We start from the raw sequence: 288,358 nt of genomic DNA on the forward strand, positions 1-288,358 counted from the left end.
AGCAATAAATAGCACGCACACACACCAAAAACAAAACACAATAAAAGTGGATTTAAATGAACTATTATATTTGGTTTATTCTTTTTTGTGTGGTGGTCTAAAGTTGCCTCGCTCTGCTTGGCGGGTGTGCCGCACGCGCCCCGTATCGGCGCAAGTAGTAGCTTCTTCGTCTAGTGTTCGTGTGTTCCCGGCTCCCGCGACCTTCTTTCGTCCTTTCCGAGGCGAGTCGACGGCGGGCCGCGACGATTGTCGGTCGTACCTTCGTGTTCCCTTGTCAACACCGATTCTACGTAAACTAACAACCCAATTTACTAATAATAACAAACCAAACACACCGTTCTTAATTACAACTCTCTTTATCTGTCGTGGTTGATTGTGCCCGCGAGTGACAGCTGTCTAAACGTTAAATACAAAACTTGAGTGGGATATAGCGGACTGTACCGGCTTGGAAAGTGAGGTTAGTGTTTGTTTTCAATTTCACTTTATATGAAGTACTAACAAACGCACGTGAATCGACTATACTCAAAACTTCAGCAGTGTCATTTTTACGTTTACCTGAAATTAACAACGTCACAGTTTCAGCATATTTCAGTAAACATTTCAAATAATTACAACTGCATGTTATCGGCTAATAAATTCGTACATAATAATAAACATTCACTTTAACATTATTATTTAATGTTATGGTGCATATTCAATCAAATTCAATAATAATTTGTTTTAATTATATGCATTTCACTGATATCAATTAATATTATTCTAAAACAAATTTGCATATATTTTTTGGTATTGTTACATTTTATTAACATGATGTTGCATATTTTAAAAATGTACCGCGAGATATTAAAAATTAAACCCATATTTTCTATAAAACAAAACAAAAAATTGATTCATAGACAAAATGAACTCATATAAAATAATAATAAATAATGATGAATAAAATTTTTGTAACAAATTACTGTCACATCAAATTCTATAAAAATTTGTATTTGTAAACAAAACATTACAGAATATTTAAAATTTGGTAGTTTTTTACAGACCGAACACAGTTAGGTCTAATGTCACCTTTCAATGTCACTGCTTGAGGTCAGGCATCAAAATATTTCTAGTTTTTCAAAAATTATTTGCGATTCTACACGATTTTAAACACGACACATGTTTCTTCTTTGTGAAACATATTGAAAATAAAGATGTTACGCTGATAATAAAATAAGCGAAATTACAATCACAAATCCATGGATAACAATTATCTAGGAATTCTACAAAGTTTGTTTGCATATTTACGTAGATAAAAATTATAATTATATACTTTTTTACGCATGCTTTATGCGATATGCGTTTAATTCCCTGAATAATCTATTGTAAATCTGTCTGTAAGCAAGTTAGAACCTTTTATATCTGTTTGAGACTTAAGATAGAAATAAGCTAGCAAAGATATTTTTTAAATTTAAAACTTGGCAGCGCTTAAAATTTTATTCTTTCTGACAAAATGTTTTCTCAGAAATATAAGTTTTCCGTAAAGGACGATTATTGCTGAAGATTAAAACAATTTTAGCTTACTTAGATTATAAATAAAAATACGTGTTTTCAAATAAATCAATCTATTCAATGCGTTTTCCAATCCGCCGTTCAAGCAATACACTTACTGAAAACGAGTATATCTTACTTTTCGTTAATTATAAATCGTAGATAAGTCTTTGTTGTCTATGAGAACCCGTAAACTTATTTTTTCTTGTGTCAATATTATTTTGATCAATGAAGAATACTCTCACTAGACAGACAGCGGTCATTTCATGGCGTTACGAGCTTCATTGACAGTTGGTTGTGTCAAACCCCGTCACATTTGATGACGATCCTATCGACTATCCACCCTTATGAATTTTTGACATTTGAACGCTGTTTCTCGGTTTGTTTTAGCTTCTGATCAAAATATGATCCGCGCGGAGAAAAATTAGTATTGCTGATTTATTAAGATCATGTTAATAACGGGATTGCAGGCCGTTTCCTAATATTTTTTTAGTACATTCATAATACAGGGTGTCCGGAAACTCGTAGTACAAGCGGGAAACTGGTGAATCTACATCACATTTGGAGTCGATTTTGTAGTATATTTTTTTTTTATTTGAGCTTTCGTTATCGAGTAAATCGAGTTTGAAGTTGATTTTTTTTTTTTTTTATGATATTGTTTACAGTAATCAACTACTATAAATAATTCCCTCTTACTCTCCTTACTGATTTATTTTATCAGATTTTCATGAAATTTTATGGCGCTTATACACTTGCGAGCTAAACCACTGAGCCGAACCTGTGAACCTCTGAACCATTCAATGAAATTATGAACCGTTCGATGTTCGATGCTAAGTATAAAGATGACCAAATTTCCACGTTTTATTCCTTTCCAATAATTAGTGACTTGGCTCGCGAAAATTTTGTCATCTTTATACGTACCTATATGTTTCAACGAACCTCAAACCACGAACCACGATTCATGGGAATGAAACGAACCCACTGCAAATGGCGGTTTGCGTTTATATCTCAAGCCCCCGCATATCCAATTTCTACCGATTTATAACAAGTTCCTCCTTAACTATATTTTATTTATCTCTTTCTCTTTTCTATCTTTGAAGATAATATCTATGCATTTAATATGCCGAAACGATAATTATTTGAAATTCTCTCGATAGAAAAAAATCGCAAAGTAAGCTTCGAAAATTATTTAAAACACGTTTAGTTCTGTTATTTTACATGTTATAGCCATGAAAATGAAGCCAGTGTATCTTTAAATGCAAGTAAAGCATTTGTCGAGAGGTTTTTGATCTATTTCAAACGAGTCATGTTTTATTAAATATTTTCACGGTTTTCACTTAATTTTATCTTTTTTTATATTAGCGCGCTCCTTCTAACATTAATTATTTACATATCTCCTTCTCAAACCATCTTTAAACGCTTACTAAAAACGCTTGTTAAAAATAGGCCCGATTCGCCCTTTTCTAGTTTTAAAGATCCCAATAGCTGATGGATATAATGGGAACAAGTAGAAAGGTTCATAGGTTCGGCTCGGAAGTGGATACACTTCATAGCGATCAAAACATTAGCGTCTTTTTTTCCACCATTCAGAATCAAAACGTTGCTTTAAATGGCTTGTTGTGTTTGGTGACCAAATCTGAGTACCCAAGTACTTCCTCACCTTCCTCTTCCCCATCTACCCCTACCTACCTTCAGAGTCACGACGTACGTCTATTGAAGATGTCTCACTGGCTCAGGAAGGTTAGTAGCAGTTGGAACTCTAAAAAAAATCTCAGTGTGAAAGATCAAAAAATGGCGCTAATCTTCGATAATTAAATGTGACTGGGCTCCAACATACCGAAACTATTAAATAAATGGAGCAAAATATATATTTTATTTTCTGTGTTTTAATATCGTAGGAATCTTGTCTATGGCATTACTTACTGCAGGCTAAAACAATAAAATTACAAATCTTTCTCATATACACAACAAACTAACTGTGTATTTCAAAACTTTCTTTAAACACCATCACTTTTCCCCATTTTCTTATATCTACCGATCTCTTCTAAATTTCATAAAATGATTGCATATTTACATATGGCGTATAAAATAAAAAAAATGTTATCTGCCTTTTCAAATCCGCACAAATTGTTTATCATTTTGATTAAAAATAATTACACTTCTAATGCAAAATAATTCTAATACTATAGACAATAATTATATACCCACACGTTCGTGTTATTTTATAACAAAAATATAGATATTCGAGATCGGTAATATAAATTGAATGACTAAAATTATGTGGTGTAATAATTTATCACACAATTTGGCTTCCTGCGATCTGATGAACTCGTCAGAGGGTGATGATTTGGCCAAACTCAATACTATCAGGTAGGTACCCAGATAAATACATTTTAATACGCACCTACACAATATGTGTTTTTTATTTGAAAATATCCTTTTAAAGTGTATTCCTTGAAAATATATTTTTTAAAGTCTACTCATTGAAAATATGCTTTTAAAGTGTATTCTTTAATATCTTTGTGGTGAAACATGACTGAAAATGATAAATTAGTAGGTATTTTTGTTAAAAAAATTGGCAAATATACAGAAAAGTGAGAGACGGTCAGTAGGCATATTTTTATTTATTTGAAAACACCTTTTATCAGTTAGATAACAACGAGAAACAACTATTTCAGCAACCAAAAGTGGAAAATAATGCATTTGACTAGCAATTTTGATTAAACCCAAACCTATTTTGAGTTCTTAGGATAATAGTTTGGATTAAATAAAATAAAAGCATAAAAACTAACCTCAATTCAATAACAATGGTTGCCAATTGAACAATCATAGTTTGGATTAAATAATAAACTGAAAAACCGGTTTTAATTTTAACATAATAACTATTTAAGGATAAACGTAAAGTTCATGAAAATCTGATAGATGGCATAAATTTAATATATATATTTTTTTATTTATTTGTTTAATATTTGTATTTTTTACAGTAAATATACAATGTTTACAAGTCATACTGTTTTAATTTATACTACACTTCCATTAAAAGCATTTGGAGTATAAGAAGAGTATAGTAGGATAATTTGTGAGATTTTCAAGTGAAACTAGGGGAATCAGTTTTTTTGCTAACGGTTTCCGTAAAATATTTTTTTAAATATTTCATAATTTGTTTTTTTTTTAATCATTAATGCTTCTAAATTCTTCTGGTAATTAATTAAATAAATGTTTTCCTTGATGGGTATAATGGTGCTGGGCAAATGAAGTGTGAAGTTTAGGGCATGCAAATATATATATATATTTAAGTCTGGTTCGATTTTCAGTTATGAATGAATATTTATCTTTTTCTTTAATAATTTGAATAATTTATGAAAATGCACTTTTTGTAATTCGCGCTTTAAAATATTAAGACGAATTATTTTTTAGCACCCGTACATATAGATTGAATCACTTCTAAAAAATGCTATTTGTATTACTTTCTTAAAAGAATTGTATTTTTATACGAACAAAAAACCATTCATTCATGTCGCGTATTCAACTTGCAAAAAGTTTATTTAAAAAAAAAATTAACGCCATCTATGAACGCATAGATTAAAACATACGTTATATTTTCCATTTTCGGTTACTGAAATAGTTGGTATTCATTGTTATCTCACTGATACAAATTGTTTTTAAAATTAAATGTTCCTATTAATTGATTCCCACTTTTCTGTACATTTAACAATATTCTATTTGAGTATAGAGACAAATAGTTTTTGATACACTCAGTCATCCCTTCTTCAGGGCAGTAAAACAATCGCTGTTCCTGCGCTGAATAAGGCACGATTGTGCGTAAATTAGGAATTTAAACTTAGATTTAAAAGAGGGATGATAAACGTCATATTCAATTTATTGTATTTTAGAATTTATTTTAAAAACCTTGACGAATCAGTATTAAAAATCGATAGGTTGCATGAATCAGCTTTAACTGTGCTTAGTAACTAGATATGTATAGATAGGTACTTTCAGAAACATGTGTATATTTGCCCTGATGATGGACACAGCAAGACAGTCCATAAAGTTGGTTTGTGCACAAGGAGGTAGCACTGCATGTTTAAGCACCCTATAAAAATAATTAAAAAGCAAACGTATGAAAAAGTCGATCAAATTAAAACGATTTCCAAAATATGACTTCCAACTCGTGGCTTTACGAATGCGGTTCACATAATAGTAGTAGATCCTAGTGCAGTGAGAGATGTAGGGGAAAGCGCGTCAAAATCTAACGATTTGAATTACAGGTTTTCGAAATTGTTAAACGTACTAATTTCGGTTGTCGGTGCATGCATGTGTGATGTGAAATATTCCTACGAATTCCTGCGTAATGCGTGAAATTAATCAAGCTCAATAAACTTATAATTTTCAAAATTGGAATTAAATCATATCAGAAAAGCGGTAAATTCGGTACCAATTTTATTGTATTTTAATAATTGTATATTCTATATTTGTAATATGTATTTCTTTTGTTTATATTTTCATCTGATAATGAGTTTTCAAGTTAACCCACGGTGTTCATTCGAATAGTATTTTTTTGATGGGCAATTTTTCCTAGGATTTTTATTTTTTTAAATTTATATAGTTTAATTTTATTTAAAGTATTATTATAGAAACAAAACATTGTATAATCATATGTCTCCTTGTTATTTATTATTTCTGTTGGTGCATTAATAATCAGTTATTTAAATTATTAACATTAATAATTTCTCCAAAGAAACGTCACTATCTCACTGACAGTTCTTTTTTAAATTTTTCTCTGGCATGTAGGTACCATAATATTGAAAACAAAAGCGAATAACTTCAACACGACAAACATGACGATTTCACGTTTGAAAAATAATTTCTTCCAAAATAATAAAAATTCCACCATCTTGAAACATAAAACAGAGGTTACAAAAAATTTACAGACAAACGAAATGCAAAACTGTCGAGTTACAACATTTTTTTTGCACCAAAACACGTTTTTCAATTATCAAATTTTAAAGATGTTGTGCTATATTTTTTTCAAATGAGCAAAAAAACTCAATATTTAACGGAACTTCTAAAGAAAACTTTTTAATTTCATTTTCTTCAATTATCATTTTTATAAGAAAATGTTGAAGGTCAAACTGTATCTCCTCGTTATGCCCGGATTACATGTAGGTACATATCTCGACCCCTAGACTCTAGACTAGACGAAACTATTATACAAAATTCATCCCGTTGATGGCGCAGTATTTTTTTAACTCGTTTTGACGACGACCTTCTAAAGAACTTATTTTAATCACCCCAAGATTCTGAAATAATACGAGTAAGTAATCCAGCAATTTCAAGGGATTTATATAAATTTTCAAGTGAACACTTTACCATCGGTGAATAATTTCGATAAGCATAAGGCACTTAAACCACGTCTACAGAATTTTATAAGTGGTTGTTGTATTCGGTTTCACCCGAGTATTAACTGTAAAATTTTTTAAAAAATGCGCTAAGCTCAAACATTAAATAAATCAACCTTTCAATCAAAATCAATCATTTAAAATATTAAAAAAAAACCTTCCTATCCAAGAACTGAAATCGACAACTCCATTGTACACTCACTGTACAGGATTTTCCAATAAGAGGTGTTATTTTGAATTGCCCGCTATTTCGGTAGATGCTACTTTTGAAGTCATTTTTTGATATTTGACAAGTAGAAACTACGCCATTAATAAAAATGGCACGATACACGCTTAAACAACGCATTTAAATTATTAAAATTCACTTGAGTGAATCAAATGCAAATCATATTGAGTGATGAGGCCCATTTCCACATCGGTGGCTTCGTCAACAAGCAAAATTGTAGCATCTGGGGCTCGGAAAACCCAAGAGTTATTGTTGAAAAGCCTCTCTATTCTCAACGTGTGACTGTTTGGTGCGAAAATGATGCTGGAGCAATAGTTACGGTGAATGGATTGCGCTATCGAGAGATGATTAATGCTTTTTTGTGGCCGGAATTGGATGGTATTGATCTGGACAGCGTTTACTTTCAACAGGACGGCGCTACGTGCCACACAAGCAACGAAACTATTGATATTTTATAATTGAATATCTAAATAACACCTCTTATTGGAAAACCCTGTATATTAACTGCTGTAATGTCATCCGATTTCAGAGAAATGCGTATTTGTCCGCGTGTGTGTACGTGTTTGCCACTAAAAGTCAGTAAAATGTAATGTCATCAATAACGACTCTATCTGCCGAGTTTCAGCTCGATCGGATGTCTGGAAGTGTGTTAATTTCAGTTTACAAGATTTGCATTCATTAATTCTCGAAAAAATAGTGAAATTCAAATAGATAACTTAATAATATTATTTAATTCAAATTCTGTGTTTCATCATTTATTATTCACATGTAGATTAGGTATTATAAAGAGAAAAAAAATGTAACAAGCAGTAATTGTTTAATGAAACACTAGTATATATTGAATTATTTCGCGGATAAGAGATAAGCCGCCATAGCTCAGTGGTCAGAGCTGTCGACCGGAAATCGAAGGGACACGGGTTCGTCTCCCGTTGGCGTCATGTATCTTTTATCAGGAGATTTTTCAATGGGGATGAGTGTTTCAGGCGAATAATTATTGCTTGTAAAATAATTATTATAAAGAGAATTTTGACTGTCGTAATGTCAGATTTAAATACAAAAAGCCACTGGCGCACAGACACAGCAAAAGATTTACTGAAAGAAAAGATCTGAAAATTCCACGAGACCTCGCGCAAAAGTGACAAAGCTAATAAATGAACAATTCATGTATTTAAATGTCTGAATGTACCTAGCTTATTATATATCTATGAATACATAAAATTAACTTAAACGTACTTATCATTAAAAAAAATGTATATACCTATGTTTTCATAAACAAGATGTACGAAGAAATTTATTTTATTAAAAATATTAAGATAAATTGATTTTTTGGTGGAATCTGTAGACGAGCTTTGTACAACTATCTTTTTTGTTTTTTTAGTAAACATTGGTTTTCATTATGTTTGTAAAAAAAATGCGTAAATTTATAATACTTAAAATCAAGAGATTTCGCGTTATCCTCTCTGATAATTTGGCAGCAACTTGAGAAAGGCGGTTCCTCCCTTCGGCCTGGCGGCGAAGGAATTTCGGCGTTTGACAGCCATTAATTAAATATATTTAGGAAACTGCGTGTTACGAGTATATATGGCTTGGAAATGCCAATAATTTTTATGAAACCCATTTAAACATACTTCAAGAATTTTGGAAGTAATTATATTTTGCTAGGTTGTCCAACATGGAGAAAAATGAGTTTTGCTAATTTATTAAGAATCTTTTTAAATTATTTGTAATCTGGGTAAAAGCGGGATTGTAGGCCGTTTCCTGATAAACTTTTGGCAAATTCCTAATTTATCGGAACACGTGTTCATGCACCTGCATTTGCCTTGATAAAATATAATAACGAAATACGTATCAGGATTTCTATGAACACATAACATTCGTACTAAAAGTTTACCAGGAAAACTATCAATTCGTTCGTTAGGGATCTTGCAAGCCTGGATTGCGAATAATTTGAAGAGATTCCTTAATAAATTAGCAATACTCATTTTTATCCATGTGGGTTGTCTATTACGTATGTCAAATAATTGGTTAAACTAAAGCAAAAAAAGACAGCAATACTTCCCTACTGTATTTTGAAATAAGTAGTAAAACAGTTATTTAAACATATTTGAAGCCTGTGCGGGTTTACTTCCCAATTTTTTGATTGTATAAAATACTTTGAATTTTTATTTTACTATTGCCTGATTTTAAAGTTCATAGGATTGGTAGTTTGTGATCGTTCTATGTGCATCTCAAAACCCGAAGTGCAGCTAACCACCGATGCACTGTCAGCGCATTTAAAAATAGCCCCCGCAACAGCTGACTTCTGTAAACACTAATAATAATATGCCAACAAGTTGCGCTGCTCTACGGTTCAGTATTCCAACAACTTCTTTAGGGTAATTTCATACCTTAACGACTTTACTAATTACGTACACATCTATTTTTAACGATTTATTTTTTTATTCATAATATGTCTTTTTGAAATAATATCGTACAAACGGATGTGTACACAGGTAATTTGAGTAATTTATGGACTGATAGGTGAAATATTTTGAATAACATGAAGGAACCGATGGATATAAATAAGCACAGCTGATAACGATGATAGTTCCGTTGTCACCTATCCAGCCTTCGTTAGAACGAAGCACACTTAACAGAAATAGATGTTGCAACAGAGGTCTCAGCGGTAGGACCGTTTGGTATAATTTCTTCTTTTTTCATCAACTGACACCCGGTACATGTAGCAGAGTGGACAAATCATCGGGTTACCACCTCGGGACTCTTTTGATGTTAGCTTTATCAGGCGTGTAGCTTTGCATAGGCCTACATCAAATCCTAAAATGTGTTCACTTTTAGCGATTTTTGGCGGTTATTTCCCATCCGAAGCCGATAGATGGCTTGTTTTGTGTCGTCAGCCCATTTCATATAATAAAATGTGGGTGACGTCTGTTTGTCTTCCGACCAAGGTCGCACTTGGATAACTTTGCATTCCACATGCCCGGCATTGTCCCACCCGAGTGTGGAGAATGTGACGGTTATGTCGTCGATACAGGTGCTGCGTGTTTCTAAAAGGGCCATTGTCCGTTTTTACAAATTTCACGAGATGTACGTAGAATTTGCTCTTTTAAGAAAAGTGATTTTCTTGTATAATATTGCCCCCGAAAATAGAAAAATCCTCTCTCAAAATCGAAAGGTTTTCTAAAATTCGGAAGGTACTTTTATTTCTAAAATTCGGAAGGCCAAGTTGCAAAAAATTCATTTGAATTTAAACTTGTAAATGCCACATTGATCTCCTGTATTTTGAAATTGAAAATAGTGTATGCTTTTTCTCTCCCACTCTAATCAATAACTATCCCACTTTTGAATTCTTATCATAAATAACCCTTGTAAAAATTTCATCTCTTCTCGTTTCAACTAAATAATATTTGAATAACATTTTCTGGTGGACAAGGCTCCTCCACTGCCTGTTGAGCCTAAGATACCGACGCACCGGACGCCAGTGACACTTGGTCATTGTCTGTTTCTCCCACCTTCCACTTTTCCATTAACTATTCTGCGCTGCTTGGTGAGCCTAAGATACCGACGTACAGGACGCCAGTGACACATGGTCATTCTCTGTTTCTCCCGCCTTCCACTTTCCAATGACTATTCTGTGCTGCCCGGTGAGCCTGAGATACTGACGCACCGGACGCCAATGACACTTGGTCATTCTCTGTTTCTCCCACATTCCACTTTTTCAATGACTTTTCTGCGCTGCCTGGTGAGCCTAAGATACCGACGCACCGGACGCCAGTGACACTTGGTCATTCTCTGTTTCTCCCACATTCCACTTTTTCAATGACTTTTCTGCGCTGCCTGGTGAGCCTAAGATACCGACGCACCGGACGCCAGTGACACTTGGTCATTCTCTGTTTCTCCCACATTCCACTTTTTCAATGACTTTTCTGCGCTGCCTGGTGAGCCTAAGATACCGACGCACCGGACGCCAGTGACACTTGGTCATTCTCTGTTTCTCCCACATTCCACTTTTTCAATGACTTTTCTGCGCTGCCTGGTGAGCCTAAGATACCGACGCACCGGACGCCAGTGACACTTGGTCATTCTCTGTTTCTCCCACATTCCACTTTTTCAATGACTTTTCTGCGCTGCCTGGTGAGCCTAAGATACCGACGCACCGGACGCCAGTGACACTTGGTCATTCTCTGTTTCTCCCGCCTTCCACTTTCCAATGACTATTCTTCGCTTCCTGGTGAGCCTGAGATACCGACGTACCGGACGCCAGTGACACTTGGTCATTCTCTGCTTCTACCGTCTTCCACTTTTTCAGTGACCACGAGTTTCTCCGTTTGGCGAGCAACGTGTCCAAAGTATCTAAGAATACGTTGTAGGCAGGCAGTTCGATTCCTATTATAGCTCTTCCAGGATAGATACATTTGTTTGCCCAGGCGGTGTCATAGATCAACCAGTGTCCATTGAATTCTGAGCATTTTTCTAAAACATAACTTAAATAACTGGGCCTAAGTGTTCATGTTTCCACACCGTGTAGAAGAATTACGGGGACAATCAGTAGTGCCCGGACGAATCTGATCTTGGTGGTCGTCGGTATGTCTCTGTCACTTCATATCTTTTGCATTTTGCTCTTCTTCTGTCGTGCAAATTCCTTTTTTCACTTCCTTTTCAAAGCTTTCTTCATCTCTTACGTACGAGGAACCAATTGTGGATAGAATTTTTCAACTCAAGATCTCTGTCTTACCGGGAAAATGCCTCTAACCACTCGGCCATTGGGGCATAACTATTTTACGTCATTTTTGTCGATCTCATACTTCAAATTCAACATTACAATATTATCTTCTACTAATTTCTCCCATCGTTTTGGCTGCTATATAATGCTAAATGTATAATGTATTCCCTTTTCCGTATTTTGAATGGGTGATAGAACCTGAAGGGTAAATTCCTAAACAATGATAAAATAAATACCCGGGTAAAATGATCTCCCGTTGGATTTTTAATTTTCTTGTCTGCCTTCGAACTTTAAAGTTTGAACAATCCCTTTACATCCATTCAAACTTATGGCAACTATTATCAAGGAATGTCCGTTTCGAATAAGGAATATAATTATTCGTCGTAATAGTTCTACCTATTCATTGTTCCTTCTTGTAATGTGATGTGTGTGTGTGTGTTTGTACCAGTAAGAGGATTTGTTCGTTGTTCCGACTCTGGGAGCGGAACGGACGGTCACGCTAGGCCCGTTTTACAAACCATCTCACTGCGTCTAGCCTGTCTTCTGTCACGGACTCATATTATACTGTAATATATTTTAAACTGCACTGTTTACAAAAAAATATAATATATTCCATGACAAGAATCAATAGGAAATGCAATCCTTTCAATCTCTCATCACTATTTATTATTTTAAAAACATTACAATATTGTTCATTTTAAGGCCTTTTAAAAATAAATTGCGTAAATATACTAAAAAAATGAAAGTAGTTACCTTACCTACACGGAAAATAAGAATTGCAAAGTTTTTAAGAATCTCTTCAATTTTTTGGTAAACTGGTTAAAAACGGGATTGCAGGCCTTTAACGAATGAATTAACAGGTTTCCTGTTAAAATTTTAGTATATTTCAAATTAGTTATTACATGTTCCAACATCGCGATAATATTTACAAAATTCACACGTTGAAGGCCTGCACCCCGTGTTTAACCGGATTATCAATAATAAGAGATTCTTAATAAATTAGCAATATTTATTTTCTCCGTGAAGCATTCTAGCAGAACTAAAGCTTGCCGTTTAAAAGCAGCTCCATTGATGCTAAATATGTCGATATATGAATTGGTTCTGTTCAAGAAGAAGTTGCCTTCCCAACCGGTATGCCCATTGGCAAGTTAGTCCTGCAGATTAGAAGATAAAACAGTCTATGCTGTCGGTGACGGAGATAACCATCGGGAACATAGAAATGGATGCTCTACAAGATAGCCAAGTTTGTAAACCATCCACGAATCAACCTGAAAAGTTGTGGAATGTGCACATGTAGGTGGTTCATTCCGAGCACACACGAGAAGAAATATGTGGAATAGAACCACGGGTAGTAGCTAGTAGCTATACTCGCTCAGGTTGAGAAATCTCAGAATTATAAATCAATATACCCCCCACCGGAAGAACTATTGGCAGGTTGATTGATACTACGGCAGAAATATATAATAATCTACGATGAACACTGTCTTCGATGGTCGTCAGGAACTTAGAAAATTATGCTCCAATACAGCAGAGCCCTCGAAAAAACCTCGAAGCAGCCTTTGGAAGTCTTGGCGAATAAGTGGTGGCGTCAAACCCCTCTTTTCTGATGTGCAAAGTTTGTCGTGTAGAGCCACGCATAGTGGACGCACTTTAACCTCACATATGCAGGCCATTTTTAGGATGCGCCCGTATTTTATCGTTCCAAAATCATCCATCTCCGTATTAATGAGATTGTCTCCTAATTTTTATGTCGATTGAAATGCATTATTACTAAAGAGAATATCAGTTTTTAGATATTTACAATGATATTTCAAAAACTCGGGTAAGACGTATGCAATGGTGTGTGGTGACGTCACATGAGACACTATTCAGTACAAATCATAATTTGACAATTTTTAAATTTTATGTGAATACCGCACAAGAGTCCTAATTGCTCCCAACTAATTGGAACCAGTGAGTGGTTGTATTGGTTGAAAGTAGTGAGGAAGGGAAGGAGCTGGAGAAGAGAAAGGTGCGAAAGTACCTGGCTATTCAGATCTGGTCATCAAACACGGCCAATGCCATTTGAAGCAATGTTTCAATTCTGAATGGTGGTCTTTTACCAGGGCGGTACTGAGAGTATCTTCTACTCTAGAACATGCTGCAAATATACGATATATTATTTTGAATAAGTAAATTGTACCACATACAAGATTTGAACCCGCGTCCTCCAGATTGCTAAGCGAGAGCAACCTCATTTATAGTTTGGTCTCCTGGTAGGTTCCGTGCCACGTAGAATCGTTATTGTACCTTTTTAAAGTGTCTGCTCAGAAAATTCTCATTTCTGAGCACAAACTGCCTCCTGTTTTATGTTATGTTTTAGTTTTAATATTCGTGTTTTGTTCTGTCCTGCTGTTATTGTTATTCTAAGTTTTGTCATCATTTTTTATAAACAGTGTATTTAGTGTTATAATATTAGATCTGTATTGGGTAAGGCACACTGTAGGAATAATTTTAAGAACCATTAATGTTTGTTATACGAGTAGTTAAGCGCACTTGAAGTGAAATGACACTAAACTGCGCTATATAAATGCCATGTTATTATTATTATTATTAGAATAATAAATAAAACAACATGATACTATTCTTAGATTAGTAGTAACGTTATCCTTACTTCTATTTCGCCAAATTAACGCGGCTTACGTAAACCGGTGCATAACTACATGAAACTATAATAGTAAAGTAATATTGTATTCTCATGTATGGCTGCTACGTGAACACCTGAACCCACGCCCGACTGCCAACTTTAAATATAATAATTTAAATGTATCTCAGTCATCTCTCCACTTTCATCCCACGGGGAAAAGTGACGGCCGTGACATTGAACTTCAGATGTCATCAGCCAACACTTATTCAACTCTAACTAATTAGTGGGCTTTCTTTTCTACATACTCGTACAGTTGATATGTAAATTCTTGCCGGCGATTAGGTTTCCCGTATTCTAAAATAGAAGACAAATGCGAACTGTTCAAAATTCTGGGAATAATGTGATGTGATGACAGATTTCAAATTCTTTGTAGTCAGATAAAGTTTTCTTTTTAGCGTTCGCGTGTAGGTACCTATTTAGAGAGTTTGTTTTCACCATTGAAAATGTATCACAGCTCAGTTAAAATGCATATTTTTTTTCAATAATATTGTGTGACCTGAAAACCTATTTTTAATCTGGTTATTGTTGACCAACACCTCTGCCATAGGACATCCCAAGTGGTTTGCTACGTTTAGTGAATTAGCAGGGGTGCCCGGGTTCATCGGGCAAGGTTTGTTCAGATCTTGCGTGGCGGGCAGAATCGGGAGAGGTTCAGCATCCCCAAAGATGATAAGGGCCCTGAGGATTTTTTTCCTCGGGGCCTCCTGTGTGGAGCTAATGTAAAAACATCATTCCAGGTATGAAAAATACGTTACCCAATGGAGCACGTAGATAATAGTATGCAAATAATTATATACAAACGGACGAGAGATTATTTTGCTCAGGGCCTCCTGGGTAAGGTTAACGTAAAAAAAATCTTTTTTCTCCAGACTCCAAAAATAGCCACAAACCGCCCATAATTGGCAGAAAATAGGTTTTTTTTCTGGTCCCCTTACTTATTGATGGTTGGCTCTTATCCCGAAAATCCTAGTTTGAGTGATATCTTCTTTTTAAAATTATTTTTATTGAAAATTTTTGCTATGTTGAAACTGTTATAAAAATGTACCAAAATAAAATAAAATATAAAAAATATGTGTAAATACAAAAGTCCCACAAAGGCAAAGCCTTTGCGTGAATATTATTAATTTTTTACTTTTTTATTTTTTTATTTATTTTTTATTTTACACACTTTAGTCCCGATAAACTACTTTTTAGCACGTCTAACGGGTTCTTTACATTATAAATCTTTTTATGGCGAGTTTACAGTTACATTTTTACAATTACATAAAAGAAAAAAATTAAATTTTACAGGAATATAGCAAACCAAAATTATGAAAACATAAATAACAATTTTAAAAGTCTTTAGAAAAATATATCATTGTAAGCTAATACAAATTATTAAAGCTTATCTTATATGATTTTAGATTTTATGATAATGCATAAAACATTAAGTATAAAACAAAGTGATAGTTTCTTGGCATCCGATCGAGCCGAATCTAGGCAGATACTCATTATAAATGGCAATGCATTGTATCAACTTTTGGTGTACAATCGTGTACATACACGCGGCCACATGCGCATTTTCCTAAATCGGACGACGTTAATGTATGAAATAAATGTCGGTCCTACCTGATCGGCATTTGGCGAGGTTGATAGAGTTCTCGACTCCAGTTCCTGGGTAAAAAGGTTCGATCCTCAGTTAAACGAAAAAAAGTTTTTTTTAAGCTTTAAAAGGCATTTAAAAATTCTAGTTGATTTTTTTAGGCTTTCATTTCTAAAAAAATCCGTCGTTTTTTAACTCCCAATTTGAAGATGACATAGCTAATCAACTTTGATTTCAATCGGTCAAGGGGCTCAGACAGATATGTATAATTAATGCAGTCAGTTAAGATAAATATAAAATCATTAATGTACAGGGTGACTAATTTATATTTTTTTTAATAATTGTATATTCACTTTGCGGCATCTTTATAAAAATAATTAACTTCGTTTAATCCACTAATTTAATAAAAAATCATCAAATAATAAATAATGCCTTTTTTGCAGGCCTTAATATTTTATTTAGCCTTAAAATAATAATAAAAAATCATTTCACAAGAGCACGTACAGTTGGTAACGTTTTATATAACAATATATTACGTTTTTTATGGACTGGTTTATAAAGGAACCCATTGGTTTAAAAAAAGCTGAAAAATTATTGTTTTTCTTTTACAAAACATATTTCCACTTTGTTTTTAAAAATGTATTACCATTGAAGAAGATATTACTAATAAATCTAAACGGAACTAGACACAGAAAAGTAAAAAGATAACCGTCACAACTAAAATTGACACCAGTATCTCTTGCATTACCGGGACAGGCGTCTTAAACCACTCGACCTTTTATTAAGCATATTTCAAATTCAGAATTAACAGTATCATCTTGCAACTACATTTTCCCATAACATCTACCTTTTAAAATGGAAACAAAGTTTCTGATGGAATTGGTTTGTAACCTAGATAGTGTATCGGATAAACATATCCGATAGTTATTTATATGATATCTTGACTTTTTAATATACGAGTATTACTAATAATACCACTTTTTTTACAAACCATTTAAAAGGTTTGTCGTACAAGATGGCTGCCAGGCAATTTCCATTCACCATAGATTTGGCTTCAGGGTCATTCGTGCCAAATCGTTTTTTCAAAAATTTTCAGTGATAATTTCCCAATACCTCAACCTTATTGCCTGTAATATGTGAATATTTTGTTTATGTATTATTTTAGTAGGCGTATCAATCTGTTCTATTTCGTCTTGCAATACGCAATACGCAATCATCATGTACATACAGTAATTATAATGGGTATCACGTATCATGAGTATGTCGCGTGTTTTCCAGATGATGCGATATATTGGAGGAATTTTAAAAATAATCAACTGTTTGAGTAAAAAATATTTACAGCTGTTTTGCCAGTGATTAGTATACACGGTATAATTTTATCCAACGCTTCATTAATCAATGATATGAAATATCAACGCATTTCAATTTCTTGAAGAATATTAAAGTAGGTGAGAATCTGGACATTTCGTGTTCCCGTTTATTTTGAACTGTGTGAAGCTGAAAAACTCTCAAAAATTATCGGTGAGCTCTGGCTTTATGATTCTATTTTTATCTGGAAATTCTAGAAAAATGCCATATGGAGTTTGCGAAATCTTTTAAAACGTTAACTAAGGACTTTTGTAGTATTACCTGTAGAAAACAAGACATTTGGCGGGCGACTAATAAACCTGTTTTAAATTTTACACAACTGAAAAACAACAATTTACAATGATGGTTGTTTATGAGTGCCTCGTCGATCACAGCCTCCACGGTTCGAGGAATTAGGCTATCGACTAGCGATCCGAAGGTCGCAGGTTCAAATTGCGGTGTGCACAAGTAAATTTTACTAGATGAATTTGTGTTATTTCGCAATTTATTTATTTAAAACTAGCTGTATCCCGCCACGCGTTACAGTTGCACAGTGTGTCTGGGCAGATAGAAAAACAATGGCGCGTGTTGCTTTTACGTCCAACAGATGGCACTATTTAAAAAAATGTGTTTCCAACAAACATCTATATACTATACCTAAATAAAAACACACACGTATTCGAATGCAACGTTGTGTCAAAATTTCAAAGCAAACGGTGAAGAATTTTTGGAATTTTAAAGATTTGAACAAACGAACACATACATTTTTATTTATATAGAAATATACAAGTATATAGTATACTTGCGGCACGTTCCAGAGTGCAATATACTCTCAATATCGCCCTGGTGTAAGACCAGCATTCAGAATTGAAACGTTGCTTGAAATGACTCTAAATAGATCTTAATAGCTTGGTACCCTCCCACCTTCTTCTTGCCCATCTTTTTCCACTTCCCACTACCTCCAGCCTCACAACATACCCCAATTGGGGATGCCATAGTCTCACTGGCTCCAGACGGTTGGGAATAGTTGGGACTCTTGTGCCGTATTTATATAAAAAAAGTTGTGTAAAATTTAAACAATTTTATTAGTAATGGGATAGTAGCAGTGAAAATGAATAAAAGTTCTAATATAAGGTGTCTTCAATTAACAATCAGGTATTTTTTTTTATTAGGCGACGTCAATTTCGACAAATTATATAACGATAAAACTGGATTAAAATTGCAATTGGAGTAAATTTACTCAATTTAATTAGAAGGAATTATTTTTAATAATTTATTTAAAAAATACTTATATAACTTATATTTCTTGCTACATTGCAATCCAATGAGTAATAAAGTAAAATAAAGAGAAATACTTATTTATTTATTTATTCATATCAAGTTTAATTTGAATAACTCTATTTTAATTTTTGGTTTTTCTTTTATATATTCAATAGTATTATTATTAAATTTCCAAAAAAATCAGTTTATTATTAAACAAGTTCTGCTTTGTAATTATTATTACGCGAGACAGCTATTTCGCCCTAAGGCATTATCAAACTGTGATGTAGCCACTTAAAGACGGTATATTTTTATAATTTATTTATAGAGTACGTATCGGAAAATATTAATGGTTGTTTAAATTTGAATAAAAGTCGTTAAGGTAATGTGTTTCCATATTAATAATTTGAAGGACATTGTGATTTTGTAGTTTCATGGATTATTCTACATTAATTTATTATTATTTATTTGTTCTATAATAATTGAACTCGGTTTGAACATATTTAGGAGTGGCGAGCGAATTATATTTGTTTGTTCAACAAACAAACATAAATCGCATTTTCCTATATATTTTTACATTAGTTCCACATTAGGCACTGAGATTAATTATTTTCATGTGTCATCTTTGAGGATGCTGTGTGGAGGGTATTTTGAGAGAAAGGAAGCAGAGGACATTCTGGGAAGGAAAAAGGTATGAGGGGTTGGTAGGAATCTGGAGGTCAATGTGTCCAGGGGTGACGGACGTAGGGATCTATCCCTCCCACTGCGTTGTAAAAGGATGGGTCGAAAGAGTCCGGCTAAAGAAGTCAAAAGGTCTCCCTCAACCAGAATCTCCCGATCCGGCCCGCCCACACAGAAGGTGGGCAAATGCATACGCCGCCAAGACCTAGACAAACCTCAGCTCACGAATCTGAACGTCCCCGCTAACTCACCAAACGTAGTGAAACACTTGGGGTGACCTATGACAGCGGTGTTGGCTATCCAATAAATAGTTCTCAGGGCGGCGGTACTCATACCAGCCCCCCTTAAATTACTCCGCCTGAATTGAGCCTTCTATACTGAATTACTGTTACAAATCGTAAAATCTTCGTTTTATCGTCTCCTGCAGAGAATCTTCCAGTTAAATTACATATTATACGTGGTACACTATTCAGCTCCGTACAAAATGTACGTATTTTATTTACGACTTTTCTGTATGATTTATCTCCGACTGGCTTTGCTAGCAAATTCAATCACGATTGATGAGAACACTGGTTTGTCAATAAAAATTGATTCGTTCAAATTTGATAGCGGTCATCTGTCAATTGGTTTAGATTAGCAATACGCCTGATTGCACTTTGCTCCAAACAAATATTGGAGGAATCGATAGACCATGGAGTTGGTTCAAGTTTATTGGTTTGCAAAGAAAAGTACTTGTGTATTTATTTTATAGAAGTCTCTTCGTTTGTTCGGAAGATGTTAATGTTCATAAATGGCCTTAGAAAGCTTCTGTCAACGTTAAAATCCGACATTGAGTGACACAAGCTCGAAAGCCTGCGATGAATTTACCTCTTAAACTGTTGAACTGCCAAAGTGATGTCAAGTTAGGTTCATGTTAGTTGAGGCAAAAATCTATAACACCGTGAAAAAAAATAGTGAATGATGCATGGCAGTGAGGCTTGGAACTGTCAGAGGAAAGATAAAAGTCGACCGTAAGCAGTAGTAAAATGAGATGCCTGAGGCGTATATGTAGTAAAACCATGTATGATCGTGTGAGAAATGTGGAGATCTGCAATGAATCTGAGACGCTTAGATGTTTTGGGCATGTAGAGCGAACAAGTAGAATATGTGAAGCAAATGTGAATGGTAGCAGAAGTCGGGGATGCCCGAGGAATACATGCCACGATCAAGTGAACCAATTACTTAAGTTCGCTATATCATGAGTCAGACTAGCAAAAGGGTATGTATATAACTATGTATAAATGAGAATGAAGCAAGTAGTTTGTGTCAAGGCTGAGTTTTTTGGCGGTCCATCCGCTCTGTCTACCCTACAGAGAAACGGGGTGATGGTTATGGTAAGTTAAACTTAAACTTAAACTTTTAATTCAAGTAATTCAATATTATTGACGTTGACTGAACTCGGTGTAGGTGCTGAACCGTAATTGGTAAAACGGAATCTCCTTTTTCATTCACTATGGGTAAATTTTTACATGTTAATTTTGGCTGGTTAAAACGGCTGTTAGTTTATTTAAAGAAATCAAGATTTCAAATGATATGAATTGTTTGTATGGTGGTGTCTAATAAAACTCCCATTTTTATATCTAACCTGTTATTCGACTCGTTTTTAAGTTAGTTAAAGCAATTTAAATCTTGAGGATTTTTGGCTTATCAGCACAAGAACATGAATAAATTTGTTATTCACTAGTAAGAATATATAATATGCTTAACAATATGAAAGTCAAGAAAGAGTAGAGTAAATTGATGAAAATATATTCTCATATTACAAACAAAACATATTTTCAAGTGCTGCCATAACACATGACATGACACATAACATAAATCATTTAAATTTGTTGGTCGCAAGGACACACCAATTAAGACATAAAATTTCCTCAGCGTGCCCTCATAATGTGATTTGGAATGGCCAAAGCGAATTACTCTCCACATTCTAAACGGTCCAAATGACTGCATAATGTAATAGTTATATTATATAGGCGGACATTGCTCTGTTGGCTTTAAAAATCCACGTGTGAATCACGTGGCAGTAGAGTGCACATTCCACGTTCATTTAGTATGGTAATTTATGTAAAGGTACAAGAGTACACAATCTTGTCTGGAATCTCTGATTACATAACCTGATGAAATGAATGGGTTGGTTCTGTGAATGTAATTATTAGTCGTGATAACCAGTTGATTTGTTTTTAATAAGGTAAGCGAGTTGTGTATAGGTTGAGCACCATTAAAAAGCATTAAAATCTGCTGCAAAATATCTCAGGTTATATTTTATTAAAGTGTACAAATTGGCAAACCTAATAAAAGTACCTAATTACTTAATTGATTCCCGTTCGTCTTGGAATGCTAGGGTCAGTTTGAGGTCGGGCCCTAAGCTTTGAATTATATTTCCACATTTTCTATGACGGATAGTGAACAGTGTATAGTCACAAGGCGGACCAACTCGTAGTGTACGAACACAAAGGACACGGGTTTCGGCTTTCAGATTATCGGTGCTCAGTGCCTGAATTCGTCGGCGGCAGTTGGTGCCGAGTTGTGGACACGTAGAACGCGGGTAAATTCTGCGCTACCTGCTCGGTAGCCTGACAGCAGCTGTCAGTTTTATCAAAATGTCGAGCTCGTCAGACGATGATTTTTTACTTTTGTTGAATCCTTTCTTGAAATTAAAAAATAAAACATGTGTACAGTGCGTAGAGTGTTTCTTTTACACCAGACTGGCGATTTGTTTGACACTACCTTCATGCTCAACAAAATAAGCGTCACTAACCGGCGTCACCGGCGAGTAGGAATTAAGAATTCATTCCGGTAAAGCTTATCGGCGCCGCTACGCGCGTACCCAAATCTGAACCCGCCTTCACTATGTGCGGTCTCACATGTTTACATACAAACATTCTCGTCGGCGCGCCTGCGCCGGTCGGCCGCTTACGCGCCGACTAATCAGAAAGCCGAAACCCGCGTCCTTTGTGTTCGTACACTTAGCGTGGAGGACATTATACGCTTCTCTATTTTGGAATCGATTTTAAGAATTTAATAATTTTTAAACCTTTCGAGTTTTATTTTCGGAAATTTGTACACATATTTACTATTTCTTTGGAAACATGTAACCATGTTTTAGAAAAAGAAATATTTTCATTTATTAAAAAAATAGAAATTATAATATTTATCAATTAAATGAAATTAAAATTCTTGTTATACCAAATCTGATCTCAATCGGTCTAGAAACTATAACTGGTTAAAAATATTATACAGAGCGTCCGGGGGTAAAGTGCACAAACTTCTGGAGGTGATTCTACATGATTGTAGAAGTAAAAATGATAAATGACTTTTTATAACTTCCATTATTTTTTTCCCATACAAGAATATTTTTCCATAAATGAATATTATTTTTTTCATGCAAACAATTCAATACAAGAAAATTACCTTAAAACGTCGGAATGTCTAAAAAAGTTATTTATTCTTTTTTACTTATTACTACTTGACCCCCGGATACTTTGTATTATAGGTAGGAACTTTATCTAATCATTGATGAGGATAATATAAAGAACTCTCAATCAAAATATGAAAAAAACAGACATACAAAATAAATAAAAATTATTTTGTTTGTCTGTCTTTTTCATAAAAATATGAAAAAGACAGACATACAAAATAAATAGGTATCGGTCGCTACTGGTACTTAATCTTAATCTTCATCAATGATTAAATATTACAATGAGGTCTAACCTTCAATAAGTTATTTGTAAGAATGTAGCTAAATGAATTGCGATACTTGATCGTTTTTATGAATTCTTGACAAAATCAGTTCCAAAATGACGCTTAAATTAAAACAAATCAGAGTTCATTGAACCAGTTAATAACTCACAGACTTAATACTCTTAGCTTATTCTTACCCAAAAACTACAACCAAAGCGGGGGCTTCTCTAGTACAGTGAAATCGATATCTTTACAATATCGGATTGATAGGCATAACTACAGATGATTTTGTACCGATTTCCAGAGCACGGTCGCGTTGTTGATAGCCAAACCGATATTGTTAATGCGAATCGACATACTCTGGCAATACTTGCGCATCTGTAAATGAATTGACATCCCTAAAGGTCAGACGGCTAAGTAAAAGTTAAAAATACTAATGAATTGGCAATTTCGAATTGAAATAATAACTTTCATATACATCATTTCATTTACTTTACTTTTTGATACTAAAAAGGGAGTTAATTAGTTAATGAGGTCTTTAGTCATAAGTCATAACGAACAACTTTTGTTTCTACAAGTCGGAACGGAATCAATTGATTGCGTCTTAGATGAATTAATTAAGTCTATGGATTATGGATCTGTCGGAATCATATTCTGACCGTGTTCAATATCGTTAACTGACTATGGATAACAGATTTCGGTTTTATAATGTTCAGAAAATACGTCAACACAGATGATCATAGCCCGACAAGTTGTTCCAATGAATGAAATTTCGGAACAGATAAATACGAGTAATTAATTATTCCCTGATTCTGACGGAAAAAAATAATTGATGTATTCTCACTGTGAGTACCCCAGCGTAGAACTCGATTAAGCTTTGGTACTGGAATGCGACAGCGTATTTACGCTTTAATTAAGTTTGCCTACGATTAAGTCTCATCTTCATCACCTTTCTCACGATTCTCGGAGTTCACCTCCAGCCGCAATGTTGCCCTCAGATGGAGATATTCTAACCGAGGAAAATGCTTAAAGCCCGACGTGGAAGCAGCTTCATTTGTAAAGTTGAAACCACAGACAGCAGAATCGTATTTGCGCCCTTCAAAGGGCCGCCTCCTATTCATGAAGCCAGCCTTCGGGTCGTAAATTTCCTTATTATAAGTCACGGTAATAAATAATAAGAAAGGGGCACTTTGTAAAGCCTCCACCAATCAAAAGATATCTCCGCTCGACTGCGGGTAAATTGCAGGAAATTATCATGTCAGGCTAGACAGGTACTTGATGCTAAGCTTGTTTTGATGTTGCAGCCTGTGCCTAAGTTCCGGTGGAACCTCAGGGTATTTTAAGTTTTTTTTAAATAATATTAGCTATCTGTGCTGTGCGTGGGTTTATCCTGCGTGAAATATGGCGGCATGATATCTGTTTAAATGAGCTGCTTTGAATTTAAATGTCTTTTAATACATCGATTTGAATATTATATTTTTTTCTTGAATGAAGTGAAATATTGGAAGTGGAAATTAACCCACTTTCCGATAACGATCGAGCTGAAACTCGTTAGATAGATTCGTTGTCCAATGATAATGCATTCTATCAAATTGTGTATGGAGGTAATCACGCATACAAATGCGGAAATAAACGCATTTCACTGAAATTGAATGACATTACAGCAGTTAATACACGAAATAAATATCGGTTCAACCCAATCGGGACTTGGCTCAGCGCGGTTGATTCCAGTCCCTGAGGAGGAAGGTTCCATTTACAGTCAAACCATTTTTTGAAAGACATTTTAAAAGTTCATAGCTGTTGAGAGGCAGTCCCTGGGCAAGAAGTTTCAATCCTCAGTAAAAAAATGTATGTATTATACATGGTCGGTCGGTGGTGCAGTTGACAATTTGGTGTTGAAATCTCGTTTGGGTTCCACCCAGGCTTAGTGTGTTTAATTCCTCGGCTGGCTAAGCCCTCCATTACCACACAAGCAAAATTAAACAACCGCTTTCCGTGGTGGTAGTAGGAGATTTTAAAATCTTGCCAGGTTGTTCATAATCCGGAAATGTTTTTCATTTTGTGTCTCGGCGAAAAAAATATTTTGGATACTGGAAATATTGAGTTATGAAGTTTAATGGATTTATGGAGATACTTTTACAACAGTACCTAATTGTATTTTGTTCGTGGGCTAGCGTCTGGATGTGCATATTTGATATCAAGTACGAGTATAAACATATGATGTCCAGCATCCCTTCTATAAAAAGTCACCGACCGCCACTGCCGGGCACCCCTGCTAAATCACCAACGTAGCAAAACACTTGGGGTGACCTATGGCAAAGGTGTTGGTTATCCCATAAATTGTTCCCGGGGCAGCTGTACCCAAACCCTCTTCCCAAATTGGTATTGTATTTAACAAGACAAAACGCTATATTGTGTGTTCCATATTCTTTCTCACTAAGGTTATCGAGCCGGGAACATTAAAAGTAACTATTTAAAAGTCCTCCTCTGTATAGGAGCCTTTAACAGGTCATTATCGAGTCCACCACCAGTTGAAGCCAAAAAGATATTCCTTATATGCTTGGCCCATTCGTGTATTTTTAACGTTTTCGTTATCTGTAAGACTTTAATCGTAATCAGTGATTGATTTTAAATAATAGGTACTTTTCAGTTAAAAATATGTTTATATAGATATATATTTATCCAGGTACATTGAGAAATTCAAGGATACATGAGTTATTAATTTATTAGCCACAAGCGTTTGGCCTCAATCCTTATTTTCGTGGAATTTTCAGACCTTTTCATTCAGTAAATTTTTTGCTGTGTCTGTGCACCAGTGATTTTTTTAACTTAAAACTGCCATTACTACGATTGCAACTCTCTTTATAATACCTATCTACATGTGAATAATAAATTATTAAACACAAAATATTAATTAAATGCATTTTTTTATAAAGAATGATAAACATTCCCGGGTTACGAATAACCTGTCAATATTTTAAAATCTCCTACTACCACCACAGTAAGCTGGAAATGCTGCTTGTGTTGTGATGTAGGACTTAGCCAGCCGAGGAATTGAACACACTACGCCTGGGTGGGACCAAAACGCGATGTCAGCTCAGCCACCGACCGGTCAAAATCGATTTGAATTTCACTTTTCTCTGAAATTCGACCACGTTGCGGCAGTTAGTAAGGTTGTCGACTCCACAACTCCACTTCCTGGGTAGGAAGGCTCAATCCTCGGCCAAATTTAAAAAAAAAATTTATTACATTTGAAAATAGATGTATTTTAGAAAAAAAAAACATTTTTTTTAAGGGTAGTTTTTTTTAAATAGTGTACTTGTTGTACTATCCAACTTAACTAAGACTACACAAGTAACTAAGTAATCCATAGGTGATTAACTACTTACCACCCAACATAACCCGAGATTTTAAAAATTATCATTAAATTACATAAATAACAAAACAAGTTCTGTAGTAAAATAAGGGTGACGTTTATTTACAAATTTATGCGGCAATTTCAAAAAGACAGCTGCCAATAGTAATTGGTGGTTATCTATGAACCAGCTGCTTTATCGACCGCGTAGGGCTATTTTTCAGATCTTTGATCAGCTAGTCATGGCTCCTAGCTTATAATAATAACAACATTTATGGATTTTCTCATGGAAACTAGATTCAAGAAGCTTTATATCATTTAATCCCGCCCGGCAAAAGACGACAGCCTTATACAACTAGGCGTTTAATGAAGAAGTCGACTACAGCAGCATCTCGATTTATCGGATATGGCTTAACCGGGAAGCTGCTTATACGGTTCGTTTTTAAGATCCTAAATATTTAAATCGTTTCATGATTACGTTCATTGCCATATCGCCAACTGCGCCTGTAACCCAACGCATGCACCTGATGACATTTGGACATATTTACCTTAAAACCATGTCGGATAAACAAGGAATGTCAATTCGAAACAAGCTTACTCACGGATCCTGAGATCTTGATGATTCTTGTATGCCAAAACTAAAACGGCTTTTCGACAAAGACGTGTGCAATATTTCTCTATACATTTATTTAATATCCTCTCTCTTGAAATAAAAAAAAACCTCTAAAAAAAAAACCGACTTTAAAATAAGTATTAAGATATGGATTATGGACACGGAAGGAAGAAAATAGATACAAAGATGAAACCTAACAAACATTAACGCCTTTGTTATGTTTTTCTTTTAGATACTGCTTTATAATTTTCCTCTTGTAATATTTTATAAACTTACAAAAAAGCTTGATGTAATATTTCATGAAGTAATTTTACACAAAAAACCACGTAAAATGTGGCCTTAGAACGGAGTCCCCCTGTAATGTCACATTCTTTTCGACGTTTGTAAAAATATTATAAAAAAAAATAAAACCGACAGCGAAGATTGCTAAAATTATTTTTGCAGTGTTAAATATGCACAGTAATGCCGTTAGATGGCATTGTTACTTTAATTTTGGATTTTAACTGACATTCATCGTTTTCATCTCGTGGTATTTACATATTACGTGGACAGTTTGTTTCGAAGATTTTTGTGGGAAATCTGACATTACAAAGTATTTATACGGAAGGCTTTTGAAAAGTATACCTGTAATATACTATAACCTGTAATTATAAATGGTCAATATGCCGGAGGGGTTAAGTACATATTTTGTACAGTTGTTATTATATACAATTATTGAATTCCTTTGTACAACAGAACTCTATGACAACTTGTATTGTACCTGCTTATATCGTTCAAACTTATTATTGTACTCCTGAACAACTTACCTATGTTAACGTGTAAAAGCCTTAAAGGAGTGAATAAATAAGTAAATAATAAAGCTATTATTAAGGTTAATTAAAAAAAATAATGAATTTCATAGTTTTACGATCATGTAGTATTTTAACTGTTGCATTTTCAAAATAATAGTTGTTGCTCTAGCTTTACACATGTTTTTTTGAATTCAGACGTGGACGTTTCATCTACCTCTTAATAAGAGTGTAAACCGCCCGCCCACCTGCCACAGACTTTTTATAAATAGATAGATAGTAGATTCGGTGCACCGAGAGCCTACTGTACTTCTAGTCGACCGCCTTTAGGTGCTCGGAGCTTGTATGCAAATGTCTGGTCGATGGGCTGACACACGATAAATATAGCTGACGGCCACCGACCTCTCGGTGCAGCGCACTGTAGCGGCAGGGGCAGCCTGCGCGCTGCACTTGCGCGTCAAGCGAACACGTCTCACGTCTTACACGGCGACAATTGCGTTTAATTAATGCTGAATAATAGTGAATAACCGACGTCAGACTACCCACCGCCCCTATGCAACTTTTTCTATTAGGCTCTGGCCTGACGCTTTTTTTCTCTGCTTTTAAATTAAAAGTTCCAGGTTTAGTAAGTCCAGTTTGGGTAGTATTTAATTGCTAATTTGATTTAAGAAAGCAGACTCGCACTCCTATAATTTATTGGCATATAATAGACAAATAAATCTGTTTTCTTATTGAAATGTTGAAAAATGTAAATATTTGTTCCTTTCTCTGCAGTTACATGCATATATTTCTAATTGAAAATGGTTATCTTGACTTACAAATTGACCCGATGGAGAATGCTCCGCAAATTTCACGGCGCCAGGACCCTCAGTTTTTGTCAATAACACAGATTTTGTATTATATTTAAGATTTATTACTTAAACTATAAAAACAGGAATAATGCAATGCTAAGAAAAATAAGCCGACTTCATTTTATGAGATTTTTTATAGCTGTTTTGTTTTTTAATAATATTTTAGAGAAATTTACAACAAAAAATTTGTTCTCCCTATTTCCACCAGAAAATCATACAAATAGTCCTGTAATAATGTTATATTTTTACTCCATGCAGATAGTCCTGTAATAATTTTCTATTTTTCCAAAAATGCAAATAGACCTGTAATAATGTTCTATTTTTCCTCCATACAAATAGTCCTGTATTATGTCCATTTTATTTTTTCTTCTTTCTAAACATATAAAAATGTTTGACTTTTAATTTCATAATCACGATTAAGATGTAACCATAACTACATACAGGATGTCCGGGTTTAAAGTGCGCTAACTTCGGGAGGTGATTCTACATGATGGTAGAGGTAAAAAGAAAAATAACTTTTTTTTGAAATTTCATTGTTTATTTTCCCATAAAAACAATTCAACTTTTTAACCAAAAACTACCTTAAAACGTGGGAATTTCGGAAAACGTTATTTTTTTTTTTACGTACTTTTTATGTACTATCATGTAGAATTTCGATAAATTATGCATGTACCATAATACATATACTGTTAAACTGTTATAGTGTTATTAATTATGTTATTAAAGGTTAACAATACAACAATAAACAGTGTATACCACGATATTTGCTCTACCGATAAAATCATAAAATCTATATTTAAAACCGTCATATTGAAAATTAAATGTATTGGAGGTGATTCCTTGGGTCACATTTAGTGTACAAACTTCAAACTTGGTTATAATTCATTAATTCTACAGCGATTACAAGTGTCTTAATTTTCGATCAAGTGACATTTGACAGTGACAGTTCAATCCAGTGTTTATCTGTGCTAAGAACTGTGACTGCTTATAGCAAAACTTTTACTGCCTATTACAAATAACGTAAAATAACATCATAACATCATCAACATATCATACATCATCAACATGAATAATACCTGTCAAAAATGTTCCGAACCAACACTTTCAGACGAGTCTATTTTTGTGTGCGTAACCTGCAAGGAGACATTCCATCTGCAATGTGGAGGTGTGACGGAAAGTACCTACCGTCGCCTCTCTAAGGAGCGGCGTGCCCTCATAAAATGTAAACAATGCATTTGTGTCACACCGACTGTCAAACCCAGTGGCAGTTCACTTATTGATAGTGAACTACTCGCCAAACTACTCGAACAAAACACGCAAATTCTTGCCACTCTAGCGGGGATGAGCAAGCAATATGAGGACATTCTTCTTCGCGTCCACGAGCTTGAGGACACTAATAACAAGCTTGAGAAAAAGAACACCGGGCTCGAAGCAAGAATTGAAGTATTAGAAAACCAAATGGAGCAAATAGACAGGCTAAATAGGTCTAAAAACGCTGAAATGAGGGGGATCCCGGAAAATAATGGGGAAAACTTAAATAACCTCATATTCAACATCCAAAAAACTACTAATTCAAACGTGGAAATGAACAAGATTGACGCAGCTTACCGCATCTCCCAAAAAATACCTGAAGACCAATGTAGGCCCATAATCATATCATTTAAAACCAGTATTGACCGTGATGTTTTCCTGTCAGACATAAAAAAGTTCAACAAACAAGCTAACAATAGAGAGGAAAAACTCAACACCACCCTCGTCCGAATTGCAGGACCTCGCTCTCACATATACGTCTCGGAACACCTGACGTTTCGTGCGAAACACTTGTGGTTCCTTGCACGTAAGGCTACACGGGAAAACTTATATAAATTCGCCTGGAACCGTGGAGGGCAAGTGTACGTCCGTAGAGATATTGGAACACCAGTCATTATTATCAATGACAAAAACAAACACATCTTATCTCACACACCCAATAACTTGTAAAAGAACTGTAACTATTGTATTTATGTTTATAAAATATTTTTTACTTTACTCAAAATTCATTAACATCACTATATTAACTATTAATCTCAACCTATTATATGAAACAGAAGGGCACAGGTATATGGTTACAGGGGAATTTAAATTATTTAATTTGTATTTCTCTAGTTTTCTTTTATCTCTTTACCCAAACACTACATTTAGTTTTAGCATTAACCGATATAAATCTTGTACTATGTATCTTCAATTCATTGTTACACTATATGCCTGCTATAATTATGTAAAATACTTACAACAACTAAATCCCTATAACACCTATGTACTTTACATGCTTATGCTTATGTTTTATTTTCTCTATATACTTATGTTTTATATGCTTTATATGCTTATGCTTTATATGCTCGTGATATATACTCGCAACAACTATATGCATACTCTGTATACTTATGCCAATGTTATGCATACTTTTCACGCTTATGTTAAATATCCGCAACAACCAAATCCATATATCACTGGTATACTTTATATGCTTATGTTTTATTTTCTTTATATGCTTATGTTTTTTAATCTCTTTAAGCTCATGTTTTATTTTCTCTTTATGCTTATATTTTATATTATTTATATGCTTATGTTATGTATTATTTATATGCTCATGTTATACATTCGCAACAGATATAAGTACACTTTATTCACTAATAGACACGATACCGATATAATTATAATAACGGAGCATAATTCTTTTAATTTAAATCTTCATAGTTTTGGTAAGCTTATGGATGTATGTGCTATCAATTGCTCTAAATGAATTAAAATTAATTTTAAATGGATGATTTTATAGCTAACCAAATAGAAAATTTCTACAAAATCCATGAATACGAATGTGCAAACACAGAGACATGTAATGAATTTTTCCCACACAAATTTAACGGTTTATTCATATTACACCAAAATATTCGTAGTATGTTTCAAAATTTTGATGAATTTATTATTAAAATCAATAATCTAATATTACAACCAGACTGTATAATATTAACAGAGACATTTACAAATGATGAGTCACCAGCCTTTCAACTTCCTAACTATACATACATCCCAACTAAAATAAATATCAATAAAAATAGTGGAATCGCAATATTCGTTCACACCAAATTCAGTATTGTCACGACTTTAGAACACCCAATATTACTAACTAACTGTATTCAAATCGAAATTAAACTCGATAAATATATTTATCACATAATTGCCATTTACAGAACACACGAATCAAATATTTCACATTTTATAACTCAACTGAAAAATATATTACTACCGCTTAAAAATAAAACCTGTTTTATCGCGGGTGATTTTAATATTAACATTAACGAAAAATCAGAAAATATTTTCAAAAATGAGTTCCTAAATTGTATGACTGAATTAGATTTTAAATCATGCATAAACAAAAATACTAGAGAAATGCACGGACAAAAATCGTCTTGCTTAGATCATATTTGGATAAACATAAAATTACAAAACCTATATAAAATCAAAACAATGATTTGGCAAACGAATATTACTGACCACCACACTTGCTTATTATTGTATGATAATGAAATAAAATCACAAATTAAGGCTCCAATTACTATTAAAAAAACCACAAATATTGCCACTTTAGAGAAAAAATTGAAAGCAGAAACTTGGTGTACGATACTACAATCTAACGATGTCGAACAATGCTCAAATATGTTTGAAAAATAAATTATGGATCATATTGAAACCTCCACAACAGAGGTCTCATTATACACGAATTCAAAATTCAGACGTATAAAACCTTGGATCACTTGTGGCCTAATAAAATCTATCAGAGAAAAAGAAAGGCTATATAAAAATACAATTAAAAATCCACACGATGAAAATGCTAAGATAGTTCTCAAAAAATATAGAAATAAATTAACAGCTTTAATTAAAAAAAGTAAAGACGACTACTTTAAAAAAATAATCTCTACTTCAGAAAACAATCTAAAAGTTATTTGGAAAACGGTAAATTATGCAATTGAAAATAAGAAAAAAAATAATTCTATAAAATATTTAAAACATGAAAATAATATCATAGATGTATCCAAAGACCCAAAACTAACAGCAAACATTTTTAATTCTTACTTCTCTAAAGTAGGAAACAATCTCGCTGATAAAATCACTAAATCTGTACACACACCAAAAACTATAACAACTAATACCCAAAAACAAAATACACTATCCACTTTTAAAAAAACTACCGAAACTGAAATACAACTTGTAATATAAAACATGAAAGACGGATCCTCTCCAGGTTTTGACCACATTTCTGTGAAAATTCTTAAAGAAATGAAAATGTATCTACTGAAACCACTAAACCACCTTATCAATCTCAGTCTGACTAAAGGCATATTCCCAACAAATTATAAAAAATCTATAATATCTCCTATCTTTAAAACCGGCGACCCGCAAAATGTTTCAAATTATCGACCGATATCACTAATATCGAATATAGCAACAATATTTGAAAAGATTGTGAAAAAAAGGGTTGTTGATTTTCTAGAAAACAATAAAATATTACATTCCAATCAATTCGGATTCTTAAAAACAAAAAGCACACAAGATGCAATAGCAAATGTAACATCATTTATATACTCTGCACTTGATGAAGGAAATAAATGCGCAGGAATATTCATAGACCTAAGAAAAGCATTCGATAGTATCTCACACGCAAAGCTTATCAAAAAACTGAAATTAAATAACATCAATGATAAAGCCGTCCAATGGATAGAAAGTTATTTGAACAATCGTGCACAATTTGTTAAAATAAATGACCAAACTAGCGACCAAGAAACATCAAATTTTGGTATCCCACAGGGCACCGTGCTTGGACCAATATTGTTCATTTTGTATGTAAACGACATATTTATTCAACCATTGCATGGCCAAATTATCTCTTACGCTGATGATACAGTCCTTATAATAAAAGAAAAAACTTGGGAAAAAATTAATCTAAAAGCCACAGAAAACATAAATAATCTAAAAATATGGTTTGACAATAACCTCTTGTCGTTAAATAGTGATAAAACATATGTCATTCCTTTCGAAATTAACACTAACATTGTACCTCCAAATCTTCAAATATTCTTACATAATCATTCTCTCGCACAACACGATACTAATCACTGCCAACAAAAATGTTCACTTCTGAAAATAGCGGATAAAATTACATATCTTGGAATAATCATAAATAAAAACCTAAAATGGAAAGATCACATCGACCATACAATAAAAAGAGTTAGGAAGTTAATTCATATATTCTTACGGATACGAAACTTTTTATCAACGAAAAACCTATACTCAATATACTACGCATTAGTACAGTCTATTCTTCAGTATGCCATTATCAGTTGGGGAGCAGCTTACAAAACTAATCTGACCCCCATAGAAATTGTTCAAAAACTAATAATAAAAATTATACTAAAAAAACCTCCAGACTTCCCAACTGACAGCATATTCGAAGAATTCAAAGTTCCAACATTTAAAAACTTATTTATAAAAATTCAATTATACAAATTATAAAAGAAAAAGATAAATACGCATTCATAACTGAAAATCGTACTAGACTTAAACATGTATTTGTGTACCCCAAATTAAACACTTCTTTTGCACAACACCATTATACTCACCAAGGAAAATTCTTTTTCAATAACCTACCAATAGAAATCAGAAGCATTAGGAACAAAATTCAATTGTTGAACTCCATCAAAAAGTATTTTAGAGAATGTCACACTAAAAATCTTACTTGTTTTTCTTCTTACTGAATACATATATGTTTACATATTTTAGTTAACGGGTCTGATTGCCATGTGTCTATATTACCTACACATACCTATATATTGAAATACATGATTATAGTAAATAGTAATTGTAATTATATAAAATGTATTAACTGTATCAACTGCATTGTATTAACTGTACACGTGACTTTATTTGTACATAATATGTGAAATGTTAACTCTTCTTCCATCCACAAGCTAAGGCTTTTAATGGAAGACCAGTAAAATTATAATAAAATAAAAAGTTTGTTTGTTATTTTTCCAAATATACACTCCTCTTTCATTCACAAGCATGTGCTTCTAATAGAAGAGTGGTATAAATCATAAGATACAAATAACCCATATGTAAAACCATAATTATTAAGCTATGTACATACGTTTTTTTAAGTATAATTATTAAAAAAAATACATGTATATAAATATATAGATTTACTGTTAAACGTATGTAGGTATATTCTAGACAGTTATTATGATAGAAATTTTAGGATTTTCGCTGAAACCAAGGGAGAAAGGGAGACAGCAGACGATAAAATCCTAGATGTGTTACGTTTTATGATACCATTATGTCATCCGGTCTCATCTTCGCTTGAAATATTCAGGGAATATCTGTCAGGCCGAGAGAAATCGTACTCGAGAGAGGAGATAAAATACATGAATTAAATTAGCAGGTTTCTAAGTTATCTCCTCACATGTGTTAACGAAATTCTTACCTTGGTACTAACAAGCCTAAGTGTCGGCTCTCTGTTGGACTCATTTGGAAATACAGACCTTTGGGTTTAGCGTCTCTTGTCCAGGATATCGTTAAGTTCAGTGGCGGCCAGCTCTGAGGAGCTTTGAAGCTACGAACTATAATTATCAACTAATAATAATACCACCAAAAAGAAAAAATAATAATAATAATAATAAAAATAACAGTAAATAATATTAAAATACTCATAATTGGAAAGCCACGGGTTGCGATTGGATACGTAATTTTTGGTACAAACGTCTGACTACTTTACATCCTCTTTTGGCAAAAAATCTTTCAAAATTTATCAGTCAACCACAAAATTTTCCAAATTTTCTAACTAAGGGCATTACTTATATGTTACCCAAAAGCGAAAATATTAATAATCCCTCTCAGTACAGACCCATTACATGTTTACCGACAATATACAAAATTTTGACCTCTTGTTTAACAGATTTAATATATACTCATTTAGATGAAAAAAATATTTTATCTGAACAACAAAAAGGTTGTCGCAGAAAACATATGGGATGTAAAGAACAATTAGTTATTGATTCTGTAATTCTAAAACAGATTCAAACTCGAAAACGTAATTTACATACTTGCTATATAGACTACCAAAAGGCTTTCGATAGTGTCCCGCACTCGTGGCTGATCAAAGTATTAAATATATATAAAATTAACCCCATTATTATTAGCTTTTTGGAAAATATTATGTCCTTTTGGAATACCAATTTACTTATCAATTTAAAAGGTAAGAAAATAGTAATACCGGACATTTCAATTAAAAGAGGAATTTTTCAAGGAGACTCATTGAGTCCTCTTTGGTTTTGTTTAGCATTGAATCCTCTATCTAAAATGTTAATTAAAAGCAAGTTTGGAATAAAAGTTAAGGGTAATACAAGGGAGAGTAGTACAATTTCGCATTTATTATATATGGATGACATAAAATTATTTTCGAATTCTGAACAAAATTTAGAGAAAATGATCGAGGTAGTTAAAAACTTTTCAGATGATATCAAAATGACTTTTGGTTTAGATAAATGTAGAACGATCCATATAGAGAAAGGCAAAATTGTAGATGGGGACGAGAGTATATTTAGAAATTTCAAAATTACTAGTATGAAAAGGGATGAGGTTTATAAGTATTTAGGATACCCACAATCAAATAGATTAGACCATAGTAGTATTAAAAATGATATTAGGATTAAATTTCACAATAGGATCAGGAAAATTTTAAAATGCAATCTATCTGCTAAAAATTTAGTAAAAGCAATAAATACTTGGGCAATACCTCTATTAACGTACTCATTTGGCATAATTAAATGGTCTGATACAGATTTAGATAACTTAGAAAGATTAATTAGAACTACGCTAACAAAGTTTAATTGCCATCATCCAAATTCAGCTATAGAACGAGTTAATTTACCTAGAAATTTAGGAGGTAGAGGTATAGTCAAAATAACTTCTTTGAAACATAATCAGGTAGAAATGCTAAGAACTTTTTTCCATAGGAAAGCTCATAGCTCAGAAATGCACAAAATAATTTGCAAGGCAGATAGAAATATTACACCTTTAAATTTATACGATGAGAATGCCAACATTTTTATAAATCCCAACCAGGAATTATTAGATTCCTGGTCAAATAAAATTTTACACGCAAAACACTTCAATTATCTCAACCAAACGTATGTTGACAAAATTTCGTCAAACAAATGGTTGAGTATTGGAGAGTTGAGCGCAGAAATAGAAGGATTTATGCTTGCCATTCAGGATAGAGTCATTAATACTAAAAATTATAGAAAGCATATAATCAAAGATACAAATCAAATTGATGATTTGTGTAGAAAATGTTTGGCTTTTCCGGAAACTATAGAACATATTATATCTGGATGTTCTATATTAGCACCGTCCGAGTATACATTTAGGCACAATCAAGTTTTAAAAATAATTCACCAAAATTTTGTAATTAAACATAACTTGATTGACTGCCGTAATATAGTACCATACTATGAATACGAACCAAATTCATTTTTAGAAAACGAATTTTATAAAATATATTATGATAAAACTATACTAACAGACCGAGCGATTAGTCATAATAGACCCGATATAGTTTTACATGACAAAATTAAAAAAATAACTTATATCATTGATGTCGCTATTCCAAATTCCTGTAACATTCAAAAATCTGTTAATGAAAAAATTAGAAAATACACAGATTTAGGAAACGAAATAAAAAGAATTTGGCATTCTCAGACTATAAAAATATTACCATTCGTTATTTCGGCTACTGGCATTATACCTAGCTCTCTCATTAAAAATTTAGGCGTATTAGATCTATCAAAAAATTTATATATAAAGATGCAAAAGTCGGTCATTTTGAATACATGTAGGATAACGAAAGATTTTTTAAATATTTATGTTGAGGGATCAGTAGGATTTATAGGCCCTGTTAGAAGTACTACCGAGCCGAACCCTCTGATATGAAAATATCTGGAGACGGTGAATTTTTTTTTCCCATTTGATCTCTGATGAGTTGACGTGTTGTTGTTCTTGTATTGTTTTGTATTTATTTTGCTTATATAATGCACTTACATAATGTTGATTGACTAGATGATCATTTGTGGAAAAGTGAGTGGAAGGGTTAAGTTTTTCCTTTGGGGAAGATTTAACCCGGACAACTAAATCGGAAGTTTAAAAAAATAAAGTAACATTATAACACTTTTACGTTAAATTCAAACGGCTCGAATTTTCTTTTTTGTCGCGTGTCATAAGTAGGGTTGCCAGATGGTCCCCCCTTTGATTTTTTGTTGGTACAATTTGTTTATTACCCCTTTGATTTTGGCCAGATCAAACAGAGAAAATTTCCGAAAATTACTAATGATGAACGCAATGAAACACTTGTTATTATTAGTAAACATTTAAACATATATTTATTATTACTATTGGTAAACAAAAAATCACTTTTTAACATGTTTGGCACTAGATGCTACTGCTTTTAATAATCGTTTATTGCCTGAAATTGTATCTTTAAATTCAGTGTAACTGACATTAAAATTGAAGAAAACACATAATTCACGTTTTAAGGTATTCACACCTAGTCGATTTCTTTCGTCAATCCATACATTACCCATTACACTAAAAACTATTTCTACGAGGGCATTAGAGGCGGGAACACTGCACACATATTGTACCATTTTCATCAGATTTGGTGCCGATTAATCATTGAAAAACCTACACCACATATTAATGGATTTTCCATCAAGTGACTGAAAAATACTTTGAAGTGCAGCCAGTTCCTCGCAAAGATTTTCACGAGGAGTTTGCTGCTTCCATGGGGACAGTGACCATATTTCAATTAGTTCATCTAGCGTAGGTAATTTTTCGCGTTAAATATCCAAGCAACTGAAAGTTTTGTAGGTAGGTATTGTTTTCAAAAGGGTACCACTTTTCAATATAGGCCAGTGCTCTTTGGTAAAAGTTAAGAGCGTTTTCTCGTGAGTGAGGTATATATATGACTATTTTCATCAAAACCAGACATTCTATTGTCCGGTTTTCCAAAATTTTCTAGACCGGACATCTGGAAACCCTATTCATAAGTCACATCAATTATCTATACGCGCAGAGAGTAAATGTTAACAATTGTAGTGAATTGTTGTAGAAAGCAATCACTTTGCGGTTTGTCACGTTTAATAAAAATAAAACACTTTAGCAAAGCGAAACCGGTCGGTAGACAAATTAATTTAAAACTTGTTGTTTTACACAAAATAAATGTTTTATTATTATTTAATTGCATTGAAATTTCTCCGAAACTAGAGCGGCGCTCGTTCATGCCTTGAAACTCTTCGGTGAGGCGGAAATACCCAAAGTCACAATGCGGTTATTTGCTTCGCCGAGATGGCACCACTTAAGTTCACAGTTTTCATACGAATAATTCTAGCAGGTTGGTGGAGGCTTTAAAATTGCTAAAAAAAATATTATAAAAGTCTTTCACCTTGCCCAAGGCAGCCCGTAAAAAATAGGCAACATTACTGCACTTTGTAATAGCTTTATAATAACTTGCAAAAACCAATACTGGAATTGTTCCCCTGGAGTAGGGGATAGACTGACAATATTAAAAAAAAATTGTAAAAGCCATTATATGGCGTTTGAAAAAATAAATATTTTGAACGCACCACAAATTTTTGTGAGTACAAGCCGCCGCTGGTTAAGAGTACTGTTTCTCTCTCCACATTGAATCTAAACATGCAGGCATTTGATCTTAGACTTTTATCCTTAATTGATTGATAAAATGAAGTATTTAATAAAACATGTAATAATAAAAGCAGCATGAACTGTTTTATCTCTTAGCATGCAGCACTAACTTGCCAATGGTCATACCGATGGGGAGGGCAATCTTGCTGTTAAACCGGATCAATTCGGATACCGATATATTTACCATCAGCGAGGCTGCTTTACGGCAAGTCTCGATTTTGCTATTATGTTAAGTACCTTTAGAAGCGTTTAAATTTTAGTTTATACCTGTACGTCTGCATTAATTAACCCTTAAATGCATACTGTTGCAAAACTGCAACATACCGTTCAAACCACCTTTAACTCTTTGGTGTATACTTAATGCATGCCGTTTTAGAATTATCAAGTTCACGGTAATAACGAGTAGCATCACCTTTTTTTTTCTTTCGCGAATGTCAAATGTCACTTTTTTTTGTGAAGATTCTCGAAAATTGGTTGGAGGTTAGAATTACAGTTTTGTTTTGCTGTTATTATTTTGATTTTCTTAGGTAAGTAGATACAATAATACAATACTGATATGTAATAACTCGTATTTTTCCGGTACACTTATTAGTTTTGAGAAATTTTTTTAGTTTTTTTTTTTTTTCATACGTAAATTATTCATATTAATTTTTAATAAATACATGGTGTTGTAAACCTGCAACAATTTTTTTTAAATCAAATATCATTAAAAAATTACAAAAAAATAAAATTCTTTATATTTCCATGCATATGCATGTAAATATCTATAAAATATTTTTTTTTCCAGAAAAATAAATAAATCATGCATTTAAGGGTTAAATAAATTTAATTTTATAACTGTGCATCTGCGTTATGTAAATTTTATTTTATACCTGTACATAGGCATTATATACATTTTATAACTTGAAACCAGGACTTTTGTCTTGCCGGTATGGTGCTCTACGAACTGAGCTAATCCGTCCCTATTTCCTTCGGTCATATTTAACTGTATCATAATTCGAATAAGAACTAACAAAGGGTAACACACACTTTACACGGCAACACGATAAAATACATTTAAACACCATACATACTAATTATGGCAAGCGATCCATTGGTTACGAGGAGAGCAACATATTAATTGCCTCCCAGACGAAATTAAAAATGAAAAAAGTATAGGTACCTACATTTAAAAAAAAAAGTTCAGTTTTATGCTCAATCAACACAACAATGAAAGAGAATAATATCGGTGTGTAATAAATATGTGTTATTTCTAGTAAAATAAGTGAAAAATTAATTTTCTTTTATCTAGAATAAAAATATATAAAAAACAACTATTTTAAAAGCAATAATTATTAGCCTGAAACACTCATCCACATTGAAAAATCTCCCGATAAAAGATACATGACGCCAACGGTACTTGAACCCGTGTCCTTTCGATTTCCAACTTAGTTAGATTAAACATTAGTTTACCAAAAAAAAAATAATAATAAGAACTAACAATATTATCTTCATTTTATCAAGACGTGTTTTTATTGGCTGCTATCTTTATGTACCATCGCAAGATCAGTTATTATTATTGTCCTGTGCTATAATAGCATTGTTATTGATAATTTTTATTATCTTGTCATTGCTTTGTACATACTGTACATTTTGTTTTGTTATCTTATTTGATAAATATTATGCAAGGAGCACTGTAGAAGTAATTTTAAGAATATGACCACTGAACAATAAACTATTTCTTTTCAATTTACTACACTAACAGTACAGCGCACTTGAAGTAATAATAACTATGTTATTGTACCATCGCAAGATTCAACTCGAACTAAATGCAATCTAGATTAGTGTCTTTGATAAATATATCGTATTTTAATTTTAATATGCGACATTTATTGACTTTTCTGCAATTATATTCAATAATATAATACAAATTGAGGTTTTTTACCCATTAAGTTGGTAAAAAAAAACAAACTAATGTCAATAAAAAAACAATAGTGTATAAAGAATTTGTTTAGATCAGACCTCTAGTGATTTATAGAATGCACTTGAAGAAACTACGCTGTGATTAAAACGAATTTAACCCATTAGTGATAGTTTAATTTTTTGCCTTTAATAATGAGTGGCTCTGGAATTCTTCAATTGTCAAAGCGTTTCCGTGTCCTAGTTATTATTATTGTCCTGTGCTATAATAGCATTGTTATTGATAATTTTTATTATCTTGTCATTGCTTTGTACATACTGTACATTTTGTTTTGTTATCTTATTTGATAAATATTATGCAAGGAGCACTGTAGAAGTAATTTTAAGAATATGACCACTGAACAATAAACTATTTCTTTTCAATTTACTACAGTAACAGTACAGCGCACTTGAAGTAATAATAACTATGTTATTATTATTGGTAGCAGAAGTCACGCGCCCGAGGAAGACATGGCACGACCAAGTGAATCAGATACTTGAGTCGGGCCATGTAGAGTCAGAAAAATAGAAGAGTATGTATGAGACGATGTATGAATGTGAATGAGGCAAGAAGTGTGTGTCAAGACCTAGTTGTTTGGCGGTCCTTCCTCTCTGACTAGCCCTGCGGAGAAACGGCGTGATGTTTAGTTAGTTAGTTAGTTAGTTTATTAAATCACCGGTAACGACTTAAGAGGAAACTACAAGCCAAAAATGTGTATATTCTTGGTATACCTTATGTTGTAGGTAATAGGCATTAAAATCGCTTGACAAACGGAGTCTAGAAACGTTCGATTTCAGCACAAAACTGGTTTGTATTTATTTTGTAAATAATTTTATAAGAAAGCAAAAAAGTTAGTCCAGTGAAACTGTCACAGATAATCTTAGCTATAATACTGTATTTTTTTCCTTTACGCGTTCATACATTTTTATTGAAAAAAAATATTTTTTAGTAGCTTACATTTCTATTTTTTATTGAGTAATTTTTAATTTTATTTGTATTCTACTCAAGGGAAACGATAAGAAAACCTTTAATTTATCTAAAACATATTATTTTGTATTCATAATGTACACCAATTCGTTATAAAGATTAATCAAAATAGTGATTTACAAATAAGCTTCTCCTTAAACATCTTGCACAATATTAAAATGACTGTGGTATTCGTAATATCCAAATAAAGTACCCAAACCCTTACCATTTTTTTATTAAAAAATGCAATTATATCGGTAACTTTAATCGTATGTACTTGAGCCATTAAAGTGAGCAGTTATAATGATGCTTTCACGATAATAATTCATGTATAAAATATAAACCGTTTGATACAATAATACTATTATTACAATACTGTCAGATTAACAGCTTAATAACTGTCATCCTGTAACACTCGTAAGTTAACTGACGTCTTGACAGTTGACAGCTAGAAGGTGAGAATATTATAGTTGTCCGTTGAAATGTTTTCTCATCTAAATGGTGGATAAACATAATCATATTAAAGAGTGTATGGAGTACCGACTTTGTCACTTGTTGGTATTTCTTTTTTGAAAATAATTTATGATGTGTAGACTATAATAATTAAAGTGTTGATGTAATATTTATACTGTTTACTGTCGCACTGAGGTAAAAGTTACTATAAGGAAGGTAAACGGTAAAAAGACAAGATAAAAAAGCAGGCTTACCCTTTTATCTTAAGTCGGAGCACTAGTTCATGAAAATCCGAATATTTTACGAATAATAATTTGTTTTTATTTATACGCCCATTGGGCTTTTACTAATTTATTTTTTACTTTTTTTAATAATGCACGTGCTCCACGTGATGTCGGAACACGAACCTTTTCTTGATAATATATCATATCGAAATGTTTACCAGAAAACCTGTTAAATTTTAAGAGATTCTTAAAAAATTAGCAATACTTATTTTCTCCGAATACGTTGGCATAATCATGCTATCTCCTTCATACTTGTTTCTTCTTTCACATGTTTTGCTAATATTGTTTCCTATTTAGTTTATCAGTTTGCTGTTATATCATGCTTTAATAATTTTTTTATGATTTTCGACAGTTCACTAGGTATACTCTGTTCTGAAAATCCTTGTAAAAGTCCAGCTGGGCGTAAAACCAAATAAAATAAAATATAATACTTAGACATGCGTTCATTAAGTTAACATGCGTAGAATTTATTTATTAAGTGTAGTTATGGTCATTACTGATGGCCAGTAGGGATGATCATTACTCATTACTGAAACATTTTAAATAACAAAATATTCGATTTGGAAACATTTTAATAATCGAATGAACTATCGATCAAACAAGACATATATGTAAGTCAGAAGAGTGTTTGAAAGTCGACCTTTGAAAGACCAATTTAAAAAAAAACTTTCCTTTTTAATGACGTTACGTCAAAATGAATTGATTTGTTCCTTTTTGCCTATGCCGACTCTACTGATAACTTTCACATTTTTCTAGTGCTGACGGAAAAATCACAACGTAAATAGCGCAGTGACCTTCATAGCTAATCCGGATCACTTAGTGTGATTTGGTTTCAGTTAGAGACATGATGCGATAGTCGAATGTACTTGCTAGTTAAACGATTGATAAGCCACTAATTTAGGCCTATTGCCATCGCCTCATTCCGGACCCTCCGTACGCAATTCTAGAACAATTGTACCTAACCCTTGTTGATGTTCCAACTAAAACGTACAAATATCTGTGTCCACTTGTAGAAATTATTGTATTTTTAGGCAACTTCGTCAGAATAATATCCATGTCAAAGTCTTTCTTGAGTGGAAACTTGTGGAATGTAATTGAGAGATGCGTAAATTCGTTGCATGTGCATTAAATTAAATCAAAAAGAAAATGCAAATTAATATAACTAACTAAAAATATATATTTTTTACCAACCAATAACACCGTTGATTTGGAGGTGTTGGTTGTCAAAGCTAATTTTAACAATGGGTATTTTGTTGTTATTATAGAATAATAATAAAAAGTTATTTATTATCTTACTTTTTTTGTAACAAATAAAGGTAATGATATTCTGAATGGGATCTACCGTGTTGAGGATTTCATTTACATACTATTAAAATTTAGTATTAGATTTTTTTTTATTTTTTTTTATAGTGAATAAGTAAGATATAGACAATAAGACGTAATTATAAATATGTGTTTTATAAAGGTGGTTTTTTTTCAGTTGAGTGGTTTTGGTTTCAGTCTAAATTTGGTGTCAGTATATTATCTATTTCTGATCTCTCTAGCTTTTGTATACAGCTTTTTATTTGAGATTTAAATGTTAAAATATTATTGTGAGTTTTGAATGAGAGTGGGATTTTGCTGTAGCGTTTAATACCACAGTATAGGATGCTTTTTTGGCCAAAGTTTTGTTTGTAGTTGCTTGTTGGATATGTTTTTGACCCTATGATCTAGTGTTTCTAATATACGTGTTAGTTGTTATTTCTATAAAGCAGTATTGTTTTAGAATAGAGTTGTTTAAGTAAAATAATGTTACAATTGTTGAAGATTTCGTCAGTGCTAGTTCTTACATGGTATTTTAGAATAATATTATAATAATTTTCATTACGGCTTTTTGGGTTTCAATGAATCTTTTTAGGATATTATCATTTGAATATCCTATATTCCACAATTCTCGGAAATTTTTGGGCAGATAATAGAAAATTTATGAAATATTTGCTTTTAGAAGTTAAAGTGCAGTAAAATGATTAAGATTAAGAAAGGAATGTGCATTTAGAGCGGACGAGCGAAGAAAAGAGTGTAATGAGAAGATATACCGCTAAAGAGAATTGTAGAAGGGAACATCTGAGGAAGAAGACATCACACGATCAAATTAATAACTTGAGTCGGGCCATATCAATAGTCAATATAACAGAAGGGTATCTATGTATGAATGTAAATTGCACAAGGAGTGTGTGCCAACAAGACCCAGTTGTTTAGCAGTCCATCCTATCTGCATATCCCTGTGGAAACAGCCGATGGTTCAGTAGTTAAGTTTATGAGTATAGGCCGGATATTAAATACTCGTATTATCCCAACTCTATTCCTCAATAATCACTTTTCTAATGTTTCATTGCATAGGGGCTCTTTCCATGTATATCACAAATAATAGAACCTACCAATAACTCAGTAATTTTAACTTTGTAATGCTAAACAAATATCCGAAGCGCTGTCCAAAGAAAATCAACCTTGAAATTGAAAACGCTTCGAGTGTATGCCCAACCTTGTATCAAATGTATTACGTAAATTTACATAACAAAATACGTCGGATCCGTTCTCGATCATTAATCGTAACTCATAACCTATCAACAATTAAAATATATTGTCTAGGTCAGCATACCAGTAAACTTTTCTCAGTCGGTTTTATTTATTTTTTTAAGTGATTCCTCAAGTAAAATTATCGACTAAAAACATATTGCTAACAAATCAACCGAAAATATACGACTGTTAATCTATACAGGGTGTTGGGACGTACTTGACTTACCAGTGATTTCGAAAATATTTGGAGTAAAAATTGTAATTGAAATTTTGGTCTCCGGTCACATTTTCATGTATTTGTGGTATTTTTAAAAAAGAAAAGCGCAGAGATAAAATCATTTGATTACACAATAGTATTGTGAACTTATTGTCACTTCACTTTTTTGCGTTTAGTATAAAAATAATTAATGAAATATTCATTAACTTTTATAAATCTTTCACGAAAATGCCAGCACTGGCGGTCGATGACTTATTGAAATATATTACAATTATTTGCAGGTGTCTATGGTAAACTTTTAAATGAAAATGCAAGGCGTGGTGTTGAATCTTTTTAATGTTTGAATCATAATATGCATCTCACCGTACTACGAAAGGAGATAGAATGAATTCTAAGAGTCCGTCTCAACTTGTGCCGCAAAGGGCACAAAAATACTGCTATTGATGTACTTCGAACTGAAGAGCGCAAAATAAACAAGGGGTTAGTAAAAAAAATTAATTATTATTATTTGTATTGTAAAGCTTAAAGTTTTCAAAGGAAGGAGTTCACAAAGGCGTTTAGATACCACAACAATCTGTCATGAAAGTAACGCATCTTTCTTTCTTGTCGCCTGGATAAAATCCTATTCCTACAAGGATTACATGAAGTCGAAGTATGTAATTATATGCCCATATAATATTCTCCTGGACGCGAAGGGAGTGGAGAGTATTGCAGGCATTAATCACTTGAGCCAAGTGTCAAATGCGATGTATAACGGTTTACAAAATGAACTCTTCAACAGTTCTGCAACTGTGGGTTCATTAGTTTCACGATAATTAACAAATAATCTAGAAAATTACTGTAGTCAAGTTACTGAAAAAAACATTATATTACTAATCTTATGGACTAGGCATACGATAGTCACTTATTTGTGGATTGTATTTACAAAACTAACTAAAAATCACACCCTTTCCTCGATGGGGTAAATTGAGAGGATGGACCGCCAAACAACTCAGTCTTTGCTCCTTGCTTCATTCACATTCTCTTGACATGACCTGACCTAAGTATATGCTTCACTTGATCTTGCCATGTCGTCCTCGGGCGTTCCCGACTTTTTCTACTTTTCACATTGGCGTCATATATTCTCCCTATATTAAACCTCTTTTTTCTCTCATTCAATTTACATGCCCAAACAATCTAAAATCCCTTTCTTAATCTTACTCATTACGCTTACATCTGCCTTGAATTCTTTGCAAATCTTCACGTTTCTCACACGATCGTACACTTTTACAGCATCCAGTCTTCAGTCTAATTTCATGATATTTATATATTTCTAGATTTGAATGTTTGTGGGATGATCTGTCAAGAATCCAAGAAATGGATGGAAAATTATTTTGTTCGCCGGGTTTTAGAGGTCGTCTAGGCAATGGTTATTTTAGGAAAAGCAATAACATAATTAAAGCATATCAATAAGAAGATAAACCACGTAGATTGTGTCACAGAATGAGTTCCTGTGTAATGTAAAAAAAATGCACCACACCCGTGACACGCCTAAAAGATTTTATTTTAGAGGTAACCCTCAAAAGGTATATGATTTAAAAAAATAATACTGTGAAATTATAATACGCGACTACGAGTATTCCGATAAAAGTATAGTGTAACACCCATATGGCCAGGAATGGGGCGCGTCAAGGAGAAGAAGAAGATGATGACTTTTCGAGAGGGATGTTTTGCTTATCTATGGTCACTTCCGGCTAGTGGATAAGGGAAGAAGTTTGAATTATAAAAACACTGTGAGTGATACTGCAGAATAAACAGTTTAATCCAAAAGTATACAGACTATTATTGACTTTACCCCGCTGGATAAGTAGTGGTTGTTACAATAGCTACATAAATTTGAAAACAGAACAAAATGACGTTTGCCTTCTAAAACTATTCAGGTCACGTAGTGCTATATCTGTCACCAAATAACGCGTCCTCATAAAACTCGTTCAATCTCCTTTATATTACGGTTAGACATAACATGAAAATACAAAAATTAGAAAGAGAGAACTTCAAGCATTGTCTTTTCGTTTAAAAGTTTACCATAGTCGTTTCCGCGTAATTTGAAAATAAAAAACACGAAACAGAAAACCGCCAAAAAGCTTACTCGTCAAGGTGTGTCAGTTTAAAAAAATATAATTAGGTCGTTAAAATAACCTTTATAATACGTATGTCTAATTAAATAATGTTTTTTTTTTTAATTTCGTATAAAGTGGTAAATGTTAATTAACAAATTGTTAATGGAATTATAGACAGCCCTGATTTGCTGAGTCATTTAGATAATTGCTTGCATCTAGATTGCAAAAATAGTAGATGTGTTCAACTGCACGGAATATAGTTACAAAAAGGCTAATAACATAATCAATATTTTTTTAATTATATATTTATTTTTAAATTATAATTCATTAAAAAATAATAGCAATAATATTCCCGAAGTATTTAAAAAGAAACTCATTTCGGGATCATAATAGTTAATATAGATTAACACAATAATATTCTTCCGAATGGGTTCTATGCAATTTTTATTACAAATAATTTTATAATTTAATAGTTATTCAGTATATAACATGTTTGCAAAAGCCCGTATGAGCGTATAATATAAACAAATAAATACAGTTTACAAAAATAAACTATCTCAATTTGTAAGCGATTTCAAAAACTTTAGATATCTTCGCGAGAAAAAAATTAATATTTTCAATTGCGAACATCCGTTTTAAAAACCAAAATCTCAAAGAGTTTTCTTCTGCTTTCAAAAACTGTATATAATTTTGGTATGGGTAAGTTAAAAAAAAACAGCGAATCTATTTGAAATTGAATTTCAAGGAACGAGAGAGAGAGATGTTTAAAAATAACAGTGATAGCTTTGCAGCAAAGAATTTATAGTAATATTAATACCTGTTACAGATTCAATGGAATACAGATTAAGACGAATCAAACAGTTCGAGAAGCTAATGGTCTGTTGCTTTCCTTTCCCCTTACCTTGCCGCTCTATCACGGGGCGGGCACGGGCAGGTACTTCCCACGCTGTAGTATTTGGTATTGGCCAGGGGTAGACAACTCTATTGCGATCGACTTTTACATTCAAATAACAATAATGGATTTAGAACTCGGGAACATAATCTCGAAACTAACCAAGAGTAACAAAAGTATTAAAATATATTAATTCGAAGACAGGGGAACATCATTTAGTCGCAGGTAATTCGGAATGGTCGAATCTCCGAAATGCTCCGTTGGCGCTAGAGTAGCCGGGAGTCATGTCAGCTGTCATACTTTGTTTATTCCTACCCAGTGATGAATGCTTTTACAAAAGTTTGTTGATACTTGTAACTAAAATTTATTGTGACTTTGAGCTCCCCGGGAACGTCTGAAAGTCTGAACATAGGTTTCCAATTGATAAACGGTTAGCAAAAATGTGGTAGTGGCTATATAAAAAGATAAATATAAACGTTTAAAAATATTCTAGTTTTTTCAATAAACACTTTATTCCATCAGACTGTGAGATGCCTCTGGAACTGTTCCAATTGCAAGTGCAGTCTAATTTGAACAAAACAATACTTTAATAACAAAATAAACAAACTCGAGTACACAAATGTCTTAACCTAACTTTTCAACTGTCTTCATCTGAAAAACTCTTCTGATAATTATTGTTATTTCTGTCATACGCCGCCAATCTGAAATTAAACAGCAACCCTTATTTCTCATCATATTCTGTTAAAAGTATTTATGTAGAAACATAAATACGAAAACAATCGAAAACAATCCGAAATAAATAGAGGTTATAAACAACTTACTAAGTCTTCTCTTTTGCAAATAATTTTTGCATTTATATTTCGCAATTCATTTTTAACTCTAGTTAAAATCGAACCACTTATGTTGATATTATTTGTATTATTTATCAAAAATTAAAAAAAATGTATTAAAATCCTAAAAATATATACTTCAACCTGTCAACTATGGATGGGACACAGGTGTCCTTCACACAAAAATCGATGAAATTTGAAGCAATTTTAACCCTTATGTATTTATTTTATTTATTTATTTCTATACATACATTACAGTGTTTACCAAATATTTACATTTGTATATAATACATAAATTTAGAACTGTTGTTAATATGGTGTTTTATGCTGGGTGTGAGGTAGGTTTGAGTAGGTGACACTGTGGTGGGTAATGTTATATGTTTCGTGAACACCTCACTGGGAGAACCTGTGCTAAGGTGTTTACGTGGTTATGATTAAATGGTACATGTATTTATGTGTATTGGTTAAATTTTCTTATATAAGTGTAAGTTGGGATTTTAAATTATATATTTTTTTAAATGGTTATTATACATTGTTATTTAAAGAAAAAGGAAAAAAAATACATACACCCATGTATAAAATAAAAAAATGTATAAAGTATATGTATAAAGTGTATAAAGTATAAAAAAACTATATGAATAATATGTTCAGAATCACTTGCGCTAAATATTGCTTTGGAATATAATTTTTGAAGGCTTTGGAATAAATTATTCAAATATATAATAATTACGATTTTTCTCAAGGTCACGAGTCACGAACCTCACCACAGTCAACTGAATTTATTATATAACTGTAATGTAATGCAAATGACTCTTAATCACATTAGCGCCATCTGCTTCGATTTTTTCAGATTTTCCTTTGCGCTAATAATAAATAAATTAGTTATATTATTATTAACACCACGATAGACCAGTTGGCTGCCACTGGTAAAGGGTACACAGAATTCCTCGCGTGGGAGATAAACCCTGGCGTGTGGCGAGTGGGATGCAGCCAGGAACTGATGCACTCGGAGATCAATGATTCCCTATTCTATTATTATTGCAGCTGGGTGTATTGGGTATGGTTCAGCGGGGGCGAAACCAAACGTTTATCAATTTGATATTTTCAGAAATAATTTAATCATAACGCAGGACAACGAAGACCCAGTAGAAGTAAGAAAGCGCATCACAGCCGCTAACAACACTTACTTCGCGTTGCTGCTAGTGTTCAAATCCCGAAACGTCCATAGGAAAACCAAAATAACCCTGTATAAAACAATTATTAGAACGGTCTTGGCCTATGGATGTGAGGCGGGAACACTGACAGCAAAGTCTGCGGAACGGCTGGACACCTTCGAAAGAAAGGTACTTCGAAGAATCTTAGGAGCGGTGCGAGAGGGAGAGGCATGGAGAATCCGGCACAATAAGGAGCTATATGACATCTACCAAGCTCCCAGACTCTCTACTCATTTACGGCTCCAAAGACTAAGATGGGCCGGACATGTGCACCGAATACCAAGCACACGTGTACCAAAGAAGGTTCTAACAGGACACCCGGGAGGCAAACGAAAGGCGGGCAGATCTAGGCTGAGATGGGAGGACGATGTCAGGAAAGATGCCAGAGGACTACTCCATGTTGCAGATTGGAAGACGACGGCCGAGGACAGAGGGCGGTGGAGGCTCATGTTAAAGGAGGCCAAGGCTCGAAATGGGCTGTAGCGCCATTGAAGAAGAAGAAGAAGAATTTAATCATTAGTTTTTATTGTTTTCGTGGTCGAGTTGAAACAGGACCTCACTACGCTTTGTCTATAACAAAATTTGATTTTACTAACTAACCATCACACAGTTTATCGGCAGAGAAAGGCAGGGAGAATAGACCACCAATCAAAAAATATTTTAACCCTCATTTTTTTTAGCATTCAATATATATATTTTTAAATATCTCTGCACACACTCCTTGCTTTATTCACGATTTTTGTCTCATGCAAACTCTTCTGTTATTCTTGACATGGCATAGATGTTTATGTGATCAAATTGACAATGTAGTCTCCTTCAACGAAAACAATCTTCTCAAAACGCCTTCCACTAATATGCTTCGTGAACAGGCGCGGGGGCTTCATCAAGCTGGAGATCAGAATCAGAAGCTGGGCCTACTGTACAGGGCCCGCAGATACTTTAGTAGTGCACAACTGTTGACCCTGTACAAATAACAAGTAATAGCAGCCACCTCTGGTCTGGAGCCCCAAGGTGCTGGAAAAAAACATTTGGCTATGTGCAGAAATATAGATTCCCCTATCTTAAACGGATGGCAATCTTTAGAGCCTAGATATCAGTTGGGAATACTGTCCTTGTTCTACCGGTATTTTGATGGAAGATGCTCCAAGGAAACAGCGTCATTGATCCCATCGGAATTGTCGAAAAACACGCTAAACACGTTACACGGTTGACGTTTGTCAAACGAGAACGGGTCGTTTCTTTTGATTGTTTCTGCTCGGCTGTAGAACGATTTGCCGGCTTCTGTGTTTCCTCCATTCTACAACATGGATCTCTACAAGACCCATGTTTGCTCCTTCCTCTCCTTAAAGAGACCTTCCACACAGCATCCGCAAAGATGACTTAGGCCCTGAGGAGAATTATTTTCCTCAAAGCCTCCTGTGTTGGGTTAATTTATAACAATAAAATCAAGCATTCCAAAAATCGACGAAAAAAACAACAAAACTGTTGTTTTTAATGCGATATGTGAAACATTATTATAACTTGCTTATAAGTACTCCTATTTTTGACCGTGGGGATGTAACAATTATTCTCCATTTGTCGATATAAGCAAAACCGCCCAAGCGGAAATTAATATTTTTAATGGAATAAATCGAATTTAATTTAATAACTGTGCATCAATAGCATCAAATATTGGGAATATATTTTGATGAGAAGCTGTCAAACAATTCATGGATGTGATTGAGTTTTTAAAATTCACAATAAATATCTGAAACTATTTAGAAACGTATATAAATTGACAAGGAATCCTATTATATAGTAAATACCTACAATACGTAACAACTAGAACAAATATTCACCACTTACAGCACGAGAATTGAGAACTCACCCAAATACGAACTATGTACTTACATTTTTCAACGAAGAGCTTAAATTAGATCTACTTTTATCCTTCATCCCTAGAAGTTGATTTATCGACGTTATGGAAATTCGAGATATTTTGCCTGTTTGAGGTAAAATTCCACTCTCTCTAAATCAAACCTCAAATACCATATTTCATATCTCGAAACAGCCTAAAGCCAATTTTACCCTAATAAAAAAATGTACCCTTTTACCAAAAAGGTTTGCTATGCATTTTTTAAATCTAATATATTCCGATACTGTGGTAGATCGATCTAACCTTGACCCTGCGATCTGATATCGCGTCTTCAAAACATCTAATATTATCTAAATATTTTAATAATAATAAGGATTATAATTAGTACTGTGCAAAACATGTTTTACGTATTTAATAAATCTGTTTTTTACTAATACGTTTTCCATGTCCAAGATGGGGTAGGTTACACGTCGTATTACTGAGTTTTTAAACATATTTTTATTTAAGGCTTTGTTTCGTGGAGATGATCACGAAGGTTAAACTAATCACCTCTAATAGAATTTATACTTAATAAATGAGTTTTTTTAATGACTAAAGCTAATCACAAACTTGTGTACAATTTTTGGTCTCGTAAAATCGTTATAAATTTGGACCAAAGCTTGTCTTTGAAATTATTTTTTACTACGTTCTGTTGAAAGCATTACTAAAATTATTGAATATATAACACAGAAGAGGAAATAATATTCCTAAATTATTTGATATGATTTTTGTACGGTCGCGGTTATTAATATGTACCGGATTTTTTGGTAACAGATTAAGTTGATTAAGGCGATGCCATACGTAGTAATGCAAAATCATGTGTTTTTGGTTGGAAAATTCGGTCGCCTAGAAATGTTTCAGATGCTTTAATTAAATACTGCGAGTAGAATACATCTTGGCTTTTGAAATAATCGAGTATTTTTTAGATAAGTCTTTGTTATGAAAGTAACATACGATTATTACACTAAGTAAGAACCTGTCAAATCTGTGATTTATCTTGTCTATTGTTTATGCTCTGGCAACAAGAAACTCTAACAGGAAGTGACAAAAAATTCAAGATGGCTTCACTTCCCGGCCGGACAGAGAGGAGCCAGGGTGTCCGGTCGGAGGTCAATTATTATTTCTGGGGGTCTGAGGATCTGTTCGAAAGATATTTCATGGATTTGTGATTAATACCGAAATGTTCAGTTTGTGCTTCAAGATTAGAAGTCTAATAATATTTCCCGCGATTGGAATTCGCCCCGGATGGCGTGGATAGTGAAAACGTATCTCGCCATGTGTGGCCACAGAGGTAATCAGAGTTTATCCAAGTGATCGGTGGTTATTTCTGCCGATAGACTGTTTTCGCCGTGTGCATTTTGATTCGGAGCATTATTAAGTTCCACCTCGCCTCGTGGAAGGGCAACTTACGGATTAACCGTGAAACCGGCACATGGCTGGACCACACTGGGCCGTTGGCCAGCCACATCTTGATGCTGCCGTCTACTCCTCTTGGCTGGACCACACTGGGCCGTCGGCCAGCCACATCTTGATGCTGTCGTCTACTCCTCTTGGCTGGACCACACAGGGCCGTCGGCCAGCCACATCTTGATGCTGTCGTCTACTCCTCTTGGCTGGACCAAACTGGGCCGTCGGCCAGCCACATCTTGATGCTGTCGTCTACTCCTCTTGGCTGGACCACACTGGGCCGTTGGCCAGCCACATCCTGAAGCTGTCGTCTACTCCTCTTGGCTGGACCACACTGGGCCGTTGACCAGCCACATCCTGATGCTGCCGTCCTCTAGCTACTTGGCTGATTCATCTACTCCGCCATTCACGGCACTCAGTGTTCGTTCCTCATAACTAAATACGTTCAAATTATTTTAGACAGGGTAGATAGATTCTACGTTCTGGTCGATGGGGGTAAGTTTTCACCTTTTTGTATTTCTCTGTGAAATTTTTCAAAATATAACTTGTTACGGCCAGTCCAAAGTTTAACCAGATTACTTTCATTCTATAACCTTGCAACTTCCTTTCAAACATCATGTAGATGGGATATATTTTCCCCGCCCTGAATGGAGAATTATGTTCTACCGGCGGTTGGTCGGTTTGGCGAGTTCTTTTCCAGTTCAACCACTGGAAGGGACTCTGGCGCGTTGGCTTTCAAAGACCAACAAAGTCAAACTTGGCCACCCACTTTTCAATCATCATAACAGTCAATAATGTACTTAAAAACCTATCTTAACCCAGCCTATTCACACAACATTGGGCTAAGTAACACATCATAACATTGTGGTAAATATACGATCATAACAAGGCACAATCATAACATCTTTTTATTAGCCCAGAAAAAAAATATGTATAAGGCCTATGAAAACTGCTTTAAAGTTCAAAATCTCCTACTTACGAACCCATTTTCGGTTATGATTTTATTGTATAATGTGAAAAATTAAGTTATTTATAAAATGATCGAAAAAAATTTTAATATTTATGCCTGAACATCCACAAAATAAAATATTAAACGGCACTTTTTGGCCATGTTTTTTTCTTGCATAAATCAAAACAGGCGGATGGTGTTAAGCGGGAATTTAAACCTTATCACCATCTAAATAAGGGTTGTTATTGATAGCGGCTCAATTTAAATTATTATACGACGTAGTGCATCGCCTTAATTGCTTCCAAAACGAACGCCAGTACCAAAGTTCAATGGAATGTAAGGGATAATTTTTGTCTTTGGGGCAAATGCAGTGACGTAGAGATTGTGCGAGCAGCCCAAACTGCCACCCGAGACCTGCTACATTTAAATATAAATAAAATTACACTCATATGATGGTAACGAGACTAGCTAATGTTTTATGTGTTTTCACGTTTGCTTTTGGGTGGTTAGTGCCCAGTTCCCACGCTAACCCGGGGATTGGGGACTTCTCTGTACTGCACTGTTCAATTACAAAGTTAATTGGCCGCCAGATCTGCTGTATGACAGAAAGACCCGCACGTGTAGATGTTATTACATGACATAAATAAGCTGTGAATGAACTGCTGTGCATTGAGAGGTGCATAACCTTGACAGGGACCTGGCACCCAGCCACCACTGCTGTGTACTTAGTATTCAATAATTAGTCATTTATTTATATGTATTGAAGCATTTTATATTAAAATATTGATACTTTGTAATTGATCAGTGCAGTAGAGAGAAGTCCAAAATCCCCGGGATAGCGTGGGAACTGGGCAGCAACACCCCAAAGCAAACATGAAAAAACACAAAACATTGGCTAGGCTCGTTACCGTTTGCCTAATGGAAAACGCTTAAGTGTAATTCTCCTATGTAAACGGGAAATGGTTTTCCTCGGGATCGAAGTCATCCTTGGAGATACTGTGTAACAGTATAAAACAGAAAGACAAGTTAAAACGGAGCTCTCGGCGATAGGACGTACGTGTTTTTCTGATAATTAATTTTTTGTAATACTTTCTCAACGGTATGCTTTTACAAACTTTTGGACAGAATTTTAAAAACAAATTGCATTTGTAGCCATTTTTTTAAATGTAAGTACCGCTCTAGAGTCCCAACTGCTCCCAACCGTCTTGTGCCAGTGAGAATATGGCATTCTTAAGCGGGATGTTGTGAGACTGTATGTAGTGGGGAGGGGAAGAAGTTCTGAACGATGGTCTTCACCAGGGCGATACTGATAATTATATCGTGCTGTAATTATACCAAACATCATTTCAAATGAATGCTTGTGAAATAACAAAAATTAATCGAATAAAATTTCTTGTGTACGTCGGGATTTGAACACGCAAACTCCAGATTCATAGCCAAGGTTCGTAACCACTCAACCACGGTGGCCATCCATAATTTACATAAAAAATTGTGATTCTTGCCAAAATGTTGAAGCTTATTTTTATTTTTCACGTGATGGGATATTTAATTTTCGAACATTTAACCGTAGGAATAAATCACATGTCTGTCTAGCTTTTTTCGTGATTAAATGAATTGAAACTAAATGAAGCCATTTCCTAATATTCCTAGACATTTTCTAAACGCTCATAAACTCGAATGGATATTTTTGGATTCGTGAATTCACATGAATCAGACAACTGTGCAAAAGCTTATGTCGCGTCGTATTAAATGCTCATACAACAAAACTTCAGGCGATAATTTGACAATGCGTAAAATTCTTCTGGTTTGAGCGTAGAACACTGTGCATAAATGCCCTCGTTTGAGCATTAAACTGTTCTTACGACCAATTTAATCCTGCTTCTAATAAGTTTCCGATTCAAGGTGGTGGCCGTGTTGGATACTACCTTTTTATCCCGCCAGAGTTAAGAGCGTGGATCTTCCTACGAATTGTCAAATCCGAATAATCAATATTATGGTACCTATCTAATCTACCTGCCTCAAGAAAGTTTGAAAAAATTTACTATTTAGGTATTGACGTTTCTTTGGATACATTGTAAAATTGCTCATTTGACAAAACAGTTGTACAAAATATATGGCTTATAATTACTACGTATTTAATATTATATTATAAGTACAAACTTAGAATCTTATGATCTCAGGGTAAAATTTGGTTTTGATTTATTAAACAAGAGAAAAAATAGAAGCATTTTTTTATGCGAAGTCTACTGTTTTTCAAATTTAAAAAAAAAACAAGTAGCTTGAGAGAAGACAGAGTTTTGTAGCGGTCCATCCTTACGGCTTAACCCTGACAAGAAATGACGTGATAGTTAATGTAGTGTTGGTAAATTGTTGTATTTTCAATACCGGTCCACATAATGTCGTAACAGTGTGTAGATTTAAGTTATTGATATTTAGTTTATGTAGTTTTAAGATATCTACAAAGTAGTAAGTTGGCAGTAGTAACGCCACACGACAGAGACAACATGCCGGCCATACCCGAATGGTTACAAGTACAGCCGATGGTTTTCTGTCAAACGACACTAAACTTATCCAGTACGTAATATTCATTTAATCGTTAGCTCGATAACATTATAAAGCCTGCTTTCCACGGGTTACGAATATTTGTGATATTTTTATTTTACGTAGTAGTCTGCCTACAATACATCGTGTTTTGTCTTTGAAGGAAATTAGAAGATTCATAATATTGAGGGGTATGAATAAATCAAACACTTTTTTTTATTTTTCCAAATTATTGTTGACAGTCTTTTTCTGGTATTTAGTGCCTACGTAATATCACCTCAAGGGCGCAATGATACTTTTAGTTGTTATTTGGCGCTGTTTGTATAAAAAATATATATTTTAAAAGATTTTTGTTTCTCTGAAACAGCTATTAATCACGACCCTTTGAACTTTTTGGCACAATTCATTATTGAACTATTTTTGAAGTATTTTACAGCAACATGAATGCTGTAGAAATGAAATCCTTGAGGCGTATGTTTGTTAAAATCATGTATGACCTTATAAAAAATGTGGAGATTCGCAATGAGTGCAAGGCTGATGTAAGCCTAATTTAATGTAAGATTAAGAAAGGAATGCTTGGATGGTTTGGGCATTTAGAGGAATGAACGTGTTTGGAGTATACAATGTGAAAAATAGAAGAAGTCTGAGACGCCGCACCGGTCAAATGTATTGTTAATCGCTAGCTTCATGTCTAATCCATTTTTCTACGCATTTACAGACAAATCATTTTAAATAGCGCAAGTTTGAATTTATTTGTGCACACCGATAGTAGTCCCCCCATGCCCTGCAGTAGTCGCACGATTTAATTCCACCGCTACACAAAAATTTTTTTCTTTAAATGATCTGATCTACGCCGGGTACACGTTAGCTTGTATGTAAATATTTGTAGTTTGTTTGAATACTTTTTTGTTCCTCCCCTGTAAAATTTAACCTGCCCCCCCCCCCTAGCTTGGAGGCTGGTGACGCCCCTGTATTTATGTGAAGAAGAGTGTCCTAGTGTGAGTTTGAGGGTTGTTTTTTAGTTTTATTGCGAGATAATAATGTATTCAATTGCTCCTCAACGACACTTTAAAAAGCTGGTATATATTTTAAGCCATTGTCTCTTATGCAAATAAATATTAGATTTAAAGAAAAAAGGATTATATATATGTTTTTATAAATTTGAAAATTTTGTGTTATTTCAGGGTTCCGGTGGCACTCGTTGAAGACCAGAACAAATATGTAATCGAGAAGGAAAATGCGATCCACAGAACACAAAACCAGCCACACAAGCCTTTGAAGGTCAGTCAGGTTAAAATTATTTTAAAAATAATAATAATGGATTCTGAGCGATGCCAGATTCAATGCCTCATTGGGGTAGCATCAAAGTACACTTTTACTTTTATTATTTCCAGGAAATATCAACCTGTGTGTGAGGGAAACGTAAAAAGGAATTGAGACGTTACGTCGCGTCGGATTGAAGTGTCAATTTCCGGTGAATAACGAATTAGGTTGACATTTGATATGTTTGGTTCTTTTCGATGGCAAACAAACAAGTCCATTTTGACATTTTATTCAAATAATAAAAAATATGACGTGTTTTGCTGTGGTACCTATTAGATATTGACTTGAATATTTTTGTCGTAACCAGAGAGAAATACCGTGGATCTATCTGTATGCCTAAAGTACGCTCAGTTTTCTCTGATTTCTGGTGGGATTTGTCCATCGGTTTTTTTTCAAACGCTTAGTAAATTTCATTGGATTTTTTTTAGGCCCAAGAGTCGCAAGATTTGTGTTAATTTGGCGACATCTGTTTTCTTTCAGATCTGTATAGATCACATTTCTAGGGATCAGGTTATGTTTAGTTGTCCCAGCAATATAGTAATTATTCCTATTGCTTAATGTTGTTATGAGTGACGGTCCTACCCCATTGGGAATTCAAACGGAGATTAAAAAAGGAGATCAGAATTCTCTCATTTATAAATCCTTTGTAGGTCTTTTCCATAATTATATGTATTTTGCCTAGATCAACGGAGAAAAAATACTGATAAGATATATGATTAAGTCGGAACACGTGTTCTTAAAAATAATAATATTTTCCATTATATTTATTCGGACAAGCGCACCTGCGTGAACACAAGTTCAGATATATTCTGAATGACTAATATTTTACTAGGAAATGGTAATGCAGTCACGTTTTAACAGTATCTTGATAAAAAAATCCGTACTTATTTTTGTCCTTGTCTAAAGGTAAATTTAATAATATCACTGTATCTGAGATTAACTACCTAGCAACAAGATAAAATTTGGCCATTCAAAGCCCCCGTATCCCCAATTTCTACAAATTTATATCATGTTTCTCTTTAACTCTTTAAGTTTTTAAGATCAGAAAAAGTTATTTTTGAAGATAATATCCATACATTTGTTACGTCAAAACGTTAATTATATGAAATTCCCTCGATGTGTACCTTCGACGGAACTCAAGAATAAGAATGTCGACCAATGTATGTACTTTCTACTGCCATTGCGAGCGGCCTGGGTTGGAGAATCGATACCCTGGAGAGATTCCGGTTTCGCGTTCGCCTTTATTACCTAACATTATCACAATATTTGGGAAATATGTTTATGAAACTTATAAATTTACGAGTCTAAAGGGAATATTTGCTGAACCCATTGATAACGTTTTCCTATAATTCGAAATCTTTTTCTCGAGGACGAATTGTGACGTAATTCACCCGGGACATATTCATAGGAAAAACAGGATAGCTTACTCGGTGTTCCATATCCACCAAAGAGAATTGAGGGACGGTCGGTTGGAAAGAAATACGCTCATTGGTGAAAAAGATTGGTTCGTTTGGGGCCTAAGAGTCAAAAATAAACTGGCGACATCAGTTTTCTTTCAAATTGAAGGGTTATTTTTTCAGTGTTTTTTGTACCTAATTGTTAATAATTTTTTGAGAATAATAAATTTCAGTTAATTTTATTTTTGATGTTTAAATTAATTTAATTTAATTTTAATTTAAAAAAAGAAAGACAAACATTCCCGGGTTACGAATAACCTGACAATATTTGAAAATCTCCTACTACCACCACAGAAAGCGGAAAATGTTGCTTGTGTTGTGATGGAGGACTTAGCCAGCCGAGGAATTGAACACACTACGCCTGGGTGGGACCCAAGCGCGATGTCAACTCGGCTACCGACCGGTAAAATAAATTGATGATCACATTTTTCATGTTTAAATAAATTGATGATTATATTTTTGACGTTTAAATGAATTGATGATAACTTTTTTTGATGTATAAATAAATTGATGATTGAGTTATATAATATTGAAATAAAATTGTTAAGAAATAATCAAAACAAAACCAATATAAAAATACAGAGATCAGATATATTTACAGAAAAAAATTGAAAATTATTGGAAAAGTATTTGATATCTTCCACAAAAATCACCAAATTAACATTAAATGTGTCTCTGTCACCTCAAGTACATATTAGATTCCCGTAGTGGCATACCCGGGAATGGTCAATGTACAATGTACAAAGTAGTTGTAGGTATGTTACTGCAGAAAAGTGTATTTTGTCGGGTTGTTCTCGTAGGTTTACTTATGAATTGCAGTACTTCGGAACAGTCGAATTTGAAATTGGAAATTTTAAATAAAAAAGTTAATTTATGAATTCCAGCAGTAAATTTAATTTATAAAACGTAAATTTTTTAATTCATTCATGGGAGACCAAAGTACTGAGCTGGATTAAATTATTCTAACTAGATGTACGTATTTAACCGATTACGTATGACTTGTTAGGAATTAACGTTTTTGGTTATTTTTAATATGAAGCCCAGTATTTTCATATCTCGAATAATGTATCTTAAAGACTAAATGGAACATCATTCGATTGTAAAAATGTTTTGGAACCAACATTGTCGATTATGGCAGACACTATGCGTGATAAAAGTTCAAGCGGATTAGAACATTCAGTTCATATCTGTGTTTTAAAATAGATCGACGTAAACAAAATAATTGGCCCTTATCTCAGATCAGAATGGCATTTTTGCAACTCCGGACAAATATACTTTCAAGGCGCCGAGTTATTACTGGATTCATTATCAGGAACATAACATGTAACCATTTTAATTCATAACACTAAACTTGTTATCGATGTCGAATAGATTACATAGATGTCATGTTATCGCAGTTACGTCTTGTTTGATTGAATGCAAAAATTAGTCACTGTGATAAAATAAGCTACCTATGCCATTTACAGACTATTTATGTTAACCGGTTTCGCACGAGGTTTTTTTAAAGTCAGTGAATTTGAAAAAAAATATAATTCCATATTTAATATTTTAAAATGTTTTTATTGTGTTAAATGGATGGAGATGAAGTTGCAAAGTGATAATAGTTGTGTTGACCTCGAAGTACTTCTAATGATCAGACAACTTTTAGACTGTATATCTCTGTATTTTGTATGGAAGTCAGAATCTCAAACCTAACTTAGGGGCAGGTAGAGAGGACGGACCGCCAAATAACTAGGTCTTCGCACACACTCCTTGCCTAATTCACATTCATACATCGTTCCATATATACATTCTATTATTCTGACTCTCAACATGGCCCGACCTAAGTATCTGATTCACTCGATTGCGCCATGTCTTCCTGGGGCCACTTCTTCTATCATTCCCCAGCGTTGGCCGGGCTTTACGTAGAGTTTTTAAAAATCAGATATTATCAGTAATTTTCCTCTTATTTTGAATGTCCGAAATTTCATCAAAAAGTATCAAAAGTTCTTTAAGGGGGTGGGAAAATGGGATAGTGATGGTTTTTAGAAATGTATCTCATGTGGACAGTGACTTTCTTATTGTTTTGATGACGCAAAATTTCACCAATCTCGGAATAAAACTGTAGATTTGTATTAAAATCATATCCCCGCTAACCCAGAGTACTAAATTGTTAATATTACAAAAATGGCATTATCGATGTTGTTGTAGTTGAAAACAATTTTTTTATTTTTATTGTTTGTTTTTGGGGTGTTATGCCGTGTTGCGCTAACTCCTTCTTTAGCCGACGTTTCGGACAGCGTTGCAGTGTCCATCATCAGGGCAGATCCGGTAGATCCGAAGATGTGTAAAAATTTTTACACATCTTCGGATCTACCGGATCTGCCCTGATGATGGACACTGCAACGCTGTCCGAAACGTCGGCTAAAGAAGGAGTTAGCGCAACACGGCATAACACCCCAAAAACAAACAATAAAAATGCTTTTGGCCGTGAGAATCTAAAAAATTTTTTTTTTATTATTTTTAGAAAATTCGATTTTCTGTATGAAAGTTTTCAGGAAATCCAAAATGAAATTTCCTGAAAATATTTATGCTAAAAATCTAAAAATAAATTTTTTGGTCTAAAAAACATCAATAATATCGAATTTTTCAACTCTGAAAGGTTACGAACATACTGCAAACTCTATTGCTAATTTTATTAATCTAATCTCAAACTGGCACACGCCCGATTTCTCCATTAATCACTTAATAACTTTGTGTGCTATCTCTACAATAAAGAAATAAAATCGTTTCCAGTAACAAAATCAGTTTTTCATCCTCTTTTGCCAACTGAAAACCAAGCGATTTATTTCAACACATCTCTACTTACAGTAAATCCTTTTCAAGGATCTACAAAACTCAAGACTTCCTAAAACTCAAGCCAAAGCCCTTCTCAAGGCTGCGCCCTCTCAAATGTACTCTATAACGAGGTCTCCAAAAAGGAAGCTACAGACCGAGATACACAAAAGAAAATATAAGCCGAAAGAAAAAATTAAAGATGATACTGTAATGGGCACAATTTTTTATCGAAATTTTTACTTGAAAATCGAAATAAACAAAATATCTGGCCTTATATACGCCAGCGCATCTTCCAGGATACGTTTAAAAAACACTTCTCTGAATATAACTACCTATTTTGAAGAAACTACACGAAATGGTAGATTACCATTTTTATAAATATATAAACTCATTATCCGGTAAGACGATACAATTTATAAAAACATCACTAACCCCTCAGGCTAATTTGGTCGGTTTTGCGAACAAACATTTATTACCCTTAGATTCAGTCTCACAGAAATCGTTTTATCTCCCTTACTTTCAGGGTGAGAAATATGATCTAAACGGCGCTAGAAAGAGAAAAAACCACGATATTACAATATTTAAATTTAGAAGTAAATATTTAAGTAATTATTTTTATACGAAACGTCAGAAAAGTGAGGTTACAATAATGTTTATAATACAAGTCTAATAAAACATGACCATGTTTTTTAAAAATTTAGATGAAAAAACGTGAGGTATACCATTTTTTTAACTTTTTATGTTTGCACTCAAAATTTTAATATTCCAAAAAATATGTGTTTATTTAAAAAAAATACGAGTATACAAATTTACTTCATAACTTTGTTTCGGTAACGTTCAGAAATGTTCCATTTATTCGGATATTGTTGTAATGCGGAAAAACACACGAATTCTCCGACATTTTAACAGCGTCTTTAACAAAAATAACGGTCCATACGCCAGAGGCCTGAGGAGTTAAACATGCATAAAACAAGAAAGATGACGAAAATAGAATAGAAAGTTTTGCGACGGCACACTAAGGGTTAAGTGACATCTGGTTCAATGAACTCGGGTTTTGAATTTAAGTGTCATATTCAAAATTGGGTTTGATCTTGACAAGTCAAGTAAGATTTTGTGGTTTTTCAATGGTTTGCGATTTTTAGCTAGCTCGCAATAATCAATCCTACAATTATAACATTAATTAAATAATTAATTAAACAACCGATATAACAACTTCGAGATCTTTTGACACCTGACGAGTCTTAAATAATTCTGTCTTCAAACTGGTTTTGAAAATTATTTATTTTTATTTTTATAATTGTTCAAAACTTATAATTTTGGTATTGTATAGGGAGTCTGAGGGTAACGTGTGCTAACTGCTAACTTCAGGGGTGATTCTACATGATTTTAGAAGTTGAAAAGAGAGTAATATTTTTTGAAATTCCAAAGTTTTAAAGTAGTTTTTAGGTTAAAAAGTTAAATTGTTTGTATGGGAAAATAGATATTCTTTTATGGAAAAATATTTTTGTATTGGAAAATAACCAATCGAATTCGGAAAATCATCATGTAGAATCACCACCCGAAGTTAACACACTTTACCCCCGGACACCCTGTATATAGAATATTATTTGATCGTATCACTATAGAGTGACTTGCCAGACAAGAGCCACCGAATTGCTTTTGAAATCTATTTGCCCTGAGATAAAAATGACTAGACTATGCGGTGTTGTTATGTTGCTACTAAGTATATACTCAATGTTAGTACCTACATACTTACTTGATAACTTGATAAAGAATTTAGCAAAGATAACAATGTTTTTCAGTACTGTAAAATAAATATACAATTTGGTGTCATGTCCATATCATGTCAATATCCATAAACAACAGATTTACAATTTTTGTTTTTACTGACATTACTTGAGATTTTCACGGCCAAAAGTATTATCTTGATTAAATTTTGGGTTATCATGCCGTTAGCTAAAGAAAGAGGAAGCGCAACATGGCATAATAACATGATAAAAAATTACTATTCATTAAAAACCTTTTCAAAGTACACATAAAAATAATAACAATAAAATTTCGTTGTGTATTTTTAACAAGTTTTAATATATCTATTTGAATTTCACGTTTGTTTTGGTCATCCGATATTATTTATGGTAACAGTCTCACCAGAGTTAATCAATAATAATGTGAACATGACCAAACACTCTTTCTTGATATGTTAGCTCCCATTTTTAGTAGATATTACAAAAGATAAAAAACGTAATGCTGACAAGCGAACGGTTTGTTATAAATATTATTTTTCAACAACAGATTTCCGGAAAAACGTATATTTTGATGGTTGACTGAAACCCGGTTGGTCGTGCACTACTGTCAATTAAGTAGGTTTGGAGCAGCCATTAGTCCGTTTTTGTAGAAATCTCCTAAAACCATAATTAATATAAAAATAAGGAAGTTTTAGAATTTGCCAACAAATCTGTGACTCGAAGACACCCAGAAACTCATTTAAAATAACCAATAAATCAAACCATACAGAGAAAAACACGAACTTCTTACTGAAAAATGTACTAGACGTAGATTTATGGAACGAAGAAATAAATATAAGAGGAAAATTTATTTAATTGGTTATGCTTGGCAATTTGACAATATTTAAAAAATATCAGCCGAATTTTCGGTTTTGTTTTTTTATTGAGTAGGTTAATGCCGTATTCATTACGTTTCTTTTGTTAGGTGTATTTATGCCACAAATTTGTATTTATGCCACAAATACGTATTTATGCCACAAAGAAGTATTTATGCCGCAAAGATGTATTTATGCCACAGATATGTACTCGTATTTATGCCACAGTGATGAAAATTTCTTGTTGATATAATAATTTTACGTAGAGTTGACAAGAATAAGTAACATGATGTAGACATGTAGACTCTAAACTGAATCTCCAAATCTCAAACAAAAGCACTGGTGTTGTGTTGTTGGTTGGTCTGGTCATGAAATGATTTAATATAATAAGAATAAGTAACATGACGTAGACATGTAGACTCTAAACTGATTAAAACAAAGTGGTTTTGTAATTTATAAGATGATAGCTTAAGTCCCCTGGCTTTACGCAGAGTTTTTTTTCGAAATCAGACGTAGATAGTCATTTTCATCTTATTTTGTACTTTTTTTCACCGAGAAGTATTAAAATTCAGCTTTAAAGGAAAAGGGGTGAGTTAGAGAGTTACAGAGTGATTTTGGATATTTAAAGATACTAGCTTTACGACCCATACTTTACGCAGAGATTTTATTAATCAATTGTGGAGAGTAACAAATAAATTATTGTCCTCATATTTTGAACGTAGATTGTTCAAAGTATACACATTCTTCATGGGTGGGAAAAGGGGGTTTGGTGGTATTTAGAAATCTCTTGTAAACAGTTACCCTCAACTGGTTTTGAAGGTCAAACACAATTTTGAAATAAACCGTTCGTATAAAAAAACATAGCCAAACCTAACCGTCACACCGTGACACTATATGCAAATACATATATTATTAAGGTAAAATAATGTAGTATTAAAAAACTAGTCTTGTTTTGTAATAGTGATACCCACGTAAATCTCCAAATCTCAAACAAAAGCACTGGTGTTGTGTTGTTGGTTGGTCTGGTCATGAAATGATTTAGTATAAACGATTTTAGCTACGCACATTAAGATACAATCTTGGCAGTAATCTCCGAAATAAAACCTAAATCCGAAGCCGTTGAAGTACTAAACTATGTCGTAGTGCGCGTTTCAGTTTGTTTTGCGTCCGAATCTACCGCGGATATGTCTAGATAGTGTAATATATGTATGGCGGGGCCACAATAGGGGATGGGATGGGAAGTTGGGAATGAGAGCATCCGGGCTGGTTCTGGGGAAATGGCAAGGGGTAGGTAGTACGTCGGACTTGACACGTACACCAGATTTGAACAAAAGCAGCATTTAACGGTTTACTCTCAGCCATTCCTCACAAGTTTGCACGCATTTTATATTTTACATAAGTATTTAGAAAATGCGAATAAAATTATTGCAAAGTTCTGAATTCTGATGTTGTGTTCAGAAATGTGCAATGTGCTATAATATAGTAGTCTTTAGCGAGCCTCCGAAGTGTGTGCACGTCTTTGATATCGCCGCTCCTGCGTTTGTTGAGTTTTGTTACCATTTTATTACGAGTACATTGGTATTACTAAAGTGAAGTGACCATCTTCCGAGATCACTGAATAGACGACTAGATTATTAAATTTGTTTAAAATCTTTTTAGTTTATTAATAAGAGGTTAACATTAATATTTTTTTTTACATTTCCATACAAGAAGTTTTATTTTTGTGAAGTTCTGTTTAGTTGAAATTATTTTCTGTATGATCGACGTGTCGCCTATCAAAGGATTTACCAAATTATGGGTAAGACTAGCATTTTATTATTACTGTGTTTATTTGATTACTAGCTGACTTGTTAAGACATAAAATTCCGTGGTACATTATTTTGATTTAGGTATCTCATAAGGTTTAGACAACGTTAGCAATGCAGCGCCCGAAAATATATTTTTACAACTTTATTATAAAAAATCGTCATCTTTCCTCTACTTTCTAAAAATATAATATGCACGTATTATATATATAACCCTTCCAAAAGAAAATTTCTAAATGATAGTGTAAACCCTATCAAAATCCGGCGCGTAGTTTAGAAGAACTAAGCGTACAAACAGACAGACGCGGATAGAATTTATTTTATACTATTTAGAGATTTACCGAGAATTGATAATTTAAAGTTTTTAAAATTCTCCAACTCGATTGTAATTTTAAATTAAATAGATTATGTGTAAAATAAACACAAAATCTTGGATAACTACGTCATTTTTATGTATTTGGTCCTTTGTAAGATTTAAAAAAATCGTACAAAATGGGCTCTCGTTTGAAATGCGAATATTTAAACTGGAGTTCTAAAAGTTCCTCGGGAAGATCTTGATAAAATAAATAAAAATACTATTGATTGATACCGAAAGTCTTGCGATATTTAATCTGTGAAATATGTACCTACTTGCCTGCCATTACGGTTTATTTTTTAAAGGGGTACGTTTCTTCTTGGTATTATTCAAGAGCAGTCTGCGTATCGACCAATTAGGATTAGATTAATTACATCAATGATATTAAGAATCATACTACCTGTCGATGGGGTAACTTTACTTAGCAACATTTAGAGCATTGTGCGCATTCTCCGAATTGTTTTAACTTCACGATCGTTTGTGCTAGCTTAGGAAGTTATTATTTTGACAGAATAACTTCAATTCCACGAGCTTGGTTGACTCGAAACTTTAGTTTTGTAGATATAACTTCGAGGTTTGTTGAGTTTTGAGCCAATCGGTAGTTAAATATTTAATCGATTTTTAATATCGTTGTAGAAATTGAAAAAAAAAATATTTGTTGAGTTAAAATTATATGTCACTCTAGCGTTTGACAGCCACCAAACATAAACTTACAACACTCTACCAGGAACTCCTTTAGATTTATTACATTGTTCGTTTTAAGATAGGGTGGGTTATACTCAAACCATCTTGATAAAATGCTTACTGATGAATTCTTAGACAACAAAAGGGTCGCTGAAGGGTTTTAAACAAGGATGACTGACTTGGTTACCATGATACAAGGCGTCCGAGGGAAAAGTGCACCACCTAAAATCACCCCCAGAAGTTAGTGCATTTTATACCCCATAATAAGTAAGTGAATGTTCCTGATTGATTTAGTATAAACATAATTATAATATATGTGATCAACAAAATACTAGCAATAAAGTTGAATTATACAAATTTCAATTCACATATTTCATTGCTTCTTTTTTAATTTTTAATACACTTTCCTCTTAATTTAAATTGGTCGATATTTTTTGGAAGATCTTCATCGCTCTACAAAGCAATGCATATTATGGAGTCTGTATTCATTTACATTATATAAAACACACCCCCATGGAATCCCTAAAAAACCTTATTGGTTTACAGTTCTACAGTCTACAGGTTTTTAAAACTGACATTTATTTTACTATTTTAACTTGAATGTGAAATTTAGTACTAAAGTAAGAAATGCTAAACACCACCAAAACTGTTTAGCACCAAATTACAGTCGGAAATACAATACGGTAACAGTTATTTTGGTTTCGCAATTCTATAATTAGACACTTTAATTTTACGTGATTCAAAATCTCGATTCGAATAAACCGTAGCTGCACGCTACGCTCTAATGACCTATATAATTGTGCAATTTATGCGACTACCCGTGCTGAACCTGACCCCGTGACCTAATACCTACTTCTGTTTAGTCATCTCCTATACTTGCATAACCATCCTGCGCAGTAATACCCTCATTTCAACCCGTTTCATCTCCCGTCTCGACTCTGAACTGGGGTAGTGAATACCCTGACCCATAAACTGTGGTTAATACGTCATGGCTACCCCATTCCGCGCCACCCCCACCCCCAACCCCCACACCCCCTCTCGATATCCGCGAAACGCCTTAACCCTTCGGGCTAATTTGTTAGATTTTGCAGACACCTATTAACTGTAGAGTCAATTTAGTTTCTTTTGGGAACAGCTCATATGGTCTCATAGAAATTCTTAGGTCGGGTTGTTTCGGACAATTTGAACAATTCATCAAATTTCAACGTTCATTTTCGGGTTCTGTGAAAGTCCTATTCAAGTTCTGTTATTATATCATTGTAGGCTAATTGCTTGAAAAAACTGAAATAAAAACAGAACTTGAAAAAATCTTTCACAGAACTTGTAAATGAACGTTGAAATTTGATGAATTGTTCAAATTCTCCGAAACAACTCGTCCTTACTGTCATAGTTAGATATATGAACAAAAGATGTTAGAAAGAAGAAAAAAAACACCAAGCTCTAGATTAAAATATAGAAGTTAACCACGGAATTATTAAAATGTACACCTCTATGAAACCAATAATTCCAACAAACGCAATTTGAGAAAATTTATGAAAATTGTTTTTTTTTTAATTAATTATTTTTATATTAAACGACAAAAAGTGAGGTGGCAGTAATGTTTATAATACATTTGTCTAAAAAGGTGTGTTTTTTTTTGGTTCTCAGTAATTTTAGTTCAATGTTAAGTTGAAAAAACGTAAGGCGAGCCATTTTTAAACGATTTATTCGATTTAAACGTTTGCCTTCAAATTTCGTAATCAACAAATTTATATGTCACCGACTGGTCGGTGGCTGAGTTGACATCGTGTTTGGGACCTATTTAGGCGTAGTGTATTCAATTCCTCGGCTGGCTAAGTCCTCTATCACAAAACAAGCAACATTTTCCGCTAACTGTGGCGGTAGTAGGAGATTTTTAAATACTGTCTGCTTATTCGTAACCCGGGAATGTTTGTCTTTCTTTAAAAAAGAAAAATTCTACTAATAAATTTGAAAGCTTAATTCATCACCTGTCAAAAGTTTTAGTTTAGTTTTTAGAGACAAATATTCTATTTATTTAGATTTTATTAGATATTAAGTGGAAATGGTCAGTATACCAGAGGATCGAGGGGTTAATGATTTTAATTAAAGTGGAGTGTTGGTGTTGTAATTTGAACGAGAACCTTGAACTGTTTTGATAGATAAAACGTTACTGCTTTACTCATAAGTTCGGTGAGAGATCTTTCCACGTAAATATTTAAATGTAGACTAACACACCGTCACGCCTTTTCCCCGTATGGATGGACGGCGAGTGTGGACAAATACACAACTTGGAATTAACCCCTTATTATATTCTTCCGTTAATAATTAAACCCTAACTAAGCATTGCGATCATGCACAAAGATAGCAGCCAATAAAAATGTGCGTTGGGAAAAATGAAGGCAATGTCGGTAGTTCTTGTTCGAAGTATGATACAGTTAAATATGACCGAAGAAGATAGGGTCCCGCTAGTTCAGTTGGTAGAGCGGTGCCCCGGCAAGGCAAGGGTTCTGGGTTCGAGTCCTAGATGTGTCCGTATATTTTTCTGATTTTTGTTTCAAATATTCTTTTTAGCAGTTGGTTATATTATCTTCAATAATTAAATATTACAATTTGAGGTTTAACTCAATAAGTTATTAAAAAAAGTATTTAATCGTTGAAGAAGATAAAACTAATAAATGTAAACGAAACATAAAACAGACACAGAAAATAATAAGGTAACGTTCAAACAGCTATCTTTTGGTATGATTACAAAGTTCTACACAAATATTTAATTAAATAGAATTAAATTCTACAAGTATTTGATTAATTCCAATGTGCTATGTCTTCTTGTCGGCTTTCCCGACTTTTTTTCCCATCAACTTAACCCTCACATATTTGCCTCTACCTTCCCCCTTATTCCACATTTCCTATCTAAGCATTCGCTTATATTTTTGGCCTTGCATTCTTTTCGGATATATTCATTGATTCATTCGTTCGAATAATAAGATCGAAAATAGCTCTCAATCTTCAGTCCTATAAATATGAGATAGTATCTTTTACCTACCAAAGGATACCTCAAAACATCTTAAATATTTAGAATCAGAAGTTGCAGTCTTGCGTAAGGTTTTAATAATTCAAAGATTCTGCTAGGGACTAATACTATTAATACTATTATATTAGCAATCCCTTTCTACCTACCCCAACAGTCTCTGTCCGTATTCTAGAGCCAGAGGCTCTATCGATCTGTTAGGGTAGGTACGTTTAAACCTTGACATTTTAAGGGGAGAGAGAAAAATCTGAAATTAGTTTTGGTCACATTATTTGTTTTGTTTGCTGGAATTTTTTTTTAATTAAGTAGTAATATTTGAAGGGATAGCGTAAATGGATTGTCGTAAGGAAAAATCTACACAATATTATGTCAACATTTATCGTATAAATATTAACCTTCAGGTATTATGAATCTTTTCGGCTTGTATTTCTTTCTTCAATTTAGTTTCTTTTAATAAAGAAATAAATAATATATTTTGAATAAGAATTATTATTGAAGTCTGAACCCAATCAAAAATTGACTTTTGCCCTGTAGTGTAAGTACACATAGAACGTGTCTATTCTCACATCCTATCAAATTGTATTTATTCATAAGATAATCAATTAAATATTCTTATTAATCCAGATAAATTTTTAATATCTTTTCATTTTTGAACTTTGTATGATGTTTTTATCTTTAATTTATTCTAAAAGGTGTGTCAGTGAATTCCGGTTTAAAATCATTCAAAAGATAAGAAATTTATTAAATAAATTATTGCACACCAATTTGATTCGTAAGAATGCAATTCCATGTTAAAAAAAAGAAAATATCGGCATGAGAAAACCTAAGTTTTGAAATATTAAAGTTCGTCCAAGTAGGCGAAACCATTCATTTTAATGACCTCTGGTGTGTGACCTTTAGATCCAAAAAAACCTTGCAGAGTATTGGCTTCCATATCGAACGTAGTGCCTATCACTAGTCCATATTTTTAGTCCATAGGCGACAATTTCAAGGGCTCTGTGAAGGGAACTAAGGGTAAATAATTGAAAGGTAAATTTAATCGTTAGAGTTTTGAAATTTGGTAAACTTAGGTAATAAATTTGAGATCTATTATTTTCGGGTAATTGTCTAAAAATCCTTGTTTTTATGTTTCTCTCTACATTACTGAAGAAAAAAACAACATGACTATATTTAATTAGAGAAAATGTGCACCTAACCGTGGTGCCTAGTTCAGTTTTAATCTCAACGTTTACAACAGTCAGTTAGCCAAATTCTCAAATGAAGGGAAGGGGAGGTTGATAAACTCATAAAACTAGGTGAATATCGATTCTGTACCTGCCTACAGAGAAGCCAAGACGTTCAAGGGCATTTATTTCGGTAAAAGTCCTAAAACACGTTGTTGTTTTATCATTAACACAGCATTTTAGTGACATAACAATAACATTTTGTTTGTTTACCATATTTCATATCATCTAGAAACGCAATGCTTCCTTGTAATTGACGACATAAAAACGCTTGTAACAATAGTCGTTACATTAATCTCCATTATTTGAGCTTCTAGTATTGTCAATTAATGTATTTGTCTCCTTAGGTACATTGATACCGATCTGCTAAAGTTCATGACTCAGTCAGCTTACCCTAAAAATAATATACAAGATGGTACTATGTACGTATATTCAACGTTTGCATTTGTATTTATCATCAGCTGTTCTGTTTCAGCGAGACTTTCCTCGCCCGGATGTGTATTCAATTGCGATATTGATAAATTCATCAGAAATAACCGATCAGACGTCAATAGGCAGTCCTTTTAATAGTTTATTTAATGCGTTCTAGTGAAAATTCAGTCAGAAAACACACATTACCGATGTGTTTTGACGTACGTGACATTGGCATCTGGCGTAATGGCGGCTTCGGGTGTTGTCGGTCGACGTCGGGATTTTCCGCCCACGTAGTAGAGTTTCCCGCTCCCATTGGTGGAAATTGGCGCGCATTATCGCCGACGAGAGGTGGTCAGGTTTTTGCTAATCGATATTACGAGAAATAAAGTTAACGTACTTTAAACGCTCGGAGCCTGTACTACGTAGGTACTAGCATATTTTCTCCTTAAAAATAAAATGAGACCAGTTTGTGCGGCCTTCTACATTCACATCTATATCGTCAAGTATATACTAAATCATTGAAGATCATGACAACAACTCTCAATGAAAATATGAAACAGATAAATATTCCAATGTTATCCCAAAATAAAATTTAATATAAACATATACCTATATAAGAAACGATATTTTTTTATTACATTTTTTATTTACATTGTTATTGCATTGCTAATTTTAATTGGAATATTAAATTTTTATATTTATCAGTGTACCTGTACTATTTCTTAGAGAGACGTGAAAATCACGTTTTTAAGAAGCAATATATTTTATTTGATAAAAACAGAAGATAAAACATTACTTTGGATACAAATAAAATAAGATTTTGTACCTACATACATTTGACGGCCGGCGTGGTCTAGTGGTATACGCTTTTGACTACAGATCCGAAGGTCGCGGGTTCGAACCCGGCGTGCGCAAATAAATTTTATTTGATTAATTTGTGTTATTTCACAATTAATTAATTAAAAATAATATATAGTATATTTGCGGCACGTTCCAGAGTGGAAGATACTCTCAGTATCGCCCTGGTGTAAGACCACCATTCAGAATTGAAACGTTGCTTGAAATGGCTTTAGCCGTGTTTGGTGACCAGATCTGAATAGCCAGGTACTTCCCCACCTTCCTCTTCCCCATCTCCCTCCCCTCCCCAATACCCTCAGCCTCACAACATACCCCAATTGGGGATGCCATAGTCTCACTGGCTCCAGACGGGAGCAGTTGGGACTCTTGTGCGGTAATACTGTAAAAAAAAAAAAAAAAAAAGCTAACTGCATAAAAATTTTTTAACTGTATACAGAGAGATTAACTTTTTCAATATTATTAACATCATATTATTTATCTTGTAGATTATTAGAAACATACACATGTTAGATTTATATATTTAAAATCGATTTTATCGCAAAGTATTTTTAAAATTACACATAATCACAATATTGCCTAAGTGCCAACGCGATAGGTAATAAACAATGATTCTATCGGAAATGCCGATAACAACACTGCCCCATCCCTATCGGTAGAGCTCGGCGCCTGCGCAGCACGCACCTGCAACGCAGCTAGATGTCAAGTGAAGGTGAATTTTCTTACAAATCGCCACGTGCTTATGACCGGAGCGACGCGTCGCGCGTCGCGGCGCCGGCGCTATCAAATCAGAACGTTTCACTACATATTATTATTATCATATACAATAAAATGCAAATCCCACCAGAGACCAAGGATAAAATATACAGTAAAAAAGTTATAAAATTGTTAAACATCAATTAATGTTGTATGAAATTAAGACTGCATTCTCATATTTTGTCAATGTAAAATGTTTGTGCATTGAATGTAATTTACTTTTGGCTTTATTGTGCAGGGTGTCCGGGGGTAAAGTGCGCTCACTTAGAGGCGTCATTCTAGAAGATAATAAAAGTAAAAAAGACAAATAACTTTTTCTAAATTCCAATGTGGTAGTTTTTAGGTTAAAAGGTTAAATTGTTTTTATGGGAAAATAAATATTCTAGGAAAAAAATATTTTTTTTGTGGGAAATTAAGCATTGGAATTTTGAAAAAAGTTATTTATCTTTTTTATTTCTACCGTCATATAGAATCACCTCATCAAGTTAGCGTACTTTACCCCCAGTAACCCTGTATTTTTTATTTCGAAAATATTGTGCGAGTTGTTGAATATAATTAAATTCTGATTTTTTCTAATATACCTAATTAAGGCTTTATTGAAATATATGACAGGTCATTAACAAATATATTTAAAATAATTAATATTTAATTATAAATAACTAGCAGCACCCCGCTACGCGTTGCTGTGGCTCAGTCTGTCTGTGCAGATAGATAAAAAATAGCGCAAGTTACTTTTACGTCCAACAGATGGCGCTGTTTACAAAAACATGTTTTTACCTATATAAAAACACACTTGTATTCAAAAGCAAAGTTGTGACAAAATTTCAAAGCAATCGGTGAAAAACTTTCTGAGATTAATGATTTTGAAGAAATTAATATTTATGTATTTAGATTAATAAATTGTATGACTGGTCAGTGGCTGAGTTGGCATCGCGTTTGGGTGCCACCCAAGCGTCGTGCGTTCAATTGGCTGGCTAAGTTCTCCACCACAACACAAGCAACATTTTTCGCTTACTGTGGTGGTAGTAGGAGATTTTCAAATATTGTCAGGCTATTCGCAACCCGGGAATGTTTGTCTTTCTTTTTAAAATAATATAATTAATAAAAATAATATAATTAATATAAATATATATATGTTGTTGGTCCATCAAATAAATCTCCGATGCTTCCATAGATTGAATGGAAGCATTTTTATTCTAGAAGGATTAGATACTGCCAGTCCGCCAGGTCGAATTATGATTGCAATGTATGAATGTATGTAAACAACTTTTTCATGTATTATCCGAGTACGTGCGACTTCGCACGGTGGACTCAGTTTACAATGTTAAAATCCTAATTGAAAGCAATTACTTAAATTAAATGTTTAATCATCGTCTGAAAGCAATTCATAATAACAGCTTTACAGATTGTAAATTACAATTTGTAATACCTACTATACTTGTTCTGACTTACAAAACAATATTATGTAACGCTAACTACAAACTAACACAACCATTAAAATGTGTTTTCTAATTTTCTTGAGTTTTAAGAGCAAGGGAAGTTATGATTTCAGCAACTCAGTTGTCGAGACCAGCCTTCATATAGCGTTATATATGAAGGCTGATGTGCCTGCTCACCAGCTGCGTGGCGGGCCGAATCGGGGAGACCCTTTGACCTCTCCAGCTGGTGTCTCTTGATCCATAGTAGCACCGCAGCGGGATGGATTCGTACGTCCGTTACTACTGGACATACTCATCCCTAGATTCCTACCCACTCCCCATAACATTTTCCTTCATAAAACTTTTTCTCCTCCTTTCCTTAAAATATCGTCTACACAGCATCCCTAAAGATGACACGGGCTCTGAGGGGAATTATTTTCCTCAGGGCCTGTGTTGGGTTAATGTAAAAAAATACCTCTTGATGGAAATGACGTTTTTAACTTTAAACGCAGTAACTGAGCTGGCTTCAGTGACCAGTCATTAATAAATAAATGAAAAATAATTACATATAATTTAATTATTAATATTTAATTATTAATATTTAATTGTTAACATTTAATTATTAATATTTAATTGTTAATATTTAATTATTAATATTTAATTGTTAATATTAAATTATTAATATTTATTTATTAATATTTAATTATTTATTCTATAAATACAATTTTATGGTGATTTTTCAAAAAGTACAACTTTTTGCCCAGAAAAACATAATCTTATAAAATATTATAATTAATAATAATTAATACATTTTAAGACCGGTCAGAGGCTGAGTTGGTATCGCGTTTGGATCCCCCCCAGGCGTAGTTGTTCAATTCCTCGGCTGGCTCCGAGTCCTCCATCACAACACAAGTAAGATTTTTGCTCCGCTTGCTGTGGTGGCAATATGAGATTTTCAAATATTGTCAGGTTGTTAGTAACCCGGGAATATTTGTTTTCTTTTAAAACAATATACAAATCTTTAAATGTCACTTTTGTTTTCGGTAATGAATAAATACAAATCTTGGAAACGGAAATTAACCTATCACGCAGATAAACTCGTAATGTCAATTACGTACACGCACGCGGACATGTATGCATTTCTCCGAAATCGGACAATATTATTCCATTCAATATACAAAATAAATATCGATCCTATACGATCGGAATCTGGCAAGGTCGGTAGCGCGGTTGACTCCAGTCGGAAGTCCAGAAGGAAGGTTCCCCAACTCAAACACGAGAAATAATTTCTCAATTGAGTTGGGCAATTTTTTGTTAAAAATTTCTAATTTTTTCGCAATCAGCCTCGAAATATCTACATTTGTAAATTATTGTAATGTGTTTATATATTCAATAAAAAAAAATAAAAAAAGGTTCCATCCTTCGCCAAACAATAAATATATATTTTTTATGTTTGAATAAATTAATTTTTCACCATTAAATAGTTAATTTTTACTATGGATGATTTTCTAAATATGTGAGCCTACCTTAAGGTACTACGTGTATTAATTTATGAAAAAAATATGGCAAACGAAAAAACGTGAGTTTTTAATACAGTAAATATATAGTATATGTATATGTATATTATGTTGATGTAGTAATAACACGTTAAATATATATTATTTCTTTGACACTGCCTTATGTTTTTTTCTTAATCTGTGAATGCCACGTTTGAAGGTATCATATATCTTTAAATTATGCAAAAATATTGTTGCAATCGGTTCCTAAACACTCATACTAAAAATAGAATGATATCTTGAAGTTGTTATGTTCGAGTGTTTGCAAGTAATTTTAAACATTGTATTCACTCTCATTCGTTTAATAATGAATACGAAAAACATGTATGAATATTTTATTATGATGTTTTGCTTATGTGATTACGTATTTAACAGCTGTGGACGGATTTAAGCTTACCAAATTAGATATCTAATTGACGCGATGATACTCAAAGTCTCTAAAATACTATTTGCAGTATGGACGTAATCGTGATTTACATTTCAAAAGATATATTTTTTATTAATCAAATCATTCCGAATGTTATATTTTCTAATAAATAACTGCAGTTTTCCTTGTAGAAATACTACAGAGTTTTCCAATAAGAGGTGTTATTTTGATATTCAATCGTAAAAGATCAATGGTTTCGTTTCTTGTGTGGCACAACGAGCCGTTTTGTTGAAAGTAAGTAGTTGTCCAGATCAATACAATCCAATTTCGGCCATAAAAAAACATTAATCATCTCTCGATAGCACAATCCATTCACCGTAACTGTTGCTCCAGCCTCATTTTCGAAAAAGTAAGGTCCAATGACTCCGCCGGACCATAAACCGTACCAAACAGTCACACGTTGAGGATAGAGAGGCTTTGTGGCATCTCCCAATGGTCTAACTAAAACTACCGAATCCGGTCTACGCGCACCGCTTACCGCGTTTTAATAGTGAAACAAGTTTCGCCGAGATATAAGTATGCGGTAGCGCCTCTAATTGTAGATTATGTTTCTTTTGAAGTCCTGCTGGTTTCTGGAAGATTCCGTGGGTCATTTATCATTAATATTAGAGATTTTCACAACACGAACTCTGTTTACAATCACCACAAAACAATAATGTACTTGGGAACGATATTTGCACCATTTTATGCACTTTTCACGAGATTATTGATACAAAAAGCGAAATAATATGCATTCTCAGATACGAAGAAAATTCGACCATAAAACAAATGGCGTCGGTATTCTTTTTCAATTCTTCTTTCTTCTAAGGTAAGACTTTTAGGAAAGAAACAAAACAAGATAAATGACAATTTGAGTAGGAACTGGGATGTGGATTAATCATAAAACGTTTTAATATGACACTTAAACAATATTATTTTAAAACTACAATGCCTTTGTAGACTTTTGTTGTTTAGCTCTTTTACCGTACACCTTTTAGAAATTAAATACTTATATTTACAAAATTTATTTATTTCTTTATTAACCATGCGCAAAACATCGGTAAATTCCTCTACCCCTTGCCACCACAACCCCTCCGTCTGCCATGTTATTTTATAACATAAGTAATTGCATTCCATTTGTTTCAATATTGAACCCTAAAGAAAATATATTCATCCCCTCCCACCCTTCCTTATAAACACCCTCTCCCTGCCTGGACCAAATTGTAAAAAAAAACAGTCGCATATTTTCACAAGCAATGAATATTAAAAATCTATGGACGCATATTTGAACATTTTTTTAAGGGCTCCGGTTTGAATAACAATATTCTATTCCTCTTCTTTTTCAATTCAATCCAATTTTCGAAACTAGGATTGCCAACAACAACCGTAAGCGTAGCTTTTTTGTTTTTTTTTTAAAGTATATTTTATTTAGTTATAAAATTCAACATTTATATCTAGTGTACATCTATTTTACAACTACTGTAAAAATATTCCATTATCTACGTACTCATATTTGAACTTCACAACATAGCCCACGAAAAACTGCAAGATTTTTTGGCTTCATCAACATTTAAAGGGGTACTATCAATACTGGCAATTGTAAATAATTGTTATTCATCCATAGTGAAATATACTATCAGAATCGCCTTGGTGTAAGACCACAATTCAGCATTCCTATTTCCTATTTTCTCCCCCCCCTATTATCTTTAGCCTCACAACATACCCCGATGGGGGATGCCACGGCCTCATTGCCTACAGACGGTTATGAAAAGTTGGGACTCCCTTAAGGCCTACATCATCTTTGGGGATGCTGTGTGGAGGGTCTTTGTGTTCTTCTCCTCCTAGGTATCATGACGGAATGCTACAATATAAGTATGTAAGTTTTAATATCAGAATTTGTGAAAACATGTTCCGCCGTCCTAAAAAAACAATTGCTTTTTTTATATATACGACTGATAATTTGTTAGGAACTCTTTCAATTCATTCGTTATAGGCCTGCAGTTCCATTTTTGACAGGAAAACGAATTATTTGACCAAATCTTTAATGAATTAACAGTATTTCGTATCTGTATGTTTTTTACGTGTGGGTCTTGAAGAATATGGCTGTTGTTAAATTTAATTTAATAAGTCTTGAATAATCACAATTCATTTGTGAAATGGTTTGACAATATCAGATTCGACAATTTCTCATTGAATGCCAAATGACCAATGTCATTCGATATCCATTTTGCAAATCAATCAATCGAGCTGTCACTTTGCTGGCAATCGTCTCTGCATACTTCTTGGGGGGATAATTACGTTTGTTAGGAAGTAAAGATCGAGTTGTCAGTTTGGGCTGAATTTTGGTTCAAAACGGTCCGTTCATTATATTCTAAGTGATTGTTTGAATGGTTTTCGTTTTTCCGAGGTTTGGTGTCGATATAAAATTGACATACGTTTTTTTTAAGTTTTCGATTCTAAATAAGTATTCGCGGTATGAAGTGTGTGATATTCTTGTGATTTAGACGTCTTTAAATCTTAAAAGGTAACGTAAAATTCACAAGTTTATTAATAATTACCGCAAACCCGTGAAAAATCACGGGATATTATAATTTATTATAGAATTTATGATTATTGCATGTTGGCTAAAAAGCGCAGACCTTTGAAAAATCACGAAATCCGACTTTAGTTGTCAAGATTAAACCCTCAGAAATTTATACAAAAGAAATACACATTCCAGAAAATTATACTATAGGTAGGTAGGTTCTTTATTATTTCTTTAAATTATTGACACTTTAGTTCAAATTTTTAAAATTCATAACAAATTGTTGGAGTTCATTGAACCAGAGTTTACAATCACAGACAAATCCGCAACCGAAAGTAAGTCTGAATTCTCGACAAACGATCAGTAAAATTTTGAAAATGGTTCAAAATATTATATTATTCGTAGATACTTTATCGCGTGTTTGAATTCTCCAAACAATTACTTCCAATTTTTAAAATGACACTTAATTTCGAATCAAATCAGAGTTTAAGGACGAGTTGTTTCGGAGACTTTGAACAATTCATCAAATTTCAACGTTCATTTTCAAGTTCTGTGAAAGATTTTTTGAAGTTCTGTTTTTATTTCAGTTTTGTCAAACAACTAGCCTACAATGATATAATAACAGAACTTGAATAGGACTTTCACAGAACCCGAAAATGAAGGTTGAAATTTGATGAATTGTTCAATTCTCCGAAACAACCCGTCCTAATAAACATTATTACAGACAGAGATAACAGAGATTATTATTTTTGATTAAATAAATTTATAATAATACCCGATCATTCTATGATGTATCTACGGAACATCGAACATGTTCTGCGGGTATTATAAATATCAGTTTGCATCTTGAAATAATATGTTCAGAAAATCCGGTGAAATTTGCCTGTTAAATGCCAGTATTATTAGTACATAAGTTTTTTATGATATGTATTGAACTTTGTGAATGGAAGCGTCGAGGTTCGCAAATTAATTTTATGAATGAAGACAATCGTTCTTTCTAGTTAATTTATAGGTTAATGGAAGCGTTGAGGTTCGCAAATTAATTTTATGAATGAAGACAATCGTTATTTTTAGTTAATTTCTAGGTGAATGGAAGCGTCGAGGTTCGCAAATTAATTTTATGAATGAAGACAATTGTTCTTTCTAGTTAATCTCTAGGTGAATGGAAGCGTCGAGGTTCGCAAATTAATTTTATGAATGAAGACAATCGTTCTTTCTAGTTAATTTGTAGGTGAATGGAAGCGTTGAGGTTCGCAAATTTATTTTATGAATGAAGACAATCGTTCTTTCTAGTTGGATTTAAAATTATCAATACACAAATTCAAACCTTCGTGAAGTTCATCTTGACAATGCCCATCATCAACATATTGCACATTTAATTATTTCAGTCTGATAAACATTGCACATCCATTTATTTGTTAATGCATTTTAGATAATATTGTAATTGTTTCAATGCAAATGTTTTCTTTCGCGAACGTTCTCGTGGGTGATATGGATAATGTGTTATTGGTTACGTTCTTCGAATTAATTATACAGAGCAGTGGCGGCACTTATCAAAATAATAATAATCATTTCTAATGTACAGATCCATATTCATGCAATTGTTCAAAGCCACCAGGACTTCGCCACCTGGAAGATTGCGATAAGAGTAGATGAAAGAAAACGGGAGAAGATTTGGTAAATAACAAAGCTAAAACCATTTGTGGCACCGCTTAAATCTGAATAGTGTAAGGACGGATTGTTTCGTAGAATTTGAACAATTCATCAAATTTCAACGTTCATTTCCGGGTTCTGTGAAAGTCCTGTTCAAGTTATGTTATTATATCATTATAGGCTAGTTGCTTGACAGAACTGAAATAATAACAAAAATTGAAAAAATCTCTTACAGAACTTGAAGATTTCCTTTTAAATTTGAAAAATTGTTGAAATTCTCCGAAACAACGCGCCCTTAGTCTTTGATTTTGGTGCCTCAGTAATGGTAAAGTGTAAGTGAAATCGATGCGGTGCAGAAAATTACAACCCTTTTTTTTACGAAGGTTTGGAGTTGAAATAAATGTACTTCGCAGATACTTATGCAGAAACCAGTATCTAAAAACCAGTCGGTGAAAGGCCATCATCCAGAATCGATACGGTGCAAAATGAATTTGAAGTAGGTAAATCTTCTTTTTTGTCTCTACTTCCCTTAGACACTGTCTTCAACCGAAACATATTCAAAATGTGGATGCTATAGTTGACTGAAATTCGGACGTTGGAATTTCAATTCTTGAACCATTCGCTAGTACCTATCGCTGTAAATTATGTTTTAGTCTCTTCTACGTAGAATCCACATCTGTCACCTTTCATTTAGTCTAAAAAATTCTGTATTTTAATGATCTTAAATATGAAGTGATTGTGATATTTTAGATAGTAGAGGTTACCCATAGATGGTACATAGCTGCCGATAATGCAGGAATTGATACTTAGATAAATATGATTGCAAACCGAGGACCAAGGCCCAATTGTAATCCATCACTAAATAAGTGTTGAAACTGTTTTGTTGGCCCCTGAGTTTTTTATTTAAAGAATGTGTTTGATAACCCGGAGTTACAGCAGTAATCTCACATTATATATTTATATTTTGTCAGCTCAGTCAGTGGCTGTTAAGGTTAAGTACTATGAAGAATAATGTCAAATTGTGTGTTTTTGGTTTGAAAATTGAATGCTTTAAAGTAATCTTTAGTGCTCTTTTTACAAGCTCATAAACTACTTTCAATTTTAAAACATTCTTCTTTCGAACCCATTTTCTGTTGTGGTTTTTGTATCGAATATAAATGATTTTGTGACGATTTTCTAATGAAGTACCTAAAGTGCTTTATTTGAATCATTAAAAATGACAAAGATCAATTTGTGCCGGTGCTTCTATTTACAATTTTTCTTGTGCAGGCCTACACGTCTCGAACAGTTTTATTGTATAATGTGTAAAATTAAATTCTTTAGAAAATGATCTAGACCTAGCAATGCTTCGCTATTGCTAATGTCATTCTCGGGCGTCTCCGACTTATTCTACCATTAATTATTGTATACCACAATGTTACTCTTAAAAAACTTCATTATATCGACTTTCATTCGACTTCGTATCTCGTTCCGGTACACATATATTGCGTTAAGTATTCCCCGGGCGTCCCCGACTTACTCTACAATTCAAAACACTATCTAAACACAACTGGCACTAATAAGAACAAACCCTGAAATTTTCAGCGATATACGTCTACTACTTTTCAAGTTTTGCGAGTACAAACATGCGCAGACTTTTTATATATTCAGATGTTCTTAAAATGACAGCGTTTCAAAATATTAGAATACCAACTAGGAAGGTGTACGGATCAATGTGCAACGCGAAGTTCAGTAAACGCACGAATTAATGCAATTGGATTAAAGTAAATCCAGAACATTGCATATTGCGCTCCTGTCTGCGAGCCGCATTCCTCGCTATATCCCCTCGTGAACCCCGTCGAGGGTTCAGCGGCTGCCTTATCGAGGGTCAACCAGTGCATTGTTGGAAGCAGTTAAACAGCAGCCGATAGCCAGACCTGCTTGATTAATTGCTGTTGTGCTCCTCATATTATTATTGAATAACTGCAATAAGATATCGGACATTAGGGAAACGATATCGGTGGCGTGATGTTAGGCATTCAGCGGAATATAAAAAAACTACATCTAGGAGTAATTAATGTGAACAATAATTTAATATTCTCGTGACCCTATAATTATTAGGGTCAGGGGAATGAACACCAATCGGTGCTTAGTCTAAACATTACTACTTAACCATTTTAGGAATCGTATTGGAAAATTATAAATGAAATCCCCCAGTATTTTAAAAATTTTATTTTTATTGTTTTATTCCTATTATTTATTTACAAAAACGAGTTAGAGTTGTTTGCATAACATAATTCGTTCTCTTTTTCTAGCTACGTTTGAGACGAGATCAATACATTATATACCATAACAAAAGTTGGTATAAATGACGTAGGAAATAACTATTTCTTCTGTGATTTTGTGATAGTGAAAATTTTGAAAACAATTTTTTAAAATTTTCATTATTAGCACCTATATATAGAAAGAAATATAAATAGATCGTCTATAAGAGGCTACACCACAGTTTGATAATTCCATCGGAAGGCGAAACAGCTGTCACGCATAATAATAACCATACAGTAATAATAATTATAAATCGTTTTAATAATATAACTTAAAATTCAAATGGAATTCTGCAAATTATACTTGATGACAATAATAAAAATAATCCCCCAGTAAACAAGACAATTTATTTTATATTATGTTGTGCTTTGTTTCGTTATTTCCTCTCCTTCGTACCTATTTGAAGTAATTTTTTTTTTTATAATTATGTTGCTTTGATATGAAAAATTATTAAATAAAACATTGTAACTTTGAATATCAACTTGTATTATAACAACACTGTAACTTTAAATATCAACGTGTATTATAACAACACCGAAACTTTGAATATCAACTTGTATTATAACAACACTGAAATTATGAATATCAACTTGTATTACAACAATTCTGTAACTGAATATTAACTTGTATTATAACAACACGTTTTTGGCAGAATGGTGCCTTCTTAGGAATTTCTGGGGCAGATATTAGTAGATATACATTTAAAATAACTTTGAAAATTGAAGGTTTAGTTCTGTTTGTAATGTATACCTATAAAGTATAGTATTTCGTTCACATAATATTCTGTTTCAGTACTTAGTTTTACACGTGTTTCAGTGCAACACGTGTCGATACATTTATTACTTGTCGATAACCCCTTGACAACAGTCATGCTTTATTAGACCAAACAAGATTTATTTCAATGCAAAAATTATCACCAATAATTTCGCTTTTCCGATGACACAAAACAATATTTCCAATGTGAAATTATCAATCGATTAAAACTGACAAATACAACACAATTAAATTTTACTAATATAATAGTGAATTGATCATTATAATAGAAATTATTCACAAAAACATGATTTTAATCTCAAATGTCAAGTAACTATCATAACTCATTTGCAGGAAAACTGACGTGAACAAATGCAATGTTGCAAATTCTTCGCAGTGCAGTTACAGATATTTTTTAATAAAACAAAATTAAATTCTACTGTCTTTGTACACTGTGTAATGTTGTGTTTTATAGCGTAAGAATTTGGTTCTTTTCAAGAGGAATTAAATTTTCCTTGGAAAACATAATAACTTGTTACAGATAATTATTTCAATTACAAGTGCACCTCCAAGTTTAAAAACTTAGAAAGATATGGATACTTATTAAGGTCCCGCTAAGCCAAACATATTGCTTGTCAGCAGGTGCTTAAAACTTTAGAAAGATACGGATACTTATTAAGGTCCTCCTAAGCCAAACATATTGCTTGTCAGCAGGTGCCTAAAACTTTAGAAAGATACGGATACTTATTAAGGTCCTCCTAAGCCAAACATATTGCTTGTCAGCAGGTGCCTACAAATTTAGAAAGATACGGATACTTATTAAGGTCCTCCTAAGCCAAACATATTGCTTGTCAGCAGGTGCCTACAAATTTAGAAAGATACGGATACTTATTAAGGTCCTGCTAAGCCAAACATATTGCTTGTCAGCAGGTGCCTACAAATTTAGAAAGATACGGATACTTATTAAGGTCCTCCTAAGCCAAACATATTGCTTGTCAGCAGGTGCCTAAAACTTTAGAAAGATACGGATACGTATTAAGGTCCTGCTAAGCCAAACATATTGCTTGTCAGCAGGTGCCTACAAATTTAGAAAGATACGGATACTTATTAAGGTCTTCCTAAGCCAAACATATTGCTTGTCAGCAGGTGCCTACAAATTTAGAAAGATACAGATACTTATTAAGGTCCTCCTAAGCCAAACATATTGCTTGCCAGCAGGTGCCTACAAATTTAGAAAGATACGGATACTTATTAAGGTCCTCCTAAGCCAAACATATTGCTTGTCAGCAGGTGCCTACAAATTTAGAAAGATACGGATACTTATTAAGGTCCTCCTAAGCCAAACATATTGCTTGTCAGCAGGTGCCTACAAATTTTTACTTACATATTTACGTTTTCATACTTTATAATATTCATATTATTACCTACACAATTTCTAACATTACCCTTTCATACATTTCGATCCTCCCATTCAATTATCGTTAAATACCTAAGGTGTATTGTATTCCAACGTTTTCTTTCCCCTTCTTATTTATACACAGGGTGTCCGGGGGAAAACTGCGCTAACTTTAGGAGGTGATTATACATGATTGTAGATTGTATTTAGGTGAAAAAGTCGGAATTGTTTGTATGGTGAAATAAATATATTTCTATGGAGAACATTGGAATTTCGAAAAACTTTTCATATTTTTTACTTCTATCATCATGTAGAATCACCTCCCTAAGTTAGCGCACTTTATCCCCAGACACCCTGTAATTCGGAACTATTACTCCATCTTTGTTTGTAAATCAAGTATTATGAATAAGTCTCATTTCTCGCTATGCTGCAGGTCAAATATACTGTTACACTCTGGAATAACAGCGGATATGTTAAACTCTGGAAAAACAGTATAGTATGGAATAACTCTGTCTGTGCATTCTAAACCATTTAAAAAATTCGGATTTGTTTCATTTTCGTTTTTGTGGTATCTCCCCCATTCTGTATTACAAGAGATTCTTCCTGTAAAATATAAATTATTCTCAAATTTTCAATTAGTTTAAACATTTTAAAATTATAAATTCTGCCAACTGTCTTCAGTTTCTTATTCCCGCAGTTACGAGTTGTCGCGCAGTGATTTCCCCACTAATGTTATATACATCTGTGCTGTATTATGCTGAACATTGCGCATTCCTCTTCATCCTTGGACTCGTCCATATCACATTACCTGGCCATTGTATCTGCCTGTCCTACTGGAGGTTAGGTACAACTAGTAGCCTCTGTTACTAGTGTATTACATAATAATACAAAGGTTCACAAACTTTGACCTTTTGCTGGAGCAATCATGTAAAAACCCACGTCGCTCAAATGACTGCTCCCTTCTTGTTAAAAATTGTAAAGGTTATTAAAATATTTTCATAAACTGAGTTATTGCGTCATTCCAAAAACAAAGGGCGCACACATTTACCTCTGCACTTTGATAGCTGAGATTCGAACTAAGGGCTGGTATTATAATGTACGGACTAAAATAAGCAATAGCTAACAGATAAACAACAAATGTTTAATACGTTCGCATAATTATTTCACGTTTTTGGCCTCTAGACCTAAAATTCCCACCACACTTCACAAACTCAAATAATATGTACTATAAACACGTCTTTAATCATTTAAAATATTAATTCTTACATATTTATTATTACCCTGAGTAGAAACAATAAAAATAATTAAGATGCTTACCTAACTTTTCTCTTATATTCAGAGGCGGCTCGGGACCTTTGGGTGTACTAGAGTACCAGTATAACAAAAATTGCATTTTTGATGTTGTTGTAGCTGAAAACAATTGTTAATTTTTTTTCTACTATTCGGTTTTTTGTATGAAGATTTTCAGGAAATCCGGCTAAACTGAAATATCCTGAAAATCTTCGTACAATTTTTTTTTTCGATAAAAATAAAATATCGTTTTCAACTGCAACAATATCAAAAATGCCGCCACTGCTGATATTATAAAAATGAAATTAATTTCCACAACGTTATGAATTTAATGTTATGTAAAAGTAATTTCTCCAATGATATGAATTTATTGTTATGTAATTATGTTATATTACCTATTTCATATGAACTCAACCTATCAATTTTACTGTCCTGAAACGGTAAACCTTCCCAGTTGGACAGTCTAAGATTAATTATTCTGTAATTGTATTTTTTAGTATCTAATAAATAAATACAAAATAAAAGCTATCCTATTGATTGTTTCTTTCAAAACAAACTTAGTAAACACCACTTTTATTTTTTATACTTAATGCCGACCGGGTTTCGCTACAACCGTAGCTTCTTCAGGGCAGTACAAAATTCTACTTAAATCTACACTGAGAAAAATGAATATTGCTAATTTATTAAGAATATCTTCAAATTATTGCTAATCAGGCCTTAACGCATGAATCAACAGGTTTCCTGATAAACTTTTATTAAAGTACGAACATATAATCACGATGTAGGAACACGTGTTTCCGAATGTTTTCGCATTTCGACATGATATATTATCAAGGCAAATGAAAAAAAAGGCAAGGAAACTACGATTGCAGCGAAATCCGGTCGGAATTAAGTAAAAATAATAAAAAAGGTGTTTACAAAGTAATTGTTTTATTTTAAATTGTAATGTCATATCACAGAGAATCTGTATTCGATTTCAGTTATCCAGGTATTATCAAACGTGATTTTAAGAACATTGTGGATAGGTACGAATTTATCATCTGAAAAATTGCAATCTCTTATAACTCCTATAATCGTATATTATCATAATGACAAATTGCTGTGTCAGATACCCGCCAATAATTCTTTGAGATAGATTCATGTTAGGAAGTAAATAACGGCGTGCAATATTAGCGCAGGTTTCCGTATCCTGAAATTTCCTTTATTGGCAGTAATAATACCGGTACTAAAAATATTCACTTCCATGTCACAAAAAATCACGTGATCGTACACGCTAATCTCCGAAACCGCCCAACCGATTGCAATGAAATTTTGTGAATGTGTATGGTTGGTTCCAGTTAAAATATAGTATAAATTTTGACCAAACATTTTTTTTTTCAACGATTTTGAATTTGATTTTTATATAAATTTACAGTTTTATTCCGAGATTGAATGAATTTTATACACATGATCCTCAAAACAAGATGAATCCACCCTAATACCATTTTCTTACCCCTTAAGCACACAAAATATGAGGAAAATTACTGTCTACATCTGATTTCTAAAAACTCTTTGTAAAGTCCGGGTAACGGCGGGAAAGCAAGTGTCGGGGTGGACGTTCAGTTAATAGATCAAAAGTATCGGATTCCGATATCGATATATCAACACGAGAAGCCCGCAGAATCTGTGCGGTTAGTATTAAGTAGCTGTTATCTTAATCATAAAGCTACACGTACTTCTATTTCCTTTCATATACAATATTTCATCATAAAACGGCTTTACTTGAATCCATTACTCTGATGATATTGTGAAGAAAAAAATTAAAAACAGAACTAATTTTACTTACTGTGACAGTGCCTGACTTCACCCACGAAGAATGGGCAGACATTCATTAGATTTACGGGATACATGATGTAAATACGTAATTAGACAAAAGCAATGACATCAGTTTAGTGATTAATAGTTAATTATAATTTTATCATTCAGTAAGTATAACTACATTTTGTTAATTTTAGTACAGTTTTCTTTTTGAATTTGGGGTTTAAAACAAACGATATTATAGCATAATTGTAAACGTCAAACTCTCGGCCTAATGTTATTGTTTACATGCGGTTTCAATCGATACGGGCCGATCGCAACGTTCCCAGCAAGATTACAGCGAATTTATCGGGTAAGTTTGTACCTCACACTAAGGATTTTTAGTAGGTATGTGTTTTTGAATGGAAAATTTGTTTTTAATTTTTTTACTCTTACCATCATGTAGAATCACCTCCCGAAGTGAGTACAATATACCCCAGACAACCTATAAATATGTTTTAGGTTTGATTAAGCGTTTCTTCCTTAAGGTGTAGGACTTAAGGATGACTTCCTCCCACAAACTAAAATGAGTGTACCGCGCTTTCGTACATTGACTGCTGTAATTTTTTATAATGTCATGCAATTTCAGAGAAATGCATTTGTATGCGCGTGTTGGTGCGTGATTCTAACTGATTTTGGAGGGGATTTTTAATTCTGGTGTTCCCGACCTAAGACATTGTCAGCCATGTATGAAATAAAAATCATCTTTTTTATTTTTTATTTTTATGTGACACAAGAGCGCCCCTTACTATATACATGTCTGATATAAAACTCTCCTAGAACTCGCCTATGCAGTGTACAATGTGCAATCATTTTGTTTAGCTGTAGGTGGTATAAGTTCTATTCTGGTTGAAGTTATTTGCAATGTCACCTACGTTTATTTCTGTGGATTAAACTAAAGAGCGTGGGTAAATACGACGTGTTGTGATATGATAATAGGAATTATTTTTCTCTGATAATATATATTTTTTAGTTTTTTATAACTCATCGACCTTTTTTAGTGCAGTTTTTATTTAGCTACAAAATTTTATCATTTTATATCTAGCGTATATTATCCTTTCTGAAACTACTATGATAATATTCTATTACCTACTGGACTTAACCCACGAAAAACTGGAAGCCTTTTAGCTTCCTTTACACTTATAGGGAGTTCATTAAACATTTTAAAACTTTGTAATAAATATTGTATTGTCTTCCCGCTAAATTTGTCTTAGAAAGACTAATATTGTTGCAGTTTCTCGTACACCGAGAAAAATGATTATTACTAATTTATTGAGAATATCCTGAAATTATTGGTATTTTGGTTAAAAACAGGATTGCAGGCCGCTTCCTGATAAACTGATAAAAGTGGATTCCTAATATATGGGAATACGTGTTCATGCACCTGCATTTGTCTCGATAATATATTATGATGAGATGTGAAAATATTAGGATTTTTATAAACACGTGTTCCGACATCGTCATAATATATTCGTATTTTACTAAAAGTTTAACAGGGAACCCATCAATTCATTCGTTAAGGTCCTGAAATCCCGTTCTAACTAGATTACCAATATGTTGAAGAGATTCTTAATACATGAATACTCCTTTTTCTGCGTGCAGGATATCCATAAACTGTACTATTAATACTGACACTTTTTAAAATATGTAATCTGGTAACATTTTATTCTTTAACTTACAAATAAATATTAGGGTGGTATAGACAAAACGTTGGCACACACATATTGAGTTGAGGTTGTATTGTTTTTATCTTAGTATATTTGCTACAGCACAACAAAACCATACGCCCCTGTTCTGAATTACTTCCATTATTTTAACTTGTGTTTTATTACTCCTGTGCAGTAATTCAGATGGGATGCTACAGTGGTGTTGTAGACCAATTTCCTTGTTCTGGAGTCTAATTTTTAGTACATTATGATCAAGTTCTAATTCCGTAGTCAAATCTTGATGTATCGATAAATTATACGAATATTAAAATTCAGTAAATACCATTTTCAATGGTTTGAATTTGAATAGTGCTAGTATTTTACACTTACATAAATTTGATGTATTACAGATTTTAATAAATTTACTCATTTGTCCAGCACAATACTTAGATTAATCAAAATAGGTTACTGAGACAACGCCGTTGGTTGCAGTGAAATAGGTCCAGTAGTCCAGTCAGCCTGTGTTTTTATATGTAACTAAATAGTATAAAGCTAATTTTTTCCCCATCGACTACTATCCTCTAGACAAGTGTTTAGCAAAAAGTCCCCGCCCCTACCCCTCTTGCCTCCCCCCCTGTGCCCCCCCAAACATGAAAAGTGTAAGGGTTTCGTAAATCGCGTCTATCTCAATTACTAAACAACATATCGGATTGCAATTTTTTTATTTTCTTTGCTGTAACGTTTTCTACAAAAAAAATTCAGTTAACTTTCGTCGTAACTTTTACCGTTTGTTTGTAATTCGTATGATAAGGTAAAAATTTGTATATTTTTTGGCACATAATTTTACATTTTGTCACAGAACTTTTCAGGCCGACATTTTATGAAAAAATATTTCCTACAAAAGTTGTAGCCCCTATTATTACCTTTAAAATGATATAAAATAGTACTTACTTTGTTGGAGATCCAGCGAGATTATCATAGCGGGTTCGGTCGAGGTGGGGCCGGCCGGCGCGGCGTTGCAATGCAGATATTGTTGTATAATGATAGTGTTTTTTTATCTTCAAGGTACACTATTGCATTTTTCATAAATAAAACTAATCGAGTCTCGGTGAAACCTAAATTCCCCACTTTTTAAATTTGTTTCAAATAATAATAAGTCCTTGTATACAGCGAAAATAGGTATTTTAAATAGTTTTTGGTTTGAAAATGCATGTAATATTTTTTAAAGATGTTATTTTAGAACAAAATAATTGCGGTATCTTAATTTGATCATATCCTAAACTTCCATGAGAGGTTCTTCATTTTCCTCGACTTCAACCAAAGTTACATTGCTGCATGATCCACCACAGTTCCCGCACATTTCTGTGCAATCAAGTGATGCTTTAAAGCAGCTACAATTATTTTTGCAAGCCTTTTTGCAGTTGCAGGAAACTAAGTTTATAACTTCTTAGGTGCCGGTGGTTTTTTTGAGTGCACTGGGTACAGCATGTTGTCTGTTAAAATCCATCCCCAGTCCGTAGCGCTGATTTACTTATCTCCAATCCATTTTTGAATCTGATAGTATGTTCGATAGGCGTGTTGTTCAGCAGCATCAGATGTTGGAGGGAGGGACGCCATTTTAAATTTGGATTTTAATGACATTTTTGCAACAGCTTTAAGGTACATTGAATATTTACTGTCATTCAGACTTGCAGACCTTGTGCAATGTGCATCCATATAGTTTCAAGACAAAAGCCTCTCCTACCTCTTTGAGAATATTTTTGTCTGCCTGTTTTTCATGAAACTGTAAAACTTTTGTGCGGAGATCATTTGATGAACTTAGCAATTTGTACGCGTTAATTTTGCCTTTGCCGAATAAATAAGATGTGGTATCACATCCTGTGATAGCATGCAAAAATAATACCACATCCTTCATATCACCAATCTCTTCACGAATCTTGCTGATGTCATACGTTGATGGTGTGCCAGAGGGTTTGTGAAAGAATAGTTGCACATTTTGACACTGTGGTAGCCCTAACAATAGAACGAAAAGATCAGTATCCTGTCCGACAACAACTACAGGCCTCCCACTTTGAATCTGGGAGACATCTATTGCTCTTCCGACCACTTTAGTATCTGCATCTTCCTCCGCCACAATGGTTGGAATGTTTGCTTCATTAAGCTTCTGAGAGAGCTGTTCAATAAGCTGGCTTTTGTTTTTTGGATTTGCCAAAAATTCATTTTGCTTCACAGAGCATTCCATATTAACGTTGAATTTCATTTCTAGAGATGTTTTTTTACTTCTCCGCATATGTTCGACCCCTTTTGTGGTGGGATAGTCAGGATACCCATCGAACACAACATGACAATCTTTCCCATACCGTTTCATTACAGTATCAACATACTTCTCTATGATGCTGCTATATGTTACTTTGTCAGGCCAAATAACACTGTGCAAAAGATACCCTCCATCTACTACATATATTTTTGGGGGCAAATTTTTAAAAACTTCGTTGCTAACTGTCCACTTTTCAAATATTTTCATAAGACTTGATTTAGTTCCCTTTCTTATCATTTTATTGTTTTCAAATAAAGACAAAGGGTATGGGCTAAGTTCATAGTTGAAGTATTGTTTGAGATTATTTGTTCCTTGAGACATACATATAACCCTATTAAACAGCTGATCAGGATTAATTGGCACTTCTTCAGATCTCACATTTATACCACTTACTACGGAGCCTATAGTTTTAACTTTATTTTTTCTTTTCAATTTAACATCTGCAAAATTATTTCCTTCGATATCTTTCAAGCATTTTATTCCTACATCATACGCTTCATCGCAGTTTACACCCGAACTTGTCACTACTAGACCAGAGGATAAAGAAATTAATTCGTTGCTCTGTCGGAAAGGATTATGGATACGCAGCCACCCGAGAAATTTATTAATATCTTGCAAGTCCCTTTCTCTTCTACTACATCTAAGTTCAGTGTGCTGTTCGTTAAACTGAGTCAAGCAGCCAGAGAACTTCTCGAAAGCCTCACAAATTTGTAGGGATGCAGGAGGGCAAGCAATGAACTTGGTTAGCGTCCTCTCGCTTAATCCTCGTCCATGAGTAAGGCCACCTATGGATTTTGATGATCGCATTAATGTCTGCTCTATGGTCATGTCCGTCCAGATACCGGTAAAAAATCCATCTGTACGCCGAACTGTAAAAAAACCTTTATTGACGAACCTTTCGAATTCTTCATTTGACATCTTCGATTGTAGACTCAACATTTGTTGTAAGTATATGTGTGCGGATTTGGCGTAGAGCAAATGTCCAGCAGCATGGAAATACGGTATCATTTGCTTGACTGTATTAATGTGCAAATTCCAATCGCCGATTCTCTCTGCCAGAATAAAGTCTAGAGCCAAATTCACCAATTTAAACTCTCGTAGCCACAGTTTTGAAGTTCTACTAGTTTTAACCAAATCTTCATACACTTCTTCTAGTCTTGTCATTATTTCATTTGTTTTACACTCTCTCATGGCGTCTTCAACAGTTGTTTGTTTGTTAATTGTTTGGATTTGAATATCATTAAAGTCGTTTGTAATCATTTCTTTAAGAGATGAACATTCCTCGAATAGCAGTAACATCAAAGCTGCCTGGGTCATCATGTGAGCTCTATAAGACCTTGCGTAAGCATGTCCTGACATAAGGTGAGGAATCGTTGATTTTCCATAAACAGAGGTCCACATTTCTTCGATTCCACTACCTTCCATAAACTTTCCTAAGCAACCAAGGAAACTCATTAGAAGATGGAATCCGCCTAGTCTGACGATTACTCCAGATATTTCACTTTCTGTAGAAGAACTTGCAACAATGTCTACTGCTTTCAGGAAAAGTGGTTGGTCAAAAGTGACAATACACGGCTGGCCAGCTAACTTGCTCTCTTTAGAAGCGTAACTAAGGGCAGAATAAATAGCAGTCGGATTTCCTGGATCTATGTTTATAAAAGGCAAAGCCAGTACATAAGACGGTTCAAAGTTTTGTCTACCATCGTAACAGTTTCGCATGTATGCAGACCATCCAGGTAGTGAAACTGGCACAAAAGCAAAACTACATAACCAAAGCATGTTACGAGCTGAGACTAAGCATTGAGTGGGCATATTTTCAGAAATGTTTTCTATTGTTAAGGACTTTAAGCCACTTTTCGCCTTTTTAGTATACATTAAAACTGGGACATTGAATTTAACTTCAAAGTCGCATGTCTTAACACGTGGAACTCGGAAATCACTCGACACGGCTGTTTTTGGAGTTACGCACTGTATGCCTCCGAGAGCGTGAAATGTGTCTTTACCGTCAAGAGTTCTTAAGTTGATATCAATATTGTCAAATACAAATTGGAAAAAAATCCTTTCCTCAATTTGGGGCCCGCCTGCTTTTAACAGCGATTGTAATTACATTTCTGTCTCATAGTATGACGTTGAACATCCCAGAGATGAACAAATGTCTATTAAATGTTTAGAGCCATACCGTCTAGATAAGTATAATCCAAAAGCAGACTGGATAGGTGATTGAAAAGACCTAGGCCTACACAGTTTTAATATCATGTGATTTATGGTAGTCCTCTTTCGTTTTACGTCCATACTTTCGTCTGAAGTTTGCCTTCTTCTCTTCGTTAGATCGTTTAAAAACAAATCTAGAAGTTGTGGAACAACATCTTTCCCGCCTGACCTTATATCTTCAACACTGGGGTAAGTCGAGTCATCATACACTTGATTTTGAATTTCTTGTCTTATCAAAGCTGCTGCTGTAGAAAAGATTCTCCTAATCTCATCATCTTTATTGCTTTTCTTTTGAGAGTACCAAGTTTCAGACAAAACCTTGCCCGCCCCATCTCTTAAACAAACGATGGAGGATTTATGTTTTATGTTTGTAATAAGAAGTCTTTCACCAAAGTGCCTAAGTAATAGAGTTTTGAAGTAGTTAATTTCATAAACCTGGTCTCTGCCTGACACACTTTTCATCAATTGCAAAAGGTCAGAAATACTATGCTGGCAATCATCGTTTTCCTCAATGAAATCACAAACTTTTATGAATGATTCTTTTAATAAATCGTCAACTGGTCTACCACAACCTGCGTACGTACTGGATGATTGAGTGGGTTGTTTCGAAAACCTAGCATAACAGTCGGAATGATAACGCCCCTCAGCAGCTACGAGGTCTACAACTCCTTCTAGCCTGGACCTAACCAAATCACCCCAATCATCATTCCTATTTTCAATATATTTAGATATAGTTTGTTTTATAGTTAAAGTATGAACTAAATGGACCGGTTTCCTATATTCTGTTGGAGTCTTTATATTTACCACCGCATCCATTCCACAAAATAAGCAATTCACTTTTAAATTAAACTTCTGAGAATTAGACCTACGTTTTATAGGCGCACTGTTTGATTCAAAATCTTCAACGTTTTTGGAGCTCGCTATGTAAGCTTTTATTGAACTACTACGGGTATACATTTTACGGCATTCTTTGTGTATACTGACTGTCGGAAGAGTTTCGAATTTACACTGTAGGCCGTCCTTCCTTTGAAGGCTAGATTCGATTAAAGTTTTAATCCCCTTAGAAGTAACTGTAACATTTTGACTTACAGATAAAGGTTCATTGCAAATAACACATAACTCGCCCTCCATTTTGGTTCACAAAAACAAACACAAACCGTAAAACACAAACCATAAAACACAATCACTGCGAAACACGGACTCTCGCGACGCGACCCTTTCTGTCTGGCGGGTTTCCGTAACTGACCTATTTATGGCCTTGACATCAGTCACTCTGCATGCAACAACCCGAAACCCCCTCCTCAAGGCCAGTACACTCTGATGTCACATCCCAACTTTCACGGTTGATATTTGGCGTTTCCTAGCCATAAAGTACACATTAAAATATATCATTTTAAAGGTAATAACAGGGGCTACAACTTTTGTAGGAAATATTTTTTCATAAAATGTCGGCCTGAAAAGTTCTGTGACAAAATATAAAATTATGTGCCAAAAAATATACAAATTTTTACCTTATCATACGAATTACAAACAAACGGTAAAAGTTACGACGAAAGTTAACTGAACTTTTTTTGTAGAAAATGTTACAGCAAAGAGAATAAAAAAAATCCAATCCGATATGTTGTTTAATAATTGAGATAGATGCGATTTACGAAACCCTTACACTTTTCATGTTTGGGGTGGCACAGGGGGGGAAGCAAGGGGGGTAGGGGCGGGGACTTTTTTCAAAACACTTGTCTAAATGGTAGTAGTCGATGGGGAAAAAATTAGCTTTATACTATTTAGTTGGTCTAAATGGTGTTCTACGACACAGGCTGACTGGATTACAGTGGACATACTAGAGATTTACTGCGTTTAGTATCGCACAAGAGTTCGCTCGTTTAACTAGCTGTCACCTGCTTGCCACAAACACGTCGTGAAAAATACCTTCCTGTATATTTGAGGGGTGCAAAAATCATTCTCGAGAATAAAACAAATCCGATAGATTTTTTTTACATTCCTAAATACACATAAATCACTTACGATTTAAATAAATCTAATTATTTAATGCTTTTGGCTACCCGAAAACGGTGTGTATAGGGAACGCAGAAACCCATGAGTATAGAAAGGACAACCAAAGTGACAGTACGTCGTATTGTACTTGTTTACTCGATGTCGGCTGGTGTGGGGCGGGCTGTTGATAAAACGGCTATTTCACCCGCACGCACACATTTTTTGATTTGCATTCCTTTTCTCATGCGTTTCGTTTCTCGCTTGATACCAACGTTGAGAGATGCGTGCGCCGTTGAATTGCTATTTCATCCGCACACACATATTTTGTCAATTGCCATCCTTTTCTTATTTATTTCATTTTGGCTATGAAGAACGTGCCATACTTTTTGTTTGACTAATATGACCATAACCTGTCTTTGTATTTATCTAGTATATGGCACACTAGAGGTTATTTCACAAAAAATACGTTTAAAATGTAGTCAATTATTATCATCAACAAAATTGTTAATGTTTCACTTCATCCTCATATGCTACCAATGTTCACTTATTATTACATGAAAGGAAGAAATAACTTCTATAAGACACTTTTTCTGTGGAAAGTTTTTTTCGTGAACCGACTAAAGATTTCATATTTGAGATGCAGTGCCTGCTTTATTTACGAAGCTCCGGCCGAATAACTAATTCTTGTGGTTGGTAAACTTTTGGAGATTATATTGCTTACTTGAAATTCTGAACATTTATACGTAGGTGGTCAGTCCATTCATAATAAGTGCGATACAAAATGATTTGACGTGACATAAAAACCCGAAAGTTTTCTTTAATTTTACGTTTTAATCGTCTGTTTTCTTTTTTTACGATAGCGCAGGGGCGTGCCGTCTATAGTAATAAATACTTATAGCTCCATTAAAACAATAACATATTTCTCCGTTTGTGTATAATAATATTCTCTACGTGCTACACTACAGTACAGGATTTTTATACCTGGAATGGTTTATTTTTACATTCGCTCCACGCGAGAAAACATCCCTCAGGGCATATATCACCTTTGGGAATTCGGTGTAGATGGTATTTTTATAAAAAGGAAGGAAAGGAACTTCTGGAAAGGAAACAGTTACGATAGAGCCTATGTATCCAGGAGTGACGGACGTATGCATCCATCCCTCCCACTGCGGTCCAAGGCGATGGGCCGAGAGAATCACATCCCAGAGAGAGTTGGTTATCCAATAAATGGTTCCCAGGGCGGCGGTACCCATACCCGCCTCCCAAATTGTGTATTTAATTTCGAGGCGTACACTAATATTTCTTAGTAAAATTCCCCACCAGATGATATTGATGGTTTAAACTCTAAAGGGCTGTTATTATATATCTGCTTTTAAGTGGTTTATTACTAAATTTAAGTTATGTTATTAAAAATATTAATCTTTGTTTTTTTAACAAATGTGACTTCATAACAAAAGTTCATAACCTAGTAATTTTTGAAGATTGAGATCATGCTAGAATTAAAAAAGATAAATAACTTTTTTGGAAATTAAATTTTTTTTCCATACTAAAGTTTTTTTTCTATAGAAGAATGTTATTTTCTCCACACAAACAATTCAAAATTTGTAACTTAACACGTTAAAATTTCGAATAAAATATTTATCCTTTTTGCTAGAACTATAATGTAGAATCACCTCCGGAAGTTTGTGAACTTTACCTCGGGACACCATGTATCATCATAATATCAATCAAAAAACGCGACCGCACTCCATTTATGTTTCAACCTTAAAATGTAGGTAAGATGAATGTAATATTATGTCTTATAATAGATACTACATAACTCTAGAAATATGCACTTATAATTGACAAGTTGGTGATAACGTACACTAAAAATACTTAATACAACCAAATGCAAAAAAATCGACAAAATTCTTTAAAAATGCAATGAATTATCTATTTGAATTCGCAATTAACATCGGTGTGTAATGTTTACAAGTTTGTCTGCAATATAAATGTAAAACCGTTGCGGCTATAGACTCGGTGGGCATAGTGCAAATACAGTTAGGATGGAAATTCGTAAACAGAATTTTATAGCAGTCATTGCCAAGGTGACTTAGGATGTTGTTGGAACAAGGCTGAGAATTATTGTTTTTATATTTTTAGAAAGAGCATGCTTCGCTTTAAACAATTACAAATGTATTTATTTATTTAAAACCGGTAATACGCCACCTAATATAAATATGAAGTACAAATAAAAGTAATTCTCAGTGTTAGGTACATATCTAAAAGTGTATATTAATATTGTTGATTGGAAGGGAAAAAGAACAACAGAAAATAATTGGTCTATCTTCTGCAGAATAAAAAATTTCTCCATCATTGTGCTCAGTCAACGTATGGCTTGGGGTTGCTGTAGATTTGCTAAATGCGGGCAGTGACAACTTAATCTTACAATATTATTGCTCACAACGCACAGTGGTTCACTTTTGAAAAATCATGGTCTAAATCACCAACATAATTGGATGTGGCGTAAAAACTCATTAAACAAATGTTTAACAAATGATTAGGGAATGCCGAAGAACGACTTTTTGAATTTAGGAAAAAAAATTATATAATCCGTTAAAATCGACCGAAAAGCATTTAACATCACAGTCTACCAAACAAACAACATTTTGCGTAGTAAATGGAAATGAATGTATGGGCGGTGTCCGCAAAAATAAACAGAGATTCGTTTACTAATTTTGAGATTCATATGCACCCTCTAAAGTAACATCCACATTAACAGGGGAACATGATTTGCAACTAAAACTCAACAGGAACACTTTTTACGGTTCTTCGCATTACTTCATACTTTTGAAAGAACGATGGAACAAAAGCAAAAATCTGAAATGTTGTCGACGCATTACTAATATCATGGCTGGTGAATTTTTGCTCTTGGAGTAAAAACTTTAATATGTAAAGATTCGCATAAGGGTGGGCATAATTACTAAGACTAATTCATTAGCATTTCCAATAATTCAGGAAGACGTCTAATGTGTTTTGAAGCGATAAAATGAATTTTGTCGTTACGAATTTTGGCCAGGATTTCGTGATAATGTTCTTAATTTCAGATCTGTTTAAACACATTGTCCGAAAAATAGTTGTACTTTAAGTGGGAAACTGGTGAATTATAAACACATAAAATGAAAAATACTAATAGTATTTGGATGATTTTAATAGCGCCGTTTTTGGGAAAACCACCTTAGATATGTTATATATGTCTACAATGATCTATCTTATTACTTACTTTAGACTTGACAAACTATTAACAAAATAAGGCCAACGTAATACATACACCGGTTCGTCGATCACGAATATAAAATAGTACATAGAGAACGAATGATCAAATAAAAAAAATAGTTATACCACAAAATCGACTCTCAAAATAGATTCCGCATTTTCCCACTTGTACCACAAGTTTCCGGATACCATGTTGTATAATAGTTGATACACAAAATGGAAAAAAACACGCAGGCATGGATATCCCGTGAATAGATATAAAGTTGTAATATTATGAAGAAAAAAAACGGCAACTAGAAACCGCAAAAATAAGAAAATAAGTCACTTTATCTGAAAGATCTTTGTTGACGTCTGTCCGCTACCGTTGCCGCTGTACGCACCAGTTGTGATTGAGGTAGTTAGTAGATATAGTTCGCTGTATGTATGATTTGTTGGCGGGGTCGGCAGTCCCATAAATTAAGTGGATGGACCAGAGTCTTCCAGAATCTGTACGTGGTCTGCGCCTCGTATGTGCCATTTGTATCACGTGCTGGCCTGCTAATCCCACGTGATGTTATCAAATATTATTTGCACAGTGCGGATTAAAAAATCCAGCAAATTGGCTATAATTCATCTGTTTGCATTCATGAAAACATTGTGTACACGATGTGAATGTGTAGTACTCGTATTATGTGTTGTACACTGGTCAATGTTGACTTAATATGAAAAGGTCACAAAAACAGTTCAAACTTTAATTTCACAGAGTTTTTCGAAATCAAATCTAGACAGCAATTTTTATATTTTTTTTGGAAAGTCAAGTGTGAAAAATTTAATCGGTAAATATCGAAATTCTGCCTTAAGCTGTCGGGATAGTTTTTGAAAACTTATGCAGATAGCGATCCTTCTCTTGTTTTGACGGTCAAGTGTGCAAATTTTCATTAATCTATGAATAAAACTAGAGATTTGTATACAAATTTAAATAAACGCCGCCTTCTCTTTATAAAAACAGATAGATATTCTTATTATGATTCAGCCGCTGAGAACTCTGTTTTAACATATTGTTCTGTTAAATACTTTCTTAATGACAATAATATAATCTGTTCGTGGAAGCAGGGAAAGCTCCCGAATGTTGAATACTTGGGTCGTAAAAATTGTGCAGCAATTCTGTCCAAAACACGTTGACGTGTTGGTACGGATAATTTTCAGCTTTCGACATTGTAAAAAATTCTAACATGACCTCTGTAACCTGTAATATCTGTACCAGACCTGTTAGAAAAGACAAGAAGCCGTTTAATATTTACTGCACGTTTCCAATTACTAAAAAAAGGTTTCGCATAAAGATTGCTGAAATTCGAGTGGAGTCGTATAGGACCTGACTGTTCTACATAATGTAAAGTTATGTATGCAAAAGGTTAGACGCGGAGTGAGTGTCAAATATCAAAAAGTAGCTACAGGTAATAACATTTATGACATTTCAATGACAATGCGGCACGTACTTGAATACTCAAAATGCATTCAATTCAATATGTTTATTGTGGTGTCTCAACGGTAATGAATATTATGTAAATATGTATACAACTGGGACTCAAGCAATTTAAGTAAATTTAACTTTTTTCTATGTTTTGGGTGATTATTTATGTTAATTGCTAATCTAAATTCACATTACACCTCTGACATTTCAGGTGTCAATTACCGATTCAAACAAGTTGCGTTGTTTTATTTTTTATTTGTTGACTAACTACCCGGTTATGCCCGAGACTTCAGCAGAAAGCTATAGTTCCAAAACATTGAACATACGGCGTTGTCTTATTTCACAATTAAATAACATTTTAAGCTCCGTAAAAACAGGATTGCAGGGCATGCGGAGTTAATAGAATATATTATAACGATGTCGAATTACGTGTTCTTAAAAATCCTAATATGTTATTATATTAATCATTTGTAGAGGAAAATGCAGCTGATATATTAGGAATTTACTAAAATAAGAGAATCACAAAATAGCCTGCAATCCCGCTTTTAAACGGATTACCAATAATTTGAAGAGATTCTTAATACGTTGAACGCCATTGTGAAAATGAAGAAAAATTACCATTTTGAATTTGAAAAAAAAAAATACTCAGATGGCATCGGCGACCATCACAACTTATTCCTTTTTTTTGACCAAAATTTTCCATGAAAATCATGAAAATTAACTGCGGTCACCGGTGACCGTCATGGCGCTATAGTAGAAAAATGACGATTTTCGTTAGTTATTATTGAGGTCACCGGTGACCTACATGGCGTTAAACGTGTTAATACACACTTTTCTCCGTGTAGAAGGTTGGGAAGTAAATGGCTTTTTATTACTATCATTAAACATAACCTAACACAACATTTTCAACGTTACACATAAGGCCATCATTTTAATGGTCAAATATTTAAGTCTTGGTCTTATTAATTTTTTTTCTGTCTACAATTACCTATAGTTTAGTCAGTTGAGCAGCCACTTGTGGTAATCAAGTAGGACAAGATTAATCAGTAAATAATGTCAACCCCTGACCTAACCCAACCGCGTAAATTAAGCCTGATTTCTTTTCGCTGCCGACAAACACATAGTGTGATGATGCCCAAATGTTTTTTTTTCTTCCTTACCCAATAGTGAAATGGCGAACAATTTATTCACTCTTCACCTAATCACCTTAATTGTTTTTGTGTTTTATTCGTAGAAATCCATTTATTTTATTTTTTTAAACTTTAATATAAATCAAATTTAATAATGTTTTTTGTTTACGCGATGCACTACGTCATGTAATATTTTAAATTTAACCGCTATCAATAACAACCCTTACGTAGATGGCGATAAGGTTTAAATTCCCGCTTAACACCATCCGCATGTTTTGATTTATGCAAGAAAAAAACATGACCAAAAAGTGCCTTTTATTTTATTTTGTGGATGTTCAGGCATAAATATTTAATGTTTTTCCGATAATTTTATAAATAACTTAATTTGCCACATTATACAATATAATCATAACCGAAAATGGGTTCGTAAGTAGGAGATTTTGAACTTTAAAGCAGTTTTCATAGGCCTTATACATTTTTTTGGGCTTATAAAAAGACTTATATAAAAAATACTCGATTATGTCGCAGTATTTAATTAAAGCATCTGAAAAATTTCTAGGCGACCAAATTTTCAAACCAAAAACACATGATTTTGCATTACTACGTATGGCATCGCCTTAAGTTCTGCAAGTATTTAATTTATTTATTATTGTGACAGCTGGGCCATTTTCAAACTGTGGCTAGGCCACGTTGAGACGACTTATTTATATGATTCTATTTACCCCGCCCAATTTCCATTTTTATGTCTAAAATAATTTATCACCGATTTACTGAAATAGCTATTGTGACAATAGATTCTAGACATCATACATATTGAAATTGGGCGGGGGTAAATAGAATCATTTAAATAAGTCGTCTCAATGTTTGAAAATGGCGTTCACTAATATTGATTACAACAAATTATTTAAATAAAAAAACCACACAGGTGACATTGGGCCATTCGTTACCGGTGCCTAAATATTCGGACCACGTGATTGTGTTTATTTTTAAAAGCTCTTTGGATCTGTGTGCGTGGTAAGATAAAAATAAGAATTTTATTTGCTTTTTAAGACACACTACTGCGTCGTTGATCAGATGTTTTTTTTAAATTTCGCTAGGATTATGTGAGTTCTAATGTACCGGGCCTACCTCAAAAGCTACGTCCAAACCATCTGTCTATATATTTATCTATCTATAATAAAGAAGATTGTTTGTGGAGGCGAGGAGAGCGGCGTGGCTTGGTTTTTTTGTGCAATTCTATGGTTTTATTAAGAGATTGATGAAATTTTGCACACGCCCTAAAGCTGGATATTATCAAATGCGTTGCACGTATTGGTATGCAATCTGTTAGCCATAAGTTTGTAATAGTTTGTCTGGTTAATAATTAGTAATAAGATATATCATTGTAGAAATATATTATCTGTGGCTCGGTATGTCTGTGCATATAGAGAAACAATAACGCGTGATGCTTTTACCTCCAACAGATGGCATTGTTTTAAAAAGAAAAACATGTTTTTCCTGTCAAAGATGACATCTATATATTATAATAATAATTAATAATAATATTTGGCTAATTTATATAGCGCCGTTTACGTGCAAAATCAACTCAAGGGCGCTTTTATATAAGTATATAAAAACCAGCAATTGGTGAAAAACTTTCGGAGATTTAAGATTTTGAAGAAACGAACGATTTTATTTATATATTTTTTGAGGTGACTTTTCTCAAAAACGGCGCTTTACAAATCATCCAAATATCATTATTGATTCTTCTTCAGGAAACTGCACACTTGACGATCAAAGTAACAGAAAAAATATTATTGCCAATATTTGATTTAGAAAAAGATTTGATAGAGATTTGATTATAAAAACAAAGGAGATAGGTCATGAACCAACATGAAGTATTAGTATGAATATGTCATCGTTCACCCACACCATCTGCTATCTATTTTAAATAGTCCGTGCAGCTTTAAAAATAACTTTTGTTTTATTATCTATGGTTAAGTAGTGCGCTGACTATCACACGCCGCGCTGTTCGCGATGTTGCCAGCACGTTTAATGTTACCGCGTGTATTGGTATGGCAGTGAGTGATGCGACACCCAAATTATGCCACTACATAAGGGGCCGAAGACCGACAGGTCTCCCGGCTAAGGGGAATCATTAAATATAGGGTAACAATTAATGAATATTGAAGGAATATCTCAATATTATTCAGCCAGTCCACTGCACACTGCTAAAGTGCTGCGCTAGCCGCAGACCATGTGGACGAAGCTAAAGAAGCGATTCGTGGCTGAAGGTGTCATTGGACTTGAGAAAAACACATTTCTTTTTATTTATTCAGGCCACAAAACCTGTTATTTAAATAGTTGAATATTCTTTTAATAGCACAGTTTGCAAATTTGTTTTTATTTCAACAAAATAATGCATCCAATTCGCTTTGTTTTCATAACCTAACCTAACGTAATCGATAAACAACCAACTATAAGTAGTTTGGGTAAGATTATTTTTAATAATTATCACTACATTTCAAAACGTGGTCAAAGTTGCTTTTAAAATTATCAAAAATTGAATTATTTAATGGCATATATTTTATCATTTAAAGCACAAATTAATGAAGTAGCTCATATACGTACTAGATATTTGGTACACCTTTTGATTAAAAATAAAATTTTAGCAAGCAATAATTATTAGCCTGAAACACCTATATGAATTGAGAAAAATACATGCAATACAAGAATATAAAAAATATTCAAAAGATTTTCTCATATTATATAGATGTTTGAGGCTAATAATTATTGCTAAAAAAATAATTTGTTATCTTTTGTGCTATGTATAAAAAACCTTGTCTCTTAAAACTTAGATTATCATTAAAATTAAAATTAAATAAATAATAAAAATTCTAACGTAAAAAAAGATACAATGTAAAGATAAAAAAAATTGTTCAATTTATCTCAAATTTAAGTTTGGTATGAAAAAGACCGGGTAGCCGTTAAAATAGTTTCTACTTCACAGAAACAATGGGACCACGTCATTCCCAGTGGCATTATGTTGAGAGGTTGAAATGGGTGAGGAGATGTGATAGAGAAAGGTTAGGAAGTACTTAGCTATTCAGATCTGGTCACTAAACACGGCTAGAGTGATTTCAAGTAACCTTTCGATTTTAAACCATGGTTTTACACCATGGCAATACTGAGAGTATCTACCACTCACGTCAGTGGCAATAACGCTGTTAACATCATTCCAACGCTGAAAGATTTGTTTGAAATAATAATGTCATTATTAAAAAAAATCGCTTTGGTTTTGATTGGTAAGAGCGGATGTTAAAGTCCAAAAATCAGTCTGTCATTCGAGTAACCAGTATCGCAACACGCAATCCGTAAATACGGAAGTCAGACGGATTATGTGCTTGGATAGGGGCTGTAATAACATACACCATTCTGACAAGTGACCCAGTTTTCGTACTAAAATATATGACCCATAAGTCTGCTCGGATGAACAACATATTTTTAAATATCTGATAACTAAAACCCAAATACGAAGCGATACTATTATTATTGAGCAGAAATACAATATTTGCAAGAAATTTTGCAAAGAAAAAAACCTCAATATACATAAGTGTTATAATTTGACAATAAATTTTGTTCCCTTAAAACGACCGACTACGTAGCATCCCCAAAGATGACATAGGCCACGAAGGATATTAATTTCCTCAGGGCGTCCTGTGTGGAGATGATTTAATAAAATGGATAATAATCAGGCAGTGAAAATATAAAATTAGAAACACAAGGGCATATTCTCTGTTATTGCTTTGGGTCATTAACCACATAAAATATTCTTAGGGCCACAGGGATCTAAAAGCTGTTATGCCTTTATGACATTAAACAAAAATATTATTGGACAATTCAACACACCTTTATAAAGTGATATAAAGTCATTAAAAGCGATGAAAAAAAACTAACGCACAAACCTGACCTACGTAACCTAACAAACCTGACCTACCTAACCTATTTAACTAACGCATAAACCTCACCTACGTAACCTAATAAACCTGACCTACGTAACCTATTTAACTAACGCATAAACCTCACCTACGTAAGCTAATAAACCTGACCTACGTAACCTAACAAACCTGACCTACGTAACCTATTTAACTAACGCATAAACCTCACCTACGTAACCTAATAAATCTGACCTACGTAACCTATTTAACTAACGCATAAACCTGAACAACGTAAGCTAATAAACCTGACCTACGTAACCTAACAAACCTGACCTACCTAGCCTATTTAACTAACGCATAAACCTCACCTACGTAACCTTGTAAACCTGACCTACGTAACATATTTAACTAACGCATAAACCTCACCTACGTAACCTAATAAACCTGACCTACGTAACCTATTTAACTAACGCATAAACCTGACCTACGTAAGCTAATAAACCTGACCTACGTAACCTATTAAACCTACTTTTTGTTTCATCGCTTTTAATGACTTTATATCACTTTATAAAGGTGTGTTGAATTGTCATTTTGATAAGTTATCCGGTCACCGTTTGTACGAGATGGAGCTTCGTGTCACTAATAAATACGATTACGGCATTAACAAAACCAGGCTTAACTGAAAACAGCGGTTTTTGTAGTTATGCCCTTGTGATCCGAAGCCCATGAACAATAACCCACAGAGTCTATTGCATGGAGACAAGAGTTAGAATTAAGTAGTCACTGCTTTCTCTATAAATTGGCCATTAGTTTGTCAACTATTCACCATTTAGTCAACCCACGCTTTACCATTATTCGATTCTGCACTTATCCTATTGACTGTGATTTAAAGTTCCTACAGAATAATACAAGGCGTTGTTTACGACCACACGAATGTATTTTTTAAATTGGTGTTGATGAAAATTTATTTGATTTGATAAAGGTAATCGTAGATGGGTGTCAATTGACACGATCGGAGCGGGATATCTTTTTATTGACTTTGGCGAATTCGATGTTTGCTTGAACTATGATTTATTTGCATATTGTTTGTCAGAGATCATTGCAATTAACCTACGTTTTTTTGCATATTTGTGTACATGTAATGAAAAAAGTTATAAATATGCGAACATTACTCATAATCGTCGGACAGAGTTATCAATATTTATAGAAGATCCATGCATTTTACACATATGCCATATCTAGACATCTTTTATATACGGTTTCGGGAAATTCGTAGTATAAGCGGTAAACTGATCATTTAGACAAAAAATCTTTTTTTTTTTCATCAAATCATCTAGATTTTTTTTATGCTTACAATTAGATGGCCAATACGCAGATTTTTTCAAAATTAGATAATTTTTATTTTATTTTAAACGTCACTTGTGAAAAATTTCATTAGAAGTATCAACATTCTACTTTAAGGGATAGTAAAAGGTGGTGGAGAGGTTTTTTGAAATCTCACGTAGATTGTTTTGAAGGACAAAGTGTGAAAGCCGCTAAAAATGGCGTTAATAAAGTAATAAATTATTTGAATGTCTTCGAGTGAACCGATTTCCGTCATTTTCCACACCCGAGTTCTAATTATTGATGGTCTAAATTATGTTTCAATTCCGTCAACAATTTGAAACAACAAAGACATCTTTTTAATACCAAAAAATGTCTTGTTGGCTCAAAATCCATACAAAAGCACAGTGAAATGTTGACTTGTGGACTGAGTTCCGTGACTTGTGACGTCAGCGTCAACAGATTAAGTCGTCCCAACCAAACAATGCGTTTTAATGTGATGGTTTTTTTAATCGGCAAATAGACTCGTTGTCGATGACAATGCATTCTATTCAACTTCGGGCAGACAGTTGAATGTCTGCCCTAAGTGCCCTGAATGGCAGAATTTTAAATTCGATGACATTAGAGCAGTTAAACGACAATCTTATCCAATCGGGATTTGGCTCGGTTGAAAGAGTTGTAGACTCTAGTTCCTGGGTAGGAAGATTCAATCCCTAGTGTAAATGTGCAAAATTGTGTGTGAAAAACTCTGTGTAAAGCCCGAGAAATACCTCTAGACTCCAGCTAAATCTCATATAAAGAATTCTCATTTTCATACCAAGCGTGTTGCCTTTCCAGTTAGTCCATAATGTAATTTATATTATGCATCAATGCAGACATGTTAATGAAATTTAATTTTCACAAAAATACGTGCAAGTTAACAGTAAAATTTCGTATTTCTGAAGTACCCGAACAACAAATGAAACTCACGAAAATGTCACATTTTAAAAGGTGAAACCAATTTATTTTGTTGGTCGTGAATATTTAGTTTCAGAGTTATAAGATTATGGCAAAAGCAGTAACTGTTTTACTTTTTTTGTTTTAAGAAAATATAATCTTTAGGAGAGAAAATAAATTATTTTGGTTTCTGCAACTTTTAGAACTGACAACCAGCGGGAGTATTTTCTAGCCCTATAGCCAATAAAAACGGTCACAAGAACAACAATTTGATTGCTGAAAAGAAATGACTAAACACGCTAGGGTGGTTTTATAAGAGCTTCCACAGACCGACCCAATTTATTATCTGACGGTATTTCGATGATTTGAGAAGTAAGCCCGTCAACCACCCAAATGTAACTCGCGCTACATATACCAGCAATATTACAAATCAATCAGTAAAAAATAAAGTTTTTTTACTACAATACATCTATTTTTATTGATAAAAGTTTTTATTTGTTTGACTGAATATTGAGCCTTTCCCCCTACCCCAACCTCCAACCACGCTTACAACTAAACCAAATTCAGATTGGGTAACATTTATTTCGTATATTAACTGATGTAACATCATCCGATTTCAGAGAAATTGGTATATGTTCACGTGTGTGTACGTGGTTGCCACAAAATGTTGATAAATGCATTGTCATCGTATATCTGCCAAGTTTCAGTTCGATCGGGTGTCGGGAAGTGGGTTAATTTCCGCGAACAAGATTTGCATTCATTCATTACCGGAAACAAAAATGAAATTCAAATAGTATTTAAAAATCCTGCTGCGTATCGCGATGTAAGACGGAGAACCACACAAAAGTTTAAGATGCAAAACTTTGCACCGACGAGTGAAGGCTCTAAAATTCATACTTCTGCCAGTGCGCGCCGTTTGGCTTGTCTGGCACTGGGTGCACGATACGTTCAATTCCTTTGTTTAAATAGTGTAATATTGTGGTTATGCCGATTGGCAAGTTTACACTTTCTTTAACCCTGCTACGGGGCAATGACCTTTGACATTTACTACCCCACTGAAGTAAAACGTTTCTACTTGCCAGCATAAGTACACTGCACGGTAGTAAACTTTACTGGTAAACTACCCAACTCCATTCAATATTTAATTAAGTGAGCTGGGTTCATGTTGAAACAAGGTTGGGTATTAGTTTTGATGCTATGTTTGGTAACAATATGTATTGAAAAGTTGTGGAGATTGAAACAAACTTTAATTAACAAACAAATTATTTATAAGTAATAATTATTCGCCTGTGATAATTATTATCCTAAAAATTAAAAATATCGCATAAGTATAAATAAATGCCGCCGTCGGGAATTGAACCCGCGCCTTCTGATTGCCAGTCAGGTGATCTGAACCACTAAGCTACGTCGGATTATTACTAACCGTCCGTGTTTTATTTTTACTCGGGAAATATTTTCAATTTGTATTGATATTTCAGGCGAATAATTATTGGTTTTAATAATTTGTTATCCGTTGTGCCAGCATAAAAAAAACTTTGTCTTATAAACATTAGTTTATCATTAAAAATATTACAACATTTCCTTTTTTTCGGTTATATTCATCGCTATAGGAAACCCCTTGTCTTCCGATTTATTCAGAAAAATGGCATAATTCAATTTTGATGTGAAAAATCTAATGGCGCGCTTAGGGGGTAAAATTCAATCTTGCTTGGCAAGGCGGGACGACGCTCGTGCATTACACGTCGCTTCATACAGCCAGCCAATTCATTTTTTTCATTATATATTTATATAACTATCCTACCTTGTTTTCTCAGGACAACTACTTCAGCTATCGAGAGAAATGTTTTTTTTCTCTCTAATGTTATTAAAAATATAACATTAAGAAATGCGAAATTTAATTATATTTTCCATATAAATAGTCGTTATTTACAGTAATAATAAGTTAAACGAGACTTTCCTGTAAATATATACAGTACTATGACTTTTGAAAATTAGAAATTGTGACATTTAATACGAAATTCGCGACGTGCTTTTAAAAAAAAGATAAAACATCAATGTTTTCTAGTGACGAAACAACAAACATGATAATAAGATACATTATTTTCTTGCCAAGCGAATAAAACTTATTTCAGTATGCTAGAAGCATTTTTTAAGGTTCAAAATACCATCAATCATGGTATAACTATAAGTGACCAGCTCAGGTACGGGGGCTCCATCGAAGCCAGAGTAAAGTTGGCCTCTCAGTAGCTGGGCGTACTGTACAGGGCCCGCAGATACTTTAATAATACACAACTGCTGACCCTGTACAAATGGCAAGTGCGCCCTACTGTCGAATTTGGCAGCCATCTCTGGTCCGGAGCCCCTAAATACCTGAAAAAAACCCTAGACTCTGTGCAAAAACGGGCGGTCCGTTTGATAGATTCCCCAATCTTAACAGACGGACAGCAATCTTTAGAGCACAGGCGTCAGGTAGGTATGATGTCCTTGTTCTATCGGTATTACAATGGAAGATGCTCTGAGGAACTAGCGTCATTGATCCCTTCGGCACCGGTGCGTAGTCGGGATACACGCCAAACGCGCGCCCAACATTTGTACACAGTTGACACTTGTCACATGAGAACGGGTCGCTTCTACGATTCGTTCTTAAGTTCAACAGCTCGGCTGTGGAACGAACTGCCGGCTTCTGTGTTTCCTCCCTCCTACAACATGGGACTCTTCAAGACCCATGTTCACTCCTTCCTCTCCACAAAAAGACCCTCCACACAGCATCCCCAAAGATGACATAGGCCCTGAGGGAAATTATTTTCTTCAGGGCCTCCTGTGTGGAGTTAATATAAAAAAAAAAAAAAAAATCAAGTTGAGGCAAGTGTGGTGATAGCAAATCCATGTGGATTTACTAGTTAATTATATGCTAAGGGGTGTGAAAAGAGGGTGGGGGTTGTTTTTCTTTTCTCAAACTCCTGAAAGCAGTAACCTTCATCTTCTTTTGAAGGTAAACTGTAATAAATTTCATCGGTCTTGAAAACATCTGTAGATTTGTAGATACTATTTTTTTTATATATTCTTACTATATATAATTTTACGAGTATGTGTATAATTAACTATATACCTACAATACAAAATTTTTTGTGACAAGCATACCTAACTCGATGCTTCTACCCTTTGAATTAGTCACTTTAGTCCTCTCCGTGTCAAAAAATATCTTTAATACATAGATGTAATAGCAATTTTTCAAAACAATAAAAAAAACAAAATTTTATAATTTATAATCACTCAACAAAAACGCCCCATCTTGTACGTCTGATACGAAACTGAAAGCGAGATGACCTAAATAATTTCATAACACTTTGTTTAGTTATTCTAGTTTCCTCAATAAAATACCTACGTCAAAACATAAATCAGCATGCAACACACAAAGCCCTGTAATCTGTAATCCAATTCGGTACGTAGGAACTCTAAACATTCCCTATTCTTAGCCATTTGAGTCACAATTATTCAAGATGTTTCTTGTTGGCTGGCAATGGCGGCAATCATCTGTCCGTGGCCTAATAATACTACGAGAATTCAGCGCCAGCTACGTAAGAACTTCACGCGTCCACGCAACGAGTTCCACAGATCACGGGTCCCCCGAGTGTTGCGTTTTCCACACTTTTCCTTTCCTCCCGCGGACTTTGTGGAGTAAATTATTCTATTTAGAACGATAACTTATCTATTTAGAATGTTACAACTGCTTACATTGTGTCAAATTATCAGCTCTATCATTACACAATCAATATCTAATAATTGCGAATTGAAAATACCTTTCACACCGTGAAAACTTAATCTATATACGAGTATATATGTAAATTAAAAATATAATGCTTCGTTGTTTGTCTCGTACGCGTTCCAACATACCATTCATCCGATTTGTCTGAGTATTTAAAAGTTAGTAAGTAGTGTCAGAAGTGTTTAGAGAGTAGTTAGTAGAGTAGTTAAATGGTAGAAAAAGTCGGGGACGATCGAGAAAGACTTAATGCATTATCTCTGCGCTGGAATGAGATACGTAGTCGAATTAAAATCGACTTAATGTAGTTTTTTTAACAGTAACGTAGCGTTTGTGATACTACATGAAACGAATGGTAGAAAAAGTCAGGGATGCCCGAGGAAGACATGCATCAAATAATTATTTGTCGTAAAATGAGACGTAAGTGATAAAGGGGGTGTAAGGAGAATGCATGTGAATAGAAGTGAATAGTTGAAGAGGGGGAAGCCCGAAGAAGACATGCTACGATCGAGTAAAACAAATACTTATTACAATACAATAATATTATTTCCACCTTAAAAATGTACCCAGTTTTTTTTAAATTTTTTTTTTTTATATTAACTCCACACAGGAGGCCTTGAAGAAAATAATTTCCCTCAGGGCCTATGTCATCTTTGGGGATGCTGTGTGGAGGGTCTTTTTGTGGAGAGGAAGGAGTGAACATGGGTCTTGAAGAGTCCCATGTTGTAGGAGGGAGGAAACACAGAGGCCGGCAGTTCGTTCCACAGCCGAGCTGTTGAACTCAAGAACGAATCGTAGAAGCGACCCGTTCTCATGTGACAAATGTCAACCGTGTACAAATGTTGGGCGCGCGTTTGGCGTGTATCCCGACTACGCACCGGTGCCGAAGGGATCAATGACGCTAGTTCCTCAGAGCATCTTCCATTGTAATACCGATAGAACAAGGACAGCATACCTACCTGACGCCTGTGCTCTAAAGATTGCAGTCCGTTTGTTAAGATTGGGGAATCTATCAAACGGACCGCCCGTTTCTGCACAGAGTCAAGGGTTTTTTTCAGGTATTTAGGGGCTCCGGACCAGAGATGGCTGCCAAATTCGACAGTAGGGCGCACTTGCGATTTGTACAGGGTCAGCAGTTGTGTACTATTAAAGTATCTGCGGGCCCTGTACAGTACGCCCAGCTTTACTCTGGCTTCGATGGAGCCCTCATACCTGAGCCTGTCACTTATAGTTACACCAAGCATATCAATGGAAGGCCTGTTCGGAAGATTGCTTCCGTTGAAGGAGACTAGATTATCATTTAGATCCCTTTTAGACGTAATCAGACAGGATTGGGTCTTTGAAACATTAAATTCGACGAGATTATTTTTACCCCAGGAGGAAATACTCTCGAGATAACCGTCCATTCTCTGCTTCAAAGCCCTCCGAGCCGTTGGAGTTTGTGTGCCCTTTGGGGGCTTGTCAAACAAAAAGCTATCATGAACTGTACTGTCATCCGCGTAACAATGAATCGGTGCACATGTCAAAAGGTCATTGATGTGCAACAAAAACAAAGTCGGAGACAGTCTCATTTGTTGTTAGGTGCCTTGAATTCACTACCTCAAAATTTACCAAACCATTTATCAGTCGCCGGGCAATGCCGGGTACATGTCAGTTAGTATATAATAATTTAGTTATAGTGATTTTTGTGTTATAAAAACAAATCACTACAATACTTTTGGCCGTGAAAATCTTAAATTATACAAAATAATTGTTGCAAATATGTAATATGTTATTTTTATTCCGGCGTGGTTGTATATATGTATATTGTGCGCATTGTGCATTGTGCATTGTGCAATACATAATCCGCCATATATTATAAAAGAAATATATTTAATTTTTTCAATATTGGAAACAAAAATTTAATTATGTTTTTCATTATTAACTTCTCGTGAATAATCATTTATGTTTATTCTCGAGAAAATAATCATCTAAGAAAATAGGGTCAGAAAAGTGACTGAGGAAAAGAAGAAATGTTAAATTACAGTAAAAATATTACCTACGCCCTTTTGAGAAATTATCGTAATTCCAAGAACAGTATTACATTTTAATATTTAAATTGTAACTTTTCTACGGTATTTTGTATACCGCTCGACGATGTTCTACGTCGAGATTTGGATTGAAAAATATTATAGTGTCTGCTGTTTGTTTATTTATTCGTAAGAAACAAACTGTTTTTATATAGGAAGAAATAATATAATTTTAGCGATAATGCTAAAAGGTAGATATCTCGACTAGCAATCCGAAGGTCGCGGATTAAAATCCCGGCGTGAGCAAGAAAATTTAATTTGATGAATTTGTGTTATTTCATAATTTATTAATTTAAAATAATATTTGGTATGCTTGCGGCACATTCCAGAGTGGAAGATTCTCTCAGTATCGCCCTGGTATAAGACCACCATTTAGAATTGAAACGGCTTTAGCTTTTGTTTGGTGACCAGATCTGAATAGCCAGGTACTCCCCATCTTCCTCTTCCACATCTCCTTCCTCTCTCCACTACCTTCAGCCTCGCAACATACCCCTATTGGGAATGCCATAGTTTCACTGGCTCCAGGAAGTTGGGTGCAGTTGGTAGTACAAAAAAAATATATGTGTACATAAAAAAGGTAAAGATATAATCCAAAAAGTTTCTCATGCTAAAGTTGGCTTGGGATAGGAAGATAAATATAGGATAAGGGTAGGAGATGCTTCTGATACATTCTATAATCATGCATTTATGTCAGCATGTATTACTTCTATTATTTGTGTAATAGTTTTAAAATGTCCTTAAACACGTCATACGTACAACGCTTGCATGGTACACAGCGATACAAAATGACACGGTCTTGAGGGATTTTACCTGTCCGCAGTAATATTTATTAAATCATTATACAAATACATAATTCTTGTAGGGCTTCACAGCAAGAAACACACATTTAACATTTTTCAAGCATATTTTCGCAGCTGTTGGAGCGTAGAACCTTGGTTGTTATTATTTATCATTCCATGGTCTGTAGTCTGTGTCTGTACCTAGAATGAGATATTCCCAGTCCTATCACGCGGACACAGAGTGTCAGCAGTGTCCGGAGAGAGAGAGAGAGGAGAGCTGGGAATGCAGAGTATATTCGTGTCCATGCGTATTTATAAGTTTAAGTCTCAATGGATTATTTGTATCGGGACATGCGGATTGTTTATTGTGGGTCGTGGTATTCTCGCTTAGTGGCCGGTCCAAAGCCACTTGTTGGTTGTTGGAAGATCGCATCAAGGATCGACTTCAAACTCAGGTGGCAGTTAATAAATATAGTAATGTGTACGTTTTGTGTTCATCGCAGAAAACAAATAATTATTTTTTATAAAACATTGAAATTACAAAAGTTTTAATAATAACAAAATAAAACAGTCACGCGAAGCTGAAACAAGGCAATATCTCACTTACTTCTCTTACTCTTCTTCTGATTGTAGCTGCTTCCTGCGAGCATGTAATTATATTATATTTAAAGATAGCATGCCTTTTTCTTTTTTATTTTCGTTTTTCTGTTTTCTTTTTTATTTTATATTTTCTATTTCCGTTATAAATTTTCTACTGTAATCCTTCCTATTTTCAACACGTTTATATATTTCGTTCATATGTTCACACTGGACCTCATAACTATATTCCATTGGTCACCATGAAACAGGCAGTCGCTTAGTATGGTGATTTAATGTATCATATAGTATAAGTAAATGTTATAATGTTTTATCATTTATTTTATAAATAAAAATAAAAATGTTTCCATTATCCGTAATTCAACGGTTTCTTCTTCTGATTGCTTCCTGCGATCATGTTTCCAATATTCCTCCCCTGGATTGTAATTGGGGTAAATTTTGTAAAAAATATCTCAAATTCAAGCACATTTTTGCGAGTCTATTTTTATGAATTTTTTGATGATTTTGTATTTAGAATTCAAATAAAATAACAGAACGTGTTCTCTTTTAAATTTTTCGAGTCAATGACAATGACAACTCACCAACATCTCTCTTACAGTTAGGCATGAAACCCAGATATATCCAGAAAAAAATCACGCTACAATATAACTGTAAAGCAGATTTTTTTTTATTTTTTTATTTTTTTATTGAATAAATAGTTAATACATAATATCAAAAAACAAGTCCTGCTAAGCCGATTGAATTGGCTTGTCAACAGGTGCTTAAAGTTAGTTTCAAATACATTTTTTAAAGTTATAATTTACATCTTATATCTACAGAATTAACAATTTTTTCATACAATATTTCATACATATTAAAATAAATATTTTTTTTCCGATAGCCAATTTTTCACCATATATTTAACCTTATTCATAGATTTACATTGCTTTATAGTGTCAGGTAATAAATTAAATATCTTCGGTATGTTGTATTCAAACGTTCTCTGTCCGTATTTATTATTAAATTTCGGAACTATTAACCCGTCATTGCGCGTGAATCTAGTACTGTATTTATGTTCTAATTTTACTTTATGCTGCGGGGTAAATATATACTGAATTATGATTTTTTGCCATAGTATAGCCTTAACAGGTAAAATTTTGGCACTCTGAAACAGCAACGGTGTATCATGTCTCTGTTTAAAAATATTAGGGACGACTAGTAATTTTACAATTGCGTTTTGTACAACTTGGACTTGTTTCAGATTGGTTGTACTAGTATTTCCCCATATGGTTAATCCATATCTTATAATAGATTCTGCCATTGACATATAAATTATTTTAAGTGTTTCAATTGATAGAAAAAAATTTAATGTGTACATTCTGCCAGCAATTGATCTGAGTCTTTTACAGGTTTTTTAATATGTTTGTCCCATTTGAAAAAGCAATCTACTGTAACACCAAGATAGACATATTCTGTAACTAATTCTAAGCTTTCACATTTACAATTAGTCGGGATATTTTTATGGATGCAATTAAAACTATGAGAAATAATATTAGGATTGAATTGAAATCTGGCATTAGGTGATCTTATATGCATAACTTTGGTTTTTTTAGCATTTATTAATAGTCCTGCATCATGTGACCATTTACAAAGTTGATTAAAGTCAATTTGCATGAGTTCAATTGCAATTTTTAGATCTTTATGTGATATGACCAATGCCGTATCATCTGCAAATACAAAATGTTTAACAAAAGAGAAAAGTTTTTTCATTATAGTTACATAAATTATATATAGTGTAGGTCCCAATATGGAACCTTGTGGAACTCCTGCAGATACATTCTTTGTTTTACTAAAAGTATTATTTATTTTGGTACATATTTTTCTATTTCTAAGATAATCTTTAAATAAATTTAACACATTTCCTCTTATTCCAATTTTTTCTAAGGTTTCTAGCAGTTTTTTAGAGTTAATTGTGTTAAAGAAAAACTGTTTGTGTGAAATAGTGAAGATTCTTGAACATTTTGTTTTATTTGTATTTATGTTTCCCGTCGGTCGTTAGCGAGTACATCATTAAACATAAACAATATTACCTTCTTTTTTTTTTAACTTCCGATTTAGTTGTTAAATCTTCCCCAAGGGAAAAACTTAATCCTTCCACTCACTTTTCCACAAATGATCATCTAGTCAATCAACATTATGTAAGTGCATTATATAAGCAAAATAAATACAAAACAATACAAGAACAACACGTCAACTCACCAGAGATCAAATGGGAAAATAATTCACCGACTCCAGATATTTTCATATCAGAGGGTTCGGCTCGGTAGAACTTCTAACAGGGCCTATAAATCCTACTGATCCCTCAACATAAATATTTTTAAAAAAATTTGTGATCCTACATGTATTCAAAATGACCGACTTTTGCATCTTTATATATAATTTTTTTGATAGATCTAATACGCCTAAATTTTTAATTAGAGAGCTAAGTATAATGCCAGTAGCCGAAATAACGAATGGTAATATTTTTATAGTCTGAGAATGCCAAATTCTTTTTATTTCATTTCCTAAATTACGTTATATTAATCATAATATTATTATTGCAGTGAGGCCTCGAGTAAGAAGAACGGCTGCGCGGTCTTTTTCATAGTAGACTTCATTTTGGATTTGGGGCCAAAATGCTTAACAGAATATTGCTTTTTGTTTATAAAAAACAAAAACTAACTAATCATCACGCCGTTTCTCCGCAGGGGTAGGCAAGGAGGACGGACCGCCAAACAACTCGGTCTTGGCACACACTACTTGCCTCATTCACATTCTTACATCGTCTCATACATACTCTTCTATTATTCTGACTCTTGGAATGGCCCGACTCAAGTATCTTATTAAGTATTTTTATTTATGTAGATTTAAATAATGATACAACGGTAGCTACGAACACAGATTTTGAACATTTCTTCAAATTTCAAAGTTAATTTTCAAGTTCTGTGAAAGTTCTTTACAAATTCTGATAATATTTAAGTCCTGTGAAGTCACTGGTCCACAATGATGTAATTACAGAACTTAAATAGAACTTTCTCAGAAACTAAAAATTAACGCTGAAGTTTGATGTATTTTTATAATTCTGTAACACAACCCGTCCTAAGTAATGATCCATTGTATTTTATTAAAAACAATCATTTTTATAATTTTAATTTGAAAAAGTGAAAAAGCACTGTTTTTGAAAAAAAAATCCATACATAACTCTAGTAAATATTCTTTTCTTATAAATTTTACAGTAGGCAATGTAGGTAGGAACCTAATACGGTTTTTTAAATTAATTAAAATTACATTATAAGTACACACCTACGGGTTTCCGGGTGTAAAGTGCACAAATCTCGAGGGGAGATTGTTCATGAATTTTTTCTAAATTCCATTGTTTTTTTTCTAACACATTTTTTTTTTCAATAGAAGTTTATTTATTTTCCCAACAAACAATTTAAATTTTTTTTAACCTGAAAACTAAAACTTGGAATTTCGAAAAAGTTGCGTATCTTTTTTACTTCTACCACCATGTAGAATCACATCCCGAAGTGTGTGAGCTTTACTCTTGTGGGTAAACTGTATATGTATTTATATGTATGATCAAGATAATAATTACACAAAGAGACATTGTGAACCTGTATTGCAGTTCAAGAACTGCTTTCCTGAGTTCTGGATTCCTCTCATGCAGCTCATGCAAATAAAATATTCAATAACCCATTCAAACCCATATCTACTTTGACACGGTTTTAAAAAAAAACATGGAGTTAAATAAATTACTCAAAAACCATGAAAACATAGTAAAAACAAACATACCGCTACATAAACATTCACCTTTTAACAGTGTCATGGAAACGTACATTTTCCACACGTTCTAGCAGATACAGGTTATTTTTTAAGGTTCTAAACGTTCAAACACATGCATTGCAATTACTTATCGTTATCAGTCAATGACCGCGTTTATAAGGATTTTAAAAACCGAAGCTAATTTATTTTCTATTTTAAAACCCTCTTTAGATAAGTCTATTATAAATATTATAATCACGATAAGAGATAAGAAATTAGCTGTGAGAAACTTTATATATTTGTGTATAAATCACATGTTTTTGTTAATTTAATTTGTTTACAATAATTCCGGAAAACTTTCGTCTCGTGGAGGAAATCAAAACACTCGAACTCCATTTTCATTGACTCTTCACATTATAAATTCCTCTAAAGTTAAATGTTTAATCGGAATGAAGGTTCAATTTGTCAATTTACTGATTTAGTCTCGTGTCGTCTGCGTCTCATCGGGTCGTGGAATTGTTCCCATAATTGCTCTAATTAGTAGCTTTTGCAAACAGTAATAATTGTAAATATTTATGGGTTCAAAATAAATGCACCCTGACTTATAAATAGGAACACTGTTTATCTATTATTACTTATTGAGTCTGCAAGATGACTTACTGGTCGTGTCAATACTGTCGTTATTTCGTTTCCTTGACAAATCACGACCAACGATACATTTGGCTTCATAAAGCTTAATCTGTCAACTTTTAGGAAATTGTGGTAAACGTAAAATACCAAGTTTGTTTGTTTTGTTTTTGAATCTTTTTATTTAGATGTACGCAAATTTTTTCATACATCTAGTAGGAAAATACAATGTACAAAAATAACATTTTAAGAGAAAAAGATAAATACACAAAATAAGATTATATAAGATTGAAATAATATTCGTGAGTATGTTCAACAATCAAAATTTATTTTTTATTTATAAAGCACATGTCCTACGAAAAGTGCTAAGGCTTGGGGCTTCCTTTACGGCATTTGGTAGGTTATTATAAAGTTTTTGCCCTTTATAAAACTCGCTGTTAATGTTAATGGAACAATTTAGGCTGGCCGCATACATACGTTTTCCGTATTCGATTTCCGAATTCGTTTTCCGTATTCGGAATTCCGTTAGACTAGCGCAAACGTTCGTTTTTCTTCATTCGGAATGTATAAACGTCAGTTCCAGTGTTGCCAACAAGGGCGATATATCGCCATTTAGGCTAATCAGAGCGAGAATCGGCGCCGAAAAAATCTAAAAGACGACTGGTCGCCAATTAAGCTACTTCCAAAACATCAATTTTAAACATGTCCCGAAATTCTCTAGCCACCCCCTCCCCCATGAAATTTATTTTTCTGGGGACAAATTGATACTTGCTAACGTAGAGGCATGGAGTGAAGTTTTTTACGGTATTTGTTTCGCTTGATCATGCCATGCTTTCCCCGGGGGTCCCCGACATCTTCTATCATTCCCTTCCACATCCATACATTCTCCTTACACCTCTTTCTGCCATTACCACGTACGCCTGATTTTACCACAAATAAATATTTGATTTGTGTCTTCTTCTGGTGTCCCCTTCTTTTTCTGAAATTCACTACAATATAAATATACCACATTGTTACTTTAGAAGAACTACATTTTATCGATTCTAATTCGACTCAGTTCTCATTCTCGTGCAGAGATAATGTGTCGGGTGTCCCCGATATCTTCTACCATAGAACCTATCTAAACACTCCTGACACTAATAAGAACAAACTTGAGAATTTTCAGCGAAATTGTTCAGTAGTTTTGCATTAATATACAAAAAAACATTAATTTATATGTTACATTAATATACAAAAAAACATTATTCATTTGCTAAATTAATATGAGTATACAAAAAATATTTATTTATATGTTACATTAATTTTGCTTTGCATTTAGTTTTGCATTAATATACAAAAAAACATTAATTTATATATTACATTAATATATTTTTACAAAGATAAATCATAAATATCGCGCAATAATATTGTTGCAAACGGATATACTTTTAAGAAGATTTTAACTCCTAGGACGGGTTGTTTCAGAGAATTTGAAAAATTCTTCAAATTTCATGAAACAACCCATCCTTAATGTTTCAGCGATTTTATTCCCAATTTGTTGATTTTAATGACACATGTACATTTTTTAATGAAAATTCTTGTGACGAAATTCGATCAGGCTTTAAAATTATTATTTTTAACTGTTTGGTAATTCGATTAAAAATGCAATAATTGTGCTACGGATTATAAAATATTGTTTTTCAATTATGCATGTAATAATTTATTTTTACGCATTATGTGGGTATTATAAATATCGCATTATTTTTATACGCATAGCATTTCAAAGCTGAATGTTGATATGTAGATATAGATGGTCGCAGTAATGAATGTATTTATTTACCTTTAGCCATCACTTAGTTCGAGCGTGATACAATCCAGAAGTGAAGTGTCTCGTAAATACTAATTAATTACTAACAGATAACATGAGAAAAATGCGCCTTCTGTCTTACAATATTATGCGTTAGGATCATGAAACGTTCAAGTGAGTATTGGAATATGTATCTGAGATTTTTCGCGAGAATAGTGTTGTCTGCATTTAACAGCATTTAATTGATTTCTGACCTTATCGGTCATTATAGTAATCTATTATGTTTTACTATTTGTACACATGACAAACAAGCTATTTAGCTAGCATTAAAATAACCTGTAAAGAACAAAATATTTCAAGCAAAGATAAAATTCTTAAAAACTAGCTGATGTACCCAGCATTGCCCAGGCTATATTATACTATAAGGGGTGGGGTGGTTTATGGAAATCTCCTGAGTACAAAATCTCGGAATAAAACTGTAGATTTGTATGTAAAACAAAAACACTTAAGGACGTATATATGAAAAAGAGTAAGAAATATATATAAGAATAGTTCAGGGTAAAGTGCACTAACCTCGGGATCTATAAAAAATTATTACAAAAATATACACGACAGTTATTCAAACAAAATTACAGCTGGGCAGTACGTAAAAGTTGGTAACAATAACATTCTATTGAGTAAATAAGTATTACAAATTAACAGTGTTGGCTTATAAGCAACAATCATAGGTGACCATACTAACAATCGCAAGAGGGATAGTATTACAAAGTACCTGTGTTGGCTTCTCAGCTACAATCCTAGGGCGACCATATTGATAATCACAAAAGGGATAGTATGAACAAGTATTACAAAGTACCTGTGTTGGCCTGTTAGCCACAACCATAGGGTGACCGTTCTAACAATGACAAGAGGAATAGTATGAATAATTATTAACAAAAAAAAATTAAAAAGGTGAATTTATTGTTATTAAGTTTAATTTGTAGAACTCCATTTTATTTTTTTATTTTTTATATATACAATAATATTATTATTACACAGCAGAACTTGTTTAAAAATAAACTGTTTTTATAAACCCAATAATAATATTATTGTATATATAAAAAATAAAAAAAAAAAATAAAAAGGTGAATACTAACAGGCAAGTAATAAAAAGTAAATAAATTATATAATAAGAAAAATACATTTATAAGTAAATAATAATACGTTCATAAATTAAGTGGATAATAACATGTGAATTGAGAAATAATAACTTATAAGTAGATAATTTTTAAGTAAGCAACAATAAGAAAATTAAGTATGTAAAAATAATAATCTTAAGGTATATAATAATAAGTTATTAGATAATATCGAATAAAGGGTCTCCACACTTATTAATGACATAAGCGACAACAAGGGTAATCCAAAATCATCCATCTTACCTAATATATATATTCTAATCATTTTCTTGAATAAATTAAGAATTGAGAATTTGAACAATTCATCAAATTTCAACGTTAAAATTCGGGTTTCTGTGAAAGTCCTATTCAAGTTTTGTTATTATATCATTATAGGGAAGAACTAAAATAATAACAGAACTTGAAAAAATCTTTCACAGAACTTGAAAATTATCTTTGAAATTTGAGGAATTGTTCAAATTCTCCGAAACTCACTGAGCACATTATAGAGCAACGGAGATTTATAACAAAAGCTCTTCTGTCCAAAGGATGTTCTAGTATTAACCGGCTGATACACATTCTGGTGTTGCGTACTTGTGGTTATCTTTTGGCACTAAAAAAGTTGTTGAAAATTTTACAGCGAGTCTGAATATAACCGCCTTTTTAAAAATTTAAGATGTGTAAGATTAATTTGGTGGTATGTTAAATTACTTATATAATGCATTTTTGGAAAGTATATTATAGTTTTTATTTCGACCGACATTGAAAGAAATCACTTCTTTCATTTCTGGTATCGAATCCGTTAGTTCCATTCCGTTACCAAATTTATTTATTTTTTAACGACCCTTTTAGGGATTTGTTATTATATTTCTGTAGTACAATTTTTTGTATTTAGTAAGTTGTTATTCATTGAAAATACTTACTGAAGAATCCACATTTCACCTTCCATTAGTATCCTCGACAATTAGAAGTACATTTTATTTTTATATTTTATTAGTAAAAAAATATACAAAAATTACATTACATAATATAGTACAGTTATTAATTACATAATACAATATAATATAAGTATTTGATGTACCCCCATAAATAAGCAGGGCTTGTATGTATGGGGGGTGAATTGTATGGGGTACCTTTATGGTAGTTAGTCCACAATTTCTTCACTAAAACGCTTAAAAATAAAACTTAAATTAACGGAATGGAAAGCATAACAAATGAACATGTTCAAACTTTGACAAAAATGCTCAGGAACTGGACAAGTTCTACTATAAGATGATTTTACAGTAAACAGCTTTTGCATTTCTCTGCGGTGCAATTACATTTTGTTTTGATTTATAAATGTAACAACTAGAACTGCTGGTAGTCTTAGATAACTCCTTTACTTGTACGATATACTAGGTCATGTAAATTTTCCGTGGAAAATAATTCTTACCAACTTTATTAGTTATTATTACATGTCAAAGTAAAAGGTTGTTACTAGTTAATATTGTTTTTTTTTTCTTTGATAGAATCAATATTTTTGGAATTTGAGAAATTATTATTGTTCGCACACTTTTCACCTTGTCTCGTACAACGATACTTATTTACAATGAGGCCGTTAATCATTTTTTTCTCTGCTTACTTATGAGGAATGCAAATATCTTTATAGTTATCAGTATTGTTGATGTTTGAAACAAAAATAAAAGCGTTATTGCAAAAACTGGTATGATTATGGTCAAAAGGAAATAGTGATTTATTTTTGAGGTACTATGCCGTGCTGCTCTACCTCCTTCTTTAGCCAACGTTTCAGACAGCATTACAATGTCAATCATCAGGGTAGATGTATTTTAAATTCACTCATATGCCCTGATGATGGATACTTTAATGATGTCCGAAACATTGGCTAAAGAAGGAGGTAGCGCAATATTGCATAATACCCCAAAAATAAACCACTAAATAATTTGACAAATACAAATCGAGGTTATATGAATCGACTGGTCTCACATCACTCTCTTTCTCTCTCTCTCTCTCTCTCTCTCTCTCTCTCTCTCTCACTTCTGTTGTTCCATATCATTCTCGTTAATTCATGCAAATATATTTTTTTATGTGAACGCCACACAGGAATCCCAAGTGTTCGGACTAAATGCCAGTGAGACTATTGCATCCCCGATTAAGGTATGTTATAAGGAGCAGGAAAGGGAGGGAGTTTTGGTAGAGGAAGCTTGAAGGCTGGCTGCTCAGATCTGATCGGTAAACATAAATTCATGCATAAAGCTACTTCGAACAACGATCTGATTTCGAACAGTGGTCTTTGACCAGAGCGATGCCTAAACCAACAACACTCCAATATTCTACAATGTATATTATGTGAAATCACATATATTTTTAAAATAAAATTGATTGAAACCCATATGACTTCAGGATTTGCAGTCATGGATCTTAACCGCCCAATTTAATTTACAAAAAAAAACGCCATTCAGGGATATATTCATTTACCACCCTTTGTCCCACTTCTGATTTTCAACTCCATATATCCCAATTCAAATTTATTGTTTTTTCCTGTAGGGATAATTCTTTATTCCACGAGTTCGTACTTTTAGAAGTACACCTAGGGTTTCATGTAATTTTAATCGTTCCGGCTGCGCCAGTGTTATTTAGTATTTTTCAGGTAACTTGGTTTATGAACAGTTTTTCAACGTTTAAAGTCTGTAGTTTTTGGATTAATACTCCGATTTATAGAAAACTATTATGGCGAACTAATATCTAACTTGGATGATGGCCTAGTACAGAAAGAGGCTGGGTTATATCGCTCTGTATGAAGGCTCGTCTGTTGTAGTCTCGCTCTACACTACGTAAAGCAATCGAAGGTCTTTCTAACCCCACAGTTTCCTACAATACATAAATATTTCAGATTACAGCCACAACACAGTTATCTGCGCAGAGGTCAGGTGAGTGGATGTCACGGGGCGCCATCTGTGAGATTAACCAGTCACTCATTTCGCACGTGGACACTGTTTACTAGTTCGGAAAACAGACATTAAATTATTCTGGTCTTCTTGTGAACGGCGCAGCGGATGGAATGTCATAGGTTATCTGTGTGTTCAATTGAGACAATGGGTTTTTTTATATCAGCAGGAAAATTCTGGATTCAAACAATGATTTTTATATGAAATATTGATAAAATTATTTATTTACGAGGTATAGATAATTATTTGGTACTTGTATATAAATCTTTATAATTGAATTCCTAGCAGTATAAAGAGAAAATATTATTACGTACACCTTAGGCAAAAGTTATTTATTTATTGTTCGAAAAATTTACAGAGTGTTAACAATTATAACGTTAATGAAATCGCCATTGGGATGTGCATGGATATTTTGAATGAAATTAAAAATGTTTACAGTTTAAATCAAGGTTTAATCGTCACTAAGTGGACATGCTACTAGTGAAATAACAAAAATCGTAATAATCGAAATAAAATATAAAACACAGTAAGTAAAAGAAGAAAGAGAGAAAAAAAAACAAAGCTATTACATCAAATACTTCTATTTACCATGACGTCATATTAATACCACCCGGGCCACATGGTGCTATATCTGTCACCAAATGATAGGTCCTCTTAAAACTCTTTATACCTCCTTTTCTCAGGCATAATATGTCATGTTTTAGATTGTAGGTACAGGTATTTTTCAGTAAATTTTGTTCAAATAATTTTATGTTTACACATATGTTTTTTGATTTGTTTGTGTAATTTAATATGAATGCTGCAATCGCGTATGTCTAGGTGCACAAATACTCATTAACTATTTTTATGATACAATCATGGTTCATGAATGTCCCATGTATGTGTCTGAGATATAAATATATAAACAGATTTGAAACAGTGAACATCAAGCTTTCTCTTTGTATCTAAAAGTTTACTATTGACGCTCATGTACAGGGGGTAAAGTGCACTAACTTCGGGAGCGATTCCAAGTGATGGTAGAAAAAAAATACTTTTATTGAAATTCCAATTCTTTTTCCCATACCAACATATTTTTCCATTGAAGAATATTTATTTTCCTATACAAACAATTCAACTTTTTTACCAAAAACTACCTCAAAAACTTTTCTAAAAAGTAATTCATATTTTCTACATGTAGAATCATCCCGCGAACTTAGTGCACTTTACCCCCGGACGTGGTGTATAATAGAAAACTGCCAAAACCTAATAGAAAAATCCCATTTTTGACGACAGTAATAAAATAGTAGCTTTTGTTTGCGCAAAATCATTTACAAAGCATATTCCACTAATTTTTGAGAGATGATGGGCTATATATGGATGATGGTCTTGGCACACACTCCTTGATTGAATCACATGAGTGCACACACTCATCTTGGCACACCAACACCGAGTTATTTGACGGTCCATCCTCTCTGCAAATTTAACGGTATAGGCTTTGTTTTTGTAAATGATGTTGCACAAACAAAAGCTATGCTATTACTACAGTCGTCTCAACAAAACTAATATTAACTCCCAGGCCGACGATTAAAAAAAATTCCGGCTCAATTTACTAGAAAACGAAAGATAAAATTAAAAAAAAATAATACTACAAATCAACTCAAAATGCGATGTAGATGAGAATTTTCGGACAAGATATATTATCACGAAGCGTTCTACTAATGGGAGTAATTTCGATAGTAAAGAGTGTGTATTATATAAGAGATCAAATTTATGTTCATTTATCAATAATGAAAAATGTTTTAATTTTGTACCATCGGTGTATATATAAACCACGTTTTAAATCCTTACGGCTTCATTGTGGTATCTGAAGCCCCTAGTATTCATTTATATATTATTGTTTCTACCCTAGATAAACTGAAGGGGTAGAAATAAATTCAATTTAATGCGACAAATTATTTTGCTATTTGACAGATCGATTTTATTTGATATGTGAACGAATTACAAGCGCTCAGTGGAATTCGGCATCTTTACCGGTAAATCTATAATCCAAGATAAGTTTAAAACATATTGTTTTAACGCATAAAATAATAAATCCAATTTGATATATTTAATAAGTTAATACTCTATATTTGTCTGTCCAAATACAGTGAAACCGGTCTGCTCCAAAATAAACAAGCCCAAAATTAATCTGAAATCATTTGCGATATTTTTAAAGAATAGCTGAATATGGAAACCACATCAATCTAAAAAATCTAAAAAGAAAAAGCCGAGCGAATTTAATGACACCAGGGCTCACTATTTGAAAGCTTAAAGTGGCACAGACAAAATTTTCAGCTTTATAACTTTTATTGAGTGCTAAAAAAATAAAATAGAATTTTAATTAGTAATAAATCTTTGAGAACGACCCACGAGGAAAAATAAATTATGTTACTTCTTTTAGGATTGATAATTGGATTGAAAAGCGATCTTTGCGGACTCTTCATCACAAATGGCAGATAATAAATAATTGAAATCCTTAATTGTATCAATTCGCTGACTGAGTTTATAGTCTGTGAGTAAATTAATCCCCATATATAAAGCGATAAGAATGGCACGACCGCTTATTCTATCCCAAGCAGTCCACTGGTTGACAGCTCTGCAGTACGACCAATTGTCACTCGCATTAGTCGCATTTGAAAAGAGAACGGCGTTGCGAGCGCACGCGAGAAAAGTTACAACTAGCGGATAAACCTGTAAAATTTCGAAAACCATTAAACAGACATAATATAAGAATATAAACAAAAGTGTTGTGTTGAAACTTATAGACTGATTTTGAGAAAGTTGCCATCTGCCGAAAAAAAACTGTGTCATAAAAATGAAATTTGTTGTTTTTAGTGTATTTCGGATATTTTTATAAGCTTTAGACTATTTTTTATGGCTTTTAAAAGTGGAATTTTGAACGTTTTGCTATAAATTAAAAAAAAAAACTTTGATAAAGTTTTGGTTGAGATATTTTTGCAAACAGATCTATTAAATTGTGACACACTTTTCAGTTTGATAACTCTTGAACCGAAAAAATTATACATTGTAAATTTTTGCCATTATCACATTTTTGTGATAAAATACTGGTACTTATTTGTTTAGAGAATAAGATAAATATAAACAAATGAAAATGGACGTGTCCCTCGACCAGCGGCCGGCCATGTTTTTGAAAAAGGTAAAGATCAACTTTTTTTTCATTATTATTGAGCCCTACTTATCTTAGTGTTGTTTTGATTGTCATTTTATGTTTGGGTGATTTTCAGATTAACCAAACATCTGTGGTTTGTTTTTATTCTGCACAGTTACTATTGTTTAATTAGTCTTATCGTGTGACGGTTTACATCAAGATGTAGATTGTAAGTTAAAATTCTATTCTAAAGTACCGGTTGTTATCTTAATCTTCATATGTCTATCTATACTTGCATTACGATGATTTTCATTTTGGAATAAAGTAGGTCAGTAATAGTCTGTATCATTTTATTAATAATCCACGAGTGTTTTTCACGGAAATTTTTGCTTGTAGTTCCAAAAGCAATATATATATTTATAGACTTAAAAAAAAAATACGCATATACTTAATGAATTTATATGACTTAATTCATCGCAGACAGAACAATTAAATGTTTTTTTTAACAACCTAAAATTGTAATATTTAATCGCTGAAGTCGATATTAGCGATTCTCAAATCAAAATTTTAAACCGAAAATTCAGAAAGATATCTCGGAACGGTCGCATTCGGAACTGAACCCAGGACCTTAGCCTTGGCGGGGCGCTGCTACCACTGAGCTAAGGCGACCCTATTTCCTTCGGTCGTATTTCACTGTATCATACTTTGACTAAAAACTACCAAAATTACGTTTAATTATTTTTTGTTACTAGCGAATTTTAAAATCACGAGAAAATGGAAAAAAAAATGTATTGAAGGTGGATGCTGGGTGGCATTTTTAAAGAAAGGAAGGAGAGAACGTTCTGGGAAAGAAAAATATATGAGGGGTGGGTAGGAATCGAGGGACCAGTCGGAGAGGCCAAAGGGTCTTCCCAAACCAGCCCTTTTCGATACGGTACGCCACGCAGCTAATCGGCAGGCACATCTTGGACACACCTCATCCGAAATCACCAAACGTATCGTACCACTTGAGGTGACCTATGGCAGAGGCGTTGGTTATCCAATAAATGGTTCCCGGTGCTGCGATATCCAAACCCGCCTCCCAAAATTTTCATTTTCTTAACGCATACTTTTATTGGCTGCTATTTTTATGTATGAACGCAAGAGTCTCCCCGAACTAAATTTAATCTAAGTACTTACTGTCTTGGATAAATATATCCGTTTTTTTTTATTTTAATGTGCGATATCTATTGACTTTTCTGCATGTCTCTGGTGTATATTTTTATTTTAGAAACAAATGATTGTTTTTTAATTATTATTTTTATTTATTTATTCTTCATTATAAGCACCCCCTGAACTGCCAATTTACTTTCAATGAGTAAAACTGAAATTGTAATATTTAATGATTGAATGATGCGGCTGTATATTTTACTGATTTTTCAGCTTCAAATATTCGTTCGAAAATCGCTAATATCGTCTTCAATGATTAAATATTACAATTGTTATTCAACGCACTTTGTTTATAGTAATTATTATTGTTATCAGTAAGAATTTTGCCTAAAACTAAGTCGCCAAGACAATTAAAACTAATAGGAGGTTTGTACTAACGACAATCTGAATTGTCCCAGATTTAACTTTAAAAAATAAAACGAAAATGCTGACGTTTAACAAATTCATAATTTATTCAACTAATAAGTTTTCTTTTTTTTGTGTGTTTGTCAGAAGGATTTAGTGCCACGGAATTAGATAGTGTCATTGCTTAAGAATTTTGAGTTTTGAATTCATGCCCAAGTTTTGATATATTTATAGGTAACAAACGAGAAACGTACGCGGTGTTTCTACTTTCAACTGTTTATATTTAATACAAAGATGTAGCGATTACGATTTCGTCATGTAATAAGCATCTTTGGGTTCCGTGGGTGTTGTCAAAAATCAGTAAAATATTTTTAAAAAATACAACGATGAAAGTAAACGATTTGATTTCATCATCGTACCGCTAACCGAAAATAAATTATACTATGCTGTCTAAGATTCATCAAACCGGGTAAACTAAACCAGAACTCTGTATAAATATTAACCGTCTTACTAATAAACGTGTTTTAATTTTACACTACTAATAAAACACCATTTACCCTACATTAATGGTTATTTATCAGTTGTGTAAAATCTAAAACACGTGTATTAGTAAGGCCTTAGCTAATTTGGAAGTTGTAAGCGAACTGTAAATATTGATAACTTCAGGCAAGGGATTTTTCCAAAAAAAATATTTTAATGTAATCAAAAATATAAATTCATTTTTTATTTCACTATGCAAAATTTATTTTATAAATTGCTCCCATGTTTTGTTTATATACGTGCACCTTATATGGAGCGAATAGAAAATTTATTTTATAAATTGCTCCTATGTTTTGTTTATATACGTGCGCCTTATATGAAGCGAATAGAAAATTTATTTTATAAATTGCTCCTATGTTTTGTTTATATATGTGCACCTTATATGAAGCGAATAGAAAATTTATTTTATAAATTGCTCCTATGTTTTGTTTATATACGTGCACCTTATATGAAGCGAATAGAAAATTTATTTTATAAATTGCTCCTATGTTTTGTTTATATACGTGCATCTGATATGAAGCGAAAAGAAAATTTGAATTATTAAAAATCAAGAATGAAAATCTGGCTGAAAGAGATTAATGAAAAAACTCTAAACAAAACATTAAAAATGACATAGAAAACTAATAAAACAGAAATAAATAACTTTAGTCCGCCTCAGCACAGGTCACCCTAGTGAGAAGTGAGGAGGACTAAGCAATATAACTTACTATACATATAACGTACCATTCAAAAACACAGCAAATCTCAGGCAAAATACATGTAACAATTATTTTACAAGCAATAATTATTCGCCTGAAACACTCATCCACATTGAAAAATCTCCTGATAAAAGATACATGACGCCAATGGGACAGGTCGACAGCTCTGACCACTGAGCTATGGCGGCTTATCTCTTATCCGCGAAATAATTCAATATATACTAGTGTTTCATTCAACAATTACTGCTTGTTACATTTTTTCACCTGAAAACAACCAACTTTATTTTATATGAGTCCCGTTGGCGTCATGTATCTTTTATCATGAGATTTTTCAATGTGGATGAGTGTTTCAGGCGAATAATTATTGCTTGTAAAATAATTGTTACCCTTTGTGCTATGCATAAAAAATCTTGTCTTAAACATTAGTTTACCAAAAAATAATAATTAAAAATACATGTTACCAATTCCGATCTGTAAAAAAACTTTGGGTCAGCAAAACTACAAATACTTAGGAAAAAATTTCTTCAATAAATTGCCAGAAAATATAAGATCACTAAATGATAGTTTCAAAGAAATCAAAACACAATAAAAAAATATGCTGAAAACCTAAACTAAATAAAAAAGTAAATAAATAAAAGAAAAACAAAAATTTTAAAAATAAAATAAACATCTAAGAAACTAAACAAATAATACCCCATCCCATACACACAAGCAATTGCTTATTATGGGAGAACATTGAAAAATAATAAATATTTATCATATCATAATAATATTATCTTTTATCTTATTACTAGTGAAATATATATATGTATATCACAAAAAAAGAAAAAAAAATCGTTTCTCCCACATAACGAAAAAATATATCGTCACCTTAAAGCAATAGTGGGATATCTTTGAAAAATACACTTTTGAGATAAGTATGCAGTTCGATGTAAAATTTTGAGCTCTACATGATGCATTACTTGGATATTTTGTAAAAAAAAAATTGCCAGTGTTACAAGTAAAATCTCAGTATTGAAATGTTGGGTCACTCAGAGCAACACTGAGATATTGATGTTGTCCCACTGTTGCTTTCAAAAGGTCGTTTAAAATACTGAAATAAAATTATTGTCTCATTGTAGCTCTATAGTTTTCAACAAGTTGGGTGATCTTGGAAGAGAAACATAAATAATCTGAAGGTGAATACTGGTCTAGAGTATGTAGCAAAGTCAGGAAAAATACGCAGAGCAAAACAAATTAAGCCTGTACTGTGTACTAATTGTAAATACAAATGTTCTGAATCTGTTTTGGAAGTTGATCGATTAAAATATTTTAATATTTATGATTCCATGAATGCTAGCTAATAGTGGTTATTATTTTGAGAGAGATGGACATAACATACGTATGTGTAAGATTGTTTTTATGGCAACCTTAGATATAAGCAATAATACCATAAGCACTGCATTAAAAAATAAAACAGACAGCTTCCTGCAAAAGGATGATTTAGTTGATGGTGTTATGAATCACATCAACAGTTTTAGTAGAGTGGAATCGCACTATTATCGTGCAGGATCATCTCGGATCTCCAAATATCCAAAAGATGTACAATTTGTACAAATAGAAGTGTGTCTCGGTATGTAATCTCTATGTTACACACTCTACATACAATTCAATACCAAATTCAATATATATTTTTTTTAACCAAAAAAAAACCTTTGTGGATTTTGTGTATAATACAACTATAGTACTGCAAATGAGATATTAGAAAAAATAATAATATTCTGAACACATTCAGAATGTAAAGCTATCTCGACAAGAAAAAGATAAAAACATTACCAAGACCACTGATGATACTGTAGTTGCTATTTATGACTTTCAAGCTGTTATACCGTTGCCAAATGGCAATATATCTATTTTTTTATAAGAGCAAGTTGAACGTTATAACTTCTGTATTTACAATACCAAACACGACAGGGCCATTGTTACATGCGGCATGAGGGTGTAGCTAAAAGATGCGCAGTTGAAATATCTACCTGCGTGTACACATTTTTAAAAGACCTTTGCCAAGGGAAATGGGAAGTGATCTTTTATTCTGATAACTGTGTGGCACAGGATAAAAACAATTTATTTATTTTCTATGTACATGCATGCACTATGAACACTTGATATTCAAATCATTACCCATATATACCTAATTGTTGGGCACTCAGAGAACAAAGGAGACTCCATTCATTATTGCATCGACAGAGAAAAGGTCAGGGTTTTAAAACAAGGCCTAATATTTATTCCAACGGAGTTAGCGATGATCATAAAGTGTTCCAAGAAGAATGAACCTCGTTATAAGTTAACAGTAATGGAAACAACGGACTTCATTGACTGGAAGAAGGTATGTGAGAAGACTGGAAAAATTTCTCAATAAACATGGACAAAAATAAATGTATTTGGAATAAAGTTAAGATTTTACAGATCACTAAAGACGAATCGTTAGTTATCAAATACAAAAGCACCTACACCGAGGATCCATTTAATCAGAGCATTAATGTGAGAGAGCGACTAAAGAATGTTCGGAATGAGAATAGTATAATTCTAGGACCAGCTTATACACTATACAGTTCCACCTACAATTCCACCGAATAAAAATCGTGATTTCTTATTTGTTTGCCAAAGTGGTGTTATACCAAAAAAACCTCATAATTTGTTTTGAATTAATTAAAACTGCTAATACAGACTGCGATGTACAAGAAGAAAATAACGATGAAGGTTCATTGTAGGTTTCCAGGGAATCAACACATATTTGTTTTATTTTTTTGTTCTTAAAGTTTTCTGTAAAAAAAATTACATACTTTTTATTCTAAAGGTTTTCTGTTATTTTTGAGTGAGTGGGTGTGTACTGTTGAAAATGTATTTATGATTATAAACATCATGGAAAAACATGCAGAAATAAGAATTATTAATTATTTTAACCAATTATTAATTATTTTCAGCAATTATTAATTATTTAAAGCAATTATTAGCCTGAAACAGTCGTACACATTGAAAAAATCTCCCGAGGAACAATTATTAATTCATTTATCCATCGAAACTCGTAATATTATTACTATGCTACACTGAGATAATTTGAGATGATTACCAAACACTCCACGCAACAGTGAGATATTTCCAGATTTACGTATACTTTGTCAAAATTAGTATGAAAAAATTAATTATTTTTCTATTATTATAATTTTGTGTTGATGTTAAATAATTTACCTCTCTTATACTAAATCATTAATCTGCAAGATTAGTTAATTTGATGCTGCTAGAGCTCACGCAAACCTAAAAGTCCTATTATCTCAGAACAGCATTTTTCAAGATATCCCACTATTGCTTTAAGGTGACGATATATATATAAATATAAATATATGACATCATATTTTGTATGTACAATGTTTAAATAGTCGCTATGATATAAAAATAAACGTTGTCTAAAATATATGAATTATTTGTAATCTTATGATTATTGTCAGAATAAGTATATTTTCATCACTAAATATTATTGATTATGGGACGTCAATGAAAGCAATTTTGCAGTGATAATATAATTTCGGTTTTGTTTACGCAACAGTAACATTTCTGTTGTGAATACATAACATTCTAAAATTCAAAAATATTTAATTCTTATTATATTTTCAGTTAGTAGGTACCTAATTAATAATTTCTTTATGCCTTATTGACTCCTCCGCTTTTCTCAATCAAAACCGATTAAACGGTAAACTAACTAAAAATTACAGAAAATCGTGTGATTTTATTCCATAGCGTAAATTTAATTTAACACAATAGTTTTATTACTGTATTGATAATTCGTGCTCAACTATTTTTAAATAAAATGGTAATGGTGTCTTTTAATAGAAACTTTAAATAAATACTCGTAATCGTAAACAGATTGTCCGACGAAAATGTAAATTAGATAACACAAACCAGTTTGTTGATCACGTTTTCATCGCGTGCCTCTCTCTGTATTTTTATCAAATCAATCAAGCCAGCAGGGAACTTACCTTTTTGGGAAAAGGTGTTTGTCATAAATACGCCGGGATACCTGTTCTATTGAACTCATTGCGGATTCGATTACGTGAGTTATGAATTTGTTTAATTGAAGTGTGATTAGGGTCACTCCTTTGCATCTAAGATCTTTTAAGGAAAGTTTATAAACAGATCGCCCATACCTAACATGGCCCCAAATGCCAAGTGGAACTATAGCGATCATATATTGGGAATGCAGTGAAATGGCGTCGACATCTCATGAACACGCATTTCAAATAAAAAAACGGCATAGGGTGGCGGGCTCCTGTGGGCGGTGGACAGGAGTTTGCCGGCCGGCCGGAGCGGTACATGACGCCGCTAGCGGTTGGTTTGTGTTTTTATTGTCTCCGCGCGAATTTCAAACCTATATTGGCTCAAAATTTCTGGGATGTGGTGGAGAGAAAGGCGAAAATATATTTTGGAAATAGTCCTGGGTCTATCACAATCGACCCGACCTTTTTGACTCGATCACGAACCACCAAAGGGTCGCTTTTTCAAAAGAGATTGCTTGGTCTACACAAATCATACATCTATTTTCTACTTGCTATACATAACTAGATATGTCTGGTATTTTTGTATGCATATTTAAAAGTACCCGATCACTTTGCCAGTGGGTTACGTTCCATTCAGGACCAGTTGGAAAGTATATAACAATTTGAACATACTCCTCTGCCTGGAGACAAAGGAAATATCATTTTTTTATTATTATAATCAATTTCAATAGCTATTTTCTACTTTTTCCCACGTGTATCTTTAGTGCCTCTGTAATATGAGTAGGTTTTTTAAATATTCAGAATCATTGATTTTAAAACCCTATTATATTCATTGATAATAAAAAATGCGTAATTTAACAAATATGTATAGATTTACTATATGTTTTGAGCAATTTTGTGCTTCACTATTCAAGTTTGTTAATAATGTGACACCGATAAAAGTAAATACAAACCTGTAATAATTTATCAGTATTAATAATCAGATGACGCCGTTTAATGTGTTAACTGGTTTATAGAATCAATTGCATCATTTTAACTGGAATTGCACACTAAAATGTAAAATGTCATAAATCATATTTTTGTCGATAATTAGATCCACCTTTGTAAACTTTCAACCTCAGATATTGTTTTATCGCGACAAATAGCTTTATATATTATTATTTTGGTATTCAAATGTTCTGTTTAACCTCTGAATTATCTCTTTTGAATATTGTAAGAACGTACTTTCTAACTACATATCAAATGATATGTACTTTTGTTTATTATGGATTGCAGACATTCTTGTACAATAATGTGTTCTGATTAGCTGGTATTTTGATTGGTAAATTTTCAAATTAGTGCTCATGTATTTACTAACTTTGATAGTGATGCAAAAGTCATCAAGTCAGCACCATCAGCTTCAACCTTTAGAAAGTCTTATCTAACTCTAGGATAAATCTCGTTGCGGCCCCTATGTTTCCTCCCTCCTAAAACATGGTTCTCTTCAAGACCCATGTTCACTCCTTCCTCTCCTCAAAAATACCCTCCACATAGCGTCCTCAGAGATGACACAGACCCTAAGGGAAATTATTTTCCTCCTGTGTGGAGTTAATGTAATTTATTCTTCAAAATTGAGCTAAATACGTGATTTTTCATTACACCCCCTCCCTCCCCATAACGAAATAAAAAATAGTATTTTGTGTTTCCATTTATTAAAACTGCATGTTTTGTACATTTCAATGTATTTCTGGTGTAATTCAGGCATATGCTTATGTGCATTGTTAGGTTATCATTATCAGTTATCACTCATATCAATTTATATTTAATCCATAGAAGATATTATTTCTTAATTAGCTTAAATTTGTATACCTATATATTTATGCGGATTATTTGGATACTTTCTCTGTGCACTCTGCAATTGTTTATTTTTTAACCGTGTTTTTTCGCGATATATTGGTGTTTACAAATAATGCTTTATGATAAATAAAAACACGCCGATTATCATGCAATTACAAGAAGTAATGTTTATAATTATTGATCGCTTGCATTCAGGTCATTTCGGCCGTCTTTGTGTCAATGACACGATATTATCGCTTCTTGAAATTAAAACAAAACCTTATATTATTATAATTATTATTGATAATACGGTAAATGCTTTTTTTATCTCACATTAACATCATTAAATCCATTCTTTGTAAGTTATTATCATAAAATTATTATTAACGGATAAAAAAACAACTGGTAATGCCCTTTTTTTTTAAAAGTATATATACATTATTTTTAGATGTATATATATTTTTTTATGTGTCTCAACTGCTCCCATTTGTCTGGAGTCAGTGAGACTATGGTATCCCAAATTGGGCTATGTTGTACGGATGAAGGTAGTGGGGAGGATAAGGAGTTCAGGAAGAGGAAGGTGGGGAAGATTTAATCACCAAACCCTGCTAAAGCCATTTCAAGCAACGTTTCAATTCTGAATGGTGGCATTGCCGCAAGTATACTATATATTATATTAAATTTATAAATTATGCAATAATTTCATTTGCGCACGCCAGGATTTGAACCCGCGACCTTCGGATATATAGTCGAGAGCCTTACCATGGAGGCCGTCAAGTATTAAATTCTCTTATGCTTTAAAATTTGTTATAATAAAATTTCCTTGTGTATTTTATGTTTGGTTAATGTAGATCGCCGAGTTCAGCAATTGGTAATGAAAACATTGAGTTTGTATTTACCAATAAAAACAGTAATGTTTTTGTTATCATTTGAAATAAATAAATATCATATTACTAGGAGATGTACCTACCTACAGTATTATGTGTGCATAATTCTTGTCGCAATTATTTTATTACTAAGGTAATTATTATCGATCGCTTAAACATTGAAATGCCAGCGAATTCACTGTGGGTTTGCTACTAGCTCACTGCACCTGCCTCGGTTTTATGGTATTTTGAACCTTTAAAAATACTCCTAGCATACTAAAATAAATTTTATTCGTTTGGCAAGTAAATAATATATCTTAATATTATTCTAGCTTGTCGTTTCGTCACTTGCAAACATTTATTTTTTATCTGCTAAAAAGCACGTCAAAAATTCCTTGCTAAGAATCTGAATTTTTTAATTTTCAAAAGTTATAGTAAGTACTGTATATATTTACGGTAAAGCATCATACAACACATAATTATTATTATGAAGAATGACTTTTTTGTTAGAAGACAACTCAAAGATATTTTTTTATAACATTAGAGAATAAATTTTCTCCGAATGTAACTATCCTGGAGAAACCATGTAGGATAGATAAAATATACGATTTTCATAAATATATAAACACATTATTTGGTAAGACAGTTCAATTTATAAGAATATAATTTTGTAAAAAACGATTATTACCAAAATAGCTCGACATTTAGCTGGCACAGGGTTAAACAATCCAAAACGAATGCATGGTTTACACGATTCAATTCGTTGATCAATATTTATTGAACGCCATTAATTGAACAAGAAAGGTCTCGTGTTATTAATTAATTTCTCACGATAGAAAGAATTCAAAAAAAATTCTTAAGATTTATTAATTTCAGAATGGGTATTACAAGGATATGCGTCAACTATGATTATCTACTATGTCAGCTTAATTTATTAAAATTATCTGAACGTAGAATAGTTAGTGACCTAAAATGTTTATATAAAATCATAAATTCAATAATTGACAGCCCTGAACTATTATATTTGATTTCCCTACATATACCTCGTAAACCAACATTGAGGCATTATCTACCGTTCTATTGTGATAACTCCAACACTGAATCTCAATTCTATACCCCCGTTCGCAGTATACAAAATTTGGGTAATGACTATAAAGATGTTGTTGATATATTCAACACATCATTCACCACATATAAACAAGTCATTACCCAATTTATTTTGGAAAAAAGAATATCAAATACAATATAATTTAACTACAGAAACTAAGTAGCTTTATTTTATTTCGTTTTTGATATTATTTTTGTAAGAGGTTGTGTTTTATTATTTATTCTATTTCCTTTGATTTTGTTTTGTGATTTTACTTTGACTTTGTTTTATTTTTGATTTGTTGTGTTCTTTGTAAAAAACAAGAAAATAACATGTAAAAGCCCTGCCGGGCGTAAATTTATAAATAAATTTATAAATAAATATTCAAAACAGCGCCCAGCGAAGTTGTACGCCTCAATATTTTCTAATATAACATGCATTGTTCAAGAAAAGTACGAGCCAAATAATACTCGTATTTTCCAGAAAATGCTTTAAAACGTAGTTTTCGTTTATCGTTCGTTAAATTCTCCTACTATCACTACACTAAGCGGAAAATGTGGCTTGTGTCGTGATGGAGAACTTAGTCAGTCGAGGAATTGAACGCACGACGCTTGGGTAGGACCCAAACGCGATGCAAACTCAGCCACTGAGCGGTTGACAAGATTTTTGCTATTTTACATACAGCTGCAAATATTTTTTTGTTACCTCCCTGAAAATTATCAATCATCGTAATAGCCTCCATATTTATTTGGCAGCGACCGACAGTGCCGACACAACGAAGCAATTTGAAACCCTTTCGCGTAATTTTTTATGCTGTCTACTCTTATTTTAAAAAATGGGTTGCTTTTTTGAGCTGGCCTACTTTTTCACTATGCACTTAGCCATTTTAACTAAGTCTCATTATTTCTAGAAGTTAAATCTACAATATTTTAATGACCGACCTCGACTGGACACGGATAGGAAGTCATTTATTTATTTAACAAATAATGTTTATTTTGAATTTCTTTTAAATGAATATTGATAACCTTTTAGTATTGATAATCATTGATTTATTTATTTATATCTTAGCGCTACTAGGACAGAAGTCCATCCCTCCGTTGTAGTAATAATAATATAATATTTTTTCATAGGAAGCAATCACTTTGTGGTTAGAAATTATATATTAAATCAAATAAAACACTTTGTTTATTAACCACGACTTTTTTATTATTACATCTACCGGTTTCGCTACAGTCGAGCTTCATCAGGATGTGAAATATAACTCATTTTTATATTTCATATATTATATTCGTTATATTTCACATCCTGATGAAGCTCGACTGTAGCGAAACCGGTAGATGTAATAATAAAAAAGTCGTGGTTAATAAACAAAGTGTTTTATTTGATTTAATAATAATATAATAATTATAGGTATGATTTGAGATTTTCACGGCCGAAAGTATTTTTTATTATTTTAGCTTATTAAGGAAATAATGAATAATACATATTTTTATTGAAATAATTGCATATTATGTGGTTGCATGAACCATTGGAATTTCCGCATAAAATTCATATTATTTACAGAAAAACATAATGTGAAATTAAACAAACTAAAAAATAAAAATAGAAAAAAAACAACATAATGAAAATGAGAAAACATCTAAAAGATCTTAGAATGTTTGTAATTTACAAATCGATTTGATTTTTTCCAACATGCATTTAGTGAATTGACCCGAGTAGAGGACAAATGGAAAATATCAGCGTCTGAAAACATATTGTTGTGGGATGTGGAATAGTTTGTTCAATCGTGTATTTCAATTTAAAGTATTAACATGAATTGTTTGTGGGCTAAATTATTGTAGTAATAATAGTTTTACAGAATTTGAAAAATTCATCAAATTTCAAAGTTGAAGTTCTGTGAAAGTTCCATTCAATTTCTGATTTATTTCATTTCTGTGAAGCAACTGACTGAATTGTGATATAAAATCAGAACTAGAATAAAATTTTCACATAACTTTGAAATTTGATGAGTGGTTCAAATTTTGTGAAACAACTGGCGCTTAATGTTTTCAATTTCATTTTAATCCCCTGTTTTATCGATGGCCTTTTTTAATTGATGTAAATATTCTATTTTTATTATTGTGTTTAACGTGTATGCGAGAAAGTTTGTTATCTATGATAGGTATAGGCGGAATGCATTCTGAATTAAAGAAATAGATTAAAAAAACGCGATAGCATGAAGGTTGAACATCGATGCCTTTAAAAAAATGTATTTTTTATATCAGACAATTGATCCATCGTTGAATGAAGCATCGTTTAGTTTGGTGTGTAATCGATCACTATTACAAGGCCGGAAAATCTTGTGTACTTATTCTGTTAATTTTTTTTTTCATTTGCCGGTTGCTTAATAGTCTTTAGGACAGTATAGTGCACAAATAACGGTCTCCTGAGAAATATGCGCTTTTTAAGTAGTAATTCATAAATATTTGGACGTTTTTTGCCTTAGTTTTACTTATAAGTTATAACGTGCAATATTTACACAAATGCCACAAAAATACCCACCTCCTCAAATGGGGTCGTGAAGTTTTATAATCAGTTAAAAATAGTTTGTTTAACTGAATCCTGTGTGACTTGTCTTTTAACTATTTTTCCGTATTTGCCTTACTTTTTACTTGGACTGGAGAATGTTAAAGCATATTTTTCTGCCAAGCGCCTTGTTAATGAGATTTCACGGAATTCAAATTTCTGTCATCTTAGAGATTTTTCTTCGTGATTTATAATTCCGAAATCAACTTTGCACAAAATATTGTTTTGAAACGATTTCTGACATTTTATAATAATAATGGAAATAAATGCACACTTATGTTTGTTTGGTTGTAATAATCTATCTAAAGAAAGTGCCAAAGTATTATATAGGTGCCCACATAAAACATATTATATTCTCGGCACGAATGTCCATTATTGTCTATTGACGTTTTTACATTTTTTTTACGTTTGGGACGGCATTCCAGCTTCGAGTTGCTCCTTATTTTAATGTAAAAGCTGCCGTAAATCGTAAAGCCAGAACTGCGGCGGCGAGACTTGTGGCTGGGAGAGAATAATATCGATTTAAAATATCAAATTGACTATGAGTACGTCTCTCTGTCTGTTCTCTGTAAATACAACCATAATACCATTGAAACCGAACAAAATTTGGATTTTATTTGAAATAAAAATAATTAAGGACTCTTTCGAGACTAAATCCAACTTCTGCAAAGCGCTCAAATGGTGATTTTTTAAAGAGAAAGAACGTAAAATATTTTGCAGCCATTAAGAAAATGTCATTGAACGACCAAGAACTGTGCCAACTTTTGAAGAGTCGTCCATAACAAGACATGTGGTAAGGATAAACCATCCCCGACCACCAATAAAAGAATTGAAAGATCTAATTTCTTGTGGCTAGATGGTGTGGAAGCCAACATCGCATCCTTGGACTTGAAGCAAATAGTATTTCGGCAAGAGTGGAAAAGTTTCATAGAGCCGGCCAGGATCATCTCCAAGGGGTGTAGAGCAGATGATAATTATTACCTACTATTTGAACCCAGCGCAAAACACACATCATCCCCTTCCCATCCTCTAGTATTGTCATCTTTCAGTATAGTACCAACGAAATGTTAGTACTATTATAAAATAACTTGGAACCGTTAGGTTGGTTGTTGATTTACGACTGAGTATAGAAGTTACGTGCTATGGCAAAGCAGCATTTTAAGTAGTTAACAGATTCCGTAAAACGTATTATTTTCTATAGATTTTAAATTAACTCTTTCTTTTCCGGGCATTGTGTTATGAATTGATATGAAAAATATTTAGGACAGGAACTATCAATCATCTAAGGTAACTTACAAACAACTCGTTCTTTTCCCACAGGGCTAGGTCCGAAAGTTTAGTCATTACGTGCCTTTGTCCGTGCACGGACTCATTTGCTGTCAATCCCGTTCTTTCCCCATAGAAGTAGGCCCGAAAGCTTGGTTGTTACGTGCCGTCAGACTTCACATCCTGGCACAGACTCCTTTATTGTCAAAAGATTAACATTTGTCTGACCATCTTCTTCTTTGTGGTGCATAGTGAGATGAAGATAGGTGAATCTATTTATGGTATATCATGGTCTTACTCACGGTCTCTTTGCATTAGAATACCAGCCAGTTCAAAAGTATTAGCAGTATCGCTTTTTTATAATAATGGGTATTGTTAATACACAATGAGTATTCTTATTTTATTAAAGCGGTCACAAACATAATTATAACTCCAACAGAACGATTGGAATAATATTGGGACAGGCGGTAGAAATTCTCTTATGTGTGATTCCGAACCTATTGTGGTTTCATTACTAATTTTCATATTTGCTTGACGTTGAAATTTGATCAGTTCCTTCTAACACATTTTTAAATGTGTATAATAATTGTATGTTTCATAGCACGCCCACAATATCTATCACTTTAGAGTTACACTGTTGCAAAATCCTGTCAGTTTGCGATAACCCCACAAAAGGTTGTTGAATTTATCAAGTTGTACGGCTATTGATACCAACCCAGCTTGCTTTGCTATCGTTCAAGCTTTGGAATGTTTGAAAATTGCAATGCTTAAATCTTTCACCGAAACCACTAATAATAATTTCTAATTACTAGTATCATGAACATAAAGCCGGCTTCACACAATATATTAATGCAGTACTTACGTTTTAAAGCTTTTCAAGGAACGAGTACCTACCTACCCGAACAGGTAACAAATGGAAAGCATGGCCAGCGAACCGACAAACGCGATTACCAGTACAAACACTGAGCTATGTCGGCCTTTTGCTCCCTCAATACAAATAACAACTTTATGGCATTACATAACTCTGATACTCAATTCTGCATTTTCTTATTGTGTGTACAATTCCCAGTCAGTTTATATATTTATAAAATTCATATTTAACTCACACTTACAAAGCATTGATACATTGAATCACTACAATAGGCAAGTGTCAGTTCCATGGTGACCGATACAATAATGTAGTGATTTTGTATTAAGTAACATTAAAATGTAAGATTTTGGGCCTTACTAACAGACGCGTTTCATGTAAATTACCCTTAATGTAGAGTAAATAGCTGTTTCTCAGCTGCACAAAATCTAAAACTTGCAAGGGGACAAATTATGAATAGAATAATTAGAATTTACCTGCTGACTTACTGATTTGGTAGTTTAGCGGGTAATGCGGAATAAAACATAAAAAAATAGTTTTGAATTAATATTATTAATTTCTCCTTAAAGACGCCTCTGGTCAAAACTGCAAGGGTAAAATATTATCTGTTCTTCAAAGTATTATTCAATTAAACCTCAACAAGCAGTTTGTCAACAGGACGTACCTACATGTTCAATTACGATGTGTACAGCGTGTCCGGGGGTAAAGTGTGCTAACTTCGGGAGGTGATTCTATATGATAGTAGAAGTAAAAAAAAATTCAGAAATTCCAATGTACATTTTTCCATACAAAAATATATTTGCATAGAAGAATCTTTATTTTCCCATAAAAATAATTCATCTGTTTACCTAAAAACATTAGAACACCCTGTATAATAGGATGACTAATTAGGTAATCACTTTTGACTATGTTATTATAAAAGGAACTTTTGGTTTTTTTACGCAAATGATCCACAAACTAAAATATTGAAGTTTTTTTTTTTCTGAGTAGGATTAAATAGATACGCTTCGATCTTAGAACTCTTTATCGTGACTAATTTTAGTTTTTTTTCCGCAAAATTCCGTAAGCATTATAATCAATATTTACAATTCAATTTGTCAATTTCAATTCACCTGAATGCATTATATCACTGGTGTATCAGTATAAAGGTCCATCTCAATCAGTTTGTGCAAAAGTCGCAATAATTTGAAGTGTGTGAAAGCCATTTGCGAATAATACAGTTTTGTTGTATTTGCGTACTCGTGCAAATTAACGTTCATGCAAACTTTTTGCGCGGTATACCGTTTAAAGTCTGAACGTACGCGCTTACTTGTGCAAGGTAGAGCAAATTAAAGTTCGTGCAAGCCGTTTGCTCGGTATGCCGTTTTGATGTCTTAACGTACATGCTTACTTGTGCATATTAGAGTTTTTGCAAGCAAGACTGTACGCGTAGACGGACCCCAAACATTATTTTACGTATAATTTTTTTTTAATAATTATAAAATTCCCTAGTTACGAATGACCTGACAATATTTGAAAACATACTACCATCATTAAAAACGGAAAAATTAAAAACTGCCAATGATGAAGGACTCAGATAGCAGAAGAAACCAGATAAATTTGTCCTGGCCATGATACATTAATTGGTCACTTTTTAGTCTTCTTCGGGAACAATCCCACTGGGACCAAATTATTCGGATTGGGGATATCATAATCCCATTGGCTCCGGTAGTTGCTACTCTTATGCGGTGTCACCAGCTTCTGTGGGCAGTTGGCCTTGCTTTAAACTTGGATTTTAAGGAATAAACATAATATGCCAAGCATTTTTCTGAGAATCAACATCTTGAAAGAGTATCCGTAAACCGCACCGTATTCACCACTATAAAAACTAATTTCTATCACTATTGTTCATTGTTTTACAGAAAAATATACGGCAAAAGGTTCGATAAATTATGTATTAGTGTTTTGCTTGTCGTAAAATTACTTGAACGCTTTAACAATGACTTATTTAGTATCGGTGTAAATTATAAGCATACCTCAGGATATTTACATCCGAATAGCGGGTTACCATTAGTTCAACCGGCCGTGTTACTATTTTATACCTATCATGTATGTACGCTATACTATCGTTAAACTCATGGTATTCCAGTTTATCACCGGCTTCACTGTTCACCTGAAGTTTTCATTCTTGTGCTTAATGCCATGACTTTAAAACTCTAAATTAACATCAAACGTGGTCATTATAATATTGAATACGTTATTTTTTAACTAGTTGTAAGTTATTCATTATTACTAGTTGTAAATGGGGATAACGGCCTTTTCTAGGGTCAATAGCCTGTCTAGCCTTATCGGAAGCCTTGAAGTGGTCGGAGGTCTTACTTTCCTGAAGGATGCACTGATAATATGGAGTGCACTGAAAACTGAAGGATGGATTGAAAACAAGAGTGTTGCTCTAGAAATTATTCCGAACTTTCTTAATATATGTAGTAATTGCGTAAACATTTAGAACAGGTTGTTTTACCGGATTTGAACAATTCATCAAATTTCAACTTGATTTTAGAGTTCTGTGTAAGTCCCATTTATGTTTTGTTATGATATTATTGTGGGCCAGTTGCTTCACAGAACTGAAACATTTTTGGGGTATTATGCCGCGTTGCCCTACCTCATTCTTTAGCGAATGTTTCGGACGGCATTACAGTATCCATCATCAGGGCTGATGTATAAAAGATTGTGGTGAAGTGTGTGCTTATATGGTCAAAACTTTTCTCCAAACCATTCATACATCGAGCTAGTCTTTAAAAAAATACTAATTTTGACGATAAACAATAAAGTGAAAACTTTGAAGGTAACAGTCCGTGTTTTAAACATTAATAACAGAAATGAAAACATTTATTTTATAAAGATAGCTAAAATAATTGATTGGATTCAATGAATTATTTATACATCCTCAGAAATCTACCCAATCAATAAATCTGTTCAAGGAAATTTATAAAAAATTGTTAATTTTTTATCTGTACTAAACGTGCTGTTGAGCCACAATTTTATTTACTTTTAATTTGATATTTGCTTTAGACAAGCAAAGAAATTTTAAATGCTTATTCACGCCTTGTGTAATATACTCATCAAACATTTATAGGTTTATTTTAAGACCTAACATTCATACAAAGTTTAACGATTGCATTCAGTTGGCACGTGCAAGACTGTATGTCTGTGTGTAAGTAGCCTTTGACTGTAACGTCTTTGTAAATATTTATTTACGGACTATTGCAGGCTTTCTAAAGAAGTTTAGAATAATTATTGAGTTATATAATAATACTAATAATAAAACTTGAAAAAAAAATTTATCACATTTAAATTTTTTTTTCGGATATATTAGAATTATTACATTTATATGGGTTTTAGTGCAAAGCAGAAATATTCCGACCTTCAGATAGAATAGGCCAGAGGCCTGATGGGTCAAAGGCTGTTAAACTAAATACATTAGTGAAGTGGATATCAATTCTAACCGTTATGTATTCGAAGGGTCCGCTACGGCAACAAGTGAATACATAATATCGTCTGGGTGATTCTTTTAGTGTACATTTGGAATCACGCCAGTTAAATGACGTCTCGATGATTTACTAAATCTTTAAATACAGTCGCTACTTAGTTTAAGTTACTTTCATCAAATATTGATATTTCATCCACGATGTTTTGTCAATACAACCAGTTACCGTCGTGACCCCCATTCAAAAACACTGATTTCGGTTGTATGTCTGTTACTCTGATTTTCTTTGAATTAAAGTGTCATTTTCAAAATTGGAACTAAGTACAAATCTACAATATAATTTTCTTTAACACTTTTTTGTATCTTCTTAAAAGTTAAAGTTAAATTTTTTTTTTTACCAAAAAATTATTTTATAATTCTTTATTTGAAAAGTGTGTTGTGTTTAAATTTCTTAGCGTTAATGTTGACAAGTAAAGTCGTATTTTGTGATTTTTTTAAGGTCTGCGCTTTTTCCATTTTCAAGAAAGCCTTGTTTACTTTCCGAAAAACCATCTCCTAATAAAATATTTTTAAATGTCAATACATTATGACCAAGTAAATAATCATGCATTCAAATACATCACCCTCTACGCCCGTTTGCAAATGTCGATGTAATGAAGTAACATTGTGGTATACAGAAGTGAATGGTGAAAGACGTCGGAGACGCCCGAGACATTAGCAATAGCGAAGCTTTGCGGGGTCCACTAGTTATTTTATAAAATAAGTAAATATGCTAGCACTTAAAATAACATTCGTCGGAAAACGGCACTCGAAAGCACACTGTTTGGTTTGATCTGGTCAGCACGAAATGTTAAAGCACTTCATTTTGCAGTGACAAAAATAATATGTTTCCATATTCATTTTCAAAACTGAGGTTTATTTGTATAATTTTTAAATAAATCAACGTTGCATCCTGCTTTTAAATACGTACTTCTTTCCGGATCTTACATTTTAGAGATTCAAAATAAATATCTGTTGACGTTACTCCGTCTGCTAAATTCAACACCGGGAGATGCCAAAAGAACATGTATTAAGCTGGGACATCAATAAATTCTGCAAATATCGTCAAAGCAATGAAGTTGTGTCTGCTTTCAACTGAAATTCAAAGAAATAAATTTGTGTTGTGACTGTTTATAAATCGTAAAACCAACATACCATTGCTTTTCGCATTCACTCGTGCAAGTTCAAGAGATCCATTTCAGAGAATTGGGTAATTATTTCAATTGAATCTGGTCAGTGTGTGCAAGATAACATTGACTTCAAGTCATACACTTTTTTATTTAAAAAATGCTAAGCATGTGGTCATGGCTCTTTAATTGGGAAAGTTATTGCATCTCTTCCAAGATCCTAACTATAACGTCTTTAAGTGATAGATACTTTCAACATCGCCCTGGTGAACCATTCAGAATCACTTTTCCACGTTGGATTACTGATCTGAATATCAGGGTATTCAACCTTCTTTATCCCCATCTCCATCCCCTACCCACTCCCTTCAATTTCACAACTAACCCAAATTGGTCATGCCATAATTCCACTGCCTCCACGTGGAAGTGGTATTTCCATTGAAAATCAGAAATCTATTTTTTAAAGCAACAAAAACATAGCTTACCAATCTTATTTTCGGTTACTTCATACACATAGAATCTGCTTCGAATAGTTCTGTTCTATAACTATGATGTAAGTTAGTCGAGCTGTAAACATTACTTTGCACAAATTCGTACTTAAATGTTTTCACAACAAGACATTATTTACCACAAAATGAGCCAGGCGTCTCAGATTGGAGTTGTAGCAGTTTCTGGTTTCTTGAGACGTTCTGTATTTAATGAGAATATCGAAGCCTTGTAAGGCCTAGCATGCGCTAGTACACTGTCCACTGTCCCCGGACAACTGTTGAACCTTTCACCCGTCCAGTACGTCTTCATTTATGTTACAAACATTCTACATTGTTTCTTATCTAAACAAGCCACAGACCCGAGACTGTCGGCTTCTTACCATTTGGCCATAGTTCATTCAGATTTACCGGCTTCATTTTATGTTCCTTGAGAAAATTCTTTATATTACCTTTCTCCACAATTTATTTTCATCTATCTGTACCTTTACTGAGACTGCCTTACAAATTTTAAGAATTCAACACTTTTTTTAATAACAAATAAATATTAACAAAATTATCCAAATATGAATAAGACATTTTCATAGATTAAAACACTTTTATAGGTTTTTTCACCAGGTTTTGCCTTATGACAGGTATCTTCCTAGTTATAATCCTCAAAAAATAATATTAAAATGGAAATTTAAAAAAATTAAAAATAACTAAACTTTTTTTATTCTTCATTATAAACACCGCTAAACTTCCAAAGCAGTTTCACGATAATGATTATAACACTAAAGGTAGAAGATTAACACTGCGAGTTAGTTACAATGCGAATACACTATCAATGAATTAAATGTTTCTTAATTGAAGTCATCCATATATTTTTAGGTTTACTTATTAATTGGTAGCAGAACTTTCTAGAATATTAAATTTATATATCTAAATGTAAAATAATATGATAATAGAAATACTTTTTCAATAAAATGTCACACATTCTGCGAAATCGATTTGGCTATATCACCACATATGTCAAAGGGTCACAGACAATGCGAAGATAACCCCGGAATACTATCGTAAAGAAATGACTGAGCATTATATTATTATTTATTACAGCGGAAAATTTATGGTAAATATCGGCAGCTACGGGAAAATCAATTTTATTCACGTTTATTGCTAAATCTTTTTACCTTTAATTTTTTACAGCTTTGCCGAAAATGATCACCAATTAAATATGTTTGCAAAATCTAACATTGTTTGTAAACTTTCATTATTGAATTAAAGTATTAATCTTTAAGCTAAAGCAAATAATTATTCCTCATTTAACGGAATATGACTTAGAATTTAACACTTATTTTTTTTCGCATTCATCAATTTTATGTGGTTAATTCACAGATATCATAAAAAACTCCACTCTCTTTATTAATTTTTGAATCAAACAACCTTCTAACTTAAATAACATTATTTTTATTTTATTTTGTTGTTATAGTTAGCTTTAATAGTTAAAATAATTTACAAAGTTTTAATTTTTGGTGTGTAGCAAAATCTCTAGAAATCCATGGACAAGACGTGTGACATCACTAGTCTCAAAAACCTTACTTTTTTCGTTTTATTATTCTTAAGATTAGCCCCTTTTAACAATGAAGAACACAAGGTAAATGGTTATGTTACGTGATTTTACCACACATACGCCCCAGGGATCTCATTTCCAAAGCATCCAGACTACTTTCATCCTTCCTCTGCCAGTACCTGTGTCGCCTACATCAGGGTAGGTACTAGCACTCGATTGTGGTGCAAGCATAGCTAGAAGCTAGCAGTAATAGCTTTTAAGTTACAATATTTTCATTGTGATCTTTAATTTTTCAATTGATTTAATATCAGTCACTTCATCAAGGTGAATTTTCCACTCAACATGTGCTGAAAAATGTATTCCTATGAATGATTTATTAAATCATTTTCCTCGCAGTTTACTAACAACTAACAATACATGTGCCTACACTTTGCTGACAACTGATTGAGTATGAACGGTATTTGTGGCCTTTGCCGAAGTATCTTTCGATTAGATATATTTATAAATAAAATAAGTTAATCTAGTACCTACCTATATAGTGTGTGCAGTGTTGCTAAAAGCGTCTCGCATCTAATGCAGTGCACATAATATAATTTTGGTGTCAAGACAATCATAAAGGTGTCACGGCTATACGCTCATCAATTACTGCGGATATTGTATACTTGTATTTTAATACTTTGTATGGCTTGCATTCTACATTATTGTATGGTGCAGTAACGCGGTATATATTGTTATTTTTACTGTGCTTATAAAGCATTTGTTTTCATTATCAATTAGGCGCAAATCGCCTTGAAACGCTAACGGGATACACACGGTAAAGCACAACGCTGCAAACCAATAATTAGATTTTACATCAGTTGCCGTACCATAATTTTTGTAAAGTTTAGATCTCAGATAGAACAACGCAGAAATCGTGTAAAATTATACACATCGATAGACTAATTGAAGAATGTTTTTTGCATATTTGAGATATTCAAATATTTTTTTAAACCGTATCGCAAAGGAAGTGATTTGAGAAATTTTGATGAATTGATAATTTATCGAAAAATCCTTTTGAAGGTCTCAGAATTTCAGAATCGAATCAATTTATTATCTTTCATGAAGAGTGTAAAATAATAATAATTGTGTAATGCTATCTCGTGTATTTTATTTATCAGATTTTTAGGTACCTGAATTAAATATTCACCGGCACTTTTTCACAACAAGAAAAATGAAGCCGGCAATTTTCCAAGAGATAAAATTCAATATGAATTATTATCACAAATCACAATGTCATTTGATATAAGATTAAACTTTAGATTTTATCGAAATGCGTTACCTCATTCTTATTGGAATAATAAAAATGATCTTTTAAATCTTCTCCTTCTTTCAATTTTTAAAATGACCAAAAAACCATTAATCTGTTAATTAAATTAGTTACTTTCGTTGATTAAGATGTCGTACCTACATGAAAGAAAACTAATTTGCTTCTTATACATTTGCGAACCGAAACGCGAACCGAGCCACGAATTACAGGAAAGGAACGAAGCAAACCGCAAGCAGAGTTTCGCGCCATTTGCGGTTGCTTCGTTCCTTTGCCGTAAGTTTGGGTTCAATTCGGCCGTTTGGCTCGCGTATGCGAAAATAATAATAATATTTTCATGATTTGTATAGCGCCGTTATTGTGCAATACTTTACATTAACGATTTTTTACACGTGTTTTATATACATTTGACAGCCTCCGTAGTCGAGGGGTAAAGCTCTCGACTAGCAAGCCGAATGTCGTGGGTTCAAATACCGGTGAGCTTTTAAATTAAATTTTATTTGATTAATTTGTCTTATTATCTAATTTTATAATTTAAAATAATATATTTTATACTTTGACACGATCCATGGTTGAAGATACTCCCAGTATTGCCCTTCAGAATTGAAACCTTGCTTGAAATGGCTTTAGCCGTGTTTGGTGACCAGATCTGAATAGCCAGGTACTCCCCCACATTATTCTTCCCCATACCCTTCTCCTTCCTACAACCCTAAGCCTCACAACATACCCCAATTGGGGATGCCATAGTCTCACTGGCTCCAGATGGTTGGGAGCAGTTGAGACTCTTATGCGGTATTCATGTAAAAAAATACTCAGTCTGCTTTACATTCTTTCTAACTGAAGTATAACCTGTAAGCAAGTAGGTGTCAATAATAATTTTAAATTCTAAAAGATTAAAACATACAATTTTATACTCTTTAAACAAAAGAAACCCAACTACCAGACGTGATTTTAGATTTTCACGGCCAAAAGATTAATTATCGTTTTTAATTCTTAGGTCCATTTCGCCGTGTTTTGCATCCTCTCTATTTAGCCAACGTTTCGCAAAGCATAATAGTTTTCATTATCTTTCATTGTATTACATCTGTCCTGATTTATTTATCGCGATTAAACTACTGTATGTCGAAAGTTCAAGGTACAGAACTCGACAAACTCGGAACAAATATGCGAAGGTGAAGATTCCGTTGGTCAGAGCCAAAATGACCACAAAAATGTGAGCAGTATCGGGCTACCCGGACCGATATATTCACCAGTGAGATATCCAACCAGAGAATATCTTCTCACCTGTATTGTTACCTGTGATTGCTGCATTACGACGGATGCAACTCATTTAATTAACAGTCTTTTGCTTACTCCTGGTTTTCCGGTCCAACGCTGATAATCTTCAAACCCACGCGAAAAAGATCGTATTGTATAATTTGATTTTAACAAAATGAAAATGAAACGTTCTAGTATCAATTTTTGTAATGTTTCTTTATTTGTAAGCGCGAACTTACTGATATTTTTCTGTTAAAACGGGACTGCAGGCCTTTATCGAATGAATTGAGTTCTTAACGAAATATTAGTTAAAAGCGAAGGTTTTATTGGGCCTGCGGAACACGTGTCCATACAAATATTGATATTGATATTGAAATACTGATATTGTTGCATTCTGTATTTATTAGGATAAGAATACGAGTTATCGATATATTCTGAATGACTAATTTTGAATCATTTTTTAACAAGATCATATTACTAAAAAAATACGGGGTATAACGATTATTGTAGGGTTTGGGAAATTGAAAGTATTTATAAAATATTTGCATCTTGAGTAAAATATATTCAGTTGTCATTTTTTTCTTTATAATAATAATAAAATCATTTATTTGCCTACAGATTATTGTACATTACATATTTAGACATCATGCTTGGCTTTACAACATTGACAAAAGGGTCACTGCTCAAACAAGAAAATTTTATTTGATTAATTTGGGTTGTTTACTTACTTTTGTTATTTAATTTACTCAAAAATAATATAGTGTATTTGCGGCATGTTCCAGAGTGGAAGATACTCTCAGTACCGCCCTGGTGTAAGAACACCATTCAGAATTGAAATGTTGCTTGAAAAGGCTTTTGCCGTATTTGGTGACCAGATCTACCCAGCCAGATACTTCCCGACCTTCCTCTCCCTATCTCCTCCCCCTCCCACCACCTTCAGCCTCACAACGTATCCCGATTGGGAATGCCATAGTCTTATGGGACTCTTTTGAGTATTCACATAAAAAATTGAATCGAACGTAATTTTTTGTTGCAAAATCAAACGTATTTTATTTACCAACCGAATGAACCCCGAGGGCCTTACTAAAAAAGTATAGTGTAGAATTTAATTAGTAAGGGGGCTTTAGTAAATTTTGTTAGTTACATAAGTAAACTAGTAAATAACGCTTTATTGAAAGTGGAAAAAGCGCAGATCGTTGAAAAATTAAGAACTCTGACACTGGATACTTGTTAAGTGATTCAAAATAAATTTAAACAAAATATACATATAAACATTTCAAATAAACAATATATATTTTTTAATGCGCTGTTATATGTATTCTTCACACAATCAGTTCCTATTTTGAAAATAACACTTAAATTCTTAGAAAATTTGAGCTAATTGAACGATATTTCACGCAGGTCTGGGCAGACAACCGAATTATTATATTTTATTAGCACCTGTCAATATCTACCACACGCGCGAACGATCCGTAAAAACCCAGTGCAATAAAATCATAAATAACTTCATGTTTTATATAAATAAAAGATGGACAAAAGAAGACTCGGAACCACGAATCCTCGTGGACTTTATAAATATAAACAGTTGTCATTAAATGTCCATGATAATGGCAGGACAACGAAATAATATTTTTCGAATATAAATTACTAAATGGCAAGCGAAAATTTATGTATGAACAGATTTCCGGAAATTAATTTATTTTACAAAGGTTTTCCAAATGCCATTAAAATTCCACTGGATGACAACACAAATAATAATTAAGAAAACTGTAAGTCTGCAAAGCATTTGTGTACTGCATTTATTAAAAATATTCCAAGATGCTTTCCAATATTTTCCTTGTGAAAATACGTTTCTGCCATACATTTCTTGACTTGGCAGTCAATAATTCTAAGGTTTCCCGTAAACGTGATTCCACACGGAATGTGTGAGCAAACTCTAAAAACAAACAAGATCTCTTCTGCCAGATATCTCTACCAAAACCGACACTCAATACACTGTTAGTTCAGTCTTCAGCGGAGTGTATACTAGGGTGAAGAACGACGTATCCAAGAGTTTCGAACGATAAGTGCATCTCCTCGTTGCACAATATTATGAAGTCACGAGTTGGTGCATCAATAATAAATGTTTATCCTAAGTTAATTGAAAGCAAATAGTTTGTATTGTCGAAACATACAAACACATAGCAGTAAAAACCAGTGGCGGTTTTCTCTAAAGTGCGTTTGTGCGGCGAACCCCCATTAAAAATATGAGAAAATAAAACATCCTTGTTTTATAATAATATAAGCACATTATAGATAGCACGCTATTAAAATTTCGCCTTCAAAACCCGCGCCACCGAAAAATACGATGCCTATTCCAAATTTGTGCGAGTTAAAATCCGCGCCAAACTCTCCATACAAAATAATCTTAGCCGGTACAGACCCTATGACGGTGATATATACAAAATTTGGTCTTTCTTTGCAAAAATAAGACAAATTGTGTGCGCCGAACACGCGTTGTGATATCACGTGACCTCCGAACATTGACGAATGTAACCGAAGAAACCCGAGAACTTCGCGGCCGACGTTTAACCTTTGAACCATAGGGATGCAAGTTAAGTGTTATTTTTTTATGTTATATTATGGTATTTAACTTTGTAGTCATTTTTGTACATATTTTTGTTTTCTTGTTTCTGCATTTCTCCAACCGTTTGCTTATGGCATTTTTAAATCTACTACCTATTTTTAAATTTATTTCGTGCCACCTTTATTTGTTTTTTTTGATGTTTTAAAATATCTATTATATATTCTACGAAATTATTCTTCTCTAAAAAACAATAATAATTAGCAACGTACCTACATTGAGTGCTATAAAAACATTAAACAATTTAATTCCTATAAAACTTTTCTCATTATCTAATAATTGTGTCTAGGTAAAGTGATTTAAAAACAATAATATGTAGGTACCCCTCCCACTAACTTTATTTAAGTTGTGTGACTGCTGCCGTATTCGACTATTTGACGTAGGACAACAGTAAGTAAATTTTAATTAGATATGTTTATCTTCTCTTGAATTTCTGAACCCCCTGTTAAAAAGACCACGAACCGCCACTGGTAAAAACTCCGTCTAAACGTACCCTATCCGTCCGCCTCCTATCCTATGTAATATATTTTTTTCTTAGATCTCGTAAAGTTCATTGTATTCCCGTAATTGTTGTTTATTTTTAGATCCTCTTGTGTTTCTTAAAAATTGTTTCACCTAATTATTTATATCAATTTTTATGAACTTTTTACGAGCATGTATTTTTATGAATTTTCATACTAAACTTGTATTTCCAAAAGTCATTATTTTCACATATCTATTGCACAATTAATTCTTAATAATTAATTATCTAAATGGGACGTGTGGGGTTGCACTAAACACCCCACACACTGATATAAAAAATATTATTAAATAAATATTATATATTTGTCCAAAATCTTAAATCTCTGAAAGTTCTTCACGGATTGCTTTGAAATTTTGACACAACGTTGAATTCGAATAGGCGTGTGTTTTTATATACCTATATTATTTAAATGTTTAGCTGTGACAGTTAAAAACGTTATTTAAAAAAAAAAACAGCGCCGTCTGTTGGACAAACGCACCTTTTTTGATACACAGTGCCATCTTTTGGACGTAAAAGCAACACGCGCTATTTTTTATCTATCTGCACAGACAGATTAAGCCACAGCAACGTTGCGGGGTACAGCTAGTTATAATTTCCCATCTTGCTCCAATCCTTCCTTTTTCAGTCAGTTTTTAACCGTAAAACGAGGCTTGAACGACCTCTAATATTAAATATTACTGTTGTTAAAAAAAATTGCTCATTTTTTTCATTATTATCATAAATCATAAATTATTATTATCTTGTACAGAAATGGATTACTTATCGATGCCGTTCGGCGGTGCTTGTCAAAATCTACATCGGGGGACGTTTATCTAAAAAAAACACCATAGAATATTCCGATAACGCATGTAACATTTCTCCAAATTATTTATGGGCTGAAAGTGCTCCATAAAAATCGAATCAATCTCGTGCCGGTTTATAAATAAAAACGTAATTTCATGTACGTCAGCAACCTGTGCTTGTCATGTGAAGATTCAGATATATTATACGAACACCCGCATTTTCTGTTGATCTCGTATTGTCCGCGTTGGCTCTTAATTCTCTCAGTCCATTGGTTGGAAGATTTCCAAGGGCTATACTTATACCAAATATATCACAGAACAGAATAAAAATATTGATAGTGCAGTACGCGACAGAAAGTCCTTTAATCTGGGTGATTTTGTGTGTTTTCGGGACGGTTTCTGTGTTATAATGTGAAGGGCTGTTTGTGGAAAGTGTTGTGTGCTGTTGATTTATAAATCCCAAATGGGTTGTGAAGCAGATTCTAAGTTTGAACCGCAGCTTTCTAGACTGATTGCGCAGTTGTATAACGTAATGCACAATATTTTGGTAAGAATTAAGAACCCGCAAACAGTAAATTTGAGTTATCTATTATTTTAAACACACGTACAACGAATATAAATAAACACGAGCGCACTTTTAATATTCTCCAAACAGAATGTCTTATTTAGTGATTTTAAGATACTTAAGAGGAAGCTACAAGCCAAAAATGTGTATATTATTGGTAGACCTTATATTGTAGGTAATAGGCATTAAAATCGCTTGACAAACGGAGTCTAGAAACGTTTGATTTAAAGCAAAAACTGGTTTTTATTTATTTTGTAAATAATTTTATAAGAAAGCGAAAAGTTAATCAAGTGAAACTGTCACAGATAATCTTAGCTTTAATACTGTTTTTTTTTTTAAGTTTGTTTCCTTCATGCGTTCATACATTTCTATTGAAAAAATATTTTTTTGAGTAGTTTGCATTTGTATTTTTTATTAAGTAATTTATATATTTATTTGTATTCTACTCAAGCGAAGCGATAGGCAAACCTTCAATTTATCTAAAGCATATTTTTGGTATTCATAATGTACACCAATTCGTTATAAAGATTAATCAAAATAGTGATTTGGCATTATGCTTCGCCTTAATAATTATTGTTTCTAAAATTTTGCCGTTGGGCTGTAAGATACATAAGGATAATTGAATGCGGATGGGAGATTAACTACATACTGTCTATTTCGACTATGTAATATGGCTTGTCCTTGAAAAAGGGGATGATCGACCTGACGAAGATGATGTTTAAAACAATTATAATTCAATGTTTTATTTATCAATCAAATGTTCGTAATGCTTAATTGTTCGATTAGACTAACTGGAACACTGTTGTTGGAATTTTTATCACATCTGGTGATAAATGGAGTTCATGTTATCTCCTCTTTCCTTTCCTAACTGAATTGTTGGTAGCAAGTCAGTGACCAGTTGTGTCAGCGGGCGTTTTAGTGACAAGAATGTCGCTTGTCACGTGCAATGTGCATAATGTGCATAGCTGACAAGCCCACGTGACGTGTCACCTGAGACAGTTTGGTAGGTAAACAAACGACGATACACTGACAGTGACGATAGGTAGGTACCAACGTGCACAACATTCTACTGAAGCGTGAAGTGATCCCTGGGTTAAGAATAGGGTTTTTTATTCATTCTATAACCTGTACACTTCTGTAAACATACCACAAACAAAACACAACTTCAAATAGATAACTCCGGTTCCTTCTTTTATTAAAAATCGTCTCTCAGGCACTCAGCAAAACTTAAATGACACAGAGAAACATAAATCTAAGACACTTCATTAAAATATCTTGTTACTTTGAATCGAAATCGGGCTACATAGGTATAACTTAACTTGTAAATAATTTCAAGCGGTCTAATTAATTATGGAAAGCACAGTACCAAATATAATATTGACTGTGCTTTGGAAAAACCCTTCAAGCCATAAACTGAAAATTTACAGAAGATGATAAAAACGATTTTTTCCGAATTCTTAAAACTAATTGAAAATCTTGAAGTTGATGTGAAAATGGTAATTTGTTTTTAAAATTTTTGATGTAAAATATTTCAATTTTAAGGCTTAAGTAATTTCGTCTACGGTTTTCTCGAAACATTGTTTGTATAGTTTTTAGTATTAAAATGCCTAATCAGCAAAAATTACTTTACCATGTAGTACCTACTTGTAAGACTATTATAAACCATTGAAAAGTATCTATCTGACAGTTTTTACCAAAACCCAGTCGAAATCGAACTTTAATATTATACATAATACGTAAATCTTATAAAAAAGAACATATTTCATAATACTTCCGTTCAATCGACAATCGAGTTCAACTTAAGGTCCAATAGGTATCTTAACAGATAATATCATCAAATTACAGCTTACAATAAATGATATAATGTAAGTACCCTATTATTAATACTTTGTTTATGATATATTCTTGATATTTTGATGGATTGGTTCTTATTTATGAAAGAAATTTATTTATTTATTTATTTATTTATTTATTTATATATAATTTGTACATTTATTTATAACAATTACAGGTAATAAAGTCTAAGACGTTATAATTGTACCATTTATGCAGTGTATATGCAATGCCAAAAATCTCGCAAATGCGCTATAGGACACAAAAAATAAATCTAATTTCTTATCTACCGCATTCAAAAAGCACGTAGCTCTCCCCACAGGTGAGTTCATTAATAAATTAGTGCGGCTTGCTCTACTATATAGAAGATTGTGAAATGTAATGTTTGAGGTGGTAATTAATTGTGTGAGACTGATTAAGCTCCGGCATTCTGATATTAGCTAATTTTCAAGTTCTGTGAAAGATTATTTCAAGTTCTGATACTATTTCAATTCTGTCAAGTAACTTGTCCATAATGATATAATAACAGAACTTAGATAGGACCTTTACAGAATCCGAAAATGAACGTTGAAATTTGATGAATTTTTAAAATTCTCCGAAATAACCCGTCCTAAATTTTTATGTTCCTAAAACAATACACATTTGTAGATATGAATTTCCCTCGATAGAAAAAAATTGCAAAGTATGCATCGAAAATTTAAAAAAAACCCACTTCGTTCTATTAATTACATGTTATAAGTTTGAACAAATTTACAGTATATCTTTAAATGGCATTTGTCGAGAATTTTTTGCTCTATTTTAAAAGATTCGTGTTTTATTAAATATTTTCACAATTTATCGTTGTTTTGATATTAGCGCTCTCCTTCCAACATTCGTATTTACATATCTCACTATCAAACCATCTTTTTCTTTTTACCATCTCCCCCAACTTAAATAGTTTTTTATTGTAGTAATTAAATTGAAACAAAGTGTTATTTTAATAATGTTTGTATATTTAAGTAATGAGCGGTGTAAGGGAACTACATCCAGTTTTGTATTAACGATTCTATTCATGTCATTCAAATTAGTCTTTGGCGAAAAACATTTAATGGAATACCTGCCTATGCCAATTAAATTACGTGCTCTGGAGTAGAACTGAGAGGTCAGAAGTACAGAATATTTCAGGAATGGCTAATGTAGACGGTCAAATATTTTTCAGATAAGAAAGTACGCATGCTTTATGAGATGTAAAAATCCGGCGCGATGAGATAAGACCGGCACGTTTCAGTAAATCGCGCGATTAATAAATAAGATCAACTATAGACAAATTGAAGATAATAACATAACATCACGTGGCCATGTAACGATCATAAATTGAACACTGCAGATTGTGCCAATACTTGTTGTTTTCGTTGACCTGCTGTAGCCATAAAGCTACTATGAGTGGTATGTGCGATTGTTCGAGACTAACTTTATGCAACCGGATAAAAAAACAAGGTAGATTGATATGCGGGACTCGACAACCTCGGAAACGTTATGCGTGGTCAGGATTGTTATTTCGGTTCAGCACGGCGGATTTTTAAAAACAGTTTGCGGAGAACGACACAAATTCAAAAAGTTACAAATAAACTTATCAGCATGTTATGTTGCAATAAATCATTTATGATGAAAAGATTTTTTCACCTCTGACGCCTCGTTCTACGATGAATTTCTTCTATATTCTTAAAAAATCTAAAAGCGAAATAAAAAGGTTATTTTTAAGTTGTATGGTATTTTAGCATTTATTATTGCTGTTTTGACGTTCAAGGCTGTTATCAAACCCTGATTCTTTTTACCCCTATTTCTATTGTTAAGTTATCTACCAATTTCGGTTGTCTGTGCATCCCGCGTAACTCTGGTTCAATGAACTCGAATTTGCTTTTAATTTAAGTCTCATTTTCAAAATTTGGCCTAATATAATTGAGAGGTAAAGTTCCTACTTGTATTAAAATATTTTAACAAGAAAATGATTTTAATTGATATTTTCAAAATTGGAACTGATTACTTGTCAAGAATTCATACTTTCACTTGATTTTTCACGGGTCTACACTAGTTTATTACATTTTTCGATTAAAACCGATTTGCTTAGAAAATCAACCGCGATTCTATAACCATTCAAATCTGTTTTCCTCTGGTTGATGGCAGGTTTGTTTTAATTTTTTATAATGAGGTTAATACTATTTAACACATTCCTTGCCAAGAGCTTTTGTTACCATTAAATTACATATTATGATTGCTCCGCCTATGGGAGTGGTTGGCCCTGAACCGGTTAAGTCAACTTAATTGAAATTAAAGTTAATTTATGTCAATCTTCTATATTCTACGATGAGTTTATTGTAATAAATTACATATTATGATTGCTCCGCCTATGGGAGTGGTTGGCCCTGAACCAGTTAAAATTAAATATTTAATTGAAATTAAAGTTAATTTTCTATATTCTATGATGAGTTTATTGTAATCAAAGCCAGAAGAAGACGAACAAAAGCTCCCGACGTCTTTTCCTTACCGTGAACAATTCACATAGTTTGTCTCAAGGTCTGTCCGCTACTGGCAGGTCTTTACAGACCTCTTCAATAATTACATGCGAGAAGGTTGTTGTTTAAACATTTAATTACATTGAATGGCATTGAACCAAAAATAATTAGTAAACCCTCTTACAACAAAGTTGATTTATTTTCATCTGTATCGAACGAAGTTAACATACCACGTCGTTTTAAATGTGTCGCCGCGTTCAGACAGGATTAAATATATTTATAGCGAATGACAGCAAAGTGCAAACAAAAAATTAAATTCTATAAAAAGTCTTGACAACGGTTGTTAAATTTTCGAGATTTTTCAGTGGTTGTCAAATTTTTTGACTGAGCTTAGCGAAGTTTGTTTGTTTTATTTGTAAGTTCCATTTCAAGATGGTGGTAGTTTTTCACTATTTTTTCAAATGTGAGATCGTAGTGTTTATTCGGACTTATAATTCACATTTTTTCAATACTATGGTACCTTGAATCATATTATTTGATTGTACTTTACTACCTGAAGAAATTTTGAAAAAAGATTTGTCATTGAGGTAGTAACGTTTCTTTGGGAAAATTGTACAAATTTATATTTGAATTTTTTTAAAGTTATATAACATGGTTTTTGATTAAGTAGGTCTGTATTTAAATACCTACTTTACAAATCCCATGATTGCAGAGGAAATTTTAGTTTTGATTTAACAAATAACATAAAATTAGAAACATATTTTTGGACGCCAGGTCTGTAGTTCACAGAACTACTATCATGCTCTGTTTTTATTATCTGAACTAAGAATTTCTTTTTCTAGCCACTTGACAATAATTGCAGAACATTGTAAGCCCAACAATGCTTGATTTTTTTAGGTTTCATTCCGCTTTTATTTACAAATTACAACTTAAATATCATTATTCTACGAGTATATTGACGCAATAATTTATTTACATTAAATTACAGTGCAATGTTTAATTCACGATTATATCGTGAATGATTGATTGCTTGTTTAAGTACCTAAACTTATTACCTGCATAACAATATACACATCATAATGTTTACCTACCAAATTTTATTGTTGTACCTGCACGTACACCAATGTAGTTTTGATGATTATAAATATAATTATATGACTTTCTTTCATGAAAAATAAATATAAATATTAATTAACCGATACATATACTAGATCCATCCCTTTCCCTCTCTCACCATCCCATCCAAGGCTTTTGTAATTATTTATATTCACTAATAATTATAAAGAAACATCAGTGAAAACGTATTATTGATTCAATTACTATACCTATTTTACCATGCCTTATAAAATATTGTAAACTGTTGGTTTTCCCAATAAAAACAATAATTGGTAACCTACAACATAACTAAATAGAGAGTTATAAAAGTAATTTGTTTGTTTGTAATGATTCCAGGTGCAGATGAGCGCAGGTGGCGAGCGACAGTGCGGCCTGGGCTCCCTGCTCCCGATGTCCTGTCGAGGCAGGGCGGAGGCCTTCGCGCGCAGGCTGCACACGCGGCTGCGACGCCTGGGATCCGAGCCGCGCCCCGGTGAGGACAGCTGGCTAACGGCGCAACCCTCGCAGCGCCGCCATCTCTCGGACTCCGACGTCTTCTTCGACTTCGATGTCGACATCGGCAGCCCCTCTTCTCCCGTAGAGGAGATACCGGAGATACAACTGCCCAACGGCAAACCCGCCATCGCGGACCCCGAGTCAGGCTGCGTGTTCTCTTCCCCCGCTGAGCAAGACTCCCCGCATAGCAACAGTGACAGTGACGCCACCTATTACGACTTAGAAACCGACGCCAGTGACCCCGCCGCCGCAGCCAAAAACTACCCAAAGTACCAAAGGCTGTACGACGATAGCCAAGGCACCAAACCCATTGTGAACATTAATAAACTTAAGATTTCAGCTAGTGACATCAGAGATCAGTTGCTGAATTGCAAACCCAACACCCCCGACAGACAATCTCCCATCAAGACCCAACCTCTGGCCAGAGAAAATGGTTTCGCCGACTACGGAAGTCTTGACAGAGCGGAAAGCCAAAACTCTCTATATTCTCCGATCCGGTTCGACGACTGCCAAAAGAGAAGTCCTAGTATCGAAAGAGATCCCCCAGTTTTCGAATCGGATCAAGCGTCATTAGGTTCGACGACTGCAGATACCTCTTCCTTCGACGGCCGAAGTTCTCCTGAAGACACAGGCAAAGATGAGGTTGATTTTACGGGGGCAACCAGTGGAACTTCAGACGTTAGTACACTTTCTGAGAGTCTTCATCAAATAAAACTTGAAATTGAAGGAGAAGCAGCAATTGAAAATAAGGGTGGCGATCGCATTATAAATAAACTTCAAGTCAAAATCTTCAAATATCAAGGAAGCGGAGAGTTGAATAGTGTAAATGATGAAGAAGACCCTGAATCGAAAGAAACCTTCTCAGAGGTAATAGAAGATGCGACGGAATGCCCAGACTTGGAGGAAATCGATGAAAATGCTCAAACTGAGGAAGTGTCGGAGAAGGTTACAGAGGGAGAAGCAGAATCAGTCGACGATGATCGTCCGCAGAGAGTCAGGCGGTGTTCTTCCCTCAGGACTGGGAAAACTCCTCCAGGAACGCCTGGCAGGAAGAAGATCGTCAGGTTTGCAGACGTTTTAGGGTTGGATTTAGCGGATGTCAAAACATTTATGGATGACATTCCTTATATTCCAAAGTCTGCATACGAAGACCTCCGAGATGCAGATTTAAATCAATGGTGTCAAGACAGTTTCGCTCCCGCGCCGCCAGCTCCCAGAGTGGTCAAGGACAAGCGCCTCGTGATCATGTTCGCGTCCCCCGGGGACCAGCCTAACTTCTTAGACATTTTGAACGCCCGAAGTGTCTGCTTAGAGAATGCTATCATCCAGGACACAGGGACTGTCGCCATCAGCGGAACAGTCCGGGTGAGGAACTTAGACTTCCACAAGTCTGTCCAGATAAGATACAGTTTGGACAGTTGGAAGACTTTCTCCGACCTGCAGGCTTCCTACGTGCCCAACTCCTGCGACGGTTTCTGCGACAGATTCCAGTTCCTCCTGTACGCACACACGCTCACCATCGGACAGAGGTTGGAGTTTGCAGTGAGGTTTATGTGCAAGGGCTGCCAGTTCTGGGACAACAACTCGGGGATAAACTACGTGGTGCAGTGCGTAGCGAGCGGCCCGCAGGACAACTTCTACCAACCCTCATGTATAAACTCCGTAGACAGCAATAGCTGGCATCCGTCTTTCTATTAGTGAACTGAGGATAGAGGATTTATTAAATGTTCCTGAAGGCTTCTGCTCTGAGAACACTCGAGAGAGTCTTCTCACCTGTCAGCCCTCAGCCGACAGCTCCCCCACGGAGACCCATCCGACTGAAATTTACTCTAAGTGAAGTTATCAGCAATAGCTTTCTCTCAAAACCAGAGCCGCTGCGGATATCATTAGTTTAATAAAGTATAACTTTGTATTAGTTTCGTATCTGCAACAGCCATCGGATAAACTATTATTATACGTGTTGAGTCATTAGATGAAGGTAATTATATTCTTAACTACTTTTACTATTATCACGAAACGCAGACAACAGCTGTATTATATTCTTAATATAAGCTGACGATGCCACCCACTTTATTTGTTTAATGGATCAAATACCTATTAAGTTCCAAATGTATTTTTTTTAATATCTACTTATGATCTGATAATAATTGTTTATAACACCACTTACTGATTAAATTTGATGTTAGTAAAATGCTTTCGCTAAATGAAAAGAAATATTTTTAGTTTCAGCTTCAAAGCAATAATTTTTTTAATTAGGTTAGAAGAGATCGGTTTTAAGACCAAAAACACCAACCCCCATGATGTTTTTGTAACAAACTGTTCAAATATTTAATTGTTAGTCCCATCTCCTATTTTTTATGCAGAAATAACAATATACAACATAATACAAAAAAGGAAAAATAATTAATTTGATGTTGAAGAGTGGCACTAAGCTTGCCAGACATGTCCTAGTTAGGAATTGCACGAATATAGAGTTTGGAGAATAAGAAGAATTTAACTTATTTCTGTAAAAGGGTTTTATTATTTATTATTATGGCAACATCCCACATGACCTAGATGTAACATAGGTAGTGATACTAATGATTGATATAATATTACGTATATTGGAATGTTGACTTTATTCATTGTTTTTTGTGCGAACTATGATTTCTTGTAATTGTATGCGAAGAGTTATAACGTTGATGAAACTGAGATTTACTAATGTTATTTGGTTTATTTTGAAAGCAAGTACATAATTGATCTCATAGATAATCATCAAGTTACCATAACATTTCATATGAAATCATCCTAGGTTTTCTATAAGGCAATGAGTAAATGTTAACGATGTTGTTGAATCAAATGAATCCTTTAATCAAGCGTTCAATTGAGAAAGCAAAGAAAATACTTTGAATAAAATGAAAGAAGTCATTTTATTAATATGTAATGCTAAGATTGTTATGAAAATTTTGAGATTTTAGATACTTATGTCGAATTTTCAATGTAAAAGTTTTTGAGATTTATTCATAGATGAAAAAACACATGCAATAACTTTATTCCCGAAAAGAATATTTAAATATAATAAAATGAGTAGGTGCATTTTTACTTATTTATAATTGAGTTATTTTGTGTTCTGATTTTTTTGGCTATCGTATTTGAAATTTTATCGAGATTGTGATAAAATGGTTTAAGTACATCAAAAGTTATGTTTTAAAAAATACGATAGTCGGAAATTATTCTATAAAAAGGAATAGTTTATCCGTTGTTTCAGTTGAGAGTTTTATATATTTATCTCATTGTTATTGCATGTAGAAAGAGAAATTTAAAAAAAAGTAGAATTTTCATTGAAGATGAATAAATATTTTATGAAATCTACACATCTTTCATACATGATAAAAAGAAAGAGAATTGGATCTGGTATACATCTGAGAGAAAGAGACGGCAGCGTGTGTTAGAAAGTTTGAGGAGGAGAGCTTTATGGAGATGTGATATCCTTAACAACTGTTTTTAATAATGATTACTTTACAATGTCAAATGGCAACCACATCCTATGTATAATAAAAGTGCATTGTTTTACCCTGAAATCTTATTATGCAGAATGGCGTCAATTCACTGAGTTGATTCCTATTAACCCTTTTGACTTCAGCCATTTTTCTGTTTTTAAGAATAAAGTCTCACAAATATTGTTACATTATATGTACCTATTTTGAAGACAAAAGCGCAGTGTTTCGTATGTCATTGTTTATATATCAGAGACTGCGCTGACGGATTGGAGCCGTGAGGCTCTCCCTAAAGTAGTTAGATCGCCCGCAGCGTTCTGAAGCTAAAAGGGTTAAAAAGCCATTATATTTAAAATTTAATGATATTATGTAATTTGGATGCAATAAGTGCAATGTTTTCCATTAGTGATTTTGTGAATGCTGATGTTTCTTTGTTGTTTATATTGTTAATGAAATGTTTGTGAATTTGTTTTAACTGATTTTACATTGCGTCCAATACAACTTTATAGCAACACTCTTCTTGCAAATCATAATATGTATTGTTAAAAATACCGGGATTGTGTTAATATTTCCCATTAGTAATTAATAAATGTTTCAATTTACAGCCAAACGTGTGTTGAATGTTTGAATGCATTAATAACAGTTAATAAGGGCAAATTTTATATATAGTCTGATTATTGTAACTTTTATTGAAATTGATTATGATATATTTTACAAGAAGTAGATTGCTGGAATTCAATCTTCAGATATGAATGGGTATTTTATTAAAAGAAATTATGTAATTAGATGAATGATTTGTAAATAATATTATTAAATATGTTTTATTACTATTATTGATTAATTAATAAAATTATATATCTCTTGAACGACTCTTAATTCTTTTTACCAGCAACAATTCTAAATCCAGATAGATTCATTAGATTACCACACAGGTAAATTTGACTTAGCTGATGACGGAAGCAACATTACAAGCTGAAAATAGTTGCATTGACTAACATGACGCTAGAGCTCACCGTCCAGAAATGTTTGCACCTTCAGACCAATATGTTCGGTTTTTGAAGTTATGATCATGGAACATTTGGATAGTGTACTATTGATTGTATTGGTAAGTGTGGCCAAAGTTAAAAATCAACATTCCAACACCGTTACTGGCTTTAGACAAATTTAGATTACAGATTTAGACAAATATTAAAAGCCAAATGTATGGACTACTACAAAATATAGATGCTCCTGTGATAAATGAAGTAGACACAGGAATTTGTTACATATTTTGGTACTTTTTTTCCAATTGGTTCTGGCTTTCACCCTTCAGTGGTGTTTTAGGGTATCATTTCAAATTATGGGGAGAAGGAAGGTGAATTTACATTTAGTTTAAATGGGCCAGTTTCAAAATTATATGGAAGATTGGAGTCGAATTCAGACTTAAAAGAGATGATATGTGGAATGGAGGGGAGGAAATTTTAGATAAGGCTTGATAGAAGAGAGGAGATTTGTTTAGAGAGGGACAACCAAACAATATATAAACAAAAGTTCCCACTTCTAGACCACAGAAGTGGGAACTGGAATTTGATAAGTGGGAATTTTGAAAACATGAGAAGGAACTGAACAATGTCCAATCCTCATTCGAATAAGTGAAGAAATTTCCTTTTTGGAAAAATGGGGAATTGTTGAAACCACGGTTTTAATGGGTTAGTCCTTTGTATTTAGGCTGATTGACTATTTTGGTATCGAAAATAGATTTGGTATCAAAAATGGAAAATCAAGAGAAGAAAATTATATTAACCCCTATGAAACAGGTAAAATATTTTAAATATCTCATAGCCAGATTTAATACTGAAAATTACATTTTAAATAATAGACCCAATTCTACAAAATCATTTTTTTTTAAATTTGGAAATGCATTCAAAACTTCTAAAATGTAGCTCTACAATCTGAGCACTGCATTGCATTCCAAGGAAGTCATCATTTCACTGGACTGCAAATGTAGCCAGCAGCATAATAGGGGTTATACCTACATGTTGTTCACAACACAGAACACAGGTGAACTCCTTGCATATGCTATTTTATCAATGAACATGACATTTAGATTAATTATTTTAAAATTGTTTTATTGTTGTTTTTCACAACAAGAGGGGCAAAATTTTGTCCTAACATTTTGTGTTTCGAAATATAAAATAGAGATGGCAGTAGTTGCACTAATCGAAAAGCGCCAGGGAAATTATTTGTGTACATTTTCTTTTTGGAAAAAAAGTGGGTGTGTCAAGCCTACGCAAGACAGAAGTGAAACTTCTAGTATTCCTCTCTCTCTATTTTCATTTCATCATCTCTATTTTCTCTCTTAGGTTAGTTTGAAAATTAGAGGTTAAATAATTCAACGACGAAGCATGGATTTGCTTTTTCTAATATTTTCTTATAGATGAATGACGTTCGATTAATGTATAGTTCCAAAAATTTTCAATTTATTCATAAGTATACAATATTACATAAATAACAATATTACAATTAAAAATTACAAAGAAATTACAATGACAATTTACCAATCATGTGCCATTTTCATTGTCAATTTCATGAATATCATTTCCTAATGTCGTGATAATTGGGTTATGGTAACTAAAGTGCGAGATATATACATTCCAACAATACTACTATATTGTGAAATATTTATCAACTCTTATAGGTTATATTTACCTTATGTTAATGTCATCACTGTGTGAATCAGACTCTCCTCTTCTTTGGTGATTCTCAGGGGATATTTCCTCTTGTGCCACTGATGTGTTCATCACCTCTATCTCGTCACTACTCATTTTTAACACTGAAATTCTGTACCAAACCGTATGAACCACAATCAATTACGTATTTCACTCGTATTACACTCACGACGCAGTATACTAACCAAGCAGCTGATGCTTGGCGTGGCGCAGTTCGCTGGTGTCTGAGAGAGAGGAAAGAAGAGAAGAGAGAGAACGTTCGTGAGCGGCTCCCCCACCTCAACAAGCGCATATGGTGAGAGAGGGACAGTGAACGGTGAGCGGTGGTGGGGGTACCCGCATTTTCGTGTCGATCCTAACTCGGTTTTACTCCGTCCCCGAATTACGCGCCTAAAGAAGTTTCACTTCAATAATAAGATGACCAATGAAAGCTGTTTTTGAGATAATATTTAATAATGGTTTGCTTTATACTTGATCCTAGAGGAAATAACTTTACAAAAGTACGTTGTTTTGGCAGTTAGGAACGTCGCTATTGTACGTAATGATATTTTGTTTGGCCGTTTACAAAAAAAAATCTGGTGCCTCTTGTAGTTTGTGATTGTGATACTCAATGATATTAGAAAACACCGACTCAAAGCCCAAAATGTCATATTTCTTTTTTCCGTTTTCGGTTGGTTTTACTACTAAATAGTTCCATGAAGTGAGAATCGGGTTCTCCACCATCTTTCTTTTATCATTCTCCAACAGATGGCAGTGACTACACTTCACTTCGATTTTTTTTAAATATTATTATAAATTTTTATTATGCAAAGCCATGAACGATTAATTTATAAAATACACTATTATGATAAAATGAGGATTATATTACCAGGGAGTGCGAATAAAAGACAGAATTAAGTACATTAAAATAATACTGTTTATTATTTTAATATTTCTTGTGGTACAATATAAAATTATGAAAATATTATTTACAAATTAAAATAATATAATTAAAATTAGGTAAGCATAGTTACTAATCATAGCATTTCGTCAACACGGTTTTAAACATACTTTAGTGAATTTTGAAAAAAGTTTTTTTCTCTTAATTTAATGATTTATGTACACGAAATACCAAATAGAATTAATAGGGGTTTTAATGAACCATAAAGTAATTTGAAATAAAATATTAAATAAAAATTATTACATCTTTTATCAAACGACCGTAGTTTATTGATATAATGATTTTTTTAGGATTCAGTTTTAGACATTTTCATCCTTATGAAGATTGAATTCTTCTGTTAAATTGGTCAGGAATGCATTCATTCATCCACATATCAAATAAACATTGAAAACTTTCCTAAAGATCTTTCTAATTAAATCTCTAACGTTAAAAATAAATGATGAATAAATATGTGACCTTTTAAATAAAATAAATGTGATGTAAAACGTTGACATGAGCATATCCAAATCAAATACATTATATGCAGTTCAGTTATCATCAAAACAAGCATTTTATCATATTTAGTAGCAAATTAATTTCCATGTAAATCTATTTCAATACCATTTGATGGCAGCAGCACTTCTTCAATGGCAGAAAATATATTCAAATTTTCTAATGAACGCGAATCGTCACACAACAATAATAGTATAACTGCCAATTTTAAATCCGCTGCAAATCGATGGTATAAGTTGTAATTACATAATAACTTGAATACTTTATAATTATGGATAAATCAGGGTAAGTCAAAACTTATATACGCTTTCGCCATAAAACACTTTCAACATTATCACACAGCCTGCGGTCACGTCATTTGCCTTCCGGCTATTACAGTGTAAACATGTCCACTCCACTAGCTGTTTACACAGAGGAGGAACAACGAGCAGTGATTTTTTTTTCTCTTGTCGGAGGGTGTGAAAGAGGATGAAACTCACTTTTGACTTTTAACACAACAAGGGGACAGTGCATTACCATATGTGTGTTTTGAGGACCGAGATGTTTAAAAGTAGCCGGAGAAGTTTGACGCAAGAAGTGGGAGCAGGACGCCCGTCAGTCTCCACCATGGATGACAAAATTCAGCAAATTTTAGAGATGGTTCTAGCGAATAGGCAAGTTACCATCGGCAAGGTAGTGTCTTCTTTGAACAGGAGTCACTGTGTATTGATTTGTGGTCCTGGAACACCCTCTCTACAGCCCAAATCTTGCTTCCTTCAACTTTCATCTGTTTATGCCGCTCAAGGACACTGCGTGGTCGTCAATTTCCAACAGACATGCAGGAAGCTGTGAAAAGGTGGCTTCTCGGCCAACTGAAATCTGTCTTCTTAGAAGGACTAAGGAAAGCTTGCAGACCGCTGGATATTGTAGTGCATTGAGAAGGGAGGTGATTATGTAGAAAAATTAGGCACATGTTGTGTAAATAAATTTTAGAAGGAAAAGTATAAATCTTTTTTGACTTGTCCTGTATTTTATGGAGGGTTAAATTACTAATTTCAATCATGATTTTTCTTCTTCTTTTGTCTCTCAAACCGAATGTTGGACAGGTAGACAGTACTAAATTCAACGTTTTTCCTTTGCTTTTTATTATTATGTATTCATGTTGTCATTCAAAAGCTGTTGTTGCTTCTGTCACAAAAAATCACCAATCAATGCAGCAGTATTGATATGGTGGCTAGGTTCATATTAGCAGTTCAATGATTCTTTACGCAAGTAATGTGATAATCTACGCGTTCATAGATGGCGTTAATTTAATTATTTTATTGAAATACCTTTTTTACAAGTTCTGATTTTTAAGGTTAAACGCAACGCTCGTTGTATTCTACGTGTTCACAGATGGCGTTAATTAATTAATTTTGTTTAAATACGCTTTTGCAAGGTATTGCTTTACAATATTAAGACAAATCATTTGTTTGCGCCCGTATATACGCAATATGAATATGAATCAATAGTTTTGTTCGTTTAAAGACTTAATTCTTTCGAGAAAGGCACACAAATACAATATTTTACCGATGATTTAATCCAATATTGTATTTGTATGCCTTTCTCGATAGAATTGAGTTTTTATATGGACAAAACTATTTATTCATATTCATATTGCGTATATGAGGGCGCAAACAAATAATTTGTCTTAATACTGTAAAGCAATACCTTGCAAAAGCGTATTTAAACAAAATTAATTAATTAACGCCATCTGTGAACACGTAGAATACAACGTTGCGTTTAACCTTAAGTAAACACCTATCTAGGATATTGAGTTGGTAATTTTCATAATACATAGTGCAACATAACATTACATTGTGTTACATTTGTAAAGTAACTAATGTTATATTGTCCCTTGATTCCACCACGTTGACTTATTTCTTATAAGATACTATTACCTGTGTTTATTTTTTATAATTTTACTATAAACTTTTTAATATTTGCATCTTTACGCTTGTGATTAGTGACTTAACCCAAGAATAAGAATTTAACCTTACTATTTTAATACTAAAACTAATAAGAAATGCTTATGAATATGACAGTAAAACATAAAACATAAGGAAAATTCATATCGACCATTTAAATATAATAAAAATTAATGATATTTAAATACAACTTTTTTAACGTTTAAGTACAATATAACATGTTCATTCTTCTCCGATTCTTTCTTAGTACTGTCATAATTTAAAATATCTAAAAGACATATCACAAATATCAAAATTGAAGCATCCGCTAATCATTCAATAATTTTTGACTAAACATTCTACACTTGTGTACTTTTGACACAATATTGATAAGCCACTACCCGTTAGGGTTCATTGATAAAACCAGGTATCATTCATTGTTTGTACATTCACAGTCATTCGTTAAATGCGGGGATCTCAAGACGACGGTAGTGTGGGCAGCCGGAGAGCCAGGAGTTGTTTATGAAGTCGCTGTCTGCAGAACTGATAGAACTCGATTTCCCTCGTAAAGTTTTTTCTCACGAGATTCTTCACATGCTCCGACACTGGGGGCTTGAATGCGTTCCTGTTGATGCGATCGAAGTTGCTGAACTCATCTGAAAATTAAAAATAGTCATTATAATTTTGCAGTACATGGGTGGAAAATTCTAACATCAGGGGCCAGGTCATTCAATAGCAAAATCGTTACTTAGATATGTTATTTATCTTAGAAAAATGAAAGAAATCTGCTTACATCTCTTGTTAAATTATCGAACGTCAAAGCGAGCTAAGAACCTAAGGAAAGCTATAGGATTAATAATTTGAGCGTTTAATAAAACCTTATAAAGCGACGTATTTTTTGCATTGTTGTTATCTTTAGCATTTATAACTAACTTTTACAAATCTAATGCCTAACGCGCATTCGTTCTTACTCAGCAATTTTACTCGATATTGAGTAAGTATCACCGTGCGGACGGCAAAACTCTTGGCTTAATGGCTTGCTTGCAGAACGGCTTGCAGCGATTTGGAATTCCTAATTTCTTTCTTATTTACTCGCTTCGAGCCAAAGAGCAGGACTCGAGTGTGTACGTTAAATTTAGTAAGTGAGTAGTGGCTAAGAGACCCGCTAAACACAGCCACTATTTCTTCCGCGGTGTAGAATTGCTAAGGCTCAAACTGTTTGGCATACACTAAATGTCAAGCCAATCTTGTCATAAATAAGTGTAAGAACGAATGTTTAATCTGTCGTTTCCATATAATATGTATTACTATCAACTATCTAAGTATGACAGTGTTTTCGAACCATCGTTAATAACCAAAACAATTAATGTGTAATTCCTGTGGTAGTATTAGAAAATGACTACTCACTCCAGTAAACTTGAGAAGCCCCTTGGAAGAACTTGGGAATGTAGTTTTCCAGGACGGTTAAAGTGGAGTTGAGGTCTTCTAGAACTCCCACCACTGCGTAGTGTTTCTCAACAGCTCGCTTTGCTCTCTCCATTGCTCCAATTGTATTGAAAGGCCTGAAAATACAGAAAATGTTGCTTTAGTTTAAGTTTCATAGGATAGTGTTTCATCAAGGTATTCTAATAGTTGGTCACTTCTCCCGTGGCGAGAGACCTAGGCTATACCTAAGCACCAGCCAGGACTTTGAATTTAGTATAATTCTCCATAACGTAAAAGAAAGGATTAAAAGAGATTAAAAGATTTAAAAGATGGTTTATAATTATTTTTGCTTATTAATTATATCTGATTTTATATTGACATGTTTTCTTAATTCTAAAATTTCAAAATTATTTATTTGCCTAGCTTTATATCCTGTGTGAAGTATTTTAAGACCTGAATTTTTATCAAAAGTGTGATCATTATTCAAAAGATGATCAAAATCAGATTCACTATTTCCATTTAGAGCTCCGAGATGTTCTTTAGTTCTGACTTCAAAGTGTCTTCAAAGTGGGTTCTACTTAAATATTTTTCCACTCAACGGGTCTTTCCCGTTTAACGATATTGCAATACCTAATTCTGATAAACCCCACCCACTCTTACCCCTCCCCTCTCCTTCCACTTCTTCTTTCCAATTGTAATCTATATTTAATTTTTGACATTGGAGTATGCTTACTCCTGATGAGATGAACTTCGTTCATGAAACATATAGTTGTTGTATATAATAAAGTGATTTAAACAACGTTATTTGTGTTTTAAAGTTTTATTTTTAAACCTTGAATTGTCTTCGCAAATTTTTAGCAACGGCGAAAAAGGATAACTTTTCCAACTGGAATCCTTATTACTCACGTGCATTCATCCTCATGACCGCAGAAGAACAGGGTTTGCCTGCGATGGTCTCCAATTCCTTCGTGAGTCACTCCTTCCATGTACCGGCACTCCCTGTCTCCGCTCAATACACAGTCCTCAAAGTCCTGTAACACAAAATAAATATTATTTTATTTTAACAATACTTTTAATTCGGGGTAGGTACTTTCTTATTGGTTTGTCCAGATTATTTGAATGAGTTCCATCTAAAGTAAGTACCTACCTATGCATAAAATAATCAAAGCATTTGTTTTTGACAGATTGTTGTATTCTGTTGTATTGTGATTGGTTTATCTGTGGTTGTATCGTTGGAGGGAAAACATGGTTTAGGATTTAGGAGGGAAATGTATTTTTGAAAAGTTTGTGTTTTTTGGAGGTTATTAGTGCAATGCGTTGTGATAAGTGTTATTTAAAGATAATAAACAACAGTGAAAAACAATAATTTTCATTTTGACCAAAGGTACCTATTGCATTACATCAATGGGTATTGTGTCAAAATTATGGTACCTACTTGCCCGAAGAAAGCTTCGAACAACAATTGCATCTAAGATATTGACGTTTCTTTGGAGACTTTGGAAACATTTTTTTAAGTAACTTGAAATATGGTTTATAATATTTAAGTGGCTGCCTTTAAATCTTGTGATTGCAGTGGAAATTCGTTTTGATTTAGGAAATTAGAAACATACTTTTATGTATACTGCTCACAGAATTAATAGTATGAAATGAATACAGATTTCTCCTACTACCGGAAAATAAATTACTTTATTTATTCCCGCATTTCGGAAACAGCAGAAACCGCATCTTCCAGCCGCCAACGTGAATCGCTAGACCACAAATTGTCAGTTCCAGATGTGGTCCAGACAACACTTTGAAGAAACGGCTATTTATTTATGAATTTCTTCGGAATCTTTGATGAGAAAATCGATAAGCCCCGGGAAATCATTCACGCTACTTCCGACAAACGCCGCGCGGTCAAATTCACAATTTACCAAATTGAAAACGGTATAGTCAAGAATCAAATCATTTCTAGGGAGCTAGAAATTACGTAAGTAATAAGATTTTGATTTAACCGCATTCTTCACCTTAGCGAAACTCCGCAAACAGTTAGGTTCTTAGGTAATTCTATATTTCATTCTTGATCAATTCAAAAGCCGCTATTTTCCAATTTGTGAGATCGCCCCATTTCAAAAAAAGTATGTATATTATACCTTTACATAGTTTATTTTATTATTTCCTTTGCTTTTCACCCATTAAGTGTGATCTAGGATATATACAGTTCAGATTTTCTGTTGAAATTAGTAATATTTTTTTTAAAGTAAAATTTTAAGAAGTATTATAATAATAATATTGATAATTCAATATAGAGGAAAAAAGATATTTAAACATCAATCACTTCAGAACAAAATATGTAGATATCTGTATAAAATGTTAGGTAGGTAGGTACACGGAGAAAACTTACTGATATGAAATATTGTTTATTTATTAAAACCTGGTCAAATTATTCATTTTCCTGTTAAAAACGGGACTGGTGTCTATAACAAATGAATTGAGAAATTTCATAACAAAATAATAGTACACGAAAAATTTTCGCATCTCGTCCGTTATATTTATTCGGAAAAGACCAACTGCGTTGAACACGTGTTCAGATATGTTTTGAAATACTAATATTTTATCAGAAAATGGTAATGCATTCACATTTTTAACAGAAAAGTGATAAAAAGCGTAATCATTTTTCTCCGTGTACCTATATTTATGTACCAACCGTCGAATGGTTTCCGTGTAATTTTCAATATTTTCCGCGCGGCGTCAATCACCGCTGACATTTACCATCGTATCAATAGGTAATAATATTTTCATAATAAAATATTTTTCCAAATCATACGTATTATTTTAATATTGTTTTACTAACATTTTACAATGGAGAACTATCAGTATACAAATTCAGAGGAAAATATTTTCGCAATACGATTCCACATAAATTAATCGTTTTTGAAAGCATTTCAAATAAAATACTGTTCTTTGTTATTTTAAGATTTTAGTCTTACAAGTAAGCATATAAATTTAAAAATGTTAAAATTTTAAATGCAAAAATAAAGTTTTTAAGGTAAAATATGTACCTCCCAAAAATACTACAATTGTTTATTGTCGTAATTATTAATAACAAAATGATGTTTTTTTCCGTGACCTACATTACCTACCCGTGTAGACACGTAGACGTAGGTTCCTACTCAGCTAATTATATTATGTTTTAATAACCCTTAACCATGTACCTATTAATAGTAAAAACGATTTCAAGCTTTGTATTGACTGTCCATATCCCTGAATATAATAAATCTTCATAATAATAACCTCATCACGGTATAAGTAATATTAGTCACACGGACTATTCATTCTCAATTTACGTGGTAATGAAACGAAACTCTCTATATTAAAAACATTTATAGAAAAACCTCGGTTAGGTATATCATTATGTGGGTTCGATTTTGGAACGACAAGTGTGTTCATGAATGCTTCATTCATTTTTATGAATGTATGTTCGATTTTTGAACGAAAAGTTTGTCTTCACGAATGTTTCATTATTATGAATGTATGTTCGATTTCGAAACGATAACTTTGTCTTCATGAATGTTTAATTTTTATGAATTTATGTTCGATTTTTGAACGAACAGTCTTCACGAAAGCTTAAAGTTTATCGCGAATTTCAGATAACTGCTATAAAATAAAACCCCGTTAAAATTACTGTATCCTAGACAAAAAAAATCCCAATGAAACCTATGATACAGATTGCCGTATTTTTCTAATAAAATTCGTGTAGCACCGTTGGTAAGGATCATTGTACCTTGTTATAAAACGTGAAACTGTATGTTTTTCTGAAGAATTTTATAATTCGTTGTCGATGTTGTTTATTGTGGTTTAACGAGGAATATAAAGGTATACGTTGCAAAGGATAGCAAATGCGATATGATTGCCTTGAAATTACAAATTACTAAATTACTGGAACGAAAGATTATTATTTGGCGGAACTAATTCAACCACTGGGTGAATAGGTCTGATTGGGCGCTGGGTAGGTTTTCCTCGTGATCCTGGTACCTTTGTAAGCAGATTCTCATTACTATTTTCCGAGAGAATCGCGTACAATGTGTTACAGGGTGGGCTGATATTAAAGTTTATCCAAGAGAAATTAAAGTTTTTAATATGACAATTAAATCGTCCCACTGCCCTTAATATATTATGTGACATAGTCCTATTAGAAGTAAAACGCACGATGTACAAAATATACGTACATTGTACATATGAAAATATGGTAACCGGATAAATCATCACAATGATAATCACATCACATCTTCAAAAAGTTATATAAAGTCATGTAAAGTGATGAAAAATAAACTTTATTAACTGGGTTTAGTAGGATAGGTTAGGTTATGTTAAAAAAATCTTTCATCGTTTCTAATGACTTTATATCACTTTTTAAAAGTGTGTTGAATTCTCACTGTGTTGATTTATCATGGAACCATATCGCAAACTTTAGCCAGTGATTTCTTATCTTATTTGGGGTAAAAAAATAGATGAAATTTTGGTCTCCGTTGAAATATTTTAAAATTTGTTATTTTTTTTCAAACTAAATCAAAAAATAATTTCAAAAACTTTCATTGAAAATTTGAAAACGGAATAAGACACTAATATACCGGGTGTATCAGCAGTATCTGACAAATTTTAACCAGTGATTCCTGACCTTATTTGGAGTAAAAAAAAAATTAAAAACCAAAAAATACTTGCTGAACTTAATAACAATATTATAAAATTAGATTTATATTAAATTTAAAAAATAAATAAATGGAGTTCTACGAATTAAACACAGAAAAAATAAATTTGTCTCCGGTGAGTTTTTCCCACCTAAAAACAATTAAAAATAATATGACGACATGTTGCAAGTCAATTAATTACTTTTTAAGAGTTATACTGCATCCTCAAAAAAACTTTTTTTTCCATATACCGGTCCACCCTAATAAAACTTGTCTTATACAATACAATCATTTATACGCTGTCAAATGGCAGGTAATTGGATTTTTTCTTGTTCAAATAATATATAATTTGTATTTATACAAAAACGCAAAGCTTGGTGTGAATATTTGGTAAAGGAATGTGAGATTTGAGATCTAAATCTACCTCCTTGTATCCAATCCACTGTATTACATACCTATATCTTTTATCAATGCCCTTAAGGATTTAACATAATGCAAGTTAGTGTAATTTAAGTGTACATAATTTTAAAAAAAAATAAGAGAGAAATAAATTTAACTAGTAAGTACAACAAATTAAATGAAAAGAGAAAATAAGTAAGTATAGATAGGTACCTACATTTAAATGCTATGAGTATTATTACATTACTGTTAAACTAAAGCATGCCGGAGACATGGAAGTAATTATTTGCAATTAAAATATTGTTATATTAAACTAATTATTTTAAATGAATCATCTTTCTCTAAAATTAATTAAATAATAGAGCGGCCATTAAAAGCTCAAATCAATTAATTTTAATACCCACTGATATTACACTATGCACCAATTAAAACGTGGCAACTTTGTGGTAGCTTTAAAAATAAGTTCGATGAATTTTTTATGTAAACGAGCGAGAAAATTTTAAGTCATATCTGTTGAATGCTTCCTTGGAGAAATCTCGAACACATTACTCTCATAACTTCTTCTTGAATCGTTTCCTCGTAACTGAGGATCGTGACCCCCACTCCAATTATTTCACGTTCCGGACGCCTGTGATAATTTGCAAGAAGATGCAGGAAGAGTCAAGAAGAACCACAAAAAGCCAAAAAAAACCATGATGGGCTATGAAGGGGCTAGAAGATGCAAGAAAAGTTAAGGCGAGACAACAAGTGTTAAGAACTAAGAAGAGACAAGAAGAGACAAGAAGAGCAAATAAGAAACAGGAAGAGACAAGCAAGAAGAAGGAAAACACATTAAAAAATAAATCTCAATTAATTCCTTTATTCTTGCCCATCCTAAATTCCAATAATCCAAGATCCTTCCTATCCTAAGAGCACTTGTTCTAAGTCCTAACAAAAGAGTGCCTCCTGGTGTACAGGTCTCAGGGGAACAGGAGTGCTCCTGGCTAGAGTTATACAATCAAATCGCGTCGTTCACACTTCTTCACGTTCGTCATTCTTGGTCACACCAACACATTGATGATCTTCCCCGTAACTCTGATCTCACGTAATAATATCTGATCGATATAGATGCACAATATTAAAATTCAACCCAGTAGCTTGGTATTCTAAATGTATATGCTTCTATGAGGATTATTTGTATTATTTGTAAACTTATTAAAAATACATATTTAGAAATTTTTATTTTAGTAAATGTATTAAGAAAATGAATACTTGAATGTTCGATCGAAAATGTTTAGCATACTGACCTAAAACATTGTGAATAATAATGCATTTAAAAAGTGGAATTCACTAAAAAACATCGTAGTGAGAAAACCCGAGAAATAAATGCAGTAAATGATGATATTTAACAAAGGCAATGCTGTCTTACCAATTTAGCATTTAAATTTAAGCATCCTGTTAAAATGCTCATAACGACAGTTCTTAATATAAGTTCCATATTTAACAACAAAATATCTTTCCTTCCGTGACATTTTTTTTCACAGAGTCCATGGTCGAGGGTCTCGACTCTAAATCAGGATGTCACAGGTTCAAATCCAAGTGTGCGCAAGTAAACTTTATTTAATTAGTTTGTGTTATTTTACAAGTAATTCTTCAAAACTAATAGTATATGTTACGGCATGTTTCAGAGTGGAAGATACTCCAAGTAGCGCGCAGATGAAAGGCTACCTTACAGAATCGAAGTCGATCAAATTGAAATGGGTAAGGATTGCAGCTCTGTTTGAAAAGGTCTAAAGATAAGTTCCTCTTCAAGGTCCTCTTCGTTTCTTGAAACTTCATAATATGCCCCCGTACCTTGGTAACTAGTTGCGATCCTATATACTATATACCTAACGTCTATGATCTATCTCCAGTAGAGATGACACATCTATGGCACAGCTAGGAAGAGGTATTTCCAACAGAGAAGTTTAGTTGGTCAGATTATTGCTCACCATCTTGAGCCACTCTGGGTCGGGAAGCGGCAGGTCGGGGAAGGCTCGCTTCCTCTCCACGTAGTACCAGGGAGCGCGCACGTAGTAATACCAGGAGATGACGCGCTCTACGGGGTCGCGCACCAGATTAACGTAGATGGGCTCCGGCATGTTGTAGCTGCAACGTAGACATAACGAAAGTGTTAACCACTAAAGTGCCAAGACATTTACAAATAAATGCCTTGTGCACCGAAGATTTCCGTGCCTTTGGTTTTAGATTCGCCCGCGCTCACTGACTGGTTGAGGGAGAATTTTTGACTTCTCCAGCTCATCTGACTCTCTCAACCCATCGCCTTTGCACCGCAGTGGGAGGGATGGATTCATACGTCCATCACTCCTGGACACTTTGATTCCTAACCACCCCTCCTAACCTTTTCCTTCCCAGAACTTTCTTTCTTTGCTTTCCCTAAAAAGACCCTCTGCACAGCATCCAAAAGATGATGACATAAGCTTAATCAAAGATGACATAAGCTTATATAAAAAAAGTCGTTCAAAATTGTATTTTTTAAAGAAAACTAAAAAAGAGTATTTTGGGTAAATTTTTAAAATTTACATTCGACAATTTTTTGCTCTTGCGGATACAGGTCATTTGTAAATTTAATTTTAAACCCATAAAAATATTTTTTAATAATTTTAATTTTATTTACCATTTCGTTTGCAAAAATAATTAGCATTAAGCCAAAATAATTGCCAAAGTTGCCTCTAAAATGATGAAAAATCGACTTCTTTAATGGATTTTAAATTTTGAAACACAAATAAATAACATAACATAAATCCACACTAGATATTTGCTATACATTGTGATAAAAAAAATCATTGGTTAAGTATTTTTGCCTCAAATGCAAGTTTAAGTTTTGTATAATTTAATTTTATATTGATATTTAGTATCTAGGCAATGGCAAATGCATTCCCTTTACACCCATCTTTATGGGTGACTTGCAATCTTTTGAACATGGTCGTTTGGAATCTTAGGTTTTGCAAATCTGACAAAGGGAAACATGCAGTGCCTCCTGTGTAGAGTGACTATTGGATATCCTTGAGTGTTGACTTACGCAGTGAAATTGGTGAAGCAGACGTGCTTGATGTAGACCGAAGGAGGCTCGTAGGCAGACACTTGCGCCGCGAGCTGCACCTGGTCCGCCGGGGCCAGGCGAATAGTCTCCACGCGCTGCACGTGGTCCCGATGGAAACCTGCACGTGGATAAATCATTAGTCAAAACTAAATAAATAGTTTTAAATTGTTCATTGTATTGAATGTCACCATTTAAGGGGCCGATGATTCTAATAACTCCCGGTCGTGGAAAGGAAACGTTCATGGTACACACACCTTGATATTCGATGCACCCACCTTTTATATTTAAAATATAGGACGCGTAGCCACTTAACGATTACGGATGTGAACTTTCATAATAGGATAATACAATAATGTAAACTAGCAGTTAAAAACCCGCTCCGCGGGTTTTTGCTGCTAGGCCCTGCGGGCGGCACTTCTTGCACGGCACTGATATTAACTGTTATAGTACCTAATATAATTTGTTCATAAGAGACTTGCAGTGCTTAAATATGTGTTACAACCGTCAATGTCTATAAGTTGAATCAATATCGTATAGTTTGTCACAACAATCAAAGATAGTTATAACAAAGTTGACTGAAATGATAGATTATTACATATTGATTAATTGTACCCGTGTTTATGGATAAAAGGAGGGTAATTGTGCGATGAGATTAACAGTCGGTTTAATTAAAAGGTGTAAATTTTACTCCAACTGGTGGTAATTCTTTACCTAAAACTGTTACTGTATCTAATAAAGTTTAAAGTTAAAATATATATACACCTTCATCAGGAGAGTAAAAATCTATATATAAAGGTAGATTATTACAATATAGCGCCCCTGAGGTGATATCTCACAAAAGCGGCGCTATGCAAATTGTCCAATTAATAAATAAATATAATGTTTACATTTTATTATGTAAGTATGCATTGATATACAATGGAAATAGATAAAACAATGTTATCCTATTAAACTTTATTTTATTAAAAAACAAATAACTTTTTTAACATCACTTTATTATATACAACCAATACATGTTTCATTAACGAAGTATACACCGAAGTCAAAAATTAAATATAGATTACAATTGGAAAAAAGAAGTGGAAGGAGGGGGGAGGGGTCAGAGTAGGCTGGGTTTATAAGAATTAGGAATTACCATATGAAAGACCAGTTAAGTGGGAAAATATTTAAAAGAGAGTTTATAAAAAAAAATTCTTGTTAATTATATCTACTTTTATAAACATGTTCTCTTATTTCTAAAATTTCGAAATTATTTATTTGTGATGCTTTATATCCTGTGTGAAGCATTTTAAGACCTGAAAAAAAATTGCATAAAACAATATATTCATAAGACAAATAACATTTAATAACGGTTATTCTAATAAATTGAAAGTTGAAATACTAAATAAAAAATTAAACATATTCTCTTCAAACGGTATTTTTATCCCATTTCTTAAGATATAAATAAACAATCAGGATTAAAGCATCGCAAATAAATAATTTTTAAATTTTAGAAATTATAAAACATGTCAATATAAAATCAGATATAATTAATAAGCAAAAAAATTATAAATAATAATGAAAAGTGCCATTGCAAAGTTTAAATAAACTTCCAGAAGAAATCTTCGAAACGCTTAATGGTCAAGTAATTTTGCATATTTAAATATTCGCGCCAGTTATTTGGTTAGTTTTTACACCGCCAGAGGTGCGCTCTGTGTCGGTTAGCTATTGCCGGCCATGTTGAATGAACGCGTGCTTTTTTCGTCAAACGTCAAACGTAATCACGTAATTGTGGATAATTTTCACTGTAATTTAATTAATCCAATGGATTATAAACTTTCTAAAACATATTTTCTTCGATATTATCCAAAAATTATATGAGGAGAAACGATATTTTTGAAGAAATATCGTATTACATGTGGCGATTCTTTTTCAGTATGAAATCGTGTCTTAATTTTTAATGTCTTATTTTTTTTTGTATCCAGTCGCCTGCAAACCGAAATGAACCTTACGGTTGCTTAAAATTGAGGGGCAGATTGGTATTTTTTGCCTGCAGACCCCCAATGCAGAATTTATCCGAATCACATAATATGAATTTGACCAATCAGAGAGCCTACATCGTCCAGACGCTGGGACAATAATATTATCAGATACTAAAAGAATAAGAAAAAAAAAAAACTGTTGCTGATCTGAAACAATAAAAGTTAACTTCTTCTTAAAAGAGGACACAAAAAACATTAAAAAACCTTCTTGGGAAAATTATTCTAACCAAAGGTATTTTGCTCTGGAAATCATGGTACACCAATGTTAAAAAATATACATAATTTCATGTATTCACATTAATTTAATTTAAGAAAGTTCAGCCATGAGAAAATTGTTTCAACGTCATAGAATATTTATTTTCAAAACAAAATAACATCAGATATGTTGGAACTTATCGTTATGCTTAGAACGGAGTTTGAATTTATTGCGACTATAGCGAAATGAAAGCGGTGTTCCATTTTGTTCCCAGTACATGTCGTTTTTTAACGTTAATTTAACCTTTTTCGGCCTCCGTCGATTTCGGGGACCATCACATTATTAATGTTAAAAACAAAATTAAATTGACTTGAATAATTAAAATTGAATAAGTCAATTCCGTATCTCCCTCTAGTGCAAAGACATAATACGTGGTAATGAAACAAACAAACGTAAATCGAGAAATACGTATCAGGTGAACTAAGATTGTAAATTATTGTTTGTCTGTCTTAAAATGAGAATTTCCTAGATGATTTTTTCCTATGATTTCTCACTTAAATTAATTTCGCTACTTCAGGTAGACTGAGAGCCTGTCACTAAAAGTTCCAACCTAAACAGTGGCGATTCGTGGCCTATCTCATTAAAAGTTTAATCGAAGATTAGAAAAGGGGTAAAAAATCCATCAGAAAAAAAACAATTATGATCTTTCCGGTGTTATAGATATTTTCTATAGATCTGAAGGATTCTCATCACATCAATGCACTAGAGATTAGCGACCTAGCGACAATTCGACAACGATTAATTTAATCTTATATAATCTTATATTATCTACTAAATACTACAACTAGAATTACAATTTACAAAAGAAATAGGTATTTTTTTAAAATTTATAACAGTTTCATCTTCAGTACTTAACTTATTATTATTAACTGCATATAACACGACGATGACAGAGAAAAATTAGTTGATTCTTCCAAAATAATTTTTATTACATACATTTTATTCTCATAATCGCTGGGCACACGGTCACCTAGTAAAAACCAAAGGTTGGCAGGTCTGCCGCTCTGGCGCCACGCCTAGTATGTTTTATATACTATTTCTTAACAGAAAATTGTGACATTCAAAACACTTCTTTCGGACTCGCTATTGGGAATTATTTATTTATTTATTTATACGCCTAAAAAGGCTTTTACATAGAAGTGATACATGATGCAGTACAATAAGAGAATATGTATTATACAGGAGATATTGACAGTAAATAGATGTAAGCCATTTTAAAGAAGGTAAAAAATACACACTTTAAATTGTGATTACAAGTATAATGAGAAAATATTAAAAAATATGAAGCAATATTAGTAAAACGTAAGAGTAACATAAAGTAAAAAAGAAATTACAACAACACTACATATAAGACAAATCATTAAAACTAATTTACCAACGCTACTCTAATTTGTAGGAATCAACAAAGTGTTGGTGTAGATTATGCTTAATTCTATATATGGAGTCAATAAATAAATCAATAGCACTCCCATACTTGTTGCCCAGATCATGCATCCTATTGGTCAGTGAGTGTGTCTGATAGTTGGTCGAGTATGTATTACAGAAAAATGTTATATTTTGTCTTGTATTCCTAGTCGGCACATGTAGTTTAATAGTGGCAAGGATGGCAGGACTATCAATTAAGTTGTTAATGACTCTGTGTAACACAACCAGGTCTGAAATAATTCTCCTGTCAGACAGTGTTATTAGATGCAATGGATTCATCAAACTGACATAATTAATGTAACATAATTAATGTAATTATAATTTGGACGGGTGGATTTTTTAATACGGAATTTGAATGACGCGTTGTTTACTCCGAGGTAAAATGGTAACACAGGTTTATCTTATTTTCTTAATCTTTTATGGCAGTTCACTGCACAAATGCACCTTAGAGAAAATTGCCGATGATTCTAAATACACTTTTTGTTACATGCGCCGCTCATGGGGAAGAAAGAGATTTAGAATTACTTAACTTCAGTAAAAAGATGACATCTGACCACTGACGTTAAATTCCTCTGTGCGTCTTACGATGATGGCTGTTTTTTATACCGCTTAGTTAATAATTGCTTTCTTTGAACGGTCGTTATCAATCTAGTATCTGTACAGTCGCAGTCGTTTGACCTCTAAATGAAAGGCATAGCTCGCCACCGTCCTGAGCTCATTCCGTTAGCATTCGCCAAGTCTAGTGCGTTAATGAGATTTTTTTAATAACTTTTATTATCATTAGCCTTACTAATAGAACATGTTTTTTTAATATGTAATCATCACATTTAAAGTAGGTCCCTGCATTTTTTATCAGACATGCTTTATACCGATTTCTATTTGCAGAATAAATCAATAAAATACTAGTCAATAAAATATAAAACTTTTAAGTATGAACTCAGATGCCCCAAAAATTCACAATATCTACATAATATGTGTTTTCTGAAAACCGTATTTTATTTTATTTATTCAAAAATAACGGCACAAGTGCTATTTACATACATCATAGATGTTGACGGTCATGGTACAATGTAGAAAGAAGAAGAAAAAGACAAAATATAAGATTATATAAGTAAAAAAGACAAAATAAAAGCGAAAATATACTAGTTCAAAGTTAATGAAAGAAATAAAGAAAAAAACAAAAAACCTGTTGTGCAGTGACCTCGTCAAATTATGTACTGCTAAAATGATTAATTAGTTCAGCTTTATACATACTTCAATAGAGGCCTACTAAAAATATCAGCTGACATGGCATAAGAGGCACCAATGTTGTGTAATTTATTTATAACATTGTTAAAACCGTGGTATAATTGTCTTTATGGAAACTTGATATAATTGTAGTAACATGAAAGTTAATCAATATTAACATATCAGGGCTGTTGAGTGACTAGATCTGAATACCTAGATACTCCCCCTACTTCTTTTTCCTCATCTCCTTCCCATCCTCACTATCTTCAGTCTCACAACATACCCCAATTTGTGATGCCATAGTCTCACTGGCTCCAGACGGATGGAAGCAGTTGGGACTCTTGTGCGGTATTTACATAACAAAATTGAGGAGATAATCGTCAGATTAAGTCTGTCTGTTTGTCTGTCAGTCTGCTGAAAGTAACTGAAGGTCGTGGTTTAAATTTCCTGAGTGCGCGAGGAAAGTATATTTAAATTGTATGTGAAAAATTAGTGTCTTACCAAAGCGATTCCTAAGTGATAGTCTCCTCAGTAGTTCCATGAAGGTCTGACTTCCAACCTTCGGTACCCTGTTGAAGAACAGGATGTCCAGCCCAGCGTGAGCCGTGTTGTTCAGCTTATGAGGAGACAGATACTCCATCTGCAATTTAAAAAAAAATTACCATGATAACATATTTATATATTCGGATAATAGAATTAATGTATTCATGTAATTGTGGAATTTGTGAAATGCGTCACCAGCGTTAGTGATTTGATCATTAAAATATTTTGTAAGGTTTTGTAAGTTTGTTGTAATGAAATTTTACTGTTCTATTATCTTGTATTACTCCATTAAATATAACAGCAACTCGACTACACCATCATGTAATATTACCGATGAAGATTTAAGGTTTTGTTAACAACGTTGGAATCTTAAGGGGATGTAATGCAAAATGTTGTTTTTGGTTTCGAAATTTGGTCGTCTTGAAATATTACAGATGCTTTAATTAAATGAACACGTCTTGGCCTTTGTCTTTTTATAAGCCTAGAAGAAAAGTATATAAAAGAAAATCCTACAAAAAATTCTTTGACGTATAAAATCTCTTATTAAGTACTTACGAAGCCCTTTTCGGACGTGGCTTTTCTGTGTGATGTTTAAAATTAAGTTAATTTAAAGATTATGATCGGAAAACTTTTTAATATTTGTGCCTGAATTTCAAAAAGTTAAATAGAATTTGGAGATGTTTTTTTTACCCGAATCCGAATATTTCACGTCGAGTTTGATCGCGATATAGAAGAAAATCTGGGAAGTTATGAGCTATATCACAATGGTATAATTGACTGTCTCCACTGAACGACCAAAAATATATAATTCTATAACATTCTTTATAGTTCCATTCAACAGCCTAATTAATTGGCGTGCCGTTCCAATCCTCTATGATTCATTGACCTTTCACATTGTCTTCCTAATGATGTCCTTCCAGAACTTCCTTACGGGATCAATATGAGAAACGCACATTAGGCACTCTTTGTCGGTATCTGAAGTCGGCAGTCTTCCGTTTGACGATGGATGTCATAGTCTCTTGCGTGTTGGCTTGGCTCACAATTTGGACATTCTGTTTGAAAGAATCCAATAAAATAGGGTTTTCCAATTAGAGGTGTTATTTTAAATAGCCCGCTATTTCGGTAGATGTTACTTTTGAAGCTGTCATTTTTTTACATTTGACATGTAGAAACTACGTTATTAATAAAGATGGAACGATACACGCTTCAACAACGCATTGAAATTATTAAAATTCACTATCATTAATTATTAGAATTCCATCGAAAAATCATCTTGAGTGATGAGGCCCATTTCCACCTCGGTGGCTTCGTCAACAAGCAAAATTGTCGCATCTGGTGGGGCTCGGAAAACCCAAGAGTTATTGTTGAAAAGCCTCTCTATTCTCAACGTGTGACTGTTTGGTGCAGTTTATGGTCCGGCGGAGTCATTGGACCTTACTTATTCGAAAATGAGGCTGGAGCAACAGTTACGGTGAATGGATTGCGCTATCGAGAGATGATTAATGATTTTTTTATGGCCGAAATTGGATGGTACTGATCTGGACAACGTTTACTTTCAACAAGACAGCGCTACGTGCCATACAAGCAACGAAACCATTGATCTTTTACGAGAAAAGTTTATTTTAATATCAAAATAACACCTCTTATTGGAAAACCCCGTATAAGCATTTTTCTCCTGGTCTTAGGACCATTAATTTAACAGTCTGTTAATTGAACATTGATTTAACAGTCTGTTAATTGCCTCCTATTAGAAATAAGTTTTCGCATCCTTAAAAAATATGTGCGAGTACCATAGAAAGCAGTGAAAAACTCAGTATCCTATATTTTAATAAATTTTGTTCTTATTGCCGAGGACTTATATTATAGGATGCTGCCATAGGATAACCAATTTACTGACTTTGGACTCCTGTGTGAATTAATAATCTTTAATTTACCTTTAGCCGTAAAGGATAGTGTAGAATGCGGACCTATCACACGTGTTAGATGCTGCAGGGAGATAGATTAGATACACTGATAAAGGAAGGACGCAAGATCTACTGTCGATATGGGGAGAAATATCCGGCTCTTCGGTGTAAAACAGTGAAGGTATTACCAAACAAGTTTTCTATTCCGAAGGTAATATGCCTTTCTTATTACTTCCATAAATTGCAGCGAACTAAACCTCGACAGGTTGGAGTTTCTCTTCAATTGTACGTAACTAATTTAGTTGGCACCTGGTAAGGCTAAACATGATTGGCTTGTATCAGCACAACGTTACTTGCTCGAAGTAAAAAAGTCACTTACTTAATCAACATTAATGCAATATATTTTACTCACTGGTTAGATACCGAATTTGAAAAGGTACACACGATTACATAGTTTTCATTTATTGCAAAAAGGTGAAGGTAGCTTATGTCTAATTTAATAATTATTCTAAATGATCTTTCTCGAAACTGACGCATTAATACCGGAAAAAAATATGTTCTTATACCCTTTACTCTTCGCCATTGTAGAAAGTTGATTTCATTAGACTTCCTAGTAGGATTTATACATGTTCATATCAATGATCAGAATCACGAGATTGTGGATGATTGGCATGCCACGTAACAGTTAATTTTTAGATTATTTTTGCGCGAGCATGATAAGCTACAATAATTATCAACCCATTCACAAACATTTGCCTATTTGAATTAGCTATATTTACATTTTTTTCGTAAACCTTCACTAGTAATTTTCATTTTTGTTGTATTAGAACTACCTCTCGTACGTCTAAGACGCTAAACAAACCTAAATCAACAGTTCACGCCACCGACAAAAATGAATTTTCCGAGTCTGTTTTCAAAACTAGTACACAAGCCATTTAAATTATTGATATTATAGAAACAAACAGTATATTGGTTACAATGATGAAAAAATTTACAGGTACTAAATATTTCAAGTTGGGTATGACATGTTTCCTTATAATGTCTTGTATGTGGTATGTATATTCAGTAATTACCAGGTGACGTGTGTAGGTGTGTATGTGTATTTGTATGTGCATTGAACAGTTAATATTATTGACATGATTCTACTTTTAAATTTTGACAGTAAGTCCGAAAAAATATCTATGTTAGAATTTAGACAAATATTAATAACTATATGAAGAGCACGGTTAATTATGTAATTTTATGTTGCATTTGTTTAGCAATTGAGCGTGTGGAATAGCACTATATATTATATATACAAAGGTATATTAAAATTAATTAAAGACATAAGTTCGGAACAGTCGACGTTATTGTTTACAATTCAATTTATGTAAATCATCTACAACCGCCTTCAAATGAAAAAAAATTGGAACGTAAAGGGTCTGATACAAACGGTTTCTCTCTATAATGCATTATTTATGGTCTTACGTAACATAAACTGATATTACAGTAAAAAAATAGTATGAATCTGTTGAGTGCTGAGTTAAGGTGTGCTGATAGATTGATTGTAAGTTGTAACTTCCTAGAATAGAGGCGGATAGGTGAAGTTTTCCTAATTAATTAGAGCGAAAACAATATGTTATGTATTGCATCAGCGAATCATTATTATAGATCATTCCGTTGGTTACGTGTTTTCCGTTATTGTGCTCAGTGCGCATGCTCGGTCACGAGATATGATAATATGCAAATGTTTACGATAGTACTACTGAGGGAATCAGTATAAATTTTACAGAGTAAGTTATATTTTACAAACAATTTAAAAAATGATCTGGTATAGAAAACAAGTAAGAATATCACAATACTACCATTAATCATATCAAGATTAGGATTTATTTATTTATTAAAGCCATATTGGGCTTTTACAATAAGATTATAAATTAAATTAAAAACTACAGTAACTTAAAATTTCAAATCTAAAAAATAAAAATAACAGGCTAACTGAAGAACGCCTGAAATAAAATTAAAATAAAAAAGATATTGTAAATACAGCATGTGCATAAATTATGATATATCGTTTACTAAAAAGAGTTCAAGTGAAGTCTGTGAATCATTTCCATGACAGAATTCAACACAAAATTATTGTTTTGAAACAAGATGTTTCATCCAGTATGCTTCGGAGGTAAATGTAATGTCAACTAATTAATGACATCAGGTCAGTCCAATCTAGAATTAACATCTTTGTACAATAAAACAAGATCAAATATTTTTCCCAAGTTAGATAAATTGAGTACACGTAAAATTTCATGAATTCATGAAGATCATTATTTTGAAGTAAACCAATATTATTGCAATTTAAAGTAGTGTGTCTTCAGAACAAGTTCCAATAATACTTGTGTATTATACCATTTACCCTTTTAACTCGTAATAATTTGATAAATTTTTCATTTATTTCTTTATAACATTTACTCAACTATATATTTCTTTTACTACGGGCAAGTTACTAAGTGTTCCATGATTGCACAAGCAACATTTTGCACTTACGATGATGGAAGAAAGAGGAATTCAAAAATTGTCAGGTTATTCGTGATACAGGAGTGTTCAAGAAAGTAGAATTCAAATACTGGCAGGATGTTCGTAATATAGAAGTGTTCAAGAAGGAGGAATTCAAATAATGTCATTTTATTCGTAATTCTGGAGTGTTTAAGAAAGTGAAATTAAAATAGTGTCAGAATATTCGTAATGCAGGAGTGTCCCAGAAGGAAGAGTTTAAATACTGTCTGATTATTCGTAATTCAGGAGTGTTCAATAAGGTGGAATTCAAATACTGTTAGAATACTCGTAATTCGAATGTTATCAATAAAACTTATTTACTAATTTCAGTTGTGTGTTTTGTGTAGCATTGTAGACTTGCGTGAAATTATTCACGTTTAATGAACGCCTACTTGCTTTGAATATAAGTGTCATTTACAAAATTGGAATCAGTTGTGTGATGAATATAGACAGACGATAAACCAAAATAGTAAATGCAACCTGTCCTAAAATGAGTTTAATAAGGAACAAGAAATGGATATAATAACAAATAAAAAACATAATAATACAATATTTTAACTATAAGGTACGCATATAGATAGAGTCAACTTTGGCGTTCCAAGTATGGGCCACGAATATCGGATCATTGTTCGATGTGAGATAACTCGGACTACAACTACAAAATGATTACACGCACGTTGAGATATTGTACAAGCAGTACTGGAAAATTTAGGGAAATCAATGATATCAACTTTCATCGGGAAGTAGGGTTTTACCATAATCAGTGGTCATGTAAATTGACATATTAATGTTAAAAAATAGTAGAGCATTTTGCGACGGCGGGCGGCCGCCTGTCACCTTCGACTCGTTCGTTGAGTTCGTTCCCGGTCGGATTCGGGATTCGAGCGACATCGACTGCCGCCTCACTCCCCTTCCCACTTCCCAAATTAATTAATTTTTAATGAAAATTAATTTTGTATGGCGATTATTTATTAAAGTTAATTTTATAGTAAAAAAACTCTTTAAAGTTCTCTTCAAGTTCTGTTAATATTTCAGTACTGTGCTTCAATCGGCCTATCATGAAAAAAAATGTTCGAATTCTGTGAAACAACAACTAGCGCTTCGAAAATAACTGGAATGGTGAAATTTTTTTCACATTAAATGTAGCCATTTGCTATAAAATTACAAATGTAATTATTTTCATGCTATTCAAAACATAAAACGTGTACCAAATTGCCCAATAAAATCGTTAACTATTCACTTTTATTCGCTTCGTACTACAAACGTTTAAACGCTAAGTTAATAAGTCAATCAGTGCTAATGATCCATCAGTTTACTCTGGTGATGAACGCAAAGTGTTAAATTACAACATGGAAAGTGTTAACGACCGCTAGACCTCTAGTTCTATGAGCCAATACAAATTGCTCGCCTGAGTTAATCGATCTCCTATCATAACTAATATCTACTGGTTACTTACTGGTTAAAACTCGTGGGAAGAAGAACTATCCGTCAAACGATAAAATAGCACGGATAATAATATTAGCTACACTGCACTGTCTGCTAAGCTTCCTTCCATTTTCAACTGTTACTTGTTTATTGGTTTATATCTCAAAAAGCCTAAATGGTCTTGAAAATACCCATGTTGTAGAAGAGAGGAGACACCAGAGTCAGGCAAACCGTTCTACAGACGAGCTCTTGATCTCAAGAACGAGTCGTAGAAACGATTCTCGTGTGAGAAATGTCAACCATGTACAAATGTTAGGGGCGCGTTTGGCATATTTTCACCGGTGCCAAAGTGATCGGTGACGTTAGTACCACAGATCATCTTTCATTGAAATACTAGTAGAGCAAAGACTGCTCTAAAGATTGCAATCTGCTGTTAAGATAATTAAACGAATCGTCCGTTTCTGCAAAAAGCCAAGTATTTTTTACAATTATTTTGGGGCCCCAGAAAAGAGGTTGCTCCCAAAATTAATAGAGGTTATCTACGGCTTAGCAGACGAGGATTACAATTAAATAGAGGTTATCTGCGGCTTAGCAGACGAGGATTACAATTCTTTCATTTTATCTTATCATATTCCTATTCATATTATCCGCACATTGTGTTCTCATCTTCGGTCATACTGAAAACAATTTTTTTATTCGATATTCGGAAGGCACGTACCTGTACCTGGGTGCTTCAATAGCAAAAAAGTGAAAAGACTTCTTACTGGTATTTTGTGATTAAGTTACCGTGGAAAGATCAATGACTAGTGAAATGAAAGTACCTACCTGTTTTTTTAACACCTGCCATTTTGAATATTCCGGCACTGCCGTTTTGGTTAATATTGAGGACGAATTTCAGTGCATTCAAATTCGCAGCAGTACCTACTCGCTCTCTCCATCTCTGTCATAAACGGACGCATTGTATTATTTTGTAACCGCAAAAGAAAAAGTCACTTAATTCTACGAAATAGCATTTCATTTTACCGAAAAGAATTTCAAGTGTCGATTAAAAAATAATCGTTTATTTCTAAATAATACACTTTTGAAGGAACTTAAAAATTCATTGCTCCCATCACTTAATAATTGGGCATAAGTGATAATTTTTCCTTATTGGAAAACGATTACCATATAAATTATCTAGGTGTAAAAATTGATTAAAATTTAAAATGGACTGAGCATATTAAATATATATATTTTTTTTAAACTACGTTATTTCTTCAAAATTTAATAGTAATGTTCTCGGTAAAAATACTAGACTCTTTTTCAATCGCTCTTAGAATACGGCATATTCGGATGGGCCAGTGCAAATGACAATATCCTAAAATCACTTATTTAAACCCAAAAGCCATAATGAAAATTATTCTAAAAGTCACCGTAAGAACTAGCACTGACGAAATCTTCAACAAACTTAACATCATGTCACTTAAACAACGCTATTCTAGAACAATACTCATTTACATTCATAATTACAAAAGACATGAAATAAAAACTAGCATATATATTAGAAACACTAGATCTCAAGGTCAAAAACATATCCATCCAGCAACTACAACATACAACATTTGGAGAAAAAAAGCTTCCTATAATATTGTACTAAACTCTGCAAATACAAACTGAAACTAAAACCTCTCAACCGAACAAAAAAAACACCATTTAAAATATTTATAATTATTTCAGAAAAACACTAATTAATATATTTATAATTAAGTACTTTATATTTTTCATACTACTAAATTTTAATAAAATGTAAATGAAATTCTCAGCTTGAAAGATCCCAGTGAGGATATCATTATATCTATATGTTACAAAAAAAGTAAATAAAACACTTATTATTGAAATTAATAAAATACTTAGTTTTTACCACTTTTATTGTTTATAAATACCAAAATGTTTCATGAGCAACTCTCACTTCTTCAGGTTTTTAATAATACTAATAGAGTATTGATATTCACTTCTTCAGGTTTTTAATAATACTAATAGAGTATTATTAAAACCCTGAAGAAGTGAGCGTTGCTCATGAAACATGTTGGTATTTATAAACAATAAAAGTGGTAAAAACTAAAAATTTTAATAATTTCAATTAAAATGGTGCCACAAAATAAGTTTGCTGTGTTAGAAGAAGCACTTATTATTATTATAATTGTTTATGTATTTGGAGTATTTGTTGGTACTTCAGTGTATGAGAGAAATGGTTGTGCGAATAAAAAATGTTCGTATTTCATTGTTAAATATTGGCACTGGTTCCGGATGTGAATATTTGCAATGATACTAATTTTTTTCTTGAAAATTTTTATTGATGACAGAAAATAAATAAATATGCTATTAAAAATATGTTAATTGGCTTATGATATAACTCATACAATTTCAACAAATAATTCCCCACATCAATACAAATTTAGGATCGAAATACCTATTGTACTCGTATATCTCTCAACAGCAAAGAAATTTACCGCTTTGTCATTGAGGTTATAAAAGCGTATTTCATACCCATAATCGTTTTTGGGATTACATAACAAAAGGTTTCGGCCTTGCCATCGCGTTTAGTTCAAAGTTCCCCTACCTTTCCGTGACGTATGCGTGTAGTAGACAAGCGTACAAACAAATTAAAAAACTTAGGCTTATAACATTCATAAATCAGAATTAAATGTCGAGAGCATTGAACTGCTTGAATCAGCTTTACGTAGGGCGTAACGCAACTAATGATTTTAAAATGCCTGTGGTGTTCAGGGGAGTGCCGAACATTTTTGTCAGTCTTAAAAAATTGTAAAATAACAATAACTGTTTTGTTAGGAAAGATTCTAATATAAAATGTATAGGGGAATTTCTTTTAGAAGGAAATGATACATTGCAGAGTCTCCATCTTCTATCTTAGTCAAACGTCTGGTATCTATGTGAGGATATTGTGTCAGCTCTTTATTAGCAGCCGACACATACCTGGTCGGATGACGAACCTCGTGCTGGCACTGTTGGTGGACGTGGTGGACTCTCTCGCTGCAGCAGCTGGTCCAGGTTTTCAGCACCTGGTATTCTTGCTGCAGAGTCTCCATCTTCTATCTTAGTCAAACGTCTGGTATCTATGTGAGGATATTGTGTCAGCTCTTTATTAGCAGCCGACACATACCTGGTCGGATGACGAACCTCGTGCTGGCACTGTTGGTGGACGTGGTGGACTCTCTCGCTGCAGCAGCTGGTCCAGGTTTTCAGCACCTGGTATTCTTGCTGCAGAGTCTCCATCTTCTATCTTAGTCAAACGTCTGGTATCTATGTGAGGATATTGTGTCAGCTCTTTATTAGCAGCCGACACATACCTGGTCGGATGACGAACCTCGTGCTGGCACTGTTGGTGGACGTGGTGGACTCTCTCGCTGCAGCAGCTGGTCCAGGTTTTCAGCACCTGGTATTCTTGCTGCAGAGTCTCCATCTTCCATCTTCTATCTTCGTGTCACCTGTTCTTGTTCTTAATTTTACTTAACTTGACTTCAGTTTATTTTTGTAATATTTACCTATATTTTTTGTAATACCTGCATCAACTGTAAAGCGCCCCTGAGGTGATATCTCACAAAAGCGGCACTATACAAATTGTCCAGTAAATTAATTAATAATAAATTCCTGTATTTTGTTTGCTTATTTATAACAGTTAAATTTTTTTGTTAGATTGCTTTCGGAAAGAAAGACAATTATTAAATTTAACAATAACTGTTTTTAGTAGAACTTAACACACAATCGATGGTAATTAAAAGTTTAATAAAAAATACATATGTTTGATAATATAAATATATGAATACATAATAAATAACTTTTGTTGTTGTGGAAATATGTTTTTTAAATCCAGCACGCCCCTGCTACATTGCCTATCTACAAGAAGTATGGATGTATGTTGGTTTATCGTAACATTAATTGGATGGTATGATAATTGACGCGTATAAGATGCATTATGCATATTACCTGTATGCCTACAGCCTGCTCTCGGTTACCTGCATCTGCCTCACAGTTGCCCTTACACAATGTACGTTGCGTCTAGACTTCTCGCTGGACTGCCCATTATTAGAAGATCGCTCTCACTTATTAGCTGCAGAGTGCTTGCATTATAAAGTGAACACCTTTTAATCGAGAAAACGTGCGTACCTTCCCTTGTACGATTATATTGAGTCAAATCATGAAAAACATACCTGTTAATAAATATTAATAATAAAGTATCTAGGAATCGTAATTGACCATAATCTTAGATGGACACATCACATCAAACAAATCACAAATAGACTCCTCAGAACAATACACATTTTCCTAAACATAAGAAACATATATAAAATAAAACAATTGAAAACAATATATTTTGCACTATGCCAATCAATAATAGAACATGGAATAATTGCTTGGGGAGGAGCAACAAACGCAGCTATCGCTCAAATAGAAATCGTACAGAAAACGATATTAAAGGTAATACATAAACTAACCGACACAGACCAAATATTTAAAAGCTGTGACGTACTTGATATACGCCAATTATATGTTAAAACACTACTAAACTACATTTTCGACCAAAAAAACAAACCCCAATAAACACAAAATATCACTAATAGACCGGTCAGACAAGCGTACAAAGAAAACATAAAAACTCCGACGGTAAACACTACCTTTGGACAAAGACACCATCAATACCACGCTATTAAAGCATTCAACAGTCTTCCACTTGAAACAAAAATTGAGGAAAAAAAAATAAATTCAAACACAAAATAAAAAAAATGGACTAAAGAACAAAAAAGACAATATTACCAAAATTCTATAACATAAAAGAATAAAACATATACACGCAACACAAAAAAAAATAAAACAAGCAACACGCACAAACACATAAATCATTATAAATGCCGATTTCCATTCTCTGTGTTCTCAAAATGTTCTTTTTTAATAAAATGACCGAATGAATGAATGCAAAAAAAAATAAAGCATACTAGCTAACCATCACGCCGGACTTTGTGGAAGGGGTAGACAAATAGGATGGACCGCCAAACAGCTCGGTCTTGGCATAAACCCCTTGCCTCATTCAAATTCATACATTGTCTTATATATACTCTTCTATTATTCTGACCCTTGACATGACCCAACTCAGTGAAACATGCCATGTCTTCATAGGGCGTCCCCTACTTCTTCTACCATTCACATTTGCGTCATATATTCTCCTTACACTCCTTTCTTCGTGTATTTGCTATACATGCCCAAACCATCTAAGCGTTCCTTTCTTAATCTTACTCATTACGTTTACATCAGCCTTAAATTCTTTGCGGATCTCCACATTTCTCACACGATCATACATTGCTTTATCACACATACGCCTCAGGGATCTCATTTCTACACTATTCAGTCTATTTTTATTCTTCCTCTGCCAATTCCGTGCCTCACTTCTATACATCAGGGTAAGCATCAGGACTCCATTGTGGACTGTTAGCTTCGCTTCCTTGGATAATTTTTGCTAGCGCCAACCGCGTTCAGCCCTCCATGAATGGAGTTACCTGCATTTACCCTTCTTTTAATATATCTTGTCAGCCTTCCCATCTCTTGTAAACATACTTCCCAAATACACAATAATACATCCACCTGCTCCAAGAATCAATCATTCACAATTATATTGCACACTGTTTTCGCACTCTCTCTTTCAAACACCATGACTTTAGACTTACTTACATACATTATAATCGCAATCTTCATACATACTTCGAGACAAAACTAACCCTGAAAAAACTAATCAAGACATGTCACAAAATAGTAAAAATGCCTCTGTAAACTTTTCAATTTGTTATCTTCTCCACGATATATTGGTGTATAACCGTTTTATGGAGAACATAAAAAAATGTATTTTTAAAATTAATCTACACAATAATGTACGTAGTTTAACGTAGGTATTTTTGGATAAAATAGAATTTGATTTTTACAATATTCTTTTGATGCTGTTTATTAGGGTGCATTTTTTCTCGTGTGATATTAATTATTGATTTTTATAATAATTAACAGCAAGTCGAAAAATCATTCGGGTGGAATTTTTCTGAACTAGAAACAATACTCGAAGATATCTGAAATCTTTTTAGGTAGAAGATTTTTTAATTCTTTTTAAACATATAAGAATAAAAAAAGTCGACTGACTGTAAAAATATTAAGCCGAAATCGGTTGAAACCGGTAACTGTTGAAAAACAAAATAAGTGAAAAAATTTAAAATTGTTTCAACATATCCATTGACTAAATATGACTACTTCAATAAATATATCATATCAACCGGTATTTTATATTCTTTAATTTGTTTGCGTAAAAAAAATAAACAGTCTTTATTCATGCTTATTTTAAGACCGATACAATAGACAACTGATTAAAAAAAGAGAAATATAACATAATCAGTTCTGATAAAGTGCAACTAGGTAGGTAATTGTATTTTAAATATTTTATAGGTTTACGTTTAAAAATGGCATGGGCATCAATAATAACAAAGATAGAAAGTGATGTTTGTCAATTAAGCTGTTATTCAAACCTATTATATTCAATTAAAACTGAAAGCAAAAGAAGGAAATGTGAAGAGAAAACATCAATAATATAATAAGTTTTGTGACACTTTCGATTGAACTTTATTTTTTTAAGAATTTGTTGAACAAATCTATAATTTTGAAGCTAAATACGAGTATAGAATAGGGTAACTAATATTTGCGTTTTTTGAAATAAACGTTTAAGTTTGATTTCAGACAAAAACTCATAATAATAGTCGGTTAAAAAATCTTCTATGTTATCAAAGCGTCCCGCCTTATAAATATTGTGATTGCTTGATAGCTATGGCTGTCTAAAGACTGGATACACTTGATGACATAATAACATGAATAACCATGAGATTGAGGGGATTCGTGTTAGAACAAATAAATTTTAACCGGTGTCAAGAGCAAGTTCACACCGAAATGATTCGTGCGTCTTGATAGTTGCCTGGTTAGTAATCAAGCCGTCATGCCGGGGTCGGGGGTTCAATCCAGGTGGTCAAACAGAACCATAATTATGCCATAATAAGTTTATCTGATGGCTTAATCAAAAAAAAATTTAAGCGTAACGGATCATTTAAATATAGGTGTTTAAATTTAGTGTATTTTACGTAGTGTTATTATTTTCAGAGAGGAAGATTGGATATTTTATGTTACCTAGGTGTGATTAGGATGTTTTAAGACTTAATGTTGATGCACGGAAAAAAAATTAAGCGTTCAGAAAAAATGATTTAAAGAAATCTTTGACCTACAGATGTAGCCAAAATCTCGACAGTGGAGAACACATTTTAAAAATGTTTCTGAGAGTACTTCGTTCAGCTTTTTTGTGAAAAACAGTGTTCAAAGTGAACTGAAATACAGAAAACCGCCGTTAGGAAATGGCATGAGATGAAGATTAACAAACTGTTGGGGAAAAAGAAATAACATGCATATTTCTGCAGTTTTTATAGCGCTGTTTGCTTGATAAATACACATGGTATATTTATCATATACAATATTTAAGTGAATATATTTAACTTATGATAGCAAACAAGATTTTTTATTAAATGGTCATAAAACAAAACAAAAAATCAACACAAGGATATTAAATTTAAAAATAGACTGGCAGCACCGAGTAATCACTACTCGCAAACCCCCTTTGATATCTAAAGTTATTTAAGTGAATATATTTAACTTATGATAGCAAACAAGATTTTTTATTAAATGGTCATAAAACAAAACAAAAAATCAACACAAGGATATTAAATTTAAAAATAGACTGGCAGCACCGAGTAATCACTACTCGCAAACCCTCTTTGATATCTAAAGTTTATTAATATCAATACGTATTTTGCTCGACTTTTATGCACTAAATTTTGACCTTATTATGTATGCACCTTTCTTACCCTTATTTATACATTACATATATTTATTATGTATTCACTTTTCTTATCCTTATTTATACATTACATATATTTATTATGTATTCACTTTTCTTATCCTTATGTATACATTACATATATTTATTATGCATGCACTTTTATTACCCTTATTTATACATGACATATCTTTATTGTGCATGCACTTTTATTACCCTTATTTATACATTACATATATTTATTGTGCATGCACTTTTCTTACCCTTATTTGTACATTGCGTAGATTTTATATAATTCTAATTATTACATTTCTATTTTAATTATATTTTGTGTATTTTACGCAGAAAAACAAGATTCATTAATAAAATACAATGTTTATTGCTACCCCCATCAGAACAGACATCGTCTAGTGAGGCGGGACTTGCCTATATGTACATATATTAAATGTAAACATACGCCCGGGTTGTCGTCAATGAAATTAATATTTCAGTAAGAACTTGTTATTATCGTAAATCACTGAGTGAACCCTTTATTTTGTTTTACCACAACATATTTTTAATAATATATTTAGGCACATAAAGAGTGCTTCTACATTCTTTTCGTTATTACCACAAGTAGACATACTAAAGATACACAAGTTAAGTTGATGGGTTAGCAATTTCAGAAACTATAACTCCCTGACACATTATTTGATCTTGAACCACTTTCTTCTCAAAGATGTTGATTGATTTTGTTAAATTCTGATAGTGATAAAAACAGAATATTTAGATACGTGAGAACTTAAGACAATACAAACATTTCTAATAATGTAATTTTTGGTTCGCTTCACGTTGGAAGAAAAGGTGTTCACAGTTCAGATTATATCTCCGCTGGAGAAATTTGTGTATTTTATCAAGATTTTCATGTTATGTAGTTTACTAATGTCTTAATGAATGCATATTATTTTAAGCCCACTAGGGCGTGTAATAAATAAATAAATAGTATATTGTACAACTAGGTAACAATTTCTTTTGAATTTCGAATAGGAAATGTACAATCTACCCAAAAATTCTTCATGCAGATAGGTATCGAAAAATTTAAAATTAAAAAGTCCAAATAAAAACGACGATTTTAAATTTGAAAAAAAAAAAAAAAAAAATTCTGAGATGCAGATGATAAAAATAATAAAATGTTAATGTGACCATAGTAGTTGTACCACAAGGAGAAAAATGTGTATTGCTGATACACTAAAATCCTGTTAAAAAGGAGATGGGAGGCCATTTTCTAACAAATTATAAACGCCACACAACTTCTTGCTTCATTCACTTTCATACATCATAACATAATCTTCTGTTGTACCAATACACTGACCCATGATATAACGGAACTTAAGTATTTTATTCACTTTATTAGTGTCGTTTGCTCAACATTAGTAGATTTTTTAAACCAAGATAAATGCATTTTTTGTGGTATAAACCAATGGTTCAGAGGTGTTAAAAATTTAATCTTATTTTAATATAGTTAAAAAAAAACGAGAAGAAAAATAAGTTTGTGAAAATTAAAAAAAAATAAATGAAGAAATAAAAAGTTTAAAACACAGGAAAAAAATAAAAGAAAAGAGAAAATACATGCATGGGGTGTGTTGTTAAAATATTGTATACGTTATCTTTCCGCAGTATGTTATGCCTTTGTTGGCTATCCAAGTGGGAATTTTGTATTTAAATTTGTTATGTAATTTTTTTAGGTGAGTATCTTTAATATCTTGTAAAATTTTGGAGTTATATTATGGTATTGCCTTTGTCTGTATTAGGTATTTGTATTGGGAGTCATGTGTTGATGACTATGTCTTTTGGAGCCAGATTATGGTTTTGTCTTTGTGTCTGTGGTATTTGTCTTCGGAGTCATGTGTTAATGACTCTATGTCTTATTTCGTAATCGTGTTCTGCAGTACCATGGTTTAGTTTATCTTTTTGGTAATGTATATAATATATATATAATAATATAATTTTGTTTTATAGTTTATTTATTTGCTGTTGCTGTGTGTTGAGTATGACGAAGTCCATACATAACTGAAGTACATAAAGTCCATAAATGACCGGTTGGTGGCCCAGTTGACATCGCGTTTGGGTCCCACCCAGGCGTAGTGTGTTCAATCCCTCGGCTCGTCCTCCATCACAACACAAGCAACATTTTCAGCTTACTGTGGTGGTAGTAGGAGATTTTCAAATATTGTCAGGTTATTCGTAACCTGGAAATGTTTGTCTTTCTTTTTAAAAATATTAAAAAAATTAATTAAAAAACTGTCAAGAATCTAAAAAGTTTTTTGTAATAACTTTAATTAAAGCATTTCGCTCTTTGTTGAGACGATCCACATTAGTTTTAGCAGTCAATATCATTTTATTTTATGTGCTGGAATATTGAATGCTGTTTTTTTTCATCTAATATGCTACTTAACTCTATGAAAACTACCCGTTTTAGACAAATAAGTTCTTATTAGCAGATATCCGCTAGGTGTTAAGTCTGCATGTCGTACTGACAGTTATTTCCACGGTACCCATTGACCATGAATCTGTAGTTTGATGGATGGATGAAGAGTTAAATAGCTCGCCTTGGTCAGTGGGAATGTGAAGTCTTCGTATAATTATAGAATCGGCCATAAATCTGATTTACAGTTCGAAAATGCATTTTTCTGCAGAACATACAATCAATTGATGAAACGAACCATTTATAATTGTGTTAGTGTTAGTGTCTAGCGATGAACGCAGTATTCCGTTATATCCGGATATACTGCTATCTCCCAAATAAAATCAGAAGAATTGATGGACAGATCAAGTGTCTTAAAACAGTAAGTGGTTAATATTTTTAATTAATCTAGAATGAGGTTAATCCCGATTGAGAATGTAGAAATTAAATATTTACAATATACCTTGTAACATATAGATTTATTTAAACTAGCAGATAAAAGCCCGCTGCCGCGGTTCGAATGTTCTATGGTTCTTTTAGAAAATAACAGAGGGCACCACTTCCGTTTACAACAATCCTAAACTGTACAATCAATGATAATAAAACTTTCAGATTAGGATTAACTAGCGCAAACCCGCGATTTAATATGCCGTCGAAATGTGTTCCACTATTATCACGTAAGTAGCAGTGCGCGGAGACGGGATTATATAGTTTACTTGGGGATAAAAAAGTGGATTCATTTTTTTCACTTTGTGTCTCATCTAAATAAAATATATTAATGGGGATAGTCTGAATTTTCTTACAAAACAGTTCCAATTTTGAAAATCGCAAAACAATATTTTCTGTAATAAATATTATATTAGTGGTATCGCTTATCGCTTATCTCTCTATATTCTTCAAACAAACACTTCCAATTTTGAAAAAGAAACTTAAATAAAGTTCTTTGAACGGGAGTGACAGTCATCGAAGGAAAATATTAAAGTGGTCATCACTGACGAATTGAAATCCTCTAATAGTTGTCTTAATTTTAAATTAAATTTAAACTAATTAAGTCCAAACAAATAAAGATATTGAAATCATTTTAAGATAATTTTAAAGCACGTATCAAATTCGACATAATTTGAAGACATTGATGTGAAAATAACGCAGATAATCTGCATATTTTTTGCCGAAGCTTTTTGTTTTTTGTACGAACCAATAACATAACTCTCTCGCGGCACTAACCGGCAACACACTTAAATAATTAAATGTCGTGACTTTTGCTTTCTTCCGACTGTTATGAGTCATGACTTGTGAGTACAAAGTTCAATGACTACCAGGGTAAAATAAACGCAGGAAGGCCTGCAATTTGGATTAATGTGGACTGGGAATTTGGTCAGATTTCTCGTGAATCCAGGGAAAGTTAATAAAAGTAGCCTGTCCCGGACAGTAAGTTAAAACGATTGATAGATTGTTCAGATTCAACAAGTTTTTGCTTACTCAATTTTTGAGTAAATATATCATATTTACACTATTTGAAAATTTGTGCATCAATGTACACCATCAAAGTAAAAAATGAAAAAAATCCTTACCAGTGAATCACGACGCCGATGTCAAGTAGTTCAGAGAGCTCCGGTTAATGAAAGATCCCCGTATTTATATTCTGGTCGCGGCGATGAGCTTTTTTGCGTATATTTAATTAGCTTCGTTTATTAATTAGTTAATTCATTAACCGTTGTCGCCAAATACATGTCACTTGTATATATACTTGTATATATATATATATATGCAGTACCCCATTGAAAGAGCAGATTAACCCAAACGCACATTAATTTTACTGCCCCTTAAATTTACAACACACTAATTACAACTTTTGATGTTTTTTGTTTATGTCAAAACATTAACTATTATAAAAAACAGATCAAATGTTGGCTAAAACATACCGAAAAAGACACATTTTTCTTATAAATCAACAGTCATCCGTATTTATACTTGTATCGGTTGTGCAATGCCATACATTCTTGCCATTGTTTTTGTTTTTGATTGCGCTATATTTATTTAATTTTTAGTTTCGTTTTTTGTTTTTGACTACACAATTTTCAGATACAAACAAACAATATACATATTCTGTCTAAATCATAAGTAGGTACCATATTATTTATGACTAGTATAAAATGTCACTAAAAATGTTTTTTTTTTCATTTTATTTTGGGAAGTGGGTATGGGTACCACCGCCCGGGAACCATTTATCGTATAATCAACACCTCTACCATAGGTCACCCCAAGTGGTTCGCTACGTTTGATGAACCCATTCCCGGATTCACGGGGTTAGGTTTTTCTAGGTCTTGGCAGCGAATGCGATGAGGAGAGACTAGTTGAGGGAGATCAATTGACCTCTCCAGCAAGACTCTCTCAACAAATCGCCTTGCACCGCAGGGATGGATTCATACGTCCGTCACTCCTGGACACACTGACCGACAGATTCCTACCCAACCCTCATACCCCTTTCTTTACCTAAACTACGTTTCCTTGAAAATACCATCCACACAGCAACCCCAAAGATTACATAGACATTTTTTTACATCTATATATATATATATATATGTACATTTATATAAGGTTAATTTTTCCATGAAATTATTTTTCACCCCCCCCAAAGACGACCCAGAATATTACGAATATTATTCCTCAGGGCCTCCCGTCGAGTAAATGTTCTTTAAAAAAAATTACATATATTTTTTTAATAATAATGGAAACCAATTTTTATGACGCAAGTCTAAGATAAAAAATTACATATCATTAAAATAATAATCTGAAGTGTCACTTAAATTGATATATCGCATTTTCATGTACTTAGCGAGCTATGAAGTTTAACAACGCTAGTTCTCTGCTCTTCGTATAATGTATGCATATTGTACATTGTACTGAGAAAGCTCTCAGCGCCTGATTAATGATGGAGCGGTCCACTGCGTCGTAAGATTGTCATCGAGACATTGGTACATTTTAAACAATGGCCACGACTCGACCATCAATGGTTTGTAAATAATGTCAGAGATGCGATCCGACCAGGGATGGATCGTCACGGCCAGAAATGTCACTCCTTTGCCACGGGAACATTTCTGGTGTTAAAAACCAGCATTTGTGAACATCCGCCCATCTTAGATAATACAGATAGATAATTTCTGTGAACGTCAGCCCATCTTAGATAATACAGATAAATAATTACGGTAAAATATATTATTTATCAATTCTGATACAATTTTTTGTAACCCTTTAGGCCTCGGGCATATTGACGTTATATTTCCTAGTGATGTTGTCAGACATTCTGTGTGTATTAAAATTTTGTTTGTATTTCCGCTTCGTAATAAAATCCAAATAATTGGCATTTTTCTGAACGTATTCGAAAACTAAAAACTGTGTTTGAAAGTTAATACAATACGCTTTCAAATTTTATTATAAAAATTAAGAACAAGCATATTGTTTAATAAATGATACATTTTTTTTAAATAATACGAAAAAAGTTTAAAAAAATGGCTCACCTTACTTTTTTCGTCTAAACAGTGAACTAAAATTATTAATAACAAAAAATACATATTTTACTAACAATTGTATTATTAATACTGTGACCAGACTTTTTGTCATTTCGTATAAAAATGATTCACCAAACTTTCATAAATTCCCATAAATTTTTCTCAGGTTGCGATTGAAACCTTTGGTTACATAGAGGTGTACATTTTAATTATTCTGTAGTTAACTTTTATGTTTGAATGAATAGTTTAGTGTTGTTTCTTCTAACACCATTAAGTTTATATTTCGAACTATGAAAGTAAGGGAGACATAACGATTTCTATGAGACCATTTCAGCGAACAAATTGGCCTGAGGAACTTAGGTTAAAATTAATGTTCAAATTCCAGTTCTGTGGAAGTTCTATTCAATTTCCGTTATTATTCCATTATGGGTCAGTTGTTTCAAAGTACTTGAATAATAATAGAAATTGAATATCAACTTTAAATATAATGACTTGTTCAAGTTCTGTTAAGCAACTGGCCCTAGTATTGTAAGATTTGAATAATGTCTGGTGTCTAGGCTAAATCTTTTCGTTTCCTCAAGTGAGTTCATCTATTGCATGAACTTCGGATAAGTTCATATTTATAGTTGGCCTGTGGCACATTCTCTTTAATTCTTTATTTATAAATTTTTCTTTCTTTCCCTATGACGGATTTTGGTCTAACGTACTAGGATGTCCAGGTTGGTTTATGGTGTATGTGACAATTGGAATACCAAGAGCGAAATAATTACAAGTTTATACAAATTTTAATTTACTATTTGACATAATACCCCACTGAAGTGTAAAAAAAACAAATAGTTTCTACTTAGTCTGGAATTTATATAACCGGTAAGCACCTTTCGATGTCGTTAATTATTTATGCAAGGGCAGAAATATGAATTAAATGATAATAAAAAAAATACTTCTGTAACCTATTTGGTTTCCAGTTCGTCCCTGATTGCAATGAAATAACTTTGAGCATTCTTAACATAGTGTAACGGCATGAATACACATTTCATGCGTGCAAAATAAATGGAATATTATATTCCAGACCAATGTTCCGACTTGTTTAACTGGAAAAGACAAAGCTTATAACAGTATGTTTTATTACAATATTAAATAAACTGCGGAAATATTTTTATAGTGACATGAACCAGGTATAAATGGAATCTTTTTGAATTGGAACGAAAAAAACATAAGTTAAGTACAGCAAGAGACAATTATTGCCTTGTATGTTCTAGAAAAGATTTAGTGGTTGAAAGTCAATTATAAATGCATGCAAAATGACCTATTCACTGCATGGATTTCACCGGCTATTTTTAAACCAAATCTCGTATTCAACTGGAGCAAAAAAACATCTCCGGTGCGCGAAGTAACCCTCAGGCCACTAGCATGTTTTGTCAGACGGTCGAAGAATTTCAGATTTGCATTAAATAGAAATTAACATTTTTTAAACGTATCCGAAAACTAAGAACTGTTTTTTAAAGGTGATAACATACGCTTTTAAATTTTTTATTAGAAATAGTAAGATATATATTTTAAATATATTAAAGTTTTGAATGCAAAACTAAAAATATGTTTTAAAAATGGTTCACTTTACGTTTTTGTAATTAACTTTAAGAATAGTGAAGAAAAAAAACACACACACAAAATTGATTAAAAATAAATTATCACGTCCTTTTTTGACGTTTCATATAAAAATAATTCATAAAGCATTCACGAAGTTTCATAAGCTTTTCTCAAATTTATGTCCGAAACTGTGGTTTCATTTTAGTTATTTTATAGCTGACTTTGATTTGAAATAAATCTTGGTATATTCTCTATATAACACTATTAAAATCATATTTCTTTCCATGACCGTAAGGAAAACACAAAGATTTCCATGAGACTTATTTGAGCTGTTGCCAAAAGCGAACAAATTAGCATAAGGGGTTAAATACACCTCTTATAGACGCATACCAAATAAGAAAAAAGCTGTGTATTTTTTGCGTTTGTTTAAGATACAGTAATAATCGAACTTGGTTTAGAAAGACGGATTAAAATTTACATTTCAATACCGATAAACTTACATCGACTTGCCAGTGAAAGCAGATTTATACAAATATATCCCAAATTTCGTATTTGGAGTCTCAGACAAACAAATAAACCAGAGTGAGGCAGCAAATTTAAGAAAATTGCTCGAATGATACCTACTGTAAAATTTCTTTAGATTGCTTGATTATCTCAAGATTAAGGATTTAATATTTACCCAAATATGAAATTATAATATAATTTATGGACGCTTTAAAACGGAGTAATTTTAGATTTTGTGTTTTTATTTATTTGTTCCATTTTTAGTCTGCAGGCAATATAAGGTTTATTGAACTCTGCTACTAAGATATTGCAGTTAATCTAGATTACACAATCATATGTGTACAGTGTTCAGGGCCGGCCTTGAGCCGAACGGCGCATGGCGCAACTAAAATTTTGCCCCGCTTGTCAAAACCAGTAGACTTCTCTAGGTAGGAGATCACTGTAATCAAAACCAGGAGACTCCTCTAGGTAGGAAATCACTGTGATCAATAAAATTAGGATGATTTGTGTTTTCGTGTGGCGCCGTTTTTATGAAAAATAATTTCAAGGGCGATGTGTTAGGTGAAATATGATCAGCACCTTGGGAATTTAGCGCCCGGAGTGGACTGCTCCATTTGCGCCCACGCAGGGCCAGTCCTGTATGTGTTTATTATATTTAAGATTCTTTGCTTAATGTATTATGGCACACAAGGGAATGTAAATTAAAAATATTATATCATGCACAAATTTGGCGAACAATTGAAATGATAAATTTCGTGATCGTAAATTTTAAAAAATAAAGAAGAGAGTCATAAATGCACTTACTTTTCCTGAAGTTCTTAACATTTTGGCCAAAGTGCTGAGTTCTTGCGACGATGCGCTACCGCTGTTTCCGCCTGAAATCACCAAATAAACAACCAATTAATGTATAATATAATGCATTAAAATACAAAACAAGAAAAGAATACCAGTATTATTGCGTATTATGCCATTTGCAAAATTTGCTTTGAAACTATTTCGTATATTTTTTCTTTGTTGTTTTTATTTGTAACAATGAATACAGAACACAATAATTCTTCGCAACATGTTCAAATAATTAAGATGCCCATTGTAAAGTTTTGCATAGAAGTGAAAGCAAGTGCTTTGTGCTATTATTTGTGACTGTGTTCAGTTTACGAACACATTGCATTTGGCCAGTTCGGGAACTGTGCAATTTTGATTGCTCGCGAATCACGTAGAAAATACTACTCAAGATTTAACTATCATCATTTCACACAGAACCATAGTACGGTAGGGCTTATTTCTGCACATTAATCTACAGTTTATTTTCTTACAACTAATTCCATGAAACTGGGCTTCAAAAAAACACTTGGAATTTGTGATAGATTGACAATGGCTCTGACATCTAAATTAGCAGGCGGTTGGAATCTTCGGATTCTCACTTTATTTATTTTTCATACATTGGTAAACTAATAGACTAATCTAGTGCCATCTATGGATGAGCTCATAAACTAATATCAAGAATATTACAATATATGTATACTACATGTAAGGTTTTTTTTTTTAAATTCAGCTCTCGAATCCAACTAGAATGATCAATTGGTTTTCTAGAAAGTCCATTTCTCACTATGATTAATTATTTACTATTATCGTTTTACATTCCCTTTCATAATTTTCCCATCTCGTTACGCCTAGTTAGAGAGGCCGAACCTTTTGATTACCATTTTATATGGAGTAATTTAGAATAATTGACCCTGTATATCGTGCAAATCTTACAAACTACCACCCTTTCATATAAAAGGCAGTGTCCCTTAGTTCCTTCCTCTCTATTTTTTTTTTTTTTTTTTTTTTTCTTAGGTTTGTCAACAGTGATTCATATCAAAGCTCTCGAAATTCAATTACACTAATTAAACTTGGTTGATACTATCACTAATTACAGACAAACACAACATTGATAAACACAAAACTATAAGTAAAGAATAATGTACATGTATGCACCTACATGCATACATGTATACACAAATACATACACTTACATATACATTTCATAACAGCAACAGTAATCATTTTATAGATCAATACGATAGGTAGTTTTAAGTCTTGTTTACGTTTGATTTGAAGGTGGCCAGTGATGACATTGACAAATCAATGGGATGACTTTTATATGTCTCGTTAAAATAACGGCACATTCTTGGTAAAGGTGAGTCATACCCAAGCTTAGTTTTATATTTTTTAATATGTAACGGAATATAATGTATGAGTCGGGAACCAATTCTAGGAACGTTGAACATAATTTGATAGAGTAAAAAAAGGCAGTTTTTTAGAGCATTAACAATTTTGAAAAGAAAATTTAAATCAATATTTAGTCTTCTCTGTTCAAGGGTGCGTACATTGTAGAAATTTAGTCAATCGGTGTAATGAGGAAGTGATCGAGCTCGCTTATCACAATACGCTAGGTGGTACATAAAATGTTTTTGAACCCGCTCTATTCGCTGAATATGAACTTTGTAGGTTGGACTCCATATAGAGCTTGCGTACTCCAACACGTTGCGGGTGAAGGAATTGTATAGCGTTATTTTTGATTTGGGATTCTGAAAATTTTTACTATTTCGTTTGATAAATCCTAGCATTTTTAGGGATCTAGAAATAATGCTGTCGATATGAGGTGTGAAAGTTAGTTTTTTATCAAATATTACGCCTAGGTCCCGAATGGTTGTGACTTCCTGGAGTTTAGTACCGTCGATAAAATAATGAGTTGAGATTGAGTTGCGTTTACGTGTAAAAGTTATGTGGACACATTTTAAAGAATTCAGAAACATTCTATTATCAGTGCACCACTTAGAAACTCTGTTGATATCATTTTGAAGGAGTATTGAATCAAGTAATGTGTGGATAATTTTAAAAATCTTACAATCATCGGCGAACAATAAAATTTTAGAATCCAAAATAACATCGCACAAGTCATTTATAAAAACAAGGAACAAGATCGGGCCCAAATGGGACCCTTGAGGTACTCCAGACGGCACATCTAATCCTCTTGACTCATAACCATCAAATACTACTCTTTGTTCACGGTCAGTTAGATAGGAGTGAAACCAGTTTAGCAAGGTACCATGAACACCCATGCGTTTTAGTTTATGTATTAATAATCTGTGATTTATCTTATCAAAGGCCTTGCTAAAGTCAGTGTAGATGCTGTCTATCTGTTGACCTTTATCGACAGCTTCGGTTAAGGTAGTGACATAGCAAAGTAAATTGGAGGATGTTGATTTCTGGGAGAGAAATCCATGCTGTTTTGGAGTAATAAGATTTTTGAGATGATAATTCAGACTTGGACAAATTATTTTTTCGAAAATTTTAGCAAATCAACAGAGAATAGAGATGGGTCTATAGTTTGTGACGTCGTGAAGGTCGCCACTTTTAGGTATAGGTACAATATTTGCTTGTTTCCATCTTGTTGGGAAAACGGATGAAGACAACGATTTCCTGTAAATGATAGTCAGAGGGAGTGCGAGACTGTGTGCACACTTTTTAATTAGGATAGGTGGAATTTTGTCGGGACCCGGACCTTTGCTCTGGTCAAGGTTAAGCATTGTTATTCTTACATCGTGCACACTAATATTTACTGTGTGCAGAACGCCGTTTGATTGATCAATTGAAACGGGATGAGGTTGAGTCTCTTCGTTGCCTCTTATGTTATCTTTCTCATATACTGATGAAAAGTGTTGGGCAAATAGTTCACTGCTTTCCTCGCCATTGGATGACTTTTTTTCTCCATACGTCATATTTTGGGGGATAGTACTGTTATTTTTTTTCTTTTGTTTGATAAATCTCCAAAAAGTTTTAACGCTATTATGATTAACCAGACACGATTCGATTTGTTGAATATATTTAAAGTAGCAATTACTAATGAGTTTGGAACAACGGGTACGTAAGAGTTCGTAAGAATTTCTATCACGAGGATTTTTATATTTTTTATAGAGAATTCGAAATTTATTTTTTTCCTTAATAAGTTTAACTAAGTCTGGTGAGTACCAGTGGGGATACTGCTTATTACAATTTACAATTTTGGTTACACATTTCTCAATTATACGATTCAGATGAGTGTAAAATATAGAAACCATATTGTCTACCGACATGAATTCAGGTAAAAGTAATGCCCAATATAGTTCTTGTAATTCCCTATTGAATTGAATGTAATCATTTTTATTAAAATCATATTTAAGAAAGGTTTTATTTTTTAGCATTTTTGTTAATTTGAAATCAAAACTATAATCAATCTCTAAGGGTGGATGATGTACATCAATGCGACTTAAGATATCGGTACTTTGCCTGACTTGTAGTTCATGTGAATTGGATAAAACGAGATCTAAGATTCTACCGTTACTGTTCACAATGTCATTGAATTGATTGAGGTTATTTAGGGCAATAAAGTTCACAAGATGGTTGCCGATGTCATTATTATAATTTTCTGGAGATAAGAAATGAGTCTGGTTAGGCTCATTGCGGGTCCAACGAATACCTGCCAGGTTGAAATCTCCTATAATTAACAAATTTGATTCACCAACGCCTTCCATAACATTGCTAATTTTTTTAAAAAGGTATTCAAAATTATCAACAAGCAACGGGGGGTATATAAAGAGCATAGATATAGAGACATCTCGTTAATTTGTTCTGGCTGAATTTGATAGTCACCCATACGTCTTCCAATTATATATTTCTTATCTATATTTACATTCTTTATATTCTTATCTATATTTATTATCATTTTCAATTTAATATCTTCAGACTTTCTTATTACAGTCCAAATATACATTGCTATTAATAAGCAGATAATTCTTAAAATAATAATCGTAGTTATTAGTTATTACGAAACTACAAACAAACTAGTGAGGCGGATTATATTAACTTATACGTATGCATTTCTATTCTTTACATAATATATTTTACCTAGTGTTTTGTATATTTAATGCACACTGTAAACTATATTTAACCTGTATTTTATTAATGGTTGCTAATTTATTACAATGTAAATATTTTTATTATTTGTAAAATAATGCTAATGGTAATTTTCTGGAAGAAATATACATATTTCCTTCAAAGATACATATTTGATTTGTTATTTGAACTCTTAGGTCTACGCCTGTCAATTTAGGAGGCAGGTTTGGGTACAGCCACAGGTGAAAGGTTTTTTCAGGTGAAAAAATGTAACTAGCAGTAATTGTTGAATGAAGCACTAGTATATATTGAATTATTTCGCGTATAAGAGATAAGCCGCCATAGCTCAGTGGTCAGAGCTGTCGACCGGAAATCGAAGGGACACGGGTTCGAGTCCCGTTGGCGTCATGTATCTTTTATCAGGAGATTTTTCAATGTGGATGAGTGTTTCAGGCGAATAATTATTGCTTGTAAAATAATTGTTACCCTTTGTGCTTTGCATAAAAAATCTTGTCTTAAATATTAGTTAACCAAAAAAATAATAAAAAAATATTAAATTATTTCGAAATCCAAGTTTGAGTTCTACTCGCCGTATTTAATTAAATTATCAAAAATATTTTCAGGGATAAAATTTCAATTAAAATGATATGATATTGCATTACTACTTAGTGCTTCGCCTTCAAAATGACATTTGAAGTACACATCTCGAAGCTTTTTTTCGAAACAGTGACTTTCTCTGTTATCTCGCCGTGTCATGAACAAAGCATACACATTTTTCCTACGTGCGTTTTACTCACCGTACCGTTTACAAAACGTGTCGTGGACAAGAGCGTGTCCTTCAGATAGCGAAGTTTTTATTCACCGCAGCAAAGAATATTTCATTGTTTATTTCGTAAGTTCATAATAATGTTTACACAAACGTATTATTAGTTAATATATCAAGCGTGCGTGTAAAGACATTCACATCGTACAACTTATTTTCATGGTACAATGATAAATAATGTTAACAGGAATTTTTATGATAAATACACGAAATTACTAACAAATCTATGTTTACAAATTGCGTTGTCAACTTATCGACATTGTTTTGTTTGGTTCTATTCTATTTAATGACCACCACGGTTGAGCTGACAATAATAATTTGTATGAAATATTAGGAATTTGGTTACAAAGATTATTTAAAATATAAGTACATTCTATAAGAGGTGCAGAGTTGGTGTTAGAATTTGTATTTAAAAATTTTACAGCTTCTTAAATTATTTTGTTGTCTAACTGCTTATTGACAAGGGCCCGGTATATCACTTGATTTTAAGCTCGGATGATGATAGAATATCGAGCTTAGCGCGGCTTGGAACATAATCCGTATATAGGCGGTAAGCCTAGATATCAGCAATTTTAAACACATTGTCCATGATTTCAATAGACGTGAGTGGTATATCTATGCTATTTACTATTATCGGTAGTTCGTGAACTTTCAAAATTAACGAGTTGATTGTTGATTATGTTCTCCATTTGATATATAATCCGCATCTGATATATGTTAGGATACTTATTTTAAATATCATTTGTTTTGCTAGACTCATCATGAAATTATGACGAAATAACCGTTGAAAACGAACTGTCCTGGCGTTGAAACTATTGAAATCCCTTACCAGACTATTTAAGATTGATTATAAATTAATAATGTACAGTCCATATCGATAAAATTGGCAATTTACGTATATTTCCTCCTGTGTGGAGTTAATATAAAAAAATATATATATATATTTCGGTGATATGGAAGTATGAAATGACTGCTAGTGCCTCGGCGTGTAATTTTTTTTATCTATTCTACCCCTTGGGTGGCAAATTTAGCCTGCTTTAATTTACTTAAGATACGGACTGACTGATATACCGGGCCATAATAATTTATCAATAGTAGGTGCGTCAAGTCAGGTCATGGTAGATATGAAGCGAAAAGTACAAGTACCCTGTGGTCTTTTCTCATTTTTTTCTTATTACTTGTTGCTCTATTTTTCATCTGATGTTTAGTTATACTATCTGTTTCTCTATTCTTCATCCGATGTTTAGTCATATTACCTGTTGCTTTATTTTTCATCCGATGTTTAGTTATACTATCTGTTTCCCTATTATTCATCCGATGTTTAGTCATATTACCTGTTGCTCTATTTTTCATCCGATGTTTAGTTATACTATCTGTTTCTCTATTCTTCATCCGATGTTTAGTCATATTACCTGTTGCTCTATTCTTCATCCGATGTTTAGTCATACTAACTGTTACTCCATTCTTCATCTAGTATGTTTAGTCATACTATCTCTTATTCTTCATCCGATGTTTAGTCATATTACCTGTTGCTCTATTCTTCATCCGATTTTTAGTCATACTAACTGTTACTCCATTCTTCATCTAGTATGTTTAGTCATACTATCTCTTATTCTTCATCCGACGTTTAGTCATATTATCTGTTGCTATATTCTTCATCCGATGTTTAAATGTTTTTGAACGTTTGTTAGATTTTTATATGTGAGAAACGCAAAAGAGGCCTAATTGCTCCCAACCACCTGGAGCCAGTGATACTATGACATCCCCAATTATTGGGGTATGACGTGAGGCTGTACGTAGTGGGGAGTGGAAGGAGATGGGGAAGAGAAAGGTGGGATAGTACCTGACTATTCAGATCTGGTAAAAAAAACACTGCTAAAACCATTTCAAGCAACTCTTCGATTCAGAATGATAGTATTTTACCGGGGCGATTCTGAAAGTTTATACCACTCCTACTATATATTATTTAAATTGAATACATTGTGAAATAACACAAACTAATCAAATTAAATAAACTTGCGCACGCTGGATCTGAATCCACGACCTCCGAGTTCGTAGCTGATGGACGTAACCACTCAATCACGGAGGTCGTCATCTACCTGAGTTCCATGTTCATATTGAATAAGTTTCTTGAAAAGTTAGTGCGAATTATATTTTCTTTTTAAAAATAATGGTTAGATAAGGTATGAAAGCATTTCTCTCAGATGTCTACATCAAAGAGAAAGTATGTAATTCGTACCTACATTAACCACTTTTAAAAGAAAGCTCATCAGAGGGAACCTCAGGTGGGGCTCTTGGGAAGGTTCTGCTGGCATTATCAACAGTAATTACAACTGAATAGAACAGTCAAATGAGTACCTCTTCAATGTTTTGTGTTTAATTCGTAGAAATTAATGTAAATCAACTTAATGAACGAGTATTTTCGTTTTCATTATTGTGACAGCTGTTTCGATGTTCAAGGCCATTATAAAACTGTGATTATGCCACTACTTTATGATGGGGTTTGAACGTCAAATCTGCTGTCCTAGTAATTAAAACGAAAATACTTGTAGAACTTAATAATAACATTATTACATTTGGTTAACTATTATTTTTTTTTATATTTTTTTTATAGTGAATACCTCACAAGAGTCCCAACTGCTCCCGTCTGGAGCCAGTGAGACTATGGCATCCCCAATTGGGGGATGTTGTGAGGCTGAAGGTAAGTGGAGAAGGGAAAGAGGAAGGTGGGGAAGTACCTGGCTATTCAGATCTAGTCATTAAACACGGCTAAAGCCATTTGGAGCAACGTTTCAATTCTGAATGGTGGTCTTACACCAGGGCGATACTGGTAGTATCTTCCACTCTGGAACGTGCCGCAAATATACTATATATTATTTTAATTAATTAATTGTGAAATAACAAAAATTAATCAAATAAAATTTATTTGCGCACGCCGGGTTCGAACCCGCGACCTTCGGAATGGCAGTCCAATACGTTACCACCGTCATTTATAATAAATGGAAAATAAAAATAAATCATTTATAAATGATCTTATTGGAGGTATGTAATTATTTTTATCTTTGGTACAGACAACAAAAACTGCAATAAATTTAAAAAAAATTAAAATGTAGGCGTCGTTGTGTTTTTAAATGTAATTTTACATCGAATTTGGACAGCAATTGTCATTTTATGCAAAGTCTTTATTGACAGTACAAAATTCCTTGTAATACTTTGCTGTGCAAAAACATCTATTTTTTTTAATTCCTTTATTTTTCCCAATTTTACATTAATTTAATATAATATTATATAAATCAATACGAATAATGGCAACCCACTAAGGCGGAGCCTGTGCGTGGGTAATATATTTAAGTTATTATATTATTGTACCTAGAAATAAACAAACAATAAATAAACCAAAACAAGATTACATTTTGTCTAAGCTGTTTGTATAAAAAGTGTTTACAATAGTGGAAAGTAAAGTTATAAGTGTTTGGTGTAATATATGGTGAATATTTTATGCGAAACATAAATTGATACAAATTTAGTAAAAAAGTTTCAACTGCTGTATAGAAAAGCCATAATTTTAACTCTTTTAAATATTGAGGAAGTTTAGTAATCACTTGAATATTTTTCGAAACTGCAGTGTGTTTGCATTTGTTTCGTGTTCGTTTGGGGAATATAAAATACATTATTATTTCTAATGTTGATTCTGTTTTCATTTATTTCGAATTTATTTTTGTTTTGAAAGATGTATTTCATAGTTTGCAAAATAAATAGTTTACGGAGACAGAATGGTTTATATTCTTTGTATAACTCATCTGTTGAAAATGTTCTTTTGCGCCTATACATAACTTTGATGATATAATTTTGAGTTATTTGTAAAATAATTTTGAGTTATTTTACCGTCTAGTATCCTGAACTCAGATCTGTACACTGTTCCACAGTCTATACACTAGATATAAATAGTACATCTAATATATATTTTAAAGTACATCTACTACGGATTTAGTTTTCAGGTGTATAAATACAAAAAAAAATATTATAAAAAATGTTAGGAAATTTATATCTTATCGCTCGGTTTCAGCCTCAGAATTAATTATTTCCACTTGTAGAATAAACCTTGTCGTAGTTCTATACGATCGCAGTTAGATTCCGCCGTATTATCTATTATTGTCTATTATTTGCCTACTCTTCTGTTATTACATATATTTATTTAAATTATAAAGCGGACACGGTTTAAGGATAGTTCCCTTGAGTACTCCGGCAATAGGCCCATTGTCCTATCTCCCATTTTACCACACTCCTTTAACAGTCACCCGGTCCCTCTGATAAAGTTCACCAGGGTTGTCATTGAATACTTGGCTGTGTCTCCTGGTTTAACAATGTGCCTTCCCAGGTAGCTGAGCCTTGTTCCAATTAAGGCAGTACCTATATTAGAACCATGGGGGAATTGGAGTCTCTTTATCCTATTCGTGTTTTGGTTTCAGAATTCGATTCCCTGATTGATTGTGTTGTCTTCCTGATTCGTCCCTGATTTCTTCTTCCAACAACCTACTTGCATTTCTTATGTATATTCTCTTGACACCACATTTTATCCACTTTATAAAATCGTTGGAAAATTGAAGCATAGCTTAACCAAGCAATAAACTAGCAAGTTTGCTTTAAACCGTTCAAAACTAACAATAATAATTTCACGGTCGTTTCGAATCTTAATCATAATTTAAAATACAGCGAGCAACGATCGAATTATTCTGTTCTATGCGGAGTTAATAGACAAGGGAATAGCGCCGCGTGATTTATATGGCCGCAGGAGTTGAACAGCTTGTCTATGGGGCGGTCTGCGTGGAATAGACCACAATAATAATAGTCTATGGTTTCTGCGCCCGCGGCCCTAAAATAATCAGGATTATTCCTGCAGGACTGTCGGACACACGAGAATATTACAAGTACCGAGAGATCAGGACCACCGCAGAGGGCAATTTCCGCATCCTTGTGAAGGCACTTGCACATTGTTACTCACTTGTGAATAGTGCCGCGGTAATCTATTTACTTTCAATGACCATAAACATATTACAAAGCTATTCGTTCGAGGCTCTCGTCATAGTGTGCATCAATTTAAAACATCTGTGTGTAATGAGAACATACCTGCCTGCTATCAGAGTATGTGAAATAAAATGATTAATCTGATTTGCATATGACATTATATTTTGTATTATTTCCGACTTTTCAAAGCAGTTTCCGCGTTCGCAAGAATTGTAGAAAATGCAGGTGCCGACTCGCAACTAGAGTGCACGAGTGCTAAGTCAAAAAATAATAACTTTTAATATAAAAAGTGTGATTTTTAGTAATAGTTTTTAGACTTCACGAAAAATGTAGGCTTCTACCTGAAATACTGTTAGTTACTGTCATGTTAAAATAGAATGGCATATTTGTAAGTAGTAAAAATAGATGTTATTTATTTGTAAGCCCTCGATCAAACAAGCAAAACAAAACCACGTCGATATTTTCTCTGACACAAAACCTACACAAAATAAAACAACAGATCCCGTTAGTAACGACATGCTCTCAGTGCAATAACATCTTTTAAATGAGTTATGGATACACATAATAATAATATATTGCTACTTCCAAAGAAGAATTAAATAAATTCCATTCACAATGGCCATTATATTCGCCTTTTGCAAATTTTTTGCTTAATACGAGATAAACCGTTAATCCATATGTGCACCTACATAATGTTTTTGTTTTATTTTTTTGGAGCTTTAAGTATGCCGTAACCCAAATTGCGAAGCCGAACATTTTTTCGTTTTACTTTAGTGAAAGGATTCTTGGAACGGGTACCTTTTTCAGTGGCGCGCAGTGACAAAGCTGTAAATTCACGGGCCTCGGGCAAGCTTGTAATACAGCACTCACTATTTCAAACCAATGCAAGGATATGTTTTTTTCTGTTTAACTTATTTAAAGAATGGACTCATAAGAACTAGCGCCACTGTCATACCTGTATCATAGGCACCAATGTGCAGCCACTATTATATGTCCAATTGTTCGGTTGATGTTTATGTAGATACTACTAACTTATTGCTAAATATTTATATACTTGTGCACTGTACTTGTCGGTTTTTGTGTTTTCTACCTCTTACAATATCAGTCTCTTCAATACCGACTCAGGATTTTCTGGATTCAGAGACTCCTTCCATTCCTTGATACCCACCCAATGTCATCACCAAAAATAACATTCCCTTCGAGTGAAAAGATTTTCTCCAGGGCCTCCTGTGTAGATGTCATATAAACAAAATGCATGGATTTATATTGATCAATTCACATTTTCTTTTATAAAGTTTTCAGAAAAAAAAGTAACATTAAAATTAAATTCCGCCATGAATAAATTAAATTAAATTCCAATGAACTGTTAAAATTATAAATAGAATAAACCTTAAAATCTAGAACAATATTGTTCGCATTAACACAATGTTTTAACTAAATAAATGAAAAATTAAATAGGAACAAAATATATATTTGCCTCACCGCTGCGCACCCATATAGCGAATTTTGACAAAATCGCATGTATGTTTTTGAAATATCCCATAAGTTTTTTCATTTCATCGGTGCGTTCCAAGATCCGCACGTATGAAACCGAGCGCCTTTTTCCTATTGTCGGATTTTTATTGAGGTGTCTTGGCGCACGGTATTTGTACGGGTAAATATTACGGAGAGTGGCGCGCTATTCAAATTGTAGTAATTTTATAATTTAAATATAATATAAATTGAGTCTTGTTCATCGTAATTTTTCTTCGAGAGTTCACTACACAATCGCTCAAAACATATACGAAGTTATTAACGGGTCCTCAATCAATTTTTTGTACCATTTATCTTTTACGGTTATCAAGATTCTTAATTTTTTTCGCTGCTTAAATTTATTATATAATTTGTGGCGTTGAATTGCCCCGGGCTTTTTGATGCCCGGATATTCGCTGCGCCACTGATCAAAGTAAACAATATGATTATAATAATGCTTTCTCCAGCACCTCATTTTTTTACCAGTCACGTTATTTAAAAACTAGATGCTGTTTTTTCTCCGGACCCACTTTTACTAATGCTACTGCATTCTAATGCAGAATCTACAGCCGTGCATCGATTTGCGGGCATTAACACTGGTTTCAAATGTATAAGTGACCATTAGTCCAAATGATGCTGACCGATATTGTGCTCACAATATATGTTGTTTTTAATAAAACATTTTTGAATACATACATAGGTATAAGTATATACCGATGCATTTAGGTATATTGAATGGTATGTACCGATGTACGTAGGTATATTGAATTGTATGTACCAATGAATGAAGGTACATTAAATTGAATGTACTAATGCAGTTAGGTTTATTGAATTATATTATTTATTATTATTTATTTATTTATTTTATAATTTATTTTATAAATAAATAAATAAATAAATAAATAATAAATGTACCGATGTATGTAGGTACATTGAATTGTATGTACCGATGTTAGTAGGTATATTGAATTGTATGTACCGATGTATTTAGGTAGATTGAATTGTGTGTACCGATGTAGGTAGGTACATTGAATTTGCGACATTGTTTTGTGAATCGAAATTAGACAGTTTTTTTCATTTAAAAATTTGTCATATATGAAGAAAAAATAAACAGCAAATTACCACAATTTTCACATAGGACTATTTCGTCGGTTCAAAGGTAAAATTCACTATGTGACATTTTGTTTAAAAATTACTATTTTGCATTTTTCTGTTTTGAGAAAAAAAAATCACCAAGCACATTTGGCAACTAACAACGACTTTATCTGGTGGGAAAACTCATTATCTATATTTTACTTTTCAACAGTATGCCCATTACTTTGAAACAATTATTGACTACAAACACATCGACAATCTTTCTCTAAAAACATATCGTAGCCTGGATAAAAAATCAAGATATTCACTTTATTCAAAAGATTATAATTCCAAACCAAACATAACCATAATGTAATAAGTAAAATGAAATATTATACACGTTCTTCAAGAATTATCAAAAATATATACACTCACATATAAAGGTGTGCTTTCATGTATCAATATATGTCTGTGAAAAAAAAAAAAAACTTTCTACCACAACACATAAATACCTGTCACCCTTAATCACAAACACGTTAACACCTCAGCACAGGTTCTCCTAGTGAGGTGTTCACGTAACATACAATATGACCCACACACAGTTTTACAACCAATGTTCTTTATTTCTTATACATTTTTTCTGTACTTTTTTTCTCTATACTACAATATAAACCACTATAATCATTTGTAAAATGTTTATTCAAGAATAGACATAAATAAATATTTGTTTACAAATTAAAAAAAGATTCACAATTCAACCACTTACCAGTTTGGTACTTATTTTTGAAGCGTCGATGTATTATACACACTGCCCGAACAATATAATTAAAAAGCGACTAATTTCTGCGAGTGTTCGCGAAAAAAATGCAGACCCGCGTTGACCAACATTATGGTACCAAAAGAAGAAGAAGCCAAAAGCGATGTATGCAATATTTTAGTTATCATTTAGGAGAGCCACTACGAAGTAAAGCAAAATGATGTGTTTTTGATTTGAAAATTCGATTCATTCGCTTAAAAATATTTTAGATCCTTTAATTAAATACTGCGAGTAGAACCCATCTTGGCCTTTATTAATATTTTATTTTTTCTGGTCTTTTAAAAAGACTTGAAAATGCTTGAATGTTTCAAATTATGTGCCTTAAAGCCTATAAAAACTGCTTTAAAATTCGAAATCTCCTCCTCACGAGGGTATTTTCGGTAATGGTATTATCGTATAATGTGGCAAATTTTGTTCTTTAATTAAAATTAATTACACTTTTTGGCGATGTTTTTTTCTTGCATATAACCTCATCGCCATCTTCATAAGGAGTGTTATAGTTAGCGAGCGGCTAGATTCCAATTGTTACAAGAAGTGGTGCATCGCCTTACGAGTACTTCTTTAAGGCGAAGTTTAATGCTAAATCACTAATTTCGATTAATCTTTATAAAAAATTGGTTTAAATTATGAATACAAAAAAAATATGCTTTAGATAAATTGAAGGTTTTCCTATTGTTTCCTATGAGTAGAATACGAAAAAAAATTTAATTACTTAACAAAAAATAAAAATGTACACCAATAGAAATGTATGCAAGCATAAAAAAAACCACTTGAAAAAATAAAATATTACAGCTAATATTATCTGTAACAGTTTCCCTCGATTAAATTTCTTACTTTGTTGTAAAATTTTTCACAATATAAATAAAAACCACTTTTTTGCTTGAAATTGAGCGTTTAGATTTCGTTGATCAAGCGATTTTAATATGCCTATTACCTATATTCGTGAAGATATAAGGCATATCAAGAATATACACATGTTGTGCTTGTAGATGCTGTATCCTCTTAAGATGCTGTATTGTCTACAATACTGTATCGTAAAAACTGCGTTGAATGGTATTATTTTTGACATTTACTATTCAAAAGTGAGAACGCCTTGAGAATATACCTGTTATACCGGATATACCCAGTCTCAATATGAAATTTGATTAGGTAGGATGGACTAAAATCTTTTTACTGCACATATTAACTTTGTTATGGTTTTAGAATGTATGTATTCACGAGAGTCATATTTCACATCAATAAATATGATTGATATTGAACATTACATAATGTTTGGATGTATGTTTGGTAAAAGCCTCTATGTTATGCGAAATTAGAACGTTCTTATTCCATTATTTACAATCAGATCTTTACACAATATTAGATTTAATGCATTTCTTGCCGGAAATGTAACAAAACACATCTGTTGTTCACTAAAATTCTAGAAAGTGTTGTTATCATATAACTAAATAATATTATGTGGATTGGACTGTCCGAATGTAAAGTGAACGGTCGGAAAAGAGAATGCTTTCAATAATTATTATTGAAGATGTGATTGGAAGATGGAGTTCGCCCGAATAGTGGCGAAACGTCGTTTCGTAATCGTCATTTCGCTTGTTTAAGTGCCTTTAGTAGATTACCTAAACAAAAAAGCCACGGGTTAATTACCACTTTGACGAGGAAATAAAATAATCAACAACATAGCAAGTGAAATGAACAACTGAATGCACATTTTAAGCTATTATTACTTATTAAATAATTATAGAAATAACGAGCATTCACGTAACATAGATTTGCAACTTTTACCTGCTAAAATTGAGTGTAAAAATTTATAATAACTTGGTGATATTTTATTTAAGCATAGTTAAATGAACATATTCAAAGCGACGAAAATAGGTTTTCATGCAAGAGAAACGCAATATCGGCGAAATGTTCACAATAATGAAACTTCGAGAACAGACTATATCAAGGTACGCAGTGAAAAAAAAATTCAGTAAAAGTGCTGAAAAACACGTAAAAATATTCATACCTCCCTTAATAATAAAATTTATGTTATCTACGAGTATGCCTACATTGCCTACGTCTTCACTAGCTTAAGTCCCCAGCGTTACCCAAGTATCACAAGCTTAGACAGTAAATTTTCCTCTAATTTTGAAGGTCATGTCTGCAAAATTTCATCGAAAACCATTTTTGTAAATTTTCCATACTAGGCAAATGTGTTTAAAAAACAAACCCAACACGGTACACTTCAAATCTAAACAAAAGCTTTTGTAGCGGCGCAGCGTGGCTTTGTTTTTATAATCTACAGTTCTATTCTGAGATTTATTAAATCTTTATACACGTGGCCTTAAACCTTAAAAATGTTTTTTTTTTGAAATGCAATGCAGACGAAAAAGATTTCACGATAATTAAAAACCTGCCTTCCAATTATTTTTCGCATCATTATTGAAGTTTTTTAACACCATATTACAAAAAGAAACTTGCTTACTATTACTGTGTTTTGATTAATTATACATTTTGATTAACCTTTCTTTCAATGTAGGCAATAGGTAACAAATAATTATTATTTCTTAAAGAACTGAACAAAAGCGGTAAGAATCCGTTGAAAATTAAAGATTGGCTTTTTTCTAAGCTTTGTTCATAACGGGTTGCTTTTTTAGGTGGTGATCAATATTCGTATTATAATTATAATTTACAAAAAAATCAGCTTTATCTAACCGGCAATCATAATTACATTTTAAACAATCTCCAATGTTTGTTCTTATGTGCTCGGGTCCCACTAGTAATTAGTAACACATTCATATATATTTAGTCAGATTTCGCCAACACGAGAAAGTTTATCAAGAAAAGCCATGAATACAAAAAATTAACATTTATTTTAACAAAATAGAGAATAATGGGTGTTTTACATTTAATTTAAACTTTATAAGGGTAACAATAAGGATTGCCACACATACTGATATTACATGATATATATGATATACATGATATATTATATTATATATTATTATATATTCATATATTCTATTTTTCTTATAATTAGTGTAACTCTCTCACCAAGCACAGGAACCAGTTTCTTCATTGGTGAGATTGCGAACATAAATATATTTTGTAATGTAAATATATTTTTTATGTACTCATATTATATCTTGTACCCACTTGTATATATTAAAAAAACCATACAAGACAGAAAAAAAATCAGATTAAAAAAATTAACAAAACAAAAACATTTTTTTCTGTATAAAGGATCTATAATGTATATATACTACATGGTTCCCAGTGAAATGAAAAATACCCAGATTTAGCGAATTCAAAGAAAAAATGTAAGGATCATGTATGTAAAAAATACGAAAATGTAAATTGAAAAAAAAAACATTCCTAAGTTTATATTAGACCACATGTTAGTTCAACCATAGTGGATTTAAAACAATAATGGGTCATGAGCGCCATCCTTTTTAGTGAGAAAAGGAAACTAATAAACGTTTAAGAAATCTTATCTCAGGTCATTTTCTTATGAGTAGGTAACTTACGTTAATGGTATTACAACTTAGAATTCATATTAAAATACAAATTTCACATTCAGCAAACTATATTGCGAAATGAAAGAAAAAAAAATCCTATTGTAAAAAACCTATCCTGAAAAGGGCTCTTACAGGCCTTAATTCATTAACACAAAGCAGCAAACGGGGTAGATAGTTCTGGTTCCTTCTCGAATGACACATGTGGTAGTGCAACAGTCATTACTCCAGGCTTTGAAGAAAAGTTCTTGGCGATCCTTGATTCAAAATTAAAGGCAGCGAATTGGCCTTGGTTCAGACAAGAACCTCTTCACAGGAATGATGCATGTCCAAAGCAGCATGGGCATTAACCAAATATCAATTTCACCAAATTGTTGAAAAAGGATATTAAAATACGACCTTTTTTAGTATGATTGATGATTATCCGGGTAGAAATTTGTCTCACCCGGCTATAAGATATTCCGATTACTTTGGATTCGCATTGTTCCAAATTACACTCATGCTTTATTGATGCGTCAGGAACACACGAGACGAGAGCTTCTGGTTCGTCCTGTGCATCATTAAACCACTCACTAGATCGATATCTTCGGGCTTTTTTGTATTAAACAAATTGGTCCCAAAAAACCATAGATATGCCAAAATATAGACAGTACAATTCTCATTCGGAGCTTACTTATTATACTGTACACCAATGAAAAACTCTGAAAGTTTATTCCACAGACTTTTAGAGTTTTTCATTGGTGGATATAGATAGGCAATCATATGACTTCACAATATTTCAGTTCCAATTTTGATCGGAGTTAAACCCCCTTGGTCCTGTGTTTTGAAAGAATGATATTTTTCTTCTATCTTAATCATAGACAAACTTCGGGGTACCAGTGCATAAAAGCGTCAAAGACAAATTAATTACTGGGAATGTAGGTCCCATTAATTGTTGCATATTTTATATGTAACACACGTGAGAGGATATACGAGTATTTTAAGTGTAAAAAATAAATAAAATAACCATTACTTAAATGTTTGTTTATTAATAGTTTAGTGAATGTGTCAAAGTCAAGGTTTGGTGATGCCTTTAAAATCCCATAAAATACTGATGTACCAATGACAATGGATGGGCATTATACTGTACAGAGATTACGGAAGGATTTCAAAGACGTAAAAAATACACAAATATAAATAAGTCGATGTGTTTTATTGCTATTCTTACTGGTTTAATGGTTACAAAGCTATCAGTGTCAGATTATTTTCAACTTAGTTACTTGTGATAAAATGATCGTATTTATATAATTAATAAATCTTAAGTGACTGCGTCTTGGTGAAGAGTTTGGATTGATGTTTGTAGAAATCTTCCGACGCATCTCGTTTTAATGATTTAATGGCCTCGGGCAGAGAAATGCCATTATGTCCACTAAAGACCAATTTTCACAAAAAATAAAACAATTTACTTTGATGATTGCACACTTAAACACACAATACATTTGCCCAATTATCTTTAAATTTATCAACGTGGGTTTAATTATCAATAATATATAGTATTAGTACGTTTTTATATAAATGTACCTAAGCAGTCTTGTCGTCCAGCAAATCGCTAGTTGAAAACATTATGAAATTCAAGCACTGTTTTTAATTTCTTTCGAAGTAATTTTATCTACTAAATTGATAAAAGAGCAGACAATGACATCCACACATATACATATATGTGTTCAATCGTGTTGTAAAAGATAATGATGTCACCCATAATATTTTTGAATATATAATTACTATTTTTTTTGGAACATAAGTTTAATTTTTTTAATCAATTTGAAAGTAATACAAACACAGGTTTTGTAAAAAAGGTGGTTCAGCAAAGCTGTCATGTGGCTGTTTGTCTACCGGTTAAGTTTTTAAGTTCCAAAATAAAATTTATCTTTTAAGATAATATCTATAAAATTTGCTAAGCCGAAAAGTTAATTATATGAAATTCCCTCGATAGAAAAAAAAACGCAAAGTAAGCTCCGAAAATTATTTAAAATACCTTTTTTCTGTTATTTAATATGTTATAGGCATAAAAAAAATCACAGTGTATCTTTAAATGTAACCAAAGCATTTGTTGGTAGATTTTTGCTCTATTTCAAACTAGTCGTTTTTCTAATATTAGGTCGCTCCCTCTTACAATCGTATTTACATGTCTCTTTTTCAAACCATCTTTGAACGCTTAATAAGGGGCCTTAATATGTTGTTCTAATTTTTAGAATAAGGAGCAGAATTGTACCTACATATTACTTCTATAGAAAAGTGAAAAATATTATGGAATTACCAATTAATATTTATTCTATGTAATTTGTGTTCATTCAATGCGAATCGAATAAAAAATGACTACTTCTAAGATTTTTTAAAATACTCCGTGACGGAAGATTGTTTACTTTTGCTCGAGTTAACCGATGTACCTACCAATAATTGCAGTCCAATTAACTTAACAGTACTTTGCCTAATGTGCACGCATTGTACGCCCACTATGAGTGATAGTGTTTCATTGTGTTGTACGCCACCACATGAGGTACCAAATACAGTTTATTTCATATCTCCCGGCCACAGAAAATGTAATTGCGTGAGTCTGCAGTTCCGGATTATACAAAGCTACCCACGTTCTGGTATCAACACATTGCTTCAGATCTCCTTAGATTCTTGGTTTCTTGGGCATCCAGGTGATAAATTAACCTAATCTTTTCGATTCCTTAAATTTGTTAAGAAATTCTTCCCCTTTGGTTCCTCTTGGACAAGATCCCCCCCCGTATATTGTGATCAGTTGTAGTCCGAGAAATTTGTTTGAGAAACTAAGTTTATAAATACACTTTTTTATAGTAAATTTTATAATAGTACTATTGAATATATAAATGAAAAACCAAAAATTAAAATGGAGTTCTACAAATTAAACTTGATAGCAATAAATAAAAAATTAAGCTTTCAATTTTATCGGTAACTTTAGTTTGTTTCCTTAATTTAATAATAATAAGTGTATCATTATTTTCCTTTATTGAAACAAATATAGAGATAATGATATCCTCACTAGGATCTCCCGTGCTCAGGATTTAATTTATATATTATTAAAATTTAGTAGTACGGTTAAAACGAAGTAAGTGGTGCCTTCAGGAAACCAAGAAGTGTAGAGGAGAGATGAGATCATCTTCCATCGTGGGTCTTTCCCTCGTGGGGAGGGAACCAAGGAGGAGTGGAGAAGAGAGTTGAGTCCTTTTCCCCTCGTGGGGCCATCAGGGATCCAAGAGGGAGTGGAGAGGAGAGATGAGATCTTCTTCCATCGTGGGTCTTTCCCTCGCGGGGAGGGAACCAAGGAGGAATGGAGAAGAGAGATGAGGCCCTATTCCCTCGTAGGGTTTTCAGGGATCCAAGGGGGGGGGGTGGAGAGGAGAGATGAGGCGACCTCCGTGAATTGTTATTTGAGTGCGTGTTAGTTGTTATTTCTTGTGTTTTATATTTATGAATGTGAAGGAGTACCAACTTTTTAAAATGGAGTTGTTTAATTGGCATGATGTTACGGTTGTTGAAGATTTCGTCAGAGCTAATTTTTGTTATTCCCAATCTCTTCATTCTATCCCACAATGCCTTAATTTTTAGTGAGTGAACCACTTATACATAAAATGCCCATCCAGACATTAATACAACCGTAATAAAGTTCGAATTTTGAAACACAATGGTAGGAGGGATGTACATTGAAAACCGGAATAGTGATAGGAAATACTGATATGTAATTACTGATCAACCAGAAAACGTGATACAAAATTTGAAAATGCAATAAAACTAGTTTAGATCCAAATGATAACGGCGTCGCATCCTGTTTTATAAAATAAACAAACAGTAATAAATAATATAACATTCTGATTGTGAAAACGGAAGTTCGTTAGTATCGCTTGACGTACACGCAAAAGATGAAAGCGTTGCTTAAGATATTCAAACATTACATTTTTAATAATATTTGATGATTCGGCATGTCATTAAGGCCGTGCTAAGAATAAACATCCAACACTTGGACGGGATATTCATTGGTAGGCACCGGTCTTATGGTAATTCCGTGCAGCTTCCTTTTCATAGATAAGTGCGTGTTTAAGAACTTGAGATAAAATAAATACTTTCGCCTACAAATTTACATAAAAATCCACTTGAAGAACCTTCACTTAAAATATAAACAAAAAGATGCTGTGATTAGAAAATAATAATACGTTAAATATAAGAGATCATTGGCGTCAAAGTGGTGGAGACATTTGGAAACAGTTGTATGATTACTCCACATCCTAGTTTCTACTCAATTGTAATTTCCCTTGTTTTTGTCCTTACCTAAAAGTCTTACATTAGAAGAAAGAAGAATTGAAAAAATAATACCGAAGATTCATTTGTTTAATGTGCAAATTTTCGTCGTCGTTTTTAGTGCATGTTATATCGCTTCTTAAATCAATAATCTCGTAGAAACTGTTGTAAAGTAGGGAAAATATCTACCCCAAGTACACGAAGTAGGCGACACACTACGCTATACGCATTTTGGCTTGGTCCATGTCACCATATCCTACGCATGAGAATGTATGGCGAGCGATATGATGAAATAGGACAAGCCACGAAAATATAGCGCGTTTATGGCGTTGTCTGTCACAGGCTTTATTGTCGCGTGGTGATTGCAAACAGAATTCATGTTATGAAAATCTGTAACATTATAATGGTGCTTATAAGATCTATAAGTGGCCCACGGAATTTTCCAAATATTCCAAAAGAAACAAACATCATCACCAAATAAAGACTACCTTTTTCCTATTATCTCCTGTATTCATTGTGATAATAACACGATCACTCGATCTTTTCTTTTCATTTAAATACATTCCATTTCAAATTCCATTCAGGTATTAAACAATTTGTGTTTTTCTATCAATTAACATTAGTTATTTAATTAAAAAGGGTGTTATTTGAAACATAGAATAATTATATTTTAAAATGTTATTGTGGTTTTACTCCTTACTACCAAATGTTGAGGTTATATATTTTTTAAATAAACGTCAATAATAGTGATCTTCATTATTCTATGTTAACGTGGTTTTTAATTGAGGGTTACGGTTTTCTTAAAATTGTCAGAAAATAGGTACGAATACTTTTGTTGTTTCAGATAATCACGGAATAAGACACGAATGAATATTTAAATGTGATTTAAGAGTTCCACTTGTTTAGATCATGTTGGACTAATGCATCCCCAGATTGGCAAATGTTGTGAGGCTGAAGAAAGTTGGAGGAATAGCTATATATTCAAGATCTTCAGGGATCAATAATTCCGTCTAAAACCACTGTGAAAGACATTTATTTATCATGCCATTAAAACAGTCATTCAACAATTTTATAAAGAGATTACAATTATTACAGAACAAGTACACAAAATAATATTAACGTGAAAAGTAGATAAAATTAATCAAATCTGTATGTACGAGGGTTATGGGGATAGCTTTACGACTTTTTTGTTATACGCGTCAAAAGTTAGTCGATAAACTGTCTTCAAGTGACGTTAAAAATGTCAACGCAGCGTTGTTATACAGTCGAACCGCTCTGTTGATTAGCGCGTTCTGATAATCAATAATTAATTAGTCATTTGTAAACTTAAATGTACAAATTACTAAAATAAAAACAATAAATAAATAAGTTCTCGCTTTTGGAGCGTAAAATAATGCAAGAGATCTCCCACCGGTTTATTTATTAGGGATGTACAAGTTAAGTTCTTTCAACGTACACGGATTGCGATTGATTGATTGATTCTCTCACTGAGGTGATACTGAGAGTATCTACCACTCAGTAACAACCGTAATGTTTGCACGCAGACAGTCTGGTTATGTGAGACTGACGGGATGTCTCAGTTCGTGAAGCACAAGGTTTATCCTAACGTTTCAACTAATGTTCGCATGCTTTCTTTCAACGGGTTATATCCGTTGGAACATAGACGCACGTTGACACGAAACCCACAACCGACAACCCACATAACCGCACACTGCGGTAATAAGCGTTGGCACACAATCATTAAAATATTAACGGTGAAGGACATTTAGGATATGAGGCTCCGTTGCTTTGTTGGGTTATATCCACAGACATAGGATAATATTCATATGTCTATGGTTATATCTTAGCAACGCAGCCTTCAAATTGATATTTAATATTTAAATCTATTTGTGCAAATCTACCAAGTTACAAGCCTATCTACAAATCGCACAATAATGTTGATCTCCCACAACATAAAATTTCGATAAAAAAGAGAGAAACCCTGATAATTAAACATTATGTAATGTTTACTTATCAGTGTTTCAATGTTTGCTTATCATTAATGTTTACTTATCAGGTATAAGTATATACTATAATTTACCATGACTATTACACTGCTGTGAAGTATGTATGAATGTATGAATGATATATTGTATGTATGACAATTATTGTTACATATTTCGTTATACTCCCTATTATAATCACCGTAATGGTTAAAACCCAGCACTGAAACGCAGATGGGAGGGGGGGCCCGGAATGAGACAACCTTAAGTTGTCATAAAGGATCAAATCCTAAAAGCTATAGGCAATTACACAACATGGACAGAAACTCCATGGAAAATGGTAAAACTACTAATGTGATACTGTCACTTCAGGAGACACATGCAAATGACGCATAGAGAAACATATTGGTAATGGAAAACAGCAATAGGTGCAGGAACTGTGAATAGGATGAAGATACTCCAATGCACCTATGGTGCCAATGTCCTGCCCTGATAGGAACAAGGCTCAGCTAACTGAACTACCACATTGTTGAACCACGAGGAATGGTCACATATCCAATGACAACCCTGGTGAACTTTATCAAAGGGATCAGGTTACCGCGAAAAGTGGAAGCTAGCGTAATAACGGTTCTGAGTGCTCACGGGAACTATGCAAACCGTTTCCGTATCAATAAAAAATAATTACTATAACACATCAATCACATAATAATCCAAGATCAGATTGATTCAACAAATTCTTTCGTAGCATTGTTAAAAACAGTGAATTCGTAATTTCGTAATAAATTTATTAACTAGTTAACTTCTTCATAGTTCTTTCGTCACGGGTTAGTAGTCCGTTGTCTCTGGGGTCATCGGGCTTCGATCAGTGTTTACGTTGGCATTAGTTAGTTCCTTCTGCAATTGCAGACTGAAAGATGGCCTTCAGCACATCTGGTAGCGCGTATCTCAAGGTGAAGACGGTTAACCCTTTCAGCCCCGGGATATTTCAAATTAACCCGAATTTTAGATTTTTTAACCGTAAATTTACCGATTTAGAAAAGTCAAGTTTGTGTTTTCTTAATGTTGGCATTCTAATCTGTGGTGTAAATGTTTTTCGCTCGGTTGCAATCATTATTCCCGCCACAAAATTTGCGAGTTTCATCGAATTTCTACCGTCATTGATTTCTTAATTTGTGGTGAAGTATAAACATTTTCTACTTAAATTACGTATATGTTAACGCATAAATATGTGTTCTATAATAATAACGTCAGTTCAATTCACTGTTCACAGTTATTTGCCAGAATATCGTAAATGAATTTCAATGTTCATTCAAATTAACACTGGTAGTTATGGTTAGTTGCATATGTTCAACAAGAATGGCGAATTTTTAAAGATTATTATCCTCGAGTTTCTCTTTATTTCTGAATGAATTTTATTCATGTCAAACTTTAGTGATTAAATAAATATTTTTAGTTGATTTTTACCAGTTAAAAACCGATGATGTTTAGCCAACCGAAATTTTGGCTAAAGAAGGAGATAGCGCAACACGGCATAATACCCCTAAAACAAATCACTATAATACTTTTGGCCGTGAAAATCTCAAATCACCAGTTAAAAACCGTTATTTTATATTATTTGTCTGTTATGTTTATTATACCTTACTATTAGAATAATAACCTCTGACTTCCAATGTTAAGCACGGGTAAGCCTCCCAGTTAGGCCAACACTACTGGATAACTCTGAAATATAAAAAATATATTTCAAAAAAAAAAAAAAATAATATAAAAAATTTATAGGTGCCAAAAAAATTCAAATAATTTTCTGAGGTATTATCAAACATTATGCGTGGAAACAATAATGCGGGTGTGAAAGTGTTAACATTGAACGAGTGAAGCTACTAGAGAAACCGCCTACCGTTCCCGTCGACTTTTTGTTACTTCACACAGCTATTTGGATGGTAATGGTTTATTGCCCTTTCTATAATAGCATTTCAATTATTAACTTTTACGATGAGTATTGTGAAAGTGAATATTTAATTAAGGAAGTGATTTCAGCACTTGCACAATTAATAACAATTAGTTTTGTGTGTTATGTAAACCCAATGAGCATGTTTTAGAAAAAAATAAAAATATTCCTGTGGGACTTAAAAAAAAAAAAAAGAAATTGAGTCAGATTTTTTTTAAGGGGACGGAAATTGCGAAAAATGGAATTGAAACTTGAAATTGGTTACTACCCTTGGCTACGAATTAACAGATTAAAGGTTCAAATATCGGCGTGCGCAAGTAAATTTTATTTGATTTATAATTTATTTATTTCACAATTTATTTAATAAAAATAATATGTTTTGCTCTGGTGAAAGACCACCATTCAGAACCGAAACGTTACTTGAAATAGCTTTAGTCGTGTTTTGTGACCAGACATGAATTACCAGGTACTTCTCCACCTTCCTCTTTCCCATCTACTTCCCCTCGACACTGCCTTTTGTCTAACAACATACACCAATTGGGGATGCCATAGTCCCACTGGCTTCAGACGATTGGGAGCAGTTGCGACCCTTGTACGGTAGGTATGCACAAAAAAATATTTAAAAATTCCAACTAAAACCTTTATCAAATAATTATAAGCAATAATTTGAAAATATCTCCCGAGTAAAAATAACAGTTTACAGGTGAAAAAATATAATAAGCAGTAATTGTTGATTGAGGCACTAGTACATATTGAATTATTTGGCGGGTTGGAAATAAGCCGACATAGCAAAAATTACATTATGTAAAAATTTTTTTTTTCAAATATTAAATAAAAAAAAATAACTCAATGGTTCAGAGCACCTGACCGGACATCAGAAGGTACCGGTTCAATTCCCGTTGGCGGCATTTATTTTTACTCGGGAGATATCCTTTACGCTATGCATATAAAACCTTGTCTTATAAACATTCGTTTATCATTAAAAAAATAAACCCTTTATGTTATGGAAATCAGATGGTAGTTAGGTAGGTACCCATTGTGCACTAACTAGAGAATAACTTCAAGAAGAAATGTAATGGAAATAGCTCTAGAATGCGTAAAAAGTACCTACACACATAATTATTTAATCGATCGATATAATGTGAAACAGGCGCACCTTCGTTCACTTGTCCTACAGCCAAGTCATAGTTTTGCTACCAAATAAATTATCATAACTTTGTCTGTACTTGCATCATATTCTATTCAAATAGGTGAACAACGATTTGAATTATTGAAAAGCTACCAGCTGTAATTAAGCGATGAAAACGAAAGTTAACGTCTGTTACGAGTATGAAGTAATATGGTAGTTTTAACTTTCTCGTTAACTAATGTTTTAATTTTACAGTAGATTGTAATCAAATATTAATTTTTATTTTAGTTTGTTTTACGCCCAGCTGGGCTTTTACATGAATTTAAAAACAGAATATTTGTAGCTTTCGAAAATTATACAAAACATTTATTTTATTTTATTTTATTTTATTTGGAAAACCAACAGTTATAATTATTACAAGGTATGGTGTAGTAAGTGTTAAATTATTTAACCAATAATAGGTTTTCACTAAGGTATTTTAATTATTTAGTGAACATATATAATATTTATGTTAAAAAAAAGTTACAATTAGCCTATAGGGATGGGATGGCGGAAGGGAGGGGGATGGGATGGATCTAGTCTGTGTAATGTGTAACATGTACGTATGTGTATTAATAAAAAAATAATAATGATAATATAATTATTTATTGATTTTAGGTTTGAAATTGTGGGGTGCTGAGTTAAATAAGTCTAATTTACTGTATGAAGTATTAAAATTGTATGAAGCACGGTGAATAAAAGCATTTTGTTTTGAGTTAGTGTTACATTGAGGGATGTTTAATGTGTGATTTTGTCTGGTTTGTCTGATGGGTACTCTTAATTGAATTCTTTCTAGTAATTCCGGGCAATCTATCACAGAGGTGGCAATTTTTTGTAAAAATAGTACATCTGCGGAGTTTCTACGACTTTCTAGTGACGAAATCCTGAAAAACGCTGCTGACTCCTCGTGACTCAGATGAGGACGATAGGCCCGAAAATCAAGGTATCGTAGAAAACGATATTGCACTTTCTCAATCCTTTCTATGTGTGACTTATACCTGGGATTCCAGACTTGAGAGGCGTACTCCAGAGAACTGCGTACATACGCAAATTTGAAAGCATGATATAACAGTAAACTCTTAAACTGAGTATAAAACAATTTAGTAAAACATGTAGCAGTAACATAGTACCCACAAACTTGTTGCCCAGGTCATGCATCCAATTGGTTAGTGAGTGTTTTGATAGTTGGTTGTGTATGTATTACAGAAGAATATTATATTTTGACTTATTTTCTTCAAAAATCTCCTGATAAAAGATACATGACGCCAACGGGACGCTCTTGTCTTAAACATTACTTTACCAAAAAAAAATTAATATTTGACAAGTTCTAGTATCTTCACCAAAAAGTACACACTGTAGGACACACTGTAGGAAGCACACTGTAGGAATAATTTTAAGAACCATTAATACTGAATTACCATTTTTTTTAAAGTTTGTTATACGAGTAGTTAAGCGCACTTGAAGTGAAATGACACTAAACTGCGCTATATAAATTCCATGTTATTATTATTATTATTAAAAAATGTAGACAATTTGTCTCGACGCCATCTAGTGAGAGAGTTAGCACTTACAATGCCTTTCTCATATAAAATAAAGTTGGTTGTTTCAGGTGAAAAAATGTAACAAGCAGTAATTGTTGAATGAAACACTAGTATATATTGAATTATTTCGCGGATAAGAGATAAGCCGCCATAGCTCAGTGGTCAGAGCTGTCGACCGGAAATCGAAAGGACACGGGTTCATGTCCCGTTGACGTCATGTATCTTTTATCAGGAGATTTTTCAATGTGGATGAGTGTTTCTTTCTATATTGTTAGAGTGAAGTTTATACAAAAGGGACCAAATAGGTGAATTATATTACACCTGAGAGTACTAATGTTCATTAGCTTCTTTTAAGAGTAAAGACATTATTTATAATTTTTAAATAACCCACAACACGGGCATATGCCTAGCTCGGGTGATCTAAACATACCAAATAATTGTAATAACCATGTCACCGAATAAAGAATAAATTAACATCAAAAAAAATTAACAAAAAACATTAATCCACTTTCCCACATCAGATCAAGTTGAAACTCAGCAGATAGACTCGTTGTCGATGACAATGCATTATATCAACTGTTGGCAATCACCCATCCATACGTGGACATATACGCATTTCTCTGAAATTGGATGTTATTACAGCAGTATACGAAATAAATATCGGTTCTACCCAATCGGGATTTGGCTCAATTTTTGCGGTTGACAGTTCCCTGGAGAGGAAGGATCAATCCTCACTCAAAACTTTTTTCAAAGTTTAAAATATATTTTGCTTTGATTTTTTCATTTAGTAAGGACAGTGTACTCTGTTAGAAATTTCGTTATTGAATTCTGTGAAAAAAAACATATGCATATCTCAGTTTCACGATATTCGTCAAAGTGAGAACGTTTTATTGAGTCCCGTATGTCCGTATTTATGCACAAAATAAATAATGAGATGATTTCAGGAGATCGGAGAGTACCAAAAGTGCACCGTCACGCGTCGAGAAATCACTACCAACACGGAAAATCAATAACTTGCCGCCGGCCATGTATGTAACTTTCAAAATACATAAAATAAAAAAAAGATTGTTATTTTACAAATTTGAAATAGAGGTTTGTAATTTTTTATTCAAAGACATCGATGTATTTATTTAATGTCAACAGTATAAATGTACCTACTCAGGATTCTGGATCGAGTAGCTCTCTTAGGTAAATGAATACAATGAGATTGTGTTGGGAAGTGAGTTAGCTAAGAGCTTCACAGATGCACTCATAGAGGGCAGTGCAAAGAGCTTGCTTGGAAGTCCGCAAGATGGCAGCTAGTGGCCAGTAGTCGCCAGGACCAGTTAGAATGCTCCCGAACAAACTTGGTGTTTTCAGATTTCATTAGTTAGGACGAGTTAGGACGACTATCGAGTCGCCATTGTAATACGCGAAGTATATAATAAATCCCTGATTTAACACAAATAACTTATTCTTCATAATATCCTTCCACGACGAGTTGGAGAACTGTTTTATGGGAACACAACATTAAGTAAATCAGGGCTGTCTATATTATGTTAATATAAAAGTTCCCAATGATGGGGAATACCTTAACATAAACAAATTGTTTATCTTAAGGTTGTCCAAGTTTTTGAGTAGAAGACAGGAAACAGGTAATTTATACTAAGTAAATTTCTCTTTGCTGCTTTACAAAGATGCAAAACACTTACAATGAACATGTTGTAAAGGTACACCTTACGTCAAAGTTGGCTTAACCCGTTAGTTATCTTCTTACGTGCATCCAGGGAACAAACTCAGCCAAACCTAATCTACGGGTAACTGTCCGGATTCGACTTCTATTTCCTTCTCTCGTTAGTACTCAACTTCCCCCACCGTACTCGTAAGGAGTCTAATCTCAAATTCATTATGTGCAATTTTAAACTAAATGTGATTTGAGCTTTTCACGGCCAAAAGTATTATAGTGATTTACAGCTAGCTTTCTTATCGTTGAAGTTATACAGATACAGGTACAAAACGATTGAAATGGCGAATTTAGAAGCCAGAAACGGCCGGCAGAGCGCGCATTGGTTAACTTAAATTATTCATAAGCTGCACGTTCATAGAAGGCGCTAATTTAATTATGGAATGAATCACCGACAAATATTGTTTTTGTATGCCTTTCTTGAAAGAATCGAGTTTTTTTACGGAAAACTATTTATTTATATTCATATTCCGTGCGTACAGGCGCAAACAAAAAATTCATCTTAATGATAATGATTAAATTACCGCCATTTAATAACGAAAAGTTTATGAATAATTTTATGTTTGCTCTTTTCAGGGTGAAATGCCTAAAACCAAAAATTTTTTTTACGTTTACCCTTAATAACCTAGAGGGCGCTTTTATAATTAATAAGACTACGGCACAAGTTAAACATAAAACATACGTTCTTTACCACAATAACGCTGCAGCTCTTTCTTACACACTAAATAATAGTAGGTGGTTTTAAATGAGACAAACGATGTCCGCTTAAAAAGGAAAAATGTAATCATTATCATACATCTTGCCATCGCGGTTTCTTAGACGTATCAATTATAAAAGCGCTCATTGACTCATTTCATAAATACCGAAATGCAAAAACTGCTAATTTGGTTGGACGTAAGAATAGGAAACCTGTCTTATATTTACTATACAGGTAAAGTACGAAGGTCACTTTGCATTGCGTCGCTTTGTATTTTCTATAAAGTTTCTAAAACGGAGATAGATATTTTTTATTCCAATAAGGGGGTAGAATTTTCATCTACAAAGTTTTTAACAATTTAAAACCAATCCACTTTAGAGACAACCTAAATTATTTAGACTTATATACGGGAGGCGGGTTTGGGTATTGCCGTCCCTGGAACCTATTATTGGATAACCAACACCTCTGCCGTAGGTCACCCCAAGTGATTCGCTACGGCCGGTGATATAGCAGGGGTGACAGAGGTGTGTTCAGGATGCGCCTGCCCACCAGCTGCGTGGCGTGCCAGATCAGGAGAGGCTGCTTTGAGGAGACCCTTTGATCACTCCAACTAGTCTCTCTTGACCCATCGCCTTCCGCTGCGAGGGAAAGATCATACGTCCGTCTCTCCTGGACACAGTGATCCCTAGACTCCTACCAAAGGTATTAGAAATTCTAAAATATTTGTTCCTAACCATCCCTCATAACTTTTTCCTTCCCAGAGCATCCTCTTCTCCCTTTCCTTAAAAAGACCCACCACACATCACATCCCCAAAGATGACATAGGCTCTGAGGAAAATTATTTTCCTCAGAGCCTATGTGGGGTTAATCTAAAAGAACATATCATACAAGACAAAAAGAATCAGTCTGCAAAAAATTAACAAAAACACAGAATATTACAACAGTATTGTTTACTGTTTGAAGTAATTCAAATGTACGTCTTAGTTCCCAATGAATTTAAAAGCAAATTCAAAGAAAAATTTAAAAAATCTATTCCAAGTTTAACCCCTCCAGGGTTTGAGGGTCATATATGACCGGGCGTCCATATTCTATAAAAGTATTTTTATCTTTTTTTCCAATCATGCGGAAATACGTCATTTTATTAAGTTAAAAGTTGAAATAATAACTCTTTCAAGCTTGTCTTAAATATATATACTGGAATCCATTATAAAAAACCTAAAAATAGCCAAAATGAATAATTTCGCGCCGCTATCATAACAATCGGCTTATTTTAAAAATTATTTCTTATTTTTATTATATGAACGAGGAAAAAGTGAAGGTACAGTTTTCTTTCGAATTCCCCAAACAAACGTGAATTTGAACGTGTTTTTGAAATATAGGGTTCTCCCAATTTCTCTATGATTGGAGTAAAAAATTAAGCAAAAATGTGGTTAGAGTTTTTTAACGTTTGGTATTAAAATATCATTATTTATAAATAGTAATTTTTATTTTAAATACATACACCGAAGATAATTTAATCTAGTTTCTAGAACAGTATTTGTTCTTACGGAAAATTAAAATATAATATGTGTATAGCGCATTTGAAATACATTGAAAACATTGTAAACTGAACAAATGTACTGAAGAGTTAATCGATAAATAAAATAGGAGAGTAAGACAAAAAGCTTACGTTATAATTTATATTGATCGATTATAAGTCGTTTATAGCGAAATCTACAAAGTAAACAATTGTTTATCATATCAATCAGGTAAATTAATGTAGGAACGTTAGGTTAGGTTGCACAATATCAATTAATAGTATAAACTGACACGGTAGAAGAACTCGTGCGTGTTATGCTCTGCTGTTGGGCTTCGATTCTCGACGAGTCATTCCATTGGTTCGACCCACTCGTTGTTCGAGTGGAATGACTTTTGACTTGTAGGCAGACTGATAGAACCTAAGCGCAAGCCAAATACTAAGTTTGGTGATCACGCTTTCGGAGTATCTGGGCCAAAGGCTTGGAATAAACTCCCTCCAGAACTAAGATCCATAAAAAGTCCAACAGAATTTAGGTCTAAACTAAAAAAATACCCTTTTAGGCTGTCATACCCTTAAATTAAATACACCATTCCTGAGAGAAAGTCCAGTTATATCCAATTTTCTAACTATTTCCTAAATCCTTTATCTAAATTTCGCCAAAAAACAATTAGATAATTTTAATTAAGTGTTAATCTCAAGTGACCTACCAGGTAAGTATTGTACTGTATATTATCTCCATAAAATAACATAGATCACTGTAGAAATGTATTATAAATTTGTAAAGCGCCCTTGAGGTGATTTTGCACAAAAACGGCGCTATTCAAGTCATCCAATTATTATTATTTATTATTATTGGCGTATGTGTGCAAGTGTGTACCGTGGACGAGACTCAAAAATAAGAATGTCGACCAATGTACGTAGTTTCGAGACGGCTAGTTCTTAGACGGCGATTGCGAGCGGCCTGGATTGGAGAATCGATACCCTGCTCCTGTTCTCGCGTGTTCTCCTGGTACTGGTAGTAGCCAAACAGACATCCACCATATCATAATATACTAGCATAACTAATAGCCAACGTCTATTATTTGCATTTATTAAGTGCTAACTTATACCTGAACACATTTCTGATGAGAGCCATTCTGACTCGAGTCAGATTATAAGAACGTCTTACAAGTGAAGGATTGTATTACTTGTAAGATTGATATCATTTAGCTATATAATAATACCCATGTTGTAGGATTTGTGCAATAATGAATGTGGTAGTCGGTACTAAATATTACGATCGTTTACACAGTCATGTTATTAACTTTGATCAAGGTTAAAACAACTTTGAAATATAGTTAAGTAAATATGAAGATGAGGAAATTATGAAGATATCAAAGGTACAAAAATACCTTGAAGTTTAAAGAATAACATAAAAATATGGCTAAGTAAACATGAAGAAGAAAATTATGAAGACAGCATATAAGCTTAACACCAACAAATATTATTTATGATAGTTAATATTATTTTAGTATTAAATGCGATAAAAAGAATTTGGCATTCTCAGACTATAAAAATATTACCATTCGTTATTTATGCTACTGGCATTATACCTAGCTCTCTCATTAAAAATTTAGGCGTATTAGATCTATTAAAAAATTTATATATAAAAATGCAAAAATCAGTCATTTTAAATACATCTAGGATAACGAAAGATTTTTTAAATATTTATGCTGAGGGATCAATAGGATTTATAGGCCCTGTTAGGAGTTCTACCAAGCCGAACCCTCTGATATGAAAATATTTGGAGTCGGTGAATTATTTTCCCATTTGATCTCTGGTGAGTTGACGGGTTGTTCTTGTATTGTTTTGTATTTATTTTGCTTATATAATGCACTTGAATAATGTTGATTGACTAGATGATCATTTGTGGAAAAGTGTGTGGAAGGGTTTAGTTTTTCCTATGGGGAAGATATAACCCGGACATAAAATCGGAAAAGAAAATTTTATTAAATTTATTGTTAACCATTGTGATTTAAGTGATTATTTTATGCAATATATTGATTATTACTAAGCTTTGTGTAAATAATTATAACCATTTCAAAACCCAATAAAAATCCCCCCATGGGCGCATAAAAGAGTAAGTAAATAAAAAAAAATGAAATACCCTTCGACAAAATTAAATAAAGTTAATATAAATTGAAAAATTCATAAAATTTTTAATTTAAAAATCAAGTTCTGTTATTATATTATATTGATAGCCATGTTACTTCAAAGAACTGAAAGATTTTGAAAATTAATTTCTACATTTAATTTGATGAAGTGTCAAAGTCTTTGGAACAACTGGCCCTAAAGATATATTTTTTAAAGATTTTATCACTGCAAAAAAGATGACTTTCTTAACGACTTACAGAAGTAATAGATCACTATGGAATTATATTATTTCATCCATTGATGCGTTCTAAACGGCAAATTTTTCGTCAGTTTCTCACACTTTCTCCTGTCTGGTCAGTAAATCTCCGGCAGAGCGTCTGAACTTCCTTTCGAATATCATCTTTGATCGTTTCGAATCACTAGTTCTTAAAACCACTCTTATTTTTTTAAGAAATGGGACTTAATCTGAATAGTTTACCGGCCTTTCTCTTCTGCCAGATGTCAGGTCTACTTGATTCATTATAATATAGCCAGCTCAATTAAAGTTAAAGGTTAACAGTTAAAACATATTCTTTAACCACATTAAGTTTTTTTATTGTGTGGATTAAGTTTTACCACTGTTAAATAAATATTCAGTTAGCCGACTGATTAACAGTCGGTGCGAACGAACGAAACTTCGATAAAATTCCTAAAAATTACTTAAACGTAAAGAAGTAACTTGCGACATTCAATATAATAAGTTACTAAGCCGTTTTGTTCTTCCTCCAACTTTAACTCCAACATTTCGAAAAGCGTTTTAGCATCCATTATCACATCTGCACTTATAGAATTAAAGAAAATATAATAATTATAAAATTTTAATTTGAGTTGATATTAAAGTGTTTAAGAACTAATTATAACAGATTTTTTCAATTTCATAATTTTTTTTAAATACACCCATTTTCACAATACAGTTTTTCAGGCCTTTATTCTTATGATGAAATACTTCTCTGAATACGAAAAATTAATTTATTGTTTTGTGAAAAAATAAGTGTATTTTTGTACCGGTTAGTAGGATTTTTTTACATTAGCTCCACACAGGGCCTGTCGTCTTAGTGGATCTTTTTAATGAAAGGAAGAGCTCCACACAAGGCCTGTCGTCTTAGTGGATCTTTTTAATGAAAGGAAGAGCTCCACACAGGGCCTGTCGTCTTAGTGGATCTTTTTAATGAAAGGAAGAGCTCCACACAAGGCCTGTCGTCTTAGTGGATCTTTTTAATGAAAGGAAGAGCTCCACACAGGGCCTATCGTCTTAGTGGATCTTTTTAATGAATGGAAGAGCTCCACACAGGGCCTGTCGTCTTAGTGGATCTTTTTAATGAAAGGAAGAGCTCCACACAGGGCCTATCGTCTTAGTGGATCTTTTTAATGAAAGGAAGAGCTCCACACAGGGCCTGTCGTCTTAGTGGATCTTTTTAATGAAAGGAAGAGCTCCACACAGGGCCTGTCGTCTTAGTGGATCTTTTTAATGAAAGGAAGAGCTCCACACAGGGCCTGTCGTCTTAGTGGATCTTTTTAATGAAAGGAAGAGCTCCACACAAGGCCTGTCGTCTTAGTGGATCTTTTTAATGAAAGGAAGAGCTCCACACAGGGCCTATCGTCTTAGTGGATCTTTTTAATGAATGGAAGAGCTCCACACAGGGCCTGTCGTCTTAGTGGATCTTTTTAATGAAAGGAAGAGCTCCACACAGGGCCTGTCGTCTTAGTGGATCTTTTTAATGAAAGGAAGAGCTCCACACAGGGCCTGTCGTCTTAGTGGATCTTTTTAATGAAAGGAAGAGCTCCACACAGGGCCTGTCGTCTTAGTGGATCTTTTTAATGAATGGAAGAGCTCCACACAAGGCCTGTTGTCTTAGTGGATCTTTTTAATGAAAGGAAGAGCTCCACACAGGGCCTGTCGTCTTAGTGGATCTTTTTAATGAAAGGAAGAGCTCCACACAGGGCCTGTCGTCTTAGTGGATCTTTTTAATGAATGGAAGAGCTCCACACAAGGCCTGTTGTCTTAGTGGATCTTTTTAATGAAAGGAAGAGCTCCACACAGGGCCTGTCGTCTTAGTGGATCTTTTTAATGAAAGGAAGAGCTCCACACAGGGCCTATCGTCTTAGTGGATCTTTTTAATGAATGGAAGAGCTCCACACAGGGCCTGTCGTCTTAGTGGATCTTTTTAATGAAAGGAAGAGCTCCACACAGGGCCTGTCGTCTTAGTGGATCTTTTTAATGAAAGGAAGAGCTCCACACAGGGCCTGTCGTCTTAGTGGATCTTTTTAATGAAAGGAAGAGCTCCACACAGGGCCTATCGTCTTAGTGGATCTTTTTAATGAATGGAAGAGCTCCACACAGGGCCTGTCGTCTTAGTGGATCTTTTTAATGAAAGGAAGAGCTCCACACAGGGCCTGTCGTCTTAGTGGATCTTTTTAATGAAAGGAAGAGCTCCACACAGGGCCTGTCGTCTTAGTGGATCTTTTTAATGAAAGGAAGAGCTCCACACAGGGCCTGTCGTCTTAGTGGATCTTTTTAATGAAAGGAAGAGCTCCACACAGGGCCTGTTGTCTTAGTGGATCTTTTTAATGAAAGGGAAAGCTCCACACAGGGCCTGTCGTCTTAGTGGATCTTTTTAATGAAAGGAAGAGCTCCACACAGGGCCTGTCGTCTTAGTGGATCTTTTTAATGAAAGAAGGAAACAAGTATAAGGAGTGGGTAGGAATCTGGAGGTCAGTGCGTCCAGAAGTGACAGCCGTATGAATCTCTCCCTCCAACTGAGGTGCCCCCAGGCGATGGGTCGAGATAGTCTTGCTGGAGAAGTCAAAAAGCCTCCCTCAACCAGTCTCTCTCTCGATCCGGCCCGCGACGCAGTAGGTGGACGGACGCGGCCGCCACCAAGACCTAGACAAACCTCACCCCTTGAAGTCAGGCACCCGTGCTAAGTCACCAAACGTAATTGACCACTACGACCAATGGCAGAACATACCCGAATACCAAATTTAAAGAGAAACAGACAGATTTTAAAAATGCGACGGATCCCCACCTAGAAATATTATATTATATCGTAGGGATATATAATTTTGTACGGTTATTCAATTATTTTAATTTCAATAAAATTCCGCAAAATGTCTTGAAACACATAAGATGATATAATTTGATAAATTGTTCGTGCATACTCATTACGATTCATTTCCCTGTTAGATGATCCTGGTAGGCAATATGCTCTGGGGTAATGGCAGGTAACAGTGAGACAGTTTACGAGAAGTAAAACGGTACAACCTCTCGGTGATTGTGCTGTCGGGATAAGCTAACTGGACCGGGCTGCTGGCCTGGAGGATCAGACGAGTGCAATTTATTATTCGAGGAGGGGCAAATCGCCGCACTTTATTGCCGCTCATTGCTAAAAGGTCGTACTGAAGCGCTGCAGAAGAAGCAGTACGATGATGAATAATGATTGATGCTTGAAAACTACTTATAATTCACCTAAAAATGCATTTTGATATTTAAAAATTATATTTATAAAGCACGACAGAAAACAACTTCGTCAAGCGTTACTAATAGTACGGGGTCCATCGTGACTAACTCATCTCGCAAAAATTTTCTTTTTTTTCTTTTAAGACGATGCCATACGTAGTAATTCAAAATCGTGTGTTTTTGGTTTGAAAATTTGGTCGCCTAGAAATGTTTCAGATGTTTTAATTAAATACTGCGAGTAGAATACATCTTCGCCTTTGAGATAATCGAGTATTTTTTAGAAGTCTTTTTATAAGCCCAGAAAAAAATAGTGTAAAGGCCTATGAAAACTGCTTTAAAGTTCAAAATCTCCTACTTACGAACCCATTTTCGGTTATGATTTTATTGTATAATGTGGCAAATTAAGTTATTTATAAAATGATCAGAAAAAAATTAAATATTTATGCCTGAACATCCACAAAATAAAATAAAAGGCACTTTTTGGCCATGTTTTTTTCTTGTATAAATCAAAACAGGCGGATGGTGTTAAGCGGTAATTTAAACCTTATCGCCATCTACGCAAGGGTTGTTATTGATAGCGGCTCAATTTAAAATATTACACGACGTAGTGCATCACCTTAATAGAACGCCGACCTCGTCATATGCCTACACAGAATACATTTGTCATCACATCGTACTATAATTCATACTAAAATATTATTATAAGTACCTGGTATCTAAACACGGCTAAAGCCATTTACTGAGAGTGTCTTCCGCTCTTGATGAAGCCGCAAGTATACTTTATATCATTTTAAATGAATAAATTTTGAAATAACAAAAATTAATCAAATAAAATTTACTAGCGAACCCGTAACCTTCGGCTTGCTAGTCAAGAGCTTTACCCCTCTGCCATGGAGGCCGTCATAATAATTTTTATGCAGTTACGTTAGGTAAGAAATAATACCTACGGCTAAATTAAATTTCAAAAGCCCGCTCACTTCTTGTTGAAAATATATTTTTATAGCTTAAAGAATTAAAAATAAGCTTAAATGTTACGTGCTCGTATTCAAATATTAATCCACTAAATTATAATTAATGTAGGTATGCATTTCCCTACAAACCAGAGCAATCTGTGATTTGAAGTTTAAATGAAAGTTCCGGCCGCACACTGCAAGTCCAACCAACTTTTGCCGCAATAATCTGCTGAATTAAATATTCCGTATTATTCATGTAAACTTTGGATGGTTTCGCCATCACCGTAAATTAAATATAAATTGTAGGGATTGAAGGATCATGCACATTTTATGACTTCAGGAAGCCTAAACATTTTTATTGGAAGGGTTTTTATCAGTGGAAAACTCACCATCAGGCCGTTTCCGCAGGGTTAGGCAGTGAGGAGAGACCGTATTCGTATACTGTTCTATTATTCTGACTTTTGACATGGCCCGACACAAGTATTTTTTTAAATAAAAATTTAGATTTTTTTATTAAACAGTTATAAAATACAGGGTAATACAAAATGAAAATATAAAAAAATACAAAGAAATATAAAAAAAGAGAAAACATCCCACAAAGGCAAAGGTGGTGCGTGAGTATTATAAAAAATAATTTAACACATTTCTATGATTTAAGATTTTAAAATCATACATGTTATGTTAAGTATTACTGAAAGTGTTAGTTTTCTAAGAAAAAAATATATAAATTGCAGTTGTATTTGGTTCAAACTATCATGCCATGTCTTTATCGGGCGTCCACGATATCTTGTACCATTCACATTCACGTCATATATTCTCCTTCCACTCTTTTCTTCGTTCATTTGCTCTGCATACTCAAACCATCTAAGCGTCCTTCATTAATTTTACTCTTTATGCACATTTCTCAAAAGATTATACACGGTTTTACTACGAATACGCTTGTATATATTTGCATCAATATGCAATATTTGGTTGAGTACCAAACTTCTGCTCTAACTGGAAGTATAGAAATAAATACGTGAGCACCTAAGTCATTATTGTTGGTAAATCGAACGACCGTTGTTTCCAATTTTTTTATTGATCAATCTGAGACACCGATCAGCCAAGTAGTTTGCTGAGCAACGTTTCCAATTTTTTACCGTTGATCAACCTAAGTGTGACCGCTGACTTTCTTAGACAGTAAAATATCATGAAAGTAAAAAAAAATCGGTGTAAAATTAAAATACATGGGTAATATTATATTCATGTGAATACACATAATTTGTTTTTAATAATGTTATACATTAACCAATCTTATTAAATATATTTGGTGACTTTATTTCATCCTTCATTATTGTCTCACCATTTATCATTGCTTTTAATTTTTTTAAATGTAATACGACTATTTATACAAAGGACCATCTCAGAATAAACACTAAGACTACGAATGATGGTGCCATAAAGAAGTAATAAGCCTATTGGAAAGATGATAGTTAATAATCCAATCAAATGCATTTATTTACAGTGAAAGTCAGTAGGCCGTCAGAAAATATCTATAAAAGAACATTTACAGAGAAAGTAAATGAACTATCGATTACACCAGAACAAAAGGAATTGAAAAACCTGAGTGTGAAAACATTGACAGCAATTTTATTGAATTATTGATGGTTGCTATCTGATATTTTAATTATGTAGATATGCTGCACCAACCAAATTAAATACCCGGTATAATCGTCTTATTATATATTAATATGTGCCCGTTATTTCAATTTAGGAGTTTTAAAAAATATTAAGAAAAAGATAAAAAAATTTTAAGCATAAGTAGGAAAATAAAGGATTTTTTTTGTTATTGTAGGGACACGCATTAGAACTGCAAGGTCTTTCCGTGTTCGCATATTAGAGGCAGGCGGTTATGTTTTCGGAATTTGAACAGATACAATAAATCTCTTCCACGTCATGTTACTCACCTGTAAGAAAATTATTGCGATTACAAAAAGTTCAATTTTAAAAAGGAAATAAGAAAGTATGCCTGCCACAAAAATTGGTGTTAAGTTTGTAAATATACTTACTTTTAAAATAATAATATAGTGGAAACAATTCCAGTTGTCATATAATTTTGTTATTTGTACCATGGTAATTAAAGATATCTGATGAATTACCATAATGTATGTCATATTTGACGAAATTCTTGTGCTTTATATGGAAACGTTTTTTAATTTTTTCTAAAAAAAAACACTGTGTTGGAGTTTTGATTCCCTGTTCCCCTATTTGATATGCCTAAACCCAGTCCTAAGATCCTGCGATTCCTGCAGGAATTCACACTCCGTGCCGCGGCCGTATCGCCTCGCGTCGTGACGAGATCTTGGACAATATCCTGTTCGCACCCTCGCAGAGCAACAGAACCCGCATTCCTTCCTTACCCCATACCAGTACCCTTCCCGCTTTCTGGTCTCCGGGACATGATCTAGCCATCAATGCGCACAGCTTAAACAATTTAAACTCACCTCTAACCCCGCACAACACTTATCAGCTGGATTTACTGAAAGTAAGAAGAAAGACGAGATGTTTTTAAGAATAAGAGAAATACATTTTATTATATTCGACCAATGTTAATGAGGCACTGCAACAACAAATGTCAAGATTAAAGCAATATTTATTGATTCGGCTTTATTGGACTTAATTCTACTAACGTATCTTAATAATTTCTCCATAAAATAATAGGAAACCATAAATAATTTACTTTATCTTTGTCGTAAATTATTCACAAGTAGGTACCTTTAAATACACAGAATAAAAGGATTACAATTATAAAGTGTAAATATACTAATAAGATTAAAATTAACTAAAATTTACAATCAGGCTATAGGAAACAAAATACAAACTAATAACCGTTTTCAAATAATATGTGAAATACTTTTTTGTAATTTCTTTCGGTGCCACTAAAATATGCGCTACTTCTGCATATCGGTAACCTACGCTGGTATATGTGGAGTAAAGGAGTTTATAAACGAATTAGTATTTATATTATTCTTGCAGTAAAAGATATTTTTAGTTTGTGTGACACTATGAAATAAAATCAATTACAATAATTATCCAAGTGTATAGCATTAAGATGAATAATTGCTATATGGGTATGGAATAATCGTATATTTTTTAACAATCATAACAGGCACTTTGCAAATACCTGCTTTAAAAATAATTATGAGAATAATTAACAGGTATGATTATTTTAAAGTTGCTTTTTACACATCAGATCGGCAATGAGTTTATTCCAAGCCTGTAAAACTGTGCATATGGTCTGATTCTCAGAAAGCACTATCTTCGATCTCGGTGTGTGTACTACGAGTACCTATTGATTTCTTGAACTTTCAATTGCTGGGCTGTGCTTATCTTAAAGTTGAATAAATTTATTACCAATGTAAAAACAAGAGTATATTTTAACAAGATCCTGGGGAGAGTAAAGTGTCGTAAGGATAAGGTTTAAAACCTGTCGCTTATCAAATACTCTGCATGAGTGTTTATACCCACTTAGACCATACCTACCTAAGTACAATACGTACAAAGTAGTAAAATTAGTCCGCAATTGTTTTTCTTCAACTATGGTTGACATAATTTTAATAGTAGATATAACTTCTCTAGTTTTTTTGGACAATAAAAGAAAAACACATCCTTGAAGTCTCTGAGGACAACACAATATATTATCCATAAAAATTCAAATAAATGACAAACAAATACCTAGAAGTGGTTTAAATAACATTAAACTATTCTTTATACCTCTATAATCTCAACGGCTGCGGTCTGTGGGACAACTTTTTTTTTCCAAAATGCCCCCAACCAACAGGATCCAATGAGACTACGGCATCCCTAATTGGACTATGTTGTGAGGTTAAAGGTAGTGGGGAAGGAAAGGAAATTACCAAACACGGCTAAAGCAATTTCAGACAATGTCTCACTTCAAAATGATGGTCTTATACTAGGGAGATACTGAGAGTATCTTCCACTCCGGAAAGTGTCGCAAATAAACGTTACATTATGATTAAATTATGAAATAACACAATTCAATCAAATAAAATTTACTTGCACACTCCGGGAAATAAACCTGCGATCTTCGAATTTCTAGTCGAGAGCCTTACCCCTCGGTCACATAAAAAAACACTAATTGTGTTTTAATTTATGATCCTTATCTTGATCTTTATTCCGTTTCTCGATATCCCGATACCACCGTAGTGGCGATTAAACTTACCATCAATTATAATTAATTACGCAGTTTGAGTTCTATTGCTGGACAGTTAACACGATAGTAAACAAGTTCACAACGCAGAGCGAAGTTTAGTTAACGTGAATAGTGTTAAGTTTGCGCAGTCCGACACGGCGCACGCCAATAATGCTAACTTGCCACACGCCACACGCCAATAGTCCTAACGTGGCTACACCACACCACGTGAACAGGCCCGTTTTAAAGTTTGGAAATGTTTCAAGTTACACCAAGAAGGTTCAAGAAGACGGTTTTGATCATTCATTTTGTAGTTAAGTAAAGTTGTAGTAAAGGGTAGCTTCTTCGGTATAATATGTGGATTATGGGTTCAATCAATAATACAATATGGCATTATAGGATGGGGTGAAACTTATAAAAAACCGCTTTATATAGCACAAAAATTAATATTTTAAAAATAAAACAACTTAAGCCGTATATATACAGGGTGCCCCGGGGTAAAGTTCGCTAACTTGTAGTGATTTTACATTATGGTAGAAGTAAAAAAAAAAATAACGTTTTTTCGAAATTCCAATGTTTATTTTTCCACCAAGGAATATTTATTTTCCCAAACAAAGAAATTCACCTTTTTAAGCTACAAACTACCATAAAACATTGGAATTTAAAAAAAAGTTTTTCGTCTTTTTTGCTTCTAAAATCATGTAGAATCACCCTCCGAAATTAGCGCAATTTACCCCCGGCCACCCTGCATATTCATCAGAATTTCTGTTGAAAGAATTGAAAGTCAGAAAACCAAATGGATTATACTTCTGCCCTGCAAAATTACAAATGTATAAAGATAATATTCTAAATAAAACTGCACCATAATAGAAAACTCAGACAAACTTCATTTCTCCCAACTCCACAATGTAAATATAAAAACAAATATCATGGAGTAATTTTAACAATAAAGATTTTAAATTTTATCTCAAAAAACAAACTGAAAATATAAATAGAATACTTAATGAGCTGGTCCACTATAATCACTGGAAACATTTCAATGAAGACGAAGACTTGTAGACGAAGTTTTCAAAAATAAGTGTTTCAGATAGTCTTTGACTATTCGGTTGGAGTTTTCGAGACGTAGATCTTAAAAAGGTTGGCCCTACCCTAGGCTCGAATCTGGAAGACTTGAAGTTATTTTTCAGCGCCTGTTCCATATATGTGATGAGAGTTTTTATAAAGGATCTTGGAAGGTCCTAAACCATCTCTGCATACCAGAAGTGTTATCCTAAGAAAACCACAAGAACAAGAAACAAGTATTGTACCTATGTGTTACATTAGTCGCAGACTAAGCGCGTTCCGAGAAGTAATGGAGAACTGTAGGTACCTCCTTGTAAGCTCAAGATAAAATAGTCTGCTAGATAAACCGGTTGTGCTCCACATACAAATCAGATTTACGGCAAGTATCTAAAATAAGGGCAGGCATATGAATTATTGCAGCGCTTTGCTCTTTATAGGATTCTATAACTTAGTAATTCTAAAGCCGGCTAGATATTATTTATGGAAGGAGATCGTGGTCCTTAGAGACACTTTGAAATAACAATGCGGTCTGGATATTGATTATGCCATTCCAGAGTTTGTGACACTTCCTGCTTTCCATATTGTGTAGTCATTCCACTGTCATCTATCTCAGAGATATGATACGAGAGCCCACACTTAATTAACTGTACACAGGGTGTATCAGCACGCACCCAAAATACTTAAACCAGCGATTTCTAAGCTTACTTGGATGAAAAAATGAAAATGTAATTTTGCTGTCCGATGACATTTTTTCAATTAAAAACAAAACTAATAATTTTCCATCACATGTCACCACTGGATCCAACTTAGTGCATTATGTAGTATGTACCCGTCTAGTTCCAGTATCACTGTTCAGACAACATAGAGCGCGTATCACGTGATCCGTTGCGACGTTTGGCTGTGTGAACAGTGACGTCGAGTGACAATTTTCTTTTTGTTATTTTTAAAGAAAAATTATATCTACATTTTTTCTCTATATATGGTAAGGAATCGCCGGTTAAAGTATTCATTTTTATCTGTATTTCACATTCCAAGAATGCACCAAAATCATGATTCCGTCAATCCCCATCATCATCACCATCGACGCTACAACAACCCTCCAAAAATCGTAGTCACTCATTGGAATTTTTTAAATTACAAATTGATAATTTATTACATAGTATTCTCAAGTAACTAATTTATTACCCAGTTAATAGAGAAATATTCTTAGGCCTAATTGGGGAGCTAGTTTATTTACTTACACAATAAAAATTATTTACTTTAACAATATAAATGCATAAAAATAGCAGGTATCTCAAGTTACAATTTTTTCCAGTAATTATCTAAAATATTATAAATATTGAATAATAAAGTCAGTAAAAATAAATAGAAAAATAACAGCGGAATAGCAAAAAAAAGCAAAATAATCATCTGAAAATCATCGGTAAAATATCAATCAGTCTGCTGGTTTTCGAGAAAATATAACATTAGTTTTTTTATTTTGTTATTTGGACAGCTTTTCTATTTTTTTACTATTAGTAAATCGTTAAATAGCTTTGGGCCTATTCGTATTTGTAATGGTATTGTGCAGCTGTCGTGTAGCATTTAGTTATATGTACAATTGTACAATATCCCCTGATGTTCTATGTCTTACACTTCGTGTAGAGGTCAGTTCGGTTTCGATTGCATTTTTTCGAAAAGTTTTACAACCGGTAAAACCTTAAATTTATCAACAAGATCACTGGTTGGAAAATCTCTAGCTTTTTTTTAGAATAACTTTAATGATCCTTTTTTGTGTTATTGCTATCGGATACAAGTTAGCCTTATAAATACTTCCCGGAACAATTACACCATACTGCAACATCGACTGTACCAGAGCAAAGTAATCCTTTTGAATGCCTTGCACCTTGTATCTGGCACCGGTTTCCTGCCACTGTCGCAGCAGTTGTCAAAAATGATGTCGTTTTTTTTCTGGACAGATTTTTATCAACTTACTTTTGTGCAGTTGGTAGTCACAGGGCATATGTTGAAGGAATACCAAGATATTATATTTCAACGTACCTGAAACAAAAAGAGAAAATAAGCGTTAAAATCCAGTAAACAAAAAAAAACGTAGCAACCCAGATATTATTATTTCTATAGCCTGGAACGTTGAATCACCAGGTTATATACATATATATATAATAGTAATATAAATCCATTACACGTCGCATTTGAGTAGTTTGGTACAGCCTAGCGGGTCACGTGATACGCACTCCGTCTCGTTCCAGCAGCACGATAATAGAGGCGAGAGACCGCGTATCACGTGATCCCGAGCAGTGTGATAAAAATAAATCATCTGACACCAAATTACGTCTAGATTTTCTTTTATTCTAAATACGCTCTGGAATTTCTGGATAAAATCCTTTGGGTACGTGTACGCCCTGTATACAAAATACGAGACTGTTTTTATTGTGTTCATCACCAAGGATGTGATAAATCCAGCTATCCGTGCCAAATGTTTTATTTATTGGTAGGGTTTTTACAAACATAGGTAGGTCAAAATGTCAAACAATTATAGGATAAAATAGGAATAGGTAAATTGGTTAGTTAAATATTTGAAAAAATCGTGTTACGGAATTATTGTTTGTACAACAAATTATATATGAGAATTGCAGACGTTTTAACCAAAAATAGCTAATCCACAGAGAAAATTTTTCCTACGGCGGAAATACACTTGATCTGGGATGTTAACGTTTATCGAGTTGATATAGACGAGTGAATAACAAATGACTACGCATGAACAGGTCTAGTTCGCTAATGATGCACCTGATACCTGACAAAACTACGTAGTATTAGTCATATACTTCTTACATAATACATCATCAGAAGAAAAGTTGCTGGCGCGCGTTTAATTATTTTAACAAGAAGAAATATTAATTTAAAAAATACTTTATTAGAAACTAGTAACTTTTTATTAAATAAATAGTACATGGGACACGTTTATTCTTAATCTGTATTGATTTTATTTTTTATGTCTTCATTTCAGTTAAATCTTTTTATGAATACATACGCGTCTTCCTCAAGCAATCAAACAACTATCTACAACCGTAAATCCCTAAAATGAAAATAAAAAAAGAATGATTTTTCTATAATATTAAGCCGTGTGCAGATATTAGCAACGAAATATGTACTGAAACAAATTTTGCAACACAATCTGTACTGCAACAAATGTTGCAATACAATACGTACTGCAACAAATGTTGCAACACAATATGTACCGCAGTAAATGTTGCAACACAATATGTACCGCAACAAATGTTGCAACACAATATGTATTGCAACAAATATCCGTAGTATGCACGAACTCCGCAATTTGTTGCATACTTTGTTGCATACTGTGTTACATTGTATGTTGGGTCTTAAAATTTTCAAAAAATTCACACAATTAGCATTCTTTTTTATTTTTTACAGTTATTGTATGATGTAAACTATCAATAACAAAACTAGATACTTTAAACACGTTGGAAAACGTATGTAATCGAAAATACATTAGCATTCGACTTTTGCAAAAACAATAACATCAATCTAAATAAATATTGCTATTTTTTGCAAAATGAGTTTCTTGAAACACTGGGAATGTTTTGCAACATTAACTAATCACTTTGCTGATAGTTATAAAGAAATACGTTGAAAAAGAGTTCACAATTCGGAAAGCTTGGATATTATTATTATTATTATTTTTTTTTTAATATTTACTCCACACAGGAGGCCCTGAAGAAAATAATTTCCCTCAGGGCCTATGTCATCTTTGGGGATGCTGTGTGGAGGGTCTTTTTGTGGAGAGGAAGGAGTGAACATGGGTCTTGAAGAGTCCCATGTTGTAGGAGGGAGGAAACACAGAGGCCGGCAGTTCGTTCCACAGCCGAGCTGTTGAACTTAAGAACGAATCGTAGAAGCGACCCGTTCTCATGTGACAAGTGTCAACTGTGTACAAATGTTGGGCGCGCGTTTGGCGTGTATCCCGACTACGCACCGGTGCCGAAGGGATCAATGACGCTAGTTCCTCAGAGCATCTTCCATTGTAATACCGATAGAACAAGGACAGCATACCTACCTGACGCCTGTGCTCTAAAGATTGCAGTCCGTTTGTTAAGATTGGGGAATCTATCAAACGGACCGCCCGTTTCTGCACAGAGTCAAGGGTTTTTTTCAGGTATTTTGGGGCTCCAGACCAGAGATGGCTGCCAAATTCGACAGTAGGGCGCACTTGCGATTTGTACAGGGTCAGCAGTTGTGTACTATTAAAGTATCTGCGGGCCCTGTACAGTACGCCCAGCTTCTGAGAGGCCTACTTTACTCTAGCTTCGATGGAGCCCCCGTACCTGAGCTGGTCACTTGTAGTTTTTTTTATTTTTTATTTTTTTATTTTTTTTTTTTTTTTTTTTAACAATTTTTTATATAAGATAATGTGTCCTTACTGGGGTACCCCGTTCTAAGTTATACCAAGCATATCAATGGAAGGCCTGTTCGGAAGATTGCTTCTTATATTGCTGCTTATAAAAGTCACTGAAAATATAAAAGGGAATATTGACCGACGATGACGATCGAAGCGGCTTCCATTGCTTTCTCTCGGCTTGGTTTTAAAATACCACAGGGAGTAACAATTTAAAATTTATTGGAATCCATTGTTGTTTTCATTAAAAAATGTTTAACAAAGTCTGCAAAACAAGATATAGATGTTGTATGTCAAAGGATGGTGACTTCTTCTGTGATGGATGAAGTTGTCTTTGATCTACTGATAAAACTAATGCGTATATCACGCTTCCTGTATCCTGTGAATTCAATTAGATTATTCTTGTTGAGTTAGTAACATTTTGTTTCATCTAGATAAAAGCTTTTAAGATCCGTTAAAAATTATAATCACACTGATAAACTAAACACATCGTTTTGTTAATACATTATAAAAGTATATTACGGTACGACGATTTCTTCTTTGAACATTCTATTTTTTTACGCATATTTTAATTTAATTTCAGTTTTCGTGAAAGAATGAATGCAAATCTTAGACGTGGAAATTAACCCACTTCGAATTGAAACTATGATGACAATGCGTTCTCTCAACTTTTGGTGGCACTCACGCACACACACGCATTTCTCTATAATTGGAAGACATTATAAAAATTTACAGCAGTTAATATACGAAAGAAATGTCGGACCTATGTATTAAAAAAAAAACAGATGTTTACGGTAAAAAACACATTTTTTTAACGGGTGAAAAAAATTTCAATGAAATAAGCAATAATTATTGTTATTCATAGAGATGAGCAAATGATTTTCCCATAATGTAAGGAAATATTTGTATTTAGCGTTTCCTTACTGAAATAGAAGCAAGGATTTTAGCTTATTATTTTTATTTTTTTATTACAATAATTTATTATCGTGTCGATACAATATCGATGAAAATTGCAACCTTAGAGATTCCATCAGTGAGCGGTTTCGAAGCATTGGGTTTGTTACTTCTAATTGTATTGTAAAATCGAAATAAAAAAAAAATGTTTGGCATATTTGTCTATGTTTTGTAATTCTTGAAAATGAAAGTGTATTTTAGAATTATTGTTAATGAATGTATAAAATGAAACGGAATGAATAATGAAGTGATTTTCTTTTTGATCATTTAAAAAGTATTATTAAACAATCTGTAGGTAGGTATTAGGTATATTTGTGAATTAGTGAGAGTCAAGGTGCGCACGAGTGCCTGGGTCACATGAGCGATAGGAATGCGCTTGTGATCGTTGGTGAACTTTCTATACCATTTGACCAGGCAGCAAGATGAGTTATTTCTCCAATCACGCTCTCTGTGCAAAACTACTAACTACGTACAATACCCACCTTGCCTTTGCGGGAATAACCCAACACCTACTTATAGTGACCATAATGTTCATACCACGAGGAGCTCTCAAGGCTGTTAAGCAGGCAGTTGTATGTAATGCAGCGTGTTCCTATAATATGTAGTTAAAATAAATGACAGGTAGTGTGTCAGTGACCTCTTTGGGAACACAGCTTTCTTCGGGTCAAATCTTTTCACTTTTATTCCTATAAGTGGCAAACAACTCGTTCCACTTTTGAGAACGTTTTATTATTGCAGTACTTACAATAATTATTCACGAGTTATGAGAGTACAAATAATACATGTAAATGTGGAATAAGCGAGTTGTTCCTCATTCTTGCCTGTCAGTTTGGTACCCACACAGTAATAAATTTATTTCGAAGTTTCCCGTTACTAAGGGAGACGTGTGAATGATTATTTTTGTGTGAATATCGTCACATAATATATCCCCAATTTAGGGGATGGGGTTACTGTAGTATTGTTATTTGGTTGTAGTTTCAATACCATCCGCCAGGTGTCGGTAGTACGTAGATCTAAGTTATTATTATCCAGTTTATGTATTTTTAAGATATTTCCACAGGTGGCGGTACTTACGCCATATGACAGAGACAACATGTCGGCTGTACCCAAAAAATTACGAGTACAACCGATGCTATACGATCCCATAGTTACAGTTGCTTCCCTCGATATAATAACTCATAGTCTCCGATAGAACGAACGCATGTTCTGCAAAATATTCATTGTATCTATTCAGGGCGTTAGAATTAATGATTTGAGGCCGTTCTGATTCTATTATCTTTTGTTTCTTCTTCTATATATTAATTATTATATTTATATAAACTTCAACATAATAAGAAAAACCCAAAAACTTATATTTTGGTGGCATAAAATGCCGTTTATTTGGCAAATGACATCTCTGTTTAATCCCTTTGTGAAATTTGGCTTCGTCGAGAGGATTGAACGTGTAACACTTTCACAAGTCCGATGATCTAGTGTTTGCACACATCATGAGCGGGTGCCTGTATTGTTTTAATTAGCATTTTGGTAAACAAGGTATTTTTGTTATTGACTTTTAAGTAACACTCGTAACTAAGATCAAAGAACCGACTGGACAGACGTTTGGGAAAATCACTTATAATCTCCAATCTCGTACGTGAGTTGGCGGAACACACTCCATTTGTTACTTTTACTTTCATTAAATTCTCGTTTGGGATTATGCATATGGAATATACCCACCTATTGTGGAGTGTACCATCATCTCTCTGGTCAGAATAACAACAAAACAAAGTAGCAAGAACTCATCGAAAGAGGAAAATCACCTTAAGCTTAAAGACTGACGAGACTTGGCTATATCTTTTACCCTTTTAAATATGCATAAATGAAATTCAAACTTATTTGGCACCGTTACATAGGGAGAACGTGTGCTTTCACAATAAAGTAATATTGGTTATAATACAAATATAATATGGAATATTCACTTCGGAAGACACGGGTCATCCATAATTTGTTTATTCTTGCCTCCAGCGAACCGATTCAGATCCATTTTAATCCGTCACAGTTAATTGTAAAAGTGGGTTTGCCTGTATGTACTGAAATGGATACATATGGAATGTATAACTCGTTTTGCTCTCGTATGTATACGTAGCATTAGAAACGCTAGATCTCAGCTAGATATCCAACAATCAACTACAATTACAACATTTGGCCAAAAAAAGCTGCCTGTACTATGGTACTAAACTCTACAATAAATCAAACTCTCATTCAAACTCACAACAATATTACAAGATTTATTAATATATTTAATAGTACAATATTACGAGGTTAATAATTCAATAACCGTTTTATTAATTGTTCAGTATATACCTTTCTTGCCTAAAACAAAAAAAAAAAACAGTTAATTATCTTCCACTTCTCGCGTAGTCTATCATATAATGGATAAAAATCGTGATCATCAAATTAGTAATCTTATATTGTTTTTATTACCTTCATAATAAATGTTTTTTTATAATTTATTGCGATCAGCTACTTTCTACTTGGATTTTACGAAATTAATTAAACAGCACATTTGTAGTGGTTACCTCGAATGAATGTGTTCATGGAAAAGAAAGTCTTGTTAAAAAGGTGACAAAAAGTAAACAACGCGAATAAAACTAAAGCAGAAGTGGATGTGATGAGTGGTTTATACAAGTTATTTTAATGAAGTAAAAGTGTTGTAGAAAATAGTGACACGGAAGAATTATTCAATCCAATTGCAATGCGGTTACAAACTTAACTCTTCTAAATTATAGTATTAAACCATCAATATGGGATGTTTAATTTTGTTTGAATTTTTTCATCAATTATTTTTCGGAGAAGTATTATAATGTTTTTTGATAAACCTATTTTTTTTCTAAATATGGGTTTTCTTCTATGATTTGTGTTTTCAATCTGAAGTTTACTCCGGGAGGTCTAGTATATATGACCAATAGAGCCCTTTGTCAAGAAATAGATTGACGAAATCCGTCATCTATGGTCAGTTAGCGATATTTGCGAGCACGGTAAGAATATGATTTTGACATTCATTAGTGGAAAATCTTGCTTTTAGCGCGGCCTCAATGGTGTTGGATAAGCTGTCAATATGCACAATTTTTTTTAAATTATGTCGTTCGTCATGCAAAATGTATGGGGGTGAACTAACTAACCTCTTGAAATAAATCGTACACATGATCTATAGACTTAATTAATTCATCTAAGACGCAATCAATTGACTCCATTCCAACTTGGAGAAACAAAAGTTGTAAGTCATATCTAAGTCATGTACTAATTAACTCCCTTTATTTTAAACTTATTATTTAAATTCTAAATCGTCAATTTATTAGTATTTTTAACTTTTACGTAGTAGTTTGATATTTAGAAATGTCAATTCATAGAAAATTATCAATATTAGTTTGACTATCAACAGCGTGACCGTGCTCGGGAGACTGGTATAAAATCATCGGTAGTTAAGCCTGTCGAACATGATTATAAATTTATCGATTAAACCCCCTGGTGCTACCTACACAAAAACTTGTTGACTATCGTAAAACGGGAAATGCTTTTTATACTAAATGTGTACATAATTGTTAATATTTAAAAATATATTTTAATAAATCCCTTAGTTACGAGAAATTATAATTTTGTCAATTAATGATTCTGCTCAAAACATAAACAAAACTTTTTCTGGAAAATACTAGAAAAAATCGGTTAAAAACAATGCGGTTTCAAAAATTAAAGCAAGAGATGAGTTCAACGTCAAAAAGTCTGCGCAATTTTATGCTCTGATTCGCGACGTTCAATGAAGTACCTACTTTGTTTTTACTACGAAACACTTGTTGACAAAGTACATTGTATAAACAACAGTTGTATTTTTGTACTTACTAGTTCCAGTCTCAAGCGATTGCAATAAAAGTATTATTCTAATGTCAACTAACGGTTGTTTCCACCGGATCCATTGATGTTTAGCATTTGCCAACTTTCAAATAAAGTCGATGTGATCTTTTATGGATACTCAATAAACACGTTTATTCAATCTAGAAAAGTTGAACGCAATCGCGCGAAAGCTACCAGCCTCAAACCACTCTTGAATAGGGACAGATACTCGCAGATACCAATGAAGATATGATTAATTAATCAAATCTTCTTCTTAAGTGGTCAAGAAAGATATTAAAGAAACCGAGGAAGCTTTAATAATAGATTTGGTAGAATAAAGCCTCTTGAAAGCAACGTCTTCTTTCTAAATAGTGGTATTTCACGTGAACTGTACTGAACGTGTCTTTATTACACCTTTTAATGTGCAAGATACGAGGGGTAATTTTGTCTTTACCAGTTTAATGTTGCAAATAAGGAAGTGGATGGTGTACACTTTGAGGCATCGTGCAGTGAGCGCGTGAGCAGATTACAAGGCTTCGGCGCTGCAACAAGGGGTGATGATAGTGAGGGGTGAGAAGTATGACAAAGGCAGTCCGCCCACATCCTTTGTTATTAAATTAAGTTGAAGGGATCAAAAGCTTCACAAATAATATAAGTGTTAAATTCAGTTCGCCTACCGGCTGCGCCAATGCTATTCTGTATGTTGAGGGAGATACACCGATTTAAGGAATACTACTATCGCAGACTGATATCTAATTTGGATGATGGTCGGGTAAAGAAAGTGGCTGAATGACATCGCGCTACTCTATAATACGAAGACTCACATATTGTCGTCTCACTTTACACTAACTAACCTAATTAACAGCGTCTTTCTATTCATATAATTCAGCTTTTCTTACAACAATTGAATTTAGTTTTTGTAATAATTTAATGAGTAAAACCTCAAATTGTAATATTTAATCATTAAAGACAGTTCAGTTCCTAGATGCAACCGATTTCAGATTTTAGTGTTTCAAATTTCTATAATAATTAAAATAAATAACTTTGTTTTAATACCACTTTATTGTATATATTTATAACCAACCGGTTTCAGTTCAACCCGAACCTTCATCTGGGTTAATAAAAACATATTGTTTTTATTAACCCCTGATTTTTATTAACCCCATATGTTTTTATTAACCCTGATGAAGGTTCGGGTTGAACTGAAACCGGTTGGTTATAAATATATACAATAAAGTGGTATTAAAACAAAGTTATTTATTTTAATTATTATAATTATGTATACCCACAAAGTGTTTGCTACAAGTGAAAAATTTCAAATTTTTGTTTGAGAATCGTTAATATTGTCTTCAATGATGAAAAATTGAATTTAAGTTTAGAGTTTGTTAAACTATTCTCTCCACAAATTAATGCAAATTCAACAGTTTGTTCTGATTGAAGCAAATTTATGGATACTTATGCGTTCCTCGTGACAAATTCTTATTGTTAATTTTATAGATTTGACTCCTTTCTCACTTCAACTGAAAGTAGTTTACTTAATTTGATGATGCATTTAGAAGTCAGAAGCGTTTAGTGTTCAATTTAACGAGCTACAAACAATTACCAATGATAAATGAGTTTCGCCGCGAGAGTCTTGATTAACCGTTGTCAGTTGTTTCAATTCCCATAGAAATGAAATAACGTTTTCCGTTTCTGTTCATTTTTAATTCGTGTTTAAAAAAAGCTAAATCATATTCCACTTAAATTCAATCATGTCTCTCAGTTGTAACAATTAAAAATCGTTCAAGTGAAGCTTGGTGAGAAACGTTGTTCCATTTTAGTAGACAATTAGTTTTATAATCTTAAATACCCCCTGAATGAGTATTTAGTTGTGTTTTGATTAACACCATTTAATTATGATGATTAAGTCTCAATTTGTCCATCATAATAATAACCCTGCATTTCTCCATAAACCTTAAAACTCTAGATCAACACCGATATATTAGAGACCCAATGCTCTACACTCTACAAGATAATTCACTATTTTATAGATAGCCCGTACGCATCACAAAATATTAATTTCAGATGTCCATTAAGAGCTACTCTGTTTCCTGACAAGTTTTATATTAATAAGAGCAATATTAATTAACTTAAATGTGTATTTATAAGAAGAACTTGTAGCAAGTTTAATAGATTATGCTCAGACATCGTTTTTTTCCCGAACATCACTAAATTCATAAAATTGTAAAAAATTTACATTTTAATCGAATTTCAGAAACTTAAAATTAAATTTTTCACCAAACACATTTCCTTATTGTTTTCCTGATTTGATTTCAGTTTGAATTCAATAAAATAAGTTTGAATATGTAACAGAATAATACTTTCTCTCATTGCTAGGATGGGTTGTTTCACAGAATTTGAACAGTTTATCAAATTTCTAAGTTGATTTTCAAGTTCTGTGAAGGTTCTATTCAAGTTCTGTTATTATTCAGTTTTATGATACAACTGGCCAGTAATGATATAAGAACAGAACTTGAAGAGAATCTTCACAGATTGTGAAAATTAACTTTGAAATTTGATGAATTGTTCAAATTCTATCATTAGTATTGGTACCCATTTAATTTTTAAATTTATTCCTAGAAAATATTTCAAAAATACTTTCTTTTATTTTGTTCTCAAATTTACGAATGTGGTTATTTTATTGGTCAATGATGTAAAAATTATTATTATGTTTATAACGCAGATATGGAAATATAATTAAAATAAAAATCCAACATTGCTCAGGAATTCACGGTTTCTTTGGATGACCTTATCAAGTTTGAATATAATTTAATCCACTTGACCTTAATCTGCTTCCCACTGTGGAATTTGAACCCAATAGTAGGAGATTCAGAATCCAAGACAGATAAACTACAAGTTGAATCAATGCCAAAGGTTGTGGCTGCTCCATCTTCTGACCTGACCCGCTGATGATCGTGACTCATGGGATCTCCCATCACCAGTTCAGTTCACTTCCCATCACGTCACGAGGCCATCCTTCAGCGCATCTTGGCCTGTTTGTCTGGGACTTCGTGAAGAGAGCATCTGATTTCAGTTCAGCCAGAGTCGAGTCGCTGGGGTCCCCGATGGCACATTCTATAACTGTCAAGATGAGCCGATACAGCGAACAGCATCTTAGTTCTAAGCTTTGTGACATTAATCTGATACTCTAATTCATCTCAGAGGATATATTGAATGTACAGTTATAATTAATATCAGAAATCAACGACCTTAAGGACATAAAACGATATTAATTAAAAAAGTCAATTTAAACTAGTAGTTCTGTAAGCGGTAAAATTTCCTCTGAAATCGAAAGATTTCCAAATACCTAGGTACCTACATAATTATAAACCATATATATTTTACGTAACATTTTTTAAAAATTTCAAATAAGGAATTATACAATTTGTCGAAAGATATGCCACCATCATAATAAAAATTCATTTTTCTAACTTACTTCATGCAGGTAGGTACCATAACATTGATTTTTTTCGATTTTACAGCTCTTAGGAGAAACGTGGATCATGTGAACTCTGGCGGGATAAAAAAGTAGTTTCCAACAAGGCTACCATCTAGAACCGAATCCGGAACGTAACAATAAAATTTACAGAGAGATGAAATGACAAAGGGTCGAGTTAAGAAAGAACTTCGCCACGCTTAAATATTAAATTAAAATAACTCATGATTTCTCACTTTAAATGCTAAAAGGATCAAAGTTGATTTCTTCGTATTATTTTTTCTTTCTTTTGTGTTTGTTTAAAGCTTTTGATGACGTAGAAACAAAAGTCGAAAATCTTTTTTATTATCTTAGAAGCAAGCTACGCAGATATTCGAATTACATCACGTCAAATAATAAACCTCGTGTAATCCTTTGCTACCTGCTACGTATTATATTGCAACAAATGACCTGATTACATAAAATAACATGTCTATAAAATCATAACCGTTTACTAGATTTTATTGTTCGTTCTACAGGAGTTTTACACGGTGGATTCCGATTGTTTACGGTACTGAGGAAGAGGTTCACATGAGAAATGAACACACACAGTGCTTGCTAAGAACTTTGTCATTCTAATGGGCCACATGCTTTATACCGTTCACGGTTCGTATACACGACACTAGTAAGAAAACGCTGTTAAATGAATAATAATCATAATTATGGTTTCCTGTCGGCGGTGTCAGTTTTTCTTCATCAACAGTTCTGCTTCATTGTTTTAAACTGTTAGGAAAATAATTATTATTCTGAGATTCGAGTAGGTAATGAACGTACTTAACTGTGTTTACTGTTATGTTTCAAAGAAAAAAAACATATTTTTAGATTCACATTAGCTGACGTGTGTGCCCGGCATTACTCGACTTTTCTCTTCTTTCTATAAATATAACATTCATTTATTATTTATGTAAACCTTCCGGGAGATATTCCCTAAATGATAGGAAAAACCATACAAAAATCAATTGCGTAGTTTAGAAGAACTAAGCGCACAAACAGACAGACGCGGATAGCGACTTCATTTTAGTATAATAGAGATAGAGATTTAGGTAACTTCTAAACTGGTAAAATTTATAGTAACATTTATTTGCATAAATTAGCAGAAAACGAACAAAATTTCATAGAAATATGATTTCTCATGTTTCCTAAAATTGTCGTATACAGATATTTTTACGGATTTTAAAGAAATTCGATGTGAAATATATCACGGACGCAAATTCCAGAACCCTACAGTTAGGACGGGTTGTTTCGGAGAATCTGAACAATTCATCAAATTTCAACGTTCATTTTCAAGTTCTGTGAAAGATTTTTTCAAGTTCTGTTTTTATTTCAGTTTTGTCAAGCAACTAGCCTACAATGATATAAAAACAGAACTTGAATAAGTCTTTCACAGAACCCGAAAATGAACGTTGAAATTTGATGAATTGTTCGAATTCTCCGAAACAACCCGTCCTTATTAGTATTTTAAAAATTATTCAATTAATTGAATTGACTAAATTAATATAATCTCGATAAACGTAACTTATTTTCAAAATAGTGCCTACATAATTATGTGGGCAATATTGATACATTAAAATGCTATATAATTTAAAATACTAACTTCGGTTGGGGCTATGCCGTAATTCCCGTTTAATTTGCTTTGAATGTAAGTGTCATTTTCAAAAATGGATCTGATTATGGGGACAATTTAGAAAAGAGATAACAGGTTCCAATAATATGTTTAAAAAACATACTAATAAATTAAATAAAACATTAAATGCTTATTTCTATTGTTTAAATATTTGATGTATCTTTCAAATTTTCAAGATAGCTAACGGTATTAATTTGAAAGGTAAATTTCTCCTGAGGCAAATATTTTTTTTAGAAATACTTTCAGCTTCACAAATTCTGCAATTATAATATTCCGTGATTTTTGATGGGTCCATCTAGTAGTATACTTACATTGATACTCAATTGAATAATGTTACATATTGTAGATGAGAAATAAATCTTTGGATTAATTGCTTGTACTAAATGTTCATATTGATATAACAATATGAATTGATATGGCGCCTTGACATGATATTTTTCAAAAAGTGGCGGTGCATAAATTATCAAAATATTATTAGGTACTCAACCTAACCTAATCTAACTAGTATACTTTCTTATTGGATTTCCGTTTTTTGTTTTCAGTTTTCAGAACAATACCGTTTATTTGCCTTTTATCATTTACCTTTTCAATTAAAATTTCATGTACAATATGACAATGGCTTAAAGCTTTCGCTCAAAATAATGATCTCAACGCGTGTTCTTTACCAAAACCCACAAACTGAATAAAACTAATAAAAAAATCAATCTTCTTCAAGCACGAACTAGAGCAAGAATAGCAGCCATCCATTAAACTTTACGTTTGATAAATAACCCAGAGAAAGATACCTTTTAGCTGATCGAAAGGTCACAATCTTTCCACGGCCTGGTTCACCCACTGATTGATTCTAACAAGAGGGAAGTTTGCTCTTCCTGTTGGCGGTTGTTCAACATTGGCCATCTTCAGTATTCCATCTGCCATAAACTACTCAATACGTCAGCTTTATGACTTAAGTTAATATAGAGATCTTCTCGAGCCGTCTGAGACACGCTCTGATAATTCAAGATGATATTAGTTACCTACGTCAAACTCCGCGAATTACGGTTATCTGTTGGTTATTCCAAAGTTCCGTAAATATGTACCATAATAAAAACAATTTTCACCTGAAGGGCGCTGTACGATTTATTACAAGTTCCTAGGCTCTATGTTATTTTATTATTTGCAAAAAAAAACATACTTACCTGGCAGGTCACTAAAGATAAACACACTCTTCTGACAGGTCACTTCAGACAAACACACTTAACTAACAGGTCACTTCAGATAAACACATTTTTATTAAAAAGTTTACGACTTTGTAAAAACGTAAGACATTGATTTTACATTTTCTATTTTACCCTCTACTATTGGTATACAATTTATTAGAAATGGCAAAAGTAGAGTTCACATTTCTTAATATTGGAGAATTTAGGACAGGAAAATTTTTATGATATGACCTTAAAAAGCATTTAAGTTCGTAGTTTCTTTTTTACACATTTAGTTATATAAAGTGTCGCGGACTGTGAAAGGTTTCTGACTTTATACTATGACTGTCTAAATAGGTGAGTTTAAGTTTAGCCCTGAATTCTGTCGAGTTTGTACTACGACACGCGATGACACTGTTACTACGATAGTACTCGACACGTGATAACCATGTAGTCTGGAACTGTATTAAAGTTAAAGTAACAGCACTAGCAATTATACATTTTTGTGCACTATGCCATATAATCATGTCGTTTCAGAGCATTGCGTGCAAGCACTTTGTGGAAATTTACGCAATATTTGTTGCAGCAGTAAAGCGACTGCAAAATTTTGCAAAAAATCTCTTACGTAAACTGAGATTTGTTAATGATTATTTACGTTCCTAATTAGTCTTTTTTAACGGTGCAAAGAAAACAATTCACACTTTGGTACTTTGGCTGACCCAGTAAACTGAAAAAACGAATGGAGCGTAAAAACTAAAAAGGCTAAATCGTCTTCAGTCATCTAGCAATACTGCTGACCCATTCCCGTGCGGAACAGTGTGGTACAGCGCGGCTAATAGTGGTCATAAGGCGTGACATGTTCAGTAAGTGGGTTGTTAACCCGTTGATGCATGTCTTTTAGTATTGTTACCATACTACGAGATGGTTTTGTGTCGGGTACTGTTAAAGCGATTCGTCAAACTATGCAAAGTCTTTGTGAATGCTACGAGTTGTTACGTTAGACGCAAAGAAGAAAACTCTTTTGCTTTTGCTTTAGTGTGATTACATACTTAGGACGGGTTGTTTTAAAGAATTTGAACCATTCATCAAATTTTACGTTCTGTGAAGGTTCTATTTAGGTTCTATTATTTTATCATTATTGACCAGTTGCTTCACAAAACTGAAATAGGATAGGAAGTTGCCTATCATCACGGCGTGCTGTGGCTTAACCAAACTATCACGTAGGTTTTTTTTACCAATCTTCTTCTCTGACAAGAAAACTAACTAACTAACTGACAAGAAATGTGACTCTTAAATTAACATGTGAATTATCAATGTATTTTTTTGGCTTATGTGAATTTATAAATGGTTTCATAAAAGGTTTTTGCAAGTATAATACAATATGAAGTTTTTGTTGTTGTTGTAAACCCGTCGCGTTTCTACGAAAACTTTATGACTTCAAGTGTCGTTTACATAACTTCGCTGGCTCTTCAGTTTCACGATCGTGGGAATGAAAAATCTATACGAATTAGTTTAAATGAGTAGTTTTTGTTCAACACTTAAGCTTCAATAACTCGTAAGTCTCGACCATTTCAAAAGCTAGAGAACTTATTACGTCGTGGATATATTTAAACCATTAATTTGTTACGCTTCCGTCACAACCTCTGTGGCCTTAGTTCCGTGCTTTGAACTGAAATGCTTAATATTTTACTTAATACGATTATAATGTCCAGTATTTAAAATGTGTAAAATCGCCATTATATCTCGAAAAGTCAATATTCGTTTTTAGCTAGATTACCTGTTTTAAGGAACCAAATACTCCAGTTATGGGAAATTTTATGCAGGTAATCATTGTTTTTCTTCGATATATATATATGAATAAGTGACAATATTTGTCTAATTTTCAGACTCCCTTCTACCCAAGGTTTAGAATAAGAAGGCTACGTGGTACGTATTTGGTTATTCAATAAAGTAGAATTATATTTCAGAGATTTTATAATTTCAAGTGCTCCTAGGTTATCATTTTTTGCCTTTATTATTACGGTGAAGAAATTGAACCCCTGTTTTTTTATTAAGAGTATGATCGGTAAAAATGAATGGCAAGCTATGAAAAAATGTTATTTAAGCAGACAAGTGTGTTAAGATATTCATTAAAAAATCAACCTACATCTAATTTCAAATGACTTATAAAACCTTATGTGGAACTGGAGTCAACCGCGCTAAAAACCTCGCCAAATGCCGATCGGGTAGAAGCGACATTTATTTACTATATAAACTGATGTAATGTCATTCAATTTCAGAGAAATACGTATATGGCCACGTGTGTGTACGTGATTGCCACCAAAGGTGAAAAAAATGTATTGTCATCGACAACGAGTCTCTCTGGTGAATTTCAGCACGATCGAAAGTCATAAAATTGGTTAATTTCCGCTTGAAAGATTTGCATTCATTCATTCCCAAAAACAAAAGTGAAATTCAAAAAAATGTATTTAGAAATGCACGTTTTTTTCGTAGAACATACAAGAGCAATTTTTGGTTTAACATCAAAATAAGTATGAAAAAAATTACCTATACATTGTTCTTCCGTGTTTGAGCATAATACCGAGCTTCCGCGACTCCCTTAGGCGACACGTATACCAACATGATTTAGATTGATTCATTAAATTGATTGATACCTATATTACTTATTCAATTTACAGTTACCATACTTAAACAATATTTCGCGTGCAAAGTGGAAAAAGTCCCAACGCTAGGTTATAACGAGTGTGCTTTACGGGCATATAATTTTCACGTAGATGTAAGTAAAGTTATATAAGCGGTGGCTGCCTAGTTATGGCAGAAGAAAGAATTTCCCCAGAAGCTCAGAGCGCTGCGTGCTGTAGAAGATTACACCCATTTTAAGAAAATAACTTAACCGCAAGCGATGATGGTGCGAAGGCTCCAGAAACTCCGTTCTTAATAAATCGTTGGCTTCCCTGTAATTTCTCCATATTACCACCATTCCTGTGCGCCGCTTTACCCCGCAAGTTCACATATTATCCAACTCCTTATATACAGGGCGTCCGGAGTTTAAGTGCACAACTTCTGCAGGTGACAAGTTTAAATATTATATAACTTTTATCGAAATTCCAACTTTTAGGGGTACTTTTTCAATTTTTAAGGGGTAAAATTGGTCCGCCGTGTGCGGCCGGCATTATTATTTTGCTTTGTTGTCAAATCTACCGCCCCAAGTCATTCAGTGTTGAATTTTAATGCAACTCTACTTGCTGTGCGTCGTGTCAATAAATCTTATTTTATTCGCAAATTTAGATCTGATAATTTAATAAACTTGGGTAAATTTTGGATAGGGCCTGACACGCTTATTACGAATAATTTTTAGAAAAAAACTTTATATTCGCCTTAATTATTATAAAAGAAAACTTTTTGCATTTCGGGCGGCGGAAAATTATGCATTTTGATTTTCAATTGCATAAAACCAAAATTCACTTCGCGAATCGATGTGGCGACAACGCGACGCCATTAGGAACGCACTGTTATGTTGGTATCACTGATGCATTAACAAGAGCTAAATACGACCGTTGCTATCTTCGTGGGATGCCGAGGTTTGTGTAATATGGTTTGTGATACAAAGGAAAGTGCCCCTTAATAACGCCTGCTCGCGTCAAGGCAAGAAAAACATCCCAGTTTTCAACTAGTTTACCGGCTACGCTAGGTTTGTGTAACATGGTTTGTGATACAAATCAATGTATCAGGGATACCAACATAACAGTGACGTACCTAATGGCAGCTGATTGCCGCCGCATCGATTCGCGAAGTGAATTTTGGTTAACGCAATTGAAAATTTAAATTCATAATTTTCCGCCGCCCGAAATGCAAAAAGTTTTCTTTTATAGTAATTAAGGCGAATATAAAGTTTTTTTCTAAAAAATATTCGTAATAAGCGTGTCAGGCCCTATCCAAAAATTACCTAAACTTGATATAAGGAGTGCTTGACTTTAAAAACATAAATGTTATAATCAACTTGTATTAATGTAGTGTGTATTTATTAAGACATAGACTTACCTAACTGTTAAAGTCTTTTATTTTGTGCATAATTTTCGTTTTAATTACTGTGACAATTTACCCTCAAATACTGTGCAGACATTAATTATGTTTAAAGACTACATGATGGAATTGCACGCGCCGCAGGAAATAAGGAGTGTAACTATATATTTTTAATTTGGTTTAAAACAAACGATTTTGTAGCACATTGTAAACGTCAACCCATCGGTCTTATGTTATTGTTTACATGCGGTTTCCGTGGATACGGGCCAATCCCAAATATGCAACTGTGCCACACTCGCTCTAGACAGGCTCCAAGCGAATTTATCGGGTAAGTTTGTGCCTCACACTGAAGACTTTTTTCATGTATGTCTTTTTGTGTGGAAAAAAAGTCGGAATTTCGGAAAAAAGTTATTCTACTTTTTTACTCCTTTATGTAGAATCACCTCATGAAGTTAATGCACTTTACTCCCGGACACCTTGTAAATTATGGACTACTACTGTATCCTACCGCAGAGAACTCCGTGTTAACCTCTCTTTCTGTTACATGCGTAGTTTATGTGAAAGGAGAATAGGTTACAAGGGAGCTTTGAGCGGAATGTTTGTAGCTTGTGGGGACGTAAGGTCTCGGTCGTGATTAGCTTAGAATCGTGCACCCGGCTACACCTTTGCATGGCTTATGTTCCCCTGGTGCTCGCTACTAGCTCAAGGCTCTATTCTCATTTCCTCTATCTAATCTAAAACACTGTCGCAAGTGTTAGCGGTCTCTTCCTGTATCATACCGCAAAGCCAGCATTAATGCCTCGCCTCCAAATATAGCTGCGGTTGGTTAACCTCCGTTAGCGAGTCGAGGATCACTTATGGGAAACTCTAGAGAAACCACACATAATCTGGACAGAAAATACATAATGTTTAAAATGTAATTATACTAGCGAAGACCCGTGAAAAATAACAGGATAATATTAATTCGTGATTCTTGAAAATAATTCCAATTTTTTAAATCATAAAATTTTATATAAGTATTTTATCGCATATATTTATATTATTAATTGATTTCAATTTTGAAAATGAACCTAAAATTCAAAGCAAATTAGTGAAAAAGTTTTCACGCAAATTAACTAACGGACACAAAAAATAGTAGGTTGGATGATAATTTTGAGTTTTTTTCGCTGAAAATGATACGTTACACCGGAGTGAAATGTCTACTTAAAAAAAAATCAATGTAGATTTAAAATTCTTTGAACATCGTCAATAAATTCATTGTCACTTTTAAAGTATGATTTAGGATTTTCGTGTCTTTAATATGTAGTATTTTTAAGATTCGTGTTTAACAGCCTTTTGCCGGCTTCTGTGTCTTCCCTCCTATAAACTTGTTCTCTAGATCTAGGTTTACAACTTGCTTTTGTCAAAAATGCCCTTTCAACATTATCCCCATAGACGTCGCTCGTTTAGTTAAGATTTTCAAAATGAGTTTTCGATTTTTTTAAATACGTCTTTTTGAATTTCGATTTTGTTTTCTTGAATGAATAAAGATTATGCTTATGTTATGTTATTTATTTTATTTTATTTTGTTTATTGCAGAAACAAACAGTACATAATTACATAGATGACAATAGTTACAAAATTATAAAAGTTAGTACAATAATTGGTACCAATGACATGTTGCTGACATATATGCATATGAGGTATATTATACATTTTACGGTTAAGTTACATTTTTAAGTTAAGTTAAATTAGTGTGCTGGGGAAGGAGAGAGGTGTGTGTGAGTGTTTGTGTGTGTGTACGTGTGCATGTGTGTCTGTGTGTGGTTGTATGTGTTATGTGGGCGAATTCAGTGTGCTAAAAAAGTTTTTCTTATATAGAGGGAGAGAATCAAAAAATATATCGGTGTTTGTGCTTGTTTGAATTGAGTTGAATGTTTGAAGGATACGAGAAATAGGGGAATTGGCTGCAGCGTTTGTATTATTACTAGTTGTGTAAAAAAGGTTGGTGTGTCGAGTTCTTTTAAATGGGGTGTTAAAATTTATTTGGGATAGAATTAATATTTATTTGTTATGTTTATGTTATGTTATATTTATGTTATGTTATGTTTATGTTATGTTTGGTTTATTTATGTTATGTTATGTTATGTTGTTTTATCAATCATGTCAATTTTATCCTGTAATTTGTTGTATTTATTAATAAGAGAAATGTTGTAATGTATGGCCAAGATCACTCTTAATGGGTGAAAGCCAATATAAAGAATAAAACAAATAATTAAATGGATGAATAAAGTGGAATCTTGAAAGTGGAAATAAACCCACTTCCCGACATTCGATCGAGCTGAAACTCGGCAAATAAACTCGTTGTCAATGACATAGCATTTTATCAACTTTTGGTGGCATTCACGCAAAAAAAAATTACCCATACACACACACACACGAAATTTGATGACACTATAAAAATGTACAGCAGTTAATATTCTATAAAATAAATCAAGGCAACTTATAATTTTAGTCAGTCCCTTAGAAAAACTATATATATTTTTAGAGGATATCTTAAAAGTTCACAGCAGTTAAGAGCGAGTCCCTGGGGATGAAGGTTCAATCTTCAGTCAATATATATATATTGACTGAAGATTGAACCTTCATCCCCAGGGACTCGCTCTTAATATATATATAGGGGAGAGTAGGGAATATTGGACCGGTCGATAAATTGGACCAGCGTAAAATTAACGAAACTACAAAACATATTTAGATCCTGGCAATACTGAATGTTGCGCAGCTAACTTTAATGTTGCCTTACCGACCGGCATCACATTCGAGAAGAATTAACAGAAGTGACATGGACAAAACGAAATCTCTCTGCTTCGATGTAATATTTGGAAAACTTTCATACGTCTTTAACTGCAACCATGGTTAACGTTTTTTGACTATCTTTTCATATTAAACTCGGCAATTTTCATAGTTTTATGCCCGCAATAATCTGAATATCCAAATATGTAGCTTGTGTTTGATAAAAAAAAATTGTTTGAAAGAAGTAAGAGTTCGATTAATTGGACCACTGTGAGTTCGGCAAATCGGACCGGTCCAATTTATCTTACTCAATGCTGCTACAAGTGAAAATAAATTGTGACTGCAGTTAAATTTGTATTTATTTTAGATGGCGGATAGTAAACATTATTACAAATGGACACAAGAAGACCTAAGGCAAGCAATATTTGCGTTTCATAATGAACACGTTGGTTTGAATGAATGTGCCCGTGTTTATAAAATTCCAAAACCGACTTTAAAGAGGCATTTAGATTAGAATAATACACAAAAGACGACTAACAGTTATAATTTTCAGAAGCAGTTGAAACTGATTTAGTGAACCATCTCCAACACTGGAACAGTGTATGTTTGAAAAAGGCGCGTGGTGCTCAGAAAGCTTTTATATTAACACCAAGCCCTTATAAGAAATAATTTGGCAATATCTATTCAGAAACGTCTAGGTAAGAGACCAAAATGGAGCCTATTAACAAAACCAGTAAATGCGTAGGAATCGGAAAAAAGAAAAAGATGAAAGCTGAAAGCAGTGTATCGCTCAAAGGTTAAGGCATTGGAAAGAAGACAACTAAACCCAATAAATACAACAGCAGCAGTGATTCAGATACTGAGTTAGAAATTGTGTTGGAGGACTCTGATAGCCTACCATCTGAAAATAAGGAAAATGCATGCGGTATATGCAATGAAGATTATTTTGATTAGTAAGGACCAAAAGTAGACTGGGTGCAATGTGTGCATTGTCATAAATGGCATCACGAAACCTGTGTAAGCAACCCAGATATTTGTGATAATTTCTTCAAAAAATAAAGCGTTCTCTCGTATTACAATACATTAGGTAATATTAGTAAGGTGGGTTGGGTCAGGTTAAGCGAGTTATCTCATGTTTATTTTTTAGGTACATATGGTTACATTCTAACAATAGAATAATCCTAGGTCCAATTTACAAAACCCACAGGTCCAATTTAACAAACCGGTCGGCTAATTTGGAACAAATGCCTAAATGAAGTAAAATATTTTTAGTAAAATAACTGTTAACATTTATTATAAAATAATAAACGGCCTTTGTAATCTGATAACGCACCTTTCATGTCAGTATATTTGAAGTCCTCTAATGTAATGAAATCCCAATAAATTTACTACTTTCCGAAAAGTGGTCCAATTTAACAGACTCTCCCCTATATATATATATAGGGGAGAGTCTATATATATATATATATATATATTTTTTTTTTTTTTTTAAATACGAACATCTTTTAATAAAAATAGATGTATTAGATATATTTAAAGAAATTGTCTATTGTTGCAATGTTATCATATTTTACTGCCGTTACAAAAATAACATGTTGCGGTGTTAATATAGGAGGTAATTATTGAACCAGCAGTAAGTAAACTATATTAGCAGTTGTGAATAAGGGCCTTCTTAGTTCTTGGGTTTATTCGCTACCAGTCTCGTGTGACGTAGTTCGTATATAACTGCCTAAGAATTTACAGTTTGGAATTCAGAAGACAAAACCGCCGAAGGTTTGAATTATATTTAACATGGAGGAATGTATGCTCTCTGCTCTGTGCACTGCGCAGGTTATGCACTACTTACACACTAAATAATGTGTGTAAAGCAAATAACCATTATTTGTAGTAACGCGATGCACTAGATACCGACGAATTATGTTGTAGTGGAAATAATTTTATAATAATGTCATTATTTATTGGTAATAATTACTAAGTACTAACAGACACAATAAGTGGATAGTTAACAATATGCTATTCGTATTTCAATATTGTGTATGCCCACATATTGCGTGAAGTGAGTAAGAATATCTCTTTGACGCCAAATGGCTTTTAACATAGACTGCTTGTAAATGAAAAAAAACTCCATCGTGCTACAATCACTAGGAATGCGAGGAGAAATGTACAGGAAGCTTTACCTCGTGGTTTCTTTTGCATCCTAACGGTTTCTTGAAAATTTCATATAATTACAGTTTATAGGTGTACACCTCATACAATCACAATCAATATTATTTTTTAAAACTTAATAAAATAATGAATAATTAGGTTTGACTAAGGATTGTATCATCCTTACCATGGCCGGGTTTCAACCGCTCAAACAACCTCGCCAAATACAGATCAGGTAGGACCTACAGTTATTTATTTTATTAACTACTGAAATGTCATCCGATTTCAGAGAAATGCCAATGTTTGTTTTAATAGAATCACCAAAAGTTAATTCACAATGTATTCTTGTCATCGACAACGAGTCTATCTGCTATGTTTCGGCTATAGGTATTTCAATGGAAGATGAACTGATGAACTAGTATCATTGATCCCTTCTGCACCTGCACATAATCGTGAAGCACGTCAAACACGAGCTCAACATTTGTACACGGTTGACGTTGAAGAGAAATATAAAACCCGGTAACCGGATAAATTATCACAATGATAATTCAACACATCTTTAAAAAGTTATATAAAGTCATGGAAAGTGATGAAACAAAAACTTTATTAACTGGGTTATGTGGGTTAGGTTAGGTTAGGTTAGGTTAGGTTAAAAAATTTATATATATATTTTCATCGTTTCTAATGACTTTATATCACTTTTTAAAAGTGTGTTGAATTGTCACTGTGTTGAGTTATCATGGAACCATACAACCCAAATATAGACCCAAAAATGTTGGGAACCTGTCTCTATGGCCTGGATACTTTCATTAAAATAGAAGTGACAATTTATGTGCATTTAAGTATTAGTTAAAGCTTATTTTAAAGTATTTCCTATACCCATAGAAACATGTGAGAATTAATCACAAAAAAAAATTAAATGTATACTTAGGATAAAATTTATGACTACTTTTGATCGAGTATTCCTTTTATCGATAACCTGCTCCATAAGTTTAACATTAAATGTGATTCCTAACAAGTAGATACAAACCGGTGCTTATAGAAAGGGTGATGCAGAATTACCTTTTTCTATCGCTTTTCCCTCGAAAGTGTCAAGCATTAAGTTAGCTTTGCCCCCGAGGCAAAACCACTCTGCACTTTGCACAAAGAAAGCGAATAATCCCTTTTCTAAGAACACGAAATCACTCGATCTCTCCTTTATGAGAACCGCGATCAAATTTAATCTTACATAAATTATGAATACAGTCAGTCACAGAAATTTCAATGATAATCTCGGATAATTCAAAACAGATTCTGCCACGTCCATTGAACTTGATTGAAAAATGCACTTACTAAGTTTAATATCGAGTTAACTGTAACCGTAGATTTATATTTTTAACCCGTTACACCTTGAAATGAAGGTGGATTTTACACACAAAAAAGGGAATTCTCAAGTAGTCACAAGGCCTTTACAATACGAGTAATATACAAGTACCCGCCAGGAGCATGGAATCATGTTTTGCGATTTGCTGTTATTTTATTGAACAGCCATATAAACTCAGTAAATGGAATGTGCATTATAGCAATCATTTTGAAAATTCGAACTGATTGTTTAGACCAGCGATAGAGTAGGCACCTACCAATGATCTTAAATTAATTTAATTATGTTGATTCCATATTTGAAATGTGCATTAATTTTGTTTGAATTTTTGACATTTAGGCACCTACTAATAGTCCGAAATTGATTTAATAATTCCATATTTGAAATGTGCATTTATTTTGTTTACATTTTTAATAGATGTTGTAATTTTTTCTAGACTTGTTGATCTAGCATCCTCCCTAGACAAAGATGTGAAGGCTTCTGTCTAATAGTGGTCTATGCAACTCGCCTCAGAGTTCTCTTCTAGGAGGAATTTTTAAAGAACTATTTCCTGATTCTCTGAACTCGGCTGCCAAATTTCCGGGTGTTTAAATTCTATTAATTTATGATTTTATTATTCTATATTATGTATTCTTACATCTATGAATCATAGGTTTAACTAAGTACTTTTACTAGCAAACATTTATCGGTCTCTTTCGTTGTTGAAGTTTAATTGAGCTGCATGGCGTTGCTTGAAGAAACGCCCCGGTAGCGCGCGCATCTCTTTGGGAGGATATCTACGATGCTAGGAGCCCGGAGCGTATATACAAGAGGGAGGAGGGGGTTAGGAGGTTAAACCCCTGATGAATAATTACCCTCCAAAGTTTCGCAGCATGAGTGTGGAACACGATGTGAATAAAAAAATCCTGCAGCGCACATTCCTACACATGTATCGTAGTGACACTATTTCCGTAAGTTAAGATAATGGAGTGGCTGGTTAATTTCAAACAACACACGTCTAACCTATTTTGAAATTTAATATTAAAATAATTACACGAGCACGTGCGCTATCATAAATAAAATAGAGAAAGATTAGCATAATATCATCACTTCTTTTCCAATTACTAACAAGTGTTCAGAATGTTTTCTTTACAAAACCCTCGACATCCACAAACGAGGTTCCGAAACAGGAAGCCGGTACCTTTTACAAAACCCGGACACCCACAAACGAGGTTCCGAAACAGGAAGCCGGTACCTTTTACAAAACCCGGACACCCACAAACGAGGTTCCGAAACAGGAAGCCGCTACCTTTTACAAAACCCCGACACCCACAAACGAGGTTCCGAAACATGAGGCCGGTACCTTTTACAAAACCCCGACACCCACAAACGAGGTTCCGAAACAGGAAGCCGGTACCTTTTACAAAACCCGGACACCCACAAACGAGGTTCCGAAACAGGAAGCCGCTACCTTTTACAAAACCCCGACACCCACAAACGAGGTTCCGAAACATGAGGCCGGTACCTTTTACAAAACCTCGACACCCACAAACAAGGTTCCGAAACAAGAAGTCGGTGCCCTTTACAGAGTAATGTTCCAAGTAAAAATGTTTCCAGTAATATTGTTCCATTCCAAAATGTTCTCAATTAGAAACAGGTAAATTGGCACAGTCAGTCAGCAGACTCAGCACGTCCTAACCTAACCTAACTGACTGTACGTTTTTATGCAAGGAACGTTATGACCGGGAACATTTTAACTGGAGACATTTTTACTGGGAACATTTTGAACATTATTACCGTCCACGCGCCTCGTATCATACAATCTGTATGTTAATAACATTGTCCAACATGATGAAGCTTTTACTAACAAAAAATATACTGTTGACTCCTACATATGTACATAGTATTATAAGAATACAATCGAAGAAAAGCACACGCGGAATAAATAACTGCCGGTAAAATGACGCGGCGAGAAAGTTGGGACATCGGAGTATAAAAAACTATATAAAGCAACGTGCTCAGTTTCGTAGGCAATGACCTGGCAATAATAATACAACATACATCGATGCAACTTACGCTAGATTGGCCTCCGATTTTTTTGGTGAAAAGAACCGCGATATCTTTTTTTTATATCGATGTGAAATTATCATGATAAAATCGAATGTGGCCAATTGACTACATCGCAATCGGGTGCAACTATGGAAACCTTATATGGGGAATGTCGTGATTGTGTTAAAGCACGTAGACAAATTACTAATATTGAATATCGCTAATTTATTAAGAATCTCTCCAAATTTGTTTATTTATTCATTTAAGCTCGTCGGGTTTATACAAAAAACCAGTATAGATTGATTACATTACAAAGTGCATTCAAATTAACATAATAATAATAAAAATAATTATGTTTTAAAGCATTAATAGCATAGCATCAAAGTATATTAAAAATACTTTAAAAAAAGATAGGAACAAAATGAATTAACGTAATACACATCAATACAAAAAGAGAATTCAGAGAAAACAGGTATTAATACCAGACTGAAATAAAAAAAAATCAACACAAATAAGTTAAATATTTACTTAAAAAAGATTATTTAACATGTTAGCAAAACAAACTATTAGAAATTTCTGATTTAAATTTTAGTAAAATAGAATTAATGAAAATATCAACGGAACTGAATTTATTTCCAATCTTTTGTAGCCTTCGGACTCGGGAATTAATAAAATAGTTTGTTTTAGATGAATGAACAAAGAACAACTCGGGAAGCCTCTTTTTACGATTTGCTACTCGTTTAGCTAAGTCAGGTGCATCCATTACGCCATTAACTAATTTGAATAAAAATACTAAATCACTCATGGTCCTTCTGCAAGATAAGTCGGTTAATTATATATATAATAATTTTCCTGCAAACATAATACCAAAATCCGGCAAAAAAGGGATCGCAAGCCCTTAACGAACCGAACGAATTGATAGGTTTTCTAATAAAATTTTAGTAAACGAACGCATTAACACTATGTGATGTCCGCATTTCATCATTGTATATTATCAAAGCAAATGCAGGTGCATGAACACGTGTTCCGATATGTTAGGAATTTACTGAAAATCAGGAAACGGCCCGTAATCCTGTTTTTAACCGGATTAACAATAATTTGAAGAGATTTTTAATAAATTAATAATACCATTTTTTTAAGTGAAATTTATTTTTATTTCTTTTTTATATATTTGAATTTAAGATAAAAATTATTATTTTTTACATAAATAAGTTATGATTCTTTTCAGCCAAAAACCTAGCTATATCCAAAATTAACTGTAATTAATGTATAATTGTAAAAGATATTTACATCAAAATCCTCTGAATTATGTTATCTTTCGTTGTTCGAGAATCTATAATCAATGTTTTATAATAAAACTAATAAATAAATAAAATTAAGCTTCAATATTCGACTCCCACCAGTGGGGTTCTACGTAAATGCGTCTTCCTCCGGATGAATTCATAATTTATTTTAGTGCAATATAAGATGTCGAGTAATTCAATGAATTTCATTTGATCTTCATCGTGTTTTGAACCCGTGACCTTTGATGGTCGTTTATTTTATGCGCATACAAATCACTGTCGAACCACGGCGAATTGTATTCACGAAATTCGTGTTAGAATTTCAATAAGAAAACTTCCGCAAATGATTCGATTAGAGACCATTTCTTTAGTCGTAAAGTTCTACCTTGTTTCTTGTAAGTCAATGTTTTGATATATTATTTTATGGTAATAAGCTATCGTAACAAATAGTCAATCGGGCGAACACGAACTCGGAGAGGTTCAAGAGCAAGGTTGTGTTGGTGTTGACCCCGTGGCACATTTAAAAATTTGTAGATATAAGTATCAGATACTGTTTTCTCCCATTCGCGATGGCGCCATCCATATGGCGAAAATAATTGTACGTCAATACAATTTTTTGTGAATAGAAATTTGGTAAATTGTAGTGGTCACGCAAATAAGTTGATTTGTGATGGTGTACAGAAAATGGTTATTATTATTGTTGGATGAATTTGGATAGCGCCGTTTAGCAATTAAATCCTTTCAATGGCGCTTACTTGTCAACATAGTCGTTATTGAATGTTGTAGATTTAAATTTTATTAAAAGCATCATAAGTTTTTTTTAAAGTACGAGTACCTATTGATTTGATACGATTTGAGGTTTTCACGGCCAAAAGTGTGATCGTGATTAATTTTTATTTTTTTAATTTACTTATTATTATTAAATATTTATTAACTTTAATCTTTTAACACATTTTGACTTAACATTTTAATAAATGAAATGAAAATACTTATTTGAAGACACTTTATTACACTAAAATAACTAATAAAATCACTAAAAATAATTTATGAGAATAAATTAGCATTGATTGAAAATATATTATTATGGCCTTCTTGTACCTACCTTCCGTGTAGTTAAATAGATCCGCTACTTATGCGTATCTATTATTATCTTCATGTAATACAGGTGAGTGTTTGAAATGCTCAGTCCTGGTATTGTAACATTTAAACAAGATTTTAAGATTCTCGTAGGTACGAGTACATAAAATTCAACGAGGTTAAGAAAATCCTGTATCTCTATACTACCTTTACAGTTTTGAAGATAAATATTAATTTGGATATAATTAGTCCATCTTTATTATGCTGTAATGCGCAACCTCCTTCGTTAGATACGTGGGCGTTGGCTAATGAAGGAGATAGCGCAACACGGCATAATTACTCAAAAATAAATCACGATAATACCTATTGATTGTCTATTGGATCGGATTACATAATTAGTTATTTCTGTATTGTAGACCTGAAACCTTGAATGTTGTTTTTCCCAATCAAATTTACGTTAGAATCCACCTTTAGTAAGTAAGTAGTCAGTTGGTAGGTACCTATTATACAAATTAAATAAAAACTCTTCTCTTGCCTAGCAAAAAGGCTGTTTTTAGTTAGTTGAAAACATTTACAAATCTACCCTAAAAATACCCTTCACACAGCATCCCTAACGATTTTTTTAAAACTACCCGGGGAGAAATCGATTTTTGCTCTCACGATAAATTAACAGGTCTTATTTAAGGTCAGGTCATCAATTTAAGAATGTTTTATCGATTTGCCTTGATAATATATCGTGAAGATATAAAGGATTTTCGTGTGATGCAAAAATATTCGGATTTTCATGAATGAATTATCAATAATTTGAAGAGGTTTTTAATAAAAATTATTATTTTTTTAAATTTTAAAAATTCTGAAAAAGATTTCATTTTGATCTGCAATCAATTCTCCATCTTGAATAAAACTCTCTAGTTGCACAATATCAACAACATTCCATTTTTTAAAGAAAAGAAATTACTAAATAGAATTTTTTCGTACAGTTACCATAAATATGAAGTACACGAAGCCCGTTAAAATAGGTTTTAGTGTCTACGATCCGTGGAAAAAAGCGAGTTTTGACAGATTAATAGGTGCACGATTTTACGCAGTGTAAACATGAGTAACAAGTTACAAGGTCGATGACTTGTACTACACCGCTGTACTAATCACATACCTGTAATGTGTATCTAATAATCTGATGCACTAAGGCACTAGCGATGGGTCATGAATCATTTTAAAAAGAGCAGGAGCCACGGTACTAGCTCTATATTTTTGTACGGCTCAAAGAGTCGACTCAAAAAACCATAGATAGGCCAATATATAGACAGTACAATTCTCATTCAGAGCCTACTTATTATTCTATACACCAATGAAAAACTCTGAA

At 33.2% G+C, this 288,358-nt stretch overlaps 2 protein-coding genes across 5 annotated transcripts; one reads left to right on the plus strand and one right to left on the minus strand.

Annotated features, from left to right (window-relative positions):
* Nucleotides 1-230: 230 nt before the first annotated feature.
* On the plus strand, nt 231-170,231 carry LOC149422798 (glycogen-binding subunit 76A-like). 4 transcript variants are annotated; one of them, XM_089633512.1, is made up of 3 exons: nt 231-457; nt 58,972-59,068; nt 165,830-170,231. In XM_089633512.1, the coding sequence occupies exon 3, from the start codon at nt 165,836-165,838 to the stop codon at nt 167,684-167,686; it is 1,851 nt and encodes a 616-aa protein (XP_089489638.1). In that variant the 5' UTR covers nt 231-457; nt 58,972-59,068; nt 165,830-165,835; the 3' UTR covers nt 167,687-170,231. The 4 variants fall into 4 exon arrangements, with proteins under 4 accessions (XP_089489638.1, XP_089489634.1, XP_089489637.1 ...); XM_089633508.1 differs by lacking the exon at nt 231-457 and adding an exon at nt 3,757-3,897; XM_089633511.1 differs by lacking the exons at nt 231-457; nt 58,972-59,068 and adding an exon at nt 130,517-131,094.
* Nucleotides 170,232-176,928: 6,697 nt separating this feature from the next.
* On the minus strand, nt 176,929-193,524 carry LOC149422799 (uronyl 2-sulfotransferase homolog pip-like). The gene is made up of 5 exons (XM_089633966.1): nt 190,533-193,524; nt 185,082-185,220; nt 183,991-184,147; nt 177,861-177,985; nt 176,929-177,091 (listed from the first exon to the last, which is right to left on the minus strand). The coding sequence occupies exons 1-5, from the start codon at nt 190,669-190,671 to the stop codon at nt 176,929-176,931; spliced, it is 723 nt and encodes a 240-aa protein (XP_089490092.1). The 5' UTR covers nt 190,672-193,524.
* Nucleotides 193,525-288,358: the final 94,834 nt, after the last annotated feature.

Source organism: Hesperophylax consimilis, chromosome 7 (genome assembly GCF_061612785.1).
Source record: "Hesperophylax consimilis isolate HC1 chromosome 7, BYU_Hcon_1.0, whole genome shotgun sequence".
Classification (NCBI taxonomy): domain Eukaryota; kingdom Metazoa; phylum Arthropoda; class Insecta; order Trichoptera; family Limnephilidae; genus Hesperophylax; species Hesperophylax consimilis.

What these genes read in the sequence shown, in the direction of transcription:
- LOC149422799 (XM_089633966.1), bottom strand. Translation starts at nt 190,671, where the DNA reads ATGGAGTATCTGTCTCCTCATAAGCTGAACAACACGGCTCACGCTGGG. An exon ending in ACCCAGAGTGGCTCAAGATG is followed by an intron (nt 177,986 to 183,990) that starts GTGAGCAATAAT and finishes TTTGTGTTACAG; the next exon opens with GACTTTGAGGACTGTGTATT. An exon ending in GGTCATGAGGATGAATGCAC is followed by an intron (nt 177,092 to 177,860) that starts GTGAGTAATAAG and finishes CTGTATTTTCAG; the next exon opens with GCCTTTCAATACAATTGGAG.
- LOC149422798 (XM_089633508.1), top strand. Translation starts at nt 3,794, where the DNA reads ATGACTAAAATTATGTGGTGTAATAATTTATCACACAATTTGGCTTCC. An exon ending in GCCAAACTCAATACTATCAG is followed by an intron (nt 3,898 to 58,971) that starts GTAGGTACCCAG and finishes GTGTTATTTCAG; the next exon opens with GGTTCCGGTGGCACTCGTTG. An exon ending in AGCCACACAAGCCTTTGAAG is followed by an intron (nt 59,069 to 165,829) that starts GTCAGTCAGGTT and finishes TAATGATTCCAG; the next exon opens with GTGCAGATGAGCGCAGGTGG.